Below are 288,358 nucleotides of genomic sequence, written 5' to 3' on the forward strand. Positions count from 1 at the left end.
TTAATGCGAGTATGAAACTAAATTGATCCTTTTCTCTGATTTGAGAGTCTAGCCTTTAAAACCCTTACACGTGAGCTGTCCAAGAGCCTATTACACAAACATGCTTGTTTTCGTGTGAGAGTGCAGCAATGACTCACGGTCCTGTCTTGAAAGTCATTCATAATTTCTGACAGCACCTGAAGGCAGCAGTGTTGAGTTCACGCCCCCTGAAACCCCTCCTTCCACTGACACGGTAAAAATGCGGAGTATGTGGCACTGTAGTGTCAGTGTAGTAAAGTCTGCTGCAGAGGAGCTACAGGGCTGTCCGGATACACAGAGAGCATAGCTGGAGCCTTTTTAAATTCAGACCCTGCCTTTAAAAACACTACGGTAAGGTAACTTTTTAAATTTAAATTCCAACGTATTTGTTTAAACTTAATGTTGTAGATTTCAGACTGTTTTACTGACTGAGACAAGCACTTGTAATTAACGTTACTGAATATATTTAATTTGTTCTTTGAAGAGCAAATGTAAATTCGTATTTCTTTTAACGCTGCGTTGTACGTTATAACAAACTAGCTTTTAAAGTTTTAAGTGAATAGTTTTATTTTAGCAGTGCCTAAGAAACTGTCTCAGTTTGTCAGTAGCTAAAGTTAGCTAACGTTAGTTAAAAGCCAAATTATCAGGCTAACAAGTCAAACAGTAACGTTACCTGAAGAACTAAGGGCTAACGTTAGCATAAAAACATGCTAAACTAAATAAATTATATCTACGGTCTTATAAGGTTAGTAGTAACAGGTTAACACTGTTTTGGGTTAAAATGTCATATGTATGTTATTTTATTTTATATATATGTATAGCTACATAACGTCGCGTTGAAATACATTAACATTAGCAATAACGTTACACTTTTGTGAGGTTACCCACTGGCATTTTATAAAGCTAACGACATAACTGAATTCAACCTTATCTAAATTTATTTTGATTTAATCAGTTAAAGACAGTGACATAATTAAATAGCTGCTAGTGACATTCAGCTGATAAACTTGGTCCAGCTGTTACTGTTGGGTCAATGTGGTTACAAAGGTCAGAGAGGTTACTCTGAGTATTGGCCATAGTTTTCTGAAAAGCTATGCAACAAGAGCCAGGATAAAACTTCAATTAAAAATCTGATGTGAGTTAATTTAACGGCAGTAATGTGCTCTAGAGTTTCCAAAAGTTTCAAATTTCATTAGTTGTGGTTCAGTGGAACATTTTAATGTCCAGCGATGATCTCAGAGCTGTTTCAGATTCTTCTCTGGGCATTATCAGTGAAGACTGACTGAAATTTGTCAAGTTTTAAGACAATGAATATTAGTACAAATATTTGTCTGTGGCAACTTCAACCTAATCACTTTTTGGATAATAATCATCATCTTTGTCCTTATACAGACTAATACTCATAATAATGCAATAATGACTAATTATACAGTTGTCATGCCATTTCGTCATTCAGAGTCACAAAACACATTCTGTGTAACAGATTCTATAAATCAGTAAGTGAGCAAAATCAATTTAATGGCATTTAAATAAAATTTGGTTCCTTACAAAAACTTTTTGGTGACAGATGGGTAAAACCTAGTGGTTGTAATGATGTTGCCAAAGTAAGAATTACAATTACAACTGATAATTTGGGGGGTTTGAATTGTGATTCTGAAAAGGTTGTAGAACTGATACAGCTGTTAATATGTCTTAGATTATTTCTTTGCATATAAACTGTTATTTCACGCCGAATTACAAATTTTAAGGGTCGCTTTCTGTGAATCATGTTAAAAACATCTAATAGGTATTGTTTTAGCTAAAAAATAATAAAATTGCACATAATACATTTCAGTGTACAGTAACAAGGCTAAATTGTATTACACTTAATTGTTGTATGCTCGAAAACCCTATTTAGTCTCTGACACTAATATCATGAATAAATCAAAGACACATATCTGAATCCTTAACTTTAGTGTAGCTATGATCCCTGAACTCTGTGAAACTTTAGATTGACATTCGACAAACACCAACCTTCTCATCACACCCCCCTGAGGGAACTTTAAGTTTATTTATCTTACTTTATTAATCCCCCTGAAGGGGAAATCCAATGTTTTCACTCTGGCTTGTCAATTACACACAGGTCTGAAAGACACACACATGCACAAACAGGACCTATACATGCACAAAGTGGAGAGATCTCAGAATGAGGGGGCTGCCCTTGATCAGGCGCCCCGAGCGGTTGGGGTTGGGTGCCTTGCTCAAGGGCACCTCGGCAGTGCCCAGGAGGTGAACTGGCACCTCTCCAGCCACCAGTCCATGCTCCATATTTGGTCTGAATGGGGACTCGAACAGGCGACCCTCTGGTTCCCAACCCAAGTCCCTATGGACTGAGCTACTGCTGCCCCAGGGGTAATGTTAGTGGTTTTATGATGCCTTGTCAAGCTCAGGCCTGTTCTACAGTCTCTAATCCAGCTGGGAGGAGGACTAAAGCGACTGACAAGATTAATAGTTTCAACTGCTCTGTGTTTTCTTTTCAATTAATTAAGAGTAACGGTGCTTTTAAATTTCAGTCTCTAAAGTATGGTATGACAGCGGACTTGCTTCACGGTGATAGAAGAGGAAAGTTCTTAAAATGTTAAATTTGTCTCGTATGGAACCTCACTGACGCCCTCGTGTCACATTTTTAAAGGGGAGTGAGCCTGTAATTACAGACAGATGCACATGTGAGTCAGGGAGTGACTGGGTGCATCATGTGGGTGCTGTGTGGTAACAACAGTGTTTACTTCACGCTCACAATTCTTTGCTGTTTGTGTCTTGCATTCACAGTCCATCAGACAACATAAGGCATAAAGCATGGCGCCCTGAAACATTCCTTTGGGTATTAGTCTGCCTTGTTGTTTAAGCCCACCTCTTTTGCATTGTTTTTTTTTTTTTTTTCAGGGTGGCAGTGGTGGCCCAGAGCAGTGGTTTTCAATTCAGCCATATGCAACTTTAGAAATGCAGCAATACAGATTCTCAAAGGCAGATGTAGTTACTGCAATATGGAGCAAGCAACTGTGCTTTGAAACTCCAGTGTGTAAGATTTTGTGTAAGATTCCAGTGAGGTGAGGATTGCAGATTGCAACCAGCTGAAACTTTTCCTGGTAAGAATTCCTTCGGTATTCATTGTCGAAGAGGTATTTACCAGGAGCCAAATTATCCACAGAGGGGTTCTCCTCTCCAAAACAAACAGACCAGGTGATTAAAACTGTAAAAAACACAGAATAAAGCAGTTTCATGTTACAAATCAGTGTTTCTCCCAAGCTGTTTGGCTCATCACAGAGAGCCAGCTGCCCAGCACCTGCTAATGTGTGCTCACCTTTTTTTTCTGATAACTTAAGATCCAGACATTCCAAAGGTCTTTACCAGGGGCTGAATTATCTGCAGAGGTGTCCCCTCTCCAAAGGAAGGGACCTGGTTATTTAAACTGGTAAAAACACTGAATAAAGTAGTTTCACGTTAAAGAAATGGTGTTTTACTGACGCTGTTCATCGCAGAGGGGCTGCTAACTATAGTGGCTGACGTGAAAACACAAAAACTTTCTATCTAGAATCAGTGTTTGGTTTTCCCACTCTGGGCTACTGTAGAAACGTGGTGGTGAAACATGGTGATCAATGCAGATGAGGACCTGCTCCATACGTAGACACAAACGTAAGGTAACTAAAACACATTGCTTTTCAGGCGATTAAATACTACAGAAAACATACTTAATATATTCCAATTCTGCATATATATTTCCCTAAATCCTACACACTGGACCTTTAAAATATGGTGAGTACTCACTGACTTTTTTTTTTAAGGAAAAGTGATTAAAACAGCAATTAGACCATCATGGGAATCAGCAACATGCTCCCCTCCACCAAAAACTACTGTTTATGTGCATTTGTGCAAAGCATTTACCCTCAGCAGAGTGTATCGGTTACTATGATTATGGTTACTCACCGTTCCACTTGGTGCAACCTCAAAGTGGAAACGTGTGTGAGAATGAATGGCGATGGGTGTTGCTGAAAAATACGTCATTTTATGGTCATCTTTCTTTTGTGAATGAAGCCAGAACAGGAGCAGACAAGTAACCCTGCCTCTGATTCTTCAGCCTCTCACATCATCTCTTTTTTACCTTCTTAGAACCACAAACAATGCCAAACTGGGGAGGAGGCAACAAGTGTGCAGCGTGCCGTGGGACAGTTTACCACGCTGAGGAAGTGCAGTGTGACGGGAAGTGTTTCCACAAATGCTGTTTTCTTTGCAGTAAGTACAGCTGTAACACCTAGAGATCAAATTTAAAGGAAGATAGCGGTGTTTTGCATGTTTTAGCCCAGTGGTTCTCAAATGGTGTGCCGTGATGCCAATCCAGGTGTGTTGTGGGCTTTTGTGATAACCACACATTGCAATATTCATCTGGCTGTGTCAGTATGTTGTGCGCACCCATTTTCTGATAAAGAGGCAATCTGTCCTCTTTGAGTTGGTTTGCAGTGTAGACAGTTGCCAATGCTGGAATAGCAACTTTCTCTGCAGGATTCTCTGCCACTGAATCGGGCTTTCACCATCTGAAGCGACATGTACACGCATCTGCATTTGTAGAACAGCTAGTAGAACGCCCTCTCTCTGAAATGACCTGTGATTGGTCAAAGTCTCCCACCACTGGCTAGATTTTCTAAAGCCTATAAAAGTCAAGAGGAGGTGCGGACGTCTAGTGTTCTCTCAGTCCACTTCAAACACAATACGTTCAAAGGTTATTATGGGAGGTTTTGCCCAATAAAGCCAAAAATTAAACTGTCTACTAACTCCAGCTTTAAAATGAGAGCCAACTCCTAAGTCTCAGATGTCTGAGTTTTCCCATTAGCAAATTGTGGACAAACACATTTGTTTTTTGCTTTGAAGAAGAAAGTCTCAGACAGCTAAGACATTTTAGTAGCGGTTGCCCAACTTTGCCAAAAGTCTTAAGTGTAATTATATTCTCAAAAGACCTGTCAAGAGCAGATATTCTTCAAACTGCACATATTATTTGTTTTTATAATACAGTAAAGGACATCTGTTTGACCGTTTATGCTGTGTTATTATATTCTTGGTTGAAACAGCAGAGAGCTATGAAAGATCAGGAGACAGACTGGTAAACTCAGTTTCACCTCTCCGCAGCTCATCAAAGGGAGCTCTCCCTGACATCTCTCTCACTGGTCATCGGTTGTTGATTTCACGCCGCATTATTATCAGTTTGTTGGACGGGTGGGCAGCTTGTCCTGCTCCTGAACCGTCCTTGAAATGTCAGTGAAGATGTTCCAGCAAAGAGCTCGTACAGAGACTGGGATTATACAGACGCTTTCATTTAGCTGCTATCAGGAGAACACCAAAGCAATCTGAGCCACAAAAGATGAGTTTATTTTTTCCAGCGGCTCTCATACAAAGGCAGCTTTGTTAAACACTCCCACTGTGGAGATGTTGAGCGGGGGAACTTGGTGTCCTTGGCTCTCAGTTGCCCTTTCCACCAGTGTCTCTGTTTGACATTTTTTGACATTTAACACTTTTCATTTCTGTGTATGAGAGGCAGCTATATACTGACAGAAATGTTACACATTTGCAAACAGAGGCTCATATGACTCTTGGTGCTTTCTTTTTGATTTGCTTATACTCTATACCAGCGGCGACGCGTGAAGATGAATGACCTAACTGTAGTGGAGGGGAACTTGAAATACTTGTGACAGAAATAAAAAGAAACCATAACAATTGCAAAGAAGATGGTGAAACAAATATGAGGATTTAGGAGCGCCTGATTGGACATAGAGAGATTTTCTAAAAAGCTGGCAAAGCTTTTATTTTGAAAGCATTACGAGATCAGAGAGACATGAGTGGAGTCATTTTTTTCAGCTAGTTGTATGAAATCTTAAACCAGAAACAGACGGTCACACAGTGCAGGCTGGTGTGTGAAGAATTCAGCTAATCCCAGAAGTCAGTGTGCAGTCTTAAGCCACTGAAATGCTTTTATTTTTTTAAACAAAGCCTTCTTTACTTGGTACAAACCTGCCAAAAACTGATCTCTCCAACAGCTACTAGAGAGTTTTAATCTAATGGATCCCACACTGACATCAGAAAAACTAGTTATGCTGAAAATCTGGCTAAATGCATTGGATGTTCAAAGGTTTGTAACCTGAAAGGGTTTGAAGTGTCAGTTGACACTTTAAGGTCTCAGATCCTCACTTTAAGAATTAAAACAAAACTTATTCCAATGTTCTAAGTCTCACAACTTCCTCTATTCATACACAGTTTACTCAGACTGCTTTTCGTGCAGTGTGGCTAACACATCAGGTGACATCTCTCAGTTTTATACACTTGACTGGACTTCTGTTTCAACTGACCTTTTCGGCTCACACTTCAACACCTTTCATTGCTTGACATTCAAACTGAAGTTTCCTCTTCAATCTAAATTGACATTTCAACTACATTAGGTTCTTACACATGAACTGAAACGTCAGCATCTCTCAGCCCTTCATTTTAATTGCCACTTCAACTTCTATCAGTATTATGAACGTTTTCAACAGCGAGCACACTTCATTTTAGCCTTTTCTATTCAAAAGTAATATTTTACAGCATGGTCCTATTTCTTCTTAAACCCAAGACTTAACAGAACATTTCAGTGACATCGTGATCACAGGAAAATACTGTATTTCTTTGTGAAGTGACACCATTCCACTAATGTCACTGCCTCTGTGTGTGTGTGTCCTTAGTGGTCTGCAGGAAGGGATTAGACAGCACAACACTGGCTATTCATGGCGAGGAGATCTACTGCAAGTCATGCTACGGGAAGAAGTATGGCCCTAAAGGCTACGGCTACGGCCAGGGGGCGGGCACGCTCAACATGGACCGAGGAGAGCGGCTGGGAATCAAACACGAAGAGTAAGTTGAGTACTGTGATTAAGATGATTATTTCATTCATGGTGGAAACAAAGTTATCTGCTAAAGTATGCCATGTGGTCAGAAGTCATATGTTTTAAATGGTATTACATGGTGTTGGGCAGTATGACGCAGGATGTAAACAGCAATACTTCCATAATTGTCATGTAATCCATCATCGCTGTATATGCTGTTGCTCAGCGTTGTGTTGTGCTTCTGTCTTCCTGTTTGTCGCCCGCCATGCTTCGTCAGAGCTGTGTTGCTATCCACTCCTGTTCTGCAGTGTTCCATCTGATTGGATTATAAAATGCTGTATAAGATGTACAAATTTAGAAACAGTTTGACAGTAAATGCCCCGCAGTGCTGTTTTATTCAATTTCATAGATTCAGTCCAATACAAATGACATCTTGAAATGTCTGAATAAAGGATCATTCTTCAGACTTAATTGCACAAGGGCTTGCCAAGAGTTTTACAAGGTCAGTGAGTTCAGTGGCGCACTTTGTGTAATGATGTTTATCAGCTGTGGCTGTTGACTATGACAGTGCTATTGTCCACAAGCAACATGCATTCATCAGGCTGAATCTGAAATAGAAATACTTAAACTTGAAAAATTGCATTTAATGTAGAATTCATGAAAGCTAATGTCAATTACAGACGTGGACAAAATGCTTGGAAAAAAACAAAAAAAAAACTTTACCAGAGATAAGCATGAACATGAAGGAGGGAGAATTGCTGGATGAGTGAGTAAAATGCAGTAAGAGCTGCTGCTGTATGGCGGAGTGATTAGAGAGATTGTACAGTTATCTAAAACAAATTTTGCTCTTGAACAAGACAGTGAACACATACAAGGTCAAAACTGTCTATGAAATCCTCTGCTGCCCTCCTGCTCTGCCCTGCATCCTTCTCTGTCTCTCACTGCCTGAACCACACATTGTTTTGAGAAAGCAAAGAAACCTTGGCGGTAATATTGGCATATAGTCTACCACTTTATCAGATCCAGCTTGGCTGCAACAGATCTTGGCTGGTTTGGTGAACAGTGTAGATCCAAGAAGAGAAAAGTCAAAGCAGGTGTCTGAAATTCAGAGTAAGGATCTTGGAGGTTAATACATCATCTGATAGGTCGGGTTCATTGCGTTCTGAGCACTCATAGTGCAAACTGACTTCCACTTCTGAGACCTGAGTCTGTATACTCATACACATAGCCCTCATTTACCTTTCCATGCAAAGCTCGGCATTTATCAATGTTGACGGAGTGGAGGCTACGGTCAAATCTTACGTCAGGTCTCAACTCATGTACAAGTTTGAGTCAGCCTGGACTTGCAATGCAGCATAGTTTATCTGGAATTGTTATTAGATCACATTCTAAGTGGCAGCTTAGTATTTGCAGCCACATATTAATCACTTAAAGTGTAAAGATGATGGGAATTTTTTTTTGTAAAGGCCTGCATCGACATGTTCTTTTTGGGACTGGCCTCAGACTGGCCAAAGGCCGCCGTTTACCACTGGTGCCCGGTCTAATTTATCTGGAACTTTTTATATGTATTAAAACATTATTAAAAATAAATAAGTAAATCCTGCAACAGTGTAATTATTTAAATACTAGTAGCCTATAGTGATTCAATTTTAACAAGTGTCCACCACCTGATGTACCCAAATGGAACCTGATACATGCAGCCACACGCTCCTCCGTCTAGGTCAATTATATGCTTATATATGAATATTATAATATATACATATATATATATATATATATATATACATGGCTGGTACATATCATGGACGTATAAATTAAATATTCCATCCTCAGCTGGAGTTTGATTGTCCACTGCAGTGCTGTTGACGCAGCAGTGTTTTCTTTCCATATTGCGTTTTTACAACTTGCTTTGATGCTATGTTTCAAGCTGCCAAACAGAACCAGCTGGTAAATTGTACCAGTGACGTCAGCGTTTCCATTTCTAGCTCAGAGAAGTTTCTATTCATGGCGGTATGACGTCTCTCCATGTTGTAAACTGTAGGTGCGAGGCCTCTAAACTGACAATATATTGGGGCGGGAAATGTAAATAGCGACTGTTTTCAGCTGCCACATTTTTAACGCCCAATCATTCCTACGCTGTGATAGGCGAAATAAGAACATTTGTTCACATGTGAACCCTATTGTAAGATGATTCACTGGTTTGTACATTAGATTGATAAATGAGGGCCATGATGTGTAAACATAAAAACAAACAGGAAAACACAGACCCACACACACCTCCTGTGAATGTTTACTCGTGCCTCAGACGTCAGGTGATGACTGTTATGAAAGAGTTTATTATGTAACCCAGCAGGATCCCACGTTCCCCCCTCTCTGTCCTCTGCCACAAAGGCCTTCATTCAGGGGCCACTGGGGCTGGCAGTTACCCTTCGATAAGCACCGCTCCAGGGCCCCAGGGCGCCCTGCTCACTTTCCCACCACTGGCTGAGGACAGAGAGAGTGTTATTAGAGGAGAAGGGTCTGCCAGGTTTATTTCTGAACTTTTTGTGTTTTAAAAATGGTATTGCGGTCATTTATGAAGTTGTCTCAACAGATAATAATTGATTTAAGAATTAATGTTTAACTGATACATAACTGAGGTATTTATTACTGCGATATGTCAAAGTTTTGGGTCATGCTTGGTTCACTTTTAGTAAATGAGTAAATGCTTTCACAAGAAAAGAGGAGGTTCCGGTACAGAGAGAGTCTCAGTTTCATTTTAGAATCACATATCCACCCCTTAAGAAAAAGTTACTACAAAATGATCTTTAAAAAAAGATTTTCTTTCATATTAATTACTTACAAATGATCAGCTTCAACCTCAAGATTACTGAAAGATGGTGATTTGTGGAAACAATTTGCCATGTGCTTTTTACGTTTTGTCCCGCAGGACACACACCCACAGACCGACCACCAACCCCAACCCATCCAAATATGCCCAGAAGTTTGGAGGCTCAGAGAAATGTCCCCGGTGTGGAGACTCTGTGTATGCAGCTGAGAAGATCATGGGGGCAGGCAAGGTGAGAGTTTTATCTCAAGTGTCCTCTACTCTCTGTTTACAACACAGACCTATAGTGATGCTCTCACGCTGCTTGTTTTGACTGCTTGACCACTCTTATCCAAAACTTGAAGATATTTACCAGTGTTGGAAGGAAGTATTTGAATCACTTACTTAAGGAGGCCCCTGTTACGTACTTTCTTTGTTTACATGCTTTAATTGAAAAAAGTGTTTTTTCAACTCAACTATCAGAATTGTTGATGAATAATTTGAGGGTAGAGTATTTGGTCATTACCCTTCCAGTGTTAAACAAATTAGGATCATTGTTCATCTCTATATCTATGATATAACTGACAAGAAAGCCAGAAAGATGTGTTCGCAGAATAAAAAGTACACTTTGGATGCAGTCTGCACCGTCAGGCTTTCAAATCGAGGCATCTGCCAAGATATTAGCCAAGTTGACTATTTCACTATTGGAGCCAAGTTGTAAAAATGATGACTCTTGGCTGTGCCTGAGAATCTGATCTCATACCACAGGATTTAAGGATGTGCTCCCGGAACTCTGTTCTGGTGTTTTGTGTTCACACTAATGAAACTTAATGTGTTTCCCAGAACTTAAGCTGCAGTGTGAACCAGGTTATAATGACGTTTTCAAATGTGGAGTGTGTATTCAACTTTACAGAACGATCATTATGTACAGTGTGAGCATGAACAGCCACCAACAGAAATCAAACCTCTAACCCGAGCAGTGTTGGGTCCTTGAACTGCACAGGACCACAGTTTACACCACAAACCTCCGGGGTAAACCTGGTTTGACTGGATTGAACGCACATGGTTTATAATGTGCTCAGCCGCATGCAAGAGGTTTGGTGTGGTCTCTCCTAATGAGAGAACACTGATCCTGTTTTTCTGATTGAAGCCATATCATCAAGTTTGGATGGGAGCATTCCGAACAGCTGGGGTTAATCGTGTGAGGCTGTCTGGACACTGGGGCTTTGGCAGATGTTGTTGACATAGATTTACAGTAGATGAAGTCATGAGGCTCGCACTCTTGAGATGTATCAGCAGGATGTTTAGTTCTGAGAAGCTGCTCAGATGAAAACCTGCCCACAGAGGAGCAAAGATTTGTGTTCTGAGGATTTCTGTTTCCTCTAAAAATGGGAGGGTTAGCATTTCCTGTGACTGATCACATGCAGATTCACACATCATGAGCTGTTTAATAGCAGGTGATGTCATCAGGCAGAGAGCTGTTAATGTGTGTTTCCTAATGGGAGGAAATCTATCAGGCTCCGCTCATTGGTTAAAGCATGACCTGTAATTTTCTGTGAAATGAAGACAGTCAGAAAAGCCCGCAGGTTTGGGAGTTGCTTTGATGGGGTTTGACGAAGGAAATGACGACATAAGCTCCATGAAACATCTGCTTTTATCAGTCGTAAATATCTGCAAACAGAATCTTTGTTTTGTCAGACAGTGTTAGGTCAATTTAGCAGAACAGCGTGAAGACAGACTTGAACAGCTGCCACTTTGGGTATAAATGTAAAATTCTCTTTCTCCTCCTAGCCGTGGCACAAGACATGCTTCCGCTGTGCAAAATGTGGCAAGAGCCTGGAGTCAACCACTCAGACTGAGAAAGATGGAGAACTCTATTGCAAAGGTGAGATGAAACATCTGAGATGAAATGACGTATAGAATTACAACATAGTGTTTCTTTTGGATTCCTCAGGGATTACTGTCATTACTAAGCTTTCACAGAGAGCCTGGAATAACACAAGGTAAAATAACATTTGTGTTAGCCAACACATGCACTGGCAGAGCAAGGGTAGAATAACTCCACCATGCAGCGCTCTGATAGAGACATGAGGAATCTGCTACACAGAGATCCAACAGCAACACATTTTCTCACTTAAACATCCATTAATGAGTAATGTGTTTACTGTGTGATCACTGACATCATCAACCTAAATTCACTCAGACTGTAGTTCTACAGCATGAAGACAGAGGTTGACATCTGGCATGTTAGAACTGAGCATGACAAACGACAGGGAGGAATATATTGTACCACATTGTGCTTATCTGAAAAACTGGAAATAGGATTGTTTAGACTGTGGGGAAGACTGCCTATGGTTCAGACGGCCTATTATTCCAAAACCCTGATAGTCTGATAAACATCCCATTGGTCTAAAAGTCCGTTTTACCAGCAGCCTGTTATACTGAAAATAAATACGCATTGCTTTAAAGGCCCATTACTACAAAAATACACTCTCCCAAACAGAAGTACATGGCTAGTTATCATGCTAAATGACACCCTTTTTTCCTACGATGATGAAGGCATCACCCGCTCTACTTTGCCTCTGTCAGGGTTAGCCAATCAGAGGCAGAGTAGGGTGGAGTAGGCACGAATCTTTTGAAACAATGGGCGTTTGTTTTCATTGGAACAATGGTGTGGCAGCAGGGTTGGCAATGTGGGATTGTCACTAAACATTCTCCAGACATGGTCCCCAGGCCCAGTTGTTCATAAATTTAACCTGGATTAGAATGATCCGGATTTGGAAATCCCATGTTTTGCTATCCAGGACCAGCTAATCCATTTTACTTTAGTGCCAGTTGTTCAAAGCAACATTGGATTGGATCACCCTGATCCAGATATAAACTTTTCAAGAGTCCTGAAATCTGGATTGCCAGTCCTCTAAATGGGACTACACATCACATTGTAGGCTACTGGCTATGGACGGTTACTTGAAGTGTTTTAATTTGAAGAGAGTAAACAGCATGGGAGATGCAAACTATTTTTGACTGTGTCATTGTAATAAAAATGAAGTGATAAATGAAAGTTAAATTGAAGTTTCTTAAATCATTATATATCACCAAATGAGACAACACAATGGTGATTAAACCTACGGCCCTGTGATAGAAGCTCCTGCATTTGCAGTAATATGAATTCGGTCTCCATGGTGACATCCTCGGTAAAAATTACAAGCAGTGCACAGTCATTAATAATCTGCTCTCACACACACCAAAACCTACACACATACACAACATCTATGCTGTGGTAACCCTCTCTGGCCAACTGCAGGCTCATAAAGCTGATAGAGCTGATAGAAATAAATTCAGCAGCCTGCTTTTAAGATAATTATTGCTTATCATCATGGGTGGCGCCCAAGAGAACAAAATGGAGATGTTTGAGATTGTAATTTAAAGGATTTTGTCATTATCAAAATAATATATGTATTTGTTTTACCGTACTGAAAGGCTCAATAGGCAGTCTAATATCTGCTTTATCTTCTGTATCACTGCAAAAGATAACAAATCAAGCACAAAATATAAATCAGTGTATATATATTTGATATATCTGAACAAGTTTTATTACATTTTGTGCCTGAAATCTTCTGCTGGAATCAGAATCAAAGGAATCCCAATACCACTAAAAAGTTTTGAACAACACATACTGAAGGTTTGATCCAGATCCAAACCAAGACTAGATTCCATGCTCTAATCCGATTTCAGAATCCTTTTTTTCATTTTGCACAAATTATTTTTAAGATTTGATCCAATCCGAAAGCCCACATCTGATCGAAGGATGAATTCTACTGACTTTGGTGACGTCTCTTGTTTTGAACGAAATGCCTCAACACTTATGCCATGAAAGTTGGTACAGGCATTCATGTTTTCCAATGTTAGCTTTCCATCTAGCGCTATCAAGTCAAGGTTTCACATTGTCCAGTACTTTTTGTTTATCAGCAAAAACCTGCAAAACATCAGCTTCAGCTGTACTTTTGGTCATGTATTTACATATATTAACTTGTAAATATTAGCACGCTAACACGCTAACGTAAGATACTGAGCGTAGTATATATTATATCTGCTTACCTTAGGCATGTTAGCATTGTCACTATGAGCATGCTAACACCATCCCACCAGTATTTAAATAAAGGTATCTGCCAAGATCAGAGTTGATGATTTGGCTTTTGGTTGTTCAGCCAGGTTGCAAAAATGATCACTCTGATTCAGGTGAGAGTTGATTGTCATGACAACACTGACGTAGTGTGTACAACTAGGCAGTGTGACATGAAATCTTATCTTATACCACAGACTTTGAGGAAGTGTTCCTGCAACTTTCTGCTTCCATTTACCTGCGAAACTGGCACTCACATCAGCCTAAACTTTACTTTGTTTTTAGTGCTAATTAGCAACTGTTAGCATGCTAACATGCGACTAAGACACAAAGAGACCCTTTAACTCCTGCTTATAAAAAGATTAGTTATTCACTATATTCATGAATCAGTAGAGAGGTTCCACTGTATTATGCAGCTAAGTCACTACTGTCAGCTGATATGATCATATCAGCATAAACAGACCAGGACAAACTGGCTCTTGTGTAATGACCAAGAAAACGCACACACACGCACATTCAGTGTCTTGTACTCACTGTCGTCCCAGATGACGTATTTCACATTTGGTGTGTTGGCTTGGCTGGAACCCACTGGCCTTGTCAAGCTAACAGAGCTGCTTACTGTCCACTGTACTTTAGTGGGCAGAAACATGTGCGGTGTGACCTCCACACTGATTTCTCCCTCCTCTTCAGCACAATGAGATGGGATGATTCGGTTAAACAGAAGACACAGAAACAGACATCAACATGCTCGCCGACATCAGCACATGGATGTTTGCTGAACGGCATAATGAAACCTTGTACTGACGAGGAGGAATGTTGCATCTCAGCTTGAAAGCCAAACAGGCCCGACTGTGCTGCTGCTATCAGTCAGTGGTTTTGAGACATCCTGACTCTGTCTGAGCTGCAGCTGGATATTGTTATTCCAATCAGGAACGTTTTGAAGAAGCATGTGGTCAGCAGACCTGAGATTGCACATTTGCAAAAAGGACGCTAAAGATATTTCCAAACACTTGAAGATTTTTTTTAAACAAACCCCATTTTTTTTTGAGAATAAAAAAAGAAAGTCAGTAATTCTGCACCTTATTGTTTGACCACAGCCTGAGGAGGCGGCTTATTTAAAATGTCACATGTTGATGTGAGATAAACAACTCTTGAGTGTTGGGAAAGATTTTGTGACCTCTATCTGCACACACACATCCAAAACACACAGGCATTGTCTGTTTCGGCAGATTAGATCTCAGGGTGAAGGTGGTCAAAACTGCCAGAGTTAAGTGCAACAGTAAAATGTGAGACATGTCATTAGACACATTAAAACGTACTGCTGTATCTTGGTCATAAAATGTGTGCACACACTCTTTTACAGCTTTTTCTTAAACGATGAAAATACAAATTGTCAAGAGTAATTGTGTTTGTGGCAATGACATAAAGCAGAACTCTGTACTTGTAGGAGATCTGGTACCAGTCTGTGCTAAGCTGTACAGTATGTGTGCAAGAGAAGAAGCAGATATGTTTGTCTTGTCATCTCAATTTGTCAGTTTGTGTTGACATTTTCAGTGGGAACCCCCGAATACTTTGTCTCGTAGATTGAAAACATTTTTTATATGGATGATCCACGAAATTGGCTGTTCACATCTGAAACATTTATGTTAGCCAGATACTTTAGGAAAGCCTTGGAGATGAGAAATGAAAAACTCTAACAGGATTAACCTAAGGTTCAGGCCACAAGATGTTTTGTCGCATCTTGGATGTGTGATGTATACACTGAACAAAACTGTAAATGTTCTGTTTTTGATCCCACTTCTCACAGGGCTCGGTTAAATATTTGAGACTTTTTTATGCGCTCAATAGATACATTTCTCTCAGATTTTGGTCGCAGATTTGTTAAAATCTGTGTTAGTGTGCACTTCTTCTCCAAGATAATCCATCCACCTGACAGGTGTGACATATCAAGATGCTGAATAGACTGCATCATTACTACACAGGTGAGCCTTGGGATGGTCACACTAAAAGGCCACACTATGATGTGCAGTTTGATTCCGTGAATTTGACAGTACATCCAACCAGCCTCACAACCACCAGACCACATGTAAACACACCAGCTCAGGACCACCACATCCAGTGTCCAAGATCAGCCACCACGACAGCTGATGCAACTACAACTAAATAATTTCTTCATATACCATCAGAAACTCATCTGCATTCTCATCGTCTCTACCAGGGTCTTGCTCTGACAGCAGTTGGTCATTGTAACTGACTTGTGGTTGGTTGTTGATTGGATGTACTGTCAAATTCAGGGAAACAACACTGGAGACGGCTTATGGTAGTGAAATAAACATTCAGTTCTCAGGCAACAACTCTGGTGGACATTCCTGCAGTCAGCATGCTGATAGCACTCTCCCTCAAAACTTGCAACATGTGGTATCGTGTTGTGTGATCAAGCTGCACATTTTGGAGCGTCCTTTGTGACCCCTCCAAGACACAGCGTCAGCATCTTGGTATGTCACACCTGTCAGGTGGATGGATTATCAGTTTAATGTAGTTTTGTAATCACACGGGGGAGGGGCCGCACCTTTGGCATGACATGGAAATGAAAACTAACCAACATAATTCACACACTGCTGAGATTTCTTCCATGAAGATGAAATCCATTTCTTCCTCATCTCGTCTTACAAAGTTTTTAAATGATGTTTTTCGTCAGTATTATGAGGATACAGTTTCAGATCAATACAATCTGCAGCTCGTTAATGTTCATTCTTTCCTCTCTCTCCATCCACAGCGTGTTACGCCAAGAACTTCGGGCCCAAAGGCTTCGGTTACGGCCAAGGAGCGGGCGCTCTGGTTCACGCTCAGTGATGGCTCAGCTGGATCACTCAGACACAGACACTCACATCTTTTATACATTCCTCTGTTTAACATGAACATCAACCAGTCCTTTTCTTGTGTTCTCTCCCTCTTTGATGTTAAAGTAGTCGCTTGTGATACAAATAAAAACATGAACAAACATTAATTCACATTTGACTGTATTTTATTATTAAAGCCATTAAAACTGAACCATGCCCATATGTTTACATCTGAAGCGGAGTTACAGTGATGTCTGAAGGTGGGCAGAGAGGCACTGGAGATGATTATGTGCTTTAACTTTTTTTTTAAATTTTATTTTATTATCCCACATGGTGAGGTGAGAGGGGGGAGACAGAACAGAGACTTTTCGGGCTGCTGGAAGAACTAGTGAGGACTGAAACGGCTTTGAATTCACGTCCCGGATGAGCTGCTGCCCCAGAAAAACAAAAACACTCGCCCGCGTTTACCTCCTGTCACTTAAAAGGCATTATTAGAACACAAGTGGTTAGTTACTGGTGCTGATATGAAATCAAGTCACGACCTTTTAAAGCACATAGAGCAGCCGCTGTGTGTCGTCTTTGCGGGGCAGAAATGACATCAGTGGTGGGTTAAGCGAGATGTGGCGAGTGAAACATGGAATGATGACATAACCGTCCCCTTCTGATGATGCAAACATGAGGCCCAAAAGTTTCCGGAGGCCCTTAATGTAATATAACCTCCCTCTATCATTAAAACTATTGCATGATCACATTTCAGCTTTTAGAAAACAAAACAAAAAAAAAATTTGGCGTCTGCCTTAGTTCTCTAGTGTCTTTGCTTTACAATTTGTACATCCAGTGGTATAACAAACCCAGCGATATATGACATAAAAAAACCTTTAGGATGACTACAGAGTCCACAAGCATGGAACATTCAAATATATTACACACTTGCACAGGAGGGCCCGACTTGAAATCTGGCAACCTGAAAGAAAAGGTCCACTAAACACACTGGATTTGAGAGAAACAAACAAAAAAAAAAAACAAACAAAAAAATAAACAGACAAATGAACGTAATGCAGAAAGTACTTGCAAATACTTAACATTCACTATATACAGACAACGTGGCTTGCTGGGCTGTCACCATGGTGATGACTATGGGGTCCGGTTTACGGGGGAAAAGGGGGGCGGCGAGAGCCCAGCTGTCCCAAGCATCGTACATGCAGTGGAGTTTCTTGGCGGGGGGATTGAAAGGTACTGAGGGGTTAAAATGCCTATAGACAGCAGTGTCGGACATCACGAAAAGCTACAGTCATACACTCGGAGTATAGTCACTTGATTTCCTTCTGTCTGTTGGGTCAGAAGAATTCCCCAAAAATTGAAAAAAAAAAAAAAAAAAAAAAGAAGAAGAAAGAAATCAAGGAGCACCTTTGACTAACACTGACAAAAAGAAAAAAAAAATACAGAAAGATATTGTTTATGTACAGGTGCACATTCTTTACACTTCAGTCCATCCTGCTGCTGCTGCTGCTGCTGACTGCGGGGGTCCAGACAGGAAGTGATGGGAGCCGGCCATGTCTGATGGGCCCCTCCTCCTCCTCCTCTCTGTAAACAATGGAAGCGTTGGTGTGGAGCGGCGCCGCTGGGCCCTTGTGTTCAGTAACAGCCCAAAAAAAAACCAATTAACTAAAAAAAAAAAAAAGATCAGTGCAATGTTGTAGGCAGACAAAAGACAAAAACAAATAAGACTTTACAGCTTTCTGAGAAAAACACATGGAATGAACCTTTCTTGTAAACTCGTCCGTCCGTCTGCTGCGTTCTGTTTCTTATACTCTGCTGTTAATAAATACGCTCGCTGTACCTGTCTATACAGAGTCTGTCAAGTTCCCGGGCTTCCATGTTAAAACAGCTACAGGTACTCGTTTCGTAATTTCTCATAAAAACCTACTCAGCTAAAATGATGTGACATGTAAAAATGATGGCGCTAGAACATACTTTATCTATAAATAGTTTTAAAATAAATATACCTGTATCACATTGTCTGTAGGATATTTTCTGTTGCGTCTACGGTGGTCGCCGCTGAAGGAGTCATGATTCATGCACTTAATCCCGCGTTAATACTGCACAACAACTGTTTTTTAGGTTATAACTTTCACTTGGATAACTCCGAAAATTTTATCTTGCAGTTTTATTTCAGCAGGTAAGAAGTTGGGACTCTTCCAGCGGCTCCACCTGCGACGCACCTTTCCTCTGATAAGTTCTTGGCAAATCCTCATCAGCTAATTCATCACGGTGCAAAATCAAAAACCTTAAAAACACATTCCCTTATTTCTGTCACTTAGAAACAAATCATGTTTTTTTTTTTTTTTAAAAAAAAGAAATGTTCCTTCAGCTTTCCTGGCCACCTCAGTTACTTAACACAGGAACAACAGAGTTCCTGAACCAATCAAATAAACAAAAAAAAAACATACATACAGGGCACATCAACAGGGACACCATAAATAAGGATATAAAGTAGGGAGGGTAAAGAGCGATACTGCCACTTCACAGCGCTGCTGTCTCCACAGCGTCACGTCTCCGGTACAAACAGAAGAGCTTTTATTTTGTAATTCCTCTCGTCCATCAGCCTCTCTCCTCTCCGTTTCGTGCCTGGCAGCAACGCACCGTCCAAAGGGCTCAGGAGAAGAGACGAGGTGGAGGGGTGGGATAGCAGTGGAGGTACAGTAAAGAAGTCTGATGTTGTAGAATAGTAGTAGTAGTAATAGTAGTAAAGGTGGTGAGGGCGGAGGGAGGGAGGGGGGGGGTGTAGGTGTGGTGTTGCCCCGTAACAGCATGCTAGTCCTGGCTGATTTTTTTTTTTTTTTTTTTTGTCAAAGTCTTTTGATCGGTGAGGGAGAGATGGTCCGAAAAAAAGCAAGCGCTCCCGAGAACAGCATCGCTCCGATATGAACGCCGGGGGAGGGGGGCGGGGAGGGTGATGCTTCCAAACTCCACCGGGCGACACTCGACTCCACCCTGCTCCGCCCCCTCTTCTTCCTCCTCCTCATCCTCCTCTTTCTCCTCTACACCAGCTGGTAGCCCGAGCCAGATGTCTGGTCGTATTCTATTGTGTACTGCGTGGTCCAGTCCACCGCCACGGGCCGGATCAGACCGCAGCAGCGGATCTCGAAGAAATCTATGAGATTTCTGATGCAGCCATGACTGCAGAGGGACAGAGACATGAGGGTCAGTGTGAGGAAACAGGGTCAATGATCATATTAACACCCTGTTATATAATTAAAGTGTACACCCACATAGTTTCTAAGAAATGTCAGATCATTGAAAAGGTACTTCACCTATTGTCTTATTTATTCCACATGTTCTTCCTTGTCAAAACCTAGCACCTAATGTAGCTTCAAGCCGCTAGCCTGCAGCAGGGAATGAGCAGCAGGCTACAGAGGTCCAGTAAGCTCACTTCTTTCCAACTCCACACCTCCAAACTGTTTTCATTTTCACACTTTTAGTCTTTGGACCGAACTGAAGCTGACTCAAGTGACATCACTTGAGGATATTTCGCAGATTTTACACAGCTCGCTCTGAAGAAATAAACAGCTTTTCACACATGTGCAGCGCTACCCAACAGCTGGAAGGAGATGATTGTGGAGTTCCCCTTTGACCTCTCCTTAACAGAGTGCCCCAGGAATGAGTCCTGAAACCTGGAAATGAGTTCGCATTTTCGCATTCTCAGCTCCTTTGTCTCAAAGTCAATGGGTTTTTGGTTAGATGCCTGAAATAAGGTGGCTAGCATAAGCTCAAGAGACTTTCATGTTTTGTTCTACAGCATAAATACATAAGTAAATACCCTGTTTGTGAACTCTGAAGCTGAGATGTGTCTTAAAAAGGCTGTTGCTAACAAGTGGCTAAATGTGACTACAGAACGTCATCACGCTAGCTTTAATGCCTCGTTGTGGTGGGGAAGTTAAACTCATGCTACCGTGGTGTAGTTCCTTAGCTTTTCACTACTGCCGATTGCGTTAAGGCTTCAAAAACCATAAAAGTGGCGTTCATTTTTGCAGATTATCTTGCTGAACAAAACCTGTTAACGTGTATCATAAACATTTGTTTGCCACAGAGCTAATTTTCTGCAATACTCCAAAAATCCAATGGAAAAATCCCATAGGCTTTTTGACGAGGGAACCTCTGCGTCGGCCTACAGAAAAATATCATGCTGCTTCATTCATAAACAAGGAAGTACTCGATTATCGATTTAGACACATTTTAGGATGAGCGGAGATTATTTCTCTTTGTTTGACAACACTACACGTTTAGTTAGCAGGACGTCTACAGGTATACAACTCCATTTAAGAGTGATTTTTGGATAAATCATCTTTTCTTATTAGAGCGTTGCAGGTTATTACAGGTAGTATATAGATAGATAGATAGTTAGGTAGATAGACAGACAGATAGAAGACTAATTACTTTCAAAGCCTGATAATTATAAAATTGAACTGAAGACATTTTAAGACTTTTAAGGACCTGCAGACACCCTAGTTCGGCTTTGCTGTCAGCTTCCCGACTCGTCTGAAAAAAGACAAAAGGGGTAAAAGAGAGAGAGAGATCACGCAAATGAGCTAAGAGCACGGATCTGGCAGGCGAGCTGAGAGAGAGCCAGCGAATGAGAAAAATGAAAGGTTATTTTCTTAAGATTTACTATGTGACGCAGACAGAGGCTCTTTCCTTCATTTTCCTGACCTGCATTTACATCCAACTTGCAGCAATAATATGGAGGAGTAGCCTGGCTGTCATCAGTGAGAAAAAAAAACTTAAGGTGTCTTTGTTTTCAATGTGATAGGCGGGCACACAGAACTGCAGGCTGCAGAGTTTGCTCACTCTTGTACCGTCATGTTTTGTCTTACATCAGCAGACTAATTTGCCTAATCTTCACAGGTCTTTAGTTCACTGTCGAAACACAGGTAGCAATGCCCTGAAGGGAACTTTAGTTCCTTAGAAAGTACTTCCTGGGACTAAATGCCCTGGGAACTTTTGGTGGAAACAGGGCTTATATTTTTTTTTTCCTACTTTGGGGTGAACCAGCCCTGTAATGCTATTACTTAAACCCACTGAAATGATGATTCAGCTTTCTTAACAAGTAAAAGATCACATACTTGAAGGGACTTTCGATGGACGTGGCTGTGACTTTAAAGTGCTTGTATCTCCGAGCGTTCATCCTCTCGTTGGTGGTGATCCCCAGAGCCGCGATCTGAGAGAGGGAAAAGCAAAGAGGTCAGCCGACCTTTCATACAGTAACACAGACATTTACTGAAATTCAAAGATTTTAGCTTCAGGGTACAAGAACCTATGCTTACAAATCAAAAGCTCTATTGTAAATCCTACATTACAAAATGGGTGGACCAAATGTAAATCCAGACCTGGTAGAGCTGACACATGATGAGCACGGCCACCCACATGAAGTGGAACACGCTGTTGAGGAACATCCAGAACATCCAGGGAGAGCAGGAGGCGATCTGGGTCAGATAGAGCCAGAAACCATCCTTGGCGTAACTGGTGGCACAGTGGATCCTCCAGTCTGAGGGGAGAAGAGAGAGTGAAGGCGTTAGCAGAGAAATAAAACAAATGAGGTGTGAAAGGAGGGAAAGAAATTTAGAAGAAGTTCTCTACTCACAGGAAATGCAGCCGTACATCATCCAGCAGATCATGCAGAGCAGGAAGAACAGATAACCCATGAAGTAGCGGTGATTCCCACTTCCTGTGGAGGAGAAACAAGCATGTCATGTCTCATTCACATCACCTTAGTTTGTTAAGTTGGCTGCCTCTGCCAACGGAACGGAAGGAACGATGAGAGAAATGCTGTAGAAGTCCAGAAGTGATAGAGATAACAGGAACACATATCAAAAACTTTTTTCTTTAAGTGCAGTTCAGTTCTACTAAAATATTTATGTGCACACTAAGAGGAGGTTTGTAGACCGGGCTCGTAATAAAAACAAGACAGATGTGCTAACAGCTCTGTGGTACTGCACTTCACAGAGAGATTACAATTCATCCTGAGGGGAACATGAATAACTGTGATACATTTTCTGGCGACCCCCCCCTAAGAGATGACAGATGATACAAAGGAACCCATAACTGCATCATTTACAACCGTGTTTATGATATATCTAAAATCTGTTTCCAGGCTTCTGGTCCCAATAGTCATTAAGTGGGGCTTTCTGTTTGTTCAGACAGTTTCCACACATTTAAAGCTTCTTCCTGACCGCCTGGCTTCAAAGTGGAAGTGCTACAAGACCCCTGCACTCCTTCCTCCCCCCACTGTCTCTGGTCTGTTTCACCGACGCCGCCTGACACAATCCTGGACACTCAATTGCCCTTCAGCTTAATTTTGCCATCTTTTTTGTTGGCATCTTGTCATTAAAGCTTTCGCCAATGTGTTGGGTTAAGTTTTATTAGTTTTATCACTGAACACTCGGGCTGGACCTGTGGACAAATGACAGTGTCTCCCATACATTGAATTATTTGTGGCGGCCTGCCACAATATCAACACTGTCTGCCACATCTTCATTTTTTATTTTACTTTTTTCATTATTTAAAGGTCTAGTATATAGGATTTAGTGACATCTAGTGGTGAGGTTGCAGAAGTGAAACTTTTTGTGTGTTTTAAGTGTGAGGTAAAACTACGGTGGCCGATGAGAAAACACAAATAGCCCTATCTAGAACCAGTGAATGGTTTGTCTGTTCTGGGCTACTGTAAAAACAACATGGGAGAGGACCCGTGCCACATGTGGATATATACTGCTCATTCTAAGGTTATGAAAACACAAGGATTTGTAGTTTCTGGTGATTAGTTAGTAGTTATGAAGATTATATACAATTTCTGCTATCAGATGTCGCAAAGTGTATACAGTGGACCTTTAATCTGGGTAATATCAGGGACCAGGGACAGTTGGTAAGAGTCCACCTGCAAACATACAATGACAGAGCTAACTGTTAGCATCACACAACTAACTTCAGCTAACGATTATTGACGGTATTACCAACATAGTCGAGCCGTTTCGGCATTGGTGTGAGTTTGTTGGGACTGTTTAACGGCTTGGTGTTGCATGTTAGCTGCTGCTGTGTTAGCTTGTGCTAACTGGGCAGACGTTGAACTGAGGAGAGCAGCTCCAGAGACAGTCCTTCAAGTGTGGGTCTAACCCAAAACTGTACAAAATAATGGTTTGAGTCACCGTGAAGTCACCCATTGCTTTGTGAACTCCTGTTGCAAAGCCTCAAGTTTGGTATTTTGGTGGTTCCCATCTTGTTTTTTTGGAGCCAGAAGTGACCATATTTGGACAAGAGGGTGGAGCTGTGGAGGAGCGAGGGATGGACAGCCTGTCACTCTAGCTGCCCCTCTCTTAATTATGCATAAATTTGGGCCTTAATAAAATGTAAACAGGTGACTTTTATAAAAGATCACTCCTTATATCAGTTGTTATGAAGGAGGGTATTAGCTATAGAGACCAAAACTGTTTTTTGCACCAGGCTGTAAATATGTTTATTTCTGCCGTAAAGTTGGACATTTTAACATGCAGGTCTATGGGAATTGACTCGCTTCTGGAGCCAGCCTCTAGTGGTAATTGGATGAACTGCATTTTTTTTCTGCATTAGCTTTATTTTTCAGCCTCAGAGTTTTGCAGCTGATGTCTTACTCGTGCAACACAAACACTGAGTCTTATAAATACTAATCTTAAATCTGCTAACGTGCCGTTTCTGTGCTTCGGCAAGCCTATTATTATCAGCATTTATGCATGTCTATAATTTCTCCAACATGTTTTTCTGTTGTTTACCAGAGCCAGAATGAGTTAAGAGCAGAACCCTCAGTCAGATCACGTGTTGCTTCATAAAGTGGAATTTGGAGCTGATAAAACACAATATAAAGCCACAACCCTCAGTCAGGGGAAGAAAATTACGGGGAGCCATTTGTTTGTAAGTGCATGTGTTGTTGACATCCTCGTAAATTTGCTGTGTTGCTGACATACCGACACAGTTCCCCACCCAGGGACAGTGGTGGTCGAACTTGGCGATGCAGCGGTTGCACACGGCGCAGTGTTTGGACCTGATGGGCTTCCGTATCTGGAAGGAAAGAGTCAGACAAGCAGTCAAAAGTGGTTTTATTATTGGTATTGTTTTCCTCTGTATATATATCACATTGTAAGTCAGAATTTACCAAGCAGGTACTGCAGAATATGCTCAGATCCAGGCTGCCTGTCTCTGCCAGCTCCACAATTGTCTGGAGAAAGGAAACAAGAAACAAAAGCAGGATTTAAAAAAAAAAAAAAAGCAGACAGAGACATGACAGAAAAATGAATGAACAACTGAGAAATTCATCTCGCCAAGGTCTATTTGGCAACGTAACAAAAGACCTACTGACAGCTGAGGCTGGGATTTCCAGCTGAACGATTACACTGGAAGCTCGGCTGATTCACGGTGAACAAAAGCTAACTGTGATTTACAGTTTCATTCAGTCTTTGGATTATTGTGATTTTAAGGCAAAATACTTTTCATTAGTGGTTTGGTTTTTATCCAATCTGCACAAATAAGATTTGTTGTCCTCATATGTGTGGTTTTTTTTTGTCAGTTTGCTCTTACGGCATTACATCACTGTGCAAATAAACAAACATGAGAGGAATACAAGAGGTAGGAAGGGATCCTCTGCAGGGAGAGGAAAGCTTTGAAGCCTTTGATCCAGTGGTGAGTCCTGTGCTAACAATGCAGGGTAAATTTAGCTTTTCATCAATCACTGGGCCTGGTACAAAGCACTGCCTCTGTTGTCCCCCATTAGAGTGTGATAATGAGGGACAGAGAGACAGAGAGGCCAGAGGATCAGCCGCTGAGCAGCCTGATCTCTGCAGTGAATTCAAAGCAGCTTTCTGCTGTGAACTGGAAATTTCAGAGCTGAAGGAACATCACACATGATGTCAGAGTACAACGTGTGAAAAAAGTTCACGTTAAAGCTAGTGATCAGAACGCCTGTATTCACTACATCAACATTAACACTTCGTATAGTGAAATATGACCAAAAAAACCAAACAAACAAAAAACGTTTCTTTCAAACGATGATCCTGCTGATTGTTTCTTTGCTGTAACTTTACCTTTTTCTTCTGCTCCTCTGACGCTTTGATAATTCCTGGGTCAGACTTCCAGGATTTGCCAAAGTTGTAGAACAGAGCCAGGGTGTTTATCAGGAAGGGCACATGGACAGTGGCAAAGGGTAGATGTGCAGTGAGGTTAAGGAACACAATGGACAAACAGCATCTCAGCAGAGTTTTTGTAAAGACAGGTTTACAGACAACTGCTGGGTTTTTACCACAATCAGATCCTGTTCATTCTAACCACAGTACTACTGCCAGAGGACTGATGACATCAAGTAGGAACCTTAGAAACCATGTTTGGTGAGATCATAGTGACCTTGATCTTTGTCCTTCAATCACAAAATTCTAATCAGATCATTCTTGAGTCCAAGTGGACATTTGTGCCAAATTTGAAGAAATTCCCTTCAAGGTGTTCTTGGCATATAATGATTACGAGAATGAGACGGACTCAAAGTCACAGTGACCTTGACCTTTGTCCACCAAATTCTAATCAGTTCATCCTTGAGTCCAAGTAGCCATTTGTGCCAAATTTGGAAAAAAATGACCACCACATTTTTGCTCAATTGAAAGAAAATCTCTCATGGCATTCTTGAGAAATTTTTATTCATGAGAATGGGACGGATGGATGGACTACCCTGCCGGTGCAGTGGCATAAAAAAAGAACAAGGCTCAACTTGTAACCCACAGCTAACTGACTCCATGGCAACATTATACTTCCTGTTTACAGCCCCCAAAGCAGGCTCTGAAACCCCCCGCTTTAACATAGAGACTTAGCCTGGATCTGTCTGATAACAAGTATGTTATGTCATTTAAAAATAAATCACTCTCAAAGGTCCTTATCTAGTTTACCAAAGCAGTTCCTCATTGATATAAGCAGCTAAACTGCTTTATTGTGAACGTTTAATCATAAATACCCAGTTGATGACAACTCCAAATGACATAAGAAAGACAAACAGTATGTTTGCACTGGCCTCTACTTCAGTATTGTGCAGGACAAACACTTGGCCTGTCACACTGTTTCAGACACACTTCTAAACAAATGTCAGTAAAACCATTTCAGACATCAATCTGAGTCAGATCATTACTTCATAGTAACATGACTAACAGGCAGACTGTGACGCAAAGAGCAGCTCGGTCTCATCTCGACTCACCCAGTCAGGGAGAGATCATCTCTGTCTGTCACCACAGCTCATCATGACTTCCATTCATTGAACACATACAATGTAGACCATGATGCAGTCCTGCTCTCACAGAGGAAACTCTGTTTATGTGTGTAACATTTTTATTACACAACTAACAGCACAAACAAACTGGTTATGTGACAGTGTATTACAGTCAGTGTGTAAATGTTAGGTTAATAAAAGACTGTGCATGCTCACATGACGAGGCTGATAGTGTAGGTATGTAATTCTATTTCATCACACCATTCCTAACCACATAAACAAATAAGCTGCAGGTTCTACAGTCTTTTGCCCAACTATGGAGAGATAGGAGTGTATTCTGTGACATCTGTGGGTGGGGAAAGTGAAGACTGTAACTGATTAGTAGCAGAGTCAGTCATGCAGGTGTGCATGAGTCAGCTGAATCCCACAGGAATACAGCCAAGTGACACAGAGAGGCCCAGACTGAAATGTGACACATGCTATATGTGTGACTGAAACTATTGGAGTAAAATACAATTTGGCAAAACAACTATGATATAATCATCACAGTGGATCAAACTCTGGAACAACAACACAGATGAGGAATATTCTGTTTCAACTGTGGCATAACATGAAAATAAGTAAACTGCAAGAGTTTCAGTAGGAAGCATGCTTAACATACGTTACAGTGGCCACTTTAAAATACCATTTTTTGGGTAAATGGCTGCACAGGGGTGGCTATGCAACCTCTTCGTGGATAGAGTATAGTTTCACACGTGTCTTTTGCATCTTCTTACTCTTTCAAGAAAAGATTCATGTGGCAGCTGGCAGACCACATAGCTTCCACTTATAGCAGACTTACTAAGCTTAAAATGAAACACCTGCATGGCTGCTATTATAAGTTTAATACATGCCAAAAATATATATGAGAGCTAGCTGAATCTCACAGGTTCTCACAATGTGAAGAATCGTCTACCAAGTGTATTCAGAGAGTCTACCACCATGCTATAGAGGCTCTGAGGCTGTACTTCGGCACAGCAGTGGTTGGAGCTCAGACCTGATGATGGTGCAAGAGAAAAAGCGATGAAGTTAGTTAGGGAAACACAACTGTCCATACAAAATGTTACAATCCAGTCAGTTGGTGACATTTCAGTCTGGACCAAAGTGATTGATAACCGAGTGACGAACACTGCCATCCCTAGAGCCATGCCACTAGTGTGACTGAGAAGCAGTCCTGTCTCAGGCATTTGCTGGACATCCAAACCTAAATGACAACTACTTCTACTGATCCATCAAAACCTTTTTATTCTATCGTCTCAACCCAAACTGGATCATCCTCTTCATCAAAGGTTCTCGATCCAGGGTTTCCACAGCTTCTGAAACATTAAATTCAAGGACTTCTGATCTGATCAATATGGGGGTGCCCGGACCCCACTTAGAGAGAAGAGTTTCTTTTCTTTGACTGACTTGTAGGGATGAGGTGTAACATCTCATTTTATTTCAGTTGATACTTCAACCTTTTATTCAAAGTAAACTCTCAGATCCGTAATGACACAACACACTTGATGTGAACACCAGCCACAAAAAGATGATACTAAAATTCTCTGAAGCATTAACAAGGGTTTGTGCCCCTAACGGTCTTTTGGGAACGTAGTTACTCATAGCCACGAGGGCCACACCATAAGCATAGAAACAACAAGCCCCAACAGCAACCTTGTTGGTGAGGAAGAGCCAATAGCAGTTGTGGTCATCCCTCTGGCACAGTTATGACTTCATTAATAAGCACTTTCGTAGCGCTGACAGAGTGAAAGAGGCCTCTATAAGCCCTGACATGCCACATGAAGCCACTGATCTTCATAAGTATCTCCATAAAGGACTGGCTGTTGACATTATCCCCTACTGAATGGCCTAATAAGTAAAACACTCCTCACTGGTCCACTAACTCAAGGCCCAGTTCAGATACAGAGATTGTGCCAGTGATCAATGAAGCTCCTCAGATAAATGGGTTTCGATGGTTCCTCGGGGAGACATGGTCATCACCTTCTGTTAGCACCCATTAATCTTTTGAAAGGCTGAGTGGTGAGGTTTATCTGACAACAGCTGACAGCAAAGACAGAGCAAGAGGGTCACCGACAGATTTATCAGTGTGGCATGTCAGACTTGAAATGACATGCAGACATACAGTACGATAGAGAAATGAATGCGTGCAGTACAGTACAAACTCTAGGGCATTGTTCACTCTGTTATTTTAAGACATTCACCTGCTGGAAATGCATTTATGAACAACGCCTACAGAGGAAAATATGATCCGAGTCTGGGGAAGACAAAAAAGTACCATCACACAGCTCCACCCGTGTCATTTGATCTGATTTCAACCACAGGCCTGAGGAGGATAATGAGCTCACAATGGCAGAAAAGTGGGTCAGAACCGGTGGATAAAAAGTTTCCACCTGGAAGGAGGAACAAAGGTGTGCAAGATACTGGACCGCGTAACAACACCGTCCGACAGAGACGTGGTGAGAAATGTGGAACAATGAAATCAGAACAACAATCATGAAATGTCTCCTCTCAGATCTGATCAGATAATCAGGCCAGGATGCTTTAAACCAGATGTTGGAATCCTTTAGCCCGTGACCTACATTAAAGGTTTATACTTTCATCCTCAAATCCAAGTTCAATAGATGTAAAACTGCAAGCTCGTACAAAATAGGGAACTCAACCAGCAACCCATGCTGGGCCCCAGTCCTCTAAAGGGTCACAGAGAGTAAACTGAAGCCTCACCTGACAGACTGAAGCTGATTTTGCTTCAACTTCTCACCCAACGCCACAGTAATTCCTTTTTTTTTTGGGCATCCCTTGAAGCCCCCACCACTGCAGCTTTGACACGCTACCCACATTTAACTGGCATTTTCGCCACAATGCCTGATTAGGTGTGAATGCAGCCTTAAAGGCTTAGAGGCATCATTATGGTTCAAACCAGGGGTTTATTGGATGGTCAAACAGCTTCAGAAAACCCCTTCCCTCACAGCCCTCTGATGTCAGAGTCAAGGGAACTGTGTCCTACAAGTTTTATAACTTTCCAAAACCAACAATCTGACCCACGAACATTCTGAGCTACTCTTTCTTAAAGCCAGAAACCAGAGAAGTCTTACACTTAGATGTCGTCAGGTATAAAGTCTGGGGCTGCTCCATCGACAATGAATGGGAAACTGGTTTTGTGGGCCAACATGTTTTCTTTTTCATACCCAAATGATCTTTCCCTATTGTTGTGTTCTCAGTTATGAAACAGAAAATGTATTCATATACTCATAACATTCCCTTGGGTGCTCTCAGTGTCATCTATAACATCTTCTATAACTCATTGTCTATGGAGCGGCTCCAGACTTTATGCCCATATGACATCACAAATTTTAGTTTCAGCACTCTAGTTTTAGGGTTTGGGTGACAGTTGTTCATGTTTTCGAAGACTGACCTTTGGAATAACATGCATGAATTGTGAGAATTGGTATAGTTCTGCTTTAAATGAATTTCCAGAGGGAAAAAAGCACTTATAGTAATCCAAGTTACGGTGATCAACTGCTTAGATGGATCAAACATCTTCAGACAGAATCGTCACTATACAAATTCTATTTAAATAATTTGCCGATAGTAATCACTTCGTCCGCTAACAGTGTGCATCGAAATCACGACGAGAAAAAGAAAGTAATTTACTCTCAACGAAAAATAAAGTCTCCTCTAAGCTTATGACAAACTGCCAGAAACAAGCCGACAAGATGCAGCAGTGACACTTGGTGTTCCTCTGGCACTACATTGTGTAGTCTACTCAGACAACAAGAAACAGTCATGGTTGCTCGAGATAGAGACAGAAAACCAATGTGCGCGGTGGTTAAGGTAGTCATTACTTCATATTTATGCACATTCATCTGCAATCATTGAGTCTGCTCTCTCTCTGTGGCTGGCTTTTCACCCTGCCTTCAATTGTGATAGTCTGACACAGCTATAAACCCGTTTTCCTTCAGACCTGTTCAGGCGACATGTTTTACAAACGTATTTATTTTGACCCTAACTCAACCTCAACTGTGGTGGCCATCGGCTTGTTCTGCTTGTTGGTAGCAGCGTCAATAGTCTCATACATTAGCTTTGAATTTATAGTTAACCTCTAGTTAAAACAGGCAGAGCTCCTGATTTGCATATCCCTTGATTTGCATAAATAAATGCGATTAGAAAAAGTATTTGTATGCAATAACTGTCTACCTGAATGAGAGAGTGTCCACAGTTTGCCACTGATACTGATGTCTGCAATGCCGCAGGAGAAAGGCTAAACTCCCCGAGCTGTAGGGAACATGACACAGCATGTCTGTCAAATGAAAGGCAGGCAAACAACACCATTACTGGAGAGAGATTCATGGCAGACTCACAGGCATAATGACAGCCTCGATAGCCGGAGGGCGAAAGAGAAAACCTGAAAGGAGTCATTTTATCACAAGGAAACGTCTTCAAACAAGAAAGAACCTGCTTGTAGTCAAAGGGGCAACTTTTCATCCATGTACGAACAAACATTTACCAGATTACAGGATGTAACGTCACCTCGCCACTGCTCTTTGAAGATGAAAGCATATGTGAAAACCCGGCTAAGGGAGCAGGTCAAGAGCACGGGTGTCATTGCAGTTCCTTCCATCAATTTTATGTCCAATTGACATGCCATACACCCATGAAAAACATGCTTAAAACACATCTGTAGTAGTACTTTTAATAACTGGAAAGGCCTCAGAGCACAGTTTTCTCTTTTAATAAGCTTAGGTCAAAGACATCTTATGCTCCCTTCCCATTAGTGGAGCAGCGAGGCATAAAATTAAATACCTTCCACAAACGAGAACTCCCCTTTCACCTACGGCAATTAGGAGCTTCCATAAAGCAAGGCAATTCGTCTATGAACAAAAACTGTGAAAGCAGCAGCGCTGAGGTCAACAGAAACCCTTTGGAGTCACTCTGCTGGGCTTCACCCAGCAGCTGCTACACACCAAACTCCCTCTTCACAATTCCAACGCAGCAACAGAGACTGGAAACTAAGCAGCATGTTCACTGAGACACAATCTACAGTCTTACTGAAACATCCATCATAGTGGGACCTTAGGGCTTGTGGCACATCATGCCTGCATTTGTTTAACATAATTTCCATCAACCCCTTCTGCTCTTTACATTAACCCTCCTCCTTTTCTGCGTCTCCTGCAACTTTATCTCACTGATGTTCCAGCCGGCTAACACGAGGATTTTTCTCCTCTTCCACCACAACGCATCACAGGCAGCAGAAAGCAGTAAAAATCTGTTTTACAAGTCCATATTTTATTGAGATCCTCCCTGCTTGGAGATCACTCATAATTGCCAAATCCAGAAACTGGCCTAACAGATTTATAAAAGCTCTTGGCTTATGTTGAACGACTTGTGCAATTGTGAACAAGCCAAGTGTAAATAGCCCATTTCAACCGGCATGTGACACAACTGCAAGGCTTTGGATTGACGTCTTTTTTCCAGACAGTGTGAGCCAGGTCTTGAAGCTCTGGTATGCCTCACACACAAGTGCATGAATGAGACTAAAACAGTGGGACAGAGGAGCTCAGATATCACTTATCACATCTACTGAAAAGAGCTACAGAGGACTAAACTATAACTTGACTCGACTCATGGCCTAATGTTGCATTGAATGTAGGGGAACCGGACACAGTCACTGTTCAGTGAACTCCTCAGCATTACTTGGGATTAAGGGACCATTATTAAAAATCTGAAAGGTTGGTGCTTGATCCCAGAAACAGCCCAAAACACTGAACTTCTCTAACACAGAAAGTCCCTCTGAACAAGACTCCTCAAGTATCAGCTAAATGCCTAAACTCTAAAGGATTTGACTTAACAAGATTCATCCATCACAGACTGAAGTGTAGCATTTGCCAACATGGCAGTTAGGAACACAATTACTTAAGGTTTGAACTGGAAAAACCTTTCTCATCAAAATGTGAGTGTGATCAACTACCAGAACAAAGCCTGATGGGAGGTCATCCCAATTTTGTTTTCTCTTATTTTTTTTTTTTTTACAGACCTCCTAAGTATCCACTGGTTGCCTGGCAACTGCAAGAAACAGTTGAACACATTCCCTGTAAAAACACAACTTGCCATTTTTTTATACAGATTCAACAAACAGGATATAACATGTTAATTTGTGAGCTTTAAACATCATTTTCTTATATTTGGACAGAGCCAGGCTAGCTGTCTGACTTTGGATTATCTTAGCCTTTATGCTAAGCTAAGCTAAGCTTATCGTCATGTTTTCCGCACAGATATGAATCATTCTTCCGTCTAACTCTGCAAGAACAAAAAAAAAAAAAAAAAAAAAGGATTTCCCAAAATGTCAAACTATTCCGTTAAGAAAACAAAGTCAAAACTGATGACAGAAAAGGATATCGTTCCAGAACCAGTAGAACCAGGTGGCGTACATCCAGAACTTGGTGGCCAGATAGATTCCCAGAGGGAGAGCGCTGTGCATGGAGTGGTCGAAGAAAGCCCTGCGGAGAGAGAAGAGTAGGAGGGACGGAGGTGTCAGCATTCTTAATAAAATTTGCCATTGTCTCATTTCTGCATTGCACTTCCTGTCAATCAAACAGTGCTCACAGTACTAAAAACATCTGCTTCACCCTGACCCCGTCATACTTGACACAGCCTGGCAATAAGACTAACTGTACAACAAATTGTGGCTTCTTTCTGTAGCGGTGGTCAAATCATATTAGTCAGAATTGTCCTTTGACACTACACTACACTACAGACACTGCTCTGCTCATAACTTATGTGTTCAATACATCAAGACACTCTTCCTGCAGATGTGAAACTGCTCACTGTAGCACATATGCACTGATGCAAACCTAAAACTTTGAGACAGCAGTAAAAATAAACCAAACCATGACCTGATGACACACTACAGTTAGACTCGCCAGGACTCAATAATTACGATTGTTTTTTCACCAACTGAGTATTCCAAGAATGTCAGTGAACATGACGCTAACACATTGGGCAGTGTGTGTTATTGTAGTCAGAGAGCTAACAGTAGTGAACGGCACAACAAACTAGAACAGCAGGACCAGATGGCAGTGCTAATGGGGCTTGAGTGAGTATTTGTCTCTGCATGGTGTGGAATGTTGGAAATTGTATGTGTGTTTGCACGTGAGAATATGTGCAAGGACAGTTTATGTGGTGGTGCCAATGAGACTGTGTGTATTCAATGGTGTAAGAAGTAATGCAGATTTAATTTTGAAAGATCATTATCTCAAAATGCAAAATCCAAAGTTGGCTAAAAACACGACAACACTAACTCAGGGTAATAAAAAGTTAGCGATGAAAGCTAAATCTGTCCAAACTAGCCTTAATGAACATAACTAACTTAGGTATTAAGAGAATCAAAGGCAAAAAAAGTGTCTTTTATGTAACTGAGACGTACTTGGAGAGGAACTGCACGGTGACCCAGACGCCGGCGTACATGAGGCCTTTGATCAGCCAGGAGTCAATGTCTAGGTCAGCGATGAAACCAACTAGCCAGATGACCAGGAAGGGTGTTCCTAGCATCACCTTCTGCCTGAACTCCTGCAGGAGGAGAGGAAGGAGACAGATGAGGAGACAGGAAAAATCAGGAAGATAGGACATAAAGGAGGAGAGAAGATGTAATAGAAGTGGTGAAAGAGAGGGCATGGAGAGAAGGCGGATTAGTGGGGAAAAAGTTGAAGAGGAGACAGAGAAAGAAACAGATGTAAGTTGGACAAGAGATGAAACAAGTCAGGAAAGACAAAAATGGAAAACACAGATGAGAGTTTAGCAAGAAGGGAGTCCTAGTTCACATTTTATAGCTATGAAAGGTTTTCAAATCTGTTGTAAGAGTAAAAATATGTATTATAATTCAAATCAGTCAAGGTAATGAATCACTTGTCATCAAGTGACAGAAGACAAATACAGGCTTTCTCTGTGTCAAATCATGGCTAGACTTAAGGTTTCTAGAGGGCAGTGCATGGAACTCTGAAACACTTTGCAAGAACTCCTTGACTGGCTGTGGTTCAGGAGGTAGAGCCACAATAGCACTGATTAATCGAATGATTGTTATCTAGATCCCTGGTTCCTCCATGTATCCTTGGGCAAGATTCTGAACCCAACACTGGGTGTCACACACCCATTAGGTGTTTGAGTGTTTGTGAAAGGTTACTGAGTAGCAGGTGGCACCTAGGATGGTAGCCTTGTCCACCAGTGTGTGAATGTGGAAATGGGTGAATGTGACATGTCGTGTTCAAGTGCTTTGCGTGGTCAGCAGGCACTATCGTAATGCAAGTCTCTTCCATTTACCATGAAGACAAAAGAAGTTCATGAACCTTCCTCTACATTCACCCGACATCCACCCTGGCCCATTAATGTAAGGAAAAAAACATTTCTACGTTCGAAACAAATGCAAAAATAAAAGTATCTTGGCTAGTGGTCTCAGACTTTTAGATGCAACTGTTTGATAAAGTCAAAATGCCAGGGTATAAAGAATGTGTCCAACCCCTGGCATAATTAAATCAGATTTTGTAGTTCATACAAATAAAGCATTTTAAAGCCATTTTTAATTTAACACTTTGATTTGGCGAGACAACGACGAAAGTAATCCAAGGAAGTTAAATGTATTCTACGAATCTACAAACGACCTGTGAAGCTCTACTCACACTAGGGATCTGGACTAAAGGTGAGGCAAACCTCTGAGTCTTGATTCTAGTTGTCTTTTTGTATAAAAACCTACTGTCTAGTCCTAAAATTTACCTTAATTAACTTATAATATCCCAGCAGACAAGGGGAGAGACAACACCACATTCAAGGTTAGAGTCTGAAGTAGCATGCACTGTCTTCAAAACATTCTAAAACATTCTGACATAGAAACAAACACAGATGAATGTGCATTGGTGAACTATATTCTGGCTGTGGCTGATACGTTAGTTTGCTGTGACCAAGTAAATATCTGAAGGTCCCTCCTTTCTTTGATTTCTACAAAAAGTTCAATCAAGTTCAAAGCTCGAGTAGAAGAGGTTATTTATCAGGATAAGTATCAGTTATTACCCACTGCTGTCAGACTGGATGCAATAAAAGTCATGCTGTTTGTGCATTTTGCAGAAGTTGTAAGGTTACCCATAACAGGTCATTTTAAGAGTCATCCGCTTCCTGTCAGACTGTCTGCTGATCGGGAACTTGAAAACTAATAAATGTCTGGACTGAAACGTAATCACATCCCCAGACATGCTGTGACACTGCAGCAGTGCAAGAGTTCAGTGTGGACAGACTGGTCTGAAAATGTATCTATTTGAACTGGGACGGTCAAACAGGAAGCCACAAAGGTGTGTGTGTGTGTGTTTATTGCATTTATTACAGGTGATTCCATTAAAAAGATTCTGAAATTTTAGCAGTAGCACATAATTCACATTGATTGATGCCTGCCTGACTTTCTCTTTTGATATATGATGTATTGTATTTGAACATGTTTGTGTGTGTGTGTGTGTGTACCTTGTCCATCTTCAGTCTCTTCAGGTAGGATGGGCTGTCGTAGCCTTTGGCCTGCCGTGCTTCCTGTAAGTGATTGATCATCCAAACGTTCTTCCTTTGCTTGGCAAGATCTAGCGGTGTTTCACCCTACAAATCAACACAAGACCAGTCTGTACACATCTACCACCACAAAAAACTCTGGCTACATTTCCGCCATTCTAAGCAACAGTCTCATTTCATGATATAAGAGTCCCTATTATCAGATGCAAAAACGGCAGATCGAGTCATGAGGCAGGCGTCACCTTGATGTTCTGTGCGTCGACGTTAGCATTGGCGTCCAGCAGCAGGCTGATGACAGTGGTGTTGCCGGCCAGCACGGCCCAGTGCAGCGCTGTGTTCTTGTGATATTTGTCGCCCAGGTTGACAGACACGTTGAAGGTCAGTAGCAGCCGGGTGGGATCCACGCTGTCGCACAGAGGAAGAAAATCAAATCAAGCTCAGGCAAACTAGTTTAAAACCCATTTGACAAACACGTTCATCACAAGGAGGAAGACAAAGACAACAAGAAGGTGATTAACAGAAAGGACAGTTGGAAAAGGTAACCTAAGGATTTGAATCTGGCTCATATTTAACATTCTATAACCAAACACCATTGGTTTTATGGGAGCAACTAACAAATACTTTCATTACTGATTATCTGATCGTTCAGTTATTGTCTCGATTAATCGTTTTTTTCTATAAAATGTCATAAATAATCCAAAATGGCTGTTAAATTTCTCACAGCCAAAGCTGACATCAAATCCTCACATTTAAAAAAACTCAACTGATTGACAGCAACACATTTGACTGCAAGAAAGCGATCGTCATTAGAGAATGATCCATTACAATTTGTATTTCTGATTTAATTTCTTTCTTATTATTAATATAACTACTTAATCACTATCTCTTTCATTGTCACGCTTCACCTCCCTCTTTGCTGCTAATTTTGTAATTCCCCCTCAGAGATCAAGTTGAATTAATAAACTTTAAATGGAAATTATCACCCAGAAAATATGCTTATCAGGGACTCTTCAGATAAAGCTGGGGCTTGTTCCCTTGTGTTTGCAGTCTGTCTGATGAATGACAAAGTTCTGTGTGCTGCTGCAGTCAGCAGGAACAAGCTCGAGCTTGTACACGTCACTGTCAGTACTTCATGCTTTTTCCTGGCATTACTTTCTTGATTTGAGGTTGAAATTTCATTCAACAGTTGTCTACCGTGTCATTAAGATTCTTTGTCAAGGCAGACCGAGCTGTAATAGCAACTGTGGGGCACGCGTACGCTCACACAAGTTATAAACGCACACACCTGTGTGTCCTGTAAGCCGCCCACATCAGAGGAGTCATGCCGTTCTGATCCATCATGTCCACATCCTGATAAAGAGGAAGGGTGCAATTAAAGAACTGAAGGAGCTGAGGGAGAAGTGAGAGGTGGAAAAGAGAAGCAATAGGGCTCCCCCTAATGGACAGCGCTGGTACAAAATGCTTCCTAAAACAAAGACATGTCCCCAGGAGGCTGACAAAACCCAAATGACACAGGCACAAACAGGAAAAAAAGATAAAATCATGAAGGCTGACAATTTCCTATTTTTAATTGCCTCTGGTGTTTAAAAAAAATATATCCAGGTGGATTATAGTAATCATACTAAAGATCTCCTGTCACACAAGCACATTTTCTGCCATTTCAGATTATGTTTTCTTCCTGACAAATAATCTGCAGCGTTGGTGTCTCCTACCTGTCCTTTAGCGATTAGGTAGGCCACGATGGAGGTGTGGCCGAACTGGGCGGCCAGATGAACGCAACTGCAGCCCTCGCCATCAATCAAAGACGGGTCTGCGCCATATTTCATGAGCTGCACCACCATGGATAGATGGCCTTGTCTGGGAGAAGATGGACACAGAGATACAGATATTTCACACGTCGTCTTATTCTGACATCCCATTCCTCACTGCTAACCTCACAGACTGGAAGAATGAGCAGTGATGTGCTCTTCTGAGCTTTAGTGAACGCCCCCAAATGATCATCTGTATATAAATTACTCGCCCCGTGTTATGTTGAATTCGCAAAGAAAACCTTCTTGCATGCTTCATGGAGAACGAAGAATCCAAAAACAGAACATTTTAAAAGAATTAAAGTCATAAGGGGCCATGTTTAACAACAGCAAAGCTATATCAAAACATCTGTTTACAAACTCTTACACAACTTGTGCAGTATCATCAAAATCTTATTTATAGTCGTATGCTCAGTACTTGCCAAACATGTTGGTGTTTTGAAGGGTTAGTTTGGACTTTACTAACTAACTTACTTAGTAACTGATCAAGGCAGTGGTAGACCAGCAACTCCTGTCATCAGCTAGGTATAATTACGTTTTTTGTCAATGGAGTCTGGCTTTGAAGAGAGCATTGATAAGTTTCACTTAGTTGTGTGAGATTTTGTAACATTTGTAAATGTTTTGATAGATTCATCAAGAATGTTCTCCTTTTTTGGATTCTTCGTTCACTGTGGAGGCATATGAGAAAAACAAAGTTCTCATCACGAATTCAACACAACTGCCATGCAAATGCTAATTTGAGGGATGAAGTGTTCCTTCAATGTGCCGTTTTAGGAGGTGCACAGCAAATTTCGTTGTACTGTGCAATGACAATAAAGGCTTTCTGTTCTGTTCTATCCTGCCTTTATACTGCAGACGGGTTTGATGTTTGGTGAAAACAGCCAGTAATATGTAGGAAACAAATAACTCCAGTCTTTCCGAGGTTTGGGGTGAAGAAGGCCAAAGCCATTCTCACTTGATCACCCACTTAGACAGTGAGTGGATGACTCAACTCAGATTCAGAGTCCAAAGATCAGAGTCTCATGTCCTCCCACTGCTATTAAACAGCTTTATTTGCACATGAAATGATGTAGCCTCATATGCTAGCACAATATTGAGAAACTGGCTCCCTGTCTGCTCCTATCGTTTGAGGTTTGTCTCTGTGTTGCAGTGGGTGATAAGCTGCATGCTTTATTGCATTTCTAAAATGTATTTTTATCACTAACCCTGTATGCAATGTAAACCTCCCCACATAGGAAGATAAAGATTTCAAAGGAAGTGGTAAAAATTACATAAAATGCACTGTTTTAATTTTAGGACTGTGTACTATCACTTTCACTTCACAAAAGCATGACACCCATATGCTGTATGTAAATGAGGGCAGACAAAGCCTGTGACACCCAGCACTTAGCTCCAGCATGTGTCTAAACGGCTGAGGTCACACAGTCAGACTGAGGAGGCTGGGGGGGGGTTTAAAGGTCACTGGCAGGTGGAGGCGAGGTGGGGGGAGGCGAAGGGAGACACAGGACTCCTGAGTATCTGTGTATCGGCGATGGGGTGGATGCCTGTTGTCAAATCTATCAATAATTCAGACCGAGAGAGCTTCATGCCCCCGTCTGCTTGGGAGAGGAGGATGGATCTCATGTGACCTGTCCTTTCTCACCAGTTACACTGTGACTGAGTGATCATTACAAGTTGTGATGGAGCTTCTAGTCGTAAACCAGCAGTGTCGATGAGCAGTGAATATTAAAATAGCAATAAAGGAGAAGATAATGGTGAGCAGTCTAAGAATAAGTTAATTAATGTGTGTTTGTAGGAGTGATTAGACGAAGCTGGCCTGATCTGCTCAGGCAAGGCAGCCTTGGATTTTGGCACAGCTGACTTTGTCAGTGGTTTATAACCTCATCATTCATTCAGTTGCTTGCTATTGTAACTTACAGTTACAATGGCAGATATGTTATCTGTGGTGAGTGGGTGTTACCTGGTGGCCCAGTGCAGAGGTGTGGAGTTGAGGTCTCCTCCCAGCTGGTCCACTATGGCTCCCTTTGATATGTAGTACCTGCATGAACAAACACAGTCATCAGGTTATGCTGCATTCACAGATGAATCTCGTTTTGATAATCTAATCTGTCAGTGTTGGCTGCCTGACTGGTATAACAGGGCCCGGCAGTAACCACTGCCAAGCTGCCATCTGTAACCATTTTGAGAAACCAAGTCTTGGCCTTGGGTTGCCATCAGTGGCAACCACTTTTCAATATATAAAATACAACTGCCACCTCAGGGTTGTATGCCTCCATAAACCAGTCAAACTGCAGTTACAGTTTACATCCGTGTCTGTCCAGGATCATGCTGTATGTAGCCATGACAGCTGACAATGCTTCCAGTGTGGATGTTACTGCAAAGAAGCTACATATTCTAAAACAAGGATGCTTCACACACATTCTCAACCCAGCTGCAGAGAAGATCTATACAGCTACTGCAGTTTCAAGATGGACACTCAACGTTAGTGTCACCAAGTCAGCATTAAACCAAATGTCTTCCCTTTTGTTCCTGAGTTATGGCATTGAATTATGGCCGGAAAAGTGTTTGTAAGTGTTTGTGTATGATGTGACAGTGAAGCTGACCTTTAACCTTTTGGATATAAAATGTCACCACTTCATCATTATATTCTATTAAACATTTGTGGGAAATGTTGTCATAATTAGTGTATGAATTATTTAGTTCTTTAGTTACATTTATCCATCAAATTCTAATCGATTTATCCTCAAGTCCACGTGGTCGTGTGTGAAAACTCCCAAGACCTGACTGGTGCCCATAAAAACTATACATAGTATGCAATACCAAGCCAAAACATTTTCTACTAAAGAAAATCCAAGTACATGAGTGGAGCTGAAATTATTCTGCGACTAATTTGACAACTGATTAAATATTTAAGTCAGTTTTCAAGGAAAAATACCAAACATACTCTCGCTCCAGCCTCTCAAATGTGAGTTATTAAAAATCTATTGAATACACAGTGTATGTTTGGAGTTACACACTATGTTGCTGTCTTTACAAAAGGCAGGACACAGGCTCTTGACTCCTGAGCTCCTGTTACTCTAAGCAGAATTAATAGAAAAGTGCAAGATGTGTGAGAGAGGGTCAACATTTATGTTGTCTTCCACACCTTAATACATCTGCAGCATCAACCATTTTGTTGCTAAATTTGCGTTAATCCCCTTTCTCCCTGAGTGACCTGAATCAGCCAGGTCATGGCTTTCTCTCTGACAGGGGCTCAGTGGAAAAGGGTCATTAGATGACAACAAGGTACACCAGAAAAGCTGTGCAAGCAAATAAAACTGTGTCAAAAAGTGGAGAAAAGCAGCAGCCACATTTATTATTATTTTTTTCTATGTATTATTTATGGTAAGCTGGCTGAACACACTTCTTTTTCCAGTCATCTTCTGCTTCATATTTCAAACTCACACTTGGGAGCTGACCAGTATATCCACATATTTCCAGCCAGTTTTGGGATTCAGACTCACAACCATACAACCACAAGCTCAACTCTTTAACCTCTTTGGTTTTGCCGCCACCAGCTTCATACAAAACATGTTTGGACTCACTTGACCAAATCTATCCTGTTGTTGATGGCGGCCCAGTGGAGGAGCGTTACGTTTTCTTTGTCTGGCTGCCGAACATCGAAGCCCGCCTCCACCAACTCTCTGCAGCGCTCGAAGATGCCGTACCTGAGGAAGAGGGGCGGACAGGGATTAAAGTCACTCACAAACAAATAAACCTGTGAACACAGATAAACACAGGGTCAAATACGTAAAACCTACTAACACTGACAAAATGTGTACATACATCAAAACACACACACACACACACACACACACACACACACCAAAACAGATAAACAGATACTCAGACCCAAAGCAGACACCCACACTATGGCATAACTTGACACTGGCTGTTATAAACGGATATTCCTAACCTCAAATCAAAACAACATAAATCTGTTGTTGTCAAATGTAGCATCCCAAACAAAGCTTCTGTTGTCTTATCAGGAAGACATTTCCACATTTCTCCTCTTCCCCCAAACATCCTCTCATCATTTTCTGAGCTGGTAAATCATTTCTCTGGCAATATGCTGAGTCAGAAAACCACAGTTGAAAACATGGTGGCACTAGTTCTGGATTTAAAATTTGCGGTGTCTTGATAACACAAAAACAAATTTATGAACACGTAAACACGCTGCCCTCCAGTAATGAAGAAGGATCCCAATAGGCCCGTCAGTAAGTAAACAATCAACTTAGGAGGAGTCATTCGTGGACAGTTTGACAATCTGCTGTCGATTCTCGGGACTAATTACGGTTGGTGAAATGTTAAAAAGCAGGTGAAGCTATAATTTGTTCAATTATGTCTGGTAGCTTGCTTAAGGCGACGATGAAAGTGAGCTAATGTTAGCTTAACACTGTACACTACCACTTGTCATTGTCATCACAGAAGGTCTGCCCTTATCTGATTGGACATGGAAAACAATGCCGATGACAATTTAATTTTTTTTCAACTTGAGGCATTCAGGGCACTTCTTGACTGTCGAGCATACATCTCGACTACGTGAGTAGGCAAGATTGATTATTCTATCAGCACACTTTTGCTGTAGTGTCCTCCTCCATTAATTAGCTTAGTTTACTGATGGGTCAATAGGGCGTGCATTAGGTCAGGCTGACAATGAAATTTAAGAACGCAAAATTACCTGCCTTGTGGCCAAGGTCTGTTGTGCTTGTAGATAGGCTTGGGAAATGTCACTATATTGTTGTATACCAGGGTATTTAGAAATCCCACGGGCGCCGTGCACAAATATCCTCACATACCATATCTTATATACTTGTGTGAATTATAAAAACTAATTAATGCAGCATTTCTTGAAGATGTATCAAAATCTGACTACATGACAGACCGAGTCCAAAGCGTGATGTCGTTGTGAGACAGCAACACACATATGCACAGATATCATCCACTCACTGTGTGGCTTTGACAATGTCCCAGGTGCTGTAGTCATCCACATGGTTTTTACGGCTGACATTCTCACTGTAGCCGTGGTTGTAATGACTCTGGGGTTTGATTTCCTGAGAAGAAAGAGGACACGAGACACAAGCACAGAGATAAAGAGAAGTCAGTCAGGATGTGCTGCTTTATTGGATCATAAGCACCAGCTGAAAGACACCAAAATGCACCAGCATGTGGGGTGGGGTTGTGGGAGTGAATTATATATGTAAATTTATTCTTGGCCTTGCTGTCCGCCGTGTTGACTGAATACAATCAGTAGCTGTGCCCACAGCAGAATGATCAACAGAGGTGAGTTGGGTAGAGGATGACATCCATGATATCCAACAAAGACTTAGAACAATGATAACAGTGTAAGTTGTCATGTTGACAGGTGTAACAAAGCATACAGGAGTGTGACGGTGCTGTCGGACAAGCACAATCTGTACACACCCACACAGTCCTGAGAAGAGGTCAAATCAGGCAACATGAGAGAAAACACCTTTGTGGGTGTGTAGGGGCAAAAGACTTTGACAACTGCCCACAGGTGTGTGTACAAAGGCTGTCTGACTTGTTAACACACGAGTAATACCAATATTAATTGCTGAATTGAACTGCAATGATTGCTTCTTTAATATTATTACTTCCACCTGTGCCTTTCCTGCTACAAAATGTCTACAACAAACAGCACTGAATTGGATTCATCTGAGAACTGTAGAGAAACAAGAGTGCGGTGATGCCTCCACAGCTGTCAAGATTTCAGTTAGCACGATTGATTCAGGCTGCAAAACAACATTACAGCACACGACGGACGGGCCTGAATGACTGAACAACAGGACAGAGCCCCCGGTGATGGCCTTCCTCCGAGACACTTAAACATTCATCCCAATAATTGATCACCGTATTAAATGAAGAAAATAGATGCTACAGGACAAAGACAGGCTTGTTGAGTCCTGTTGCTGCTGCAGATCTAATCTGTCACACAGATGTAGTGACTGTGCAACTCACATTCAATTAGCCCCCATAGCAACGTCACAGAAACCACAATTAGTCTCCATCACCCGGAAACAAGAGCTGCGTGTGGTAAACACAAGACCCCAATGCTTTTTACCATTCTGACTCTTGACTCTGTGAATGCGAACTGAAGCTAACGTTTTGTCTGTGCCTCTTGCAAAAAAAACCAATGAGCTATAATGAGGCAGCACCTAGGGGAGAAGTTTGCTTTAAAAAACTTTTACCAATGTCAGGACAAACTGCTGGTGAGCGGTGTTTGACACCTAGATTATTTATGTAATAAAGACTTGCCACAATGTTGGTCTTTCATGAACACCAAAAAGACACAATCATATTTTAGAAAACATCAAATATGAGACAGAGTGGTGATTCTTCTTCCATAAAACTCTCTTTGGCTGAGCTGTACAGACACTTGCTGTAGTGCATACCAGCCAAAATTTCCCCTTTCTTATTTATTTTGCAAACCCACAAAATTAATACACATTAGCTATAGCTGAGTAAATATGCTAGTGACAGTTAAAGCCTATGCAAACAACAGTCACAGTTTTGTGGTAAACTGACAAAAAAATATGTTGACATTGAGTGTGACTCACAGAAAAGCCATTGTGTGTTTTTTTTTGAAAGTCTGAAACATGCATTTATATTAGTGTTTCCTAGAAAGCAATCCTTTATGTTTCTGCCCCAAAACAGGGGCCTGTCCACAGAAACACTGGCTACGTTTACATCACACGAGTATTCCACCAATATTCTTAGTGTTTAGGAAAGACAGGTTTTTGGATTTGAGCAAATATCGCAATGCCGACCTTTTCAAGAAGTTGCTTGAAAGAATGAAAGAGGGAGACTGTGTTTGCACGGCCCAATAAGTCGGCCACCAGTAGGAAAAATCCTTTGTTGATGCAAAGAAACTAAATAACAGAGTATGAGCAGCTGCATGTAAACAGGAGCATTCGTGGAATATCCAATGTCATTAGCCATGTGAACAGCTCAATAGGAATGTTGTCTTTTTCGGAAAAGCCGAAATATTTTGTGCATGTAAGCAAACATGTAATCATTTAAGTACAATGGGCAACACACTTTACAAATTAAAACTAATGTCAATATAAAATCAATTAATCGTTCAGTAATATGTAACATACGCTCAATGGCCACTTTATTAGGTACACCTGTTCAACCACTCGTTAATGCAGTCAATCACATTGCAGCAACTCAATGCATTTAGGCGAGAAGACATGGTCAAAACGACCTGCTGAAGTTCAAACTGAGCATCAGAATGGATAAGAAAGGTGATTTAAGTGACTTTGAAAGTGGCATTGTTGTTGGTGCCAGACGGCCTGGTCTGAGTACTTCAGAAACTGCTGATCTACTGGGATTTTCACGCACCACCACCTCAGAGGATGGTCCGAAAAAGAGAAAATATCCAGTGAGCGGCAGTTCTCTGGGTGTAAATGCCTTGTTGATGCCAGAGGTCAGAGGAGAATGGCCAGACTGGTTCAAGATGATAGAAATGTACCAGTAACTCAAATAACCGCTCATTACAACCAAGGTCTGCAGAAGACCATCCCTGAACGAACAACACTTCGAACCTTGAAGCAGAAGACCACACCATGTGCCACTCTTGTCAGCTGACAACAGGAAACTGAGGCTACAATTCACACAGTCTCACTAAATTGGACAATAGAAGATTGGAAAAACGTTGCCTAGTCTGATGAGTCTTGGTTTCTGCTGCAACATTCAGATGGTAGGGTCAGAATTTGGCATTAACAACATGAAAGCATGGATCCATCCTGCCTTGTATCAACAGTTCAGGCTGGTGGTGGTGGTGTAATTGTGTGGGGGATATTTTCTTGGCACACTCTGGGCTCCTTAGTACCAACTGAACATCATTTAAATGCCACAGCCACCTGAGTATTGTTGCTGACAGCGTTCATCTCTTTATGACTCTATTTATTGACCATTTAATGGTCAATCAATTGTAACAGATGTACTTTTTTTACTTTAAATAATGGAAAACTGAAATTTTTGTTGCTACTTTACTTGTGCTAGGTGTAAAAATTGGAACTAAAAATACATTCACACAATCTCTCCAGTATCTCCCCAGCAACAGTTCTTGTCTGAGTTATGTGGTATCCCAATATCCTGTTTTCACAAAGAAATATGTGAAATAACGGAAGCAACGCACAACCAACATCTGGTTGCCTTGCGGCTTTTCAGCCACATAACCACCATCATGCCAGGCCTCCATATACAGACAGAGATGAGATGTGATAATGTCAGACCTCAAAAAGACAAGTCTACATTTGCACCAAAATGTCACAGTAACATAAGTAAAACAAAACCGGCCATATTTACAATACAAGACAGCTGTATAAATCCTTCTTCAGATAATTAGTTATCATTCATCCATCTTCTTTTTTTATTTTGCTGTTATCCAAAGTTAATTGATTCATTTTAACAGCAAAATAAGCTTCAATCCATTGATCCAAAGCATTACAAAGCATCAATAGTAAGAAGAAAATATTGCTGTGATACTAAAACTGAGAAATAAGAAAAACAGACACTAAAGCCAGCAGAGGAGAGATGTCATTTTTGAGAGTAAATTAGACTGAGGAGGAGGATGAAGGAGGAGGGTGTGACAGATTGGATACGAAGGTGACCATCACGTTTTTTTATTCATGTATTTTGCCAGGAGGCGTTTGCACTTTTCACAGCCAAGTTTTGGTCATTTATAAATCCATGCAATCTATTTCAACTACCCCATGTGCTATTTAGACTAGTTTAGCTACCAGAGAAAAGTGAGTGTAACTCAAGTATGATCGTGACTGCGCTGAGCTATTTTCCTCCAACAGACTGACAAACAGAAGCCCAGGAAATAAGTGGAACTGAAAGTCCCTCATCTGGACATTCAATTGAAGGGAAACTGTTTTCCTGTCTTTCCAGGGACAGGAGGAAGTGGGCCTGGCTCTGAACCCAGCAGCTGTTAAATCACTTTCTCCATCTCAACCCTTCCATGGAGATAAACTCTGACCTCAAACCAGTCGCAGGAGCCCCACTCTCTGCTCATCCCCTCCTGCCATCTAAAAAGCTGATGATGGCATTTGTAACTGATAAACACAGCCTGTGCATTTTTTGCTTCTTAATTATATACCTGCTTAATGGTGGTGCATATGACAAACAGCCAGGCAGCAGCGGTGATACTGTCAATTAGAAATATTATTCATTTCACGCTAACCATTGATTTTAGGTTGGAATGTCATCTGTTTGGCGAGGCAGCAGACTTGGCTTTTGTCAATGGAGCTGGTCAGTGGGACATATGGCATCACTCCTTGGGGGTGGGGGGGGTGAGGTCACGTGGCTTGAGCTAAAATTGTAACACAGCACCCCTGATGAAAATGCACTGGTTCACAGTAGAATCAACAGTAGTAGTAGTTATAGCCACAACAGCAGAATAACCGTGACCAATTCACAGATTGATATCAACGTTCAGGAAAACATACAGCAAAAAATCTAATAGATCTTTCACTGCATCTGCAACGACTATTTGCTCAGTCTAGATTGCACTGTTATTGTGTTGTTCCTCTTGCCCGCTGTTGCCACAGCTCAAACTCAGATCTGATCTGAAATGAGAGCCATTTCCAGGGACTAATTCAATATTCACGGCACAGTTTACATCCATGGATCACGGGGACGCAGAGGGGAAACACTGGTTTTACGAGGGACGTAACGGGAATGCTCCAAGGAAACAGAATGCGTGTTTTCCACTTTGTACCACAAGTGAAGGATCATATCAAGAGGCTGAGTGTGTGCCCTGCCTTTACGTGCCTTTCATGTGAGAAGGCTTATTTGATGTTGAGATGTTTGCATTTGACATGTTGAACTGGTTAAAAATAAAGGTGCACGGCCTTTCAGAGTTGGCAGCTAAACTTCAGATGCTCTAATTCAGGTGCCTCATACATTCAGTCTCACTCTCTCTCTCACTAGCATCTACCCAATGACCCAGATTCCAAGCAGCACCCTACTGAAAAGAGGGGCAACTTTAAGCCAAGCCTGTATGGGCGTAAAAGAAAATAAAATAAATTTATGACGAGGCTACTACAGACATATTCCTTCAATATGACAGGTAAATGTGCAGCCAGAAGGTCATTTTACGAACACTTCTGTGCAATAATTTAAAGAAGCTGGAGGCACCTCTAAATCCATGGCAGACAATTACTCTTGCAAGATTGGAAAATAAACTTCGGACAAGGTGCTGGCACAATTGTGGTCTTGGATATAAACAGTCAACAAAATGCCATATATTGTTTCTCTGATGCATAATTCAAGTTTTGATTGATAATGGTGTATTTACTGCCACGCCTGCACAACAGGAGTCAACTGCATAAAATAAAACTTTCTCAGCTCCACCATGCTGTGACACTGGGTACATTTTTACCTCTTTGAATCTCTGCTATCAGTGCCTATGTATGTGTGTGTGTGTATGAGCTGGCAATAACCAGCCACCCTTCTCTTCCCATAGTATTCCATCAGTATGCAATGTCAAGCATTGGCTCAGCCTCTGACACTGACTCCAGACTGACAAGACTACTTGAGTAAGTCGATCTGAGGTCTCTTAGACTTCCCACTCAGGTCACGCTGTGACATCCAGATAAACAAACAAAAGGAAGGAATCACTCACAATCCACCATGTCAAGGGAACAAGGAACAGATGGTAATTATGTTTCCATTAATTAGGAGATCCCTCGCTCTAGTAAGTCTTAACTGAAAGTGTCGAAGATAAAAGATCTTCAGCCATCAGCATCAGCAAGGACTAAGACTACATCCACACTGATTCGCCGTTTTGGAAGCACTAAAACGTAGACCTCTGAAAACACGTCTGACCCCCTTTTATTTTGAAAACTCCAGGGTTGCGTTTTATTCTGGACGGATGGAAACGATGACACAGACACCCAAGTTTGCTTCCGGATTGGATCTTATCAGTCACAGCCTGTCAAATCAAAACATTATAGCTAGGTCTATATCTTTTGTGATTTCATCCTTCTTGTGTGGGCAACGTACTATTTTCCCATTTCCATTGCTTCCTCCGGCTGTGGATAATGCTCCCGGCCAGTGCTGCTCTAATATGTCCGTGTGTTTGGTTTGTGAGGAATTCCAATCTGCTTTCACCCTCCTTGACCGCCTTATACTCAAGCTACTTTTATTAACAGTTTCACCTTGCTGTTGGTTTTAAGCTAAGAAATCTCTGGCCCTTCTTTTTGGCATCTCTGTAGTATGTCCTGTGACTAGGGAACCAACCGTAAAGTAGACAATCTGCTTCCTGTTTACATCGACACATGCCCACTTGGTGTACATGAATCGTCATGTGATATGTGTTTTCAGGTATGTTAATACAGACCAAGTTTATTTTTGAAATGGTGCTAAATTGCTCGTGTGGATGGAGATTGCTTTTGTTAAAACGCCATTTTAAAATGACAAGGTATTAGTGTGGATGTGGCCTAACAGGAAGCTGATTATGCCAGCCTACATCTGAATGTTATAGTGCCACAGAGAGGAAGCATTTTATCTATAACACAGAGGAAAACAATGCTGTTTAAATGCAAATGAGTAGAGGACAAGGTGTGCACACAATGAAAGACCAATTATCTTGTGTAAACTGATCAATAAAGGTACATAGGCTCTACATTTCATCCACTTAGGAAAGACTAGAAAATCTAGAGTTAATTGTGTGTGTTTACAGTCTTCAGGTCACAATGTGAAAAGCCTTACTCAAGTCTTTTTGGTCAGCCTGGAATAAATCCTGCAAACCATACAGATTTACTACAGAAGATATGCACGACAGAAGTCTATTTAACATGTAACACATGTTTAACTAGGGTTTGACCCAGTCTTGAGAGACTGCTGTCACAGCCTTAAACCCCACTCTATAGATCCAACTACCAAATCCAAAAATTGCAAAGAATTACATTGCTTAAGCACCAAACGAATGTATGTTTGTGGTTCTTTCATCACTACCACTCTCACCCCCCCACTTGCTGGTCTTTCTTTATCTTCAGCTAAATCAGGCTGTAGGTTAAATGACATTTGTATGTTAATAATAACATGAGGCTAAATCAAATGATCAATCCTATTCCTAACAGAAACATTGGTTCACCAAAGGCAGCAAGCAATGCTGCAATTATCCTATACTGGGAGGGGCATTTGATGACATATGGTGACTGATTCAGATCAACCTTTGTTGGTATAACCCAACTGTTTCGGTTGTAAAGTGGTATTAAGTTTCACTGCAGCATCAAAGGAAGAAAAGGTGATCACAATCTTAAAAAGAAACAAGGCTCAATCTCTGGTAATAATCAGCAGCCTTGCTATCAGATAAAGAAATGGAGGATAACATTACAAACAACGGTCTTCCCTTGTCTGATTCTCCTTCCTTTGTGCAAACTGACATTTATCAGGTCACGTATGAACTGAGAGCCAATATCACAAAGAATGCAAATCTATTTGTAGCTATTTGACTGCACAAGATGTAGCATGATTACCACTCATGTTCCATAATGTGATAATTAGACTACAGCATTCAGTTTTTTAATTAAATGTTTTGGATCACCAGCCAGAATCGCGACTAGATCTTCGAGACACTCTCACCTTACAGTAACCAAAACTAGATTATAAATCACTAAACTATTTTCACTACATATACTAACCCTTCTGTCGGTGTCTTTGAGACTCACCGGATATTGAAGATTTATTAAACATTTGCACTGCACACACTGCCAAGATTAACAGTAAGGTAAATTACCCCACTTGACCAGCTAGCTGCACACCAACAAGCAAAGTAGGACTGCTGAGAGAACAGCAAGCCACCTATCATTGAGGCAAACTACTGTATGTAATTGAGCTCTTCCTGATGATGATATTACCTACACAGCCTCTGATTTGTAATGAAGATACTGTTTGTTATAGCCCATATTAACTCTACCCTCATTTAAGTTTCATGTGACTTTGGTAGCTATGTCAGCTCAAATTGGTTTACAACTTCAAGCTAGCTAGGAGGAGTTCCTTTCAGGTTAGCCAGTGTTATCAGCTGACAGTGTTAAAGGAAATCAGCTGCAAAGTCTTAGATAAATGTAATTTTATATTTCATTGTCCTTTTAAATTAATACTTTTTTGTTTATCTTGATTCACGACTTGGGTTTGAGCAGTATACCTGTTTTTAGGTGTGCAGTGGTAACAAAATTGAGGGTTATCATACTATGTACATTTACTTATCTATGAAATTGGGGGAAAAAATGCTACTGGGTGGAGAATTTAATTTTTATTTTAGTTATTTCTTAAAAGGGGTACTTTTTTTTACACAGTTTTCCATTTAAAAACTAGGTTCAAATTTCTAGTATAGCAATATGGCCTTTGTTCATCCACTTAACCCTTATGTTTTTATTTCTTTCAGAGTCACTGTAACTGACAGTAATTCTTAAGATATATAAATATATAATTGTGTGATACCGTATACTATCATATAGTGAAACCGTGATATGTTGTTATTGTATTGTGAAACTCTCAAACCACTGATACTTTAAATCCAAACATAAAGAAATATTTCTAACATTATCAAACGTGATATGACAGACACAACGAATGCTACATGCTAAACTGACAGATAACGTTCCTGAGCATTCCAACCAAGTGGAACTGCTGGAGGTTAGCTAGCTAAAGATGACTACATAATTTCATACTAAGACACGAATGTGGTTTTCAAGAATAAAAAGGGGCCTTTTTTTATTTGTGGCTGTTAATATTAACTTAGTATGACCACCGACTGGACATTACAGCTTAATATACCCATACACACTTGACCCCAATTTCCATCACCGCAGCTAACCTATACCAGCCAGGACTGCCAGTTTAGCTACAAAGCTAACGTCGTATGCCTGTAAGGATTAAGCATTAACGTTACTCTTTCCATTACAGACGTGAACACGCCGCTTATAATCTTGTTTACTAGCTGCACGGCCGTCCCTGCCACGGAAAGCACCACCTAGCTTAACGTTAACATGAACAGGAACATCTGCCCAGCGTTTGCTTGCTATGCAGCAGGAGGAGGGTGCTAGCATTAGCACCGTTAGCACCGTTAGCTGCCTGCCACCCCCCACCGGTGGTTTTGCAGGGGGCATCGGAGTTCCCAGAAAAAGCGCGGCCAAATCTCACAGCCACCCACACGCAGGCAGGTGTAATATGTTCGGTAAATGTTCATGTGTTCGTGCGAAGGCGTTAAGTCCAAGGACCGTACCTCGGGATGGAGAATAGGGACGCAGCCAGCCTCTTTCTCATATTCCTCCATAGCGTCAGCCATCTTGGTGGTGATGTTCGCTGAGCATTGTGGGAAACAAGAGGCTGTGCAGGGGGAAAACAAACAGAGGAGGAGGAGAGAGGAGCTGTCAAATACACTGATGAAGGACAGGCCATATCATACAGAAGGTCACATAATCATATCATAGCCAGTGACCGGGGGTTACTAACATACAGCAAAATACATTTAATAAGAAGTATAATAATAAGAATAACATTTGTTTGTGCAGCAACTTTCATACAATAAATGCAGCTCAGAGTGCTTTAGAAAAAGGAACTTAGATGCACCATGTGCTTCACATGAGAATAGATATAAAATGAACATGAAACAGGGATAATATGCCATAATAAATGCAAAATAAGATGGAAAACAAAACCCACTGGGTAATAATAGTAACATCACATGCACAGAATGCTTTTCATCATGAAAATACACATAGAATTAATATTAAAAGCCGGGGTAGATTGCCACACTTAATGTAAACTAAGATGGAAAACAGGGCTGCACAATTAAAATGTTAAAATGTCATCAAACTCACAACGTGGCCAAGTATAACATCCACACTGCAGAAGCTGTAGTTATTTGACAAAGGTAAATTTGTCACAACATACCATTATAGACGAAGCATTGCAGTGCTACAGAGACGCCACATCCTGTAAATCATATTCCAGATGTAAGGGAACATGCTTATTTGGCGCAGACCCCAGCAGAAATCACATCAGCATTTGTATTATTATTTTTTCAGTGAAAATAAAAATGCAAAAATCACTATCCCAACTAAAATCGCGACCTATATCGCAGTCATATCTGTCAGAACAATTGCAATGTGATTTTTTTCTACATCATGCAGTTCCAGTGGAAAATAAAACCCACTTGCCATTAATAGTAGAAAATAACGTAATAATTTAATAATAATTTAATGAAAATAGCATAATAACAATAATAATAATAATAATAATAATAGCATTTTAAAAAATAAAACAGAATGCATACAATCAAGTAAAATACAGCATTTTAAGAGAAGTGTAACAGTACATAAGTGCAATGCAAAGTCTAAAAAAGAGTTGAAAATCAGGAAAATCATAGCTAGTCAAAGGCTAGAGGAGACAGAGACAGAAGAGATAGATTTTTTTTATTATTACTTATTACTTACAGGTGAAGAGAACATGGCAAAGATGTACTCAGGGCACCTGAAGGAGACAGGGTATGTGGATGACAATAGAGAAGGTAAGAGGAGGCTCAAAATGGGCCCATAGTAAAGTTTTGCCCCTGGTTTAGTTTGTTAATATGACAAAGGCCAAAGTCAGTTAGATCAGCTCTGCAGTGTGTATTATTATCACTGTTGTTTTTAATGTGTTTATTTATTATTATTATTTTTATTGATTTGTGGTGGATTGGGACTGGTGCTGTACCCCCTCTTGTGCAGATCTCTATTGCCCTGCTTGTTTTATGTTTGTTAGTCAAGACAGAATGTCTCATTTGACACAGAACCGTCATGTACCACCCGAACCAAAGTCAGTAAAAAAATTTGAATTATTGATTAAAAAAAAACAAAAAAAAAAAAAACAGCAAGAGTGTAGTCTTAAATCTGGTGTTTTTATATGTAAAAGGTTTCTTTTTTTGTTTAATTGTTGATCTGTAATTATTTTTCAAGTGCTGACATGCCATTTTAAAATTTTGAGCTTCTATTACATTTTTTTTAAAACAAAATTCAGATACATGTATTTCAGTTTTTTTTAATTTATTTTTTGAACATGAACAAGATTTCCTTTGCAGACTCTGAGATTTAGCATGAGATCGGATATGCAGTCTGGATACACTAATTTGATTAGTAACTTGAGTAATTCAGTTTCTGCTATCAGCCCATCAACCCCTCTCTATTATCAAGTAATTGTGCAGATATTATTTATTATTCTTTGTTTATTTGTTTGTTTGTTTGTTTGTTTCAAATCTGGACAGCTTCAGAGCAACTGCAGGAGTCGAATATGCATATTCACATAGCTACAGTACTTGCATGATTATCCTATGTGTACTCATTAAATGTGCACACATAGTGAACTATGTAAGTGTACATTGTGTGCATGCATGTATGAAGTGATGATCATTATCTTATCAGACACTGTGACAAATATGGTTCATTTAAAAATAACCTAAAATCATAGTTAAAGAAAACTTTTTTGTTTGGTGTATTGTTGTCTCTGCTTTAACATGTTTTCTATGCTCTTAGAAAGTGTGCTCTGTTACGTGTAGACCGCAATATTGCTGTTCCTGTTTTAATGTATGGTATGTGTTTTTTTTTATTTTTTTTTATTTTGCAGTTGTCATCACACCTGTCAAGGGACTACAGTAGAAAGGTAGCCAAGTAGGCTAAACTGGCACATTCACAGAAATGTTAATTAAGGCCCATTGTCCCTGTAATCTCAAACTGTATCAATAAATAAATAAATTACTGGTTTTAGACTGGAGCTGTCTGTAGCAAATACTTTAGGACAGCATATTAGTGTCAGGTTAAAAAAAAAAAAAGCTCATAAGTATTTTGGATGATCATAACAAAACACTCCAAAGAAACCTGGGCTGAATGAATTATTTAAGGTGAGACGGAAGTGCCATATGACACTAACAAAACACGTTAATTCACAATAATTACATATATAACCTATATTATTTATTTGAATATAGAATAGATAAAAAAAATATAGTCAGTGTTTACAGTTATAAGGAAACCTCCATAATTGCAGTCATGGAAGACTGGGTGACACCTGACATTTCAAGGCCAGAAGCAGCCAATGGAAAGCATTGCAGTTACCCATTTGTGCCTCTAGATGTCGTCCATGTCCCATTTTATGTGTCTACTAAAGCCAAACCTCCATCAGCCACTGGGTGTCGCTCTTTACCCAAGTATACATGCAGCTCCCTTGCTGAAAACAACTGTAATATTCCTGTTCAGTTTGTAAACCTACTGATAAGTGCAGTGTGCGTCCAATATTACCATAAGAGGCCATAAAACAATGTCAAGTACGTCTAAAAGAAATGATACTACATACCCCCCAGGGCACATTAAAGCACGTTTACCACAATGATTTCAATAAGCATGCTCGTCATGGTATGTGATGTTATATTATGAATTTTATTACACTTCATATTTCAATTATTGTATTCGATATATCAATTGGACATATGAATCTACTCATAGAAGAAGGCCATAATGCCCATCCTCCTGACGTGACATCTATATCATGGCTAAATATGACGTTACATACATAACTACATGATCTCTATCAGAAACTAGAGTGTCCATTTGGTCTGCATTTGAAGCAAGAGTGGACTGGACTGGTCACATGTTCACGCTGCCCTGTCCAGCCCGGCAAATCAGATGATCGCCGAGCACATACAAGGGAGGAAGTCTACTGTTATTGTGTCAAGTTACCCCGTTTTAAATTAGTAACCGGATATTGAGTGTTTGGCCTTCAAAGTAAAGCCAGGACAAAAATGAAACCATATTATGAAAGGAAATTAACTTCTACTGCCACTTTTAACACTACTGTAAATTATAATAAGAATATAGATTTTATTTACACATTATGTTTAGCACAAAAGTAATTCAGAATGTGCTTTATGGAATAATAACAATTTAACAAATAGTAATAAAATACATCAAAGGTTATACTCAACCATACTAACATCAAAACAAACAATATAAAAATTCAAAAGGCAGCAATATTCAGGTAGCAAGAGTCATTAAATAATGAATGATAAACAAACAAACAAACAAAAAAAATATTAAAATCTAAAATACGAGAAAGGTATTCAAATTAAAAAAGGGTTTCACTTTACAATATAAGAAAGATATGATGGCAAGAAGCCTACATTTTTTAGATAGCCTATGCATAGAAAAAGGAATGTCATGCCACATTTAGGGGTTTTACAATTTTGGTTTCTACTTGTTCCAATGTAGTGTCTCGGTGAGAAGTGAACTTTTGGGGTTGAAACAAACGGAAACTGGTCTGTGGAATTTTTTTTTTTACAAGCAGCACGGAAAAAACTCAAAATTTTACTTGTATAATTTAAGATTTAACACTTATATAGCCTATTTAAAGAGAAACGCCACCTAAATTAAAATTTCTTACATGTTATTTCCATGGCCTGAGAAAATTCAATCAATATCTGTGAACAAGCGCTACTCTCTCTCTAAGCCAAAGTCTCAAACTTGTGATGTCATCAAGTCCAGAGCTGCTCCATAGACAATGAATGGGAGCCTGATTTTGTGGCACAACAGAATTTTTGTTTTCTTTTTCATTACCAAATGAGTATTATTCTATAGTAGTGTTCTCAGTTCTGAAATAGAACTACTCATATTCCCCTGGATGCTCTCAGTACCCTGTTTTTACACAGAGATCCCACTATAGGGCTGCTATGAAGTCCCTTCTTAATGCCACCGTTGCATTTTTGCACACAACCAAACAACAGCAGCATCATGCAACAACAGTATCGGCCTCTAGTGTGACATATAACATATGCGTCGGCAGTGCTTTATATACAATAATAAAGGCATAACATGGCAATGACAATCATTTACCGCTCCCTCTGCTCGGAGGGTAAGGATTTCCCGGACCACACATTTTGTACATTTTATACAGAATGGTGAGGCGGCATAATGGTGTTAAATTCCTGCCTTGAAGATGTAGTATAAGGGGCTAGAGTCATCTCGACACATATTTCCCAATTCTTTGTCTATGGAACAGTTCCAGTCTTTAAACGCTATTACATCACAGATTTGAATTTGAACACTATAGTGTTTGGATTTCAGAGAGTTATTAATTTCTACTATTATTTTTGGACTGTTTTAGACCATAGGAAAAAAATGTATGAATTTTAAAAATAGGTGAAGTTCCCCTTTAAGGCCATTATAACAAAATAAAATTGGTCTAGTTTCAATTTAATTAAATAACAATGAAAAGCATGAAATATATTATGATTAAAAGCCAAAAGCCGAGATTAATTTACTGTCTTTATTTATACTCATTTATTTCATTTTTTGTCGCTTTTATTTTGAAATTTTTAACCGGAAATACTGTGCATTCCGGTTTCTTTGACCTTTGTCCACTCAATACTGAAACCCATGACAGAATCGAACAGGCGGGCTTGTTGCTACCGTATTGACTGAATATTGGTAGTCAATAGACAGAAGAAAGCATCCCAGTAACTGTAAAATTATTTTTTAACCGTCCAAACTATAATATCGGGCCGACATGACGCCGCTGGGCTGAGGAGGACGCGAGCCATCCCCAGCTGACACAGTGAATGGCTGGTAATAAACATTAAATCGACGTTAGCTAACAGTTAGCAGACAGACAAACGCCCCTGAGGACCGCCTGAAAATCTACAGCCTCCGTTTCCCGTTCTTGAGCCAGTCATACAACATACCGGGAGACCCCCAACGAAGCAAAGGTAAGTACTGTACAAGAAAGTGACAACAACATAAAACGAACGTTGCCATCACCAGATGCTAATGTTGATTAAACGGTGCTAGCTTAATTGCTAATTCGCTGTGTGAGTGTGTGGCGAGTTGACAGCCGTTGACTCCGCAGTCAAGCAGTGCGTACTATTATGTAATAAACCGGGTTAGCGATAGCTGGAGTATGTTTAGCAGCTTCTCCATCTCCATACGCCTCTCTTACTTCTTTGCCAAACTCAAACCCGTGTGAACATTTCTACTTATCGTCTCCATTTGGTTACAAGTGTATAACGTTAGCTTGTTTGCAGTCGAGCAGTCAGGACGCGGTGTGCTATGCAGCAAATTGGTGAGTGCTTAATTTCTCTACACTGTGTGTTGGAGATTTATGGCAGAAGCAGTGGATTTAAAATCTACTCGGCTTTGGTGTTGGTATGTTTCAAGAACAGCTGCTGCTGTTGTTACTTTCCCCTGCTGTCTACATGTAATTCCCCTCTGCATCGTCCTCAAACACATGATCCTGCTGCAGTGTTGCATGTCTGCAGCCTCCTCAGCCCCTGGTGCTCTGTTACCACTTTCACCTGACAAGAGACAGGAGCAGAAACAGGAGACTGGCCGGCAGTAAGGACTGTTCCTAATTGTGTCAGACAACTGATGCATCCGGCAGATACTGGTCTGTTACCAGATATCTGATCCCAGCCTGTCATGCTACCCTATTGAGTTATCACGGAACGTACTACTTCCTGTCTACTTGTATTTTCATGCATGATTTGTGTATTTATGTAGTTTTTGAATGAGGTTAAGCAAATTGTTTATTTATATCTGACAGCTGGATATTATAGTCTAGACAACTGGAATTAAGCAACCATGTAATTGACCTCATGTGATTTGAATCAGTGACAAAAACACCAATCAGTTTAGTGTGCCTGTGCCAATTTAGGCTCTGAAACTCACATTCCGTATTTCCATGTTTTCCATCCTCTGCCTATTTCCATGTAAATGAAGGGTTATCCCAGACTTTCCATGCCAAACTTTTGCTGAGGTGAGGCTCGCAATCCAGGGTCACAGGAGCGACGAGCTCATTTGCCAGCCAAATGAAGTTTCCATTCTGTCCTTCTCAGACCACAGAGCTTGTTGCCTGCACACCGCTGTGGTCGACAAATGTACTCTAGCTCTAAATGTGAATGCAGACTTCACTTTGGGAGTACAAGCATTGTATTAATACTGACATGCAAAGGAAAACAGCAATAGATTATTTTTATTTGGGTTTTTGCTCAGTTAAAGAAAGAACCTGAATAGAAAACTGTATCTTAATCATTCTGGGCTTCAGACTACAGTCCAATGCATAGCTTATTGACACGCTGCACATTCACCAAAGTGAAGATTCAGCAACAGTTCGCCAATTTATAACTTAAAATTTTTTGTTTGCAGAAAAATCCGTTACATTTTCTGTTTATTGTTACCTGTTAGAAAGCCTTCCTGGAAAACTATGGCTGTGGGAAACGGGCTTGACAGGAACATTCATCTTGAGATGATATTAATGAAGCTGATTAATGATGCCAACTAAGTGCTGGGCCAGAGGCCTAACTTATCACAAAAAGAGAGTTTTTTTTTCTAGCCATGTAACAAGGCCTTGTGTGTCTGCATTAAGCATTTTCAGTGGTTGGTGTATTCCTGCTTCACATAAATAATGCTTTGCTACAATACATTAGGTGAATTAGGTGCATAAAAGGCCAAGCATGGATTTTTTAGTTGTGGGACAGAATACTGTACATCCATATGTGCATCTACACCTGTTTTTACAGAGCTTAAGGGTGGAGTCTTTTGTCCACAGTAGCTTTCATTTGTGTTTTATTGATTCATGTGTTTGCACATGCATAAGAAATCAGATAGTGAGGCCCTGCAGGATGTTGCGATGTTGCAGCCTTAGCTGTTCACGCAAGTTCAACCTATCCCTGTGAATTTTGTCCAATAACTGCAACTTTCCTGTGAATTTGACCAGTCATCGTGGTTTCATGTGAGTCACCAAAGTCACTTTATTGTTTCTGGTTGCAAAGATGCAGACATGTGAGACACAAACGTCTCACATTTACCAACAAAAATGACTGCTAAAATCGTGCAAGGCAATTTCCTGATGTGTGGGTTTGTTTTTGTGTGATAAAGATTGTTGAGGAATAATTTAGATAATAGCTTAGGGGGGGCAAAATGTAGGGGGTAGGTTTGACTGGTAGGTTTGACTGATTTTCTTATAAATGGTTTGCTTCCCCTGAAAGCTCTTTGTCAGCATCACCTTGATCTTCTTATACATCCATCATTTCTAAACCCTCCCTGTAAGGAAAAACAGATAAAATAGAAATAAATTTCAATGCTTTTTGAGCAAACAATTTTATTTTTTCATGGTCAGTATTGACATTTAACATCTCAGCAGATCAAGAAAGAATTTTTAAGTATTATAAAAGACCTATTGTTGCAAATATTAAGCGATTTTCTCAATAGAATATTGCTTTCCCGAGATAAATGAATCATTCAGTTGCACAAAGATGGCATCTGCTGACGGAAGCACATGACTGTGACTCGCAGCAATTTGTCTGTTTGCCACTATTGCAAAATATCACATATTGGAAACTGGACTGGGATTGCATCTGTTATTAACCCCTGTTTCCCCATGATGCATGCACACATGGTTTGTGAAAGTGATACATTCCATATTGTGTGGAATGGGAGCTGTCTGAGTTGTGCTTTCTGATGGTAAATTATTTTGTACAGCAGATCCATTGTGATGTATACACAACCTTTTCATACACACATATGTTTTTGTTGCTCAAAAACGTCTGATTTTCATGTTTATAAATAAGTATAGTTACAGCACAGTTAGTGTTTTATCTCAGAGTGTATAAGCTGAAAGCCTTGTGTAAGTAAATATGCAGTTATACTCCTTAATCACAGTTGTGAGTGGTTTCACAGCGGCCACATCATGAAACAATAAAACAACCCCCTTGATCTCAGTCCCTCGTCGAGTGAATATTCACCTGTCAGTGAGGCTCAACTCCCACAGCAGCCTCATCTCTGTCTGCCTCCAGACTGTCACACTATTAGGAGCCATAAAAATGCCGTGTTGCTCATGAAGTTATTTAAATGCCAAGGCCAGTGCATGAGTGCGGCGTAATCTTCCCAGCTGGAACACTCAGGCCACTGGCTGCGGTTTGGCTGATTGGATGCATTTGCCCTGACAAATGCCAGATGTGCTCGAAGTGAGACAGTTGCCTCGTACTTCTTTTTCAGTGTGGATTTATCCAGCAGCAACACACAAATCAGTTTACATTTCGGCTTTTCTTTAGCAAGTAGTTCAGCAGCCTTCATTAGCACCCAGAGAGAGTTACCTGTGGCTGACCAATGAAAACAGCTGGCACCGTTTCGTTGTCTCAGCCGTCATTATTCCAAGAAGCTCAGCTACCCTTGGCTCCCGTACGTCAAACAAAACTGAGCTAACATGCACCTGTCCCCAGTGATGAAAGGGTTTAGTTTAGCGTGGTTTCTTGTGGCAGCCTCGCAGCAGGTCCGCTGTGGAGCAGGATTTGTTATTTGATAAAGGAGCGTGGGCGCATCAAGCCCTTTATGAGTGTCTGAGTTCATTAACTTCAGTGTCCACCCGCGTCTGGCCCCCAGAGCATAGCTTTGGAGCTGGAGGAACCATATTACTGCCCACCTGAACTGCAGCTTCCTCCTGTATCACAGAGAGATCTGCTGAGATACAGAAAAGGCTGCAGATGCAGTATTGGCTTCCCTGCACTATAGATTTGAAGAATCATCTCTCTAGTTTTTATGTTTTGCTGACTCAAACAAACAAATTGAGAATTATATCCTGTTTCCAACTGTGTGTCTTCAGTCATGTAGAGATTCAAGGACAAAACCTTTAATCTACCGAGTCACTTAAACCATTCCTCTAAAGCTAAGTTGCGATTGTGGATCAGCTGCTGTTTTGACGTGTGTGAGCATCCAGATCAGCAGTCCCCCTTCCAAATGGAAAACATTAACATGACCTTACTAATCTTTCATGCCAAGTGAGTATGTGTTTTTTTTTATTTTACAGTAGTATGAAGAGTATTAGCTTAGAAAGTGAGCTGCCTCCACTTAAAAGCCTGGAAGTCTTGGTATGAGCAGCGAGTAGAGTTATGTAATACTGAGATTTCAGAGATACACAAATTAAATTCTCATCCATTCATCTTAAAATGATTACTGTCACAGCTTTGACATCTGTCAATGCCAGAATGCCATTTGATATGCAACGCTGAGGTCTCTGTATTTGGTATCAAAATAAAATTTAGTTGAACTTGTCGACTGGTTAAAAACATGTTAAAAAATCAGGGCAGTGTGCACCACTATGGCTATCACAAATACACATTACCAGAAGTATACCACACAGCACAGTAGGGCTGTCAACGAATATTCTAAATTCAAATTTAAATTCGAATTTGAAAAAAAAATGGACCTTTGAATGTGAAAATTGAAGTTCGATTGTGGAGGGAAAAAAAACACCACCGCAGCTGTCCTCTTTTCAAGTGGCCGTTGGCCTGGGCCGCTGCACTGAACACACTGCATAGGCCACACTGCCCGCGGAGGTGCTGCGAAGCGCAGCGCACCGAAATTCTCGCGCGAGCCGGAGCACTTCCGTTCACATCAGACGTGTATTTCTCCATGCTGGTCGACAAGTGGTTCTGCTCCCAGCTGTTGTCTCCGTCACCCGGCTTGACACATTCGCTTGCGGCTCATGCAGAAAATAGACCAGACGCCGAAACGATCGCTGCAGGGCGCGAGCCTGCCACGGAGCTGCGCAGCACAGCCGGTGTGGATGACACAATCGGTTAACATGGGCGGTGAAAGGAAACTGGCTTCGTGTTTCGGCACTTCGAGGCTATTCGTAGCGCTTCCGTGGGCGGTGTGGCCTGACGGGTCAGAGAGGGGGGGTGAGCGAGAGGTCCACGGTCGTTTATAACGTAATGTTATAGATAATTGTTTTATGTGTTTTAATGTGTAGGTATGTAAATGTTTTCAAAGACGTTTATCTTGAAAATACGTGCAAGTAGTTATGTTTCCTTGTATTAGTTTGTGGACATAATGCGAAAAAAAAATTTGAATGGTTCGAACCTATGAGTTATTTTTAGAAGGAATATTCAGATGTCATTTTTGAGCAATTTTGACAGCCCTACAGCACAGTGACTAGCAAAAAAACAAAATAAAAACATTGACGTCTTGACGTGAAGCAGTCTCAGTTGACTCAGGAGACTCCAAGAGACGATTCGAATTTCCAACTTTCAAGGGGCAGCCGTAATCACAACTGCCCAAGACAGTGCAGTTGCAGCTGCACTACACAATATAACTACACAATAACCTTGCTCTAAGCAGTGTCACACTTGTGTGTTTGTTATAAAAGAAGGATCAAGGTAATATTTTTCATTAAATGAATTAAAACATTCTTAACAAAACGTTGTACAAAACAGTGAAGGCCTGCATGTTTCTCTGAAATAAATGTGAAGTGTTGAGAGAGGTTTCATCATCATTCAACTTGTTCAATGTAAAATACCATGACAAGGTGAATAAAGCATTCCTTCAAAATAGTCTCTTCTTCTGCACTCTGGTTTAATCATTATGAGACCTGGGCTTTCTTTGCTATTCACAGATTGTAATTAGGGATGGGCATGAGTGCTTTGGATGACAGAATTTGCTACCGTTGTGAAAGTGTGAGCTCAGCACCAGGGACAGCTGGTGAGACACAGCTATCTTAACCTAACGCGTTTAACAACAGAGACGTTCCAGTGTCGGTGTGAATTTGTTTGGTTGTTTGGTAGCTGCTACTGCTGTGTTCGGGAGGAGAGTGGCTCTGGAGATGGTCCTTTAGTGCTGCGTCTAACCTATGTAACAACAGCAACAGAAAGTTTACTGTTTTTTCTTTTGTAAACTTTCAAATTGCACTCATTTTTCTTTGTTGGCCAATGTACATTCGTATTTTTACATTAGATTGTTTTGCAAGTGCTAGTATTGGATTACTCTATAATAATTTAATGTGGGTACTCAAATATAGAAATGACTTAAAATGCCCATCCGTGATATTAATTTGAATCAAACCCATGTCTTGCCCTCAGAGAGGAATCTGGCTTTGCTGCATAACTATTATTACAGTCACCAGACTTGCCGAAGACGCTACCCAAAAACAATTGTGTCTGAGCTCATGAGCTGACTCATGAAAGCCCGTCTAGGACTGTAGGTGTAGCCTTTGACCACACCTAGCATTGTACTGACTGAGAAGATTTCAGCTGTGTCACAGAATATCTAAAAGAAGAGACACAAAATAAAAACACCCTGGATATAACATTTGACAGGTGGTGCAAATGATTACCAGTGAAGAATGTTTCTACATGAGACAAAGAAGTTGAATGACAACAATCCTCCTTCGCAGCACTTGTGTTTTTGTGTTCAATGGAAACAGAGGCCTTTGGAGTATGACGTTTCTTTTGCTGTGTTACTCTTTTTATGTGCTTTTGGCAAAGGTTTTTTCTTGTTTTGGCTTTAAATATTTTCCAGCAGGGGTAAAGGTAATATAAGGGTAGTTAAAAAAATGCCTGAATGAAAAAGTTGCAGATTTCTGGTGCTCTTGATAGTTTAGCTATGCCTCATATCCACTGCTTATGGTTCGACTCAACTTGACTTACTTTTGGTACCATGTGCTTTTCTCAGTTTTGTTTTCCACTGCAGATAGCAGCCCCTCAATGTATGTTGCTATAGAGACATCGCAGGAAACTGCAGTGACATCATCTTCTGGTGACACTTGCTGGATCTTTTCATTGGCCACAATGTCTGCACTTTGTCAGTTGTACTGCATAGCTCTGAGGGCTGCCATTTTTAAAAATCTGGGGCGAGTGAATAAAAATTGTGGTTGCTATTGACAGTAGCTTGGCTTTTTAAAAATGGTGGGTTTGTTTGATTGTTTGTTTTGTGCTAGTGACAGTTCTCTCTGACCAATCAGTGGTCTACAGTTTTAACTCCAATTTCTACTCTTGGCTCTGCTCGCTCAGAACCTCGGCTGAGGTGGTACCTAAAACAGTACCAGCTACTATAGAGCAGAGTCCTGCATGGGTCCAGTTTTCAAGATCCGGCCCGACCCGACCCGGCGACGTACAAACCTGCACCCGAACTGCAAACCCGCGCATCAGACCAGTTAGTACCGCAACCCGACCTGTGACCCGGATTTAGAGTAATCATTTTGGGTCATATTGGCTGAATATTGAACAGCATATCGCCACAGTTAAGGTGCCAGTAAGTAAACAACGACCTGAATGAAGCAGCTCTCACAATAAAAACCTGACTTCAGCTCCATCATCAACCCTCTGTGTTCTTCTCCCATACGAGTGTAAAAGCACTCGTTTGTTACGTTTAATGCTTTTAAACTTTTAATCTATGTAAAGGAACTTTACATGTGAAATAATAGACTCACTTTCTGTCCAGAGCGACGTTCAGCAGTTACGAGCCGTCACGTGTTTTTAGAATCCATCGAGGAGAGAAGCAATCCATCAGGGAAACACTTCAGAAACATTATGAAGTGACAGTTGTACGTTTTATCCACTTATTTCCCAAATACCTAAATAATTATTTACTGTTTTGGAAGCGGCGCTTGTTAGACGGTGGCAGCCATGTTGATTCTCTTGTCCAATCACAAATTGTGTTATTAGATGGTGAAACACGTGTAAACAGCTGAACCAGTGACTGCTGCGAAATAGCGGAGGCGATCCTCAGAGAGTAAATAATGACCAAGATAGTTATCTGTAGTTTACCGAACTAATGACTGATGTGTTTATCTAAAACCCGCGATCCGACCCGCATGTTATTTTTTCCACCCAGATCCGAACCCGGGAAAAAATGTTTTTTTTAAAAACCACCTGCAAATCAGCTGTTTTTGCAGGTACCCGGTGGGTACCTGACCCAGTGCAGGACTCTGCTATCCAGAACTTTTGTTAATGGAAAAGCAAAACACAGAGAGTTGAGTTGAGGAGAGCTGAGACATACCATGCAGTGTTAATGCGGCATCACACTCTCAGTGAGTTGTTACATTCCCGTTTTTCTCAGCTTGTCTTTTTTGTCTCTCTATTTTAAAACAGGGTGCAACTATTATTCTATTATATGTTAGACAACCCTGAGAGCTCAGCATGTTTTATGTTTTCAAAATGAAAACTGCAAAAAATGGCATTGTTTTCTACAGGTTAATCATTTGCAGCAACAGTCCTGACCATTTGTCCCCAAGCACTTATTATCGGCTTCTGGCTTAAAACTCCAGAATGAATCAGGGGAAGATGGTGGTGGTGGTGGCGGCTGCTTCTTTAGCTGCATTTTCTGTCCCCTCGTAAAAGCAACTTTATGACATGTTGACATCGAACACAGACAAACATCCACACCTCTAAAATCCACAGTGTTAAAGCTCAGAGCGGTGTACTTAGCTCTCCATAAAGGGTGTCCAATTTCACATCAGTCCTCTTTGTCCAGCTCAGTAGAATTGATCCTAAAAGGGGTGGATCCTTTTATTGCAGCAGAGTGGTGTGTTTATAATAAACTAAATGTGAAATGAAATGTGTTAAACATTGTAACTTTGATATCGAAACTAATAGTTACAAATACCATTAAATGTTTAATGAGTCACTTCAGGATGTTATGGAGCTTTGTTTGATTGTCGAGGCTAAAAATGATTGAAATTGTAACTGGCAATAAATTTTATTTAGATTTTTTGACAACTACTCAAGCAAATGGAGTTACAAGTGTTGTACATGCTGTGCTTTCTGGTGTCCTAATTCACTCATTCAGATTTCAGAGACCTGGGCACAGCCACAGCTCTTTGAGGGATGCACAATGCGTTGCCTTTTACCAGCCTGTTTGATACCGGGATGGTGATGTTTCATATCAGTATGAAAAAGTTAGTGCCCATGCTAACTTATGGTCAACAAAACGGCACCAGTTTTTAGCTTTTGACAGGAATACATTTCAGCCACTGTGTGCTGCACATCTCCCCCGTACTGCTGGCAGAAATCTGCAAAAATCACCACAGGTCCGGCTGGAATAATCCCCTCAGGCTAAGCTGTGGCCTGAGGGGAAAGAGACAGTGGCTATGACGCAAGCTCACATACTTGAGTTGCGTTATTCACACAGAATTTGCATTTGGGGTGCCACATCTCTAAACTTGCATGCCTTCCCAAGTTAGGTTTCAAACCAGGCATACACTGTAAGACTTGAACACATTTTAAGACTTGATTTTAAGCCACTTGGCTCATTTTTGAGTCAGACTTTCAGCTTAGTCTGGCATCCTTACTGTGCAGTGTAGAGGGGAGTGAAGACCGATCAATGGCAACCTGATGCATCATGGGGACAGAAAATCTTCTTGCCCCTTTTTGTGTCCTCCTCCTCATACAATGACAGATATGAGGGAGAGAAACATTGGCAAAAATGCATTATTGTGAATTGTACTGGTCTAACATTACAGACCTCAGCTAGCAAACAAACTTCTACCTGCTTTGGACCTTTCAATCAAATCTTTACTGACAGTTGTCAGTAGCCCAGATGTTTCTTACAGTGTCTGCACTCAGCTTCGACAATGGGAACACATAGTATGACACATAAATTGTGAGTTTTGGCTTTACATTGCATTTATTGGTATATTAGGAGTTGAAATTAAATAACAGGCTCCACTCGTACAGTGAATGGCCAGATGATTTGGGCTGATCATGACAAAGCAGTGAGGAAGGAGGAAGCTAAATACCTAGATGGCATTTAGCTCTAGTGAAGTAAGTGTCTCCTCCATATCCCCAGTGTTACAAGCAGTCATAATGCAAAGGTCAGTGCCAGTGCTGTGAAAATCATACAGATTCCCCTGAAGTTCTAGGATAACAAATCAAGAGACCTTAAAGGCAGAAGTTAATAAATTGTTTTTGCATGTTAATGTCCAACATGACTGAACGCAATTCAAAACAAAACCTTTCTTTAAAGATGAGTTGTTTTCATAAGTTTGACTTGTATCTCGCTTATTTTCTTTTGGTGCTGTTCTTATCAACCCTTTAGCATTGTCTAAGAATTCCTTCAGCCTCTGTTCTATCATTGTTTAGATAAGTTATCTCTGTGGGCCCATCTCTTCACCTTGTGTTCAGGTTGTGCAGGCTTTACTGAGTCTCTGGGCAGGGATTTAGCTGATAATTGCTGTTATTTATGGAAAAGAATGTGTCTTTCTTCAACAAAGAGATTTTTAAACTTTGAAGTATTGGAGAATCAAGCCTTTGGCTGTGCTCTGTCCTCCATCACGCTTATAGAACTTGCACTAAGTGCGTGTCACATTGCAAAACTGACTCCACATAATAAGTCTTTGGTCTTAGTCTTCATTCTCATTAATCCAACTGAGGATGGCTTTTCATTGCAGTGGTGTAATCTCCTTACATGGTCATGACTTGTGCACCATCCAGTAAGGTCAGACTAGTTTCCCCAGTCTCTCATTAGAAAGCTTGTTTGCAGGCAGCGTTTTGTAAGATCTAGGAAAGTGCTGAGGGAAATAGTTTAGTTGGAATTTTGATGCCAGCCCCAGGAGAGATTTTGTCCAAAGCTTTTACCAGGAGAGGTGAAGCTAAATAGATTAAACAGAGAGAAATATTGAAGAGGTAAAATATTATTATATTGGAGCCAGGGTAGTCAGAAATCTGTAAAAGACAAAAAGAAAAAATTGCACCATTTGAAAATACACCCTCCTCCTGCAGCTTCCACCTCTCTGTCCTAAGCCCCTCCCATTAGGCGACCACTGGCATATGCATGTGCTTCATACAGTAACCCAGTGTTCCCAATACATTGATTTATTTCAGTGTAGAGATGCACACAGAGCATTCACTCAGCCCCTCCTTGCCCTGCTCTCTCTCTTTTTATCAGACCACAAATGAGACAAGAACTTGCTAGCTAGCCACCCCATGGTCCCTCCGCCTCGCTCCCCACTGCTGTGGACTGCTCCCCACAGAGGAAAGCAGGCAGCAGCACAGGAGACAGAACTTCGGTAAGCAGCTTTAGTGCCTCAAATTCTGCCAATGCAAAACCCGCAATGCCATGTGTAACAGTATACTGGTGGCCAGCAGTGGCTCCGGGTCTTACCTGTGTAACGGCAGCAACAGAAAGTTTGCTGATCTGTCAGGGAGTCAGGGTTGTATGGTCCCCTGGAGCTAGGGTTTGCTCTGGCTGGATTCGGGTTTCTGAAGCCTTTGAATAGCGTTCCTTTACTGGAGCTGCAGCCCGCTCTCTTCCCCACGAGCTGGTCCATAGTGGCGGGGAGTGAGGTAGAGGACACACTGTGAGCCGAGGCTTTATTTAGCTAAATAAATGTGAACTTGAAGCCACAGTTGTGAGCCTTTGGCTCCGGTTAGCAGATAGCTAAACTAATAGCAATTTTTTTCATCCATCTCTAAAAAATGTTTTATTTCATTTATTGTCAGGCTCCTCTTAGACTCTCTCTTTGAGAAGTTCGTCTTCCTTTTTGGGTTGCTTTGCAGTGAAGACAGTTGTTGCCATTGCTGAAACAGCAACTTTCTCTGCAGGATTCTCCACCACTGAATCAGGCTTTCACCATCTGAAGCGACGTGCATACGCATCTGCATTTGTAGAACAGCCATTAAAAACGCCTTCTCTTGGAGATGACCTGTGATTGGCCAGTGTCTCCTCTTAGGGGCTAGATGGGGGGCTGTATGTCTTATGTCTGATTATCTGCAGCTGTCTTAAATAAACCTAGTTGCTGCACCTGCTCACCAGCCTATCTGCCACAGGCAAGCACATAGGCCAGTCCAGGCTGATGCTTCACCAGCAGCTTCAAGCTCCACACAACTGTGTAATTCAGTTTAATAGCATGCATCTATTTCTGGAGGGATAATGGGAGAGGGGGATAGAATGTTGATTTTTTTTATAGAGGAGATTACATTTAGGAGATGTCTCTCTATCTTTGTAAATTTCGAAAATGGCATTTGATTGATTTTTCGAGACTGGATTTGTAATGCAATGTTCAGGGGATTTTACAAAATGTTACTTTGCACGGTTGGTTGGAGTTTTGAAATATGTTTTTTTTTTTAGTGTTAGCCTGTTGTGGAAACCAGACTGTTCAGGTCATGGAGGTGCTCTGACTTAATTATGAAGGGCTCTGTTTGCTTAAAAAAAAACCCAAATAAACAACAACAACCTGTGATATATTTGGGATGCTGTAAGGCAATTTGGATAAAAACATCCATCCAGTTTTTCTTCTGATTTGTCATTTAATTGAGTTCACTCACTCCATGTTTGATCAAGTGCTGCTTCTATCAGATGCCCATGCCAAAATAAGGTACTTTCTTATTGTGTTTGCATAGTTTGTGTAAGTGCTTTAGTGTAGAGTCATTTCCCAACAATTCTGACATGCCAACCTCAGCTCTGACCTGCCGATTCTTCCCTCAGGATCACACTCACAGCTGGGTGCTTTTGTCGGCAGTATGTTTCCCCTGCAGCTGGACCAATACATACACACACACCACACATAATAATGCCGGAACACATACATCCTGCATGTAGCTCACACACACACGCACGCACGCACGCACACGCATGGGCATCAGAGTCTGATAACACTTCTATGGCTACAGTGGTGCACCACAATAATGGCCGGTGTAGAAATAGGACATAAGGGAAAAGCTACGTGAGGATTCATTATAATTTTATCTGACACAAGATTGTGCTACCCGTGAGTTTATGATGAGCATCTTCCTGGTGGCCCACTGAGCCTGATCCACGAAACCAAGACTTTTTAAGACATCGCAGTGGGCTCTGTTGACTTAAGGCCTTTGCAAACACAGCGAGACAACTGTGCTCTGAAACCCCTTATTTCCAGTGGTTTGTAGCACAACACAACTTTTTCTTTGCTGCTTTGAGCAAGGTGCGTGCACAGCCACAGTGCGCAGCTTGCAGCACAGATCATGTTGTGTCTGAAAGGCCTTAATATTTTTCATCATCATTGTAGAAATGTTCCAGACTGATTGGAAAAATAAACCGTTAAATGATGACTTGTTAGATGTAGCCATATCTCATATAAATCCCTCCTCTGCTCTCTCATATCTCTTTCTACTCTAAACAAAGTCTGGACAAACTAATTATGCATGAAAGCATTTGAGAGTAAGCCTTGATCCATCTAAAGATGAAGATAAGGTAATGTAGACGATAACAATGTACTTACTGGCTTGTAAAATAAGCTATTATGCCTCCCAAAAGTCTGCTTGTGCATAATAAAAACCTTAAAATACTTAATACATAAAAATGTTAGTCATTATTCAGCAGGATACCAGTAGCACAGTGTTTACAAAGTGCTATGCAAAAAGGCATAAAATGAATACATAGAAAAATTAACACGAGAGATTAAAAACAATGAAAAACGGTACAATATTGAAAGAAAGATAATCTTTAAGTGTCCTTGAAGAAGTAATTTAAAAGATGTTAGTAAAAACTAAATCCTTGCAGTAGCTGCACTTTTTGCCCATTAAGATGTAGTGCTATCTGCCAAGGTTAGTTTTTCCTCTGCACCATTGTGATTTTGCTTATTTGTTAATGCACTTTTTTTTTAGCAGGTCACAAGCTTGATTCTCTCCTGATGGGAAGAGTACTATCTGCGTCTGGGTTTCCCTGAGGCAAATGGACAGCAGATGTCAACTATTTCATTAATTTTTATTTCAAATACTTAATCAGAGAAGCCCTACAAAATGATGTCTTGTGCCACACAAACAGCTGTTAGCACAGCCTTTAAAGGGACAATTCACCCCAAAATACAAATATTATCTTACGTGTGGTGCAATTTACCAGTCTAGAACGTTTTGGTTTGAGTTGCTGAGTGTTGGAGATATCGGCCATAGAGATGCCTGCTTTCTCTCCAGTATAATGGAACTAGATGGCACTTGGCTTGGGGTGTTCACAGTAGGGGTGTAATGATATACCTATCTGGATTGATGTATTGATTCAGGGAACAGAGATCCAATATTATTAAAGCAAAATGAAAACATTGATACATAGTGTCATCTTCAAGATACGCCTTTATTTTGAAGTTTCCATGGCACATCTATGTCACAAATTCTGACAAAGCACACCTTCTTCCTATAGATTTTCAATCATAGCTATCAGGCTAGTGCTGGACAGATAATGATAAGCATCCAAGAAGAAAAACCCAATGACGATATTTACGGATACAGTCTTATCGACTGCAGTTAAATCAAATCAAAACCGTATTGTGGTAGGCTTTGTGATACCAGCAAATATTGTGTGGGTGTCCAAAGAATCAATATAATACTGTGTCATAATGAAACAAGCTCAAAGTGCCAATTAATACATTTGATAAACTCATCAGCAATGTCTCTTTCATGAAATCATGACCCAGCTACTTAAGATAATCTACAAACCTTGTTGTGAGCAGTTTCATGTTGGGACTATTTTCTTTCTACCGAACCACAACCCCCCTCCATGTGTATTTTTGGTGCACCACAAGTGCCAACTAGTTTTATTTTATTGGGGAGCAGGTAGACACCTCTATGGCTGATATATCCAGCACTTCACAACTTACACCAAAACGATCTAGATTGATAAGTAGCGCTCAGGGCTGAAAATTAACTTTTTGGCTCACCGGCCAAGGGGACTTGTAGATGAAAAAACCCACCGGCCAAGCATATTTTTGACCAGCCAAAATAATGAATTGCCTTTTTCTGTCACATAAACAATTGTTTCAGTACTTTTCATTGAGATAATATAGTATTATGTTGAATACAAGCTTAAAGGAGAAGCCAGAGTGAAATTTGAAGCAAAATTAATTTAACATTATCAAGTTTTGAGCTCAAAATTCCATTTGCACTTTGTACTTCAAACATAACAGTAATTTACAGTAACATAGCAGGCTATGCGAAACTTGCTGCGTTCATAGTCACGGATGTTCTCCAGCTTCATTGTTTTGTTACCGATGACAAATGAGTTGTTACGGGTTTTTTTTTCTTGAGCATATTACCGACATACATTACAGGCCATTACTGCACCCTCAGCATCGTAGTGTAGCCAGCCTCTTGAAACGCCGTTATCGCCGAACCTCCATTTCTCACAAAACTTTTTTTTCTGTAACGTTACAGCTTCAGCTTCGTCCTCGTCTGTGTTTTTTTGTTTTGTTGGTGGTTTACTTACACCTGGTAAATGTCGCCACATGACGCCCAGTGATAGCATGCTCGCTACTAACAGCAGATCATGGATCTAGGCGCGCGATATGCCTACGTGCGTGCGCGTCCTCCGAGTAGGCCTACAGGTTCCTTGATGCAGTGGGGAGCAATTTAAGTGCGACACAACAAACTGAGCGCCAGTCTGCTATTAGCCACCGTCAAATAGCTATATATATCATTTATTACGTGACTATTTTGGTACAAACATTTACCCGCCAATGTGGCAGATAGCCTTCCGAGATTTGGTCGCCAAATGGAAAATCTACCCGCATTTGGCGCTTGGCGGGTGTTAATTTTCAGTCCTGGTAGCGCTTAAGGTAAAAAAAAAAAAAAAATACGTAGTTTTGATTTTAGGGTGAACTGTCCCTTTAAGCCAGTCCGTTAAGGATGAATTCTTTACTAACATGTTGCCAATTAGTTTACCTCAGTTCCTGGGTCAGTGTTACCCTCATGAATTTTTTTCAGTAGCACTGTATGGGAGAATATCTCTGCAGATGAAATGGCAAATTTAACTGATTCTAACTTCTGAGAGGAATGATATCAATGTCCCACTTATTTCAGGTGTTTAAATGCTGACCGCCTGTGTGTGTGTGTTTGAGGACTATATTACATCGAGGTCACATCCAGCAGGGGATGCTTATGTGAAAAGCGAAGTCCTGAGTCGCTGCACACACAAACAGGGAGCTCTCACTGCTGCTCTGCCGCCGACACCGGCAGCCCTGCAGCACTAGCCTACATTTCAGAGGAGGAGAAAGAAAAATATGGTGATGTCATCTCGATGTCTCTCTCCCCTCCTCTCTCTCTCTCTCGTCCTCTCTCAGAGGCTGTGTGTGAATGTGATGGTGCTTTTTGCTACCCGAGCTGCATGAGGTAGGTCCTTCATTCACCTCCCTGTGCTCTCTTGCACATGTGCATGCTCCATCGGTCCGGCTGTCTCCATGTTTCCGTGTTTGTGTGATAAAATTTACCTGCGCTTGATGTGGATAATGTAGTCTGTTATGTTCCTGTATGGATAATCTCACTCGTAAGGTTTTTTGGGTGTTTTAACGCTGTGTGTGTGTGTAGGAAGGCTCTGTTCGGGTAACAGATGCTAATACATTGAGGTCACATCACACTCCAGTCTAATGATGTGTCCTGATACCAGGGTAGCCACTGAGAATTTGTCTGGTGGTGTCAGACTGCAGGTAGCTGTCGAAATCCCAGACTGAGATGAGAAGGTGAATCATATTCGTCCACCTACTGACAGTACTGATCATGTAGAGATGATGATTTCAATCCCGTCTTTCAGCTTGCCCTTTTCCCCCCATGCACTCTTTTCTTAAAAGGTCATTTTCAGGTCCCAGGAATATCAACTCCTGCTGTTACCTTTGCACTCTTTACTTCCATGTGATGTCCGTAAATGCTTTAAAATGTACAATAAGAATGATCTTTAAGCTGAATGTGCTGACATCTCAGCCTCACGTCTTTTCTCCCTTTCCTGTTATGCAAGAGGTATCACACACACACAAACCAACACACATTATTTAACTTGGGCTGTGTGCGTCATACACATTTTCACTGTGCAGCTCTGTAGTGGAGCTTTGGCTCTGTTCTCTCTGATTTCCCTCCGTCTCCGTGGAAGGGATTGTTTTGTGCCGTTCGTTATGAGCCAATAGACATTTAAAAAGCCGAGCAGCCGCAGTGGTTCTCCTATAAAGGGATTGAACACTCCGAGGTCACCACAGTCTCCTTGACTCCACAGGAGTTCAGGGTTTTTTATCGTCCTCATCAACATTCCCATCCACATGCCGCTGTGATGGATCAGATAAATGGATGCTTGTGAGTGCTGAGTCACCTTGTTGCATTTAAAAGCATAATACAGTTTGGTTTGCAAGGTGACACATTTGCTGCTGGTGCTATTAATTCTAAATCGGATTTAATTACATGATAATGGCCTTATCTGTATAGGTGCACCATTTGGCTGTGCTGGAGTGCTGCATGTTATGTAGTGGCAAGGGCATGGAAACAGGCTTTAATGGACTGCATGTGGCACATGAGACGACATGACATTGAATTTTTACCAGCTGATGATCTGTGGCCAGGAGTGTGTACTCTAGTATTATATATGAGTATGTACTAAAATGAAGTAGAAACGGGTAAATTCAGGTAGGGAAACATTATAAATACATTGAAAAACAAGTATGGTTATATTCTGTATATCTCTTATTACCAGCAGTTCACACAAAAAGAACAAAACAATGAATTGATCCTACTAACATATATTGTTTGTGTATTCAGAGCCGATATGTCTTATTCTTCCGTGATAGAACTCCACTGTTGTCCCCAAGTATTAAAAGCACATCTGTGAGCCACACTGTTGCAATCGGTCACATGTTCCTTTATTATCCTAAGCACACATTGTAGTTCATATAGCCTCAAGACCACACACAGCAAATATCCTGCTGCTGGAAATACTTGCTAGAGCACCAAATGTGTATTAGTCTGCGGCTGAAAACAGTCCAAGAAATGCACTTTTTAACACCCGTTAAATTGCCCAACTGTTTAGTGAAATTATTTTGTCTTTAAAAAATGGAAATATATATATATATATATATATATATATATATATAGGTGGCTCTTTGCCTTTATTTTATAGGGCAGATATAGCGTGAAAGGGGTAGAGACGGGGGGATGACATGCAGCAAAGGGCTGTGGTTTGGAATCGATCTCGCAGCTGCTGCAGTAAGGACATGGCCTTTGTACATGGGTTTTCTTCAGGTAGAACCATAGACTGTAAAAATAATGGATGTAGCTACCGTGACGTCATCCATTGGTTTGTGGACTCTTGTTTTGAAGCCTTGAGTGCAGCATTTCATCCTTTGCCATCTAGGTTTTTTGGAGCTGGAAGTGACCTTATTTGGATGAGAGGCCGGCACTGTGGAGGAGCAAGGGGTGGATCTGATTGGGACGCTGAGCGCCCCACCCTTAAAAGTCACCCAGCATACAGTTGTCATCAACAGGAAAAGTAGCTATTTCTGCTGTAAAGTTAGGCATTTGAACATGGGGGTCTCTGGGGATTGACTGGCTTCTGGAGCCAGCCTCTAGTGGCCATTGAAAGAACTGCCGTTTTTGGTATCATTTTTCAACCCCAGAAGCTGCTGCTTGGTTGGAACCAGAAGGCATGTGGCTGACAGCTTAACATGCTGAGCAAGTTGGAAAGTATTGTAGGTCAGATTAACACATTGGGTTTGGTTGTTTTTGTTGATAATAGGAAAAAGATAGAATCACACTAAACTGTTGCCTTTTAGGATGTTGCAACCTTTACGGTTATCATTCAGTTTCAACTTGGTCAGCTCTAAGTGTTGATGGAGGTAATATGTTCCCATAGGTAGACCTGTATATTGGCCTATATTAGTCTACTGGAAACACTGGTGTCAGTGTATGTGTCAGCAGATAAATAACATGAATTTGCAGTACAAAGTACATTTATTAAAAAAAGAAAAAGGCTTCCAGTCGTTATATCCTTCTCGGATTTTTTAAACTGCCAAATATTGGTCTTGGTATTGGCTTAAAAAATCTGCACTGATCGTGCTCTGCATTTTGTACCTGGATTCAGTGATAGCAAACAGTACAAAAGATACATATATGGTCGCTGACGCACATGCCATTTTAGATTCTGAGATTAAGTGGATGAGGAATCATGCCCATCCAGCGCCAACTGGCACAGTGCGAGTCAGGTTTTGGAGGGCACCCATGTCTCTCACAGGGGGTGGGAGAGTAACAGTGTTTTAATAGAAAGTAGGGAAATAACCCAAAGACTGTTTTTCACATTTCCGGGTGAGTCAGCCTGCTTTATATAGACTGTTTTTATACCATTTCCGCTTTATTACATGGGTATATGCACTCTGGCCAAACCTTCAGGATGTTTCCAGATGCTTTGATGTGGACAGAAATTATGTAAGGGCGTCTTGCATTTATGAGAACAGGATTTGTTCAGGGATGAGATCTAATCTGTGCTACAGGAATGGCTGCCAGATGATATTTATTTGTGCAGTGCTGTTAGATCTGCAAGTCTATTATTCTTCTAAAGCACGGAATGATCTGTAATCGCTCCGTCCTGCAGTGTCTATATATTGAAAGTAATCCTACTATGTGTGTTTGTGTCTGTGTATTCCTACATGTACAGTATCAGATTTCTGCAGATTTAGCACCGACATGAATTTATTTCTATCCTTGTCAGGGGGATGAAAAGTGATTCTTATTCTGGTGAAACACTGTTGGACTCTCTGTGGTCTAGCAAGGCAATCCTCTGCCTCTACTTACATGGTTGATTAATATTCCTCACTCCCTGACCTACATGGATTAATTCTGTTTAAAGATGTCTCCCCCTAAGCGCGGCACCAAACTGGGACAGGCAGAAGATTACATTGGACCAAGTGACTTGAATGTCCCCTCTAACCCTAACCCTAACCCTAACCCATTTTTGAAAACATAGTTTGTCCATCAGTTCCTCATTCCTGACAAGCTGACATTTCTAGTACAGCCTAGTGTCTCTGCAGGAAATTACATTTTGCTGGTTTGGGCAATTTTATCTCTAAAAAGCTGATGCTGATCGAGGCACGCTTGTGGGGATTGGCTGCCAGCAGAACTATTTTAATAGTCAGTGCTTTCTAGATCTGGGTACGCAAAGGATCAAACACAGGTGTCATTTCACTGGAGAAGTTTTGCTAACCCTTGGCACTGGGTTATTTTGGTTGGCACCTTAAAGGAATGGAGTACAGATACGCAGCCTTATTAGTGATTCATGAAGTATGATCTAGACCGTCTAATTTAAAGCTTGCTAATTAGCAATTGTTAGCCTGTTAACCTTAGATGCTGAGACTAAAAGTTAATGCCTGCCAACACCTGTTGACATTAGCATTTAGGTCAAAGCATGACAATGCCTAACTACAGCCTTACAGAGCTACTAGCATGACATAAATTCTTGTTAAGATAGTTCTCAGCTATTGGCCTTGAGGCAGGCTATATCTATGTGGTTTTTCCTGCCATTCTTCTCCATAGCTGGTCACGTTCACACCCCAATACTTGTCAGTCATCTTGATAAGACTTGATAAAACTTAGCCTGAGGTATGTGGCATCTGTGGGGCCAGCACAGATGTTAAAGATGCAGACAGTCAGCAATTTATTCACAATGATATTCAATAAAGGTGTCTACAGATTCTTAATATGTCTTAAAATGTTTTACATTCATATTATAAATAATGGGCCTTAAAAGTCACTAAATAGTCTTAAATTTGAATTTTTGAACCTAATTGCCACAAACATTTTATCTCATTTCATCTATCCATTTTTTTTTTTTTTTTTTGGTAAAAATGAGTTAACATCTTATGTGGGAACAACATTTCTGATGTAAATTATCTTGAAAAGGTCTTAAAAAGCATTACATTTAAATTTCTCATACCTGAAGACACCCTGTTAATGAAGGGTGGGTGGTAGGAGCAACATTCACACAAATAAATGAAGTCAGCGTCAACACATGATCTTAAGAATCAAAATATTTTGATATATTTATGTTAGTTATTCATAGGAATAAATGCATTTTGCTCATTTATATGGAACGCAGTGCCCCTCAACTAACCACTGCTGTTTGAAGTAAACAAATGTACAACATCACAGCTTTTCTTTTCATCATTTTGAAAAAAGAAGCCTTTGCTGTTAGATTGTTGTTGGAGATTATCCTAAAAGCTTCATCATCACCTAGCAGCAGTAGAAGCAATAGATCTTGTTCAGAGTAATCAGAGTGGCTGGCAGTCGCTTCAAGTAGTGGGGATGAAGGAGAGACTGAATCATCAGACAATAACATAGAAATGACAATTGTCTGTTGTGGTGTAGTGTGAATTTTACTACTGAAGTGGGGAAAATATCAGGGACTAACACGGGACACTGTTACAACACCATGCTTTGATTTTATCGCCAGGCATGTTCGCACACCATATGTCTCACTTAACCAGTGGTAATCATTCTCCAAACACTCAGCAGTGACAGCAGTGATGGGCCTCTATAGATGTGTCTCTCTGGCTGTCAGAGAGCTGCCTCGCCTTTTGAGAGCGGACAGCAACATCACTACAATCAGCTTAGGGTCCTGAAATGATTGCTGTCCTTGCCTGCCCTTGAGCTGCTGAGCTCTATGGTTAATCTAAAAACAATCAAAGTCAGAGTATTTCACTGTTGTAGATTCAAAACAATAGTGACAGACAATCCAAATATTTCCTGGTGCTCATTTTTTTCCCCCCATTTTCTGCATTCTCTGTGTTATGTTTTCATAAAACATTCTACTTTTAAAGACAAACTTAAATGCATCACATTTTCTGGTGTTTGGAATATTTGGCTGAGTATGGTTTATAATGTGTAGCCCATATTTACACCATAATTATAAGTGTAATTGAACCATAACTGCTCTGAAAGCCAATCAACTTCTGAAAGTATTCAAAGAAGCACATTGTAACATACAACAGCTAAGCAGTACCCAGCATCAAGACCCAGAGGGACATGACTTTTATAACCTTTGAGGGAGTTTAGTTGTACTTAAAGCAACTCTTACCTTTCTTGCATTTCACACAGCACTTAGAAAAAATTTGAATATCCACAACTCCCGCCTCCCTCCAAAGTCCCATCCTCCTCCTCCTGCAACTCCACCTCCCTCCATTACGTCCTCATTATAGACGTAGCCGTTGGAAAGGTAACGTTAGATACACGGAAGAGGAGAGCGAGTGTAATGTTACAACAAAGACAGTCAAACGCAACCCCAGAGTTTTAAAACTCAACCGGAGTCAGTGATGACTGATGAGTTTTAGAATAAGGTTACAGTGCTAACGTTAGATAGTAGTGTTAACGTTACTAGTAAGTGGAAACGCACAAGATAACGTTCATGTTTCAGAGGCTACGCTACAGTAGGCTAATGTTAGCCATTAGCAACTGGATGCTGTGTTGTCATAATGTTATGAACTGAACTGAACCAGCACAAAGACGAAATGACATTTTGCATACCCCAAGCAAACAGAAACAAAACATATTTGTGCAACATATAAGAAAGAACATATAGTGCAATAGTAAGATGAAAAGGGTCGACATTTCACAGTCAAAAACTCCACATCCTAAGAGCAGAACTGGGAGCTCCTCTTCACGTCACAGCACCATGAATTGTTTGTGTATACACCATGGAGTTTACCAGATGATGCTGCCATCCTGTCTGCTCTGTGTAGTGTTAGCCCTGTTAGCTCAACACCAGAGTCTGATATGTTACCATTCATCCATGTATCAGTGAACACAAGGACGCAGCAGTCCCTCACTCCTTGGTGAGTGGATCTCCATAGTCGGATGTAATCCATTTTCGTGTCCAGTGAGCGGACATACACCAGAAGGACACTGGGAACAGCTGGTTTCATGGGGTTAGCTCTTAGCCTAGCTAACCCCTCCGCGCTTCCCCCGCTCCCGCGTCCTGTCACAGCGCTTCCGGCGTCTCCCCGTCGGGACAGCACCAGGTGAAACCACGGTCATCTCAGGGCTAGCTCGACGTAGCAGGCCAAGCTTGCTACACATCCTGAGCCCTCTTGGTTGTAGCGTTAGATCTCTGCAGCAGTTTCTAATGTCTGTTAGAAACTCGCGACTGTATAGCACTGATGAATTTACTTCTTGTTGCATCGTTTCTTTCTTTTGCCAACTGATTTCCCTTTTGGAGCGGCTGGAGGTGGAAGCAGTGGTCTGCATTTGTTTGCTTTTGTTACGGAGAAAAGTTTATATTCACAAGGGTCCCTGTCACTAGTTTATATCCACAAGCGTCCCTGTTACTAACCTGTTTGTTGTCTCAGACTCAGGGGTGGAGGGTGTGGGGGGTGGTTACGCGAGTGGTTATGTCAGTTGGAGGCCTCCACGTGGGGAAGACAGACAGGACAGGAGAAAACTCCAACCAATCATTGCATTTGGTCCGAATGCAGTGATTGGTCAGAGTTTTCTTAGAACCATATGAAAATGGTATAATGATGAGTTTTCATCTCTGGTGGAATTCACTTACATTTTAGTGTGCCGTCAGCGTATTAATAGCATTTTAACCTAAACAAAGAAAAGTGGAAAAATTTCCAGAAAGGTAAGGGTTGCTTTAATGTCAGGGATTTTGTGTCATCATTCTGAGCAGAAACCTTTTTGCATTGGTTTTTGTGCTGTTATCTACTACTTAGCCATCGTAGCCCTCATCTCTGAAAGTATGCAGCACAAAAAAGGTTTGGTGTTTATTAGTCCAAATTTCTTGTGGCGCTGATTTTGCCACCTGTTCAGCAAGATTAAGATCCTGAAGATGTGATTAGTGTTTTTGTTGCAGTAATATCCTATTTATTAACATATCCTGTATTTATGCTCTTGAACTGCAACATAAATCTGTCAACTAAAACCACATTATTCTCAGAGGTTCCCCGCTATCTTTTGGCTCCGTGGAGAAACCCCTCAGCCAGTGTTTCCGGCTTTGTTTTGGGGCCACTGCCAAGCCACAAGTTTAGGATTCCCTGTGTGTTTGCCCTCTATCTTTGGCAATGATTCATAGCTCTTAGCTGACAGACTGCTGTGGTACGGTTCAAACAGATTGTTATGTGCCAGCTTGTGCGAAGGGGCAGAGTGTCAGTAAAGTGTGAAAGTGAAGACAATAGAGCCGTAGTAGAGTGGATTGTCTGTCAATGGCTTGTCCATTGTTTATTAAGTGAAGCAGAGTCTCCGTTGCGGCCTTAATCAGAGCTTGATATGGAAATAAAAAAGCCTCTATAGGCAATAATTATATGCAATAGTAATTAGATAATAATAGATCAAGTGTCTAGCCACACTGGCAGCTATGTGCACTTAGGTACATCAGCTTGCTAACATGCTCACAATAACAATCCTAAAATACTGGTAATACTGCTAAATAACAGTAGCTATTTAGCACTAGCGCTGCCCAATACATTCTGAATGTATGGGAAGCCATTCATCCTATGGGTAAAATGGGTATCTGTGCTAAAACTGAATTGCAATCCATCCAATAGCTGCTGAGACATTTCACTCAAAAACTAAAATGTACATTTCCTTGCTATGTCCCAATCAGGGCAGTTGCAAATATAGGGCAACTTTAAAACTAATGTGTATTTAGTCATCCAAAAAATGAGGTGCAGAAGAGGCTGAAGCATATGTTGAACTGAGACAGTCTCTTTGGGTAAGAGTGTCAACAAAATACCAAAAACATAAGTCAGCGCCACAGAGCTAACTCTAGACCCAGAGACACTTTATGTATCCTAGAGGGAAATTCAGTTGTGATTGCTACAGCTTTAGAAACAATGTATTAGCAGTATATGTTGGCAAAGAATAATACCCAAAAATGTCTACCTGTCTTACACTACTATAAAACGTTCCCTGTAGTCGCAGACTATGATTTCTGTGTTATTTTCCCACCTCAGCTGTGTGGCTGCTGCTCCAGGCTGAGTCATGGACTGATTGCTAAAGCCAGTTTTGAGAAAGAGTGGAAAGCATCTGTCTCAGCATGACGGGTCCTTGAGCGTTGAGGCCAGATGAAGTGTGTGTGCTGGCTTGAGCCAAGAGGCTGTTGGAGCGCTGGAGCGTTACATTAGTAGAATGACTGGTGGGAGGATTTAGTGACCTTGTCTTTGTCAGGATGTCCTCCTGTCCTCTGTGATATTAGGCACTATTGGTCTCTAAGAGTTTTCTAAAGCTGCTTACTTCCTGCTTCCTTTCTGGCACCTTTCTAAGAAAACTCACGTATTAATATTGGGAAGAGCTGCCTACTTGTCTCCAAAATGCTTCTAAAAACAAAACGTCATAGATGTGCAAGTATACCATGTAAACATGAGTAGAATAGAATTCCACAGAAACATGCTAATGATTTGAACCTCAACAGGATGGAGTATCTTCTTTTCTTCAGTGTTAGTTGCACTGAATCTTGCTTTCCCAGTGCTGGTTCTCAGTATATTGCAGTCTCAATCTGCTTTTATTTCCCAGACAAATCTGAATCCCGACAGCCAATTTTCTTTTATAACTAGTCCGTGACTTTCATGACTCGAACTTGAAAGAACCTTTCCATGTCCCCATAAGGCATTTATGGTCCTGTTTCAGAGCTCTGATTGTTCTGGATGAGATCGCCCTTTCTCTTGATTAAATTACTGATCCCAGTGTCATGGACAAGGACAAGCAGGGGCAAAGCACATGATGTATTTTTAACCTTTATTCATTCAGGAAAAGGTGACATAAAGCTTCAGCTGGTAACTTTTAGAAAATAACTATTTGCCATAGTTGCTGAAACTGTCACTTTTTCCCAACCATTTTGTTTGACACTGAAGCCGCTGTAATTTAGAAGTAAAATAAAGGTAGTGCAGTAGCAGTCCCATGCTGTTTAGCTATGTAAGCATTTTAAAAAGCCCCAGAATGATACCCCAAAATAACTAAAGCTTGATACAGTGGTTGATTTGGAACTCACATTTTCTAATATGCTTGTTGTGGTATTTACAATACAGGACAGGCCTGACATTACGATGCTCCTGATACGCTACTTATCTCATATAATTTAGCAGCTCAACACTATCTCACCAGCAGGCTACTCAGATAGCTAATTTGCTAACCTGTTGTGTTTTGTACCTTGTGGAGATGTTTTCGAGTCCTGCCACTGAGGTGCTTGGCCAGGTTTGAAGTGTTTCCTCCCTTGCTGGATCCTGCTTTATAGCAGCTTTACCATACAGGCTTCATTATATCAGTGTGTTCACCATCAACGTTGGCTCTGTAATGTTAGGCAACAAATCCACACAGCAGACTTTGACAGCCCATTTTGTTAACCACTTATCAGGAACATATTTTAGTGTACTGTTTAGCTGTAAAGTGAGAATGTTTGCTCCGGCCAGTATATGGTGCTTGGTTTTTGCTTTTTTCAACAGTAGTCTAAGCAGTACACTAAAATATGTTCATGAGCAGTGATTGACATAGTTGACAGCTGTGTCAGAGAGTTCTCGACTACGATTGGTTGTTCTGAAGCATATAAGGAATGCACAATGAACATGATTTTTTCACGTGACTATCTGTCTTATGTACTACTCTGTGGATGCAGTGGCAGCTTCAGCAAATTTGACAGGAAGTTATTTTTATACAAGTTACCAACGACCACCACTGCTTTGTTCCCCAAATTGAGGCCCCTGAGTAGTGCAACTGAAGCATTGTACTGCCATGTTCCAATAGTAAAGCAATATCAAGGCTCACCAAGAGAGCAGTGTCACTGTCACCTTGAATTTTGCTTCTTCTAAATAATGCATAAGTTTGCAATGCTTCTACAGCTCTGCTTCTAATTGATCCAATTTAACACTGTTTGCTGCTGTTTACTACATATTACAAAATATAAACCCGTGTAAGAAGTGTACAGTTTTTTTTTCTTCGTACAGTCCTTGCACCTGAAGTATCAGTCCACAAGTCAGAGTACTGTATCTGTCTTACATGGGCTCTTGTGGCCACATATCCTAATAAGGTGCCATCTCAGTTGGGAACACAGGGTTTATACCATTGAAATATCCACACAAAGCAGCAATCAGCATAAGTGGCTGCCTCCTATAATCTTTTTAAGTAAACCATTTTTAGGACAACCACGTGTTGGCAGGCAGCTGCTCCACCCAAAATAATCTCCCCGAAAGCGTAGAGTGTAATTAACAGATGGTCCCACTTGTTCATGAACTCATGTTGAGGATTTAGTGAAGTGTTAGTATTAGTGGTGTTACAGTTGCCTGCAGTGGTGTTAGGCCTGTATTTTGTGGGTAGGTACAGCCACTGCATGGAGAAAAAATAGGCAATAAGTATGACCATTCAAGGGCTTGTTGATGGACAGATGTGTGGGGTAGCAAATGTTAATAGATGCATGCATGCAGAGTTCATTCTTGGTAATAGGACCCTTTTATTTATTGATAAGATCATGGAAATTGCTTTTAAATTGTTGTGTTTTGCAGTTTGTTTGCTCTTTCTGTGTGCATTAGAGGTTGTGTGTACTCTCTTGTATGTTCTTGTTATCCCTTAGTAGATTCTTGGAGAAACTGATGAGTAAACTTCTGAAGTCTGAAGGTTTTTCAAGTCTTTCTTGAAAAGCAACGTTATAGTCAGAATGTTATTGGAACTTGGACTAAGTCTGGGTTATGCTGGTATTGGACTAAACAGTATTTTTTTGAAGGGATGCAGCTGATGATTACTTTCGTTACCAACTTAGCCTGACAAAAGTTGATGCCTTCAAATATCATGTCTTGTCTGACCAACAGTCCAAAACTGAAAAATATTTAGTTTACAATTATATCTAATAAAGTAAAGCACACAATCCTAACAGCTGAGAAGCTGAAACCGATACATTTGTTGGCACTTTTCTGGGAAAAGATTATTTTAATAATCGATTATCAAAATATTTGCTGATTAATTTTTCTCAGTCCACTGAGATAGATTAATAAATAAATAAAAGTTAATGATTACACAGGAGATAAATAAATAAATATCTTAACATTTATTTCTACATTTTGTAAAACTAGATTTATTTATTTCTATATTCTGTGTCTGTATGTAAATGAGGTAGAAGGTTCTAACAACTGCATTTATTTCTTTTTTTGTGCATGTCTTAATTTATTCATTCTTTTATTTATTTATTTCAGGAAGTATTTATATAGTAGGTTTTCATTGTTTACTTGTGCAAATTTTCAGCCTCTGTAACTTTTGACCTTTTTGTGTCATATTAGGTGATGAAATTGTCATAATTTTTTGCCATAACTTGGTCCAGAAATATTATACCATTGTTGTGGCTGATGCTCATAGTTATTACAGGTGCTCTATTTTTCTTGAGTTAGGCCATTTTTGGGTCTGATGTCTGTGTTAGAGGTGAAAGTTAGTGTTTGGGATTTATTAAAATGTTTTAGAGCTTTTAATTGGGGTAGCCCTGCAATAAAATTGTGGATGTGATGAGTTGTTGCTGAATATGGATTCAGTCTATGAAGGCACTAAATGATATAATTGTATCAATTTTTTTCTGTGTGTGCTCAAAGGCTTATTGTATCCCAATGTGTCTTTCTCTTGTGTTTCACGGACACATGCCACATCACTGCTTTGATTTGTCATACTGTTATGGTGAAAAAGCAATTTTCTTGTGTTTTCACATTGGAGTGTGCCAACAGCATCCAAGCAGATAATTGTTAAATCACAATTGGAGGATATAAACTGTATAACAGTTAAAGACATAACGCTCTGAACTTTTCCTGTAACACCTTAATTACACAAGCAGCAGTAGGGTCAGATTCCAGTGGATTCATAAAGTAACCCACAGGAGGTACCCTCACTGATGCAGCCTTGAGTAACTCCTTAGCGGGTCAGTGGAGCGGCCAAGAAGCAGCCAGCAGAAACTTTCCCTGGATAGATAAAGGTTAAAAACAGTGTCATGCTCCAACACTTCTATAGGGAAAACAAGTGAAGGGCAGACAGATAAAGATAGACTGAAAAACTGAAAATTTCAGGAGTCTCTGGGGGAAGGAGCTGACAGGCTGGCTGATCTCCATCCTGCCTTGCTTGCACTAGAAACAGGCTGTTTATTAAACGCCTGGAGCTACAGCACTGTCTGGGTGGAGACAAATGACGGTGGGGAATGGTGAGCAGGTTTCTGCTGCATTCGTAAACAATGACAGAAATGAGAGAAATCCGTCACTGTGCCTATATGGTTAACGGCCAGTGCAGCCTGTTTGTTCTGAAATGTGATAGATGAGTAGGCATGATCTTGCAAGTAAGTCCAATCTTGCAATCTAGCCATCCCACATGAGGTTAAAGGCTGCAGAAATCCAGTGCTATTCTAAGCCAGAAAATAACTGCTTTTAAAACAACTCCAAAGCTCAGAGGGCTGAATTCTGAACACGTTGCACTCTTAAAATAACAAATACCTACAAATAACAAAGTGAAAGAAATAGTACACATATGTTATAATATTGTTAAATTATTGTTAACGCATGTTTTCTCCCTTCTGACAGATATGCAGTCGTCAGAGCAGCGCTGACGGACCTGACTGTGGTTTAACACAACCATGGAGTCCTCCTCTGAGTCCCAGCAGGAGCCTGAGAAAACTTTGGTGAGTCAACACGCTTACATATGTTGGTCGAGCCCCACATGATGAGGATATTGATTTCAAAACAAGAGTCTAACTGACTATTACAAAATGGAAGTTGGGAAATAATTAGAAAGGTGCTTTTGAAGGATAATAGGTTGGCAAGGTCATTGTAGCTGCTGTCTTTCGAAGATCCTGTATGAAAATGTACATACACTGCACACAAAGCATGCACTCTATTCTGTAGGCTCCATTCAAGATCAAGAAAGTAATCTTGAGTCCACCAACCCTGTCTCATTATCTCTGAGATGCTGATAGTTGTCCCCTGATAATTGGTGGTCTTCACTCTACCTCCAAGTGTAGTCTAAAGTTGGAAAGTGTTCCTGTTTCCTGCTGGCATCGGTGACGGGATGTCTGCTCCAGAAGTACACTCTCTGAACCTTAATGATTAGCTTAAGGTGCTAATATTGCTAACCTGTCACAGGCTTGTCAGGCTCACAGTGGCACACACTGCACTTTGCTGCCAGTAATTTAACTTGTGGCAGGGTGTGTGTGTGTGTGTGTGTGTGTGTGTCAATAGATAGATAAGACAGCTACAGAAAACAGAGGTGTGTTTCGTAGGAACAGAAATGGTGATGACACAGGCCACTGGTTGATATAACTGTTCTTGTTCTTTGTTCTACACTGCAATGTAAAGTTGTTGCAACATCCTGTTTGGTGTGGCAGGTTGACAGTGCCCCACTGAGGAACACAAGGGTTTAAAACAAGAAAGGTGTGAACTCAGAAGTCAAACTACTTGGTCACAGTTTGACTTCAGCACTCACTCACTCACTCACTTTGGCACTCACTTTGTAAAGTGAAAGCATCAATACGTGGATTAATTTTTAATATATGCCTTTGTTTTGAAATTACCATAGCACGCCTGTGTCACCATTTCCGTCCAAGCACCCTCCTTTCCAAAAATTCATACAGTATGGTGACTTGGGGCCAGAAAGACAATGAGGATATTTACTGATAGTGTCTCATACTGGTCACAGTGCTTTTAAACACCAAATTGAATGGAATCAAAATTGTATCGTGGCAGACTTTGTGATATTAGCAGATATTGTGTCCTTGTCCAAAGGATCAATATGATATTGTGTTGTGGTTAAACCTGTGATTCTACACAGCATGTCCGTTCTCACGGCATCTGTTGAGGTCAGGATGTTGATTGATTTTCTCATACAGATACAGGTGTAAACAAAGGTAGGCTTGACTGCTGAAAACATGGCATGATATGTAACTTTTATTTCATCAGGCACAGTAATCTCATTAATACCTCAAAAGAAATTGGAAGGGACACACATCCATCACATTAATACAAACAGCTTCAGAAATCTTCAAAAAGGCAAGAAACTCACCGTTTGGATTCATCTAAATGGGATGAAACATTAATATTTGTAAGTTGTTTTTTTTTTTATCTCATTCCATTTGTTTGATACAAAGTACTGGAAATCAAGTTCAGTACTTATTCGTGAGTTATTAAGTGTTCGCCAGTCCTGAGATGTGGTTTAGTGAGATGCATTTATTAACAAACATGATAATGTGTAGTTTTCTTTTTGTTGCCAGTGAGGACTGGCCTACTTTTTCAAATATGGCACAGTGATGAGTAGGATATTTATCTCCTGTAATGAAATGCAAAACACAATGAGAATCTACATCAAGTTGTTTGAAAGTGGATTGAGCAGCATTTGTGCAGGATATCTCTATAACCAAGCACAGACTAGAGAAAAACATGCTTTATTTAGATACAAGAAACCTATTTTTATCTTAAGTTTCTGTGCCAGTTGTTCCATAGGAGGTTTAAAAGTAGGACTGCTGTCTAACCAAAGTCCTCCATATTTATAAGGTTGAACAACTTCCCTTTAGGTACCATTTATTATGTAGATAGTCGGAAGATTTAAAATGGGATTATGTGATTTTGTCTTATCTGTTTACAGCACAAGTTTAAGGTAGGGCTGTCAATGTTGACGCATTAATCGCAGATTTAAAATATCACGAAAGAATTTGGAGTTTGAGCTACCACCTACAAGCAAGTAAATCGCCACAGACCTGTGGATGAAATTAAATCAAAGAAGTTAAAGACAGCGCTTGCTAAATGGGTGGCGACTGACTGCAGACCAGTCAACATCATGGAAGACTCAGGTTTAAGGGTCATCCTCAGGTTGACCAAACCACACTGTAACAGTACAACACTGATATAAATAAATAAATCTGAAAGTCAAAATCATAAAGTAAATTTCTTTGCATTAATTTGATTCCCAATCAAGACACCTAACCTTGTTAATACTTCAAAATTGTTTTGAAATGCAAAATAATGGTATTTTTGGAGATGGCTGAAAAATGTTAAAGGCAAACTAATCCAGACACAGCCTGAGTTGGAGAAGAGCCATATGCATACAAAATTCTTTGTATGTGTTGGAGTAGGATTATTTTTTCATGTCGATTGTAAACATTTATGGTCCAAGTACGGAACCTTGTGGTACCCCGTAGTTATTACAAGGGAGGTTGAGCGGAGACCATCAGTACAGATCAGCTTGTGTTCAGTCAGACAAATACGTATAACACCTGTTATGAGCGTTCAAACCACATCCTCACATATTGTCTCACACAGAAATGTCTACATATTCTATTGTGACCGAGTGGTGATGGGAGCCAGTGGCACCTTCAGTTGGCCCACACACATTCACACACCCACATATGAAATGCCACTTCCCTCCTCTCAGCTCTCAGGATTGTGATTCTGCCCTTTCATTTCACCTTAATCATAATCCTCAGTAGCCATTTTTGCAGCGAGCAGGAGGGCAATTATAATTGCAGATAACTGTGGTGATAACGGTATTGGCCATCTCTCCCACAGGGCTCCACAGACAATGACACACAATGGGATTGTATGGGAGCAGAGCTAAAAGCCTTTTCCTACTTCTCTGAGTCTTGCTTTGAGTGGGAGTGAGTTTTAATAACACTCAATATCTGTTAGTAGTTCAAGCTAATTTCTCACCCCGCCTTCTCCGGAGCCTATTTTAGTGGCTGCATAATTAAACTGCTGATGCATAAATGGGTTTGAAAGCCACATTGGTGTATTTACTGTTTATTCTGAATGCTTTCTTTTGGATGTGTACCTCTCTGCAATTTAGCAATAAACCTTCTTTGTGGAGTCTCTGGGGCATTGTGTTATCACTTGATCACACATTATGAGTGGCTGAAGCACCAGGATGGTGTGAGACTTTGGCCATGGGACATATTGTGTTGCTGGCATGTCCTGCTGCTTGCTTAAAGGGCCCGTTGGTAGAGAGGATGGCTCCCAACACGAGATGAAAGGCTCTGGGAAGCACGCCAGGTGTCTGCTGCTTCTCCCCTCTCTGCTCTGACATCCTCACAGTCGGGAGATGCTTCAGGAAGGTTTATGGCAGCCAACCCCCCTCCTGTTTCAAACATCACTGCCATTCAGTCTGCTGTCATTTGCATTGTACATACTGTAATGAAAGAGTTGGTGACCTGCTGTTCAGAATAGACACTGGTGAAAAGGTACATAGGCAGCCATTATTCTCTTGAGTAATCGGTTTGAAGTAGCTTAGAGGTAAGAGTACAGGATCTGTTACTAACAGATCGCTGACTGAGAGGATTTTAGCAGCTGAAATCAATAAAAAAAAACTTTTATCCTTGGTGGCTGTTGTATTGCTGCTCTGCAAGACACATCATGTCCATATGTTCCAGAGGTGCTTTACAGCCAGCAGTACAAGACTAGTTGTTCTGGGAAACTCCCAGGTGTGAATGCATTCTTGGGAAAAGAGATAAGCGTAGTTTTCTTTCATTAGTCCCGATGGCTCATGATTGAGTCATCACATCCAAGAATTTTCTCATTCCAACTGAGCACTGATCAGTCCTCTACAATAGTAGTATCTAGAGCAGCCTGACATTGTCACTACATGATAGTACAGAACCTGAAAGAGTATTTTTTGCTCAAGAGGTACAAAACCTACAACTACCAGAATGAATGTTGAACCGCAACAGGCCAAGAAACGCTCCAGCAATATGGCAGCTGACTGGTAGCACCCATTTTGAAATAGAGTTAAACAGTGAGCTAAAATATGTTCCTAAAAACATTGGAGGCGAGAAATAGGCAATGCAGTTCCAGAATCTTGGTCCATATTTGAACAGGGCTGTTTAGTTTTACACTTTGATCTAATTTTTTTCAACCTCTGTTTTTACAATACAGGATACTGTATGGCACCTGCTTCCTCATCACAAATTCTTGTATTACAGCTAAACGGTGCACTAAAATATGTTTCTGGGGACATTTTAGGCAAGAAATAAGCAATACAGTAACAGAGTCTTGGTCTCGATCTCTTTCCATACTCTGTGTCTGTGGTGGCGGGCAAGCAAAAATGCGAAGAGATGAACAGAGAGGTTTGGCTGCTGCTACGATGGAGAGAAGTTTAATACAGGTCATTTACACATACTCACATTGTTATGATACAAGGCAGGTTGGAAATCTGCAAAGCATCCCTTTAAGTTTGAGACTCATGAAAAATAAGGAAAAGTAGAGAATTGGCCAAGTGTGCATTTCCACTTGTTTACAGCACAGAAAGAGCTATATCGACAGTCTGGAGGCCAAGATTACTCTCATAATAAAAATCGACAAATGGTGTATCCCCTTAATAGGCTCTTTTCATACCTGTCAGGAAGCCTTCCACTGCTCAATGAATCATCGACATGTAAACAGATATGAATGATTAATCAGTCTAAGATTTTTCCTGACTCATGGAGTCAAGTGTATTCAGAAAGCACTTAAATGTACTTTTTAGACACACTAATGTTTTGGCTCGAGGGATGGAATGGTCTATCAGTACTCCACTTCATTCCAAACTGAAATATCCCAACAGCTATTGGATGGATTGCCACAAAATTTTGTCATGGTCCCCAGATGATGAATTTTGAAGACTTTGTTGACCCACTTTTTTTTTTTTAAATCAAGAACCCACAGCAGGTCAAAATTTCCATGTATGCAGTGAAAATCTCAACATTTACTTGATCATTTAGAATGAATTATGGTCTTTTTTTCTGTCTTTTCAACTATTGGATGAATAGTTGTAACTTTGTAGTTGCATCCATTTTTCTTCAACTTGCCTTGTCCATAGAGTGAGCAAGCCAATGGCCTTGCTCTGGGTGGAAATTTGTAAACTGTTGAGTCTCTGTAAATCAAGAGTATGGTATAGACCTGCTCTATATGAAAACTGTTTTTAGTAGAGTTGTTCTTATATCAATACCAGCATGTAAATACACAACTCTGTGCACCAATCCGATACCATGTAATATATTAATAAGCATTAAAGTAGTTTCACACCCAGATAAAACGACAGTATTGAGGAAAATCAATTCTTCTTTGTTGCTCTAAAAAAAGTGTTTTCCAGTTAATACTGAAATGTAACCTGTTAGCAAAATATCAGCATTTTGGCAATATCTTACACTGAGAAGTCCTCCAGTTTAAGGTTTAAACTAAGCCATGGCATAACAACCATGATGGTAATCATTTTACATCCATAGATTGTTAATAGCATACAGCAGTTCTTTTTTTTTTTTTTAATAAATTTAATGGTCTTGGATCAGTACTCTGTACTGACAAATTATTGGCATTGGTATCAGGAAGGAAAAAATGGTATCAGAACATGAGCACTGATCAGTGTATCAGAACATCACTAGTCCTGAAATAACTTTTTCATGATTTGGCACTATATTAATAAAATTAACTTTACTATAAAAAGTATCCCCCCCTCAGAACTTGTCATGTTTTGTTTTACAGCTGTAAATCAAAGTACATTTAATCTGGCTTTTGTTTTTTACACTGATCAACAGAACAATCTTTTTTTTGTCTGACACCTCTGCCTCTCAAAGTGTGTTCCAGCATTTCCTAGAATGCCTTTTAGCAGCATCAAGAGAATGGGCATGTACTTCTTCCAAAGGGTTTTTGAATGCCCATATAATTATATTGGAACTGATGATTTAGCTGTGGCTAGCTTTGATGTGGAGTCGACTACTCCCTAAAATGGAACATGCCATGTAGCTGCATTGCATTGAAACCTGCTCTAACTGATTTGTACTAGTGGTACAGAGTATGAGAAAGCATTATCTTTTTGATAATGCACAGTAGTAGTTAGCACTGTTACCTCACAGCAAGAGGGTTCCAGGTTTGAACCTGCCGGCCACCTGGGGCCCTTCCATGTAGATTTTGCATGTTTTCTCTAGGTTGTCCTGCTTCCTCCCAAAGACATGCATGTTAGGTTAATTGGTGACTCTAAATTGCCTGTAGGTGTGAATGTGAGCATAAATGGTTGTCTGTCTCTATGTATCAGCCCAGTAATATTCTGACGACCTGACCTGGCCTCTCGCCCAGTGCCAGTTGGGATAGGCTCCAGCCCCCAGTGATTCTCAACAGGGTAAGTGGTTCTGGATAAGGAATGAATAAATGAATCTAAAATAAATCTTTTTGATTGTGACACCAAAAGAGGTTTGCCAGTGATGCCTTAGACTAATGATATCAGACATAGTGAATTTGGAGAAAATGCATTTGATGTGTACCTCAATCGTTTAGTTTGGCCCACGTCCCATCCACTTACATGGAGTGGGTAGGGTTTATGATTTGTACTGCAACCAGCCACCAGGGGGCAATCGTGATGTTTAGGCTTCACTTTTAAGGAACTGTTGTGTCGTCCATCTTTATTATACAATCTATTATATATATGTTATACAAAATAAATATGCTTAATTAAACAAAACAACGGTGTCCCAGAATTGCAAGACACAATGCCAATAGCTATCCACATGCAAGTTTTAAAAAACTATGGATTAATCTTGATTCTAATGTTAAAGAAATAATGTCTCACTGGCAGAGACAGGGCCTTGGTTCTTCGACATACTGTGCCACATAATGTGACAGGAATAAGCTACAGAAGACTGCGTGAAGCCAGAGGTGAAAATTGACTCCAGGCTGCTCTTAGGGAGTGAGAAACTGAGGCTGCATCAGCTTCTGCACATCGCTGGTCAGGCTGAGGGTGCTGTTGACAGAACCAAGCTGACAGCCTGGGCTGATGAGACACATTCTCACCACTAAAGTAAATGGGTTAAAGTAAACAGGAAAAGTAAGCTTATTCTCCATGGCTTTAGCCTCAGACATGGAAAAACTGCAAACGTAAGTCTGAAAATATACAGAACCTTTTAAAAGACTCAACAGTGAACCTCAGATGATGTGGGGGAAGTTGCAGATTTTCAGGGTTTAAATAAGGGCAGTGAAGGAACGAAGTGTCCTCTGCCAAGATTTGTTCAGTCGTTCCCTGACAGAAAAACAGTCTGGGTTGAGGTGGTGGGTGGGCTATTGATTTGAGGGCAGTAATCTGGACAGTTTGGATTTATTAACACTGGGAATAAAAAAAGGCAGGGGGTTGTAGCATTCCCTGGATTGGATAAATGGTAGAAACACTAAGTATGTGTGCGTGTTCCTTTAAAATATATAGTTTTAGTATAGGACCCTGTAGTAGTTGTATAGAGTACATTTAGCCCTCTGTTTTTTGCTGGTGTGAATTTAACAGTGCACACATCCATCTTGGAGTATCCTGTTCCTTCGGCTCGAGGACAGCAATATATTGTGTGTCAGCTCACTAGCTGCAATTATGATGAAGTGTGCTTTCTGCTGGCTCCAATACAGAGAAGAGAGAGGAGTGGCAACTATCCTCACGATCATGTGTGGCATCATGTATTATATGTGTCCTGTTTTACAAATGTATCCTGTAGCTGTTATGCCCTGGTCCTTTATACTGTCCTGTATAGAGAAGTACCCATTGTTGAAGTCAGTCAAGCATTCTTAAATGTATCCTCCATTAGGTAGAGCGTATGGAGAACTCCATATACAGTCGGAGCTATAGAATATAACGCTTTTTGTGATGTTGGGATTGAGGAAAAGTACAGCAAAACCTATGGTTACTTAGGTAACCTTGGTTCTCTGAGCATGAATGACATATGTGAGTAAAAGAAAGGAGTGCTATGAAATGGGGCTGAGTGATATAACAAACAGTTCATTCAAACAGTCATTCTGCTGTTGTCTGCTACTAACCAAGAAAAAAAAAGTTGTCATGTTATTGTCTTGTTATATTTACCTTTTAATAACAATTATAACTTGTATGCCCTCAGTGTCAGTTTTCCCCATGGTATCAAAAATAGTTTGATATTTTTCAAAGTATTGTATCAAAATTAGGGCGGCGCCGTGGTGTGGTGGTTAGCACTCTTGCCTCACAGCAAGAGGGTTGCCGGTTCGATCCCGGGTGTGGGAGCCCTTCTGTGCGGAGTTTGCATGTTCTCCCCGTGGAGAACATGCAACATGCCGGGTACTCCGGCTTCCTCCCACAGTCCAAAAACATGCAGATTGGGGACTAGGTTAATTGGTAACTCTAAATGTGTGTCAGCCCTGCGATAGTCTGGCGACCTGTCCAGGGTGTACCCTGCCTCTCGCCCGATGTCAGCTGGGATAGGCTCCAGCCCCCCCGCGACCCTCAAGAGGATGAAGCGGATGAATGTATCAAAATTAGAAATTAGTATGAGTGACAGCTAGTGTAGTGACACTACACTAGACGCTATTTCACATCAGTAAGTGTTGATATTCAAATTCATGGCCAAACAGGGCTTTAACTAGCCAAAGTAATACCACATCACCAACATCTTGTTTCAAATCTTGTTTCAACATAATTTTGTATATACCTGTTGTGGGCATGTGACTAGTTTTGTATTGGCATTCTAAAGTAGAGGAGGTTTTGAGTCACTAAATAAGTGCCCTTTGAAATTGATTTGAGAAGGTTCTGTCTACAAAATGACTGAATTTCAGCATTTTCTCAAGAAAAAAAACTTTTGTGCAGCTGCCACAGTCACTACCATAAATGGGTGCTTCTTGATTCTTTGAGAAAACATTGTCAAAGTCATAGACTGAGTCACACTCAGCAGGAGTTTCCTGCCCACAGCTGAGCTTTTTAGTCTCATTAAAATGGCCAGTGTTCCATTGCAAATGAGCTTTACATTAATGAATGTAATGGATAAAGTTTGTTTGTTTCCATCTCCTTGAAGGACATTTCGGTTACTTCCTTTGCCACCTTACAGTCCAAGGAACAGGCATTTTTTTGTCAAGATCCAAATAATTTCCCTCATCCAACCCCGTGATGTGAATCATGCCTCTCAGCAGACTAAATGTAGACTACTTCATTACAACTGTCCCTTTGTAGCCCTGTAATTAAAAAATAACCAATTTCCACTATTAGTATGTAGTTTTTTTCCTACTACATCTCACTTCTGTGAAGTAGAGTTTCCTAAACTTGAAACAGCAGCTACTGCATGTTCGAAATACTTCAAAAACATCTTCTTTTAATATTGACAAGATGTCCGCACTGTTTTTCAGTTCCACACTCGTTCAGGTCATACAGCTGGATTCATTCAGATGAAGTAGCTGCCTTCCAACCAGTCTTTGACTGTTGGATGCTGAAAATTTGGTAGGTGTTGATGCCATTTTAACACTAGTCAGCAGTGTTTTGATGAGCAGATCATGCACGAGGATGCACATGCTTGTTATGAGCACTTTGGTATTTTTAGATGTGGTGACTGTGAGTTGTTCTTTTGGCTAAACTTTTGGTTTGCTTGTTTAAAGTCGATCAAGCACCTAATAAAACGGAATTATTCTTGGTGAGATACAGTGAATGTAACTAAACAGGGTTTGTTTACAATACCAATTCCAATTTACACATTTAAAGCTGTTACAATCAATATTTTCATGTTAAAATGGATCAGATGATTACATGTAATGTAAAAGCTTTTGGTCTTAGTGACAAACTCAGTATTATAACCAATGTCATTATCACATGCAGCAGGCAGCTGTTTAAAATGAAAAGCTCTTATCCATTCCCTGTTCTCCATCTGATCAGCATCAAGCAACAGACTGACAGTTAGCCACTAGCTAGTGAACACAGTGCAGCATTTAGCAGCTAAAAAGTTCTCAGGAGTTGGTAGTGACCAAAACAGAGCTAAAAGGAGGGCATTTAATTTATCTGATGGCTGGGATCATGACACCAAATTAATGCTAATGTTGCTTCAAGACTGCTGGGTGTATACTTAGGCAACTGTTAGCTAACAGTTTTGCCATAATAACTTTGTATGGTGACAGTTCGTCAATGTTGTGTTGACAGCTTTGTGCTGTCCTCGGGCAGTCAAAAGAGAGTGTTGAGTAAGCACAGTTCACTTTAGTAATCAGTGAATGTGAAAGTAATGTATGCATGTTTAGTAAATCTGTGGTAAACACACTTATTTGCTTTCTTGCCAAAAGTTCTATGAGAGGACCAACACAACTTTCATTTTGTCCTTCTAAGCCAACAGCCAACAGCTAGCTTAGTTTAGCATAAAGACTGACCACAGGGGGCTTAGGTCTGACCGCAGGTAGTAATATTCTTGGTTGCACCTCTCATTAACACACTATATCTGTTTTGTTAAATTCATACAAAAATCAAAGTAAAAAAACAACAACAAAACAACAGATTGTGGTTTTATGGGCAGTTGTGTGCTGAACTATTTCTTGTCACTTTCTGGAGTCTTGTCTGGTTGCCAAGAAATGGCCCAGCATGTCTTTGAAAGACTTTACCTGGCAACAGATGCATTGACATATCTACGAGCAACCAAAAAAATATGCCAAAGCAACTTGCCAGGGAGATTAGAAAACAAAACTGATGACATATTCAATTTTCACACTATTGTTGTACTGGCACCAACTGAGTTATCAAGTTCTAAATCATATTTCGCGCAATCTGGTGGCAAATTTGGTGAGAACCACAGCAGGCTGCAGTCATGTGGTATCATTTCTGAGAGCAGCCACAGTTAAATTACTCATGCTTTCATGGATGCATAAAGAGACTTGGATATAGCGTTGGAGGCGGGACCTAGTTCCTTTCTAGGAGCGTTGCTCAGTGTCACATGGAGTCATAAACTTTGAGCTGCTACGTATAAAATTACCACCACTATGAAAGTTTGCCTCAAAGTCTGGCACACTTGTGGGAGCTTGTGTGCTTTACCATCACTTAGTGTTCAGCTGTGAAAACTAAACACAGCAGACCTCAGTTCCACCCTGCCTAAGAAGACCAAATGTGTTTGTTTGAGTCTTGTTTTATTATTTACACTCATGGGAGAATCAAATTGAATTTAGTGTGTTGCTAGACCCACAAATTACCTTTATGGCAAACTCTTCAACATGTGTTCAATAAGATATGTCATTGTATCTTAAAATGACCCCCACTCAGTGGTTTGTGGCCAGCAGTTAAGCAGGTTAATGGAAACAGTAGCACAGGGGAGTGCATTAAAGCTTGCATTATTGGACCCATAATAAGGTCACAGGGCAGCAGCATCGTGCATGCATTGTCCTCTGGGGTGATTTTCCATGATGGGGAGATTGGGTCGGTCGCCTTGGTTTATTGGTGCAGAAGGACCTCAGTCAACAAGAGCATGAGGAAGAGCAGTGTGGTTACAGTAGCTGTGCTTGAGGGTGTACACAGAGCTGCACTAATAACTGCTTCAATACACTCGATTCTGATTGTGGCTTTCAGCTCAGCCCTTTAAAAACACAGACAGCCCCACTTCCTTGTTTTGTGGTTGCATGGTGTTGTGCTGGTGTGGGTGTCAGATGATGCTTGTCCGAAAAACATGTTAAAATGAGTTGCATTGTAGTCAAAATGCCTGATGGGGGTTCAAAGGGGGAGAGAGAATTAAATGGAAGAATCAGATAGATGGGTCGGGAGATAGCAAGAAGAAAAATCATGAGTGCTTTGAGGCCAGATAAAAGCTGAAGAGGAGTAAACAAATGCCAGTGATGTAACAAATTTACAGAGCAGGACAATCACTAGTAGGAGAACAAGAAGAAAAAGAGGAAAGAGCACTCATAGCAGAGAGAGAAAGAGAGGGAGGCTTGAACGCTTTCACATGCTCGTTCTCTCTGCCTTGTCTCCTCCCTTCAGTGTTCAGCGTGTGTGTCAGTGTGTGTGGGAGAGACAGGGCTGAGCTCAGTGGCTTGTCGTACCAGGTTTAGTCCGAGCAAGAAGCGGTAGCAGCGACAAGCTCACCTCCCTCGGCTGACTGGCACACGGTACGCATTTCCTCTCTTTCTGTAAGTGAACCTTAACACTGTCAAGCGTCAAAACGGGAAACGGGAGTGGGCGGATTAGACTGTTTGTCAGACCGAGCTGAAGTTGATCAGACTGTGTGCAGTCGCATTGGAAGAATTCTCTTCCAAAATAGGAATAGAAAAACCTGGCAATAAGCCTTGGAAAACAATTTGTTGTCATGTGTGTTGCCATAAAAGGAAGTTTTTTAACACTTGTCTTTCAGATAAGGTTTCATACTTTGACAGAGTGTGTTGTTTCCATTCTAGCTTGTTGTTTGCTCAGTTTGTTGTCACTGAATGAAGGCTAATACTCACTGCCACGCTTTGTTCAAGAGCTTCATATACAGCTAACTGAGATCATGCTGCTTTCATTAGCGTGGTGGAGACAGTTGCTCGGCACAGTATTTGTTGTTTAAGTGTCCTTTTCCAGAGAGATCTTTGAATGTGTCTTAACTGTGTGGACTGCTGCAGGCCCGTAGCCAAAGCATAGATCTAATCAAGGCTAATGACAGAGAGGGGAGGTCGGTTTCTGGTTGCTTGCAACAGAGGAAGGAACAACATGGAGTATATTATAGAAACACTATAGCTGCTTAATGCAGTGCTCTCAAGTCAAATTAAAAAAAGGACCCTCTCAAGTACAGTTTTGGAAGAGACACAGTGAAATGCTTTTATTTTCCATTTGACTGTCTCATAAATTAAATGCAAAAATGCCAATCAAGGTTCTTAATTGCTCCCTAAATGTCTGACCATGTGCATGGTTCATTTGAAAGAGGACAAATTAACCAATTATCTATTGCCAGTACGCAGTTACGCAACAACAGTTTTCCAGGAATGGTTGTAGTTTTGTTTTTCATTTTTTTCTCGCTCACAAAAGAGGCTCTGCAGGAATCTTGGCTGCAGCACAGGGGTGCAGGCAGCTGGGCCAGAGTGACTGTAATCAGATTGATAGTACTAGCCAAAGCTTGTGTTCATTCACTCTGAACAGCTGCTGGAGTCTGGAGTTTAGCTTGATGCTGCTTCCTACAGCAGGGCAGGGAATCGTTTCTGAACAAGCAGTTAAATTATATTACAAACGGATATGAGGTGACATTTCAGTTCAGAGCACCAAAACACTCGTGTATAATCATATCAATGAATTATAGCCTCATGATCAGATTGAATTGCCATTTTGTTTCTGTCTTTATTCAGGCAGATATTGTGTTTATGTTGGTTGTTTGTCAATGGAAATCCTTTACTTAAGTAGCAAAACCAAAATCTCAGTAAACAGGTATCTGCGTATGTATGCAGAATCTGATGGCAACAGGACAAGGTTATGGTCTTGGAACAACTCTGGTTTCCATTTGTAGTCTGTTTGTAGTCTGAGTAGTAATAACCAGTCAGGAAGGAACAGGAAACCAGGGCTGTCCAGGTTGATTGGTTGATCGATATGCTTCAGTCCGACTAGGTTCTCATTGGTCAGACAATCACTGGTGTTACTTTATTGAGGCCCTGTGTCCACCACAGCATGTCTTTTACCAGCTTAAAACAGCAGTTGTTGTTGCTCAGCACTTGCAAATCCTACATCATGGCTGGTTTTTGTGGTATATGTCCCGTCCCTACTCTACTGTGATTGGACAACTGGTAATATTGACAATCGCAGCGTTTTCCCAAAGTTAAACACTTTTTGACCCTCATTTTTATTGAAAAAACAGATAAATGATCACAGAGGACATTCATTGTTTATTCAGTGATTTATTTAAGGCTGGATTATAAAGCCTCTGAAAGGGAAAGGCTCACACCGAGTCTTTGTTGGAGCAGCATGATGGCTAACGTTAGCTACTGAGCTAAAAAAGTAAGTCCCTTTCTCTTACATGCAGCGTTACAGAGATATTTAACATTAGTAACAATATGTCGTATATGACATCATCAACCCTCAGAGTTATCTTCTGTAGCGTCCAGGATGTCTGTCTGTCTGTTTTTCTCATCAGTCCCATCCAACACTTAGTGTTGAGACGGCCTCATGCATGCAACTCAGCCGGACGCTCCCAGCGTTTCAGTGTGTAGTTTATTTTCAGATAATTTTACAGTGGACATTTTTTTTCACTTGAGGCATTCCACTTGCCTGAAGAAAGACTTAACTTTTCTTTGGTTGATTACAGCCCTAAAAGAACCATCCTCCAGCGAGGACAACACCTATTGAACTGTTGAAAAATTAATGTGATGTGGGCATTGACTCAGAGGTCTAGAACCCGGCTAAATTAATCATACATATACTGTAGTATATCAAATTGTGCAGCCCCAGTCTCCACTGCGGCATTGGTGGACCACCACTCCCATGCTACAGTGTATACTGTATGTTCCAGTTGGATCCCTTCTGCATGCAATGTATGCAGTTTTTAGTGTTTCAGCAGTTATCTGGGAGCTCCTAGGAGGGAACAGTACTAAAGTCAGCCTCAAATCTTAATAAATTTACATACAGAGTTGTTAGAAGGAGTCAGCATACAACACCCCAACTCAAACTCTTAAAATGTATTGCCATATTTCCAGTTTGAACCTCCTGCTGAACACTTCAGCTATCCAAATCCCTAACAAGAGGGAAATCCAGCTGTGATCAGCCAGCGATTGCATGTGGTTCTATTTCCTCATATTTTAGCCAGTCCTCTGTGGTGTTATAAGGTTTAAATTTAAGTTGGCCAGTAGCCTAGCTTACAGCTTTGCCATGCTGAGACTGGGCTCAACTGTGTAGTGCACTGCCTTTAAAGGGGAACTAGTCCATTTTCAAAGTTCAAACAAGTCATTCCTGTGATCTAAGAGTCAAAAAACATTAGCAAACATGAACAACTCCCACCACATCCAAAAAGCAGAGTGTGAAAACTCAAATTTCTGATGTCATAGTGTATAAAGTCTGGAGCTGCTCCATATACAGTTAACTGAAAGATGTTCTAGATGACACTGAGAGCACCCAGGGGAATTTTCTGAGTATATAGGGACACTTCCTGTTTCAGGCATGAGAACACTACAGTAGCATAAAGCTCATTTCAGTATTGAAAAAGCAAACAACCATGCTGTCGTTCCACAAAATCGGGCTCCCATTCATTGTCTATAGAGCAGCTCCAGACTTTACACTGGTTGACATCACACATGTAGAGTAGCTCATGTTCACAAATATTATATCACAACCATACATCTTCATTATTGCTACCTTGCTTCCTTGATAACGTTTACCCTGTCACCTTCATGCTGTCCCTGAACCCTGAACCCACCCCTGTTGTAATGAAACAAAGACTCCACTCTATGTTAGGCCCATATACCCACCCAGCTACCCCCCACCTCATCTGTTTTGAAGGCTGACGTGTTGAAATGCTACAGTCTAATGAAATGCTGTCTACAGTCTGCGAGGTCAAATGTCTAGCAGAAATCCTCCTCCGCACGCCCCTACTGCTTCCTCGTGAAAGATAAAACATGGACAAGACACAAAGATCCTAAAACCAACAGGCATCTTTTTTTAAATATACTTGCTTCCCAGTCGCCTGTGAGGTGACATCATAAGGTTTTATGTTAACAATGGAGGGAGAAGATGAAAAACAGAAATCCAGTGGGATATCTCCTGTTTGCTCTAGTGTCAGAATGTGCCCTGCTGCTGTGAATTATCTCTTTATGGATTTCCTGTCAGGCCATACAAGGCCTCACATTTCCTTTCTGTCTTCCTCCAGCCGTATCTGCAGCAGAGTTAAGTACTCTACGTTTAATTGTAGTTCAGCACCTCCAACACATTTTTTATTAAAACCAGCTTTTAGGGCCATTAGCTGTTAAGTATTTAAATTGTAACAAGGATGAGCTGGTACAAGTTGTTCTCAGTGGAGTGTTCTTCAATACTAATAACAAAAGGATAGTTTAATTAATGGGCCGTTCATGACCCCAGGTAAGCAGATGATAAGCTGTAGTGTTAAGAAGTTTTTAAAGAGAACACTGTGGAGGCCTCAGTCTACAGCTGCAACCTAGCATCCCAGTGGATGCTTTGCCAACTCACTACTGTATGTGTTTATACCTTGATGTAAAGTTGCAGGGATGCATAGAAACACGGATACCTTAACTCTTTGTATCTGCATATACCAATCTGATACCAGTGCTCACAAATTTAAAATCTGTGTAATGCTTAAAATTCACTGAGGAATTATTCTTATCTAAATAAATAATGACACTGCAACTACGTGTTGCCCCTACCCACTTCAGTGGAGATGTTTATAAACTATCATTCTTTTTAGATTTGTGTATATTTTCCAAACTGTGACACATATTTTCCCAGGAAGGCGCGGGGTAGTTAAGGGGGGGAAGCGCAGAGAGAGACGTGAGGTGAATTACTGCAATTTGAGTCATAACTCAGTCATATCTTAACACATAGACATGATGCACATATTTTTAGACTGTGACTTCTACTTCCTGAGATTATCATTATCTCATGAATAAATGTCCATAAATTTGTTGTCATAGAAAATAGAAGCTCTGTATAATTGCAGAACCTGCCTGAGAATCATGGTGTTCGAACATTTTCTTCCATAATAGAGTGATGCCAGTGGCAGCTGCTGGTCTTTCAAGGAGGGGAAGCTCATTTTCGGCCTACATCATAAAATGTGTCCATTTATTTATACGTAAATTCTACCCTCTGGGGCTGCTGCGCGAGGCTAGTATGACCGCCTGTGTGTGCTTTGGGATGGTGGAGGGGCTTACAGCATCCGCTGCTCGTTGGGGACAGTAACTGCAGAGCGACAGAAGTCAGAGTCTCCAAACACGAGTACAGTCTCCAATAACACCAGAACAAGATGCTAGATTTATCGCTAGTCGTTTTTAACAAAGAAAAAGTCACTAAGAGGATTGGAAAAGTCTCCAGATCAACTCGGAACAACGGAATGAAACTTGAAAAATGCTCTGGTGGTTTATATTTCAAGATCGCTGATTTGCTCATTTTGCGCTCAATCAAAAAGGGATTCAGCCTCAGACAGATCATCCAATCATCATGCAGAAGCCCAGCGTCCAGGCCAGCCGAGGCCAGCCCACTGCCCCATAGATCCCCAGAGACACTGAGTGTCCGATGGGCAGGACAAAACCGAGCATTTATCCAATGACTGTCTAGTTTCGCTGCAGTGGAACAACCCACTCTATGCTTCCCCACTGAATTCTTTGGACGCTGAGCTTCAACACTGTTTAATGCACTGTGACGCTACGGGAATGAATGAGAAGAAAGTCGCGTCAGTGACCTGTGATCAGTAGCTGATTCTGAACAAAAGTTGAACACGCTCTAGCGCATATTTAGTCAATGACATGAAAACACAAGAGTACATATTTGACCACTTATTTTTTGACATTGTAGGGGAAGCTGAGCTTCCCTTGCAGTCTTAGAGCAATCGCCACTGAGTGATACCTATCTGTACATCCATGGGTGCATTGCAAACAGGAGCTTCTAATGGCTAATTCAACATACTTTAATGGTACCAACTTGTCAAAATGTAAACAAATTCAGACAAAAAAATCAGGGCTCAAATTGTAGCTCTTGGCTAACTAACTGACTCCATGGCAATATATACGTCCTCTTCTGATCCCCCAAAGCCCCAAATAATGGGAACTGTGCTTCCAAAACTTAGAGTATGATTTTTCCCCAAATAGAAGTCAGAAAACTAATAATAAAAGATGACAAAACCCATTAATATTTGCTTTTTTCCCCCAGTTGCTCTATCAGTATTTTCTTGATATAAATATGGCACCGAATGACTGTTTTTTTTTTTTTTTTGACATTTTGTCCTGAAACTATGACACTCTATCAGTTCATATACATTTTTGATCTGAAGGAGGGCCCACAGTGTTAGATTCTGAAAACTTGCTAGTAAATAGACTCTCACCTGTACAGCGCCTTCCTCATCTTTCAACCACTTAGTGCTTTTACACTAGCGAGCCACATTCACTCATTCACACACACATTCGCATACTGGTGGCCTAGGCTACTGTACAAGGTGCCACCTGCTACTAAGTTAAACATTTATACACAACCGCATACCGATGGCACAGCCTTTAGGAGCAGTTTGGGGTGCCCAAGGATACTTTGAAATGCAGGCTGGAGGAGTTGGGGATCTTCCAAATAGACGACCTGCTAGTGAATTTTGTATTTTTTAGGGCTGCCCCATGAAAGTCTGAGATTTGGATCATCAGTCTTAGACCCCTTAGTCGACTCAGTTTGCTTCAAGTCGCACAGTTTTTTTGCCAGTCAGTGTGCAGTGCACTTATGGGGATGTTTTTTGTCCATTTTGTTTGATATCTAGTGTTGGCAAAAAATGGCGCACATTTCCGAACTGTGGTTAGCGCAGTTAGCGTGTTTACTATGTTACATGAATGTCGCTGACACACTGAACATCTTGCGAAGCACTGTTCAAACTCTTAAACTCTGTATGGAAAAAAGGAACAGATATTTAAATATTTGTATTGATCAGCCAAATCTGATTACACTGACATCATTTTAGTCAGGTACAGCCCCAGTATTTTGTCCTATGTACTTATGAATGTATTGTCTCTGTTCTGTTGTATTTGATTGGTTGCACCAAACTGCAAGTATACAGGTGAATTTTCATCTGTGTGCATGTACAGTGTGATGTGTGTTTACATATGTTAATGAAGGTGTACATGGGTATGCATATGTATTATGTGTGTCCATTGTCACTTTTCTGTGCGCTGCAGGGAGGTAGCCAGAGCACTGAAATGCAGTACTTCTTAATGCATATGACAGTGACAATAAACTTGAGCTTGAAAACCTCTGATCTAGACAGTTCATATAATTGTCTTTTTTACACAGCTGGGGGGGAATATGAACTCAACAATTCTTCATCTGCTATGCATCTGCCTTTTTTGCGTATTGTCTGTTTATGCATTCTACACAGACTTGGATACATAAAACACTTACAGACTTATTGGCTGCTCATTCTGATAGATTGCACGATTGTAACTCCTACCTTTCTGCCTCCTTTCCAAATGAATGAGCAGTGTTTACTGCCTTGGCTCGGGTCTTACTTTGGAGAGTATCTTGGCCAACAAAGTCGGCTCTGGGCCCATATGATTAGACATTTTATTTATGGTGGGTGTTGTAGTTCCATGGCTGTAAATCAGCCACCATATGGGCTGCTCCAAGATCTGTACCTCATACAGTTGCCCCCTGCCTGCCTGAACTCAGGCTTTGGCCATGGACCCACCTGGTGCTGACAGATGTGTCAGTGCTTTGATGGATAAAGGCTATCTGACACCACCGCATGCTGGCCCAGACTCAGTGTTTTCACACTTAGCAAGTGCTGCAGAGGAGGATGGTTTGGGAGTTGGTGGAATGCACTATCATGGCAGTTTGGCATGGCACAAATGACACTGTAGAAATGGCTGCAAAATGTTTGCATTGCATAGAAGAGATGTGCAGTAGCCTCAGTTTTTACCATGACATTTTGTTTTGTTGCTCCTTCTTCCCTTATGATTAGAATTTGTTTTTTGTGTTCAGTGACATTGGGCAATCCAGAAACTCCGGTGCAAGATTGTAAAGCAGCTGTGTAAAATTTGTGTACGTTTGTGCAGAAGTCATGTGATGATTTGATGTCAGATTTTGCTCTTGCCACAGAAATGTGATAGCTATCAGTTATGTTGTTGTTACTTGAACTCTGGTCAGTTTAATTCTAACGTGTGCTGTAAGTTACTCTCATGCTTTCCCAGAACAGTAAAGAAGAGTATGAATGCCTCCCTGTAACCAGCTGAAGCTCCTGTGTGACTTATTTTGATGTCAGGAGTTCACAGCTAATGCTTACCTTCATGCAGGAAATAAGGTGGACAGTCTCTCATGATTCTGATAATGATTGTTTCTCTTAGAGACAGTGTTAATCACCACTTAAAAGATCAGCATCTGGGGCAAAAACTCCTGATGAGGACATCTCTAGAGGACAGTTTGTATCAGGTTGCTTAATTAAGGAGATCCTAGAATGAAACAGATGCCATCATGTGCTAAGGTTTTCCTGGAAACTAAAGATGAGTTGTTTTCAGTTTATTTGCAGTGGGGTTTGGTAGAGAATACAAGTTCCAGGTATTTTTATTAGACTGATTAAAGTTTCCAGGAATTGTGCATTGTTCAGAATATACTTTCAAGCTCTGGGAAACAGTCCAAACACTGTTGATTGATCGTCTGTGTTTACTGTGGCTAATATATGCCATGCATATAAACATAAATCCCAGTAATTAGCTTCAGAAATAACAAAGCTCTTAGCTTGGCTTTGTAAATACTGCTGATTAATCCAGCTGTTGTGATGAACTTCATTACAGTGTGTGGTAGGCGGGAGATTTTCCAATTAACCTAAATGGCCCGTTTATTCACTCTCAGGGCACAACCTCAATAACAACACAATGTCAAGTCACCATTTTACATTAACATGTTGAAGGAGATAAACAGTGTAGTTATGTGACAATTTAACTTGGAGTTTAACTGAATGTTGTGTCTATGTAACGTACGGCCTACAGTCACCAGAACCATGGGAGATCTTGCTAGAGGGCTCTCGCTACCACTATCGTCAAAACACCAAATAAGGGATTATGTTTTGTCCATTCCTCCGGCAGAGTTCAGAGATTTAGAGAGTCAACAGCCCCTTTTACACTGCCTGTTCAAGGCCGGAATATTGTGCCTTTATTCCGCCGTGCAGTTCTGTATAAAAGGTACAACGCTGCTGTTGTTTTGTTGTGTGTAAAAATGCAAAGGCTGCATGAAGAAGGGACTTGTTAGTGGCCCTATGGCACGTTCTCTGTGTGAAAAGGACTTATGACAAGGGGCACTGAGGCTATTCTGGAGGATCGTGGATCAACAGCCTACCAAGGCGCTTTATGTTGGTTTTCTTTTCAATTGTTTCCCATCTGTATTTGCAGCAGACATACAGTATAATGAGTGTACAACAGAGTAAACAAACTAATAATTGATAGTGTTTGTAACCATCACTGGATTTCCAAGAATGTACTGTCATAGTGTTATCTTAACAAATAACTGCTAGTAATGACTCAGCTGCTCAGCAGCAATCTAGCACCTACAGTAGAAAGATGTTGCTCTCCTTCTTTATGTGTCTCTTTCTATATTATTTCCTTCATCTTTTATAACTTTCTTCATTATTTGATCTTTTCCTTGAAAAATGCTTTTATGACCCCTTTACAAATTGTTCACAGGCTGGGGTGGAGGATTTGTCAGCTACATTTTTCAGATATTTGTTGCTTGAATACAAAGGAAAGTCCACTGAGTATTAGACCATTTTTTAGGTTTTGCCTTCATATCAACATGTTCTGATTCCAAGCTGAATAGATGGCAAAAGGTGCCCTTCAGATATAGAAAATGGGGGGAAACTGATGTTGTTATCTCTTCTTACCCTGCTACTAAAAAGAAACTGGGTCAGAAATCTGCTGCAAGTGATGTTTAAACATTATGTAATATGTCATGGCATTTTATACAGCGTAAGCACTCTTCATCTTTTCAGGGGCAGAGAGAGTGTGCTGTGTTTGAGGCAGCGTTTCCTGTAGAGGTTGGGAAGCTTTGAAGGAGATGGGGATAATTTCTGTTACAGCATGTGTTTCACTATGGCAATAAAATACTATATATATATCATGTGTACATATATATGTGCATGTATATTTATATGTCTTACTAACAGGATTTCGGGCAATATGATTACATTTACAATTTAATGCGTTACCACCCAAAATAAACTGTTTATTGTTTTTATTTTTCATTCATCCACACTGATCGGCGTTGCTCAGGTGTGCCACGAGAAACAAAGTGTATTTATTTGCACTCGTCGCAGTGACTTAATCGCACGCCATTCTGTTTGTTGTGCTAACCTCAATGTTTGATTATGTTGATTATGTTGATTGTGTTTCATATCATAGGCCCACAAATATATATCCATATCCTATAATTATCAGACTTTGATCCTCTGCCTGCCCGTCCGTCCCTGTGTCCAAGGCTATTTAACTTATTACTCTACACAGAGAGTAATATTGTTAAGTAACTTACAATACCAGAGTACACAGCATAGTACAAAGAAAACAGAATGAAGCCTCAGGGGCTATTTTGACTAAACAAAACTAGCATGTTACCGGCCATTTCTTCCAAACATGTCACCGCCCATGTCCAGGAGGCACGACCACCCAGCCATCTTGTTGAGGTCAAGATGTGTGGACAGTTAAATCATTCCATTACCAGAACCATTCAGAAATATGGACAGTTATAAAGCAGCAGCCACTGATGTAAGAAAACACATGAAATAACTAAATTACAGTGCACAAGTTAAAGGAGCTGATGGGGTCCCATTTCACTGGAGTTGCACCTTGTAAAATTCCGTGTGACAAATACATGATGATTGATCTATTGATGTATACACTTGTTAGCTACAGCTGTTCACTAACTAGCCTTGTGAGCAGTGCCTTTGCAAACAGTGCTTTGCAATGTTCCTAACAGGACAAAAGCAGGAACAATATGGCTATAAAGTATGATGATAAAGGATGGATATTGGAGGCAAAATTGCTATTTGTACGGGTAAAAAAAAAAAATCTTAAACCTCCCAAGTGGCTCACAATATCAGCTTCTCTGAAAATGAAAGAAATAACACCTGGTTTTGCACCATTACCCCCCTCTCTGCGTTTGCTTTATGTCCCTGCTTCACAGACAGAACTTGTGATATTTCAGTTTTAGTTCAGAGCGTCTACTCCACTGTCCTTGTATGCCACGCCATTGACACAGCAGGCTGGTGGCTGTGGTCTGAAAGCCAGATAAAAGGCAGACAAAAAAATCCCTCTTTGCTCAGACAGCAAAATGTCACCTTGTCTTGAAGTACAGCCATTTCTGTTTATCCTCTGAAGGAGAAGTGGACAGCCACACCACACTTTGAGATGGTGGTCACATTGCTCTGTTTTTATTTTACATTTGTGAATCCAGTGTAATAGAATATGTTATATATATGCTATTACAATGACTTGTTCTGAGGAAGAGTGGTGATGCAATAATTGCAAACTTCCATGAACACCTGCAGTCAAGGTTAAACTATGGGCCTTAAAGGACATATTTGTTATGTTTGGTCCTTCATGGGAGGGCAAACTACTTTAGGATCTGAATGTGTGAGCTGTCATTGTGAGTCTGTTTGCTTTGAGTCACACCATCTGACTTTGCCTTAATCAAACACGGCACACTGCTCTCTGTCCTACATTGCAGCAATACCTGCCGCATCCAGTCCGTTCTTGTCTTCTCTATTTTCAGTTGTTGACATCACTTCTGAGTCTGAATCATACATGCACATCTGTGGCCACGTTCGCTAACATCCTGGTGCCACTGACTGCTTACCTCCTCCGGTTTGTCAAAGACCTGTTATTTGGTTTGCACTTACATGAAAGCTGGCTCACACTACCTGCAGGGACTAAAAATCCAACTGCTGTCTTACAGAAAAACGTGATTGCATTGGGATGTATGTGACTGGGGCTGGAAATCCATCTAGATTTTGTTAAAACAAACAACACAATTGTCAGCTGTCATCTTTCCCAGCGTCTGCAATCACACCTGCTGTATGAGTGCTCTACTTTACCAGCCACACACAGCTTTCGAAAAGCCTTTTAAAATGACTGTGAATATTGAGGTTACTTGAGGTGTTATTTTAACATTTATATTATTTTTTTTCTTGTATATTTACCATATACATTACAGAATAGATTATAATAGTACATTTATTAATTGATAAATTAATCTCCCAGGTCTGCTTCTGTTCCTGTTATTCAGTATTTTTTACATCTGATCACACCCTTCTGATTCTGATTCTGTGTCCTCCTGGTGTCTCTTTTTTAAAGGGACATTGGCGTTTCAGTGCAACTCTACTCTCTGATGTAACATTAATGGAGAAGCTTTATTTCTTCAACTCAAACTTTCTCTCAGCGATGTCATGCCTAACAGTTTTGGACACCTTAAAAGCCTATTTAACAGGCTGGGTTATATCCTTTGTCGCAAATAATAAAAGATGTTGTCATAACATAACACTAATGAAATTGTTAGGCAACATGCCCACCCTTGAATTGTATTAAAAAATGGCAGGAGCTCAAAAAACCCCCACTTTGCTTCATTTGATCACTTGTGTGGGTGGGTTAACCCACCAAAGGCCCACTTCTTTCGATATTTACAGATCAGACACTGCAGTCTCAAGTATCATGCTTTCCCAAGGCCCCTGACTCTGGTTTTATTGATCTGGTGCTTGCCTTCAATCCATTAACCAAAGGATCCCGTATTGGTTCTCTCTATAATGTGCCCTTTAACCAAAGTAAAAGCAGCTTGGGAGAAATCAAAGGCAACTCCCCCTCATCTTCTACATGTGCTAGTCCCTTATTCATTCATTTTAAAAAAGCCTACAGTACCCACATTTCTAAAGAGGAATGATCTAAAAAGTATCCCAATGTCAGCCTCAGCTACAATAAATGGATACTAATGCTTCATTGATTGATATTTACTGGCTGTGTCCCAGCTTGGATTCACTTGTATTTCAACACTTTCTGAGACTCTAAACTGTATAATTGAACCTGGCCCTCTATCAGCCCTATGTAGAGTTGCTGATGAGGTTGCACATTCGAACACCTACACATAATGCTCTGGCTTGTTCTAGCTAGACACGCAGTATCACTTAGATGGAGGGAGGCTGCCCCACCCAGACTTTTAGCTTGCCCAAAACTTGAGAAAATTTACACTTAAATACAGGTTGATCAAAGAAATAAAAACAGTTTTGAGCAGGAAAAAAGCGATAGCAGATTAATTGGCCAGTATGGTCACCATGAATTTAAAACAAGGGCTTTTAATTTGATACAGGAAGTGGCAGCATTCACTCAGTCACGGACTAACAGACTTCAGGTTGGCCCCGCTGTTGTGGTCCAGCCAAAAAATGAATGTAATTACATTTCTTCATTTCTTAGTTTTCTAATTTATCAGCCATACTGATTAATCATATGACCTCCACTATGGTGTTACAGATCTCATATGATTTTACAAGGTTTGAGGGTTCTTTCTGACACTTTCAAAGCTCCCATTAGGTAGAAGTTTGTTTGGTGTTATCACTGACCTCTTAAGGCCCATACATACCAAACCAACAAAAGATCAAGTGGCAACAAAGGGCAACTGTTGCATCGCCTCACATTGCCCGTGTCTTGGCCAAAAATCTGCACTTGAACACCTCGCAAAGACTGCAACCAACGGCCAGCTAGCACGCATTCTGCACTTGCATTCGAGGAAATGACTCTCCATAGCAGCAGGCGGTGGTAGTCTGTATTTCTCAATCAAAAAGGGATACCAAAGACTGACAGGACAGATTTAAGACACTAGTTAGCACACTAACAACACAACCTGATGTTAAAAGAACAAAAGATATTTACTGTGCACTAGTAAACAGTAACACAAACAATTATGAACTGTTTCTGCCAAATGGCTAAAAAAGTTGATCAGAGGATCGATCTGATCCATCTTTTGCTGCAATCAGACAATCAGAGTGATTTCATTGCACTGTTGGGTCTGACGGTATTAACATGCGTAGTTTGCCGAAAAACAGTCAACAACAGCCGACAGGGCAGGACACCCCACAAAATTAGGTGCATAGATGCTCATCGAAGGCCCACTCATTGGCCAACAGACACCTTGGTGTGTCAGAGCTCAACACTTGACTCCTTTGCAAGACTCCAAAACATTTTATACATTCGTTAAGAGAGTTAAAGATCTTGATTGTTCCTGTCAAAGAACAAGGACTGCCATTGTGACCACATGTACATTGTACAGTGCCTTTGGGTTGTAAATCAGTAAAAACAAAAATGTTTTTTGAAAAGAAAGAAACAAGAGAAACTGTACTTAAAATACTTGTAGGTTTCATAAAACATTAAATAAACTAGTTTTCCCAACCATGTCTGCAAGTGGTGAATGAGTCAAACTTCAGCCTGAAAGGACTCCTTTGATCGGCCCGTCAAGCGCACAGTCGAGTCACCCACCAGCCTCCACAGCTTGATTGTCAACGTATAGTCAAGAAAGCTTTTCAAATGCTAATTTAGACCTACCACATGTAGTGATCCAACTGTGTCTCATATCACATTGTACCAGTAAAACTCCTCTCGGGCTTCTTGTCACAATTCATATTTTTTATCGGTGACACTTTGAGATTATTCATAGCTCTTCACTTTGTCTCTCTGTCAGTCTCCTCCCCACCCCCACACACTCATCTGCATTATTAATCAGCACTAATCATCAGGTGAGGCTTTTATTATCATTTTTTGAGCTTCCCTGCTGTGCTCACATGTCAATCTCAACGAAACTGACAGCAGTTGCCAGGAGTTTGTCCCTTGCTGAACCAAACATAGACTGTTGTTGCATTTCCACTGCATGGTACAGCACATTTGAATCCCTGGACTATTTTGGAAGAACTATCTAGGAATTCATCCAGCCTTCCAGTCACATACTCCTCAAACCTCCATGCCCCCGTAACTGTAGGTCAGTGTTTTGCAACCTTGTAGGAGTGGCCAAGGTGTTAGTGTGCTTTGTCGCTGCAAAAAAATGAGCCGTAAGATTAAATTAGAAAACCACGCTGTTGATGCCTCTCCACAAAGCCTTGTTAATCGACCTCTGACGTTCAGTGACAGTTTCCTAATCTGTTCGCCTTATTGTTGTAAGCAGCTCTCAGTATTGTCTATCCTCTCAGACAGTGGCTCTGAGGTTTCTAGCCAATCAGAATTTACAGTTTGGCTTTCCCCTTCCTGATTAACTGAGCAATATCCAATCAGTGGCATTGTGTTCTTTGTCTTTCTCCTTACTGAGCCTCCTGTGGTTGTGTTTGGTCCGACTGTGGATTAGGACAATCCGGCATCGTTCCAGGTATGACTGTGATGTAAGTTTCCACTCTTTTCACTGTAGCCGTGCGGATTGTCATGTGCTCATTAGGATCTTGTTCAATGAGCAGTTCCACAAAGCAAAATGTCCTCCTGAGGATAGACAGATTAGGAACAATCTACAGTTTGTTTTTGTGAGTATAAGAGATGATTGCAAATGTAGCTAAATTAAACCAGTGTGGTTACTGCTTAACTGCTGCTGATGTGTTGCTTTCAGGACAGAGGATGGCCATGGTAAGCAACCCTGATTGTAGCCCCTGTTTTGGCCAGCTGTTTAGTGTTTACACCCTCTGCTGTGCAGCAAGAGGTGGAGTTGTGTGGGGCCAGAGCTCAACATCTGGCTAGTGAGAGCTCCTATTGCTGCTCTGTGGGTTGAACTTAATACATTTTTAGGTGGCATTGTGCTTACAGCTCTTTAGATGAAAGAGGTAAGAGCTGTAAATGGGTATATATATTTTCAATAGCTTCTAATAGTAGTAGTAGTCTAGATACTGAATACAATAAATTTATGATACTCTCTGATAACTGGGGATAGCCACCACTAGCTGTGGGGAAAGACAAAAGCACTATCCTCTTCATGTTTTGGTTGCACAATGGTTGACGAACTCCCTTTGTGAGGTAGGTGGTAGACGGAATTGCATAGTGAAAGCACGGCTCATAGGGAAATGCTGACAGTGTCATTTTTCTATAACTATTACATTGTGTAATCAACATTTACATCATAATGACAAGTAAAAGCCAAAACCTTGTCTGTTTTCACTTTGAATAATTTACTGTTGCTTTTTAGAATTCAATTATTTATTCATTGATTATAGTCATACTAGAGATAAAACAATTTGTAGATTCACTGATTTTTCAATTGACGGAAGATTAATCTGCAACTATTTTGGCGATTGATTAATCATTTGAGTCGTTTTTAGCCACACTAACTGCCTGGATCTATGGATGGAGCGATGAACGGTTGGTTGGCTGTACATCACCTTGGTCCAGAGATATCTCAGCAGGCCCAAACTTTTCATTTAGTGCCACTATGACATTGACATTTTTGGTTCCTGCAGGCGGAAGCCATTGCTGAAAGCATTATACTTTTGGGTTGTCTGGCCGTTCCTCCATCCGTCCGTACATTCTTGTGAATGCAATCTTAAGAACACCTCAAGGGAATTTCTTCAAATTCAGCAAAAATGTCCCTTTGAACTCAGTGATAACCTGATTGAATTTTGGTTGTCAAATTTCAAGGTCCCTGTGACCTTGTCCATTTCATTCTCTTGAAGGCGATATCTCAAGATTATCGTGAGTCCACTTGGACTCAGTTATGAACTGTTTAGATTTTGGTGGTTTTAGTTTGCAGGTTAAAGTCACTATGACCTTGTGTCTATCTCATCCTCCTTAACGCAAAATCTCAATAAGGTCATAAGGGAATTTCCTCAAATTTGGCATAACGTGCACTTGGACTCAAGGATGAATCGATTAGAATTTGCTGGTCAAAGATAAAGGTCAGTGTGACCTCATAAAACATGTTTTTGGCAATAACTCAAAAATTCATACGCTAATTATGACAACATTTCCCACATATGTCTAATAGGATATAATGATGAAGTGATGACATTTTATTTCCAAAAAGTCAAAGCTCAACTTCACTCTGACATCATAAGGTTCTGCACTAGCAATTTTCTGGCCATTTCTCAACAGAACGGGAGACATTTGGTCAGATACTGAATTGGTGACACTAATCTTGGGTGTCCACCTTGAAACTGTGCTGATTGTATAGATCGCCTGTGCTGCTGGGGGGGGGGGAGGGGGGGGAGAATGTGTGTGATACATCCATGTTTTAGAATATGTAGCCTCTTTGCAGCAACATCCGTATTTGAAGCATTGTCAGCTGTTAGGGCTACATATGAGTCTGGACAGACATGGATGTAGACTGTAACTGCCACTTGAATGGTTTGCGCCCATCAGCATTTTAGCGTTATCATTGTGACAATGTTCCATGCCAGTCAGCATTTAAGCCTAAGTACAGCCTCACAGAGATTCTTAGTCTTGTTTAATAATATTCAGCAGATTATTCAATTATATTCAGTTTAAAAATAGTGGTGCTAATAATAGTGAAAAGAAATAAATTCAACAAAAATGTCTAAATTTCAGGGGCGGCACGGTGGTGTGGTGGTTAGCACTCTCGCCTCACAGCAAGAGGGTTGCCGGTTCCGTGTCAGCGTGGGTTCTCTCTGGGCACTCCGGCTTCCTCCCACAGTCCAAAGACATGCAGATTGGGGACTAGGTTAATTGATAACTCTAAAATGTCCATAGGTGTGAATGTGAGCGTGAATGGTTGTTTGTCTCTATGTGTCAGCCCTGCGATAGTCTGGCGACCTGTCCAGGGTGTACCCTGCCTCTCGCCCGATGTCAGCTGGGATAGGCTCCAGCCCCCCCGCGACCCTCAAGAGGATGAAGCGGTTAGAAGATGAATGAATGAATGAATGTCTAAATTTCAGTAATACAGTCAGCTTCCATCTAATAAAGAGAGACAGTGCTAATGGTTATAGCAGGGATATTTCAGAGTTTTATATTTATATTTTTTTTATGGATGAATGCCACAGTACTTGTCAGGTCAGTGGAAATATAAGCATTTGTTCTTGTAAGGTACAAATGTGTGTGTATAGTGTGGTAATTTCAGTTCATTCAGTCCTCTTGTAATACCCAATCCCTCATCATTATCTCTGCCATCGTCCTGATGTGTTGCAAGCTTTGTGTCAAGTTGTGTCCTCTGTTAACATTTTGGTTAAACTAATGTCTGTTTTTTCTTTTGTTTTCTGTCTCTTGTCTCCTCTTTTTTTTGTTATTCTTTGTCGTCCTGTGTGGCTGCGGCTTCTCCTGCTGCTGCTGCTGCTGCTGTTGCTGCTGCTGATGCTGCCCACTGTCGTCCATCCCGCTGCACGCAAACCTACCACTGCCAACATCTGGTCAACAACACATGGTGGACGCCCCTCTTCCTTTTTCCTCCTTTAATCTTTATCCAAAATCCTTGACACACTTTTCCAATCCCTCTCACTCTCTTGTTCTCTCTGTGTTCCCATTCTATCACTTTTATCCCTCCCTCTTGTGCTTTTCTTTTTCTGTCTCCACCCTTTCCCCCTGCTTAGCACCATGCAGAGTTGAGAGAGCACCATGCCACCTCCGGTAAGCTGCTGACCTTTTAGAGGAAGGGCTAAGGGCAGTGCCACAGTGGCCAGAGTTGGTATTTAGGGGTACATAGAACATATGTGTGGGTGTGGGTGTGGGTGTGGATGTGGATGTGTGTGTTTCAAGTAGAGCAAAAAGCTAATATTAATGCACCCATTTCCCATTATTTTCTCTGTTTAAATGTTTTTTATTTTTCCATGGTATTGTGGGGCGGCACGGTGGTGTGGTGGTTAGCACTCTCGCCTCACAGCAAGAGGGTTGCTGGTTCAATCCCGGGTGTGGGAGCCCTTCTGTGCGAAGTTTGCATGCCAGTTTGCATGGGTTCTCTCTGGGCACTCCGGCTTCCTCCCACAGTCTAAAGACATGCAGATTGGGGACTAGGTTAATTGATAACTTTAAATTGTCTGTAGGTGTAAATGTGAGCATGAATGGTTGTTTGTCTCTTTGTGTTAGCCCTGCCATAGTCTGTCTGGTGTACCCTGCCTCTCGCCTGATGTCAGCTGGGATAGGCTCCAGCCCCCCGCGACCCTCAAGAGGATGAAGCGGTTAGAAGATGAATGAATGAATTAATGAATGGTATTGTGAACTTAAAGCCCTACAGACACGTTTAAAAGTTTGTAAAATACTCTGCCATGACTAATGTCTTGTTTTACAACTTGGTTTACAACATAAAAGATTTAAAAACTCTGTAAAGGGATAAATGGCAGATCTACTTGTTCTCTCTTGTTGAGAAATTTTGGATCTGGCCTCTGCCCCACCTATCACCGCTGCTTGTGATAGGCTCCGCTTTTTACAGCACAGGCACAGACCTAACAGGGCTAGACTGGTTGACCAGGGAAAGGGCAATGCACATCAAGATGGCTAGTGTTAGCAGGAGAGGAAACATCAGAGAGATTCAGCCTTACATGTTTGAGCCTCAGTGAGACCCAGACAGATGACGAGTTGAGCACCAGAATTGGTGACTAGCAGACGCTTTCGAATGGTAAATGTAATAAGCATTGTTTAAGTGTTTATGTTGTTTGTTAGCTTGTAGGCTATCTGGCGGTGCCTGACAGTCTTAGTGGTTGTGATATATACAATAATGCAATGATGGGTTTTTAGGCCTCCGTGCCAGGGACAGCCACGGCCCGAGGCGTTGCGTTTTCAAGAACGCAATATCTCAAGGATGCCTTAAGGGAATTTCTTCAAATTTGGCACAAACATCCACTTGGAGTCAAGGATGAACTGATTTCATTTTGGTGGTTAAAGGTTAAGGTCACTGTGACCTCACAAATGTGTTTGGCCATAACTCAAGAATTCATACTTTAATTATAAGAACATTTGACACAAATGTCTAATAGAATAAAATGATGAAGTTTACGTCCAAAATCATCCCACTCTGTCATTTTTGCCATCAAAACTTTCATTATGCCAATACAGACTCTGCTCTCTGTACCGACAAGTTCGCTTTGCGCTGGAGGTTTTAGATTTCTTTGCCGGTGTTGTGTTGATGTCTGTTCCCCCGTCGATAAGTGTTTCCCATATTAGACAGTGATCAGCATTCAAATTAGTGAAGTACCTAATCTAGTTTGCTTAGGGTATGTTTGAATGTTGTATTTTAGGGGCTTGTACAGACATTGCAGAATTCAGTAGAGGAATGTGACAACACCTCTCTAGCAATAAACTTTGCACAGATACAAGTCAGTATAGTATAGTGTAAGACATTAAAGGGTACATAAACATAAAAAAACACACTTTTGAGTGGAGTGGGACTTCAGACTGTTCTTAGGCTCCTAATAGTCCTTTTAGTTGCTCAGCCAGCACCTCAGTTTATTCAGCAAGGACCCACCTTCATTAATAAACCATTAACTGCAGCTTGTAATGGAGCAGCATTTGTTCTTTGACATTAATTTAACTCAGGGCTTTCTTTGTACGTCCTGATTTTTCAAGTTGTATAAGCTGTCCGTGAAAAACCCCTTGTACTTCCTGTTGAGTATTTTTACCTCTTGGTTTTTCATTGCTGCTGTAGAGATTTAAACCTTTAAACTCTGCAGGGACATGATAAGTTAGGAGTGTATTTAGAAAAAGTGTACAGTCTGTGTGGCTACATCTGTGTTTCTGTCTCTGTGGTTCTTTCTCAGCCACTGTCCTCTTTATTACTGTTTCCTGCATGGTGTCTGTCGAGCATGTCAGCATGTATATAGGGTTAACAATACCCACAAGAGCACACATACATGTACACAGCTGCATTTACAGAGCACGTCCACAACAACTCAGCTGCTGAACACACACTGCGGTGTGATAAAACAGACAGCCACTGACGTCACTGGATTATGATCTGGATTATACTGTATCTTTGTTACCATATGTGTTTGTGTATGAGCACACCAGGTTTCAGAAGCTTACTAATTTGCTCAGTTGGAAAGACAGGCACACCCCCTACAGAGTTTTAAATTGAACTCAAAATTAAATGTACTCTTCAGTTAGTTACCTGCATCAGTGCCAATGTGTTTATGAGAAACTTTGATGAGGACTTTATGTACCATAACAATCATTTTTTGTGATAAGATTGTGGAGTAGTTCAGCTTGTTTGCAAAAAATGTGTTTTAATTTAAAAACTTCATTGTGCTAGTATCTAGAGGTATTAAATAAATAGTGTAAAAACATCCACCTTAATTTAAATTTAGTTGAAAAATGTAACAGATTATGTTGAGGAAGGGGCCCTTGAGCTCATCTGCATCAGACAAAAATGGATGGGAACTGCATATCCAGGGTTTTCCCTGCCTGTCTTAAAAGGCGGGCAGTCTGGGTGATTTTGGCTGCCGCCTCGGCAGACGTCGCGCTAGACTTTTTCGTCGCCAGTCATTTTGACTGACAGCGTCATAAAAATCCGGTCATAATCTGTTTTCACCGGTCATTTTAATTTTCCTTTAAGATATTCAAAGACATTTAGTTTTCATTCGTTCGTTTTTGATAAATCCAACAAGCAAGTTATAAAGTGTGCATTAATAAGGACATGAACGAAAAGATGAACAGACATCCACACACCCGTGCCATTCTGGACACACCGGACGCGGAACCAAAGAGCAGCGCCCAGCAGTGGAGGCAGTTTTCAATCGGCGCCCATGTTAACCTATTTGACTGTCCACACAGGCCGCTGAGCAGAGCGGAGCGCCCGCGGAGGCAGCATTTCAGTTCAGCGTCTGGTCTATTTTTCACGCGAGCAGTAAAATACCGTGTTTATAATTTAAAATAACACAACAGTGCATAACCGAACACATTTTTCAATACCCTAATCACTTCATTACAATTTTAATTTTGTGTCACTGAGCCTACAGACTACATAAATAAAATGGTCAGAACAATATGCCCTATTCATTCAGTGTTTATCCAACACGCTCAATACATGGACGTGCAATGACAAATTGTCATTAACTTATTACATTATAAAAAACGATTAAAATATGGACTTACCCATGTTTAAAATGACCAGTTGAAGTGAAAAAAGGAGTACTGACAGGAACAGACAAGTGGAGTCAATGTTTAACTGGCGCGGAGAGCGCAGGAGAAATGTGCTGCCTGTGTGGACAGTCAAGCGCCTGCGAGTACACTCGCAGGACTTCCGCGGCACTACGCGTCCGGTGTGTCCAGGGCTCAACAATGCTACATGAAGCAGATGAATGACTTTTTCTCTGCAGTGTGAAAACGGCAGCCACCGGCTGTGCACTCCGCCGCCATGTGGGCAGGGGTGGTAATTGCAACAGGTCAAAATGACCAATGGCCTTCAGATTTTCCAGTCATTGTTGTAAAAAAAACGGTCAATGACTGAGAATATCCAGTTAACGTGACCCCTGTGCCTCAGTTAAAGCGTGTGTGTGCATGGGGGGTGTTCAAATGAAGCATCTTTTGCGCGCGCAGACCCATTACTTTCAGTGTAGATGCACGCTCACAAGCCAGAGCGACGCCGTAGTGGCGCGCATTTGGTGCGACGCACTTGTTTTTTCGTCTGGTGTACAGCTCCACGGACCTGCTTCTCCCTCCGTTGTTGTGTCAGATCCTGGTTCCCCCTCGGGCTGTGTCTCTCCTACTGTTTCCCACAGAGCTCTGCCCTGTTTGAAAGGCGAAGGAAGCCTCTATGTGGAAAGACGTCGCCTCCAAGATGTAGAATGTACATTTCTCTTCTATAATACACATTCTCCAAGATGTAGAATGTGTATTATAGAAGAGAAATGCACCTTTCAGGACCGCTGACTTGTATCATCAGAACAGACATGTCCTGTGATTTTCAACCTCCTTTCATATTTAATAGAGGGGGGACAATACCTGACAGTAATATTCTCAGCTGTCAGGATGTGCCTGCTGTAAAGGGTAAATATAATCATAGAAGGCTGTAAATCACAGGACATATCTTTTGTGATTATACAAGTCAGCAGTGTAAAGCTCAAGCATGTGGGGGCCTCCTTTCATATTTAATAGAGGGGGGGAAATCAGGCAGACGGCAGATGGACAACACCCTCTGGAAGACAAGGGAAAAACAAACAAACAGTCTGACAGAATGGCAGGATATCAAAACAAAACACTCATGATGATGGCTGGCATGGTGATGTCAAATATATTACAAAGAATGGTATTAACTTCATTTAATAAAATTATTTTGTGGGTATTATTTTATGTAATTATTCCAGTAATTGTCCAGATTGTAGGATTGAGGGAGCTACGCAACATCTAGTTGTAAATTCCATAGCCGGAGCCAGCCTCACCTTATTTTGCCGCTCTACGCCCGTCTACTTAAGTGATATCTGGTTTGCTGGCTACCATCTGCCGGATTCCATGTGAACACAGCATTACCATCATGCTAGAGATTAAAGTGATATTTTGGCTTGAGCATGCTGGTAGGGCTTGGTGATACAGAGAAAATCAAATACCACAATTCCTTTTATTAGTGCTTTGATACTGATATTTCAACAATATTGTAGGGTTGACTTTTGGTGCTTTCACAAAATATTTCCACTTCATTTGATAAATCATTATCAGTAATGTGGATATAATGACTAAGTAGGTAAAGGCAAATAATAAAACAGCTACAGTCTGGTAAGTTCAGGAAATTACATCACTTTACTGTAATGCAACCTTTAAAACCAGGAATAGACAACACTTAAAATATTACTAGATGCAAAATCTATGGCGACATATAGTTCAATGTCACTATATCGATATAATATCCATATATTGCTCAGCTCTACTTGTGGAAAACTTTTTATGCTCTACTAAACGGAATTTTCTCAACCCAAGAAATAAGTTCTGCATCAAAAATAATGCTCTGATATCCTCTCAGCTCACTGTTCATGCTGTGTTATATGTGTTGAGTGCCATTTGAAGCTACCATAAAACAAAATCAGGGAGTGTCTCCTTAAACAAAGATAAAACTCCTGTTTTAATTTTGTACATTTGTTTTGGCCTGCTGCCAACCAAATTGAGCTCCCACTGCTGAGGAATAACATGTCTGCTTGCTTCATTGGCACCAGGTAAACAAGGTGGAGTGATAAGGGACAAGCACACATATTGAGCTTATCATCACTCATGGGACACCTCTTTTTCCAATCCTAAGACCTGGATGAAAACAAACGTTATATAAGTTATCAAAATGTGTTATGAAACAGGAGGCTGTACCTAGCAGATGCTCCGCAAGAGGGCTGCCTGTAGATGTTCTCTGATCTGAAGTAAGATGGCAACATGTCTGATCTCTCCTCTCATGTGCTTCCTTTTCATCTCTCACCTCCCTCCTTTGTCACTCTCCCGGCTCCCTTGCTCTGCCTGCAGCTGCTGTAGTGAGCGGTGATGACACCGTCCTTCTGACCCCAGGCAGGATGAGCCAGCGCCAGGTGAAGGAGCGGGACAAGGAGAGGGAGAAAGAGGCAGGCCTCCAAACGCCCAACAGGGAGCACGTCGCCACCCCCTCTACTCTCAGCCCGGGGGTCAGCTACAGCCATGGTAAGATACAGACTTCCTTTCCACCCTACTTTTACCACCAGGTGTCAAATTTCCAATTTAAAGGGGTAAGTCGGATTTTTTATAGTCGGGTTGTATGGGGTACTTATCTATAGTCAATGTATCACCTGCAGCAGGCTAGGGTCCAATGGAAGCTAAGCAATCTACTGCTATAGACGGGGGTTAACAGCAAAACATATTATAGCCACCTAAAAAAATCAATATTAGTTTATGTTTATGATCTATTGAGAGTATTTTCACTGCTTTAACTTTCTGTCAGACAGCCCGTGGCAAAGGGGAAGCCATTAACGGTGTATCAGGTCCCCATCTATGCTCTCGTCAAAGTCACCAGACTCCATTGACATAAACAGTAATTTTAGCTCACTGAACCTAGAAGATGCTAGTCTATCACTGCTTCAGTCGATGAGTAAGTTTGTTATTGTGTGAATCAAAATTAAATCTTTCAAATGCAAAAATCATAAATTAACACAAACAAAATAACTGATTGAGGCAGCAGTAGACCAGCAGTTCCTGTGTGCTGCATTGTTAAGCTACTGTTTTTCTTAATGGAGTCTAGCCTTGAAGAGAGTAAGATAAAACAGCTTTTCCCTTTGACAATTGCTGTCTGGCTTTAAGGTGAAGCAGTGAAATATTCTAAGTATAGCAGACATTAATATTGATATTGATTTTTTTTTTAGGGGGGACTTTTCTTAGGTGGCCAAAATTTGTTTTGTTGCTGGCCCCTCCACAGCAGTACACTGCCTAGCTTTGATGTCAGACTCCAGCCCGTTTCTCCAAAGTGGGGGCATGCTGACCGCCATCTACTTTATGTCATATATCGTCTATGGATAAGCACCCCATACAACCCCACTTGAGAAATTCTGAACTATCCCTTTAAACTTGTATTATAGAGCAGCTTAGGTTGGCACACTATTAAATTGAGCTCCATGGATCATTTGCACATTTTACACCCTTTTCTTTAAAATGTCATATTAAAAAAAACCAAATAAATAAATGAATAAATAAAAAATCAACCTCTCAAACTCCCTTTATATGACTTGCACTTACAGCACGTTCTATTCAGGAAGTTGAAAATAGCATATTTGAAAGAAGAAGTATTATGGGCAAAACAACTACTGTAAATTCAGAAATAGTGGCCATGGTCGTTATTTACTCCAAGCACAAAGAAAACTAGCCCTTATTGATATTTAGAAACAGACCTGTATTCCTAGTTTCTCTGTGTTGTAAGTACATTTTATCAAATTTCAGGAAGAAGTCTCCCTTTTTTCTTATTTGCTCCAATTTCCTCATTAATTAGCTGTTGTTCACTGTTTATACGAACTCCGTACTTCCTTCATGGTCACCTGTTGTCATGATAAATTGAGCATTATTTACATTTCCACAGCATTTTTTCACATCCATATAGAAACTTAGTGAGACCATACATACGGCTCTTAGTTTTGCTTTCCAACAGAAATATTTCACAGAAGAATATCAAGAGTTTCTACTTCACCTTTCTTCCAGTTAATTAAATTCAACACTTCCTGCAAACATTTCACATCAAAGTGAAACTATGTTTTAGCTAAAATAAGAAATTTGCCCTCTTTCAGATGAAAAGTTGAGGTCATAAATAATAAAACACTCTTCCTCCGTGCAGTGCAGTCAGCAGTTTTGTTGCTGCAGTCTTACTTAATCCAGTATAACCAGTAGCTTATGGTGACTAATGTTAGCAGGCTTTGGATAGATAATGTCGCTTGACTGACATTACAGAGCCCATGAGTTGATTCTATGGTTGTGTTCTGACCACAGGCAAATTGGATTTGTTTCTCAAATCAGATCTTTAAGAAAGATTATCTGTACTGTCATTTGTAAGTTAACAAATAGAATTAGTGAGAAATCACCAACCTATGTTTGCGTGTTGCTGTGACGTAGCCGTCAGTAACTACAAACACCGGTGACATAGCTTTCCAGTACAGAAGCATGAGAAATGGAGGTCCAACATGTGTGTTTTTTTGTTGTACAGATTTTCTAAAATCAATCTGGATGCAATCTGGGTATGCCAAAAAAGGGATTTGGGCTGGCATTCTGAACAATTCCTATTACTCTTCTTTTCTGCATTTACAGCAACATTTTAACATTCACAATTACCTCGTAAATGCCACATGTTGCCAAAGTTGCTGTTGTTTAGCAGAGGTTGTATAGAATTGCTTTAAACCCTACTAGATAGCTATCCATTATCTGTAAATGTCTTCCTTACATGACAGATTTTCGTGGGATTTAATTTCTTGGTGATCTCCAATGATATGATTTTTATGAATGCATTCACATTTCTGGTAAAACTAGTTGGTTGTGAAGAGGTTGAAGGCAGAACTCCAGTCCCCCTGCAGCAATTGTTCTGATAAAACACATGAATATTAATTGGTTGCTGAATGGTCAGAGCGGCCAGTCTCACAACAGAAAGGTCACAGACTGGATCAGTGCAGCAGCAGCCACGAATCTCTCTGAACCTTTGCAAGCCAGACTCAAGATAAAAGCACTAGCTACATCCTTAAAATGAAAATATAATGTGTATCAAAGACCCAGACACACACTAACAGACACACTTGCTGATGTATCCTGATCCTGGTTTGTGTTTTCCCAGATTTAAGATACCACTCTAAGACAATTAGAAGCATAGTGGTAATGCTGGACGTTTCTAGCCCAGGACAGCTGTCAGTGTTGTGTTTGGTCTGTACCTTTCCCAGACACTCCTGGTGGAGAAACAATGACTCACACTGACTTGATGAGTGCTTTTCAGCCTGCCTGTCTACTGATGCACAGTCACAAACCTGCAGGTGCTCAGGCTTATATCCTCAGTGTTTGTGCTGCTTTTGTAATTCTGTAATATTTACTGTTTTATATGCAGTAAATCACATATGATCATCATAGCTGCTGTTTATAATGTACAAGTCAGAGTAACCTATGGATCAGCAGGTATACTTTGTGGTGTGTACTAAACACCAGAGCAGGTTAGCAGAATGATCATCAGTATTTGGCTCTATGTTTGGTAATTGTCTCCTTTTTTATTGACACACTGTTGTTTAATGATAGTCATGCTGCTGCGTATCCCAGTGAGACCGCACATCAGGAACAAATCAAATAGAGGACTGTGGAGAAATGAGCTCAAGGGTAAATTTGGTTAGGGTCTTACATCACTCCTCACATGGCTTGTTCCTTGTTCTTGTGTTGCAGCGCCCTCTTGTGGCTTCTCTGCTGTGGTTCATGAACTGCAAGATTTTGATGTACATCTGCTCAGAATATATGTTGTTGAAAGATTGATATCATCTGGCTTGTTTCAGCTGTTTTTTTGTTTGTTTTGATGCAGATAGAGGGCCTCTCAAAAGTTTCCATCAGTTTCATAGTCTGCCAGTATCGCAGGTCATGAAAGCAGTGAGGGCATGTCTTTTCAGCCAGATTTGATGAACGGCTGCCAATAGCTGCAGCTGGAGGCATTATGTTTTCGAGTTGTCCATCTGTCCGTCCCATTTTCGTGAATGCGCTATCTTAAGTAGGGATGCACAATATTGGATTTTTTGCCGATATCCAATTTGCCGATATGCAACAACTCATTTGACCTATCACCAATGTCTACATACGCACTTTTTACCATCTAATTTATGAGATTATCAAGTCTCTTCTGTAGTGGAGTTAACACCATATTATGCATGCATACTCTTATCATGAGCAGATGGAGACATGAAATAGAAACATTTTCAGTGTATGTAATATTCATTCATTGTGCAAAATAAGAAAAAGCATGTTGGCCGATAGAAAGCCAGTATCGGCCGATACTGATGACTTGCCGATATTATCGTACATCCCTAATCTCAAGAACTCCCTTTCTGAAATTTGGCACAATTGTCCACTTAGACTCAATAATGAGCTGATTAGATTTTGGGAAATCAGAGGTAAAAGGTCACTCTGACATTGTGTCTGTCTAATTCCTGTGAATGCGATATCTCAAAAGAGGTCTTAGCACAAACTTCAATTGGATAAACTGATTAGATTTGGTAATCAAAGGTCACAGTGACCTCTCAAAACATTCTTTTGGCATAACTCAAGAATTCATACACTAATTATGACTGAATTTCCCTCAAATGTCTAATAGGATAAAATGATGATGTGATTTTCTATCCCAAAGGTCAACTTCACTGTGATGTCATAATCTTCTGCAAAAACACTTTTCTGGCCTTTACTCAATGTCATGCCTCAGGATCAGAAGGGGTGTTTGGTCAGATATTGAATATCTGAAACAAATCTATGGTGCTCACCTTGAAACTGTGCTGATTGTATAGATCTGCTTTGCTGCTGGATTGAAGATGTGTGTGAGGGCATCCACATTTTAGAATTTGTAGCTTTGCAGCAATATCTATATTTCAAACATGTCTACTGTCATGGCTGGAAATTCTGTATATTTACCAATAGGCTGATGGCAGTCAACAAGGCAATTATCGTCTGACACCTGTGTTCGGCAGCTAAAGCGGTGAATCCTTGTTTGAAACATGTGACTCATCTCTGCTTGATTTGTTGGCTAATACATTTGAGTTAACAGCTCAGTGTGTTTTTTCCCACCCTTTTAAAATCAACCAACAAATTGTTGGCAACAATTTGTTTGTCACATTAAATCATATGATACAGTTTCAGTTGTAAGCCTTCTTCTGACCACAAGAGGGAGTGAGCATGACATAGAAATTAAGACACATCCTTACTTTTTGACCGCCACACAACATATATGGCACATTCTACTCTCTGTATCCCCATCTTACATGTGTGTGTGTGTGTGTGTGTGTGTGTGTGTGTGTGCATACAACATCAATCACTCGCGATAGCTTTTATGAACGCTTCTTCTGCTTAACTGCTGCCCAGCATGACATAGTGTCTCTGACTTCTGCCTGTATGTGAGGTCATTAATGTTCATGCATATCTATCAAGAGTAAGACACCTGTTCATGTACTGCATACAGATGTAGTCACTGAAGTTCCCTTTTCTGCAGTTTTCTGCATCTGTTCTGCACACAGTTTTGTCTAGTTGACTCATATCAGTATGATAAAATGAAAAAGAGTCTTTGACAAATCGTATCCTCAGAGTGTGTACTGATACAGCAGCAGCAAACCACCAAACATAAGTGGCTGTTATCTAACAGAACTGCATCAATGAAACAGGAGTCTCTACGACAGCATGGGAGGTTTTTTCCTGACCCTCCACTCCCTGCAGCACAAAATGGGTATCCATGGCAACTGCTTTTACTGCTACTAGCCATTGGTCTTGCGTCAAAGTGATGACAGCGTATGCCTTGATTTGTTTGTCTTGACCAATGTGCAAAGATCCTGTCCTTTTTTGTCTCATTTTTGGCTGCAGTCATAAATGACTAAGCTGTTTGATATGAAGGAGCACATACTCCAGTCACAAGGTGATAGCGTTTGCACTTACATAGTTATTTCTGAATTGAGGAGAAGATTGTAGGAGTTGTGTGAAAATTCACAGCTGAGGTGTGAAGATCAATTATGACGATAGGTATTTTTTCATAGCTCATTTTAGTAACCTGATGCCGCTCAACAACACGCATGATTTCTGGAGCATAATTCTCTTAAATTCTACTGGAACATTATTACATTTGATAATCCATGGGTAAAGTGCCTTCTCTGATTTGCTGTTTGAGCCCTATGAAATCATTTCTACTTTTTTTTCCCAGATTCCATTATATTGTTCTCAAATTCCATGTTTTTGTTTTGGTTTTCCTGAATTCTTCATTTTACATTCAAAGCACAATTTGTTATCAGAAGGAGTCTCGTCATGTGGTGGATGAAAAAAATTTCAACAATTCAGTAAGAAAGTATTCCATATTTAATTTAAATCAATTTGATGTGACACAACATTGTACCATTTATTTATCAGAGTGTTAAAAACATTGCATCCTTATGAAGTTAGGTGCTTCACAATTTGAGCTTCTTATTGGTGCTTTGCTCTAAATTTAGCTATTAGTGTCAAATTCCTCAGTTTTTTGGATAACTTGGCATCTCAGAGGGGCTCTTCCACATGACTGCAGGGACCAACAATAATGTTCATGTCTGGATTTGTTTTTCCAGCAACCCAACATCAAATAATGAAATAATTTCCCCTACAATTCAGTAGGATTTCATAATTTACAAGGGACAAGCTATATATGTTCTGTGAGTAAAATCCAATTAATATTATTTCCATGTGAATGTACTCTGTGTTAACACCTTGTTTTGAATAGCGGACGTAGTCTTATGTGTATCCTGGGTCATGAATGCATTTACCATAAAGGTCAGAATATGGGGGCAATCCAGCTTTAGCAGCAGCCGGTTTTAGCGCAGAAATACGACCGATGGCTAGCCTGATGCAGAGACATCAGATGCTGCAGAATTATGCGACTCCATTCATGTTTTCCACACTGTGGAAATGATAGAGCTTTAAATTTTGCACAAGTAATCACTCTCTAATACCCTTCTTTACATTCAGACAGACAACCATTCACGCTCACACCTATGGACAATTTGGAGTGGTCAGTTAACCTAACCTGCATGTCTTTGAACTGTGGAAGACACCAGAGCACCCAGAGGTAACATCCTTATAACAGGACACTACCCAACAACAGTTACTAGGAGGTCAAGAGGGGTGAAAGCTTATGTAAACAGGGTAGAGAGGTTAAATGACTATTTTAGTGATGTCAAGTGAGGCTGACCAATATATCAGCCAGGCCAATATGAGCGACCAATATGAACTTATTGCAGATATGTTTTACTTAGATAAATTTTGCACATCACCTGATGAGTAACAAGACATTTGTCCACCAGAGAATAGAGCAAAGTTTATTTTTCAGTTCTTGAAATGTCCCACTCGGTGGATATTTTGGTCACAAATAACCCAATTTTAGGGCTTCTTGTTGTAAAAAAAAAAAAAAAAGAATGTTGGCTGATTTGTTGTTATCAGAATTTTTCTTATGATTATAAATCAGACTGCTTTCATAATGTAGCTGAAGTTTAAATTTTGTTGCATGATCACATCCGCACAGACAAGCTCTGGTGTCTCTGGTCTGGCTGCAAGTGAGCCTTCTTTCCTTTATGACTCACTGAGAGCAAAAATAAAAGCAGGAGGTTGTTTGATAAGGTTTCCTCAATCGGCTTTGAAGCTGCGCTCGCTTTAACTGCCTTTCGCTCAGTTGCTGTCGTCTTTCCAGGTAAACACAGAGTCTTCCTGTGCTGGAGAGTGAGAGACAGGTCGAGAATGAGACTGATGCAGGGGGAAGGTCATGAAGATGGTTGAGAGAACAAAAAATTAAAAAAAAAAAAAAAAAAAAAAAAACACCAAAGAAATGAAGAATATATTTGAACAGAAGTGAGTTGACTGCAGGGTTGAAAGCGATGGAGTGCAAGAGCGAGAGAGCAGGTTGGGTCAGCATGGATTTAAGCTCAGCCTCAGGGATTATGCCCTGTCAGACGGGGATATCTACATGGAGGAGGCTGGCCTTATCTGCACCCTCAGCCACTGCCAGTCCAGGGTTTCCTCTTCTGCTCACGGTCTCGTCCAATGAGTGGCTGATCTCTGGGAGGCCTGAGCGCTAAGAGGCACAAGGCTCGACAGCAGAGATATTTACTGCAGGTAACAAAGAGTCCGTAGAAGTAAAGGAGGACAGGACGAAGCAATGGAGAATATCTGGGCCTTTGGGCCTGAGCTCTGCTCGGACCGCCAAAGGCTTGCCTGGACCGATACAACCTGGATCTAAAGCAGGAGGGATTTTAGCATGGTTTGGGCGATTGGAGTCCTGTCAATTGACCTTGGGACACTTTTCTTTAAGTGTGTAGCCTGAAGGAAAGCAAGGTACATTGTGAAGTAGCGCCACTTGACAAGGTAGTGCTTGGTAGTGCTTGACATCTGTGTTGTGCAAGTTGTACCTGTCCATGAGAAATCCCCCCCGTCATGCTGATTTCTGACCTGAGCCTTTTCTATGTGTGCATCGTCTATGTAAGGTGGCTCTTGTGAGGACAGAATGAAGATCACACCAAGTTAAAATGGCTTTTACTCACCAAATGTGGACGGAAACAAGACCCTTGATTGTTCTTTTCTTCAAAGTGCCTGACTGTTCCTGCAGTAAAACTAGGAGGAAAGGAATACAGCAGAAGATGCCTGTAGGCTAGTGTTCAAAAAGCCTCTTTGTTGCAGAGCTAATCCCAGGCTTACAGGGTCTCCTTGTAGCCTTTATGTAAGACTTGAAATGTTTGTCTGCGTGTGACCTACTGTCTGCAGTGTTTGTGTATCACTTGCACTGCATGGTATCAGATGTATTGTAGCTTGTAGGTTACTGTGTCATAGTTAGTCTGCAGCAGTGGAGTCATGGTTCGGTTACCTGAGTTTCTTTGAGCTACACTGCTTTGTTAGAGATATTTAATTTACAATGACAACAAGATAAGTGTCCTCTGGTGTTCTGACTTTCCCGTCAGTGTTCATTCTGTTCTCAAATTAACATTATAAAGTTTCTTCAAATATTTAGCAGTTACTTTTGGAAATCCACATGAACCACTCTCCACATCCCCTTATATTAGATCCACCACATGGCACTTATTTAAAAAGAAAATATGTCACTTACAGTGGTGAAGACCATCAGGGGCAGTTGCCAGGAGTTGCCCAGCTGGCATTGCAAATCAATATGACGTTAGAAAGACATTGGACTCTTGAGTCGGGCAGACGTTAAAGTTTGGTTTGAATGAAAATTTGAATGACGATATTTTAAATGTGTAACAATGTTAGAATTGTACGTTGTGAGGACGTTAATATTATGATGTTTTGCAGCCGTTGAGTTACGTTCCTCATACCTTACAAGTAAAAGTTATTCTTCATCAAGATGGCATTGGCATGACATGTTTGGAAGACTTTGGATTTTGGCTACTTAACAACACAGCTTAAAACAACAAAATATCAACATCGTCATTCGTCAGTATTCTACATCAAATTGACATTGACATTACCCGTTGTCTTGACATTGAATTTTGGTCACAAAATGTCACAACCTAAATTCAACCATATACCAGTTTCTAAGAATGTTGGTGGCCAGCTGGCTTTTAGTAGAACACAATTATGACTAGTGTCTTAACTGCACATCCAGTGAATTAAAGCACGCTACATTATGCTACATTACATCACTTCTACCAAACTTCATAGAGAGAAATGACGGCAAAAATGTATCACCGATCTGTTTTAATCGTATATTCTCTGGTTTAGTTCAAAAACATAAAAACACAGAATCCGTCAGCTTGTTGAGCGTGTCATTCACTACACTACACTATGTTTAGCAAGTTAAATGTTTACCATGTTCACCAGATAGGTTTAGCTTGGTAGCATGCTAACATTTGCCAGTTGGCACTAACAAAAAGGTCAGCTGAGGCCGATGGGAATCAGTTTTACAGGTGGTCAAGTTTTATTGGATAAATTAAGATTTTGACCTGATCAAAAGTCAGAGAATCATTAAAGTTATTACAGTTCATCCTGAAGGTAGCATTAATGTCTGCATTTCCATCCGATAAACGTCAAAACATGTCACTCAAAATCACGAATATTAAACTAATAGTAGAGTTTATAGAGTAGAGGAATAGTGAGTAAATGATTAGTATTTGTTTTCTGGGCACCATGGATATCTATATTAAATTTCATGGCAGTACATCTAAAAGTAGTCGAGATATTTTGTATTCAGGCCAAAGTGATGGGTTGGCCGACTGTTATTGCCATCTCCTAGAGCTTTTAGCATGGCTAATAAAAATGGGAACAGTTCTGTATCTGAAATCAGGTAATCCTTGTGGAGGCACATGTATCCATAGCTTTGGCCCCTTTCTTGAGTATCAGCCCCTGTGTTGGGTTACTGCTCCACAGTGTAGCTATACTGTAGATCTTCACTCACCGCTGTACTGGCCTGTTTGGCATGGCAGCACTATCAATACCTGACACCAGCTCACCTGATACACATGAGACATAAAGCACTGAGGCAGGCAGCCGTGGTGCAGGGGTAACTTCATCTGGTTTGTCTAGGCAACGAGCTGATATTCAAACAATGCTCACATTTGTACGCTGAGTGGTTCCTCACGTCCACGTGACAGGAATGCTTTTTAGAGAAGATGTCTAATCTGTGCCTGTGAAGGATACATTTACCATGAATGTAGAAAGCAAACACTGTGTCCGTAGGAAAGCAAAAGGTAGGACTGAGTATTTACAGTAGGTTAAAGCCATGTTTGTCATCAGATTAGCTCTGTTTGTTCAGTCAGTGAATGTAGTGAGGGTAGGATTTTTGAGAACCACTGCTCATGAGCAAGAGTCAGTCCTAACGTCACTGGAAATAGCTTGAAAAATGACCCAGATGATGACTATTCTTAGCAAATGTTTCTCAAGTGTCCCTCAAATGCCAGCAGAAATGAGGGACTTTTCCTCTACAAGCAGGTTAATTAGGTCTGGGATCTGAATTATACATACAGAATATCCTAATTGCCAGGATTAATAAAGCACATTTGAATCAGACAGGCAGAGCTGCAGATTTATCAGTTTGTTGCCAGCAGAATGCTATATGTTTTTTTAACATCCTAAAATTAATAAGTAAAACGGGACAAGTGAGCCAAAAGGAAGATGAAGATGTCGGTGGATTGTGGAAGGATCAACAGCAGATTGTATTTCAAAGATACGGCCCAATGCCAGGCTTACTCATTTCTGTAGAGATACAGTAACCACTGCTGCCCTTCTTGCAGAATCCTTTTTCCTGACACACTATCTTTTTACTCACTATAAACCATCCTGATGACCTTAATTATCTTTCACAGCCTTCAGCACAGCAGCTGAACAAGTTTTCCTTTTTCAAATTAAAAACAACATTTAATGGCTACGTATTGTATGCAAAGAAGCTCCGTTTCAGTATAGTAGCTTTTCATGTCGTCTAAGCCACTTGTATTCCTGAAAATACAGCTGGCTTTGTGCCACTGAGATAACATTTCTAGGAAACAGTGTCCCAAGTGCGTCATAGATGTCTGCCAACAAAGCAATTTACAGTCAGTGTCACCTGCTCGGTCACAGACAAAGCATTCGGTTTCAGCGCTGAGAAGCACACGCATTGACGCAGCATTCAGAAATCATCGCCACACTGGAGCCTTTTCATTCTGACACTATAATGAATATTCAGTATATAATATGAAGACATATATTCTGGGTTGAACTTATATTTTGATTGAGCAGCTTTCCTGCAGCTATTTGTTGGCCTGATAAGTAGCCTGCGGTTGAAAGTAATTGGTTTATGTCTGGGTGATATATAGGGTCAACTGAGCACTGGTGTGATCAAGTCCTTCCTTCTGTCCTCAACAGAGCTTGTGTTCAGTATTTGTATATGCTGGTGTGCGTGTTTGTGTGTGTGTTTTTGCACAGTCTGATACATAGCAGTCGCAGTTTCCAAGATGTATTGCCTGAGTGATGAACACAAGAGAACAGTGTGATGAGAAAGAGGGGGGGCATGTACATACACCGTCTTAAAGGAACATCTCACAGCTATTAATGTGGATACTCACAGACAACTTGTGGTCTAAGTAGGCCATTAACACAACCTCTGAAGAGCCTTATATTGATGGAACAATCAGTGTTCCTCTGTACAGAGCTTATATCACAGTGCCTACATGTACCAGTATGTATTGCATGTGACTGACTGAGTTAAACCCACACAACATCAGCCTGGGAAATGACTGTATGAGTCAAGCCCCAGAAACAGTGCCGGGCTTTGATGCTAATTTGACACAGTAGATCGGAATTACAACTTCAAGGTTCAAAAAGTCTTTTCTCATAAACTTAAATCGTGAAAGAGATGTCTCTAAAGCAGTGGATACATTTTGTAAATGCACAACCCCAGCAGTATGATAAGTTTCAATATTGGGATTTGACAATTTTGTCTGATAACATTTGTGAAGACTTTAAGAGCTGTATGATTTAATCATTTTATCCCCATTCAAGTTAGCATAGGGCTAAACAGGAAGTTAGCTGCTAAGTTGCCAGAAGGCTCTGGTGCACTTTGTCTGTGGGCCCAACGATGTAAAAGATCTGGATAATTTTATACCATGGAAGTCAAACTTTTTTTTTCTTATGGTGCCAATTCCATTTTTTCATTTTTCATTCCTCTGGTTTAGCATTACCTGAGAGATGGCGTCGCAAACAATGAGTGAATTTCAGAACATTAAGCATACTGCGGCGATTGGATGATTTTAAAATACCACAGCCATCAGCATAGCAGGAGGACACAAAAATGCCCTTAAATAACAAATGGGGATGGGGGGCCTCATGTGGATGGTTCCATTATGAGGAACCAAAAGCAAAATCTCTAGACACGACTGCTTAAAGGACCTAACAGCCATAACTGTCCACAGATTGAGCTAACCAGGGCCGCCATTGGGCACTCTTTTTCTTTTTCTTTTCTTTTCAAATACAAAATTCTGATTTCTTTGCCACAGAAATCTGGGGTTTTATGTGTTAGATACTACTGTTACTACCACATATAATTATCTGTAGCTCACCTGTTAGCTTTTTGCCGAACAGAGGCACCAAACACCTCATTAGCAATAGCTTAGTCTGCTTTCAAATTAGTTTTAGTGACTAGCTATAGAGCATCCCCTACCTCATCATCATTATTTGTACTAACGGTGAGCGTTAATATTTTTGGCTGACAGTGAGGATAATTACAAAACAATGTCGACATGTGCCTTTGTAGTGTTGTGTTGAGTGGCTGGTCGAACTGGTGTTGCCAACTCTTCAGTTGCTAAATCTAGCAAGAAAGTCATCAAGTTGGCAACACTGGGTCTCACAAAGCCAGCAGCTCAGAACACTGCAAATTTCCAAATAGGCATTATTTTGATCAACCAGTCGCATATTGGGAATCTAAAAGTTTCGTTTCTGCAGCTTTTTGGCAAGTAATATTGATATAGCTGGTGAGGCTAAGCAAAATAATTTCAGTTTCGCAGTAAAACAGAACACAAGATGACAAAACCACACAATAGACAAGCAACCTCGTTTAGGCAAAAAATAAGGTGGTCTGATTTGATAAGCATAATTAAGAGCAAGTTAGTTGCCCTCCGTTTCTCACGTGAACCAGCATTTCCCCGGAACTGGCAGCATCAGTTCCGAAAGTTGGCGGGCAGCTGGATCCAAATTTTATTTGTCAGCTCAGTTTGTCTGCTCCCAGTATCTCTGCTGTTACCATCCTAGCCGGCACCACCCGTGCTGCTGCTTGAGCAGTCTGCTCAACAGCCACATTTGCTGCTACCTGGCTGTGTTAGCAAATAGCAAGAAGGGAGGAGTATCAGGAGCAGCGTGAGCTTATGCCTCTGTCTGCTGCATTTATTTATCTGCTGTCTGTGGCTCACATAAATCTGTTTAGACCTTGAGAAGTGGCATAGTTATGTTTAATACATGAAAAAAGAACAAAGACACTCAGTAGCCCAATCCTCCCTGTATTTTTTACATCACTCACATACGTCAAGTATATCAAGTATGATTTATCCATTGAGATAAGGGTGAAAGGCAAGCATCTAAAACCCTGAATTCATAATGTAGAGAGAGTGAGCAGAAAAGAAAGATGAGATGTGGAACATAAGAGTTATTTTCAAGCTAACATGCAGCTCTCCTACCCATCCAGAGGAGACAGAGTAGGAGGGGCTCAGCTTATTCGTTATTAAGTACTTACAGGCTGCTGCTTTCAAACACACTCACAGAGCAGAGAGAGAGCGTGTGTGTGAGGGAGGAAGGGAGCAGTCTGCTGAAGGAAGCGTAGAGGAAAGCAGCATACTGCACTTGTTCAGTGTCTGAGCTACTCTGTGTGTGTGTGTGTGTGTGTTTGTGTATGTGTCTGTGTGTGTGTTTGTGTGTGTGTATTGGTTGGTTTATTCGCTTGGCTCACTAGCTGCGCGGGACGGATTGGACTGTTTCCCGACCCCTCTCGACCTTCTACCCTTGAGTTTTTGTAGCACTCCCCCACCCCTCCCTCACTCCCTCCCACACACCGAGGGAGCTCCCGCCGGCCCAATGATGAAGGAGGAGGGCCTGTTGAGTCGCCGCCGTTTCTCCACATGCGGCGGTTCAGCATCGCTTCGACCTCCACACCCGGACGGACGTAAACTCATCCGCAACGCCTCCTTTGGGGGCTATAACGAGCTGTCACCCATCTCGCTGCCAGGTGGGTGTATGATGGTGTGGTTTGGAGCTCCTTACTGGGAAGTGTTGCATTAGAAGATCCTGTAGTGTTACCTTGTGATTAACTAGTATCTTTGTAGTAGTGGATGTAAAATGTGTTTGGACTAATAAGCTGTGAAGGTGTGTCTTTACTGAGGCCTCTAAGTTTTCTTAAGATGCATTGTTGACTGTCAGTAGCTTGCATTAGATGTGAGTGAACAGAGTTCAGGACAATATACTGCAAGCTTGTTTAGACTGATTTGTGTCTTTGGTTTTGAGAGTAGACCCATTCTGTGTTTTGAGGTTGTGCTCAAGTTTCCGCAACAAAAAGCACATTGTTCATGTTGGCAGAGAGAAAGGAACCAAGAAGAATGCACACTTAAATACAGTACCAGCACGATCACAGTCGAGGGTCAACGTCATCTTCCTGTGTGTATTCTATACTTAGAAATACAATGCAGTCATTTCTTACTGCTAAACACAAGTGGAAGTAACTGCAAAATAATCATTCAAAATGAAACTTTTGTTTAAATTCTCCTCACTTCTTGTATAAGAAACTATAATGACACTGCAGCATTTGTACATAATTTACCACTTTTCAAAAGAGGAGATTGTTTTGGACGTATTTGTGGAAACTGCGTCTGAGTTTTAAGCCTCTGGGTGGGAGTTTGTCATGGCAGCTGGTGAATGACATCTGAGGGCTTGCATTGCTAGGAGATGCTCCGTCAACTTGTGGGGTGCGCTACTGAAGGGAGCACTTCATAATCGTATGTCCTACAGATGCAGATATAAGATGTTTAGCCTACTTTTTCAATAAGCTATGATTTAAGACGTCTGGTCCGCTACAACATCCAACATTTGGGTGCTGTTTAGTTTGTTTTCCACTCTGACAGTGTGAGCCGGGAAGCTTACCAAACCGACACCAAAGAGCTAGTGGCGATAAAGGCCGACTGTTGTGTTGCCTTTTGTCGCCTGTGTCTTGGCCAAATAGTTGCATTTCAATACACTGCAAAAACTGCAGCCAACAACAAACTAACACATGCACCAGCTTGAGAGGATATAGAGGCAGGCGGCGGTAGTGTCTATTTGTCATTCTCAACGGGAAACCGGGAAAGACCGACAGAACTAATTTAAGATGCTAGATAGCCAGTTAGGACACAAACTGATGTTGAACAAATGGTATATGTGCACAAGCAAACAGCAGCACAAACCATTTTGAATAGTTTCTGCTAAAGAGTTTAATGGCAAAAAATAGTCTTACCCATAAAGCGAGTTTGTTTCGATCTCATGTCCTCTTGACTTAGGTCGACTGTCATGCGCTAAGCTGAACTGCCAATCAGAGTGAATTCATTCACCTATGCACTCCACCATCTCTGATGCTTATGTACAATAACATGCTGAATTGGCATGAAAAAAAAAAAGCCAACAAGGGCCGACCTGTAGTGCCAACACTGTGGGACACACTGCAGAAACTAGGACAACAGATGCTTATTGATTGTCCGCCATTGACCTGTGTCAGGGTCCTCAGGCTAACTTCTATATTGAAAGTGGAAACAAGCTAGCCCAGGTAATTTTAGCACTGATTCACGCTTTTCATTCTTGTTATTTCAACATCTGCTGAGGCGTCGGCAGCTGAAGTCACACATTATAGAAAGTTGGGTGTATAGCCTAGCATAAGCGTTCTTTCTTTAATGGTTCCCCATATGATCGCACTGTCAAAACCTGCAGCAGGTAGTCTTGTAGCCTTAGCATTCTGCGTTACATGATGATGACACTCACAACATGGAGAAATGTATGGAGTGTTAAGAGAAGAAAATAGGATGCCAAGCAACGGCTAACATCACCGCCTTGCAGCTGGATAACTGTCTGTGTGTCTGTGGAAGATAAACTGATATTAACTGTTTTTAGTGCCTACCCACAAAAATATTGCACCAATCAAATTAAATTACTGACATGAACCAACACAGATGTTTCCAGCTGGAGAACATTAATGTAGAGGGAACAACCAAGGCAGACAAAGCAATAAAACTCTTTATTTTTCTTTATTTTTGCAATATACATGTTTGGCTGGATAGGTACAAAAGTCCAAGGATGTATGAACTGATTCTTTAGCAAAAATTCATTTTGTTTTCAATTCAACTTTAAGTAAAAAGGACATGGTGATTTGTTTAAGGTCATACCAATGTAAATAATCTCAAGCAACAACACATTTAACAGCAATATGAGTTAAGTTTTAAGTTCTATGAATTAAAAAAAAACAAGCTATATCTACCACATCGAAAAGTACATACACATTTCTTTGAAGAATTTTGCTTTGTCATAGTTGTGAGGTATTTGTTTGTGACTCCTTACTTCAAGGACTCTCTCTCCTCTCTCTGTTCTCTACATTTAAAGAACAGCACAGATAAGCATTTCTGGGCTTTTGTAGTTTAAACAAGCCGCTGCAGACTGATGAATGGGGAAGGCTCAGGCTGCAGCTCAGCTGGCTTGTTTTTACTCAGGTTTCAGTGATACCTCCATTTGAGTGAATGATAATCCTTTCGTTTTTAGAAGTGCACCAAATCCCTCAGAACATTTAGGATTAAATCAGTTTAGTGTTCATTTGTAAACTGCTTCCTCTGTGATCTTCCCTTTGTTTGTCCTGTTGAAAAGGACACAAACCTGGAGGCAGACAGCTGGCAGCCCCTGGAGCTTTGAGAGAGTGGATGTTCTGTTCCACCTGACTGTTTTTAACCGTTATTAATCCAGGAAAGGCTGACTGCACACAAGCACTACCACACTTTCATGCAGTAATTCGGACTTATGTGACCTAGTACAACCTCAGCCCTGTACTGCTTGCCATTGAGCAGCTCAGTCGGATAAGTGCCTTGCCTAAGGGCATCCTAACAGCAGTTGCGAAGGGAGGGGAGATTGCTTGTCATTGTTGTTCTCTCCTCTGACCTTTTTGTGTCTGAGGATTCACACTGGTGACCTTTTGGCCATAAGCCCACTTCTTTCTCCATTAAACTAGCACTTCATCCGGCTATACAAATAACTTAAGCTGCGAGACATTGTCTGAGTCATAGTGTTTTTCTCACAGTCTGCTCACAGCCTCGGCTCCAGTCATCCTTATTTCAGAGGCTCTGCTAACAGGCACCAGATTTAAGAGAAACTGCAGTAGGCAGCTGGTGCAGGCGGGTTGCCCTTACTCATTATTTGGTTTTACCTTTTCATACTTTTTTATCTTTATCCTCCTGTTTTTATTATATCCACATTGTTTCCTTGGCCTTGAATGGATTATTGATGAGTATTTGTTTGTATGCTGGCAGTATGTGTGGTGTCAAAAGCTTTGTGGTCATGCTTGCCTGTCAGCTAATTGTCTTTAGCCATTTCATTTCCTGTTATGATTGGGGCTGGATATCATCAATTTTTCATTAGTAGAGCAGATACAATGCCCACAGCGAGAATCTGTACCAATATCCAAACTCTTTTCACAACCCTTCTTTGAGAAATGTAAATGTTTTTTTGCAAATCCCACCAGAGCCAAAACAAGTATTATTTCACAATAGAACATTAATGGGCAACTTATTTCATCAAGGTTTTATAGTTTATGTTATTACTAAAGCAGACGTGCCAATCATTTGATGATTGATTTGATGGTTTCAACTTCTCAAATGTCAGAACTTACTTCCCTACTTTGTCTTACATTATATTAAACTGAATGTGTTTAGTTATAGGCTGTCAGACAAAACAAAGGCAATTTGAAGACATCCCCATCAGAAATTGTTAGGCCATGCAGATTGTTTCTGTCTTTTTATCAACTAAATGATCAATCAATTGATTGAGGAAAAAATGTGCAGATTATCTGACAACAAAAACGATACGTTAGTGGCAACCCAAGTCAAAAGTTGCAGTATATAATGTTTAACAACATGTCTAAAAATATGAGCAAGCATTTGCCAGCTTTTGTTAAGTGACAGCTTTTAATACTCGGTGTTGGAGCGGCTATAATTAGTTGATTAATGAATCATCATGAAATTAATCCAAAACTATTTTGGTAATTGATCAATCACTTAAGCATTTTTTTTTTCAAGCAGAAATGCCAAATATCTGGCTATTACTGCCCTTCGCTGTGTAGGTTTGCAAGACTGCTTTTTAAAGGTTTCCACAGGGTCCACAGATCTTAAATCCAAAGACAGTCTCCCTTTGTTTGATGCCCAGAACAAGGAACGACCAACAAGCCCTTTTATTTAGTCAGCATTTAGCTTTAGAAAATGATCTGCCATCCATGTTTTGTTTAGAGTTGGGGCCATTATGTAGAACTGACAGTTTTGCATAGCAATGATGGGAAGTAGCTTTAAAATTACATCTCCTGAAAGGGCCCCAGGACAGAACCTTGGGGGATGCCAAAAGACAGATGTTCAGCTGATTAGCATAGTTGTGAACAATGACAGAAAAACTCCACTCTTGAAAAGTAAGAGGAAAACCAATCCAAGGCTGATCCAGATCCAGATCCATATACCCACTCACCACCTGAGCCTCTCAACAAAGATATGGTGGTCTGCAATGTTGAATGCAGCACTGAGATCAAATAGTACTAACACAGAATATGTCCTGCATCAGTGTTAGGTGCAGCTGATGGAAACCACTACTGTGACTCTTTGGCAGTTACAAAAGAGTATCAAGGTACACTACCAAACCACTAACTGTGCCAGAAATAATTCTGCACCTCACTATCTTTTGGTGTGTAAAAGAAAATTCTCATTCAAAGAGTACTGATTCCTAAAGTTTATTATATTAGAAAGTACTTGGGGCGTCAGTGGCTTAGTGGTAGAGCAGGTGCCCCATGTACAAGGCTGATGCCGCAGCGGCCCGGGTTCGACTCCAGCCTGTGGCCCTTTGCTGCATGTCACTCCCTCTCTCTCCCCCCTTCACACTCATCTGTCCTATCAATTAAAGGCTTAAAAATGCCCCAAAAAATATCTTTGAAGAAAGTACTTGTTTTTTCCTGGTATCCTTTTCTAAGCAAAATGCTACAGTGTGTCTCTCCTAAGCCCTATTTTAAATATCAAAAGATGGGACACTAGGTCACTGCCTGCAGTCCATACCAAGTCCAAGGAACAGGCCAGAATCTGACAGTGCACATGAACTCAGCCCCGGTGGACTATATTTAGATCACCAAAACAAAACAGCAGCTATGGTAATGCAACCTGCCTGATGTCCCCTTTCTCATCCGGACGCATCCTGTTTGAAATATCACCCCTTCCACGAGATAATGTCTTCTGTCACGTCAACCTCCCTGTGTGCAGATAGAAAAGAACCCTTTTAATGTGGCTATGGCCACTTCATCTCAGTTGTGGTTATGTTTATTTGTGCAGTACACTGACAGGCTGCGTAAGAAACAGGTTTGAGGACCAGGAATAAGGCCTGGGAATTAAAATGATTCAGGGCAGGGACAGGCCTGGGCTCAGTTGTGTTGGTTTGAATTTTTGATACCCCTACAATCTCTGGTGGTGTCCCACAAATACACTTAATCCCAAAGTATTATCCCATTTTATTGTTCATATGTGCAATTACTGCCTAATGTTGAGTGGATGCAACCTTTCATGTAGACAGAGCACTTTCCGACATGTTGTTTACTGTTGCTTCCTCTGTAGCCAGGGACTAAATGCAAGGGAAATTGATTTGGAGTTTGAAAACGGGCCCTTTATAAAGCTAATAAGAGAGTGGAAAAAGCTCTACCCTTGTGGTCGATAATAAGATGGAATCCTGGCTAGTCTTGAGGTCAACATGACTTGGCATACTGCTTGTTAGAACATTCAGTGGAGTCTATGTGAAATAAGATTTTGATTACCAAGAAGAACTGGTGCACTACAGTGACAAAGAACAAAAGTGTGCTTTAAGTTGGATAAGATGGACCTAAAGGCAATGTTAAAGTATTTTATGTTAATCAAAGCTTTCTTTTAAAGGGAAATTTCACAGATTTACCTATGACAATCACTTTATTGATTTCACAGAGTACTGTTTAATCGTGAAAACCATTGTATAATGTTTTCTGTGGCTCTGGAGGAGCTTTCTGAAGACAGTTAACAGGTTGGGTTAATGGAAGATGACTCTGGGTTGCATTATGGGAAGTCACAGTGTAGGATCCAGCATTTTTGGAGCTTGACCCAGGCTTAAGTTCGCTTTGACCATCTTATACAGCATTCTTTTTGAAAAATCAGTCTATCAGAAGACTCCCATCTTTATGGAAGTACAATGTGAAGTGGCTTAAGTACCCCTTTTCCTTTACCCTCGCCGTAGAAAGTTATATAGCTGTATCCAAAGGAAGGAGACTAAAATATAGTCTTTGTCAAACTCAACCTTATCTTGACTTGTAACACTACTGCATGTATTTTCTTTTGGATAGATTGTTGAAAAATTGATTGTATGCTGATCACGCACAATTTTTGTTAAGATGTAGTTTTAACCTCTTCTACTCCATCCCTATCATAGACCCATTTTTGTCTTTTTTAGTGCAGCAGGGGATGTTTAGGAGGATAGCAGCTCAACAATATATGCCCCATAGAGGTGATGTACATCATCCAAAAGCTGGGAACCTAAAGATTAATTTGATTGAGCTCAGCGCTGTGTGTCAAGTTTTTCTAATCATAAATCTGTACTGAACTTTGTGTTTTGTTCAGGCACCTTCCATTCCCATGCTCAATTATGTTTATAAGTTGTTTCAGCAATATTTGGTTTGATACCATTTGTTACACAGATTTTGTGCTAAATATAAGCATTCTTTTTATCACTGGAGAATTGTTAAAATACCAGGATCTTGAGGAACATTATAGAACAAGCCATGTGGTGTGATTTAATAAAAAAATTCTGTAAGAATTGCATTTTTGGCGATGGGATGATGAGCATCTCTGGTGTGGAACGGCTTAGAAACCCCTTATTGTCAATATAACTATAAAAGCCATACATTATTTGAATGCCTGAGATCTCTAGTTTGTGGGGATTTCCATAAAGGGGAACCTCATGGGTACCCATAGAACCCATTTTCATTCAGACATGTTGAGGTGAGAGGTCCAGGGACCCCTTGGAAAATGGTCATGCCAGTTTTTCCCTCACCAAATTTTAGCCTAACTTTGGAGCATTATTTGACCCCTTTCCTGACAAGCTTGTATGGCATGGCCACTACCATTTGATTCTTTAGATCCTCTAGTTTGCTTTGATCTTTATTTTATGAGGAATATTATCATTGAAATTAAAAAAAATCTCTTTTGCAAGGAAATCCTGGCTAAGACAGCAGCATAAAAAGTATCAGCTAAAAGAACAATAGAATAAAAACATAGCACCAAAAATGTGACACAAAATTGCAAACAAAAAAACAGCAGCCAATTTACAACAAACAATTAATACCAGTATCATCACTCTAGCTGTAGCGTGCTACAGCCTCCAAGTGACAGTAATGTTTGCGGGGAACGCCTGCGTCCTCGCAGAATGGAAGAGGTTAAAGCAGCGGCCACAGTTTTCTGGTGCACTTGTATTTTATTTACCTTCACCAATGTTGACGTATGCCTCTACATTACGTGAGATATGTTGAGACTCCGGGCTACCATAATGCCATGCTTCCCTGCAGAGGCCACAGTCAAATATATGACATTTGGAACAGATGGTTCCATTTAAAATTGGGGAAACTATTCTGCTTTGAACTTGCTATTTTGGTGCAGTACTCTCATATCCTACATTCAGTGTGAGCAGCAAAATAGTTAAACTGTGTCAGCCAAGCAGGTCATCCAGTGCAAGAATAAAGGAGGACTGCTTTTAGGTGTTAACTTGAGTTTGCAAGTTAAGTGAACTGATATATTCCTGTGCCAGTGTCTCCACAACAAATATCTGTAATTATTACACGGCTCTATTAAATGCTGTATTCTGATTGGTCAGTCGCGGCATTCAGAGGTCTGATATTACTGTGTAATGACCGTTGCTATGTAGCCCAGTGTTGCTAGGGAGGTTGCGTTTCATTTTCTCTTGATTCCCTGTAGCTATTGTAGCGCAGATTCAGCCGTTCCCGGCAGTTTTTTTTTTCTCTCCTCCCGATTTAATTTATAAATCAATAAAAATTGTATAATTCATCAATATTCTGTCTCAGATTATTTATTTAACTGATAATTAGCTGTGTAATAAGTGGGATAATGTATAATGAGCTGGTGAATACTGGGAAAACAACTCCCTTCGGGGGAATAGAACCTCCCCCGTCGGGAGTTATTTTCCCAGTATTCACCGGCTCATTATACATTATCCCTTACATATCTGTAGCACACAATTGTACTCATAGTGTTTTACATTAAATAAATGAGTTTGAAAGACTACTAATCAAATAGACATCTAAAATGAGAAAACCTGTATCATTGAAATGTTCCCATTTGTATCTCTTTTATTCTTCGATGGACAAGCCATTATTCAATTTTCATAATGTCTGAGCCAAAAAAGGGGACACACTGTTTCCATGGCAAGTTTCCCTAAGGCTATTTGCTCCCTGCAATTGATGTATTCTGAAGAGTGTTCGAACTGTACAGCTTTTCTCTCCATTTGTTCTCAGGTCACCTGTTGCTATGGTAGCCTTCACATTTCTTGCAAAAACATAGTCACATCATTAAGAGTTGCACATTGCTTTTGAATAATGGTTTAAAGTTTAAGCATAGTGTTATACACAGCTGTATGACTTCTTTCTTTGAATTAGTCTAGTTTTTCACTAGTATGAGCTTTGACTAAACTTGGCAGTAAACCTGGTTCAATCTGTGGTGTGGTAAGAATCCTAGATACCAGCGGCGCCTCCATGGGGACTGCCTTTGAGCTTCTTGAAACACAATTAAGTAGTTTTGGAATGTTTTGTGGCTTAAACAAAATCTCCTTTTGGTGGAGAGGCATCTTAAGTGTTGCATTAATCATGACTGACATGACATGATATCAAGGTTGAGGTGCTGAATGACTAAAATGTCATGACTGCAGGTATTGGTTTGTTAAGGGATGTTTTCAGATGAAGCTGACTGTGAGCTGTGATCACTTCAGTGTTTACTTTGTCTTGTGTAGCCAGACCCACCTCCACAGCACTGTACATGTCAGTGCTAGAGAAAGGTCTGAAGGTACACTGCAATGGGGGAAAAATGCTGTGTCTGGATTTCTTTAGACCAACCTTCGGCCCAGAATGTAGTGGCAGTGCCCTTGCAAAATAGTATCAGGGGTAACTTGTTGTGGTGGAACATTTGCACATGGGGATGTGAGCATTGTCACTAAAATGCAAAGAAAATGCCACAAAAAACACCAGTAGAGGTCTGGAGGAACTCACTGGACCCTTTAAAGCCCCAAACGGTTTGCCAGCTGTATGTGGCTCTAGCAGAACATTATTACAACAATATCATATACCCTTGTGTAATGTGGAACGGATCAGTACATTTGTTAAGTCACTGTCACTTAAGTCACTTGCTGCTGCCAAGATAAAAAAGTAATGCAAATCAAATCTGACTAGCCGTGTCAGAAAATCGATCAACGTCAGGCACAAGAGTCCTGCGAGACACAGTCGTTGTTTTATTTATTTTAGATTACAACAATTCATCACGAGAACAAAGCAAACATGTTACTTACGGCAGCAAAAGGGATTTTGAAAATGGTAACATACAAGTAGCAGAACAGAAGCGGGAATGCTAGCTTCTATAGCTCATGGATGTATAACATGAACCGGATACAGCAACAGAGGCGGGCCCCCATTCATTCATTTGAAAGTTGCTCTGTGGTGCATCAGGCCCACTAGACTCACAAGTCAGTCTTTAGACGCTTTGCTTATCTAAAGACTGATGTCTTTCTCCCTGATTTTGTGTTTAGATAAGCGGATACAATTTCAGAGATAAAAAAAAATCCCTATGTTGCAGAACCAATAGTAAATCCGCAGGGCGGTCCTTCGGTGGCTCGCTGAACTCTTGCGCTCATAAACATAGTCCGACTGCGTTAAAAGTTTTAAACAAAGTTGCTGTAAGTCCTTCATTTCCACAATCTTGTGGACTGAGCACACGTTTGATAAAACGGAGTTAAATCTCTCGGCATCCATTTTCAAACTCTCTGTGTGTTTGTGTCCTTACGGACGAGAAGAGGGGGAGCACACATTTCCGGGAGGGCGTGTCCTTTTCAAAAATGCAAGAGGCGTTGCTTTGTTGCCGGACGTTTTCTCCGGTGTGTTAAACACACTTTAGAAAGTAGTGTCCCCAAACTATCAGAAAGCGGAGATCTCTGATTGTTTGGTGGTGAGACTGCAGGCCCACAGGGATGCTGCTCAGCTGTGTTTCCATTTTTTCCCAGTGGCCTCTTGCGGAATTGCAGCAAAAAAAAAAAAAAAAGCCCTGTGGCTCAAAAAGCATTTTCTCCACAAACCACCATTATAAAAGACATGTCTGTAAACTGTTGACAAGACAATTTGAACAGTAAACAAGGCGCCTTGTGCATTTTTCTGTTACATATTTTTGATCCACGAATGTTGTCTAGTTGTGTAACTTTTCTTGAGCTAAGAAAAGCAGTTTAAAAACCTGTGATGTCATCACAATGTGATGTCTTCGAGTCTGGTGAGAACTCGTGGGCAGAGCCAGTGTAAGAAACACCACTGCACATATTCAGTTGGCTGGAAGTAGTGAACCCAGAGGCTAGAAACTCTTTTGGCGTATGTGTCAAAAAAATCCATTAAAATGAATAGGTGACATCTTGGTGTCTGGTATCTAGTTATTATTATATTATTATACATCTATGAATTTCCAAGGTATAACATGACCTTCCGCATTGTGGGGCCCATAGAAGCGCACTAGAGACAAACAGCAGCTGAGCGTGCCGAGTGCAGCCGACCAGCCAACTTCCAATTTAGCACTCTGCTAACTCGAATCTGGATAAAATAGTAACAATCATGCGACTTTTTTGTAGACTTTTAAAATGTTGGCCAAATGGCTCCAATTCTTGTAGCAAAACAAGTCATTTTGCGGGGGTCATGATACTCAAAATAGTTTATCCACTTGTTTACAGACATCTCTTTCACAAAGTCTAAGAGAAAGCCTTTTTTGGCCCCGTGGCATCACATGACGGATGCGGACGGTGTAATTCCGCTTTTGGTTAACCATGTAAAATTTGTGTTGAAACCCGGTGCTGTTCCGGAGGGTTAAAAAAAACAGCTAAAGGTTAGTTTACAGCCTCGTCTACATCTGTTGAGTCAGACTAGTGTTGCATTAATCATGATTGGAGTGAGATGACATGATTTCAGAGTTGAGATGCTGCAATGTTAAGACTGCAGATGGTGGTTTGTAAGGGATGTTTTCCGATGAGGTTGACTGTGTGCCATGATCATGTCAGTGTTTACTTGTCTTCTTTGTTTATCTCAGCAGAGGTACTGGCTCAGCCAAACCTTTATCTCCACAGGCATAAATAGACAATGACCATTCCTGGCATTACATTCAGTGTTCATATGTTTAGGAACAACATAGTCATTGCCACTCATTTATTTAATGCCACTTGATTGAATTGAATGACTTTTTGTCATCATTTTTTCTCCTTTCACTGTTGTTATTATGTCCATAGTTTAAGGCATATGTTGGCACAATGCTTTAGGCAATTGTATTCATCTTGTGAGACAGAGCATTTTGTGAAAAGACATTCATTATAGCAGCGTACAGCTCTTCCTCTCTCCATCTCCTCACCCTCTCTGTGTCTCTTTCTCTCTCCTGTCCGTGATCTTTGATGCAGAGTGAAAGCACTGCGGCTCCAGTTTTTATAAGCCAGACTAGTGGGTCTGCAGTGGGGCGTGAGTGTTCAGCTGTACACACACAAACACACTCCATCACAGTCGTTCCCATAAGGAAAGGGTTAGATTTAGCTGATTTGCACAGTAAATGTTCTGAAAAGATGTACTGGCAAAAAACAGGGGCACTGTAAAGACAATCTAAAAAAAAAAGAGATAAAATTAAAACATATTGAACATATTGTATGTTTTTTTGTTTGTTTGTTTGTTTTTTGCTTTTTCCCATTGAAATCTCCCGAAGGATGTTCACTGAGCGATCTTGTACAGGCTCGTTTTATGTTGAAATTCTCAGTGATCTTCAGTCCTTTTTCTTTTTCATCTGAAATATGGGGTATTTTCACTTTTCACATATTTGAAAGCTTTCCATTTTGGAGCCATTTCCAAGTAGTTTTCTGTGAGAGGTTTGGAATAGACTGGATGCTAACTAGGCGTGTTACATTCAAATGATGCATTTTGCAGCTTTTCAACAAAACAACAACTAACTTCAGATTTCAGTTTATTGTGGGTAGGAGTAGCAGGTCAATGGCATAAATGTAAAACCTCGCATCAAATGTCACTCTTGAATTTCCAGGTTCCTTAAATTACATTAAGCATTCATTAACACCTCTGGGCAAAAAGAGACATCCACTCCTCATCTCTCCTAGGACACAAAATAAAGCAGATGGGGACAGAAACAAGAAGTCTCTGTCTGGTCTGTCTGGGACTTTGACCTTAGCTAGCCCTGGTGGCAACTGTCAGCAGTGTCACCATTATCTCTGTGACAGGTTAACAAAAACCAAAAAATCATTGCCCCAGCTGATCTTTGGTCCTCTGAGTCATCCCTTAAAGCCTTCCTTTTAGGTAAAATATGCCCAGTTGTTAGGGCAGTTATGTAGAATACTTCTGGTTTTTGTGTTTTATGCCTCCAGCACGGCGATAGCTGTGGCCAGAGGCATTATGTTTTCAGGTTGTCCGCCCACACGTCCGTCCCATTGTTGTGAAGACGATATCTGAAAGACCCTTTGAGGAAATGTCTTTAAATTTGGCACAAACATCAGGTCGGACTCGAGAACGAACTGATAAGATTTGAGAGGTCACAGATCAAATGTCAAGATCACTGTGGCCTTGCATCCATCTCATTCTTGTTAACAGCAATATCTCCAAGAACACTGTGAAGGAATCTCTTAAAGATTTGGCACAAACATCCACTTGAACTCAACAAAGAAATGAATAGCTTTTTATGGTCAAAGGCCAGGGTGACTGTAATGACATTTTTATGCATCATATTGGTCTACTTTAACACGGTTTTGGTAAGTGTCTGGCAAATTCGTGTCAAATTCAACAACTAACAGTATTCATAGTCATTTCATTGTAAATAGTGTAATAAAAATCAATCATTTAGACAAGAAAGTGTATTCCTACCTTAAAAATCATAGCATGCTTGAGCACTTCTGTGTGAAATTCAAACCACTTAAACCCAATCTGCTTTAAATCTCCTGGTGGTTCCACACAATGATTGCCTCCCTGCTCTGCAACTGTCCTTAGCAGAAGAAATACTTTTAAAATTTTCTGAAGCACTGAGCACTAAGCCCATTGTCCTTAACATTTTGCATAATCCAAAAATTTAACAGAAAGGTTCTTGTGGGCTTGTGGGATTAAGATTATACATGAAAGATACCCCATTACCGAGTGGATAATTTTCAAAGCTAATGTTTTCTAGTATTGAAAGGAAGGTTTAGTGGAAGAAAGTCCTGGCACCTGAAATGACTAATTGTCATGATGGCATAGCAAATAATTGTCCTTGGACATCTTTAGATAGTAATATTCAGGTTGGAATGAACTTGTGTTTTTCCACCCAAAATGGAACGGCTTTAGAAGGTAATTTTTCAGCTTTATTTTTTTCATTTTCATTATGTCACTTGTTTAACAAGCTGCCTTGAGCTGTTTTTCGTATATGTTCGTTGTGCCATGGTAAATCATTTGGGTCTCTGAGCACAAGTTTTAATGGAGTGGAGAAGTGGCACCTTGAAGTGTCTCAAATCAAAATGGGACACTTCATCACAGTGGACCACATTCATGTCGTGCTTGATTGCAAAAGGCAGGGCTAACAAGCATGCAAATTACTGAGTTTATTAACTCACTTACATTCTTTGACTGCAAGAGATTCTGTTTCAGGTCTCACTCAGATTATATATTGACTGTTAGGGCTGCACAATGTATAAAGACAATCAAGTATCACAATTCTTCTGACCAAATAACTTGATATTTTGATGGTATTGTAGGGTTGACTTTTTGAGGTTTCACAAAACATGACACAATGATAAATGATTGTCTACATGTGATGGTAAATAATCACCAGCGATGTGGATATAGTGACTAAATGGACAAAGGCAAATAACAGAGTAGCTAGAACAGTCTGGTAAGAAAATTACATCACTTTATTGTAGTGTGGCCTTTAAAACTAGGAAAACACAACACCTTCGATTTTTACAGTGTCCAATATCAAGGACGATATCTAATCCCGTATCATGATATAGATATAATATTGATATGTTGCCCAGTCATATTGACTAGATATCATTTATGTAACCCAAAATTCTCTTACACACACATGTTGGACAATGGTTGTTAAATGATTCTTGTTTTAGCTACTGTGATGTAAGTATAGCTCATGACATAGTAAGAAGCAGGCCACAGAATAGAAGCTTTCAGGATATGTGGGATCTTAAAAAATGTTTTCTGTAACAACAACAGAACAAAGGGAGATGCATTTACCTACACTGACTATATAATATATTAATTAACTTAATTATTCATCATCCTGTTTCTTCCCCATACATTGAGATGGTAGAAAAGGGTACTTTGAGTTCTGTAACCTGTTGTGGGTTGCTGTAGTGGTTCAGTTGCTCTTGAGTTGTTTTCCAGCTGATGTTGGCATGGAGATGCTTGTCAAGTAGGCGCAGATGGTCTGGTGAGACATCTAAAGTAGCCGTGATAAGTTTCTGGTTACTATAGCAGTGAGTTAAAGGAAATGTCTCTATTATACCTTCTATTTCCAAGTACATTTTGGTTTGGAGTTTGTCTGCCATCACAATCATTATTCTCTATGGACACATAACACTCTGCCAGCAAACATGTTTGTTTGTATGGTTGTTGAAAAGCATTATTGTAAATTGAAGAAGCAGGGTATGAGAGGCAAGTTAATGAAAAGTGGACATGATACAAACAGCTCCTCCAGTAATGCACTGAACATCACATGGTTGTTATTAAAAGTATCCAAGCGTGGAGTTTGAACGTGGGTTTTCTCTGAGTCATTTAAGAATTTAAAACCCAAGATGTCTGCAGGAAATTGTAGTACACTGCAAGAATACATAAAAAGGATTTTGCCTCAACTACAGACACACAGCTGTTTTATTGAACCAAATAGCTAGTCAAAAAAAGATGTGACTGTTTTCCAAGTAGCTAATTTGGTAAGGTAACTCTGCAGTGCTTCCTCCCTAAATACTAATGGCCTGTGGATAGGAGAGAGAGGCTATAAAATATTTACAGGCTCTCTGACCACCGGTGTTACCAACTGCTGGGATCTCAGGGGGGAATCTGTTGCTGAGGTTATAAACTGGCATACGGATAAAGATTAGGAATGCTAAAGGTGGAGCTAGTCATTCTTTGTTTAGGTTTGTTATGATCTAAATCAAGTACATTCATACACATAGTCATTATTGCTTAGTTTGATATTTGTAGAAATACACATTCCCCTCAGCAACTTCACAGGAGCAGTTGGTAATTGAGCATCCATATGACCTTTCTTTGTTTTCCGAGTGATCTCCACACCAACATTGCCCTGGCTAAACTATGGATTAAAGCAGGGAACTTCCTTTTACCAGCCAATTGATCTAACTGCTCAGCTCAGATTAGGGACTGGCAGTAGGAGGCAGCTTGTTGCTATCCAGATTCTGTGGCTTGCTTCTAGTTGCTTTGAAGGACAGGGTGCTCCCGTGACTGATATTATGTAATGAGATTACATTTGGCCACACAGATAGCACCGCAAGTGCTTTCCATAAGTGTGTCATATTTGACATGTTTGAAAGAGAGGAAGGAGTCTTTCACACAATAGTCTGCTACGTCTTTTCTTTATTAATAGTTGGTTCATGCTTGTTTGCAGGTATGCAGTACAATCTGCCATCTTGCTACTATTGTCTACTTCCGCTGTGCGTTGTGCAACAACCTCTGTTAATGACACGCCATTGATTATAATGGGTCTGTTTAAGCCCTGAACGAAACCGCCGCTAGAACCAGATCTAATTTGGTGGAAAAGGGGTGTCAATCCTGTTGAAACGAAGAGAAATGGCCAACTTTAAGTGTTGTTTTTACAAACAATAAGCGTCAAATCCTTCAAAGCATGCCTTAAATGTAAATATGCAGATTATTTATGTGATGAAAAGTTATGTAGAAAAAGCACACTGAATGAACAATGATGTAATAATCCTTAAAGCACCCTCAGCCTGTCCTCAAGGCTTTGGGACTGTGAGAGCCACTGCACACGAGGATGCAAATACACTGCCTTTCTAATGAAGCCCCTGAGACATATCAGTATAGATACCAGACCATCAGGTGGTTGGGGATGGCTCCCTTGGGCCTGCTCATAGCACTGGGTCTGCCTGAGTTACAGCCATAGGTTGTCTCCTGGAATGGGATACTGTAGGTCACCTGGAGATTGATGGTGGCCTGAGCATGTCTTCATGATGTCGTGTTTTTTTGTTCCAGGTTTTGAGAGAGGGAAGGAGGACCTATTGCCTCTGCCTTTGAAAGAAGACTCACATTCCATATCTAAGAGCAAGGTAAGGAAAATTACTCCTCTGAGTTGCTCTGTGATGGGTGGGGAGGAACGATTGGGTGCTTTGGCGTGCGTGTCTTGTAATGAGAGCAGAGAATATGGGAATTACTGCATGTCTTGTTTCCTTTCCCAGTCTTGCCTCAGGCGTGAGATAGCCCACATTGGGATGACTCACACGTCATTTAAACTGTACACATCAAACATTTATCAACTAAAATTCAGACTCAGTCCTTCTTTCAAGTGAGCTCAGTGTGGAGGAGGCCCGTCTGGTTTATCTGTCGAGGTCCACATCAAATATGTTTGTCAGTGCAGACGTGGGTGTCTGAGCCTCCTTCTGAATCACAGCAGAGATGCTTTCATCACACAGGAATCCTATTAAAAATTTGTTTTGATATTGTAAACTATAAAAACATGACGAGGACATGACAGGATAAACATTTCATCCCAAATCCAAGACGAGATCACAAACATCCACCATCTTCACAAAGCTATAGAAAAGCAGAATTGAGCCTTGGGTGTTTTCAGCTATCTTCACAGCAATAAGTGCAGTCTCAACCAAAGGAAGAGAATAGGGAGCTGAAAGAGAAAATTTTTAGCTTTGGTGCTTGTTATTTTGTACTTTGTCTAATGCTGCCTGTAGCTGTTTAAGGCACTAAGTAGCCCTGCGTTAGGATTCCCACACACCCCGTCTGTCTCTACACTTTAAATCGCTCCAATTGGCTTGTGAGAGGAGCTGGCAGATATATACCTGCACTGGCATTTATAGGCTTCATTCTGCTAACTGAGCTAAGTTTGGACTGCCAGGGAAACAAAACAGCTTGAGAGGCAAGGAAAACAATCACTTCTAGATGCTGTTTCTCGGTGAAGTTTCCGCTCTTTGCTACAGTAATATTTTAGCGAATTAATATAATTTAATATCCTCATTGTAGCTGATTATATCAATTATCGTAATGGATTTGTCATTCAGAGCAAACACTTTGTCGCCAAGGTTACATGTAGTCATTTAATAGATGACTTTATTCAGCGCAGCATAAACAGAGTGCAGCAGTGAAACAAGCTGATGGTTGTTAAGTAAATTGCACACACTTTTAAACACATCCTCACAGGAAAGCTTTGGTTCTACTCATCATGCATGTTTGAGCAGTGTTGACCATCTGTTTTTCTCAGCTCAACATGGCAGATGAACCACCAGTAGATGTATATTTAATATATAGATGTCCTAAGAGATTAACTAGGTTTTTTTGTGCTAGTAAACCCCTCTGTGTGTTCACAGTCTGAAACAAAGCTGTACAATGGCTCAGACAAGGATGTGTCAGCATCTGGAGGAAAGCTCACCAAGAAGGAGTCCCTCAAGGTAAGTTAATTGCATCATTGTAGAGTAGATTTTGTGTATCTGGACTAGGGTTGCAAAATTCTGGTAATAATCAAGGTGGAAACTTTAGTAGGAAGGGGAAGTCTCTCCTCTTCTGGTGGTCATATGTGGTAGTCAACACACAGTAGGGCGGTTCCAAACGATTATTTTTCTAGCGATTAAGCTCACGATCATTTTTTCGATTAATCGACTAATCTAACTATTAGTTTAACGATTATGTTTTCGATTATCAGTTATTTTTCCATTATTTGATTAATGAGGCAATTTAAACAATATGAATACCAAAACATTTCTTATTAACATTAACATTTATTGAAACATCAGTGTTTCCCCTACCATTATATTAGGGGGGCGCCCCGCGCCCCTTGAAGGTCAAGTTAATTTTATTTCATTTTATTTTCTATATAGCACCAGATCACAACAGAAGTCATTTAAGGTTACCTTTCCTATAGAACAGGTCTGTACCTTGTCCTTTTATTAATCAAACTAAATAGCCTTATGTCATTTATGTCTCTACATGGTCGCACGTTTACAATTCTCGGCCCCGATGCACGCACAAATACACGCGAACACGTGCGCGCACTCACACACACACACACACACACACACACACACACACACACACAGACGCAGGTGAGCACACTAGAGCGCAGTTTGGCCTGCATTTTCCTGACCAACCCGACCCAATTGAGACATTTATAACCGAGCCTGGCCCAAACCTGCAGTACAGCACTGTGCACACAGTCGATGGAGCGGAGCCTGTGTTGCGTTCAGGCGTTGTCACGTAAATAACAATTTCCAGCACTTGAATAGACCAAAGCACAATAACACAGCACTGCTGCTGCTGCTGCATGCCACCATTTTTTTGTTTGAACTGACGCGTTGACGCAAATAATTCGTGTCGACGTATTTACGTAATTGATGATGTCAATGACGTTGATGTGTCGCCCCAGTCCTAATCAACAGCAAAAGACAAACAATTTTTGATCCAATTTGAATTGTGCCATATATTACACATATAATGTTAGCCAATTTAAACAATAATTTTTCAAGTCGAGAGAGTCGCAGTGTGTAGGTTTGTCACAGTACTATTAAGCAACTAAATTAGAAACTGAATGGAAATAGATGAATTGTAGCCTCTCAGTTAGCATGCTCTATAAAGCTATATCCCACACAGTAATAGCCACTGTATCTAACAACTACTAGCAGAGGGTGTTAACAAGTTTGATGGGAATGAGTGCAGTGCACAGTTACAATTAATTGGGCATGCTTTTAACTAAAACACGCAGTAAGACCTAGTATTGCTTTTTCATGTGTATCCCCACCCCCATCCCAAAATAAGGTCACTGTTTTAGTGGAAGCCAATTATCTGCAGAGGTCTCTCCCTCTCCACAACAAACAAACCCAGTGATTTAAGCCAGTAAAACACCAAATAAAGCAGTTTCATGTTTAAAAAAAAAACAGAAACAAAAAAAAAACAGTTTTTCTGACACTTTCATTGTGGAGTGGCTGCATAGTACGGTGGGCAACATGAAAATGAGAATGGCCCTGTCTAGAGCCAGTGTTTGGTGTGTCTGTTCTGGTCTACTGTGGAAAAACATGTCCATCATGGTAGATGAGGACTCGCTCCCTATGTAGATATAAACAGCTCTGTCTAAGCTAAATAAAACCACAATGATTCAAAATTGTGCAAAAATTTCCCTAATCCCTGAGTTAAACCACTTTGGAAATAAATAAACTTGCCTTGGAAATTTTGGGGGAAATTTATAGACCCAATCTGGACACTTACTCTAAAGGCAGGCATAATGAGTCTTTTAAAATAGCCTCATATGAAGAGTTTTAACATATAATCACTGATGCTTGTTGTCCACTGTCATTTCACTCAACTGTTGTTGTTAGACAATATGCATAAACTACTGTATATTAAATAGACTGGATTTTCATATTGTGCACCAATGTCACAACAACACAGGATAGACAGGATACCTTACGTATTTAAAGAGTGGAATTAAATGCAGCAGATACCTCACTCTACAGTTAGAGGGAACCAGCTGTCATTTAACAGGAACACTGAGGAGTGTGATTCCAGTCTTATTTAAAAAAATCTGCTTAATGTTATTCAGTGTGAAGGCAAGTGTAGAATGTTAATAATCACAGTTGTGTAAATTGATGTTCTCAGTATGTCTGTTTCTCTGTGCTCCCTGCAGGTGCAGAAGAAAAACTACAGGGAAGAGAAGAAGAGGGCGACCAAGGAGCTGCTCAGCACCATCACTGATCCCTCTGTCATCGTCATGGCCGACTGGCTAAAGGTGGGAACATCCTCCACCACGCAGTCAATATTTCCTGCTGCTGACGTGTTGATTGTAAAATATACAATAATTATTAGAATTAAAGTACAGTAAATGACATTTGTCTGGATTTGATCCAGATCCGTGGCACTCTGAAGAGTTGGACCAAGCTGTGGTGTGTGCTGAAACCAGGCGTCCTGCTCATCTATAAAACCCACAAAAATGGCCAGTGGGTGGGAACGGTGCTGCTCAACGCCTGCGAGCTCATCGAGAGGCCCTCCAAGAAGGACGGCTTCTGCTTCAAGCTCTTCCACCCGCTGGAGCAGTCCATCTGGGCTGTCAAGGTCAGAATATTTACAGAAACAGAATTTGCAGCCAATATTATGGAGTGAGATGGAGCATTTAGAGAGCTGTTCCAGGCTGGGAACATTGGGGGAAATGAGAAATTATATGTATCAGGGAGTTTTGTGACTACCAAATACGTATTCCACAACTTAATTTTGTAATCAGATGATTTTCAGTACAGTAGTAGAGAAAAATCTGTTCACCTGTTTAGAAAACATCAACAAAAAAGTGAGGACAAATAAAAACACGCAGGGCAAACACTCTGACTCAAATAAGACAGAAACGTCATGGAAACTATCTTAAAGAAATGAATCGCACAGAACAGAAGTGTCAGCCACTGAACAGAGTCAAAGCTGCTAATGTGAATAAATGAAGGGCTTGTGAAGGATCAAATAGAATAGGAAATGCAAAAAAAAATGAAACAAGCAGTAAGTGAAATTTGGCTTGCTGATAAAATGCCCTGCCTAAGAATAAATTGTAACATTAAGGAGAATTTCCACCACTGGAAAAAAAGACACTTAAAACTTAGTAGCCTCTTCCTCTACCATACACTGTTTGGCCTAATTCTGGAGTGCTATATTCAGGTTTATAAAAATTGTCCCGATTTTCCATTTAGTGTTCAACCCAGGTACACTGAGACTACTAACAACCCAAACTCTGATTTAGTATCTTGTCAGACTGAGTATCTTCAACATTATATCTCATTTTCTTTCATCTGTATTAAAAAAACAAAAGAGACAAGGGTTATGGGCCAGATTATTAGTTGGCCAGGTGCTGTCGCCTCCTAGAGGAAATAGTCCTGCACATAATTCCCTGTAAAACCACAATGTGTTGTCTTTGGATTTGGCTACATTTGGACTGTGCCAGGCTAGCTGTCTGCTCCTGTTTCCAGCCTTCAGACTAAGCTAACCAGCTGCTGGGCCTAGCTTCCTATTTATCATACAAACATAAGAGTGGTGTCAATCTTCTGACCAAACTCTCAGCAAAAAAAGGCAAATAAGTGTATTTCCCAGTATGTTCAACTATTCCTTTTTATTTGCCATATATGACCTAATTTATCTTTATCTTTTTTGTTAGCGAGGGAGAATACTGCCAAAGTTTCCAGACAGATGAATTTGAATGCAGCCTTTGTTGCTCTCGAGTGACAAACAGAACAAAATTAACACAAACATAAAAAATGTCCTCCATTAAAAACAAAAGCCTTTGTCCCCTGCAGTTAAAACAAGTAGTTGTTATGTTAGCTGTATAATTAAAAGCTCATCTTTAGTGCAGATGCAGAACATTATACATCCAGCCAGCGATTTTCATTTTAAGCAGAGCACACTTTACATTTGTTCCTGTGTTTTCAGCCCTGTCCACACATCCACTCCAACTGTGATTTGGTATTCATCACTGTCCTCACACTGCAAGTGTTTTCTTGTTTGTTTGTGCTATAAAAAGGCTTGAATCATAATTGTTGATGTGTGATTTAGATTATAGTGTTCCTATTTTCCCCATCGTCCTCTTCACGTTGGACGTAAACACTTCACTCATTCAGCTTCTGTCCCCTCTCATAGCTTGTTTGCATAATGACATACTAGACAGTCCAGATTTCCTGTTTGCACATAAGTGATGAAGAACTGGAAAAATAAACACAAACTGCAGGTGAAACGAGGATAAAGGAACTGATAAATCACCTCAAATGAAAAGAGACAGAGATTAAAATGACAAGTGGAGCAATCAAGACACTGACTCAGAACAACACCCACCTGAACCTTAAACACTGAACCTTGTGCGTAACATGTGTTTACTTCCTTTATTTCTTGTTGTCATCAGGGTCCTAAAGGAGAAGCAGTTGGCTCCATCACTCAGCCATTACCCAGCAGCCACCTCATCTTCCGTGCTGCCTCTGAGTCTGATGGTAAGAGACAAGCTGTCAATCAACCTACAGTTTTTTGTCTTTTGAATCTTGTCAGCAGCAGCTTAAAATGAGAGATAAAGATAAAGCAACAAATCAGCATCATGGGGGTATCAGCTACATAAAGTAATATTCGTATTGGTTCAAAATTACAGCTGCTTTTACTTGCAGTATTTGATTATGTGTGGAAGTGCTATTAATCCTAATTCTTGTTGTTGTTTTTTTTAACCAGTGTATTATGTTGGAAGGAAACTTTAATATTTTGGTACATGGACCCTATTCTCTGAAGTCTGCAAGGGACGAGTGGTTTAGAAATTATCCCCTGGATATGATGCACACAGTTATTTGTAACTCCACTGCACAACACAGATACACTACACAGCACTGCTTACAGTGATTAACAGTGTTAACCTCCTTTTTTCTTTTTAATGTGGGTTAAACAAACAGAACTGACTCTGTCACACTGTTACAAATCATGAATCAGCTTTTGAGAGTTCGCTCTTGTTTCTGTGAATGGCAAGATGTTGCGAGATGAGCCTCCAGCGCCTAAAATGCTGTCAAAACATTTATTTATAGTTGCCAACACAGCCCCCGTAATTCTCAACTGGGAAAGAGGCAGAAAACAGGCACATAGAAAATGAAAGACCTAAATGAAACTCCAAATGACAGAGATGCCGATATAAACAGGATTGATATTATTACATGACCTGTGTGTTTGGTGAAATATGATGGGTAATTTGCAGTGTAATTTTATCCTGACAAACTACAGACATGGCAGATTCACACGAAATTAAGATCACAGACAACCTCCATAGTTACTACAACTTATTCGAGGTCCCCAGGTCATACTAGACCCATGCAAATAGGGCTTAATATATCTACTGATTTACTTGGAGTTATTTGGACAGCCAAAATGAAAACCTGTAACTTTTTGGCTGGCTGCAGTATGAGTCATTAGCCCCGTTAGCAAATGGGGGGGGGGGGGCAGCCAGCCAGCAGGTAACAATCAAAATGTTTGGGCTTCAGATTTGGGGAGCTGTCATGTTGTCTGTCTCTTTATACAGTGTATGGTGGGGACTCAAACAGATTAGTCGACTACTAAAATAGTCACTGATTATTTTAATAGTTGATTAGTCATCAGTTAGTCGACTAATCGTTGCAGCCTAATACGTAGTGGTGGACTAGTGAATGGTTAGAGCCACAGCCCTTCTTGCTCTGTGACTCTGTCCATGGTGCTGAAACATCCAATCCACTCTTTCCCTGTCTGAGTCTCTGCCCATGGTGCTGGAATAGTCAAACGATATCTAGAATCACTTGGTATTTACTGTACATCCCTAGCACAATATTACAATACAAATACATCAAATGTCAAAATGAAAATTATTTTAAAACGTAGCATGTCTGTAACCAGTCCTGGATTGAGCTCAAGGGTGATTATAAGTACAAGAGCCAAAGTGATTTTAAAAAAAAAAAAAAAAACAACAACTTTGACCAAACCCTTTTGCTCATTATTAAAAAAGGATAATGAACCAACAGCAAAGCCTGAAAATAAATGTTGCATATCAGTGATCAGTCTGAATGTCTCTCCCAGGTCGATGCTGGATGGATGCCTTAGAGCTGGCCCTGAAGTGCTCCAGCCTGCTGAAGAGGACCATGATCCGCGAGGGGAAAGAGGACATGAGCACGGTCGCCACTGGCGGCGAACACTCCATTAATTTCTACAGCCTCCTCCGAGCCCACAACATCCATGGTTTCCAGTGAGTAGGAAAAAAAACAAAGTTACAACTACATATTCCGCTTAAACTTTTAAGATACCAGCTTTTTCAAATGTAACATTATTTGCATGAACATCATACCACCCAATCTACCCTCCCTTCAGGTTCAACGACAGTGACCATTTGAAAGACCCAGACCTGTACTCAGACAAGTCAGACAGGGAGGGTGAACAGGACCACGAGGAGTCAGACCCAGAAGGCCTGGAGAAGAGTGAGGAGAGCGACAGCGATACATCAGAGCGGCAAGACGACTCGTACATCGACTTGGACCCCAATGAACATCTGCGGGAAACCCCGTACCTGGAGCAGTCTCATGAGGAGCTGGGAGAGGTCAGCGACAAAGAGTTTGAAACAAGTCCACTGTTATCATACAGAGCTTTTAATCAGAAATGTCGTCGATGAATTGAGATTGCAGCATTGCTCCACATTCTCATAGGACGTCTGGAAACCATTTTCATTTTCAGCTTGAATTAAAACTGCAGCTAAAAGCAATTTTGTTATAAAGTCTGTTGCATAATGAGGAGAAATTAGCATGTTCCTCTGCTGGGGCTATTAGGAAAGCAGTAACATGGCCACGCTTTGATCTGTGTGGGTTGGTTTGACAGCTTATTAATTAAACACCTACTGAAGCCGAGGCAAAATGTTTATAGTTAGGAGCTAATTAAAACCTCATTTTGCAAATCAGTTGCACAGTCTCATAAAAGTTTGGAGACTCGTGCAACAATGTGAATGCTTCTGGGTATTTTAAGATGTCTGTTGTATGTTGGCAAGCTACATGTAGAAAAAAAACACTCCTCTGCCCTTGTGTGTTTGTCTTTCTCCAGGCTGGTGAGGCTGCCCAGACAGAGACGGTATCAGAGGAGAATAAATCTCTGATCTGGACTCTGCTGAAGCAGGTGCGACCTGGCATGGACCTGTCCAAAGTGGTGCTGCCCACATTCATCCTGGAGCCAAGGTCCTTTCTGGACAAGCTCTCAGACTACTACTACCACGCAGACTTCCTGTCAGAGTAAGCACTAAAGCTTTTCAAAGGAATATAAATAACAGAGAAATCCAGCCTCCAGCTCTATTAAATTTTACTAATTCATAAATGTATTTAATATGTACACCAAAATATCACACCGTGTCTTTAACAGACTTCAATACAGTCTTAACTAAAGTTATTTTTTACCACATGCAGAACCAACATGGACTTTAAAATTGGGAGAAAAGTGCAGATTTTGCAACTCAAGCACTTTCTGCTAAATATGCAATGAAATGTCCAGTGTGTAGGATTTAGGGGAATATATTGGCAGAAATGGAATATTATATAATGAATATGTTTTCTTTAATGTATAATGCACCTGAAAATAAGAACCGTTGTGTTTACCTCACCTTAGAATGAGCCGTTTGTATCTACATTCGGAGACACCTCTGTAGATAGTTTGTCTCCTGGTTAAAACCTCCTGAACAGTGAACGCTGAAGGAATTCCGTGGACCAGTCATAGTTTACAGTCTAATTAGCAACTTGACTCGAGAGTGAAACAGATACCTGCATATGAATGCATATAAGAGGGGAAAAAAGCTAATAAAAAGCCAAATAATTGTCAGTTGGGTTGAATTTCGGCCAATGCTTTTTGCCTCTAATGCTCTGCACACAGATTGTTCACCTGCAGACAAACGAAGTCTGCTCAGACATGATTGATCAATACCACTGGCACTACAGATAGAAACCAGAACGCTTCTCATATAAAAATCTTGTATTGTTGCCCACAGATTTGGCATACATATTCGGACATTTGTCTGAAGAGATTAATTTACCTGCGATACCTTGGTGTTTGTAATGTGTGATGCCAGTAGTTCTACTTGTATAAAATGTGACATATGGACATGGAATGTGTCTTTCTGTCAGAAGATTTGATGAAGCTCTGTGAATCAAGAGAATTATAGTAGATTATACAAAGTTCTACCCACTGAGTTAAACAGCACGTGTTCTAGAGGAGCATCACTTAAAGTTTGGACTGTTTGTTTCATTCTCAGGGCTGCGATCGAAGAGAACGCTTACAACCGAATGAAGAAGGTGGTGAAGTGGTACATCTCTGGATTCTACAAAAAGCCAAAGGTCAGGAGAATAAACACGTGCGGCCCACTTCATGTTGATGAGCTGCAGAGTAGAAATGCTCTCTGTATACAATCTGTTATACTAAAATGTCATGCTGGTGTTTAATCCACAGGGGTTGAAGAAGCCTTATAACCCCATTATTGGAGAGACGTACCGCTGTATGTGGCTCCACCAGAAGACCAACAGCAAGACGTTCTACATCGCAGAACAGGTAACATCAGCAACAATGACTGTGCAGAGTACTAACTTCGAGCAATCTGACTGGTCAAGAGCTCATCCCACCTGTATCAGATAACTCCCACAATGCAAGTTGGGTCATTGGAACACATCGACTATCCATGATAAGATAAATCTATGACAGATGAGTAGTGTTCAAGCTGACTACATCACTGTGGTTTTCTTCAGGTATCCCATCATCCTCCTGTGTCTGCCTTCTACGTCAGCAACAGGAAGGACGGATTCTGCCTCAGTGGCAGCATCCTCGCCAAGTCCAAGTTCTATGGTACACACACACACACACACACACAAAACTAAAATGTAATTCATGCCACCCTCAGGCATCTTGAATGAAAGGACAATGTGTGCTAATATTTATTCAGCTGTGGATTGTTATCCCTTTGCCGTGTTAGCACATCTGTCCACTAACCGCTGCTGTTCACATTTTAGGAAACTCCCTGTCGGCCATATTAGACGGGGAGGCTCGGCTTACTTTTCTCAACAGAGGGGAGGACTACGTGATGAACATGCCATACGCTCACTGTAAAGGTCAGAGTGCAACCGACTTTCTCCTCACACCACAGTCCCACATCAGTCGAGCTTTAATGTAGCTGTGAACTCTGTAAAATATTTGGTCCAGTATTTAAATTCTTTGATATCTGCGTTAATAATGTTGCTTTGCTCATTTGGAAAGCTGTAGATCCACCTACAACAAATAGTTTGGGTCCACTCTCTGGCCCTGTGTCAGTTTCCCCACTTACCTGTACTGAGTAAAATTCCCCATGATGTTTTTTTTATCCGACAGGCATCCTGTATGGCACCATGACCCTGGAGCTGGGTGGTCAGATCACCATTGCGTGTGAGAAAACAGGCTACAGTGCTCAGCTCGAGTTCAAACTGAAGGTATGGCTGTGTTTAAAAAAAGGAACTTATTTAAGAGTAGTAAATCATTTCAGTCCTCGGCTGACAGAATAGGAGCTTTAGAGCTGTGGAGTAATAAACTTCTTTTTTTAGATAGTCTTTTATAAAAAGCTGTTTCTCACTTGAATTTTCTGGATGTCTAACCCCTCCACACCATCACCAACTCTACCACGCCACTCCCTCTCCCCCCTGATAATCGCCCCATCCTCCACACCACCATTCACTGTCGACTGCATGATGTCATCACAAACTAGCGACAGGTACATGTTAAAGAGTGCAAACAGGGAGTCAGTACGTTTCCATTTAAAATACAAATCATGATAGGTGTCTCTGGTTTTTAGAGTGCAAACCAGAGTGCATGTAGGTTAGTAGAGAAGATTGAGTACTATTGAATGCAGTGCACCCATTGGAACCACTCAGCTGATGTACTCTCATTGGTAGGTTTAATTGAAAGTAGATGGTGGTTACTAGGTTGATTTCTTTTGTTGTTAAATCGGTCTTTAATTAAAGTATGTGTGTTTAAATGCTTTAGAAAAGTTGCAGGTTGAGTCCAAACTCCATTACTTGTTTTGTTCTGCTCCATGCAGCCCAGCGTTATTGTTCATTTCAAACAGACGCAATTGTCATTGTCAAGTCTAAGTAGCAAATATACTTGCGCCAATCGGTGTTCAGATTGGCATTTAGGTCTTAATTGCAGTGTGGTCAGGCACGTGTATTCGTATTTCAAGGCAGTAGAAAGAGATTGCACCACTACACTTTTATGTTTTGCTGCTTGAATGTCCCATTATATTTGCTGCAGTGACGCTACTGCTCTTACTGCATTATTCTGAGCAGAGACCTGCTCATTGCTGCGATTTGCTGGATTCACCATGTAAATCTCAGTGCACCAGCTGTAGGCACACCTGGCTTTTAAAGCAAATGTGGAGATGACACTCTGGTCGGCTGAACTCATGTTACACCTAATACGCAGCTGTGAATAATTAAGGGACTAAGCCCTTTGTGCCTTGCACCTTACTTTGCACCCAGATTATGCGCCGTTTAACCAGCAAAGTGAAGTTGGACACACCCTAAATGCACTCAGACTTTCTAAAATGGACTTATAAATGCAGATCAAATGAGACATAAACAACAGTATTTTTCTCCATAGTAACTGCAACAGTAAACCTTATGTGTGCATGTATCTCTCCTTCCTCTGCCCTTCTTAAAACCCCCTATGTCCTTGTTCTTCTCCCATCCCTCACCTCTCGCCTTCAACACCTTTTTTTGTTTGTCCTCTCTTCTTCCTCCTTTTCCCACTCTTTTCTTTGCTGTATTTGTCCTTTCTTTTCCATATCTCTTTCCTTACCCCCTCCTCCTTCCCTGCCTTCCTTCTTTCTTCCTCCTTTCTCCTCCCCTCTTTATCCCTGCTCCTCCTCTCTCCTCGTCTCTTCCTCCAGCCATTCCTGGGCAGCAGTGACAGTGTGAATCAGGTCTCTGGAAAGATCAAGCTGGGGAAGGAGGTGTTAGCCACGCTAGAAGGACACTGGGTAAGACACGCTCTTCACACATTCCTCTGACTGCTGCTTGTTGCATAATAAATCCTGAGCTATATAAAACATGCAACAAGCAGAGTTCAAGTCATGCCTGAGTTACATGCTAGCCCCTTCTGTGATCGGCAGACCTTTTTCTCTTTAAAATTAATTTTAGATTATTAGACCGTTGCTTCTAAACTAAGTACCTAATGCAGATAACAGCTGCACTGTGCTGTAGTTTGTGTCTTGTGTTGTCATTAGGCAAGTAAAGAGAGCCTTTTGACTTTGTCCTCACAGGACAGTGAGATCTTCATCAATGACAAGAAGACGGGGACGATGGATACTTTCTGGAACCCGACACCAGAGCTGAGGCAGAGTCGACTGACCCGCTGCACCGTCCCACCAGAGGAGCAGGGAGAGTATGAATCAGAAAGGTGACATTCAACTTCACTATTATCAGAGTATCAAATATGATAGCGTATTGTTTTGTATCAGTGTCTGCGACCAAATTGACCTTGATCACTCTTTGGCATCTTGATATATCTTTAGGCTTTTCTCTTACTCCTCTACTGCGTCTTCTCTTCTTTCCGTTTGTGAGTGCAGAGAAATTTAACGACTCTTTTCCCTCTCAATCATCAGACTGTGGCAGCACGTGACTCGAGCCATCAACAACAAGGACCAGACCGAGGCCACCAATGAGAAGTTCATCCTGGAGGAAGTTCAGCGGAAGTCCGCCCGCGAACGGAAAGCCAAATGTGAGGAGTGGATCCCCGCTCTGTTCGAGCAGGACCCCGTCACCGGAGAGTGGCATTACAGATATGCCGAGTGAGTGACTACCCTACTACCTCTACAATGACAGGAAATAATAAGGTGGCTCCTCTCTATAGAGAGCCTGAAAAAAGATGAACTCTGTGAGTGTCATTGCAGGTTAAGTTATGCTATTGAAGAATTTACTAATACCCCAGTACTACCACATACTACTTATAGATGCATTTTGATGGACTGAACATTATCTTACTGGGTACGGCAGCTGGATCCTCGTGGTATTATGAGAACACGGCAGAATCCAGAGATAACAAGATCACACGAAAATCCATCTTGTGAGGCTTCAAGTAATGTTTTTGTTTCCCAGTCCCCAGAGGTTAAATTAGAGGTGTAGATTCTGCAGTTAATTAAAAAAGAGGAACAAAGAACGGCATTAAAGACTTTTCTTAATGGAAAAGATGTTTTTGCTGTTCTCCCGACCCGCCCATCATAGACAGATGGTTCATCCAATAACCTGCCAAGTATTTTTTGAAAGTGCCCGTCCTTTTCCAAAGTGATTCCAGACAACTTCTCAGATTGTTCTGTGTACCAACAAACCATCTGGCGTGTCAGATTTAACATCATTAGCCATGAAGGACAATGCCCAAGTTTTACCCAACTGATACTAGATTTTTTTAGGCTGATACCAGTTGATTTATGATTTTAAAAAATCTGATTTTAAAAAAATCTGACATTGATATATTGGCCTTAAATGTACTTACTAAATAATTGTGATTGTGGATCTTGATATAATTAACTGGATATTCAAATGTTAGCATTTGTATAATGATAAAATAGATAATAGAAAATCTCACTAATTATATACATTTCATCAAACATAATAAAAACCCTGCAGTAATAAAAAAAGACAGTAATGCTTGTTGATGCTTTGGTTGCGAGTAAGTAAGGAAAGTTCATCTGTGTAGCAGGTTTCACGGAACCAAAATCATGAAGTGCTCAGCATTAAACAGAAATTACACAGTAAAAGCAATAAAAACAGATAGCAACAATACACAGCACAGGGCTGACAAGATAAAACACAGCAGCAGCTAATCAACAAGGACACAGACAAATAAACAGGTCATCAGCTGTTTGGATTGGCTAACCAAAAGCCTGTGTGAATAAAAACATTTTGAGATGAAAACATCAGGTGCACAGTAGCTCAGTGGTTACCCCTTTCACACTTGAGACTATCTTGTCTGTTAAAGGCAAATATGCCAAAAAATTTCACACAAGTCAAGGGACTTGAAAGTAAAATTGGGGGGGCATTCCAAAGATTGGGGGCAACAGCTTGAAAAGCACAGTCACCTCAAGTATGATCTGAAGCACTGGTTCCCATCCTGGGCGTCCTGACCCCCACTAGTGTCGCAAAGCTTCACAGGGGGTTGCGAGGCTTTCTTGATTTTAAAGTGTGTAAAAAAAAAAAAACTGCTTTTCAAATATAGACTAGGCCTATATCTCAGCAGTATATTCATTTCTGTCAAGAAAACTAAATCAAGTAGGTATTTTCAAGTTTAGATGATTATTGAAGATATAAACTTTGAAAAGTCTCACAGGATAAGGGCATGGTTAAGACCTGAATACAGGCTGTGTTCACAGAGCCTCCATTCTCTGCTCAACAGCCTCTTCCTGCACCAGAAAAGTATGCCGTTAACACAACCAAAGAGCTAACAGAAAACACTGAATTTGTCATAAAAAAGGCTATTAAGTATGTATGAAGATTTTTAAAAAAATAAATAAATAAATATATTCATATGAGATATCCATAAAAAATGTCACGTAGTCAGAGTTTGTCTGTATACTCAATGATAGAAAAAGGGTCCCTGAAGGAAAAAGGTTGAAACCACTGATCTAAAGGCAAGAAGAAATCTATCCTCTAAATTGTCATGCTCACACCTGGTTTTGAAAATACACTGTGTTCCCATCTTATAATTGGTACTAATATAAGGCAGTTAAGTTTAAAGCTTCCCCATTTTCTTTAAATTCCATATTAAATTATCTAGTGTGACAGGGTGCCATCTAGTGCCAATTCCTTATAACTGCAGGGAGAATGTCCAGGGGGCTGTGTGACTGCTCTTGATGATGTAGGACGATGGATTCTGTAAACAGCTTTTATTGTTGTATGATAAACAGGACAGTTGTCTAGGTGGTAGAATGTCATGAATAATAGTGGTCTTCACTGGTCTCTTCTGTTCTTTTTGTTTCTTTATCTGCTTCTTCATTTCACATTCTTCTCTTCCATACACTCTCTTTCACTCGTATTTCTTTGACTCTATCGTGGTTTACCCCATGTGTTTGACTATTTCCCTCTTCTATGTCTCCTCATCTCACCCTCTGTGTCTCTCGGCCCCCTCCGCAGCACGAGGCCATGGGACCCGCTAAACGACCTGATCCAGTTTGAGAAAGACGGCTGTATCCAGACCAAGGTCCGACACCGCACCCCTATGGTACGTTCTGGCAGTCTTATTAGTCTGAGTAACCAGGGGCCACGGAGGGACAATTGCAAGTGCCAGGTAGGTTGTCCCGATCGAAAACCGCCATTAAAAAAAAAAAAAAAAAGCAACTCGCCGCCTCAACCACCTTCCACGCAGCACCCGGTGCACCGTCTTCATTGTCGCTTCTTCTCTGTGTGCCACCATCGCCGTTGTCGCCTCTGCTCCTTTTTTGTCTTTTTTTTTCTGTTTGTTTCTGTTTTTTCTTTTCGTACCCTGGCACCTGCTGTTCTCTCTGTATGGGTATGTCAAAGTGCATGCTGATGTAAGTGGATAACCTGATGTTCTCCTTCCTGTTCTTGCTGTGTCATAATGCAGTGAAATGATTATAAACCCTTGTGAGGGTTTAAATGTCATTCCTCAAGTATGTTTCACTGACTGTGACACCATCAGATCTCAGTACGGAGTGAGCAACGTTATTTTTTGCTCCATATGATGTTTTCTCCCATACAAAGTCTGAAGAGAGAACATCCATTACAGAACAGACCAACAACCGCCATCGACATCTAGTTGCTTCAGGGTGTCTTCATGCCCTCCTCACCCTTCACCTGTTCATGTCTTCATCTTGTCTGTCTCTGTCGTGCTCGCTCACTGAATCTCCACCTCTACCGATCTGCTCCGTGTTCATGTCATGTTGAGGAGCTACAGGCTGCTGCGGTGCGATCGCTGTGATTGCTGCTTGTGTGTCTGGAGTCTGTGAAACTGTTTCGTTCTTTGTGTGTTCAAAGCAACCACCTGCCAAGTCTCAAAGTGTATTGGCGTGAGTCAAAGAAAAATAATACAACACTTGAAAGACGACACAGTGTAGCTTACTGGTAGCCTGCAGCTGCACTTTTTGAGTGGAAGAGAGACAGTCTTGATAGTTGTTAGCTTGACAACCCTCGGCAATGAGCCAAGAAGTCTGTCATGTGTAGTTTTTACCCTCCAAAAATTTCATCCTCCACTCCATAAATCCACCAGCAAACCCCCAGGCTCCCAGGCAGTCAATCCCCAGGAGCAGACTGCAGCACAACAGCTGGATTGTAGAGGAAACTGTGGTGTTAGCTTAGCTTTGCTAAGACATCAATTAATTTTTTATTAAATCTCAAACTAATTGAAATTGGGCTACTCCAACAACGGTACTATGATTTTATATAAACTTTGTTGTGTATATTCCTTTTTAAAAAACATTTATATATTCCAATTCAAATGTCGGATTATTCTAAAGATTCAAAAGTTCACTTCTCTTTGAAAGAGTGTTCTTGCATTGTTATGCTGTTGTATTATCATAACATCAGTGGCATCAAATAGTCTCAAAATGACAACAAAATTGTTTGTCGCCATTATTTCTGGGACAGTATATCATGTGTCAAAAGTAGTTATAGGGACAGGCCTGGTGCTGCTGACCTTAAATCAACCTTAAAATCTGTCAGATTGTTAGACAGAGACTCCGGGCCTGAAAAATTGCATCACATCAAATAAACCATTAAGATTAAGAGCTGTAATCTGTTCAGATTTTAATCCCTTTGAATTTAATTATTGAAATGTTCTAGCTCTTGGCAGGTTTGGTTCATTTCAGACGCTTGTTGAGTGTTATAAACAGATGTGACTGATGTACCAGCATGCCTTACACGGTCATTGATGTGAGAGCGCCGACTAGCATGTTTGTGTGGGCGTGTGTGTGTGTGTGTGTGTGTGTGTGTTTGTAAGGGGGGTAGGTCTTGCATCATAACACCATTTTGTTGTATTGATATGCCTGTGAACAATTCTGCTTATTTTTATTTATTTATTTTGTATTCTTGAGTCTGTAGTTGTGCGGACGCTAAGATATGTTTGTATGTGCTCTCATGTGTGCGGCCTGTTAGTTTGACCCATTTCTCTTTGTGTGTTTGTGCGTGCTTATGTGTGTATCCCAACATGTGTGTATAGGTAACGGTGCCAAAGAGGAAACACAAGAGCGACAAGCCGAAGAGCCCAGAGAGCGGCTGCTCCTCACCCGAACCCGACCGCCAAGACTCGTCTGGCAGTGAACGTAAGTCACGGTCATGTACAATCACATACACACACACACACACACACACACAATGCTAACATGAGTAGTATTTTTTTATGCCTGCACACCTGCATTAGCTGTAGCTGGAGGCATAAGGCTTTCGAGTTGTCCCTTCTGTCGGTCCCATTCTTGTGAACGCAGTATTTCAAGAACACCTTGAACAGCCTCTAAAAATTTGGCACAAATGTCCACTTTGACTGAAGAGTACACTGATTAGAATTTGGTTGTCGAAGGTCAAATGTCAAGGTCAGTGTGACCTCACTTAACATGTTTTTGGCCATCACTCAAGAATTCACAGGCTTATTTTGACAAAACTTCACACAAAGGTCTAATAGGATATAATGATGAAGTGATGACATTTTATATCCAAAAGGTCAAAGGACAGCTTCACTGTGACATCATAATGTTTTCTTGCCATTATTCAGCATCCTACTGAATTGGTGACACTAATCTTGGGTGCCCACCTTGAAACTGTCTTGATTGTAGATCTTCTGTGCTGCTGGGTTGAAGATGTGTGTGAAGCATCCATGTTTTCACAGATATGGATATAAACTGTAAAACAAACTTAACTGCACGTCAGCATCAAACTACATGTCAGTATTTCTAGTTAAGTAATAAATCAACATTTGGTTATATGGTCTAAATATCACAGTTACTGTGCCATGTTTTCATTACAGACACACAACAGCCCAAGAAGCAGGTCATAACTGCATGTTAAAATGTCATCATGGAAATAGTGTGGAAATACTGGTTATACATGATCACTTTTCAACCAATCTGCAAACACCAAATGATTTCAGAGGCTTAGAGTAGGCTGAGACTGCATCAGTAAACAGCACACTCTGGTGGTAGTTATTATATCTGCGTTTCCTGTGGGAACTGCCCATTGGTCCGACATCCAATTGTTCCGACCATATTAAACCCATTGTTCCGAAGTCCCATTGTTCCGAAATCATCATGATGCCCTGTGGTTAAGGTCTGGTTAGGTTTAGGCACAAAAACCACTTGGTTAGGGTCAGGAAAAGATCATGGTGTGGGTTAAAATGAAAAAGAAAGCGGCAAACACATAAGCTGTGAGCCTGCTCCGCCTCAAGCCTTTCCCAGCTGACCCAGAGCCGGTCGCGGTGCACCATCAAGGCAGAAATATGCCCGCCGGGAGCCGTTCAGCACCGCGGACTATCGGACTAATGGGATGTCGGACTAATGGGCTGTCGGACCAATGATGTGGACCAGTTTCCTGTGAAGGTCAAGTTGTAGGAACTTGCTTGATTTTCATGTTTAATTTAATCAGAATATCCATACTCGGCCTTAGAATCTTAAATAATAATAATAATAAACACTAACCTAATAAGGTTAGCATTTAGCTGGTTGCTGGTGCTTTTTTCCAAACCTGATGTTTGTACAAAAAACTGAGAATTGCTTTAACGTGTTAGTTTTAGCAGGTTATCTGCAGGTCTTTAAAAGTCTTAAATAGTAATGAATGTAGTTCCCCCCTAAAAAGGCTTTATTAGGGTATAAACTGAGCTGGGTTGTCAGGAAAAGTTATTCATAAATTACAATTACTGCTGCTTTTGCTAGCCATAGTAGCTGGAAAACTAATAGCCTTTCTGAGGCAAGTGTCAATAATAGTAAAAACTTAAAGGGGACCTATTATGCTTGTCTTTATTTCCTTCATATACAGTATATGTAATGTTACAGTGTCAGATGTTCATATTCAACATGGCAAAAGATTCAAATAATGAGGCTGAAACAGGCTGAATTCCCATTCGAACTGCGCGCACCATGGTCTAGCCGTGGGTCTAACGTGTGTAATAGCAGCAGAAGAAAGTTGGCTTTCACACTCTCCATCAATCTAATCTGATCAGCTCTGATTAATCTGACCACTAACTGATGGAAACGAAGTCTTGACTGTGACAATCAAACAGTTTGTCCCCCAATTCTCCACCCCTTAACTCAAACTCAAAAATAAATAAATTAAAGTCGTGAAAATGCTTTGCTGCGTTTAAAAAAAAAAATAAAAAATTCAGAGAAGAGACACAAAATAATCTCAAAGGGACACACAAAAATAGTTTGCTGCAAGTATGAACCTTAAAATGAGCACAATCTTTAAATCTATTTATTGACCAATTTTGAATTGGTCCACGTGGCATAAACCGATTATATTACTCGAAATAATTGTTAAATACAGCTCAGAAGCACTGACAAAACTAAAATATAATGTGGGATAAAGCTCTCCCCAGGGCCTTGCCAATGCTTTCCTGTTGATGAAAAACACTGTATGGACACGCGCCTTTTAAAAGGGTCTTCAATATGATTTGGTAAAAACTGCAGAAACCATGTTTGATACACTTTGTTGCAGGACACAAAAACAAGCATAACAGCCGGCTGAGGAAAAAAGGAGCAGACCTCAGTGAACTTCAAAGTGCCATTGAATCTATAAAAAAGACACAGGAGGACATTAACAGGTGAGGAGGGCATGAGTCACACTCTACCATGTACATGATGTGACATACACATACATTAACTATCGTTTGTTTGTTTGTTTGTTTGTAGGAACATCAGTGTGCTGCGGAGTCGTGCGGCAGGCCGGGTGGAAGGCGCCTCTTTCCTCCAGCAGCGTGACTACGTCATCATCTTTTTCCTCATCCTCCTTCAGGTCCTGATCAACTATGTCTTCAAGTAGCAGCCATACAGAGAGAGTGATGCCCTCACACACACAAACACACTTATACACTCTCCGAACATCAGGCGTCACAATGGGAGACTAAGAGACGTGAACTCTGCCCTCTCTTCTCTCTGTCTTTATTAAGTCCAACTACACACGTCCAGAAAAGTGGAGACCCCCACACAAAGAGAGACTTTTTTTTAAAACGTGTTTATTTTTAACCAGTCCATTCCAAAACTCTGGGGAGATCCACAGATTTCAAAGCGAAGAGGAGCAGCGATAAGGAGAGGTAGTTGGAGGGGAGATTTTTTTGTGCGATGAAGTCTTGACTGCCACTCTGGAGCTCATTTATTTGCCTTGATGTACGAGGCAAAGACAGCAGCCATTTTTTAGCTGTTGTTTGTTTGGTTTTTTTTCCAATGGAGTGAAACTACTCTGTGATTCACATTTCACCTCAAATGACAGGGAACCTTTTAACATAGAGACGAGTACCACGACTCAGATGGTAACACACATTTAAAAAAAAAAAAAAAAAGTTTTAATTTTAATGTTGGTTCTTTTTAACATTTTGTTCCTTTTCTTGGTGTCCTTTGTGATAGGGGTCTGCTTGGAACAAAAAAGCGGTGATAAGGGAGAGAAAAACAAAGTGGTCCAATCTATGTGACTTTTATTTTTTTATTGTCAGATACTTTGATAACGGCTGGGGTTTCCACGCGTGGAAATGGACGGGGAAGACAAATAACACAAGTGATATTGTCAAAGGAACAGAAGCTATAATTTCTGCTGTATAATTGAACTTGACCTTTTGCATACAAAGTCAATGTTGAAAGAAAAAAGCCAGATGTTTAACACAGCGTCATTGTGTACTGTAGGTAGCATGTACAGACAGAGGAGTGTGATTAGGACATTATTTAGCCCTATGTACAGTATTTTATCCTAAGGCACAAATGCACTGGAAACGTCAGATATTTGTGTTAATATAGTTTTTCATCAGTTCAACTTGCACTCTATCTTTTACATTTCTGCTCTGAGGAGGTCTGGAGCATCAACCGAAGGATAAAAAAAAATGATTTTTGTGATTTATCATGAGTTTCAGTGAACACTGCCCTAGTTTCAGGTAAAGGGACTTAATATGTTTTTAATCAACGTCAGCAAAGCGAAATGATGTCGTATAAAATTTTCATCTGCCTTCATAGACCAAATGGCAAGTTAAAGGAATAGAAGAAGAAATGCACTCGGGGTTTTTTTTTCTTGAGAGAGTTGGGTAAGAAGGTTGATACTCCTCTCATATATTGACATTCAATACGACCACCAGCAGGTTAGCTTAGCTTAGCATAAGGAGTTAAAGCAAAGACAAACAACTAGCCCGGCTCTGATAAAGGTAACTGAGGACCAATACACCTTTTACCCCTACTGCTTAGCCTTACCCCTCCATTTTGTGCGTTCACATCTCGGGGTAGGGTGTCCTGATTTTCTTTGGAATAAAGGGAAAGGGCAAACTGTTAGGCCTACATGACATTTTTCAGAAGCACACTTTACGCTGAGTGTTATGAGAAACCATCGGCTGTATGAGCAACAAAAGAAACACACAAATGTATTTTCTTTGTTAAAAAAGATTTCAAAATTACAATAGCCATCATATTATCCTAATTTAACGTTGTTCCAATGTATTATGGTTCTCTTTTTTGAATAACAAGCATAACAAAAGAATTTGTTAGTATGCCAGTGTCTCTTTAGCTACCTAGCTAGCTAGCTAACGTTACACGTACACGTATTGGTTTTATAGGGAGTTAAGTGTTGGGCTATTTCTTGACATCACTGTGAAGGCAACCACCGGAGACTTTGGGAAGTGACTGTGCCCAACTTAGAAATAGTCCAGAGCATACCCCCCAATAAAACCACAACTTTTTACACATGACTTTTTGTATAAATTAAATAAATGAGATACAACGTTAATTAAAAAGCTTGGGTTGTGCTGGTAGGTGGATTTTGTTACCTTTAGACAGAGCCGGGCACTGTACCTTTTGCTAAGCTAAGTGGTTGCTGTGTTTAGCTTCATATTTACTGTACAGACTGCTCAATCTTCTCATCTAGTTTATGGCAACAAAGTGAGTAAGTGTATTACCTAAAATAAACTATTCCTTTAAAATTAGTTATTTAAATGTCAATGTTGAGTTGTGCAACCATATAGACAAAAACTTGAAATGTCAAGACTAGTTGATTTTAAGAATTGTCTCCAAATGTAAAACAGACTCCAGACCAAGTCATGTAAGAGAAAACCCTTAACTCTTCCCTTAGCTGCTGACTGCAGCACCGTCATGGCAAAGTCACACTCAGAGCATCGGTCATCGCTTTCAGTGCTTTTGCGCCTCAGATGTTAACCAGGAAATCTAGAATAGACACATTAGTAAGCTACTAGTGGGAGGAGGAGATAGACTCTTTTTTCTAAGTACTACAATCACCACAGTAAACCATTCCAAATGTACGCAAGTACCAGCCAAACTCAGTGTGTAGAATAGGAGTCGACCCCGTTCACTGTGTAAATATCTGACGGGACGGCTCGTTTCCTCGCGAGTAGCGCGTGGCGTTTCAACACCAAGGTTCACGATATAGACACTCCCACGCTCTGTGCACAAGCCAGTCTTTTCAACCTTGTGTGTCTTTTTGTCCACTGCTCTGTAGATACACACGGACATGGGCAAAAAAAATAAACATTAGTGGGGTACACAATGAGATTCCTAACGTAAATTTATCCAGATGGCCTCAAGACGTTGCTGTTATTCAGCAGTAGTTGCATAAGGTTTTGTAAATTCTGTGAAAATACACTGGGGTTCCAATCTGCTGCCTTCTTCTCTGGAAACATGGATTTCAAAGATTCGAAAATGATTGTAGGGACATGTAGCCTGAAAATGTACAGGCTTATGAGGACTATGACTTATGAGGACTGACTGAGTTAGGGGGTGTGTTCAGCACTATCAAATAAAAAAACTAACTCTTCTCCCAGCAGTCTAAATTGTTAACTCAACCAAGGATAAAGGCGGCATATTAGAACCCTTACCTGACGTTTTGACCACACATACCCCTTTTCCACCAACATGGAACGGGTTTTGTTCCAGTTCCAGCAACTAATTTTGAATCCTTCTGAGCATTTTGGCCGAAAATAAACAGGTACTGAGTCTGATAAGTTGGTTCTTAGCTAGAACCAAAAATAGTAGGTTTTCCTTGACATGAGGTGCGAACTATGACGACATCAGTGGGCATGACATATTCTACAGATTGGAAAGAGAAGATGGAGAAGTCGATTGAGAAACTGTCAGACCAAACAGAGCAATGGTATCATTAATAGTTGGCTTGTGCTTGTTTTGGAGGTAAAAGCAAATATCTGTTGTAACAGAACAAAAGTTTTGCAGGTAATCAATGTAATTCATGATTTAGCAGTCTGGTCTATCTCTGGTTTGCCAGATAACACCAAGGTTCAAAGAATCCTGAACGGAACCGGTTTCAGAACCAGAGATAATTTGGTGGAAAAGGGGGCAACAGTCTGTCAGGATTTTCTCTTAAGAAGCAAGTAAATAACTACTAATTGAGGCAATCCAAAAAGATCCAAGCCACTTATGGAGCGTATCTGAACATTGATTTTGTATATCTCTTGGCCTGTCATGATGTTAGCCTTGTCGACGTTTACATTTCCAATTGCCTCCGCCGTCAGCAGACTGTTGAGCGAAGAAATCTTTGTAATGCTAACACAGGTATTAAGAAAGACTGGTGGCATGGTCGGGAGCCAGCTGTACCCCCGTTACGTTACCCGGCTGGCCCGTGTGTATCTGTACGTGTATTTTTGTGTATCCTCATTGCCTCGATCGCTCATCTTAAATAGAGAATCCAGATGTTAGAATGTGGAGAAATACCAGTGCCTTCTAGAGTCGGACTGGGGAGGGGGTAGATAGGGGGTTAAGGGGAGGTGATAGGAGGTCGGCAGGGATTTGGAGGGGGTGTGGTGTGGAGCATACAAAGTGTCCAAGTCTCAAAGTGGACCACTAATGAAGGGAATGATGTAGAATAAAAAGACTGGTGGGTGGGACTCAGACTGGGACCCTTGTGGTGGCTGTAGTCACTGTAGTGTTTTAGAGCGGACGTGCCATACGAAGCCTTAGAAACAAGTCCGACTCCAGCTCCGAAGCTCAACCCGCCCCACCCAGCTCCTGCCTTCCCCTCCTGAAGCATCGCCATAGCAACTCACCCGTAGGTTTCCGGATGCTGATTCCTGCCACAGTAGAGAGAAAGGGAGGGAGAGAGACCGCTCCTCTCCTTTGTCGTCCTCGTCCCTCTCTCGCTCTCTCACACACCAAATTCAGAGGGAAGTAAACATCTCTGCCGTCTGTTGTTGTCGTTGCTGTATCTGTAAAATAATACATTTTATTTATTCCTCTTTTTGTATGTGGGTTTATGTTCATTTTTTCTGCTTGTAGCATTCGGTCAGTGTTCTCTTTACTTGTTTTCAATGCTGATTTTAAAATTGGTTTTATCCCACTCTTCATTACTTGACGTCACACACAAGCGACTGTCCTCAACTTGTGCACACTGTCAATGTCAACTGCCCCCACCCCCTTTCCACACACACACACACACACACACACACACACACACACACACACACACACCCTTTTTCCTATCTGAGTACGTGAATATATTTACTGTATCTCCATGGCAACTATAACTTCCTTGAAGTTTATGGTCACGTGTAACATAACACAGAATAAAAACAAATGACATCCTGGGGTCTCCTGTCTGTGTTTGGTGGAGTTTTAGATTATCTGTCCATTATATTTATGTGGAATTTTATAACTGCAAAGAAGTGCAACTACACTGATCAAAAATTTAAATGCAACACTTTTGTTGTGATGCTGGTTGGATGTAGTGCCAAATTCAGGGAGACAGCACTGGGGACGGCTTATGATAGTGAAATGAACATTCAGTTACGGGCAACAGCCTCCATTGAGTGCCTGAAAAAACTCTTAGCTCTTTAACTGAAACCTGTGAAAATGGGTGCAAAAACAAAAGGGTTGCATTTAATTTTTTCACAGTATAGATAGAATCTAGACCAAAACATAAGCATGGTGTCATTATGCAAATGACTTAAAAGTGTAGGCGAGGTCAAAGCAAGTGAATATAGGCTGGATTGGGGAAAAGGATCTAAATAGCATCAGAAAACCAAATGGTGGGAAATAAATGAATAACAATAAGATGCATAAAGTGAAAATAGATTGAAACAGCCCTGATACATGGAATAAAATCATTGTGTGTGTGTGTGTGTGTGTGTGTGTGTGTGTGTGTGTGTGTGTGTGTGTGTGTGTCAGTGAGAGAGAGAGAGAGATCATTCAAAGAGAATTGGTTTGGGATTTTATAAATGTAAATCTGATTTATTTAAGTTTGTTTGGAGTTGTTTACTTCATTGCCATCTTATCATCAAATAAACAATTTAATCTTCTTCCGGTTATAAAGGAACTGAAGATTTTTCTTTCATTTTAATTTAATGTGCTTTTTTGTCCAGCTGCAACAAACAACTTTGCATTCCCTATCTGATGAACTTGTGTGCACTAGATCTCAAAATTTTTCAACTGTTTTTTTATTTTGTTAGTTTCTTTCAGAGATTTACTTTCTATACTTGAGGATTCAAAGGATCACATACACAATGTATTCTTAAAGCTGTGCTAAAATACATGTGTGGAATAAATAATAGTTATTGGAATAGCAATAAATATAATTATATTTTTGAATTTTTATCCTTCATTTTTCTTTTTTCTAAGATGAAAATACATGAATTAGGTTAATGAGCATGAACATGTGTTTATAAACTAGTATTATTTGGCTTTATTATGTGAAATCTTTGGCAATTCAAGTGATAAAACATGTTGACTGTAAAACAGCTCAGCCACCATTAGAGGGGGATAAAGTCTTTTCTTGAACCACTCACATCTCCATCCAGCTGTGACCCCTCTCCCAGGTTCACCATTGTTTCTAATAATCTGACACTTTCTAGGCAGCGTGGAGGTCACAGAGGTTGAGGCTGAAATTCTGCAGTTTCATGTTCAGGGATGAGTCCTTCAGCAAGACACCTAACCTCTAGCTGTTAAAGAAACAAGAGGCAGGAGACTGGGCTGCAGCAGCATGAAGGTAAGAACGGGATCTCTCTGTGTGTATGTATTAAAATATTTTAATAATAAATCAGTACTACTTTATTTATCCATTATGGGTGAGTACAAAGGACAAGACCGAATATTAAGACAGAGAATTACAAGAGACAGGACACTTGGCCTCTTACATATTTGTGATATTAGAAATGTAAAGCGTATACCTATATCTGTAATTATAGTTCAGTTGTCTTTGCTTAAGATTTTGAACTTGTCCAAGATTATGAGTGAGTTATTATTAATAGGGATTACAATAAAAAGGATTTGACAGCTTCAAGATTTAAAGATACTTAATGTAATTTTTTTGATATGTATTGATTGTTTTTATTGCCAATGGGTGAACAGGTTCTGACATAACACTAAATCTGAACCCTTCCCTGACTTTCTCACTTGGGTGTGACAGCCTCTAGACTGACTTCTATGTAAAGGACTCTGGACAAATTTTACAGGTAAATCCAAAGGATGTATGTGCACTAGCTAACATTAGCTAAGAAATGGAATCCGCTAACATCAACAAATGACCAGCACCCACAACAACACAGAATCCACACATGCTGTGTTTCTGTATACATTTTGCAGCAGCAGCCCGGTTGACACGGACCTCTACTTAGCGCCCCGTAGCAACTCGAATTCAGTCAGAGCAAAACAGAGCACAAAAAATGCGGGGGGTCTGATCGAGTCCCAGTTGGATTAGTTAACGTGCTGTTGCTGCCGTTATTCCTCAGGGCTGGAGTTCACGGTGACTGAATTTGAGTTGCTACAGTAGCTAAGATCCGAGTTGCCATCCTCCCTCCTCCAGGGGAAGTAGTGTCCTGGCGGCGGAGAGTGAGGCGGGGTGTCAGTAGGCTGTGGGTATTCTGAGTAGCATGCATGGGAATGAATTACAACATAATTTATTTCTCTCTTTTTTCACTTTTTAGAAATAAAGTCGCTAAGAGGGTCTGAAAAGTTGCTAAATCTAGCGAGAAAGTCGCCAAGTTGGCAACACTGTCTGCAAAGCAATGAAAATCCCCAAGCGTAAGTTGTGTACCTCCCCTTTTATTATACTGTGAAATGATTTGCTGAATTAAGAACTGATTGACAGATGGTTTAGGAAGGGTATTAATGAAATTAGTTTTTGAGTAACAGACAACTGTAAGCCTCTGACTTGCCAAAACAAAAAATGATTGCCAGTTACCATGTGCTCTTAGTCTCTGGTCTTCTGAGCGGATGTATCAATTAGCGAGCTTGCCAAATTACTTATGTCAGTATTGATGTAGCCAATAATAAATGATGTAACAGCACAAAGCGCTTTCTACTAGCCAACTGCGATGCAGGGGCAGCTAACAGGCTAGTCATATTCTGAGCTAAGGGTAGCCAGCTAGCCGTAAGTTGGCTACTCTCCATGGAAGTGCCATTGGTTGTTTCATAACAGCCTCAGAGAGAGATGTCCGTTACAACAAGGATTTTCTGAAGGCAAAGGAAAATTGTTACTTGAAATTTTTGAGAAGAAATCTATTTCTAAAACTCTTACATGTGGAAGTTAACAAACTGGGATCAGCATCCACCCTTTGTTCTTGAAGTCACCAAACCGCACCTAGACATCTTTGAAAGTGACGTCCAAGTGAGCCTGAGCAGCCCCCATCAATCCAGATAGTTGTTTGGATCTGTTGGCAAGGCGTCCCTAGTGTCACTTCCTCAGCCAAGGACGTCAGCGAAGGTTGATAGAGCAGAACAGTCCTTCCTGTCCATCTCAGATAACAACAAAACATCTGATACCAATCCCCAGTCTGTCCCTTCCCTACTTTGCTCCCCTGCTTTGCATCAACAAGGTGCTGCTATGGAGGGAGGGAGGCGAGGAAAGCCTGAAGGAGAGATGGAGTCTAGTTTATCTATTCCATTTCTGATTTTCAATATATTTAATAGCTGATTAAATTGGAGATAACATTTCTGAAGAGTTTCTTTACCAGTCAACCAAATAAATTGGAATATTCAGTTCTTCTTATTCCAATTCTCTCCATCTAACTGCAAACTCTCCGATAATAATACTGAAGTTGCTGTTGTCTCTGCTGATGTTCTTCCAGACAGTTATTACATGTAGGTTTAATCTTTGGTTTTTATCTACAGAACAGAGGTCAAAGGTGTCACTTCCTTCAAAAAACCACAAACATGAGTCCTTCAGAAGACTCAAAGGCAGCGCCAAGTCTGCACCTCCTTCCCAATCTACCCCCCTAAATGAGCCTCGAAGACAGGGTCAGCAACCTTTATTATCAAGAGAGCCTTGTTTGGCCAAAAAGGGGAAAAAAATCTGTCTGGAGCTGCAAAACACATATGAGCCTCATAGTGAAGGTAACACAAGTCAAATTGAGCCTATCAACTTTACTAATAGATCTAAATGAGCATTTATTTGTTTCAGCCCAAGGTGAGTATTCTGCAGTTGGCTATTTTTGATTATTTGGTACTTTAACTTTGTAGCATTGCTAATGAAAGCAAACAGATTTGTCCACCGAGACTTTTCCTCGTTTGGATTTGGAATCCACAGCTAGCCCAGCTAGGAAGTCTCAAGACCACTGTATCCATCGCTTGTGATGTTTCAATGGGAAAAGGTGCCAGGCCAGATGTATGATGCACATTTTAGTTGATGAAATGTTAAAACTTTTTTTTTTAATCAATGTACAGTTAAAGAACGTAAGAATCACTTCAGGCCAACAACAATACATAAAAATGTACCTAAACATTATGGTTATTAATTTCCACATTATTTCCTGTCAAAGCCACAGGGGGCCACTAGGGGGCCACAGGTTGCCTACCCTTGCTCTAAGAGATCCTCACTAACGGTGCATTTAGATGGACTTCAGCATCGTAGCATCAGAGTAAGCTGAGTTCGGGTCATTCCTGTTATGCAGCAACATTTTGGTCTCATAACAGCGAGGCACAGTAATTAGCTATCGGTCATGTACGACTGAAACATATTGGTCAGTTAGGTGTAGAATTATTGCAAGTTCAAGAGCAGTGGATCACAATGATCCACAATGGATTGTTTTAGAACTTTTTGAGCAAGAGACTCTGAATTTACATCCACCTCAGAAGCAATCATGATGTATATGAATCTGCCAATAATTTAGTAATTTAATTAAATGTATACACTTTAGGCCACTCTACATGTCATTGTGGGCCAAGTTTAATATGAAACTCAGTTTTATATAATATATGTAGTCAGTTGTTCAACTAAGGGGTATATGGCATTAAAGACCCCTTGATTTGTGTGATCTATTAACCTGCAAAATAAAAAGAGGGAACATCCCTTTTAGATACAACTCAATTTCATGTTAATGCTTGTAAATTAAACATAGAAATATCACTGTACTCACACGGGTGTGGTGCAGACTATTGTGTTGGGAAAGTTCTGATGAAAGTGTTTGTCAAAGAGGAACAGAAGAAGTCTTGCTGGAGGTAAATTGATGAAAAAACTCCTCTCCTTCCTGTATTGTTTCACCTCTTACTAAAGTTTTGGTAGTAATGCTTTGCAATTTCCCACGGGGTTTTGGAGATTAATACAGTGGTATAGGTACTTTGGAGTTAATATTTCACACTTCAATTACAATGTAGATCTCAGTTTGACCCAAAATGTTACACGTGTGGTAGCATTATTACAGCAGGGGCAGCTGTGTTGTCCTCAAGCTTGTTTTTATGATTTTTTTCATATAAGGACAACACAAACATTTCAGTCCTAGCAACATCCTAGCAGTATGTTATAAACCATTGAAATGATAGGTTAAGAAATTCATGCATAAGACAATGAGGCAAATCGTGTCAGCATGTAGAGCAACAGGAAACAGCAAAACATTGATGCAGCAATACACCGACCACATCCACTATTCAGTACAAGCACACATAAAACCAATATAAAGCAACACAACATAGATGAGCAGTGCTCAAATGTTTACAGCCAGTAGGTATTCGTCTTAATAACATTAGCTTTTCTGATTATTAAAATGCACTAAGTGGTCAGGGGTTGAGTCATTACATCCCCTCCCTTCAAATATGCTCAAAATGTCCCCACCAACATATTAATAAAAATATACAAATAAAAAATTGCTACGACAGGCAACTACGCATCACCGTCCGCAATAATCACCAGTAAATATAAGCACAATCATAAATAAACTAAACAGATTGTCATTATTATTACTACTGGTTCTAGTATTACAGTGTACTGCAGTTATGCCTGCGGTTTGTCCATGTGGTGTTGCCGTAACCCAGCAGAAACCATTGCTCAACTGCTGCAGGTACAATCAGTGTCAAAACTGTGTTGTCATTCTATTTCATTACTTTGAAATGTATTTAGAAGTGGAAAACTAGAATGTAATATTAGTGGTGTCAGTATTTATGTTGAGCAGGTATGTCATTTATTTAGACATTAGTATCTTTTGTTCATTGTATAATAGTATTGTATACTCTGTAGCTGTACTGGATATCAAAATTATATCATAGAAGATTTGATCTCCTCCCACACTCACCCCCCATGCGCCCACAATCTTGATTCCATGGCTGCAGCCTTGAGTATTTCATGCCTTTTTCCAATTGTGTGTAAGATTTAGGATGATTTAGTGACATCTAGTGGTGAAGATTGCAGACTGCAACCAGCTGAAACTTCTCCCAGGTAGATTTCCTTTTGTGTTTATTGTTCAGGAGGTTTTTACCAGGAGCCAAATTATCCAGAGGTCTCTTCCTCTGCAAAACAAACGGACCAAGTGATTAAAACTGGTAAAAAAAAAATACTACGTAAAGCAGTCTCATGTTACAAAATCAGTTCTTTTTCTCTCTTTTTCTTCCCATTGTGGAGGGGTTGCTAACTATAGCTCTTTTTAGATAGGAGTTGTGCATATTTGCAGGAAAGCCCAATCAGTCTTCTTTCAGCATTGGCAGTATAAAAACAGAATCGGGGAGTGCGGCAAAATGCCGCTTACCTACTTTTGTTTATACAGAATGCACCTTTTCCAGGGCAATGGGGGGTGTGAGCAAGAAACAAAATGTGTAGCTCAGTATGTGACGTAAACAGTGACGTGAGAGGGAAGCCGCGGCTGGTCAGTCCTTCGGCAATTCTTTCATAAGTTGGCCCATTCTTCACCGTTCCCGTCATCTGACGTAAATGGCCTCTTCGTTTGCGAGGGCAAGGAGGGCGCACAATTCTGTCTCCCCTGTTGCTCATCTTTACCGTGTCTGTCAGGTTTGCGTTTCCCTCTTGCTACTAGCTGCTCGCTAACTCCTGCAATCAGCTGTTTCCTGATTAATCCACCGCCAGTGGGTCGCACGTGCAGCGTCATCAACAGCTCCTCCCACAAGTCTTCAACAGCCCCTCCCGTTGCGGAAGGCCGCCTCGGTCTGTTTAAACTAAAAGGGTTCCGCCAATATGACCCTTCGAGGCGGAAAATTGGGCACCTCGGATTAACTCGCCAATTCGGCTCTGTGTGTCTAAACGCTCGCAGCTTGCCAGCAAAACGGCTCAACATTCGTTAAAAATCTGGCAGTGAAAAGGGGCTTATGATGACCTTCACAAAAAAATGAATGGCCCTCTCTAGAGCCAGTGTTCTGTTTGTTCGTTCTGAGCTTCCATACAAACAATGTGGTGCAACATGGTGATTTCCGTAGATGAGGACCCACTCCCTGTGTAGATATAAGCAACTTATTCTAAGGTAACAAAAACACAATGAGTCTTATTTTCAGATGTTTATACACTGAAGAAAACATACTCATTAAATTAAATTAAATTCCATTTCTGCCAACATTTCCCCTTAAATCCTCCAAACAGGACCTTTCAGAGTGCCATATTTGGCAAGAATATAGCAGTGGTGCTGTGATGGACTGCTTCTAACAGCAAACATCCACCCTGATAAAGTGTTCTCACCAAAATACCAAATCCACATTGCACCCCTCAGAGATCAGGGAGACAAAAATGGACTTTTACCATTCTAGTCTTTTTCTGCAGTATTTATGTGTTGTCCAGTGATGTTGTTCAGACAGCACCAGGCAGAAAGAGATAGGAACTAACACTGCTTTCAGTCAATATATATCGACATTGCTTTTCTGTACTTTGCCAGCCAGAGGATAAATATCATATCCATCAGGGTGGTGGAGAATGTTCTTTCCAACATCTCCAGAAAGAGCAGTTTTCTTTTCCAAGACAACACATTGTTCCTAACAGTCTTGGGGCCAGAAAATATGACTCATCAGTGGCTAGGAAACTTAGACAAGGTCTCTCTCCTTTTGCCATCCCTACATTTTTTTGTTTTGTTGGTTACTGATAATGAAAATATTTATCCAAGGACACATGGACAAGGGCTCCAGAAACTGCAACACTGCCATCTAATCCATGCAGAGCACTTAGGGTTTGATGTTGAAATTAATGCTCTGTGATTGACATAAGGCACAGATTTGTACAATTTTTTTTAAAAAAAAAAGTCTGGTATTATCCCTCCTCTCCTTTTCCATTTCCTCCAATCGCAATCTCTCTCCTCTTCATCCAAAAAAATTAAATTTGGTTCATCCTGATGCTGAATGGGCCGGATGTCACTGTTGCTAGGATACATCATCCCGATGACTGGCTGGCTTTCCTTCAAGGCTAGAGAGGAACGAGGGAGGTGGGAATGAGGAAGCACGCAGGGAGGGGCGGACGGATGATGTAAAGCAGGGAGGGTACCAAGGAAGGGAGCAGAAGGAAGTGGACAAGAATATCAGAAGGTGTGAAGGAGACGTAGAGGTGGCAAGGAAGAACTAAAAGACAAAGAGAGGGGGCATGAGAGGATAGGTAAAAAAAAACGATTGAAAGAAGGGAGAGAGGGGTCGGAGGAAACATGGAAAGAAAGACAGAAGCAGTGAGCAAAGAAGGTGAGAAGCAGAGAAGGAAAGAGAGGAATAGATAGAAGAGGACAGAAGGTAAAAAGGAGAAACAATGAGAGGGACAGTATAAAAGGATGTAGTAAAGGGAAGGAGAGAAAAGGAGGAGGACACAGTGATAGTGGACGATAAGGGAAACACCTCATGTTTTGTTTATCAGTATGAGGCTGCTTTCCTCTTTGTGTTGTCATCATCCTTCTCCTCAGACTCCGCCTCCTTGGCATCACCCTGGCAACGGGCCGTCAGACTGATGTTGCCAGGCGTGACTCCACAGTAACGCTTTGCATTGGAAGGCATAGAGCACTGTGTTACACTGTATAACAGAGGTCAGTCAAAAATGCTGGCATGGTCCATTTACATAAACATACACTGACCCTGATCAGCCCATACTGACACATCACTTTTGTTTCATGTGAAGAAAGTGTGCATTTCTTCACCCTGTGCGTGTATTTATTTATTAGAAGAGGCTTATTAATATTTAAAGCAGCTATACTGTCATCGCTGGTAGAAGTGCATTAGTTGTTAGAGCTGTGAGTAACCCAACGGTGAAGGAAAAAAAAAAAGGTTGTGTCATAAAAATGATGTGCTTTCAATGACATTTTACATTCAGAGCCCTGATCACTGTGTGAAAAAGTACAAGGTTAGTCAATAATGGAGCAGGCTAGACACAAATAATAGAGCTGTCATAAAATGAGGTTTGTGTGGGTGGTTCTGCAGAGTTTCAGTCAATGTATATAGTTTATGTGTATCAATTAAAATACTTTTGCGATGTGGAAACTCAATTTTACCAAGATCTTTTTCTGTAATTATGCTATCAGGAGGTTGCAGGTGTGTTTTCATGCCTCGGTTTTTATGAACTTTTTCAATTTGATTATAAATAATCTGAGTGGAAATGGAAAAAGCACGAGAAAAGTTGATGTGCCAGCATGGGTGTAGTTTTAGGTATGGACGATATGGACATGTCCATACCAAAGCCACGGAAACATGAAATGTCCCTCCCAAAAATAATGCTGAGTGAAAACTACAGCCTACTTCGCAAAATCACCATTTTAGAATTAACGTTACCATTAACAACTTGCGAAACCTTATCTGGCCTGGTTGACAGCTGCGTTCAACAGCCTACTTTTCCTCCCTCCTTCGCTTGGTGTCAATACTCGACAAGCGTGTCTGTCACTGACAGGCTGTCAATGTCTCGAGACGAGAGCTCCGTGGCTCAGAGTCAAAGCACAATGGATCAGCAACAGCGAGGATTTTGATTAGACAGCAAGTAAGATTGAAGTTATTGAATATAAAATGTTGAATGACTAGAGTTGTATCAATTTTAATAGTTTAGTTTGCGTCATAATTGCCTATGTTAACTGTAACGTTGCTAGCCAGTGGTGCAGCTAGTCAGAGAGCTAGCACTAGCTACTGTAGCTAGCTATTAGCTAATAGGTCTGATAACATTAGCTGAGGTAGAGATAAGGTGCTGTCATGTTGTCATAACAGTTGGCTTAAGCTAGTAATAAATCAGTTTTGGTATGTAACATTAGAAACTCCTAGGTAAGGTTTAAGCAATGACAAGGTTCACTCACCCACTGAACTGCGTCTGGTAGACGTCTGGTTTGTTTATGCAATTCAAGCTGATTAAAGAAACAGTCATCAAGATCATCTGATCTGTAGCTCAAAATAGGGCGCTCGCATGGTCCCTACCAAAACTCAAATCAAACCTACACCCCCTGTGTGTCAGTAAAAGTGAAAATGACTCGGTGGATTAATCCTGACATCCATGAAGCATAAGGTCTGTGTGGAGCAATGAGGAGATGTTATCATTTTCGTTCCAATGGGATTTGACCAGCGCTTCTTTAAATCATTTGGTGGTGCCACCAACAGTTTGGATGGAAATTTGATAAATGTAACCAGGAAGGGTTTCTCTTCAAGCTCAGTACTAATTTGTATCCCTTAAATGGTCATTTGGGGGTGGAGTTTTTCTTTGTGTTTCAGTTATTTACCCCAAGTCATGTTGAGTTTGTAATTCTTTTGTTTTCTTGCACAACTCCACAGTGAACGAAGAATCCAAAAATTAAGTAAATTCTTGATGACTGAAGTCATAGCTGTCTGCGTTTGACAACAGCAAAACTGTATCAAAACATCCTTTTACAAACCCTCCCACAACTCGTGCAGTATAATCCAAGTCTTATTCATCCAGTCAAATGCTCAGAACGTCCCAAACACATGAATCTTTGCTTTACATTACTATTTAAAACTGAAATAAAGTTAAAATTATCTATGCTCTCTTCAATGCCGGACTCCATTGACTACATCTTACCTCACTGAACACAGGAGCTGCTGGTCTACCACTGCCTCCATCTGTTTGTTTGTCTTATTGTGTGATTTTGGTGAATCTGAAATACCCCTTTTCAAACCCTTTATCAGCATTCTGGGAAAGTTCTAGACTGTGCTAGTGTCAAAACAGTAAATGGTAAAAGGTAAATCTGTGTTTGGGGGGTATAATGGCAAATGACTTCATTACAAAGTAAAAGAAGTATTTCACAGCTGGAAAGATGGTCTTTTCATAAAACTGGGCTGTCAATGCAGTAGAGAGACACAAATACTTTTGAAATTGGTGCTACATGACCGGGGAAAACAGAGAAATGGGGCTGTGTCATTCGCTTTTTTTTAAGAGGTAGAAAACCTACAATTACCAGAATGCACTGCACTGCACCAGACCTATAAATGCTCTTGTTGGTGGGTGACATAATGCAAGTTGCCTGTCTGAAAACAATATGGCGGCCAACTGATAACATACATCTTGAATTAGAGTTAAACACTGCATAAAATATGTTTCTAAAAGCATTTGAGATGACAAAAAGGGAATGCGATTACAGAATCTTGGTTCATATTTGATCGGCATTGCCTAGATTTACAGTTTGATCAGTTTGAGCCTGTTCTCACAATACAGGAACCAAAATGGTGCCCGCCTTCTGTTCACAAACTCTCATATTACAGCTAAACAGGGCACAAAAATATGTTTGGACATTTTAAGCAAAAGAGCAACAGAATCTTGGTTTATATTTGATCCACCCTGCTTTACCGTTTCATCTGAGTTTGAGAACGAGAGGCATCTCTCTCTCTCTTTCTTTCTCTCGATAAATCTGCTTCTATATTGTTTGTGTCTGTGGTGACGGGCAAACAAAACTGAGGAGGCACAATCTGTAGTTTGAGCAACAGCTCAAAAGCACTTCCTTGTGGCCAAACAGTGAAATTACACCATCACGTGACGTCTTGGGACCCAAAAAAGTCTAGCATGGCAAAAGAGACATCTGTCAATCAGTGGATACATTTATTTGGGCATCATAAACCTGGCAAAAAGACTATGTGGTTAGATAACATTTGAAAAGTCTAGAGAGTCAGACAATTAAATCATTTTATCCCCATTCGAGTCAAGGGGGTGCCGGCTCAGCCTGTGGAAGTCTCTAGAGTGCGGAAGCAGTGTCGATCATCCAGACATTCATAGAATGAACGGGGCCCCGCCTCCAACACTGTCAGCTATCCAGGTCTCTCTGTACATCCATGCACATGAGCAGACAAAAATCTTTCGGATGACATGTTCACATGTGCTGGATTTTCACTGGCAAATGAGCAGGGAGATCTGAGCACTGCTGAGATGGAGGGAAGTTTAGCATAGGTCATATACACCTGGTACCCACATTGATATGATACAGGGCTGGTTGTAAATTAACCAAGTATCCCTTTAATATTAATATTAAAATGCTAGCTTTTAATAAAGCTAGCTGTTACAAGTAAAGTCAGTGCAGTGTAAGAAGATGTGTTAACAAGGCTGGGATAGCTAACAAACCATTCATTTGCTAGCTAACAAGTCACTTTGTGAGAAACATGGAGGAAGTTATAATAGCAAGTATTTTCTCAGTATAACCTGCTGGCTGATGGAAACATTTTGGCTAACAACTTACAAAATGACGGCAGACATACTGTGAGTCTTATAAACTGTAACTTTAATTTTGGTAAAAAAAAATTTAGACACAGTTTTCTAACATATCGATATTATTCAGAGACTGTATTTCAGCATTTAACTGATTATATCAAGCCAAACCAAAGGCATAATTAAAAAAAAAAGGCTTTTTGAAGCTGTAGATGAAGAGTGGAGGACCTCCATTATGGCCGACAGAGGGTGCGTTACATCACCCGATAGCCCTCTGCCCACTTTGGCAGCTTTAGTTGCCGGTAGGCTTAAATGGGTTAACAGACATAAAATGAGGTAATCCGCAGTGCTTGCAGTGCGGCGGGGTTTGTGGGGTTGCGCTGGGTGCTGGCTCAGCGTTGCGTTTATCCCCCTGTGGAATCGACAGAGCATAAAAGAACTGCTGCAGCGAGCCTCTCTCATTCACAGCCGGATTAGTGGAGCATTTAGTCGTCTTTTTATTATGATTTTTTTTTTTTTTTTTTTGGCTGCCCTCAACAACACAGACATGAACACACTATCAAGCGACCTAGCTGGCTCTCAGGGCAGGGCTGTCCCCTATAACAATGTCTTTGCACTCCATCCTTGCCTTCTCTTCTGCTCTGAAACATCTGGGTCAGAGATAAGAAAAGTGTGACGTGTAATTTAGGCATTTAGGCAACGCCCTCAAATTACATTACAACGCCTAATGCCTGTCCACAAACATTTTCTGCGGAGACATTGTTTGGTCTTATTTTACAGGTAGTGATTCTTCCTCTTAGAACATTTTATGACCATCACACATTGTGTCAACGTTACTTTCATTAGATGGATTTCACAACATGCTAACATGCAGGCAGTGCTCCCTCCCTCTCTTTCTCTGTCTTCATTTGAATGCATGCTTTAGATGGTGATGTTTTTTTCTCCTCTTGTCCAGGTTGGCAGAGCTGCAGCTATTTTTAGAAAGAGGAATTGCTTTGGGGAACCCCTATAAGTACAGCTGCCTGCCTCGCTGTCTCTCCCTTTTCTCCAAGCACAACATTCGCTCTCATACACACCTCAAATACAGACGTGCTGCTACCCAAGGCAAACCACCCTTTTTCCCCATTTTCCTGGTGCTTATACATTTTTTATTTGCAGCAGGCAGCCAGAAGCTTGTGAAAAGTTCCATTTTTACTTCAAAAACCTGAAAAATAGAGCAAGAAAGGAGTGCTGACTATGTATAGTACGGCTAGTTCAGGCAGGCGAATCTGTTCGGGAAACATATGCATTGCCTAAGGACCGTCTGCTCACGAGCACAGATGATGTTTATCCTTTAAATGTGACATTTTGAGCTGACAGTAGCTGAGACAGCTGACGTGCTTGCGTGTCACTCAGACACTTGCACTTGGCACATGGCTGCTGATGGACACACGGGAGCTGTTGTGCTCTGACTTTCAGATCAGCTGCTCTCTCAAATAGTATTTGATTGCAAAATAGCTTATGATTGGAAATATCATGTAAATGCCTCAGCATTTCATCCACGTGCTAGTTTGTTGGAAAGTCAAACACAGAGGATGAGTGACTGACAAAGGACGATGGTAAATTTTGCTGTTTCATCCAGTTTCGGCAAATGTATGTTTGTGTTTGTGACTCTCCAACAACCACTAACAGACAAAAAACAATATTTATGTACACTGATCAGCTAAAACTGTAAAACCACTGTTGGGTGAAATGAATGACATTGATCATCTTGTTACAATGCAATGTTCTGCTGGGAAATCTCGGGGTCCTAGAACTTGTGGATATCACAAGACATGCACCACTAACCCAAACACTGTTGCAGACCAAGTACCCCCCCCCCCAAGCAGGACAATGCACCATGTCACACAGCAACTATTCATGCATGGTCCGTGGAACGTGACAAAGAGCTCAAGGTATCGACCTGGCCTCTGAATTCCCCAGACCCCAATCTGAATGAGCATTCCTGGGATGTGCTGGTACCTTTGAAGTACCCCCAATCTAGGGTGGAGCCTCCTTAAATCGCACTTGGCTCTAGACTGTCGAAGCATGGGCACAGGACCTCTTGGGGGTGTCCTGCTGTGTCTGGCATCAAGGTGTTGGTGGATCCTTTGAGACCTGTCAGTTGTTAGGTGGGGCACCAGCACGTCCCAGACCGACGCCTTGAATTCTTTGTCACGTTCCTCAGGCCGTTCCTGAGCAGTTTTTGTGGTGCGGCATTGCGCATTGTTCTGCTGGGGGTCCACTGCCATTGGGGAGTGCTGTTGTCATGGGCAGGGGGTGGGGGGTAATTTGGTCCACAACGGTGTTTGAGTAAGTGGAGTGTGTCAAGTGGTATACACGTGAATCCACCCATTAGAACATTGTATTGTAACGAGATGATCAATGTTATTCACTTCACCTGATAGTGGTTTTAATGTTTTGGCTGTTTGTTGTTTATGTTTATTGTCTTTGTTTTGTGTGTTAGCATGCCAACATTTTCACAGTAGCACTGAACACAAAGTACAACTGAGGCTGATAAGAATGGAAAGTTATTGGAGAAATGTAGGGTTTAATTTCCTGGTGGCACTAAAATAAAAATCAGGGGATCATCAAGGTCACCAGGATTCGTCCACTGGGGACCATGGATTTCAGTGCAATGTTTTGTGTAAATCCATCCGGTAGATTTAAGATATTTCACTAGATAAATTAAATATATTTTGACCCGCTGTTAGTGAGGAGTCATTAGATCACAGACATCCTCTGGGGATCATGAATCTCTTTTCTAAATTTCAGTGCAATCCATACAATAGCTGCTGCGATATATAAATCTGGACCAAAGTGCTGGAGATATATCAGTGCTGCCACCAAGGAGTGGCCAGGGTCTGATACAGTTACTGATGTAATTGCTTTATCAGTGTGACTCCTCAACTTATACATTAAGATGGTTCTTAACTAGCCTAGACAACAGCATACTAGAATTTCTGAAATTCACCTATGGCTTTTGGTTTTGGTGTGCAAGCCCAGGATTTTCAGTGACCCCATCTGGCCACCCTTATGAAAAATTTTTGGGGTGCCACTGACTGAAATGTCCATTCTAGAGATGCTAGCCTGGCTAAAAGCCCTTCCATATTTTAAAACTGGTAACACTGTGGTGTTTTTCTCACTTAGAATGAGAAGCTATAGTCAGTTTACTGCGTGACCCAGGTCTGCAGGTTGTGAACTACATGTGTCTCCTCCTCCTGATCCAGAAACATTACCAAAGACAAATTCTTTGCATACACTGTCCCTCTCTGTTTCATTAATAGACTCCCAGGCCCTATCTCAGGTTTCCCTCACCTAGCTTTGCAACGCCATAAAAACAAAAGCCGATCTGATGGTGGCGTAACGGGGCGAGATCATCAACACAGCACGGTTTGCTCAGATACAGTTTCACCACCACAGCGTTTTTTAAATAGAGGCCTTGGACAATATGTGCTCCGGGTCTGCACACCCACAGTCGGAACACTGTTTGTCTGCTTTGATGACCTTTGACCTCTGAGGGATGTTTGATATGCACATGGACTCTGATTGAAATTCAGTTAGGAGAGCTGCATCTCTTGTACTGTCGGTCTCCATCTTTGTTGTGTGCAGGAAGATGAAAAACATTTTATCCAGTGGATCAAACTAAATCAGTTTTCAGTGTCTCTTCTGTTACGTTGGTCTGTTCTGTCTCACCCACCTGTCGCCTCCTTGTTTCCTTGAGCCAGTTAACATCAACAGGGTACAGATTTTGTGTGGGTGTCGAAGACTTTCTGTGAAAGATGCTTCAGTAAGTTTCCAGTCCAGGACCCAATTAGACTTCCTTGAAGCTAAGATACATCTCTGTAATTGGAACAAAGTATTTCCAAGGTTGTGGAGACATAAAATGTTCTCAGATAAGAAGTGCTTAGTAACAAGACTTAAAGGTCCAGTATGTGCGATATAGTGGCATCTAATGTAGCAGGTGCAAGCTGCATATTATAACCAAGTGAATACCTTACCTCCCATTCTAAGCGTGTCAGATCTATGGTGGCCTTCACTTCAATATAAAAATGCAGAAGGCCCTCTTTAGAGACAGTTTGCGGCTTGGATGTCGCCATCTTGGATTTTTGCAACCAGAAGTGACTGTATTTGGGAGAGAGACAGGCAAAGTGGAGGAGCAAGGGGTGGATCTTACTGAGAACCCAAGGACACTTTCAGCAGACAGTCTCACTCAAAGCAGCCTGTAAACATGTTTATGTGTGGTGTAAAGTTGGACATTTTAATATGGAGATCTGTGAGGAATGACTTGCTTCTGGAGCCAGCTTCAAGTGGCCATTAGAGGAACTGCAGTTTTTGGCACTTCTTCATATCAGCCTTGGGTTGCTGCTTGGGTTGTCTGTTCTGGGCTACTGTAGACACATAGCGGGCTCCAGGAAGAGGACCCACTCTGTATGTAGGAATAAACTTCTCATTCAAAGCTAACAAAAACACAACGATTCTTATATTCCTTTACTGCCAATAGATCCACCTAAACCCTACACACTGCTCTTTAAAGAGTCATCATAACTAAGTGCTAACATCAGCATGCTAACATGCTTATAATGAGAAAGCTACCGTGCTGTAGCCTAAAACACAAAGTACACTGGAGGCTGATGGAAATGTAATTTTTTTCTGAAACCTAAAAGCCAATGGGCTTTTTCCATTGGATTATGGATTATTGCAGACTGTGGCAAACAAAAGTGACGATATTTACGCATTTTTAGCAAGATCATCTAAACACAATTGCCTAATCAAAAACCTATTCAAAAAACTCACTGACTTAAAGACAAGGCATTGGTGGTGCTAAAATGCTGACTCATTTCTGGGTTTTAGGACTTATCCCTTCAGAACTCTATAGTTGCCATAACATTTCACTCAAAACTATGAATGTCAACCTCATGGTGGTGCTAGCAAAAAAAGTCAGAGGATCACCAAAATGATTAAGATTCATCCTCTGGGACCCATGAATGCCTGTACAAGATGTATTGGCAAGTCATCCAATATTTGCTGAGGTATTTCAGTCTGTACCAGAGTGGTTGGTGACTTACAGCTAGCCCAACATTGCCCTCCCTGAAGCCATGTGGTCAGTGTGGAAAGGTCTTCAAACACTTTGTAGGTTTATTCCAAGAAGTGATGGTCCTTATATTAATGGTACTACTGTTTGTCTGTGGGTTTAAAGTTAAATGGTCTGGGATGTTCCCACTCCACAGTTACCTGTTTAAACCAGGTTTACATGCACTGACTTTAAGCTATAGGTTTAAAATGGCAAGTATTAGACCTCTGTCCTCATCCTCTGTTTGTCTCGTTCTCACTTTATTGTCTGTCTTTGTGCTGGCAATCTCAGGCTGCATGCTGCTATAAATAGAGGAGCACTTTCACATCACCGGTGAAAGCTGATCCCTTTGTTTTTGAGTTGTTGACATCTTTTATGTCTGTTTGTGATCATGATCAGGATTTGGTGTCTCACCTGCACAGATCTCACTTCCTGTATCATCCCTTATTACTCAGTGAATAATATAAACCTGACAAAAACAGCTTGATGACAGAAAGGTCACCGCTGTCCTGATTTATATTCAGCTCCAAGGATTTGGGTTTTTTTTTTGGATTTTCTCTGCCACAGGAGAAGCCAGCAGAGAACTGTCCTGTGACACGACCACAGATATAAAGACCGCTACATACTGGCTATCATCAAATCCCCAGTTTGTCCTTTCAACCCTCTCTGCCCATGCCTGCTCTTTTCCTGCTAATGAACTCCCTGAATTGTCTGAGTTGACACTGTTCCCCTCCCGTGTTCATGGCGGCTGAAGGTTTCTCCCATTAGCCTCTGTGTACGACTGCTGCCTGACTCCTAACAGCTCTATTTGCATGTGCTGTCACTGAGACTGATGGCTGAAACAACAGAGCGGGGGGGGGACCGTGTTGGTGCTGGGGAAGGGGGGCAGCAATCAAAGGAAGCCAGGCGATGACTCAGAGATTTTCAAGCGCTGCCTCCTCTGGTTGCCAGCCTGCCTGTCTGTGTGGCCGACAATCTGCTGACTCCTCAGCGCCTTATCAGACGCCTCGGTTGGTCTCTGCTTGGTCTGGTTACGCTCTGTCCTGACCCAGACAAAAACCCTGTCTAGAGGGTTGGCATTTGAGACACTTTGGGTGCTAACTCTGTTGCTATATATATAGGAATATGTTGTTTTTATTTGATCATACATTGGAAATTCACAGTTTCGTCTAGCCTCAAAAAAGGAACACGGAAAATGAACAGTGAACCTAAACCCAAGGCGTCCCATGGAAACCTCAGTGGGGGAGTGTAACTAAGTGCAATTACTTGAGTATACAAATTGGGAGAGAGGGGGGTTTGGGGTTCAGTATCTTGCCACAGGGCCAGTGTTAGGGTTGTTGCTCAAAAAAAGTACAGTATTACTTGTTACTTTAAAGAGTAATGTATTGCTTTAAATACTCCCTGTAGAAAGTAATTCATTACACTACTTGTTACATTACTTTTTTAACAAGTTAAAAAGATAGTTGCTAACAGGTGGCTAAAAGAGACTACAGAATGTCATCATGCCGAACACAGATTTACAGCCTCATTGTGGTAGGGTTGTTAAGTTATGCGACCATGGTGTAGTTTGTTTATAGCCTAACATTAGCTTTTTTCCTCTGGTGATTGAATTTAGGCTTCAAGAATTATAAAAATGGTGTTCATTTATGTAGATTATCTTGCAGAACAAAACGTGTAACGCTGGGTTCACACTACAAAATTTCAGCCCGATTATAGCCTAATGCAGCGTCGTACAGTGTCGGCTGGGATCGTGAATGACTGTGAGTGTCGTACACGATAATCCATCGTTTCATCTCGTGCAGTGTCATAGTAGACGACAACCATTGCCACGTCTGGGACACCTCACAACGTCCCAACAGATAATCTAGCATAGAAAAAAAGGATAAATCCAAGGCACTCTTTAAAAATATATAAAAAGCTTTAATCACAGGGCTAGTTCATTATGGAGCAATAAAAACAGGCTTAAAATCAGCCAACATGTTTCGACCAACACACGGTCTTCATCAGGGCTTTACACTGAAAGAAAAACACACCACATATAACACAGGTAGGTGATTAATAAAATGACACTCTGGTGAGCTGATGAGAGAAGCAGTCTTAGGCAATTAGATGGCCAGGGGAGGCCTTCAAGATCAACTAGTCCCATCAGAGGCCAGTAAAGATAACAGAGCATAGAAAAAACACTAATACTGTACTACATAAACAAAATATACATAAGAAACATCTACAGAAATGAAACCATGTCAACAGTATCATTAAGACCAGAGATAGTCTAGCATGTTTGATTTTCTCCTTGTCGTTCACGACTGCTCCCGTCACAGCCGTCACTTTGACCAATAGGAACACAGAGCGATAAGCTGCCGTAGACAACTGTACGACAGCAACACCCCAGCCTTTTTGATATTTCCTCCAGGGATGTTACCACACAGAATAAAAAGGGGGAAAGTGATGGTGATAAACAGCAGAGGCACTTTAGCAACCCAGTGAGTACTGTCATTAGCATCAAGCTAGCAAACAATGTTACTTCTTCATAATGGAGACGGACATAAAGTAAGAAAATGTAAACATATTGGATGGGGCTTTTACTCACCACAACTGCAGAGGCTACGAGCTTCATTTGAAACAGACTACCTTATAAACGGGCCGTTATTTATTATTCCCTCTGTATTTTTATATTTTTACTTTTTATCATCTCCCTTTGTCTTTATAAAGTTAACATATTGCGCCGTCATTTCAAACTCATAACTTCCTGTATCCATTTCAAATTAAAAGCCCCTTATAACTTTGGTTGAGAGAATCTCTTCATTTTCTAAATAGGCTTTTATTGTGAAACATTTGCAGGAACTTGTTGGCTGTTCATGTGCCAGACATTTCGTTTGGCACGTGAACAACCACAGTGACTAAAATAATAGTAATAATAATAAAAATAGGACAAGAATAACCCAATGACATCACACATGTCGTGAAAGACGGCCAGCGATGATTGGTTGTGGACCAATGTGTAGTCTGTCATGTCTGTCAGCCAAGTCATGGCATGATTTTATGACTCCATGATTGCCTAATCTGATGTAGTGACTACAGAATGGACAAAAGTGCTGTGTAGTGTGAACATGACATAAGTACCATAAACATTTGTTTGCCTCAGAGGTTATTTTCTGCAATAATCCAAAAAATCCAGTGGAAAAACATAGGCTTTTTGACGAGGGAACCAGCACGACACTAATTTCTGTGAAACATCATCCCTGCAGCACTCTATATCTCCAGTGTTATCTATGTTTCATTATTGTCATGTTGTAGCTCCTGTACTCATGCAAGAGGTCATGGAGGACGAAGAGTAGCCGGCATAGTGGTTTGTGGTTCCGTCCGACCATTCTACAGAGCCAGAGTGGTGTGAAAACACTGGGGGTTTTTTTCGGGGTTTTTTCGGCGCACACACACAAAACAGACAGCTGGCAGACCATGAGGAGATATTTGTTGAATTTGACAAAAAGTGTATTGGATTAGAATCACAGACTGCACCTTTAAGTAAAAGACGTGAGTACTTCCTCCACCAGTGGGACCCCTACAGGCGGTGTCACAGACTCTGGGTGTGTGTTTTTATGTTTAGTTGGCGGTTTTGTTTTGGCTCATTTTAGAATGAAAGACATCATATATTTACACAAACACATTTTCTGTGTGTCTGTACACAATGTTATTCCCCAGGTCCCACTGTCACTAGCAGAGTTCTGTTATCATATCCACCTTTGTTTTTCTCACACAGCTGACAACCTGTGAAAGCAGGAAATGGTGTGACTCTCAGCTCTGCACTGAGGTTTGCCTCCATCTGAGGATTTCATTCCACTCAGCCGTCTGTGCTTTACAACAACAAACCACTGCCATTGTCTGGCTCTGAACTCATCATTATTTTAGATTCCTGACCGGTGAAAGGGAGCAGAGGTTAAAGTGGCCTTCATATCATCAAGTGACAGGGAGAATGCAGTCGGTAAATACGAGTGAAAAACATCATCAGCAACAGCTGTTCAGGTGTCTGTTAGCAAGGCACTATAAGCTCAGAGCCAGACAGTACACAGACGACTGGGGTTGGACCAGACTTGAAACTTCCAGCTGAAAATGTGAAGCACGATGCTGCTGCAAAGCAATAAAGTGTTCAGTTAACTTTCCTTGATTACAATTTGTATAACTGTTAGAAGTGGGTTTGAAAGAATCCAATTTTTGCTATCTGACTCACCATCAGGCGATATCTTTTGCACAAATGATGAAAACACTTGAAAGGTAAGAGAAGACGAGACGTGAGCTTCTCAGGTAAGAAATAAAGACCTTCTAAAAACAGCTCATAAATGAAAGCCACAAAAAAAATCTGAACGCCAATGACGCCAATGACTCTGAACACTCAAACAGATGAAACCATTTTCATATTCACCAAAGTGTCACTTGGCTATTTACAGCAGAAGACAACACTAATCTCAATTTTTTTTTTCAGGTGTATTCTTATAAACATTTGAATGGAGGGGTGTTAAGACATTATACACATTATTTACATTATTAGTCAGTGTAATCAATGAATGCCAGATAAAAAAAAGTGTTCAAATATGGAATTATATCAGTAAACATCTGCTGTTTGTAACCCCAAATAGCCTAAAGCCTTGGACAGATTTTGAGACAAAAGGCCCCCCATCCCTCCTGTAAGAGAACTAAGACCTCGTTGTGGTGGTTTTGAATCACTCTGTGGTCATTTTGTGCCTCTTTGTGGTTGTTTTGCACCTTTCTGTGGTCGCTTTGTGCTACTTTTCTGTTCTTTTGCACCTTTCTTTGGCTATTTTGTGCCTCTTTGTGGTTGTTTTGTGCACCTCTCTGTGGTCATTGTGTGCTTCTTTGTGGGTGCTTGCACCTCTTTGTAGTTGCTTTGCATCTGTCTGGTCATTTCGTGCACCTCCTTGAGGTTGGTTTGCACCTCTCTGTGGTCATTTTGTGCACCTCTCTGTGGTTGTTTTGCGCTTCTTTGTGGTTGTTTTGCGCCTCTTTGGCTCTTCGCACTTCTGTGTGATCATTTCATGCACCTCTTTGTGGTTGTTTTGCACCTCTCTGTGGTTGTTTGTGCCAGTTTGTGATTGTTTTGCACCTCTTTCTAGTTGTTTTGCACCTCTCTGTGGTCATTTTGTGCACCTCTTTGTGGACGATTTGTGCCTATTTGTGGTTGTTTTGCATCTCTCTTTGGTCATTTTGTGCCCATTTGTCGCTGTTTTGTGCCAATTTGTAGTTGTTTTGCACCTCTCTGTGGTCATTTCGTAACCTTTTTGTGGTTGTTTTGTAACTCACCATGGTTGATTTGCGCCTCTTTGTGGTTGTTTTGCATCTCTCTGCGGTCGTTTTGTGCCTATTGGTGATCGTTGTGTGCTGCTTTATAGTTGTTTTGCACCTCTCTGTGGCTGTTTTGTGCACATCTTGTGTTTTTTTTTTGTGCCTATTTGTGATTGTTTTGCGCCTGTTTGTAGTTGTTTTGCACGTCTCTCTCTCTGTGGTCATTTTGTGCCTCTTAATAAACATTTGATTGACTCTCCAATAAGCATCAGCAGTGTCTTCATACAGAGGCTCTGGTCCAGGGGCCCTCAGTCTGTAACTGGTCGGCTCCTTTAATAATCCATACTAATAAACCAACTGTATATCATGTGACTCTGGTAGGGGAGCACTAAGAGTGGCCAATCAGTTTCCAGGCTCTGTCACCTCTGGCCACCCTACAGGCCCTGCTTTTGCCTTTTGGCTAACAGACTGCATTATTATTGTGTTGAAGTCTTGCACAGGTCACACAGCAGGTGTGTGTGTAGTTTATATCCTCATATATAAATGATGACTGCAATAAAGGACTGTGCATTTCTGGATAAACTCCAAAACAGCCTCATCCCTCCTCGTTTTATGCCTCGGAAGATGGCTGACAACAAATGCAGCAGTAAAACAACACAGCTGAGACAGAGAATGTCTGTTATTAGAGAAATAAAAGAAATTAGATGATGACAGAAATGTCTTTTATGTTACTGACAGATAAACATTTATGATGTAAGATGTAGAAATCTGTCATTGTCGGCGGGGTGACTCAGTGTGAGTGGAGGAACACCATGTGTGAGGAAAGGTGAAGAGAGGACACTACTGAGCGCTTTTGGACTGGAGAAACTTTTCATTACCAAAGCTCCAGATGCTGCTGTGGTCCTGTGGAGCACAGTGGCCAGATACTGCAGTACCCATGTCAGGATTAAGGAAACTGATGATTGTTTTGGTTGAATTTTGCCCTTGTTGGACAGCCAGGAAATATGGAGAGATAGACTGAGGCTACTGATTGCATAAAACGCAGGAAATTGCTGACCTAAGAAAGAACTGATTAAAGGAAAGGTCAGCTTCCCTGTGAGAGAATACAGACCCCAAAACCATCCACTGGATATCGACTCTGCTAATTTACTCAACACAGCAGCAGCAGCATGTATCTTGAAAGTACAAAAACAGGTATTAGAAGCTGCAGGAGGAAGAAATACAAAATGACACTGTTTTGAATAGCAGGGACTATTTATAAAGTAGTGGGCGATGTGTGCACAGCTAAAATAATTATATTTTGATATCTCCTCTACTCATCCTTATTATGACGGTGATAAATGTCCTCTCAGTCGTTATTACTAGAATGATAAGTGTATTTCATATAAGAAAAGGCCTTGGTGGGCAACTGTGCCATCTTTGTGAAAACAGTGACTCATTTTTCCCACTTTGACACCGGCCTGAGAACTGCATCACTGCCTGTGTTATGTAACTTTATTGTTTGTAGTGTACTTTATTCACTTTTACTGATAAGCCACCCAGCAGCCTGCAGGTTTGCAGCGTTCAGCAGAGACTCTGGGTGTAGTGTGAGAGCGCTCTGAAGGCACGTGACCGGCTGGCCGTGGCCTGCAAACGGCTGCGGACAATGACCTCGCTCTGCCCAAACCAGCCGATGAGGCGCTTTTCATTGAACCTGAGGATTAGAAGCCAGTTGTCCCTCGTCTCCTCAGAGGCCCAGCCTGCTCTCCCTGCTCGCACACCAGCATTCAATGTTGCAATGCTGCAGTTCAATTCACTTCAAAGTAGTTGTCCTGTGAAAGAGTCGAAAACCTTTATACAGTTTTAACACGAATAAGAGTTCACAGCTATGCTAGCTGCTCTGTGATTACTGTAATTACTTTTAATGTCCAGTCAGGGCAGTGATAACATTTCCGCTTGGTGAAAAGATTAACAGTCAACACACTGCTAGCAAAATGGCTGCAAAGCGTCCATCACTGACAGTTACATCCAAACAAATCAAATATTTACACTAATCGGATCAATTCAGCTAATTTAAGCTAAGCTATACTCATTTGTTAACGAACCACTCTGTAATACACATTACTAACAAAGTAGCTTATTCATGCCATTTCATGATGCGAGTAGTCTACCGATGGAGACAACCATTTTGGAATTATGAATGAACACTCCCATATTCTAATAACAAGAGGTTTTTCAGTTCTTATGATGTTGGTGATGTCAACGTACAAAAGATGTGACCGGCCGTGCCTCCAATTTTTTTTTTTTTTTTTTTTAAAGACCTTATCGCAAGATCATAGTTTATTATTGTGTTATGTCAAGAAAACAAGCTTTGGCGTTTCATGATAACAAGATAATCAACCTGAAACCAACTGAAAAATAAAATTCAGTTATCTTGAGATGACGAGATGATTACAAAGAGGTTGTTTCCTTTCATCAGGCTACTTATTGTGTTTAATCAGGAGTGCTATGCCAGCATGCATAGATGGTGTCTTGACAACTGTAGCAAACCAAAAATTGAGATGACGTAATAGCCATTATTGATATTATCAATTGCATCAGATACCTCAATTATAACGTCTTTAAGCTCGTTTTCTCAAGATAATGAAATAAAAACCTTTTCAATTTGAGATAACAGCATCGAAAAAATGATTAGAAGCACGGCTGTTCTTGGCTTCCGTAGTAATGTTTATCCTGTTCACCATTTTAGTTTAGTTTTATATTAACATTTGCTTATTAGCACTAAAAACAAATGAATGTCTGTGAAGTGACCGGCAGACATGGCGCTAGCATGGCTAATAAGTCAATAAATATAGTCTGTAATTTGCTTTTTGTTTTGCTTTTATGTTTGCTCATATTTTTTATGGACAGGATGATGACATGATCCATGAATTAGCCACAGCCGGGTTAAAAAAGCCCAGCTGCTGTTGTTATTGTCTAAGAGGTTATGAATGGATTCATGTGCCTGTGAAGCTGCTTATATAGATGAGCCTTGGCACTGCACCGTTCACGGCTAATGGATTCACGAGTGGCTCTGTAAATAGGCCATGGCACAGGAGCAGGCCAATGGCAGCAGCCAGGCCATGAATAATGCATGGAGGTAAATTCAAAAAAATGACTTCCGGCTTCGAGGAGGCTTCACTTAAATTCTGCTTTTGGAGAAAGTCAGATGCGGATTCGGAGCTGAAATATTTCTGCTCAGCACTTCTGTCTTAAAAGCAGTTTGTGCAACATGTCGCCTTGCTTTGTGTCGTCAACACATTATTCTTGGCTTTGTTTTACTCACGCATCACTGTTCTTTATTTACACTGCTGTGCGAGGGCTTTAGGGAGTGACAGTCGTCTGGCAGCTGAATCTCCAGAGCTTTTTTAATCCTCTCTGAATATTTGAGGCTTAACAGTTCTGTTATACCTCCACTGTACTGATACATTTTTTCATCACATGTAATTAAATTTATTTTCATTTCCCTTGCCATTTTGGTGGGCTAAAGTATAATGTTTTCATCATGTTCTGTTCTCCATGTCCTGCAGGATGCGTTCACACTGCTGCTGGAAATATCCCAACTCTGATTTTCCTTCCTCCTATATGTGACACAGATCTGATGTGTCTTCAGTGACAGTCTCAGTCTTTCAGTTCTTAACTTTGGAAGTAAATATGTAACGTTCACACGCATGCACACACATTTCAATCACTGCTTGACATTTCCAGTAGTGACTTTCTAATATTTTCAGAGTCATCCTAGTAAACTTGTGTCACAGATTACTGTCAGCGGAGCAGGGCTTACAGGAGTGATGCCGGCTAACGGGACAAGCGGGCCTGTTATTCCACTGCCCAGCGAGTGTGGCAACGCATTGTAGTGACAGTGGTGAATAGGATTACAGAGCAGCTTGACGGCACAAACCAGAGCTCTGGAAGAGAGGCTTTTTCATTTCACTGTAGAGCTATTTTTAAGCACTGTCAAACCTGCCTGCAGAGAGAGAGAGAGGAGTATTTTAATGATAATGGAAACGCCATAATTGTGTCGTGATGACAGTGAAGGATTGAACCCTCTTTGTTTTTCTTCTAACAAAGTCCTTCTCTCTCTGTCCCCAGCGTGTGGTCTCTCGATATGCAACATGAGTCTGTTTTTCCTTCTCATTAAGTCAGCTGGAGTCTGCGTGTTCATCCTCCAAAGCTTTGCTAATGTAGACAAAACTGTGTGTCTGTAGCAGAGTTACTATGGCGCCCTATGGAGCATCTGCTCCTGAAACACTGCAGTGATATCCACTTTAGGACGTAAATTAGATCTGATGCTCATTTGTAGGATTATCTTCAAACACAACATAGAAAATGCGGTCAGTAAACGTGTTATCAATATGCCACCCAACAAGTTACAGGAATATCCTTTAACTCTGTAATACCCATGTAGATGTCTTATTTTTAAGGTTTCAGTTGTATTCACTGTTTTGCATTGCACCTGGATTATTTTTATAATTGTCTACCTATATTACAGTACATATTACAGTTTGTGACAGTTTGACAAGCTAATATGGCAATATTAATATGGTTTTAAAATGGCAAACAATAAGCATCAGCAAACAGTATCTTATACACAAATCCAGCAGACATTCATTTGGAGTCACCATCTAGTAAATGTAAGTCAAACGCTCACTTTTAGCTCTGTTTGGTCTCTATGAACTCTTGAGAAAACGGTCTGTTAGCTAATCGCTTCGTCTCTGCCATATAAGCTGAGCAGCAGGTTTATCTGTGCTTTTACACTGAAAACAGCTGCCCGTTGCTGCAGGAAACAACACTGATGAGCCTAAAGTCTGTAAAACCAAAACAATCAGCTGAAAAATGCTAAAATGCTACATAGAGCTGCACAGTTAGGTTATAATTCCCTGTGAGTTTATCAGTTCAAGTGACCAAATGTTAGAATAAAACAAGTGATTAATGCAGCGTTAAGGTTTACGTACTGCTGTAGTGTTGTGCCTTCTTCTGTTCCTGTTCGTGGCTCTAACACTGTTGTTTATTAAATAGCGATGATGTGAAGGTGATGAAGGATGACACAGTCTTGCTTGCATAAAGAAAAGGTTTATTACAAGAAGTACAGCATCTATCAAACATCTAGGATGCTTGGAGAGGTTCAAAGCCAATGTGAACTGCTCTGAAAAGCAGTCCCAAAATACCCTCGTTATATAGACTCGCTGTTTTGAGAAATGTGAGACAAAGTCAAACAGATGACAGAGAGACATTCTTGTTGGACTTCACCAAACCTAAACCTTGGGCCATAAATATCTTCTTGACCCTGACCATACATGCTTTGGACCCTGGGCCCCTTACTGGTCATCTGTTCAAAAACTTCAGAATATATCTTCATACACTACAGTAGCTTTTTCCAGAGCGTTCAACCATCATCTGTTTTCAATATGGATAGTTTGCTCAGTAGTAATTTTTTGATTAGCCTTTATAGAGGACAAAATTACCATAGTACTGTCAACAACAATACTAGTCTCTGTTGTGTGTGTTAATAAACCCTCAATTATTCAAGTGAACACAAGAACGTACTAAGCTGTCAACTTAACAAGAAGGCTTGAGCAGTGTCACAGTATTATAGTAAATGAGGGTATTTAGAAATCTTGATGGTAAAATTTTCAATACCATCAAAACACAAACTCATATGGAGATGCTGTATTGAGGATGTATTGTATGTGATGCACACAACATGCCACCAGAGGTCAGCCTCTACAGGTGGAACATGGAAACATGGCGACTGCGAGTGATGGGGATACCGTTACAGGACTGTAAACAGTTGGCAAGCAATGACACAGAGAGAGACTGTGGGGAGAAGTAGCATATTTTCACATCTGTTTCAACCAAACCAGAGTTTTTGATTGTTCAAACAGTGGACTAACTAAGACAGTTTTGGTGAGTTGTATTTTGTTTCTCTCAAGTTTGAATGAAGTGTCTTTGACCATGCGTTAACAAGACAAACAAGCTAATGTTAGTCTTAGTTCAGTGAAAGAGAGAAACTTGTATTCTGAAGGTTGTATGTCTCTGTTTAAGAAGGAGAAGTGACTTACATATATAATTATTCTCAACATTTAGTGCGCTTATATTGTTTATTTATTAGACTGCAAACTAAGAGAGCTTGTGGAACGTAGTGAACTCATCTTTTGGGGTACAGGCAGCACTGTCATACAGTGTATTGTATGCCTAGGTATACATTTCAGGAGGGTATGCAGATATGAGAAAATAGAGACCGCCCAAGCCCAAAAGAAAGACTTTATTGATTACAGAAAACTAGCATCCAGCATAGCACTGGCATGGCGTAACATCGGAGCTACACTGAATCCATTAAATGTGAGCCTCTTCTACATCATGTAAACAAACCATGTAGCTATCAGCTGTGTGCGCAAGATCAAGCTGGAGATACGTATATCCACTTAAAAGATGGGTGAGCAGTCTATTTGCTGTCTTCCCACATTTGTAACATTACTTTTTAAATTGGAACGCATGTTTTATATTTTGATATTTACTGGAAATTACATATAATATATCCAACAGCAAGTTGCATAGTTTGTCAGTAGCGCTGGTCATTTATCTTACCAGACACTTTAAGCTCTCTGAAGATCTCCCTCCAGTCAGCTGTCACCTTATTTAGGTTTTTGAAGTGAAATAAGAAGGTTTAGTGTCGATAATTTATCATTTCAGCTTACTGATCAGCCGTTCCTCGATCCTCCATTGTTGCGCTTTCGAAGTCGGTTTCAGGAAGAAAATAGAAACACAGCATTTAACAAAAAGTCAGCTCCAAACAGCAGCACTGCGCCAGTCATAGTTAGTCACCTCTTTCATTGACTTCAAATCCAGAATGTTGCCATATTAGTGCAATTTTAGTTTGTCATGCCTCATCTCGTCACCCCAAAACACACATTTACTAAAGTTAAGAGACACAGCGTGTGCCACTGTCCCTTTTTCTACCGCTACTGAAATTGATTTCCTTTATGTTGCTGATTCCCTGCTTGGCAGTAAATTGCACAGTGGCTTCGTTAGTCCGTTAACGAACACAATATTATGTTAATTTATGTTGTATATTGCTTATTATGAATGCAATACAAGTTGGCTTTAGCGCTGTGACACTTTTAGCACAGGTTGCTGATGTAGGCTACTTTTTCATTTGCTGGGTGTCATAATGACAAATGCCGGTTCAGCTGATTTGCATAAAATCCACCGGTTTAAGCTTGTATGGACCAGACCAGGCAAAACTGATCCAGCTCTAACCAACAGGTATATTTTCTATTGAATTTAAACTACTTTTCCCTGCCCTAACAAACTCAATCTCCTCCTAGTCAAAATAAGAAATTTCAGTGAGAAGATGTCTTTGAAATAGGAAAAAAATACAGTATTATTTTGAATAAATTAAAAAAATCAGTTTAGGTGCAGTTTTCATTTAGCAAGGGAGTGTAAAGCTCCTTTGTAGTAACCTGTTTGAAGATGACTCAAAACACCTTTATTAGAAATTCAATTCATTGTTCTTTCTGAATTTTTTCCAACAGCCATGATGTGTCTGCTGCCAAGGAGAATCGGATGTGGGTGCCACATCATGCAGGAGCAAACATGAGGATGTGACGCAACATCGGAATAACATCCAGAAGATCACCACTGGAAGCCTCACACAGACACAGACAGAAAGAGGAGGAAGGGATGTCACACAGTCGCTGTAACCCCTATAAACCAATAACCCCCATCCCTCCCCTCTGACCTGCACCCCACTGTCAGCCTCCAGAGCCTGATTCACTACTTGTTACGCAACAGGGGTTTATGCCATGTGCTACAGGCTAGTTAAGTATTTATCAAGCCTCTTGTGTAAGCTGGGGACGGCAGGCGGCTGCCAGTTGCCTCTCCCTCCCAATCTCTCCCCTGCCAAGCTTGATCTATTTTTCCTTCCATTAACTGTGTGTGTGCTCACAGGATACCCCTACATGTCACGACCCATCCTCGCAATTCAGCCACCCCGTTTGTGTGTGTGTGCATGTGTGAGGCTTCAGACGTGACATTTCGTGACAATGCTCAATTCTGATGCAGCGTCATGACTTAACCCCCTGTTGTCCCAAGTGATATGCCACACTCCTCCCCTCTTAGAAAAAAAAGAACATGAGTACAAATCCAGCCATACATCACACCAGGATGAGAAGAGGCCGAGACAGAAAATCAAACATGCTGTGATTGAGCTCCTCTACTGCTGCAAGTCACTGTCACTGTCTCAAGATCTGCAATGACGGTTTGTGACAAAAATCCCATCTGGCAGATCCAACTGAAATTCCCATAAAGCTCTGTGGTGGCAGACAGAGAGTGCAGGCCGGGATCCAGTCTGTCAGGAGCCCGGTGGATTACTCCCATCACAGGTTTGTCAGCAGAGCCATTTGCAGGAGGGCAAAGCAAAGGGGGGAATGGACAAATGTTGTCTTGGAGGACAAATTCTGGAAATAAGTAACTGTAGTAGTGACGCAGGGAACATGCCCCCCTTAATATTTAGTATATGCGCATTTGTCCCCCCACCCAATACAAACATGAAAGTAGCAGAGGACTTTTACTTTGACAAAATGAAAGACATGTAAATCATACATTGACGCACAAATGGCATTAAAAAGAAATCACCAGAATGCAGGAAATTAGGGTTTGACGTTCAAAAGTTTCTGGCAGGGGACCCCCAATCCCCCTATTTCATACGCCCCCACAATACTGAAACATAACTTACGACCTTGCTTCCCCTTGGTGTGGCCAAAGGCAAGGGGAACAGGAAATAGTTTGGGTAGGGTTGTAAACATAAACTGCAGGAGCTAGCGTGCTAACAAACCGCATCCCTTCTTTCTGCTGCTCTTGAACACTGGAGAGCCTCGTGATTTTATGTGTGGAAGTTCAACTGGATCGAACTCTTTGCAAAATGGACGCCTGAAGGTGAATTCTGGTTTAACTGCGCCATCACAGCGAAGCGTCCTGGTATCCTCTGGTTGGCTAATGATGCATACAAAATAAACTTGTAACAGGCCAGATTAGACTTTGACCTTGGGCCACCTGGAAAATGTTCCAGCATAGCACAATAAATCTTTAAGAGCTTATGTTAAACGCAATTCACAGGTGTTTTCACTAATTTCACTGATCAATTAGTTTCAAGTTAATTTCCCTAGAAATTACACAGGATGTTCTTTTTGTCAGCCCATATATCGTTTGTCTTCTATTTTAAAGCATTCCTTACACTATCAGGCTGCTGCTAAGCTAACATCAGCCCTGTGGCTGATACTGCTGTCTCTCCCTGTCTTCTCCTCCCCGCGTTCACTCAGCTGTCAGAGGTTGTCCGTCACGCTTGTAATAATTTTTTTTTTTTTCTGGGTGGAGAGGAGACGGGGGAGAAAACTGGGGAGCGTCTGTTATCTAGGAAAGGGTTAAAGGAAGCGGGTAGCTTCCATTAATATTTAAATTTGGCACCTCAGTCGGCCATCTCTCCTTACAGCTTCTAAGAAGATGTCGACTCACATCTTTGCAGTTGATGACAGTGCTGTCATCAGTTCCTTCCTGCAGAGCAAAAGAGCAGAAACCACTGAAACTGAGAATTATGACCTCAGACTTTCAGTCTCTGGTGGTGCAGAAGTGGGCGGCAAGTTATCCTTAGCAATGACCTTTGAATGTAAAGGCCTTTAAAGGTCACGTGTTTTGGTTAATTGAAATGGGGGACTTTGGGGTTTATGGTTTTGTCCCTGCTTTTCTCACAGGTTTGAAGTGGGCATGGCTCTGCTGAAAAAGGTGATATGTGCACCAATTAGAATGAAATAATAAGTACTTCCATTTGAATAAATGACATTTGTGTGGTTATTTGATAACATCACCAGCCACTGTCAATTACAGACATTTATGTTCTCCACAGGGTGAATTGTGAAAACTTTGGTGATCCTCTGAATTTCATCCAATGCCACCATCAGGTCTAAAATTTGAGTACTTATGTGTCAATTCTGGTACATTGAGAACAAGTCTACCAGAGTCAAATTCCTTGTATGTGCACATGTACATGGCGAATAAAGCTGATTCTGATTCTGAAATGTCAACCTAGCCAATATTTTGGTGTACAGGAGATCTGTAGCCTACTTAGTGTTTAGTGTTATCAAATGTTGGCTTGCTAATACCCCAACAGGGTCTACAGGTCCTCAAAAAAGTCTTAAAATGTCTTAAATTAAGTTTTCTTAATGAAAGGCCTTAAAAAATCTTAAATTGTCTTAAATTCAGATTCATCTTAAATAGTTTAGGTCACATTACCACGAACATTTCTCCAGCCTGACAGACCTAATAACTGTTTACAATCATTGGACAGATTGAAGAATTGCGATGATAAATAGCATTTATGACAGATTTTGATTTTGTTATCTTTTAACAATAAACACATTAAACTCACCCAATTGTTGTCATTTTTCCTTTCTGTTCATTTTAAACTGACATTGGTGTGTTTACTTGGAAAGAGTACTTACACGTGTCTCTTTCTCTCACTCACACACACACACACACATATATATATATACAAATGTGTGTATATATAATGTGTATTTCTATTGCAGGTTTGGTCTTAAATTTCACATGAAGAGGTACTAAAGAGGTCTTAAAAAGTCTTAAATTTAACTTGGTTAGATCCGTGGACACCCTGGTTAAATTAATACGAGAACATCATGCCACTTAGACATCAACATGTTAACATTTTCATTGTGAATCTTTTTGGTGGCCGATCCATCCTGGCTGCCTGATTGGTTCGGGACACGTGCATCTCTCAACACAGATGAGCAGGAAGTGAGATTGCAGTAAATTGCTGACTTCTTCCTGTTTATCTTGATAAACCTGCAGCAAATACACTCAGCGATCTGATTTCATGTAATAAATATGCGCTTAAATAACATAAGTTTTGTTTTTTTCATCAGAGTAGTTTTGACAGTGAAAAATGAGGCTCAGTTTGCAGCACACAGTGTAACTGACTATGCATGTACTGGGACAGAAACACTTCACAACTTGCATCATGCAGTTTTTAAGACTTCTTCAGTATCAGAGTAATTCAGTGATAGTTGTCAGTTCATCTAATGGCACCCAGCAAAAAATGAGCTGTTATGAGTTCATTTGGTGAACTTAATTTTCCAAAATGTCAGCAAGTGTTAAACTCAATCAATGCAAATTTACTCATCCTGTTTCATGTAAAAGTTTATCTGTTCATATTTCTAACCCATCAGACTGCATCCAGAAGATGTTAAAACTTGTTTTAAAAGTCTTAATCAATAACATTCTGAATTATACACATTATTTTTTCCAGAGCTGATAATGGGAGGAGCTAACGAGTGAGCCATTTTACTTCATCTACTCTCTGCTGAGAGTTGCACATGCTCAGTACCAATCAGGCAGCTGGGATGGATTGGGCAGTGACTAGCCTGTTTGCATGCTGATGTTAGCATATGGCCGAAAGCGTCACTTTGCTGAGGGTGAATATGTGTTTCCAAGGATAGCGAGGGAATGACACGCCCTACTGTCCCTCAGACTGGCTAGTCGTCGTTGCCTTCGTTGGTTGGATTGGTTAGGTTTAGGCGAGAGTTGTAAGATTGGGGAGGATTAGAGTAAGAATGGCAGGGTAAGCCAGATGCAAAGTAAGGCAAAGTAAGGTAGGCAATTTCTTCGTTATCCTGGGAATCGCAAATGAAGCCTTATGTTGTGTTCACACCAGGAGCAAACACACATAAGCCCGTGAAGAGAGCCTGAGCAACACTTAAATGGTGACTCAGCAATAATGCAGCTGTTGCGTCATTGCACACAGTGTGAACACAGCATTACAGCTGGTTTTCAACTCAAAATGATTAAACCAAAAGATGTTTTCAGATTTTAACTTAGATTTGTGATTATTCAGTTCTTAGTATGTTATGTCATTAAGACAAGCTTTGGTTTACAAACACGTTTCATGGCCTCTCTATAAAATGTTCTTCATAGAAAGGATGAAGGGCAAATATTTTCCCAGGTAAGAGAAATCAGAAGGCTGAGTGTGTGAGCAGATTGTGAGCAGATGGTGGATTACTGTGACAAGAATTGGCACTGCTAAATATTACAAATGAGAAACAACACACACACACACACACACACACCAAAATACTGTTTATTTAGTACTTGATACACACTAGCTATTGATCAGCTGGGCTGTGAGTCATCAATTACAGTAAGTGTGACACAGCACTTATCAATGTGCAATAACATCCCCCTGTTCTTCCCACAGCGATCACTCTGGAGACAAGTGTTATGTCTGCTCTTGAACGGAAGATTGCCGAGATGGAATATTCACCCCCACATGCTCTGAAGCTGAATGCCTTGCCTGGGCACTCAAGAGTCACAACTAAGGTCCCATTTGCATTTGATGGTCTCATTAAACAGCCCATTAGGGAGCCTCGCTGTGTGGATGGGAGGCTTTGTGTGGCAATTTGCAGTTTGATGGCCACGGGATGCGTTCCTGCACTGTTCTGCCAGGTGCCCTTGAGAAGTACGTGGCATTTCTCCTCCTAATGGAGGCTCCGCAGTTAGTTTTTGGAAACATTGTTTAGTCTGAGAAGTCATCACTGGGCCACAGTTTTGACACAGTGGCAAATTCTGGCTCTGATAATGATGCCATCCAACTCACATAAATAAATATTTCACTTGTCTGTACCTATGATCTACAGGGTTGTTGCCATAGCAATTCCAACTGACTTCCTCCAGGCTCTGGGTTGTTATTCTTAAACAGTTTTGATGCTTGCTCATCACTTTCATTGAGAAATTAGAGGTCGAGGCCATCAAACAATACAGCGGATGCATTTGGGAGATAAATTAAGAGAAAAAAATGAATAAATGATTGGTGTGACATACAGTCTCACTGAATGGTGGGATGAGTGATGATGTGACTAATGTTATTGCCTTTACAGTCACTGGATCTTAACATAGCCGAACGCCTAAGGGAGAATTAATGATGACATGTTCAACTGCACTCTCCAAGGCAGTAGCTCAGTCTGACATCTCTCCACTTTGCGCATGTATTGGTCCTGTTTTTGCATGTGTGTGTATTTCGGATCTGTGTGTTAATGACCCCTCAGGAGATTAATAAAATATTGTTCAATGACAATAAAACTCTGAACTTTGAACCGTGTTCTAGAGGCTTGTGGTGACCCAATGTTGAATTCACACTGCACAGTGTCAGCCTGGTAATGGCCCTTGTAGTGTGTCATAATGGAGGACAACCAATGTAGCATCTGAAATGCCTAAAAAAGTGCTACTTGACAACTTCTGGGATGTAGTCTGTGATGATGACTCAGAGGAGTACAGAATGCTCTTCCACACTACTATTGCATGGCAAAGCAAAATAATAATGCCATTTTTTTTAAAATTCAGTGATCCTGAACTGTTTGACCCTGTCATCTACCTTGAATCAGAAGTATTTTACACAATTAATCACACCAATCCCTGCCCTGTGACTTGGACCTAAAAGTCCTGCAAGAATTTATGATTATCACCACAAACGTTATTGAGTGTAATGTAACGTCATTAGCCCACTACCACAGCTGCTACAACCCATACAGCCTGTGGTGTGGTGATGTCAAGCGGGGCATATTTGACAGAGTCTGCAGTTCAGCATGCAACAATGCCACCAAAACATTTGAAAGTATGGCTACATGATTGTGGCATCTGGTGACATCTTACGCAGCCAAAGGCTTCCATTCATTCACATGATTGATATCGAATGAAGTAGAAAAAAACTGTATCTAATAAAGCACTTTATCATTATCAGTATCACTTTAAGGAATTGGTATTAATGCTGGTATCGTAATTCTTTAAACATACCCAGCCATAAGTGTCTTATCCCAGCATTATTTATGTTGGTTCTTCCTTTTTATTTGTCAGCCATTTTTTACATGGAGTAGTCATGGAGTAGTGCTGCACTCTGCCAACTCCAGTGTGTCCCATGTTAAAGTGATATTGAGCAGTTTTTCACAGCTGAAGAAAAATGTATAAAAATATCCATAGAAGCCTGTCCAGTATAAACCACCTACCTCTCTTCTGTCCATCCATATGAGTAAGGTCCAAACACTCATTGTTTTGCCAAAATGTGGCTAATTTTACTGCTTCCATTTTTACTCATCATGTGTGATCCCTTCAAGAACACAAGCAGGTGCATGCCTTAGTTTGGAGAACGCTCCTTCCAATTGGTCTGTCCTAGTTCATATATTGCCCATATTGTAGTTTACGTACAGGCAACAAAACACTGAAGTAATTTCTTTCTTTCTTTCTTTCTTTCTTTCTTTCTTTCTTTCTTTCTTCAGTAGATGCATGACAGAAACTTGTTTCAAGTACCAACTCAGCTGTGTTATTTATAATAAGTGCAGCACCAGATTCAGACAGTTGTGCATTAAAGGGGAACTATGCCCAGTTTTAGAATTCACACATTACTCCCGTGGTCTAAGACAGTCCAAAACTCATATTTGTGTTGTCATCAAGTCTAAGTCTGGAACTGTTTCATAAACCCTTTTTAGATAGGAATTGTGCAAATTTGCAGGAAAGCCCAATCAGTCTTTTTTCAGCATTGGCAGTATAAAAACAAAATCAGGGAGTGCAGCGAAATGCTGCCTACCTACTTTTGTTTATACAGAATGCGCCTTTTTCGGGGCAATGGGGGGTGTGAGCAAGTAACAAAACGTGTAGCTCAGTGTGTGGTGTAAATAGTGACGTGGGAGGGAAGCTGCGGCTGGTCAGTCCTTCTGCGATTCTCTTGTAAGTCGGCCCGTTCTTCACCGTCCCTGTCATTTGACGGTTAATGGCCTCTTCATTTGTGAGGACAAGGACGGCGCGCAATTCCTTGTCTCCCTAGTTGCTCATCTTTAAGGTGTCTGTCAGGTTTGTGTTTCCCTCTTGCTACTAGCTGCTCGCTAATTTCTGCAATCAGCTGTTTCCTGTTTATCCACCGCTAGTGGCTCGCATGTGCAGCGTCATCAACAGCTCCTCCCACAAGTCATCAACAGCTCCTCCCGTTGCGAAAAGCCGCCTCGGTCTGTTTAAACTAAAAGGGTTCCGCCAATATGACTACCCTATAAGGCGGAAAATTGGGCACCTCGGATCAACTTGCCAATCCGGCTCTGTGTGTCTAAATGCTCGCAGCTTGCCGGCAAAACTGCCCAACATTCGTGGAAAATCTGGCAGTGTAAAAGGGGCTATGGATACATGTTGGAGATGACACTGAGAGCACCCAGAGGAATGTTCTGAGTGTATGGGTACATTTTCTGTTTCCTGAGAACATGTTCCTTGGCTCCAGACCTTCCGCCTACTTCCACTAGTTGACTGATTTGTCCGGCATCATGACATGAAACTGTGGATTCTTGGTTGAAATAAAAAAATGACTAATGAGCGCCACTGGGGGACTCACATTGTCAAGCAGGTGTTGAGCGTTGTCAAGCAGTGTGCAGGAACCAATGAGTAGTAATAACAACAACAGTGACCAATATAGACGAGAGCAACACCGCTATAGGAGCTGTTCTAAATCAACATATCTCCTGAAATAGTAGTTTGTTTTGACTTCACTCCGCTCCACTCTTAATACCTGACAAAACAACTATGCTGACATGACTTTGTATCAGTGTAGACTTAAGATGTTCGTCTCCAGGGATTCCCCCCAAAAATCGGTTAGAATGGGCACAATGTCAGACTCATGCCTCATTTCCACACAGTATTATTTTGTGTCAATATTTATGTAAAGTATACACTATAGGCAGAGTGTTTAATGCAAGGAGACACGTCTATCAGATGTGTAACCAGCTTCCTTGAATATTTTGTGAAAAGATGTATGATCCACCATTCACGCACTCTATGTTACACAGCTAGCATCCTACCAATTGTTAGGCAAACATGCTGTTGAACTTTTCACTTAGAAAAAATGTATAAATAGAGGTGTATTATGTTCATAAGTCTGTTCACTAATTTGTTGTGATGCGAACTTCCTGTGGCACATTATATGCAAACAAAACATGGAAGGTGGAGTTTCATAAACACATTGATAACGAAGGGTCTCATAGGAATTAATGGACTTCTGGTTGACTTTGGTTTTGGTAAATCTCACTGCAGAATATTTGTACTACAAAATGTGTTTTCAGTGATACATACTTTGGCATATAGTCCATAAAACTTGTATGTTTGTGTTGAGTTTGACACAAGGGTGAAAGAAAACATCTTGTAGCGCTTGTAAAACAGCTTTCAGTATGCGTGACTTGTGCAGTAGCAGAATGGAGCGACATGAAAAGCTTTTAAAGCTGCCTAATGTAACTGTGGAACTCGTATGAAATTAATGAACTTAATGGCAAGAAGGCATTAAAAGCTACTGTGGAGTTTGTGCTGCACACCAAAGGGATGGGGGAGCTGTGAGTGGGAAATTGTATTCAAACATAAGGAACTCTTGAGCATAGTGTGGGCTGCCACGTCAGATGCCTTCCATTCACTGAGGAGATCTCATCTGATTACAAAATGTGACCTCTTCGTTCCAGGTCAACGCTCTCCACTGGATTCAGGAGCTGCTGACTCAACCGCAGGGGCAAAGTTCACAGAGCAGGCAGAGTAAACGTCACAGGCTTACTTTCTAAAAACGAAAAACTCTCTTTCTGTCTGAATTAAATGAGCAAAAACATTAAGAATTTCAGTGATGTTCCTGCTGAAACTCTTCATTCCTGCCGGATGTAATTATATCCTGCTTACTGGCGCGTTACAATTTTTGCCCGCTGTCAACACGTTATTCTTTATTTGTTGCTTAATTGGCTGCAGAAGCTCGCAGGCGTGTCTCCCCTCAGTTGCAGAGTGTCCTTCGTCTGTTAATAATGCAGAGGGATGGTGAAACTTTAATTTTCAACTTGAATGCATTTGCAGTAACTATCTGGTGTGCATTTCCCCTCCTCTCACAGTCAGGTCACTGTCACTGTGTGCAAACAAAGCGGAACTATTTATACACTTAAAACTTGATAGGCCTTGTGAATCAACATGAACAATGTGATAGTGGATCCTAGAATGAGACGCCCCGACTGAAATACTATGCTCAGGGAGGGCTGTGACATTTCAGATAACATTTAGAGGCCCGCTTAATTAATATGAGCAAGGGTGTGTTTGCAAACCCACTTTGCAAATTCAAATTTATTTCCCAATTACTTCAAAACAACTGCTCTCTTAATATGCCTAAGTCACTCTTTGTCAACTAACTCACTGTTTATATATATATATATATATATATATATATATATATATATATATATATATATATATATATATATATATATATCTATATATTAAAAAACTCAGAAACACCATTTAAAACCTAGGCTGTTGGTGCGTTCCATTTACCTCAGAAGTTGGAAATTGGAGCAGGGATTAATGTTGGATTTTGAGGTCATGATTCATTCCTCTGACTTTCCAGGTACAAAATCCGACCTCAGGGGGCGTTCCAGTTAAAATTTACGACTATGAACTTGGAAATTCTAACATTTTTCAGTGCAAATGGAATGAACCATATACGGGTGTGAACATTCCCCTCATGCATGGTTGTGCACAGGACAATGGATTTCATATTTTCTTATGTTTTTGACTAGGGTCTGTTCATTGTCATTAGCTACATTCCTGTGATCCATACAAGCAGCAATCTCCAGCACTGTAAAATGAAGCCAAAAATTGCAGTTCTTTAAACGGCCACTTGAGGCTGGCTCCAGAAGTGTGTCAATCCCCATAGACATCTATGTTAAAATGCTGGACTCTAAAGCAGACATAAACATGTGCAAGAAATAGTATTGGTCTCTATAGCTAATTTCCCCGTTCATGACAACCATACAGGGGGTGACTTTTTATATAACTGACCTGTTTACATTTTTTTACCAAGGCTTAAAGTTATGCATAATTAAGGGCAGACCACTTTGAGTGACAGTCTAGCTGCTGATAGTGTCCTCGGCTTCTCAGTCAGATCCGCTCCTCACTCCTCCACCGCGCCAGCTTTTTGTCCAAGTATGGCAACTTCTGTCTCCAAAAAACCAAGATGGCAACCACTGTGATGCTGAAGGATTCAAAACATGAGACCACAAACCAAAGAGTGACAACATAATGAATAGTTTTTTTTTCCTTAGCAATGTCCTGCCCCAGGTCAAATGTTCAATGTATCCCTGGGTCAATATGTTGAAATCATAGCCTACTGATCCTTGAAATTTATGCCCTCAAATTTGTAGGCAAGACAGTTTTCTTGACTTTAGACAAGATATTGCCACAGTGGCTGAATTCACCATTGAAACTGCATTTGAAACATCAATATCCCATGTCTCTTTGCAAATTGAACTGCAAAGCTAGCCCTTACCAATGTCTTACAATACTGGTTTATATCAAGGGACAAAGTACCCCAGGAACAGGCTAAGGTCGACCCTGCCCTGGACATGTTGTGTGGCTGTCCAAATTAAATACATTCGTCTTTCATGACTGTCAACTCCAGGTAACATTTATATCTCTTGACAAACAAATGAGTGTCATAAAACAAAATTATGTTCTGCTGTTCTTTCTGATTTACAAATGACATGTCCTGAAACCCATGGCCGAAATCAGCCCTTCAGAGATGTCAAATCAGGCCTTTGGTTACTTCTAATCAACTAAAATACGTGTTTATCCAAAATGTGTTAATTCCGTGTAATTCTAGTTGTCACCAAAATGCCTCCCTCTGAAAAGAAAAAGAGCATGAAATGAAGCAGCGACAGGGTGTCGACGGAGCAACATTTGTGCTTGTTTATTAACTAGGCAATTAGAGCAACTCTGTTGGAGCAGAAAGCAGCTTTTCAGATGACACACTCAAATGTTGACACCATTGCTAATGTTTAAAAGTACCATACAGAGAATTCAGTAGATTGATGCTTTTTATGTCCATGCTAAAAAGCTTGGATCCAAAAATGGAGCTTAAAATAAACTACCATTCACACATTGATTGTCGCAATTTGGCACTAAAACTCCCCGCTGCACATTGTCAGTGGTAATAAAGGTGGCAGTTAGTGCGAACCTTCTCCAAATTACAACTGATTGCCCAATCTTATCATTTCAGAATTCGGACTTCTATCTCTATGTCTGTCTCTTTGGCTGATACATCTTATGGGAAATCAGTTTGTAGGCTTTTACTGTATCCTGTTGTTTCTGAATTAAATCCTCTATAAGTAAAAAAAAAAAATACAATACATTAATAAAGTTTCCCTGCAGGTTTTCCAGAGTGATTTTCCATCACTGTGATCAGAGAGGAGGGAGCAATCAATATCTGTCCAACCAAGCTTTCCCACTGTAACCACAGTCTTCTAATGTTGGCCATTAACACCTGTATCAGTCTGGGTTAACTACTGTGCACACTGTCTATCTTTTTAACCTTAGGAGAGGGTTTCCCATTTATGTTTTCACCACTGGGGTTTTCAAAAGGAGGAACAGTTCCGTACAGCCCTGGTGGAGAAGTTGGTGACAGTGTCATGGCTCCAGACACAAACTTGTGTTGACATTTTTAGGCTGGTGTGTACTGCGTTTAAAGCATGCACACAAGTTTCATTCCTATGCAGCAGGGCTCTGAGGAGTGTCTGTTGATGTTACTTCTGTATCTTCTAAAACTGCCCTGTCTTCTGTTTGGTTCACTTGAGTGTAATTTAAATACTGTTGCTCACAGGATCCAGTTCAGTTTGAAGCTCATCAGATATCCTGCTGACAGCCCAGGCTGCCTCCATAACTGCACACTCAGTGGTGAGCATTTTGTTCAGAGAAGGAACTTCCTTGTTATTTGAAACGTTTAAGTCCAAACGCTCATAAAATGAACTCACTCACATTTGCTTTCACAAAATGAGTGCTGGTGTGACAATGACGTACACAGACGCTACTGCATAAAGAAACTATTTTGCTTACAAAATATCTTGTCTTTCACATTATCCTCCCTTTTTATTTGGCCATTTTCCACAATTGATATGTTGTTTTGTAAAACAGATAAGATATGAGTCTCCTTTGGGATGCATTAATGACAGTAATTGATGCAGGAATTACTGAAAGTGTTGAGTTTAAGTTATAACTTGATGTTAGTGGCAATGAGTCTTTAAGTTAAAAGGAAATGATTGTCTGAAAGGCTCCAAGGTGGAGGCCTAATTGCATTACCGATATGGGTTTGATACCAAGTTCATGACAACTTGGCATCATGGAGATGGAGGTACTCACCTAGGTAGCCAAAGTGACCTGGTCCAGCATCGGCCCAGACTCTGCACACCGGAAGATATAAGTCGGACCACATCCGGTTGCCCGACTTGACTGAGATTTGGAATGAATGAGAGGAATCATACCAAACAAACTGGCCCAGTTCCAGCTATCATCACTACCACCATCACTGGGCCATTATCAAGAAATGACCTGGCCCAGCATTGGCCCAAAGTCAGCATGCCGGAAGAAACAAGTCAGGCCACATGTGGTTACCAGACTCGTCTGAGACCCTAGAATTGGGTGACATAAACTTGCCCTGATTGCCATTGCAGACACTGCCATCACTGGGCCGTTTGGGCCCGGCATCAACCCAAACTCTGCATGCTGGAGGACATAGGTCTGGACAGGTCAGGTTGCCTAACTCGGCTGAGACTCAGGATAAATGACATCCCTGAATCAGGCCATATAAACTGGCCTGATTTCGGTTACTGACACTGCTATCACTGGGCATGATCAGACAGCAAAAAAAGTAACACTTTCTATTGTGAAATCTGTCATGGGTATGGTAAGAACCCAATAGCAGCACCAAAAACAGAAGGACAGTCGGTAATAGTCTTTAAGGAAACCACTTGCAACACAATGAACAAACAGGCAAGTGAAACAGCAAGCAAGATTAACTTGTAGGCCTGAGGCTTCTGCGGGCACAGGTTTAGTCCAGGAGCTGAAGCACAGAGCTAGTGAGTCAGTAGCATCTGCTGGTTGCACACAAACGGCAAACAGTTTAAATGTGTGCAATGGTACCGTGAGCGAGTAGGCAGAAGGTAAGGTCTGATGAGCAGGGAGTCTGGAACCAGTAGTTCACATGGGAGAAGCCAACACACCTGTGTGGAGCTGACTGTTGGCAGCGAGGATCTTGACAGTGGCGATGATGAGTGGATCCTGCAGCGCACACACAATGGCAGAATGTGCAGCCATGTGGCGAGGTAATCACCAGCACAGGAAATCACAGGCAGCAGAACAGGTAAACTCACTATGAAGAGCTAGGTGACGGTCTCTCCAAACAGCTACGGGAGACAGGCAAACAGAAACCAGGAATGTAGAAGCAGAGCTCTTGGTCGGGGACAGAAGGCTGAGTGGTTTACCGGGGACCAGACAAAGCAGGAGAATCAGTGATGGGTGAGGTCAGCAACATGGAAGTAGTCCGGGAGTAAACACTGGAAACACTGAAAGAGAGTATGAAAAAGAACAATCTGGCAAGGAGAGTCTGTGAAGCAGGAGTCTTTATACAGGCAGGAAGTTATAATCCACAGGTGAGAGCGGTTGGCTGGATGAGCTGGGTGTGGTGGACTGGCAGGAGTGGGAGATGTGTGGGCAGGTGATAGGCTGGTAGGTAGGTGTAGTGGGGAGGTAGGGTTAGTGGAAATTTACTGGGTTAACTGACAGAGGGGCATGTATGGCAGGTCGACAGTGACCATTGTGACAAAATATTTTTTTTAAATGACAGCTAGGGCTGGATTCACCTGCAGCATTCGTTCTGACATGTTTGTGTCTTTGCTGTTCATCATCACTAGTTTGTAATTCCCGTGTTTTTCCTGTGATAACAAGTCAAAAATTCTGCCTTGATGAAGGACTGTGGGGGCTGTAGGAAAATGGTAATTAAAAAAATTACCAGAAAGTTTTCAAGAGTTAGTAACAATTAAAAAATAAAACTAACTGTTTTGTCAGTTATATAATGGCCTTGACAGGCCTCCCAGCTGGCCCAGTGACGCTGCTCACCAGTATGACACTGTGGTTATCGATGCAGCTCTCCGGTCTAATTGTAATGTGAAAGATTGCATGGCTAGAAAAGCACCCCTGAACACCTCCAGCTATCTGGCCTGCTGTCTATTCCTGTGCTACTGGCCAGCATGACTCAGGGAAATATTCACTTATGAGTTTCTGACATGGAAGGCACACGTGGGAAGGCTTCCTCTTGTGGGAAAGCGTTGGATGACAGATCTGACCTTTGGGCTCGTGCCAGATATCTCTCAGAGAGCGTTGACGTGGAGCAGCGTGCATGGTGTTAGTAACACTCTGGCTGGTGCTGCCTGATGGATGAATCACACTGAAATCCGCACAGTCTTTGCCTGGCTTTGTTCAGGGTCAGGAGCAAGAGATTCAGTATGAGTCCATCTGCGTATTGCAGTGCCTCGTCACTGAGAATGTGATCTGCAATGTAGGTTAGAAGTTTCTACATTTAAGAACAACCCAGACAGTACCAGACCTAGCACATTCTGCGCCCTAGGAAAGACCCCCCAACACACACACAAATACCTTAGCATTATTACAATCTTTTATATTTATTGAATTACAAAGAACAACAGCTAATGAGAGGTCAACTTGTAGATTTTGTCTTCTCCTTTTTCCTTTTTGTCTTTTAATTTCCTCCTACTGTTTTGCTCTCTACACATACACTCCACTCCACCATACCCACCATTGCTCTAGCATGTTCTAATGATCACTCCACTCACTACTAGACCGACTGATAGCATTAGATCTTTGGATTGTTTTCTATTATGCCTTTTTTTTAAAGTCTTTTTTTTCTGGCTGGTGCCCTAAGTGGCCAGCTCTGCAGGAAATCAGTTCAATTGTCTCCACATTTAGTGCAGTGCTGAACAAAATTGGCCATTCTTGATTAGAAGAACCCCTCACTCATGTTTAGAGCAGTTTACACTCTTGAACATTTACTCCTTCAATTTTGTTAGTTCTGACACGTGAGAAAAATGCAGTTTCAGCTTTGGTGGCACCAAAAGACAGCTGTGACTAACCCCAAAAATATGAGCCTTTTTCATAGAGAATGCAATCTTCAACAACGGCAAAAAACGACTCCAAAACAGAGTTTTTCATTAATGCATGCTGGGAGGGCTTCAACAAAATGAGATGAGTCTGGATTGATGCTCTTTTTTAACAGCCTCTTTGTGTTATTTAACTGGCACTGACATCAGGAAGAAGGCAACATTATCAAAAAATGCAGACATCTACCACGCTTGGATGAAATTATAAGACTACCCCTCACCTTTAATTCACCAACACTCAGTCCAATAATCAGGCTGCTTGTGATCCTTGTGATTAAAAAATAAACAAAGTTCTTAGTTCTGATATAACTCGGCCAACAAACAAAATAAAAGATAACAAATAAAGATGAGAATGAGCTGTAAGTGTAATCACGCCCAGGTTAATCCCCAGGTAGACCAACAGGTGGCACAGCATTAAGGCAGGTGCCAATTTAATATCTGTCATCAGTATGAGAGGTGTAGCAGTTTCTCTCATACTGGCAGGGCAGATATTTATCCTGGATAACACAGAATGCAGAAAAAAAACTTGGATGACTTTTTACATTTTAAATCACATGGGCTCCTTGGCAGGTCCACCACTGTTCCTTATCATACATATCTGGCTGAACAAATGAACCAAAATAATAAAATGATGCACAGTGATGGCATCTAGAATTTTCAGTGTGATCCAATTGTGCAGCTACAAAAACAGGTCTTGGATGTGAATATTTAATTCTGTATAACTGTGACATCCATCTGCCGATGATGTCTGAGAGATGTGAAATTATGTGTTCACCTCCTTCAAAGTATAGACACTTTTGTGAATCTTCCTTTTCATCTGGTGCCATCATCACTTCAAAATTTCATTTTGTTCAGTTTTTTTTTTTTGGTAACACACTAAATAAGATGATGGTGAACATGGTAAACATAACACTTCCTAAACATCAGAATGTTGTCATTCTTAGCATTTTAGCATACTGATGTTAGCATCTAACTCAACACAATCCTGGGCCTGAGTGCAGCTTCACAAAGCAGACTCTGAGAACACATTTACACTAGGATAATCTGGGGGACTCTGTTCGATTGGGCAGGGAACGCTAAAAAATTTCACACCTTCATTTGGTTCAGTTCACTTTCACACTGCACTTTTTAAAGTGGACCAAACCGCCTGGACAACATCACGCAGTTACAACAGCTGCTCATTTGGGGGCGGTATTGCCTGAAACGACCACTGACCAGGAAGAAAAAAAGCATGAGGAAGAAGAATCCCAGCTCATCGATTGGCCAGGCCTGAAAACGGAAATCCATCCCCTTCAGCCGGCTTGGTCACGACAAAAACACCAAGCACCAAAATCCACTGCGCTCTACGTCACTTCCTCTCTTTGGTTCACTTCCTCTCTTCGGGTTGCTGGATAGTCTGTTTGCATTTCCCACTGCAAGTGAACCGCACCAGGGTTCACGTGCAAGTGAACCAAGATCCCCAGTTTTCAAGCAGACCAGAGTTTGCTTGTTTGGTATGAATGAGTTTGAATGAGTGTTCACACCACTCCAAATGAACTGAACTATCCGTGGAAGCAGACCAGGGCCTGTTTAAAACGGACCAAATTGCGCCAGTGCGAATGTGTCACAGTGTCGCACTGTGTCAAGTTGTTCAAGGGGGGATATCTTAAGTCACACCTCAATATTTCATTGACGTCTTCACATGGATCTTATTGGCTCAATTTCCCCAATAACTTAGGTAACCTTAAACTGTACAAATAAATTAATTAATGTTTTTAATTTTGAGATTTTCAGAGTTATAATCATATGGATTTTTTTCTGCAATAGCTCCTCACAGTATTTACATTCTGTAATTAGTCCGCAGTTCCTGCACATGATTCTAATTGCCCGAACATTATTGTTTGTGATTTTATCTAGCTGACAGAAGCCACTCTGATTGCAGATAGCTCTCCAATGAAGGATGATCTAAGGTTTGTAAAGTTACCATTTGCTATGATTGGTAAGTACTACAGTTTTGAGATGCAGCCTAATGATTGTTCACAAACTCTGGATATAACCTGAAAATGAGAAATATGTATCTGACACATCAGAATAACAGGTGCAGCCAGCCAACGGTAGTTTAGGCAGAAGGTGATCACAACAAGCATGGAGCCAGCTCTTAGACAGCTAACTATTTTCTTTTACACCAAAGTGCAAGTTTAAAACATTTAATTGCTATGCATGAAAGTTTAACTTGAAGATTCTCCTTAAATTGACATACATACATTGACAGATCATGTCTTTAGTGGAGAGTCCCCACTCTGTCTATGGTGTTGTTGAACTACAACAAGGCACAGTTCACTACAGGGAGTGGTGTAATCTGCTGCTGCTGAAGTTGATCACTTTTACCAGAGAAGAAAGAATGAGAAGCCTTATAGATGAAAAATCAGCTTTTGTGTTTTGTCAACTAGTCAAATGTCAGATTTCTACACCCAAAATTTGTAACATAGTATTCTGTTGAAATTAATCTCAAATACTACCCATAACATACCCATTCCTGGATCCCCTGCAGTTTGCCTACAGAAGCAACAGACCTGTAGATGACGCAGTCAACATGGCCCTCCATTTCATCCTCCAGCACCAAGACTCCTCAGAAACCTACTCCATGATCCCTGTTTGTGCTCTCTGCATTTAACATCATTCCTGCTCTGCTGCAGGACAAGCTCTCCCAGCTGTACGTGTACGACTTCGCCCGCAGCAGGATCACAGACTTCCTGTCTGAAGCTGGGGAAACACATCTCAGAATCCTGAAACATCAGCGCTGGTTCCCTTCAGTGCTGTGTCCTTTCCCCTCTGCTCTTCTCCCTGTATACAAACAGCTGCACCTCCAGAGTCACAAGTCCTCACAAGTCCCTCAGGCCACACCAGCCTAATCAGACTCATCTCTGGTGGGGCTGAGTGTGCCTGGTGCAGACAGAGCAACCTGGAACTCAATTCTCTGAAGACAGTAGAGATGGTTATGGGTTTTAGGAAGAACTCAGCCTCCACAGTTTCCGTCACTTTGTGTGACTCCCCAGTCAACACTGTGGAGTCTTTCTTCTTCCTGAGCTCCATCATCACCCAGGACCTCAAGTGGGAACTGAGATTAACATAGTGCTAGTGTAGTAGTGACACAGTGCTGGTAATATACATTTATGAATAAAGAATCACTAAAAAAAAACTCACAGAAAACTTGAACTTTGAGAGTCTTGATTATTTGGTGATATCTATTTTTATTAGCTACACAAATGTCATAGCTCAAGGTGTTAGTGTCAGTGTGTATTTTTGCCTGTCTGTTGGTCAGTCCATCTCTTCAATGCAGACTAAAATATCCTAACAACTAGTCAATGGATTGCCATGAATTTTTGTACAGGCATTCATGGCTCCAGATGATGAATCCCAATGACTTTAGTGATCCTCTGACTTCCCATCTAGTTCCATCACAAGGCCAACATTTGAGACATGGTGATGTTTGGAAAGCCACGCAGTATTTAAGGAAAAAAAAAAAAAAAAAAAGCTACTCAGTGTTTAACTTGGTCCTGAATCCTGGCACCTCTTACCCTTCACAAGTGCGTCACTATTATGTTGGTTATCTGCACACACATCTATTCCATGTGCAGGAAGTTTCTCCTCATCCAAAGTAAGGCTCTGTAAGAACAGAGGGTCTTGCAGTCTGGACAGATTAAAAAGCCCCTTGAGGCAAATTTGTAATTTGTGATATTGGGCTTTATAAATAAAATTGACTTGACTTAAACACTGTGTTCAAGTAGTTAAATGGAAGGGGGAGTTTATTGCATGAATCACATTATGATGATGATGGGAGAGGAAAATTAAAATGGTGATGGTTGTGATGTTAATGGAATGATGCTGCTATTGCTGATGAGGGTGAAGGATGATGGCTATAACAATGAAAGCGACAGTGATGATGATGATGATGATGATGAGGGTGAGCTTTTGTATCAGCTGATGAAGTTCGCGCTACTGATCAAGGTGCAGGTGGATGATGAGGATGATGGAGCTGCTGTGTCTGATACTGATGAGAGCACTGCAGTGATGGTGAGATGATCATGATGTTGCACAAAATGATGATGATGATGATTAAGACTGAAGTGGTGGGGGAATTAATAATGGGGAGTGATTATAATGACAAGAATGAATGAAATGATGAGGAAGATTATTTAATGATGAGAAGAAGATAGTCGTGGTGATGATAATCTTTCATCCCCTTCTCCCCCCCTATAGGGGCACCCTCGGAGCCGCCCCTCCCATGGACAGCGTTGCCTCGGTGACTGCCGGTTTACGTGATGACGTCGGATGTATATGAGCGCAGGCGGCGGGATCTCTCTCCCTTTTACCGCCATCGGAGCGGAGTCTCTTTCTTCCCCGGGACCTCTTCACTGCGCAGCGCCGCCTCACCAGTGCAGCCTCCGGCCAGACAGCGAAGGTAAGGGACAGGACTTGGGAATGGCTTCGGCGCCAACGCCCTGAGCTTATGCTTCGTCTCGGAAGTTAAATTTCAATCTTGCTGCTTTCATAAACGGCGGCAGAGGAAGACGGCTCCGCTTTGCTAATGCTAGTCAAGTCAGACAGCGGCAGCAGCCATTGAGACTGGCTCCACCATGATGTGTGTTAACGTTACACGCGATTAAAAAAAATAATAAAACAACGATTATCATGTATGCCCTTTTCCACTGGATTATTATGACAACCGTAGCGTTGATATAAACGACAAAACGTCGCATAATAGCTGTTACTATCGGCTTTTTTCGACATTTGTTGACACGTGTCTTGTATCTTGTATTTTTGGAGTTGACCTTATTTTTTGGAGGATGATACCCAGGGTGGGGAACTGTGGATGGGAGTCTGGACTTAGAGATATAGCGCGGCGGTTGGTTTATCTGGATAGCTAGTATTACTACATAACGAAAGCAGGTTATAACATGGTATCGGAGCGCTGGCACCACTTCCTAACTGGTCCATATTCTCCAGCTACGGCACCGTGCCTGTCGTAGCTGTTCCTCCCACTTGCTCAGCCCAAGTAACGTTAGTGCGCATCAAGCTAGCAGCACATAAGCTAGCTTAAGTAGCCAGACACATCGAGGCAGTGCAGTGACAGTACCGGGCAGGCCGGCTAAAGTTAGCCTGTTTACTAGCCTAGGGCTAGGCTTGTTTGTGGAGGAACTGAGTGGACATTTGTTGTTTCACGTCGGACGGTAAACGTTTCAACAGGTTGGCATGCTCGCTTGGTCCATGTGAAGTTTATAAAATGTGGCTTCAGAGTGAGCAGACAGGCACCCACCCAGGGCTTTTGTCAGTCATTGATGGTTTGCTCGACTTGAGCATGCAACACGTGGTCGCTGGGCAGGATTAGGAGGAAAAAGCCTGTCCCAGAAAGTAAAAGGTCTGTGTTAGGTCACTCTGCTGGACCACATGGAGTTGATATCTTTTTATATATAGATCTGAGAGAACCTGAATTGTGTATTGGCTATTTGTTGGCTTTTTGTGCCAGTGGTGGCATGATTAAAATGTGTATTTGTGTATGCTTGGCAGCTACATTCCAGGCTGAACATGACCTGTTAAAGCTGTAACGTGTGCCATATATATATCAGATATGTCTCATATCATGAATCATCACTGGGACAGGTCAGATGTTGATGTTAAACTCATGAGATAGCTTTTCACATGATCTACATTGTTGGGATGTAGGGTTGGGAGGAAAAATTGATACAGGATAGTATTGCAATATTATATTGATACACAGACCCTAAGTATTGATTTTATTGTTATATGAATTATTATTTACAATACAAATTAAACTTTCGTAGCCCACTAGACTGTGGAATCAGTTGATTTTTTTTTTAGTCCACTGGATACATTTTGCCGCAGTAAACACAAAGGAAGTGAGATGAACAGACTGAAAACTTTAGTAGTTTTCGTTTGGGGATATAATTTGCATTTGAAAAAGGTCATAATTTGCAAAATACTGCAATATGTTGTCATAGTACTAAGCATATCACAGTACATTTAAGATCGCAATAATATTGTATTAGCATTTAAGTATCATGATAATGTCATATTGTGGAGCCTCTGGTGATTCCCACCCCTATTGAAATGCCAAAATGTTTCAGAGATAACATGTACAGGTATTCTAGGAACGTCTACAGTGACACATGACGTAAACACACTCCTAACTCCTTCGAGGCATCATCTACATTGCGTGAAAATACGAGACCCGTCTCCTAGTAGAGCAGTTTGTCCATATGTTAACATGCAATTATTTTTATCCATTTACAAACAAGTATTGACCCTAGCTTGAAACACCCTGACATCACATTTTGTGCAGTGACGGTATATTTGAAAAATGTGTGCTGCTGCTAAAAGCTTTCTACAGTACTTTCCCATCAATAATTTGGCATAATAGAGAATACATGATGGCTTGGGTGGGGGGTGTCATCTTACCTTAGCTACTGTAGTGTGATATGGGGCATATATGCATTTATTATTCCATGTGCCTTTGTTCATTTGGACCATTGTTGACTAAGAAGTGAAAGCTTTAAAGTGTATTTTCATATTTTAAAAAAAATGACAGAATGCGGCTCTCTTTTGAGAGATGGGACATGATTAAAGCCACAAATCAGAGTCAACACACAGGCTGCTCTCTCCATCAGTTGTCCCCTTATGGCAGAAGAAACAATTTGATCTGCCACGTGACTTTGTTCAGAGCTGGGTGAACTGTCACATCAGCTCTGTAGTTGAATAATCTTGCTGTATTAGCTGAATGTAGGACAGCTAATATATAGCGAGATGGTGATGATATGATGGCTTTGCTGAAAGTATATCTGTCCTCATTTAAAAAAAAAAAAAATCTTAAAGGCAGCCTCTTGCTTTTAGTTTAAATTGTTTACTCTCTTTGAAAACAGTTTGATCTCAGTGTCTGATTTTCTGAGCATGTGTGACTCCAGAGGTTCTGGGCCTTGGGACCCACAGCTGTGCTTCTGTTTAAAGTGTCACCATCTAGTAAGGGCTGATCTACCCCTGGGATGACAGGTGGATGAAAGCAGGAGGGTGGCAGTCAAAGACCAGGATTAGGGACCTTTGCCATAGGCTGTACCCTATTAAAATCAGAGTCACGTGTGCTGCAGGTGATTTTTGAGTGACCATGTGCTGCGGTGGTACCAGATTTGCTTTATGTTAATGTGAGTCTGGGTTGGAACTGGGCGATATGGTAGAAATGAGGGTATGTGCATTTTGTGGAATAATCAGCTGCTGCCTATAAGAGTTCCAGGGGGTACCGCAGGAACAGTGTTGCTAGGTCTTCTTGCGATTTTCTTCCTTGTATTTAGCATTACAGGTGCATAAATGATACTTTTCAAACCATACCGGTGCCTAAGCAGTGCGAGGGCAAGACAGGGGAACTTGGCTTGGGTCTTGGGAGTTGTAGCATTTATTCACTGACAAATACATTGATGCAGAAATGAGTACTTAACCCAGAAATGAGTTAGCATTTTAGCACTCCTGGGTCCCTCGTCTCAAAGTCAGTGGGTTTTTAGTTAGTTGCCTGAAGTAAGCACTGTGATTAACACAAGCTTAAGAGATGTTCACTTTTTATTCTACAACATAAAATACATTATTAAATACCCTGCTCACAATTTTTGAAGCCTTCAAGTGTCCTTTAAAAAAACAGTTGCTAACGAGTGGCTAAATGAGACTACAGAACGTCATCACGCTGAACACAGCTTTACAGCCTTGATGTGGTGGCGATGTTAGGCTATAAGCAAACTACAACACAGTCACATGACTAACGTTGGTTTTTATTCCTTTTCAACTTCATTTGCACTTGAAAGTATCATAAACTTGTTTGCCACAGAGCTTATTTTCCGCTGTAATTCAAAATCCAATGGTACTGGTTGGTACCCAACCGCACCTCGATCGACCCTCCCATATTTGAGAGAAAAACTCCCTGAAGGAGTGAAAGACAGGTGAGCAATAGCAAACACTTAACATGTATCCTTCGTCCTGTGCATAGCTTACCACATGTCTGGGTGTTTGACGTTTTTACATTGATTGGTAGTGACCGCATGTTTCACTGATGGAAGCTGCCAATATTTAAGGCTAGCCTAACATAACATAATTTTCCTAACTAGTTTTGGATCTACTCTGGTTGATGCTACTATTCAACACATTCCACTACCTCAAATGACCTGAAAGTACGACTGTTACATCTGGAAATCAGATTTCTCCCCCGCCCATAAGCCAGCACCACAAGGCTATGGGTTTGAGTTACAGCCACCTTAGCGATTGTGAGTTTTGACACCGTTGTCACTTCCAGGTCATGATCTATTGCCTCACTATCTTATGGGCCCCGATCGCCTCTGCAAGTCTCCCCTATCTGTCCCTTTAAAAAGGATGCCATGGTAATCCATCTCTGTAAGGGGAAGAAGGCTCGGGGAGAGGTGAGGAGTGGGTGAGTCACAGTCAGGGTTGATCCTGTCTGGACCGAGAAGAGTACTTCTTTTATAAGCAAGTGGCCCAACTTATCCAAACCCAGGCTTAATAAAAATGCTCACTGTCTATTGAAAGCAGGAAGTTTATTTCAAAGGAAAGGTTGTGATAAACTGAGGAAAGTGAGGTCGTCATAATTATGGGTTACTCATTGTGTAATTACTGGTTTTGCAGGCCTTTCCTTATAGAATGGAACAATAAGGGCAATGCATCCTTTTCCACTGTACCACCTAGTTTTAAAATGGGCAGAATATTTTCATGATACACTTCTAATAAGCCCCAATATTCTAAGGAGACCTCTGCATAGGAACTGAGTCAGCCTGCATTCTGGGGAAACTTAGTTTATACTCTTTGTAAAGACAGGCAGACTTTTTTTTAGGTGCAGCTTACATTTTAAAGGAATGTTTCTGTACCGCTGATGTGAGAGCTGCTTGCTGTTTTTTCAAGTGTTCTGCTTTGCTTTGATCTTTCTTCGGATGCAGGCTGTCAGTTCAGTGTTGTTGACTGCTGCATAGGTTCCTGTTTGTATGCATTTTTTATGCATTTCTTCTTGGATGGGGGTAGAGCACACACAGTGGTATTTTGCAGGAGTAGGATTAGTTGTAATGCTCATTTTCATTGTATTTGTATTCATTATCACAGAGGCAGGGTGGATCACCACCAGGGGTGTAACGATTCTCCAAATCCATGGTTTGGTTTAGACCTTGTTTCTTTTTGGGGGGGGGACTGAAAAACAAACAGGTCCTGTCTCATCTTGTCTGCTCTTGTCGTAGGTTCGAATGTCTGAAGGTCTTTGTGACCACATTGCATGGAAACATTATTTGGATTAGAAATTAGAGCCTCACCTGTGGTTGGTGTGTATGCCAGAACCTTTATAAGGTGATAATGCAAGATTCATACCAGTGTAGAAAAGTGTGTAAGCCTTCAGGTGTAGTGTTTAACAGGTGCTCAACTGTATCAAGAACTAGGAATAGGTTGTTGGTATAGCTGTAGCCTACTTAATCTGATTCAAGATACTTGAAAATACTGGATGTCCTGGTCTGAGGCTTGGGCGGTATCGAATTTTTCATACCTTCCTGAAATTCCCCCACCTACCAGATGAGTTTGCTATTTTTCGCAAGCTCTCTTTTACCTTCTTCAGACTAATAAATACACAACAGACACTCACAGTAATGTTAACAAAAGTTAAATTCTCATGACACCCGTTTTCCTTTTTAAATAGAGAGATACAACTATAAACCTTTTGAATTTCGTTCCTCTTGGCCATGGACCTGAGAATAGCTTAATTGCCTCATAAACTCTTCATAACTCATCACACTTCATTCAGACTCAAAACTCACCCAAACTGTAACTGTTTACCATCCAGTTAGTAAGTCCACTGTTCCTGGGGTGCCCAGCGGATCAGTGGGTGGAGCTGGTAGCCCATGTGCAGGGGCAGTATCCTTGCTGTGACGACCGTGGGTTCGATTCCAGCCTGCAGCCCTTTTTTGCATGTCGTTCCCACTCCCTCCCCCTTTCATGCTTCAAACTGTCCTGTCATTAAAGGCAAAAAGCCCCCCAAAAATCTTTGAATAAGTCCACTCTTGGAACAATTACCAAGTCGGCTTCGGCCGAAATAAATCGTTACCTCACTTAGTTTTCCCCCACGGTCTCTCTGTACCTTTGCTGGCCAGCTGTTTACAGTCCTGTCATTTATCCCTCCACCTTTCGGCATCACGTCTGTCTCAGCTTCCTCTTCCAGCAGTAGAAACGGATACCAGAGACCTCTGGTGGCGCATGCTGTGCACTACATACAATAATTTAATAGAAAGACGGTCCTTTATTTATGAAGGTATTGAAAGTCATACTATGGGGATTTCTAAATACCCTGCTATCCTGTGATATCGCCCAAACCTAGCTTAATCCATTGATATAATATGAATTAAAGATTAACGGGAGAATGCGAGTTACTCACAGAAATAACATTTAATTAGTGTCAGCTGATGCTGTCGATGCTTTCAATTCAACTGGAGAAAGAGGTGGTTGCCTGAATGTTTTGTACACAGGGTGTTGATAATTATAAGTAGTGTCAGAGCTTCACGAATATTCCGAACCTTGATGTCAAAATGGATAGTTATCAATGTGTCCAAATAGTGTTTCACATTTCCACACTCCATACAAAGTAGAACCTGGCTGTTGTTAAGGAAAGTAGCATTGGATCAGATTTTGATCGACTTCATTTTAGCCTATGCTGATGCATTGAAATATACTCAAGTTGGCCCTGATACCAGCTTGGGACATCTCTAAAATTAACCATGACTCTGAAAAAACAACAACAATGGTCATGATATACGAAGGCATATCAAAGAAATGCTTGCCGTTGTAATGGCTCAGCTGCAGGAGTGTTTTTGCGCTTAACTACTTAAAAAAACCTTCTGTACCCTTTTTTAACTGTCATCATTTTGCAGCTAACTTTAACATCACCCAGTAGTACTTGAAGCGTCTTAAAATTAGCATCAGGAGTGATTTGCAAATGTTGTCTGACCCAAATCTGGTGACAGTCAAATGTTAGTCAAAATTAATTAGTTTATGTCCTCCAGTATTTCCAAACTAATTACTCTCTCTGCTCTCTCTTCAGCATCACTTGAGACTCGGCTAAGATGGCAGACATTGACAAGTAAGTACATGATCCACCAGTGCTACTCTGTGTCAAACACTTGGCCTCTCCGCCACCTGTCTCCTCATTTGGCCGAATGCTTGTGGTGCCTGAAGCTGACAGTTAAAAGGGAAACACCTGCTGTGATATCACCAATTTGGGCGAGGTCAGATTAACATTATTAAACACATAAGGGGCAGTGCAGCAGGCTCTCCCTTGATGAGTCCTAATGGAAAGCCTTGTTTACTAAAGCCAGGGCTGTTTGGAATGCCACGCCTTGGCTTTGATTACATCGCGACCGTTTCATACACATAAGAGACGCCTTGCAACATTTGAGTGATGGATGTTAAGACATTCTATCAGCAGTGATGTTTCAGTGGTTGTCGCACAACACAGGATTGGATGCAGTCTTCCTCACACACTCCACTGTTAGCCATTGATTTTCATTTGTGCCGCAGACTGACAGGAGGATGAGAGGCCATGCTGGTGAAGCTGTGTCGTATTCAGTATTGAGCTCTTCTGCACTGCATCTTAAAATACCGTGTCATGTTTCAGTGCTTGGAGCAGCATCATGGGTAAAAAGAAGCAGTCTCAGTTTTGATTACTGCTGGTTGAAACAGCTGAATTGTAACTGTCTAGGCAGGGAATAAGATTGAGCTCCTCCTCTTGACTAGCGATTGTTCCCTGAAGCGAGTCATGCAAGTGGAACTGCAGGTTATTGCTCATTTTCAGGGTCAAGTACTTAACCAATCCTTTGCATGCTTATTCTTTGAAACCTCAGTTGTGAATTTGTTATTTTCTGGTTAATTACAAACTAAACAAGTTTCCTAGTTTAATTTTTCAGTGTCATGAAGCAATTATGTTTTTGGAATTAGAGAGGCGTTCATTTGGTTTGCCTGTCAAAGCAGCTGGCAGGGTGGCCAAAGTCGCTGGCAGCCTCACCCGAAACATGCCAGAAGTAGTTGGTGGCCAGTGTTAGTTCTGTGCACTCAAACAGTCTGAAGTGTTGGTGTGTTGGCTGACCTTCCCTTTTGTCCCTTGTGTCTCCCCGAGCAGCAAAGACCAGGCTGAGATGGACCCGGCAGATATGGAGGACGTGGAGGAAGTGGAAGAGGAGGAGACGGGAGAAGATGAAAACAGCAAAGGTTGGTCTGTCTACAAAAATGCTGCAATACAGGTTTTGATGGTGTAATTGTTGGCAAGATGTAAGTTAAGTGACGAAAGATCTGTGTTTTTAAAATGCAATTTAATGTGAATCAGCTGTGTGGAATTGTCATTTCAGTAGCAGAGTAACAGTGTGAACTTTGTGTGCCTCTGCCTGGCACTCAAACTGAGGAGAGTTATTTGCATGACATGATTTTGAATTGTAGTTAAGAGCCGGGAGGCACTAATCCATTTTATTTTGGGATCTCGATGCTGTTTATGCATCCTTTGATGCTCAATAAATGATTCAGACGGTTTCTCATATATTAGCCTACTCCCGGCTCATTGTGGATAGATATAGATGGCTGTTTGGCCTTGTCTATTTATAACAAGTTTGAATGGTCTTTTAAAAGCCAGACTTGAAAGAAGGCTCGTTCTGGCTGCCTGCGACTGATCCGTCATAGCGACCACACTCCCAGGAAAGCTTTACATGAGGCCTGGAAACTGATGGGAGATTATAAATGCATGAGTAATACACAACTTGCCAACATTAACCTCACAGTGCAAACTCTTAAGAAACGTCACGTCACACATTCACACATTCACACATCAAGACTGTAGTGAGACAAGTAACAAACTCGAGGGACCCACAAATCTTAGCTCCTAAGATTCAGTGAAGTGAACTGTTATTTAAAAAAATGAGACTATTCCTGTTGCCACCACAGTGTGAATTATACTCTACTTCATGAAAATAAGGATGCATATAAGCTCTACCTGCATAGGCGTAGGTGAATGTGGTGACCTGGGGTTACTGGTATCAAATCCTTAACCTAGCAAATGTATGTACCATGTACAATTATATGATAGCAATTTATGGACCTAAAACACACCAGTAACAACAATAAAGGCCAGTAATGATTTGCATTGAGTTTTAAACTTGATGTCATTACACAGGTGAAATGGTGGAGACATTAAAAGGTTTTTTGTCGAGCATCCCTGGTGATATTATTCGAAAATCCATGACCATCTGTTGTGCAGCTTCAGGAATGGACGAGAGTCAGTAGAAGTGAGGAAGGGAACAGTTAATATGCAAGTGGCCTGTGTAGAGCAGTGTGTCAGGAGCATGGTAAAAGTCATAATCAATCACAATCTTAAAGGAGCAAACACTTCACTTTGACGGCATAAAAAGTTACTGGAAAGGGTGTGATGATTTCTCATGGACAGGAAAAGGCAGCTGTGGTCTAGAATAGTGTTGCTGTGGACTCCGATGTGACTGCATGTTACACCGCATGGTTTAAGAAGTTTTATTTCCACTACTGAGCAAATATGTAAACACTGGAATTCATTCTGAGTAGATTTAAGATGTGTGCAGTATTCATCTTTTGTTAAGAAGCAAATCAAGTTTTGCAGCTGCCTTTCAAGCTATGCAGGTAGATTGCTATTGGGATAAATTATGGGTGGAGTGTCCTTTCGGGGGTCATTATTAGAAATGTTTGGTTAAGGTTAGGCATGCCATGATACCAGAAATTTAATAGACTTAACCGGTACCAGTAAATTTCCTTAATTGTTGATACCAAATTAGACACCACTAGAACAACAGCAAAACACTAAATCCCATGTACTAAATACTGCGATCCACCTCAGACACAAAGGACTAGTCTATATGGGTTCATAAGGTTTTGTAGGTGATGAAATACATCAATACATGGCCTACAGTATATTATCGCATTTCTCCATTGTTGTTTAGCACTAGTTCTTTGCGGTAGGCTATCTGTCCCATCTCTCCTCCACTAATTGGCCGACTGGGTTAAAAGCAACAATGATAAGCACAGTGTCATACCCAAAGTTGAACATTTTCAACTCTCAGACCAGAAAACCAGGCAAGACTAGACGCTAAGCACCTCGTTAAGCTGCTTGTGTTTGTAAAGTGTAAATATTTGGCGCTCCCATTGCAAAGAATTAACAAAATATGCTGGCCTCAGGAAAACTTTCTTTTTTAAGCGTTGAGGTGGAGCCGTTGGTGCAGCTGCACTCATTGACATCCTCCATTTGTTGGTGTCCTTCCCTGCTAGTAGGCCGCTGCTTCTTTCTTTGGCATTTAACAGCAGATTAGAGCACTTGTAGGTGTATATGCTGCCCAGTCTTATCTGGAAGAATTGCAGCTTCGATACCTGCGTTACTGAGGCAAAACGACTACTGTCACATTTTCAGAATTTTAGCATGGGCTTGGTACTGAAGTATCGGTTCTCTTGATATGCCCAGTCAAGATCAGAAAGTGCATGGTAGTCTGGAGGGACAGAGTTTGGTGAACACAGGGGACACTCATATTATCACTTCAAAAAGCAAATGGCCCCGTGGTAGCTGACCCTCTACTGATGTATCTACCAAAAAAAAGCTTTTTGTATCACAGCATCAAGCCAACAGCTTGTGTTGTGTGAATTCAGACAAGCAGAGCTGTATTTATTTGACAGGATGCAGAGTCTTGGACAGCTGATCTACGCTAGCTGGTAACACATTACAAGCAAAGTGCCCAGGATGTGCCAACAGAGAAAAGTGACTTCCAATCTCTTTAATCTTCTCACCTGCCAGCAGCGATCTGACTGAGCTTTGATAGGTGCAAGCAATGTGTCGGACACTTGGATCGTACCATCTGTCACCTGTCTGGTTGCACAAAGAAAGAGCATGCTTTATTGCCGACTGCCTCCTCTTGTGTCTATGCATCACCGGCGGAGTGCACGTCATCAGCCAGGCCATTCACTGTTTACCTTTATTTACCTGAAATCACACAGCATGCACAATATGCAGGAAACAGACATGTTAAAATGTGTCTGAGAGATGAATGCTCTGAACAGGAAGCTGCTCTTGTACTCTGCTCCACCCCACTCGCACACTGTGATAAACATAAACAGTGCTGCGATGTGCAGTATACCTCAGGATGTCTCGGATATTGCAGGAAGGATGAAGATGTAATCCTGGCTAAAACAAATAAAACTTGTGTCCTTGTGCAGCTGCTGATTCCTGTCCCCAACATGAATTTGAGCGCTAATGTAATCAAACCTCCCACTTCAAATCTCATCAAAAATATGAGCGAAAGAACTCTCTCATGCTCCTGAATTGATTTTGCTGTCCTCACGTTGCACTTTTGACTGTATATATGTGTTGTGCTTTTTCAGCTCGTCAGCTGACGGTGCAGATGATGCAGAATCCACAGATCTTGGCCGCGCTGCAGGAGAGGCTGGATGGCCTGAACGGCTCGCCATCAGGGTACATGGAGAGGTGAGACCTAATCTTATTTTTGGTGATAACTTAATCTTGGAACACATTTGTGCTGCTTGTCCCCTCTCACAGTTGTCAGAGCAGAATCAGCTGCAATGTGGTTGACAGATGTTCAGTGTCTGGAAGGACTCTAAAGCAGGGAAGATGTTTTTAATGGAAGTAACTGCATCTTATATGAAACTTAATATTGGTGAACACTATTACATAGTTTACATTATCCATCAAAACATTCTCATCTGTCATTTTTGTATAAAACTGTAACAGTAGGAAATATAAAATCCAGATAATAGATTTGTTTTTAGTGTGAAACTCTCAGTAACTTAAACAGCGGATGTTTTTTAACCCTGCTGTTGATCCCTGTTGCTGTGGGCTATCAGTTGTAGGTTGTAATCATTTACTCGTGCCCGGGTGGTAGGTGGATGTTTATGCTTGAGCCAGTTACATACTTACGTGGTAATTTCTTTTCTAAGTGGTGGATGTGCCTTGTTGAGTAGCAGTGCTTTTATGCAAATCAAGTTCAAGCGAAGTTCAGTCATATTCATGTTTAGCAGCGATTTTTTTTAAAAAAAAGTAAAGTAAAAGATAGAACTGAATCCGGAGGTGAGGAGACATTAAAGTAGCCAACATTCAGCCTGCCACTGAATGGCTGAGCCCATACACAGGCCTCAGTCAGGTTTTTATTGTGGTACTGCCGAACAGCTCACATAAGGATAATGTCAAGTCTCAGCCCACGTTAGGTCAATTACTAATCATCTCAATAGCAGAGAGGCAAGAGGAAGAACTGGCGCAGCTTCACAGGCGTCACTTCGCGTAGAGCAGCTTAACAAGACACAGCCATTGTTTAGCTTAATTTTGATTGGCTCAGTTGAGGTACAGAAAATGTTCAGCAGACGCAGCCTAGGAGCTCAGGCAGCGATGAAAGCCTGTATATGAGACACTTACACGTTGCTGTCTCAAAGACAACAGCCACTGTGTCAGGTAACTGGTAGCAGTTTATCTGCCAAATTTTAACGGCATTTGACCTGCACAGAGTTGAGAGGGTTACTTTCAACATGTGTTTCACCACAGATTACCAGGGGTGATGGGAATCCAGCATTGTGCCAAATTTCTGGTGTGCGGCGATCAGCGAGGGGAAAAAAAATAGTTGATGCAGGATTTATTTTTTTAAATGTCTGTTTTGGGAAATGCGTGCCCCATAGTGCTTTTAGCAGGGCTGTACTCAACTCAGAATTATGTCATTTGAATCAGACTTGGGAGTTCAATCTGAATATCTGATGATTCTTTTTTTAATATTTGAGCAGGCTCAGCAGGATGTTCAATGTGACAATGGCATTCACGTAGTAGAGTAAACTGACTATGCCTATGACAGAATGGAAATGAGCAACGTTTTCTGGCAGACACTAGACATTAAACAAAAGTCAGAGACTGTTTTGTATGAAGTTGCTGTGAGCTGTAAACTCACCATTTCTAAGCAGACGAGAGAAGATGATGTTATCTTGGAGCTTTACCGTGCCGAGTTTCTCCTCCTCCGGGCTGCTGCGTCATGTCCGCTGCTCTCTGTACCAAAGAGAAGCATGAAAGTCAAGAGCGCTCACTCCACAGCAAAATCTGGGGACCAAAATGTCTCCAGATGTGCACGGCACAGCACACTTTCTAGCAAAAAAAAAAGACTGCTTACCTTGAAGCAATCTCAGTTGACTGAGGGGTCTCCAGCTTTCAAGGGGCACTGTGCCCTAACGGTAAACAAGCAGCAGTCTTTGTCTGCACTAAATCCAATGAATAAGCCCTTCTGTCACGCCATGTAAACAAATCACATACCTATCAGCTCTGCGCTTGACTGGAGACATTACCATTTAAAAGATGAGCAAGTATTTGCCATCTTCCTACTTTCCTACTAATCCTTTTTGAAAACACATGTTCTATATTATGATATCTACTGACTTACAATATATCCAGCAGCTAGTAGGTTATTACCGATGGCCATTGACCAGAAAATTTCAGCTCCCTGGTGATCTACCTCCAGCCAGCTGCAACCTTATTTAGATTTTTGTAGATCATTTCTCATTTAATCCTCAGGAATCAGCCCATCCTCGTCCACTGCGGCGCTTCAAAGTGAGCAACAAGAATAAATAGAAACAGTGTGTCAAAGTTGCCAGTCAAGACATTCCAATAGAAAACAGTACAGTCAAACTGACACTTTGCTCACATTGCATTCAGTTAGAGTTCAGAGTAATCCCTTCAAGTAATCTATTTTAAAGACAGTAACTGTATTCAGAATGGATAAAAGTTACTCATATTTTATGCTCTAAACTTGTAACATAGTTATTTGTATTCCATTACTCCGACCCTGGGCATCCAGCAGGCAGTGACTTCAGCAGCATAAGTTAAGGAGAAAAGGGATGTGCCCCGCTAGATTAACGCCTTTGTCAAAAATGTGTGGAAAATTTGAAGTGGCAAAAAATGTAAATGAAATTTTTTTTTGTTTTTTTTTGCGTTTAAACTTTGACTAGTTGATCAGTCTGAAAGTAAGAAAACAGTCAAAATTAAGCACTATTCAATCAAAATGTTAAATATATGTGTAAAAAATGTTGTGCGTATTATTATTATTATTATTATTATTATCATTATTATTATAAGAGCATTTGAAATTGTTAATCTTGTTTTTCAGTAATAAACGTGTATTTTAAATACAGCTGAAATGTGTGACACTTTGTGCTATGCATTATGAACATTGCACTGTCTCCTACAAAACATGAGAACAACTCACTAAACAGAAGTTATGAAATAAATATATATATATATATATATATATAATATTTTTTTTAACTGGATTTAACATCCCAACTCCTCGTCATTTAAGACAACACACATGATCGTGCACGGTAACTGACACACACACCCACATACATCCAAGCTCCTCAAAATCTTTCCTAGTTGAATGGCTGCAGACAGCTCGAGACTTGTACCAGACGTGCACGCAGTTCCATCCTTGAAGGCGCATTTCTGTTTTCTATATGCGTTTGAAAATGTTTAAGTGACTAGCATTTCTGGTGCTGATTAACAAAAGGTGGCAACACTTCACTAAAAGCGCATATCCCTAGTTGTTGCCTTACCATTTTTCCACCTAAAAAGGTCGCTGAACATAGTCCCTTGGTTACAGACCTAATAGTAACCTCTTCCTCTGTTCTCCTGGAGTTTACATGACTGTGAGCACCAGGTTATCTACTGGGTTAAGTCCACAAAACTGGCATTGTAAGTGTATCCTGCTAATGCATGTTCTTAGGTAATTTGAACATTTTAGTCATGGAGCTGGTGCAGAGGTACAGTCAGTAATAGTACTCTCTGAGATGCTGTGTGAATGTAGTCGTGTGTCTTGGCTGCGGGGCTGTGCCACCCACTGCTCCTTTTCTCAGCAAAACCATCAGCAAGCAGCTCTTTGATCAACTTGTCAAGTATTTGGCAGTCACCAACAAACTCACCAGTTACAACATCCCAGCACTTGGGACCAAACATGCATTCCCCTGCCAGGATAGTGCAGGCGTTTTAATTTACCATACTGCGGAGAAACTCGACTCTGTGCAGCTGCACTACAGCTCTCTAAGCCTGGAGACCAATGTCATCTCAAAATTACTGCTCGAGAATAAGTCTCTTGATGTTCAAGGCTTCAACCAGCTTCCCAGCAAGGCTGTCAGAGGCAGCATTTGAATACAACAAAACATACAAGATGAACGGTTGTTAAAACTTTTATAGTGCTGTAGCTGTTTCAAACTTTCTTTCCAAATTTAGAACTGGATGCGAGCCTGCCAACAAACTAATGGCATCACCAAAAGTCTTATTAATTCAGCCTTCATTATATAAATACACTTGCTTGCGCGTGTATACACACACACACACACACACACACACACACACACACACACACACACACACACACACACTGCAGGAGCAGTGGGAAGAGATGTTAGCATGATGGGGCTTTTCTGGTCAGGTGACCTAGGAGCATTTAGGGGTGTGGTGCCTTGCTTACCTTGCCAGTGCCCAGAAGGTGAACTGGCACCTCTTCAGCCACCATTTCACACCCTGTATTCAGTCCACCCCCTGCTTGGTTTCCCGAGCCAAGTCCTCACGGATTGAGCTACTGCCACCCCAGAGACGTTTGCAATTTTAAGCACAAGCAAGATAAGAGACCTAACATTAAAACATTCAAAACAGCATCTGAAAGAAAAGATTTGGATTAAATCCTAAAAAGACACTAAACAAGTTGTTAATCAGCTGCAAAAGTATGGGATATAATCTTACTGTAGATTTTAATGATTTCATTGACTGTTTACATGCATAAAATGTTCTGTTTTTTTTCCCTCATCCTAAAAAAGACAATACATCTGCTAAGCTGTGTACATGGCTTATGAATATTCCACTAACATTTCTGTTAACATGCAGCTGTGTGTACTCCGATTAATGTGCCCTTTCTTTTGGGCATGCTTTTCTTACCCCAGCCTTGCAAACTGCCATTAAAATGCTGTTGACATGTCCAAAAATGCTCCTAAAACCAAAATAATATCAGCATATTCCTAATTTTTGTTAAGTCATTTAAAGCTGTACCCCAGAAAAAGGAACTTAAAATATTTGTTCCTCAAGCGAAAAAAAATAATAAAAGCGATAAATAAAACTGATAAAATTAAAATAGAATTACATCAGGAATAGAAACGTGATTTATTTAGCTGATTTTAGGGTGTTTAGTCCCTTATCGACTGACTACATTTACATACATATTAATATTCTACTATTATTCCAACAATATACGACAATATTCCAAATTTGATGCAGGTCATTTAAACAGCATATTCCGTTTGGATTTTCCAAGTGAAGCATTTTCCCATTAAGACACAATCTTGGGATGCATATACTTTAAGATATATACAGGTATTACGTAACTTACAGAAAGACAACCTGCATTTTGCTCACAGGTTGCGGTGATGCATTAAAAGTCAGGGCTGAGATATAAAACCTCTAATGCTGCCATAGTTCAGGCCTGACAGGATTGTTTAAGGTAGCAATTGTTGCCTGAGTGAGTGTTCTTGTCTCTACAGAAGGTTTAGCTCTCAAGTGTTTTGAGGTCAGTCTATCATTTAAAAGACAATTGAGGAAACGCCCTGACAGAACCAGGCCATAAATTCCTGCAGCATAAACCAATAAATATGTGTACATGTTAGACACCATTTCTTCACTCTGCTGTTACATGAAGCAAATCTCAATAAACGCTGTTCTGGGCACAGTTTGAGTTTGTTTACAGTGTGTACCTGGGAGGCCACCCCGACTTATTGGAGATCCTCTGGGGACAGTGCTGCTGGGCTCTAAAGCTCTCAGCAGATTAACTTCAGAGGCAGAGTGGTACTCTGCCACCATTTGCTCCCCATTAAGCACATTCTGTCCAGTGTTTTGAGTTTAGAAGAATGGAAGCAAAGGAAATTTATGATCACAAAATATATCTTTAGGTTTCAGATTGCAGAAAGAGCTGCACAAACCCAACACAACGTAACTTATGATTTATACCTTGGTCTCATTACTGTACTTTTTTGGCATAATTGACCAGAAGTATAATAATTGTAGTTATTTGCAAGGAAGATCTTTTTGCAGGATTATACTCAAATCTCTGATTGTGTCTGTCACCCCACAGTTTACCAAAGGTTGTAAAGAGACGTGTAAACGCCCTCAAGAACCTGCAGGTCAAGTGTGCCCACATTGAAGCAAAGTTCTACGAAGAAGTACACGAACTGGAGAGAAAGTACGCAGCCCTCTACCAGCCCCTCTTCGACAAAGTATGTCTTTTCTACCTTTTCTTTTTGTACTTGTATTTCTGCAGTTGTACCGTTTTTGTCCACCTGTGTTATAAAAGCATATTCCTTTTTTGTTTTCAGTGTGTACTTGAATTTTTCTAGATACAGTTACACGTTCTGTTTCCTCAAAGCATTAACTATAAGATCAACAAGCATCACATTTCAGTTTCCATTTAAAGACTTATGAACCTTTATGATTTGATACACAAGTGTGTCAGTGATGGGAGTAACTGCACAAAAAAACATGAGGCCGTTGATGCATGCACTGTCAAATACGTGGTTGATGCATTCTCCCTCAGCATCTGTTGCCTTGAGCGAGCTGCCATGTTTATGCTGATCTGTACTGCTGCGCACCCAGTCAAAACACCACCACCACACACACACACACACACACACACACACTGTCCAATCTTTGATCTGCGAAGCAACCTCAGGATTTAAAAGCGCCTCGGGTAGTTCCACTGACTGACTCAGATATAAAATGGATCGCTCCAGTTGTCGCTGTAAAGCTTCTTATGGCCTATAAATGTAAACACAAATGCTACTATGTGGCTGTAGCATTTTATTATTGCTCACACTGGAATGTGAGGCTGAAACTCTAAAATACCTGGAAATGCTGAACAATGTGTATGATTTACCAAAGCCCAAGGTAATCTCGAGACACCTCACGGTTTGAGGGCTACGATGCAATTATTAAATGATTATTGATGTATCAAAATGTTTGTTTCTTTTACGTGATAGGGCTTTGGGATACAGGTCATAGGAAATTGCAGATTAAATAGTGAACTGACCCATTAAGAAGAGCAATGTATTCAGACAGAGATTTTGGGGATTTGATAGTACGATTGCAGCCACTGCTATCTGTTGCATTTTAGCCATTTTTCTGTTGTTATAGCGCCACCCAGTTGACAATTAGTTAAATTTCTCCAGTCACCTTGAGGTGTCCTTTTCTACGTATCTACCAGGTTTAGTAAAAATCGATATGGCGGTTAGGCCTAGATGAGAAATTAGCTCTCTAGCGCCCCCCATTTTGTTTGATTGGGTCAATAATTGAGGGGTCCCCTCAGATTATGTCTGGTCATATGCCTACAAAGTTGCGTGGTGATTGGTGAAACCCTTGAGATGTTATACACCTTTATGTGATGAGCCACGCCCTCCGCAATATTCATTGCCTTTATAGAAGCTCAGTTTTAGTAAGTTTTCCAACTTTTACCAAGAGGGAACTTTAGATATTGGTCCCTAGATTATGTTCACCCAGTTTCATGCAGATCAGTCAAACTTCCTAGGAAGAGATCGATTTGAAGTGTTTTTCAAAAAAATCAAAATGGCGGAAAATCTGTATAACCAGAAGTTATGGGTTCTTGAGGCACATTTGTTCCTCATGAGGAGAGGCATCTCTGTGCAAAGTTTCATGTCTCTACAACATACACGACATGAGATATGCCCATTCAAAGTTTGCAATTCCAGTCGGTTGCTATAGCGCCCCCCCTTTGGCCAATTGATGTAATATTGCTTCATTCACATCCTCCCATGACCCTCTACCACTGTGCCAAATTTCACATGGATTGACCAAGTCAGTGAGGAGAAAAACGTGGAACAGACACACCCACAGACAGAGTTTTCGTCATTAAGTAAGATAATGACTTAAGAGGTGAAGGCTAATAGAACAGCTAGCATGGGCTGTAATTGACTCCAGGAAGGCCTCCTTGCCAAAAAATATGACCGTTCCATTATTGTTTATAGTTGAGGAGATACCTTGGGATAAAATGGCACCAGGGACCATATTTACTTTGTCCTGAATGGAAAGTATGGTAACTGAGATTTTACGTTTTTTCTTGTTAACAACCTTATAAAAACTTGACCTTCAGATGAACACAAACCAATGTGACATTATCCAAAGCATGGTCAGTAGTCTGAGGACAAGTCTTCAAATTTATGAGACTTTATAGTAAACTGGACAGTTTCTGTAGTTGCATTGAAAGTACTCTTTGTTGGCAATCAAATTGTTTCACTGCTTTTGACTCATGACTCAGCAGTACTGACTGTGTTTTTTAGTATGGAGGACTGCATTATGAAAACATGGCAAGTGACGTGACTTTCTTATCAAGTGAGGTTGACTCCATCCATTTGAATCTTGCTGAGTTGTTGTTAAGAGTCGACTTACCTGTGTAGACCATTTTTTAGATGGTCTGCCCGCACATCACTAATGCTGCGTTAAAGGCTCTGTTTTCATGTAAACAAACAGGATGGAAAGCCACTTTCCCAAGAATAGGCTACGTTCTCACTGAAATGATTCACACTTCATTTTAACAAATGACCTCGTTCTCTCTCCACTGGAAGATTCACATGATAAAACATGATGCCACTGATGCAAACCTGAACTTGTTTTCTCCTGTTCGTTGCAGAGAAGTGACATAGTGAAAGCAGCTTATGAGCCCACAGACGAGGAATGTGAATGGAAGGCAGATGAGGAGGAAGAGCTGACAGTAAGTAAGCAGGTACAGGTGACGTATACACCTGCATGCTTCCTGTCTGACTGAACACTTTGGTTTCTGCTTTTCCTCTTTCATTTCATGCTTATAGCTAATAGTCTCACCCAGAACAGATTCAGCTTCAGTTCCCAAAATGGCAGCACAGCATGCAGCTCAAAAGGAAGAACATAGGATTTAAGTTTATTCTGATCTATTCTGTTTTTGAGCATAAAATGGAGCTAGTTCCTTCGCTATATTTTTTTTTTTCCTCCATCTAATCCCCAGTGCTGGGTGCTGTCTTTGGGATGTAGGTGGTGAAAAGCTCTTTGTTCCATACGGCATGATATGTGAAAAGAAAAATGGTTGAGCAAGCATTATTTTGAAGAGAAAATGTCTCCCTCAACCAGGATGAGATGAAGGAGAAGGCCAAATTAGAGGAAGAGAAGAAGGATGAGGAGAAGGAGGACCCCAAAGGCATCCCCGAGTTCTGGTTAACGGTTTTCAAAAACGTGGACCTGCTCAGCGACATGCTGCAGGTAGGTTCATCCAGACGGCTGCTGGAGCGCCTGTAAAAATAGGTCACACACAGTATTTGCTTCCAGTAATGAAAAATCAGGGTTTGCCTCCACCTGCTGGCCGAGTTGTGTAGAGCATGGCTTTGCAGTGTGGATTATGACAAAAAATGGCACAGTCCTCCTATGATAAAATGGAAACACATGCTAGATGCTGTTCTGAGTGCTGTGGTGCTTTCTCTCCGCAGGAACACGATGAACCCATCCTTAAACATTTACAAGATATTAAAGTAAAGTTCTCAGATCCAGGACAGCCCATGGTGAGTGAGCATGACTCATGTTAAATAGCTGGAGCCACTTTGTTGACTTTCTTTCTATAATTTGGATCTCATTCGGTCTTCCACAGAGCTTCACGTTAGAGTTCCACTTTGAGCCCAACGACTTCTTCACAAACACAGTGTTGACAAAAACCTACAAGATGAGGTCAGAGCCCGACGAGAGCGACCCCTTCTCCTTCGATGGACCAGAGATCATGTGCTGCACGGGGTGAGCGCACACAACTGTTTTACATTCAGTTAAATGTAGTCAGTCATAAATAAGTTGTGGTATTGTGTGGTGTGTTCCTGGTAGGACAATCAATGGACAGTTTTTCTTTTATCAGTTCTGTAGTAATAAAATTAGGGATGCACCAATTTATCGGCAGATATTCGCCCTGTTAACTGCCACTGGCCTATCGACACAAGATGCCACTCACCGATGACAGTAGCTGATGTTTTCTGTTGTGTTACATCACTTTTGCGCAGGCTACAAAGCAGGGCTCAAGACTAACGGCGTCCTGTCGACCTAGGGACAATAGTATATTTGTTTGGGACAACAGATCTTTCTGGGATGCCTTTTGGTATGCAAGGACGCAACACAGATTAGAACAACTAATCTGTGTTGACAACAGCACGAGGAGAGCTGGTTAATGTTTACTGTTAGCAGCCGGTGGCAGCCTTTCAGCTGATAGAGGCTGTATTGAGTCACATTATGATGTGTTCAAGCTATATTCAGTAAAAATTAGTATATGGCAAAGGTAAAATATAATGTGATCAATCTTGTAAAATGCTGTTTGAAGGAGAAACGTGTCTGTTTTCATGGCAATATAAAACAGATATTAGAAAGGGAATTATAATATATACAGTAAAAAGGCTTTTGAAGCAGTTATAAAAAACATTTTACCGTGAAAGAAGGTAATATTAAAGGTTGTTTCATAAATTTGTATGAATTTGTATTCATTCAAAGGTAGTTTAATGAAGAACTGTTTCCCTGGCACTAAAGGGCGTTTGAACAAAACAAAATAAACAACAACAAAAATACAGTCAAGTTGTTATTTCAGACATTTTTATCAGTCCAGAATTTCTTGCATCCCTAAATGAAATGTCTTTGTTGTCATTGCAGTCGTCTTAGTTTCTGTGAAAATGATGAGGAATATTCAGTAGCGTCATTCGATTTCAGTCTGTAAAACTTCTTGTGACTGTGTATAATGTCAGCCTCATTATTTAATAAAATACCTCCAACAGTCAGCATGACCTGCACCAAACATTTCTCCGTGTATCTCTATTATCTGTCTGCCTCTTTTCTCTGTGAATCATTTCTAAGTAGATATCAGCAACCTCACCAGCTAGATTCCTAAAATAAACCCAAGATGCAATTTAGATGTGACATTTAAAATGTTGGATACTGACCATGCTTTTTTTCTCCCGCTGCCTCCTCCCTGCTCGTGTTTCACCGCAGTTGCACGATTGAGTGGACGAAGGGCAAGAACGTCACGTTGAAAACAATCAAGAAGAAACAGAAGCACAAGGGCCGCGGTACAGTGAGGACGGTCACCAAAACAGTCCCTAACGACTCCTTCTTCAACTTCTTCACCCCACCAGAGGGTAAGGCAGAAATGTTTAGCCTGTACATAGTTATTTTTTGTAATAGTTAATTTGCTCATTAAGTAATCGGTTGGATTTGTGTGTCTGTTACACATCTGTGTGGTTTCACCAACTTTATTTATCTCCACTTGTTCACAGTTCCAGAAAATGGAGAGTTGGTAAGTTGCTCTACTTCCTTAACACCTTTGAATTCCTTTTTAAATGTAGTATTTTTTTAATTATCTTGTTTCCCCAGGTATAGTACATATTAGCTGTTCAGCTCAATGACCAAACATAACTTGGATTCAGGTCCAAATAGAACTGTAACCTAACCTTGAGTCAAGTTCTGAATACTTTATTTAAAAACCTAAATAAAAGCTGTTTGCCATGCCTGAATAAACTGTGACTGGCCTGTCTGTCTTTAGGATGAGGACTCGGAGGCGGTCCTGGCTGCAGACTTTGAAATCGGCCACTTCATCCGTGAGCGTATCGTACCTCGGGCTGTGCTCTACTTCACAGGAGAGGCCATCGAGGACGATGACGACGATGTGAGTGTTGGCGTCTAATCTTAAGTTTGTCACCTTCTTTAGTTTGGCTGAACTTGTTGTAAACTTGGCCATATTGGAATAAACACATGCCATCGTTACAGAAGTTTCAATGTGCTCTGCTTGACTACTACTACGTTGTGGCTTTCTCAAGGGAGCAAATGAGGGAAAGAGACAAGCTCTGCTCTGTTTTTAGCTGTTACAGGTTGTGAGGAATGTTCTGGTAGTAGTGTGGGAGAGACATTATTTATTAGTTGTTGGTTTTGTAGTAATTATGGTAATTACCAACCGTTCTAATGGTGGATTTCTCAGCAGTTGAGTAATCTTAACTTAAAATGTATGGCTGTTAGATTTATTATGGGGAGGGTGGGGCACATTATGCAAGGTTCTATATGCTACATTCAGTGCATTAATATGGCAGCAAACCACTAGTTGCTATGTAGATATGCAGTAGAGTAACGGCGTCCTTAGCAGATAATGAAGTCATGCTACCTTTGTGTGTGCTCTAACTAGGGATGCACCGATGTGGATTTTTTTTTCAGCTCGCTCCTTCCGATAACCGACAAGTTCACATTTTTGTATTTTAAAAAGAAGTGTATAACCTGTAGTTTATGGAAAACTGAGCGTCAAAAAAGGCTAAAATGTAGTGAGAAAATATGGATGATTTAATATTCCATAGCCCTGACCTAACCAAATCAACCTGACATCACTATTGCTAACAAAACCAAAACAAAGAACACAGTTGTGACTCTTCCATACATGCCATCATGATCGGTGCTATTTATCGGCTGTAATTGGAATTATCGGAATAATGCAGAATTATTAAAATATCACATTATCGGCCTGATGTATATTGTGCATCCCTAGTTATAGCCTGATGTTCTCTGTTGGTTGTTGTGGTAGATGGTCCAGCTGCACATGCAGGGTAGTGCATGTGAGTCCCTGCAAGTTTATTCCACAGGCTAGTTATTCGCTGCAACTCTGCTCTGTTGTTGTCAAAAATATATATTTATTGATACATATTGATTCTGATGGAAAGTTTAAAATTTCATGCCCTCTGTCAGCTTTTGCCTGTGGTATCTAAAATTGTATCAAATTTCTATACTTTCAAGGTATTGTATCGAAGTTAGAAATTCCATTATTGTGACAGCACTGCTCTGCACTGCGCTTATATGGGGGGTTATGGGTCCCAGTGTGCTCCGAATGTTGAATCCAGCTCCTCTAGGCGTGACTCTTCTCACATGTTTTCCAGCTAAATCCTCATGTTTGTGTTTTACAGTACGATGAAGAGGGAGAGGAGGCGGATGATGAGGTGAGACTACTTAGGGCCACTCATGTATAATGTATAAAATGTATGTTTGGTGTTAGTGTTGAGATAGATGGGGATAACTGTTAATGTGGTTGAGGAAAGCCAGTGGCCTGAAGTTGTTCTGTGCTGTGTGTTCAGGAAGGAGAGGAGGAGGCTGATGAGGAGAACGACCCCGACTATGATCCCAAGGTGAGACCACAGATCCTCTCTCTCTCTCTAAAGATCTCTGGTGTCCTGAGAAAGACCTTACTCAGCTGTTCTCAACTTTGTTGGCTCAGGATGCTCTTTCCAAAAGGCAAAGCAGCTCCTGCTGTAGGCCACTGATAGCTGCAGTAATCTCTCAGAACCTTCAAGTTCATGAATGAACTTTAATGTTACACTGAGAAACATTTTGCATTACGCCATCATTACGGGGGTTCCAGAGCTGCAGGTAGAGAACAGCTGTCCTAATTTGACTTGTTAGATTTCAACATACAGAATACATACTGTCAAATGCATCTCATTTTACACCAGCTTTTGGTTTGCTTCAGCTTTTATTTTGTTGTCGTGATCTTGATTTGGCTCCCAGACAAATAAAAATACCCCAAAACACTCCCCTAGCAGATATTTTTCCTCTTCACCTTTGTCTTAACCAGATCCTGAGCCTGTATTTTCAAAATTACTTTTCACCAGTCAGTTAAGTCTGATTGTTGCATGTTGTTACTAAAACCTGAACCTTAACCTAATGCAAAAACACAGACCTCATATGCCTTAAAGGGGCAGTTCACCCCAAAATCAAACTACATATTTTTTCTCTTACCTCTTAGTACTGTTTATAACCCTAGATTGTTTTGGTGTACGTTATCAAGTGTTGGAGATATCCGCCATAAAGATTTCTGCCTTCTTCTCAGTATAATGTAACTAGATGGCACTCAGCTTGTGGTGCTCAAAGTGCCAAAAAAAAAAAAAAAAAACATTTGAAAAACTCAACAGCAATGTCGCCCTTCAGAAAACATGACCTGGTTACTTAAGATAATCCACAGACCTTGTTGTGAGCAGTTTGGTGTAGGAACTATTTTCTTTCTAACCGAACTACACCAGCCAACTGTACTAATACGTGGAAGGAAGCATGCATCTAGTGCTAGCTAACGGTACTGCTTAGGGATGAGGTTAATGTTAACATGGCTGGCCAGTGTAGTTTGTCACAAAGAAAATAGTTATCTCCGCCAGATGTAAGCCTAAAGGGGATCATCCTTTGGTTATGTGTGTGTGTGTGTGTGTGTGTGTGTGTGTGTGTGTGTGTGTGTGTGTGTGTGTGTGTGTGTGTGTGTGTGTGTGTGTCCATTTGTCAGTAACTTATCTGGACTACTACTGGACCAAAAAACATTTGAAAAACTCAACAGCAATGTCGCCCTTCAGAAAACATGACCTGGTTACTTAAGATAATCCACAGACCTTGTTGTGAGCAGTTTGGTGTAGGAACTATTTTCTTTCTAACCGAACTACACCTGCCAACTGTACAAATACGTAGAAGGAAGCATGCATCTAGTGCTAGCTAACGGTACTGCTTAGGGAGGAGGTTAATGTTAACATGGCTGGCCAGTGTAGTTTGTCACAAAGAAAATAGTTATCTCCGCCAGATGTAAGCCTAAAGGGGATCATCCTTTGGTTATGTGTGTGTGTGTGTGTGTGTGTGTGTGTGTCCATTTGTCAGTAACTTATCTGGACTACTACTGGACCAATCAGCCTAATATTTTGTGTGCTTGACTCTATGCTTGAGGATGTCTTATGGTTGCAGTGTTTCATTATTGTTGAAAAACCTATTTTGTTGACTCCTTTACATCGTCATTAACTGTTGGATCCTCACTCCTCTTAATCAGCTGGTAGAGGCTGCAAGTTTTCCAGAAATCATCTTAGCTGAAAAAAAAACAAGCATTACTGTCTGTTGCAGGTTACATCTTAACCTTCATCCTTGCTTGAAAAATGACATCCAGAGAAAAGCTTGTTTTCATTTTTAACTAGAGAATATGCACATTAATTCCATACATGATATGTTAAGACACACTAAAGTTGGACACAATACAAGATGAGTTTGTCACCATTTTTGTTGTTTTAGCTTGTCATCTTGACGGTAAAGGAGTCAGGAGGGACAATTTCACCGGCTGCAGCTTGCCACAGTCCGGCTGCCACCTGTGGGGTTTTTTTTTTTTTTTTTCCCTCCATCCTCTGCAGGGAGCCTTTCAGAAGCGGAGTGTTTGCTAGACTTGGAGATTTTGTTGATTTGGTACTTGTACATCGATACCTGTGCTTGTATCATAATTTAGCAGGCTATGTAGTTAAATGGTTTCTTTTTTGGTCTGTTTAATAGTGTTTATTGTTAGTTCCTACTTTGTTGTGCTACAGGCAAGTTCAGTCCAGTTAGCTCTGTCAAATACAGACAAGGCACATGTTTGTCTGAGCCTCTAGAAGCTTCTGAAAGGCATCTGCTGGAAAAACAATTGTCTAGAGTGGCTGTGAGCAGCCTGAGAGCTACCTGAGTGCACTTTTCCAGTTCCTAGAGCACCACAAGCTGAGTGCTATTTTGCTCCATTATATTGGAGAGAAGACAGACATCTCTACGGATGATATCTCCAACACTCAGTAACTCACACCAAAACAATCTAGATAGATAAATAGAGAAGAAAAATTAGTTTTTTTGGGTGGCAGTAAACTGTCCCTTTTTAAGGGAAGGACGAGGACTCCAATGAAATTTTAACTCACATACAATATTCATTTCAATCATAGCTATGAATATTTTTGCCTTTTTCAAATGCATTATTTGAGCAGGAAGCTCTGATACAATAAATATATAATTTAAAAAAGTAGTTAGTTGAAATGAAATCAGGATGTTTCTTCATCTCCGGTCACTTTGGCATCTTTTGTCAGCTACTCTTTAAATTTTTCCTCACTAGGTTTAAGTGGTGACAATAGAAAAATAACCCTATCCTGGTAGGTACAGCTTGTGACTTGTCAGCTTACTACCATCACACCCCCAACCCTTCACCCTCTCCTGCCCTCTCAGTTTTTGGTTTTGCTTTACCTTCCCTCCTGTTTTTCAATCCTCCATCTCTTTGCACCCCACCCCCACCCCACACATGAGCACCCTCCTCCTCTGCCGCCGTGCTGCACCCTCCCAACTTACTAACCCACCGGTTTGTTGTTGGTTTTTTGGAGTTTAACCCATAGTGAGTCTGCATTTGCACCTGTATTATTTCTGTATGTTGAAGCTAGTCCAGCCTTCCCTTTCCTTTCTTCTTCACCATGTTGAACTCCCGTCCACAAACGCAGGCCAGTTTTTGAGTTTTTGTCAAGATGAGAATTTGTCTGCCATAAATTCTGTGCTTTTTGTTCATGGATGTTTGTTTTAATACCCATTTAAATATCATTGGTCCATTTGTCCATGGTTTTTAATCCTCCTTCCTGTTCACATTAGTTCTGTTCAGCTGCCTTTTCTCTATAGATCTGCTTTTAATGTTGGGATAATGGCCTTGGGGGGCTGTTTGTGTTTGAAATAAAGCCGAACCGATAGCTGGCAGATTACCAAAATACAAGAAATGCCAACAAAGTGTTTATATCTCTCTGAGGGTGCCATGATTGTCAGCAATAATGGGCTGTTTTCTGTTGTTTTCATTAGAAACTCAATTGCTTGCAGCAGATAAAACCATGTAAAAACTGTCAAGACTAAGTCTTTCAAAAGACGCTACATCATAGTCTGTAATAGAAGTAGAGCTCATATTTGGGTATTTTGCTAAAAAAAAAGAAAAAGGAGACACTGTGTGAAGTCTTTTCTCACACAGAGCACTATTTTTGGACTCCAAACTGTCAAGAGTTCAGCTACGGCCAAATGTATTACACTATAGCTAAAATGACCTCACCCTGTGCAGTCACTGTGGCATCAGGCCATGGAGAGCAGCCTGAACAGCTGCAGCGTGCCGTCACCTCCAGAAGTATCTAATGTCTGCTGGAAGGACGCCCGACCCCAAGTATGATGGGGTCTTAATTATCTCTCTGCACTCTTCATCCCTTATTTACTCAAGTGTTTCCTTTGTTTTTTGGCAGCTAATTGATTTGAGAATAATGGCCTGAGGTTTTGTTTCAAGTGTTTACATTTAATATCCTGTAGCAGCAACGCCAAAATAAGCTCTTTAAGCATATTTGGAAAAGAGCTTTGTTTCTTTCAAAGTATATACTTAACCAAGGGCTCAAAAAATCAGCTATATAATCTCATTTACACATCCCTTGTCACAATATTAAGTTTTCTGTCTACAAACTTAATACCGAAACATTTTAATCATTAACTAATGGGGATTATGCTGATTAATATGTTCCAAGGCTCATATTTGTTGGTTTAATGTTCCGTAATCTGATATGTGCTTTTTTTGGCTGAGCCTTTACTATCAGCTGATTTATCTTATCACTGATATCAGTAATGATGTACAGCATGTCAGACAGTAAGTAACAAAACATTTCAATACAGAAATACCAAAGATATATTTGAGGTCATTTAGAAACTGCCTCCATTACACAGTCTGATATTTGAGAGTACATAAGCTCTGTGAGCCACTTAAAACTCCAGTGTTTGTCTAGCTTCATTGCAGACTGTACTGAGCCAATGTGCACTCAAGTGTTAATTCTTCTTCTTCACTTTGAGGGCAGTGAAGTACTAGTCTCTCCACAAACACCGCCCAAGTGTTAATTCTTCTTCACTTTGAGGGCAGTGAAGTACTGGTTTCTCCACAACCCCCCCCCCAAACAATAAAAGTCAACAGGTCCTCTTCATAGAGAGGTCCTGTGGTCCTTCACCTCACTTGACACCAAAGTGCTCAGTGCACAGTATGGCATTTTGGGAAATGCGCTTTTCTGCTGAAAGCTGCATCAGATCAATACCACCCTCATGTCTGTACAGTAAATATGGAGCCAGCACTTAGCTTAGCACAACTTAACATAAAAAGTGTAAAAAGTGGAAAGGGGTAAAGAATCTGTGGTTTTACTGTTGGTTTGTGGTTTTTGTACAGATGAAACAACTGAGCTTCAACATATTTGGAGTTTTAGAGGGGCCGGGAAGCTGATTTGGTTACATGTGGACAGGTTAATAGTTTTCTGTCTCTGTGCTAAGCTAACAGTCTCCTGGCTCTAGCTTCATAATCAACAGATAGGAGAGTGGTATCTTATCTAACTCTCTGCTGGAAAGATAAAGATAATTTCCCAAATATCAAACTATTCCTCTGCAGTTATTCTTTTAGTGCGTTAAATTGATTGCCTATATCAGTAAGAATGTAAATTTAAAATTATTGATTGAACAAGGCTTTAATTAACCATTTAATCCATAGACTCACCGTTAACATAAATAAACTTTCTGTTGCTGCCGTTACATAGGTTAGACGCAGCACTGAAGGACCATCTTGGCAGCATCGACATCTGATACTGAGCTGTTTGTCGGTTCCAATGAACCCATGATGACACCAAAACAGTTTGCTAAACTTGTCAATAACTGTTGGGTGATGTTAGCCATGTGTTGCTAACAGTTAGTCCTGCTGTGTGATTATATGCCGGCGGACTCTAACCAATTGTCCCCAGCACTGAGCTCACACGCAGCAGTAGTCTCATGATAAACAGAGAGAACGGGACAGTGGGGCAATACACTGCACGCAGCTCTACAGTAAAAGAAGATTTTAGCTATATTGAATATTAATTAAAAAAAAATCCAAAAGTCATGTGCACATGTGAGAGGTTGGGCAGCGATTACTCTAATGAACCAATACAGATGTCCAAGTCAGGGACTCAAGTATGAGTGGCCATCCCCAGTTCATACCTTTTAAGATATGTTGTTTGTGTTATAAAGTCAGACATGAAGAACTTTTCAGATGTTTTTTTTTTTTTTTTTAGGATTTGTGGCAGCTTGTTGAATGTTTCAGGTATTGAATTGGCTTTGCTGTGTGTAGATGTGGTTTTGGTATGTCAGGCGTGTGTGTCTGTGTCTGTCTGTGTTTAGAGTGGTTTTTCATCTTAACAACCAGCCCTCCCTCCCGCCCCCTGTGATTTCTTACAGAAGGATGCAGCCCCCCCAGCTGAGTGCAAGCAGCAGTGAAGCCTGGCCTAGCTGCCTTGAGGATCAACTGCACTGTAACGGCTTCTCAAATTAAAAGGAAAAAAAAAGAAAAAACAGATTTAAAAAAAATAGTTACTTACCGCCTTATAATGTTTTGTATTTTTCTTGGTAGAGAATTTGAAGAAAAAAAAAAGTTTCAAGATTTTTGTTACAAAAACTCATGGTAATATACTGGGAGCTGTGTGGCTCAATATACATAGTATTTTACTAGACCTGTTTTTTCCTTCTCTTCCTCCTTCTCTGTACAATAGATAGAATACAGGAAAAAAATTCTCCCTCAAAAGCATGAACTTGTTTCTTCACTGCTAAAACTAGTTTGGGTTCTTGTGAAGTCTTTTGTTGTATTTGCTCTTAGACAACAGCTGTGGTTTAGACTGCATCGCGGCAACGTCAATTTACAACCCTCCCTTTCCCCCTCCTCTTCCTCCTACCAAAGTTCCAGGTTGGTCAGTTCCGGTCGTCCCAGGTGAATATATTTTTTTTTAATTCTTAGTGGGGCCTTTAGCACTTGTAAAAGCACTGTAGCATTTCCAGCTCTAGTGATGGAGGACAGATGGGTGACCCGCAGCCGGGTGTCTATTCCAGTTTATCTAATCTTGCTGAGCATGGGATCCGGAGTTGGTGTTTTTGGCCACTTCCTGCGCCACTTGTGCTCAACTACTTTCCACTCTCGATACATTCCAGTAAGCAGACTGGCTGGCACCATCGGTGAACCTCTCTTCAAAGGGAGTCCACTTCTGTCTAACTGGACGGGCTCATCTAAATTGAACCAAAAAGAAGTTTGTTTCGAACCTCTGCGTCACATCGTGGGTCGCTCCCAGGGCTCAGCACAGTCTGGTCAAGTCTCTTTAACATTCCAGAGAATTCTTATGCTGAGGAAGAGGCTGAGACGGTTTGGTGGGATGGCCAGTTTGGGGCTGCCTAGCCCCAGTGACTCAGTGCTTCAGGCTCCTCGTAGGCTCGCAGTGGCTGTTGTCTTTTCTATAGCACTTTGTCCTAGTGTGTGGTGTACCGGTGGCGTCCTATCATTGGTTAGCTGTCTGAGTACTCCTTGTAAGCAGCACTTTGTTTGACGCCCCCTGCCTAAACAGCCACAGGGGGCGGTGCTGTAACCCCGCTCTGTGGAGAGTTCAACTTGTGCTATCTGGTTTTTAGGTGCATTGCCTTTCTTACCAGGGGAGGCACATTTGGCCTATTCAGAGAGGCTTTGTAGGAACAGGGTTGGGCAGATGTAGCACAGCGAACTAAAAGGAAAAGTCCAAACCAGGTTTTGAAGTGTCTGTGGACACGTCAGGTTCACCAACCCTCCCCTTTTTTTTCATCAGTTTATGACATTTACCTCTTGCGTCACCAATTTGTGACCGGTCAGGTGACTCACACGGACCTCAGCCCAGCCCCTGAGGTCTCGGTTCATTTTAATCACTGTGAAAGAAAGAGGGGAAGCGTGATAAGGCCATTGTATTGGCCAATGACCCACCACCCTCCCTACCCAAAACTCCTTCCTTTGTTACCCAGAAGGCCACAGGGAAGCATGTCAGAGCAATACTTAAAGCCAGGAGGGGCACCGAGAAGAAACCGTAGCCTGCCTCCCTCCCACTCCATTCTTAATGCCTTCTTCAGTTGTGAAACCAGCCACGTGCTGGTTGTGCTGGGCAGCATCATGCCCACTGTGGAGAGCCAGGGTACTTCTCATTCTGCAGGGAGTATTCAGATCATGTTCATTGGAAAAGGACGTGAATGGGTTTCTGTAGGGTCCTTCTGAGCAGCTGTTGTCAAGGCAAAATGCTATGCTACAAAAATACTAATGTACTCAATAACTGTACGTGTATGTTCATGAATAAATTGGTTAAACATGTCTAATATGGTTGGCTGTCTGTGTTTGTGTTCATGTACATTCGCAGATAAAAAATGTCTACACATTGCCAAGACAATCACAGCCACTGACAGAAACCTGATTATTATTTCCTTTGTATTACGATTGTGAACAGTCATTCTTCCAAAACATTTACACAAATGAAACAGCCACTACAAGCTGCTGATTGTTGGACTGGTAGTCAAATGCCTTCATGCACAGCCATCTGCCAGAAGAGGGCGACATTGCTGTGAGATTCTACAGCATCTGACAAACGCTGACCTCCATGGAGAATATGGTTTGACCACATCAGATACCACACTGACACACAGAGCCATTAGACCTAAATCCTGTAACAGTGATACAAATTTAAAATAGAAAGGCTTTAAAACTGTTAGATTACAGATGGTAGTTGTTAGTGTCACACCATAGCCTCAGTTTGCCTGATGAATTTCTCACACTGACTAAGCTGTTCATAGTTGACCAAATTAAAACACTGGGTAAGGTAGTGTGATCTAAAGCAACACTACCAATGATGGAAGAAGTGACCTGCATTTAAAAGATGACTCAAGGTACATGAATATTCACATCAAAACATGTTTAAAAGCACTGAATGGTCCCTTTTATTGTTATACGGTATATTAAATAGATCATTACAGGTACACAAGCATCAAAGCAGCATATTGTAACCTGTTGGGGGGTGGTTGAGGCAATTTCAGGGACTTTATATTGTTGGATTATTTACTCTAATACATATTTTGCCTGCCAGTTGCAAACCACAGTCATGCTGTATAAATAATATTTTCCTCTACAGCAGTGTTTCTAACCTTTACCTTACTTTCTTATGCCTTTAATCATTTTGAGACTCCTCAGATTTATCTTGAGAGCCTCCACCCCTAACCCCAGACCTGTGATCTTATCCAGATATCGAAAACATTCAGATATGATCCAAATATGGAAATAAAATTTTGACATTGGGATAAATTCCAGAAATCTAAAAGAAAATCAGGTATAATCCACATAAGGAAATATCGCTACAATCAGGATAAAATCAAGAAATCTAAAAAAAAAAAAAAAGATGATCTAATCCAAAAAAAGAAATAACAGTACAATAAGGATAAAATCACGAAATCTTTTTTTTTTTTTTTTAAAATGGAAGTTATCCAAATATGAAAATGACACTGACATATGTATAAAATCCAAAAATCTAAAAAAAAAAACAACTCTGATGTATAATCCAAGTATGTAAATAAAAATGTTAAAATCTGGATAAAATCCAAGTGAATACAATCCATCATAATAAAATGGAAAAACTGAAGCATGAGTACCTCAGAAATTGTACTGACCACATGACCACATCTCTGACAAAGCCTTAACAAGTGAACACAGCATCGTAGTATTATTTAAATTATCAGATTTTATTATAGGTGTTACTTTGTCCCAGTGAAATTAAACTAAAATATGACTGTTGGTGCATTCATGATCTATACAGTTCAGAATATAAATAGTGTAAACTGTACTGTATACCATGGCATCTCACCTACTGTTTGTGTATAGGGCATTATATTCTCCTAATAACATTATTTCAATATAAACAATCTAATTTTAAAATACAAAAAAAAAATCAAACATAATGAATTGACTTTTAAAATAAAATTCAAATGATTGTTCTTATTAGTAGGCAGTTGTTGTTTTCAGTGTCTCGGGAGGCTGGGTGTCACTGAGGGGGGCGGCGCACCTCTCCAGCAGACCCCTCCCGCCCCCAAATCCCCCTCACACACTGTGACCAGCAGCCAGACAGCCAGACGGCCAGGCAGCCTCCTCACTACACCCAGCGCCGCACAGCACCGCAGTCACAGCAGCATCTCATGCCTTCTGCTCCGGGATAGACAGCCGTGCATCTGTCCATCCGTCCGTCCATTACAGCAGCCAGGGAGGTGGAAGCCTGAGGCGTGCAGGTGAAGATGCTGGAAAACGGGAGGAAGGTGTTCAAGGAGGGTCTGCTGGAGAAACGGAGCGACGGGTTGCTGCAGCTCTGGAAGAAGAAGCACTGCGTCCTGACCGAGGACGGCGTGCTGCTGCTGCCGCCCAAGCAGCACGACCAGCCGCAGCACCACCAGCCGCAGCACGGCGGCGGCGGAGGGGACGCGGGCAAAGTCAAGGAGCTGCACTTCGCCAACATGAAGACGGTGGACTGCGTGGAGCGGAAGGGCAAGTACGTCTACTTCACGGTGGTCATGACGGAGGGGAAGGAGATCGACTTCAGGTGCCCGCAGGACGAGGGCTGGAACGCGGAGATCACCTTGCAGATGGTCCAGTACAAGAACCGGCAGGCGATCCTGGCCGTCAAGTCCACCCGGCAGAAGCAGCAGCTGCTCGTCGTGCAGATGCCCGGACAGAAGACGATCCGCAGCTCGCCAAACGTTGCGTGACCTGCGGCGAGTCCCGCGGACATTGGTGCACCATCAGCGGTAAGACAGCTACAGAGAAAGCAAGATTGATAGGGGGGGCTCCCCAGGTCTGGGGACCACCTGGGGAGCCCCCTCCAAATTAAGGACCCGTGTTTTGGTTTTGTTGTATTCCCTGGATATTTGTGCTAAGACAGAGGACGCATGTTTTCATCTCAGGTAACAGTCCTCCCTCACAGATCAAACCCTGAGCGATTATTCTGCCTGAAGGGGACGAAATCGTACAAAATGTGGATTTACTTTGGCGTAAAGAAAAGTTTGGGAGCCTCTGCTATAGGCCTGCCTATATGTCCCCCTCATGGAGGTGAAATCCTCCGCAGGAAAATGTGCTGGATATCCATTACCAGGCAGGTTCAATATTTCCTACAAGGAGGGCTTCTCCTCATCCATGACAAAATAAATAGATTTAAATTACGCACGTAGTTTAGTTATTTACATCAAGACTGGAAAGATGAATATTTGTTTATATAATCCATTTAAAACTAGACTGACATGACTGAATCAACACTGGAAGATGTTTAGTAAGTCCACAGTGTTAAAGCTGAACATGTGAAAACTAATATGCACCAGAGACTCCAAATTAAGCGTAAAGATGCACAGATTGCGCGCAAAAATCAAAGGCGGCCAGCTGAATCCCTGATGTGTTTCACTTTATGCACATACATTGACACGAACCTAAACTGTAGCACACTCAGCAGTATGTGTCACATCTGAGCCAAGCGTATGGAGCTGTACAGTCCAGCTCCACAGCAGCTCATCTCACTCAGACTTGTGTCAGTCAGTGAAATAAGCTGCTTTGTGTTTGTTTCAACACATTTTCAAACATGGCTCTCCCTGGCACACTTTTTATTACTCAGAGGTCAAATATCAATGGACTAAACACCCGGAAACAATATAGTCACACTGTGTCATTGTGATAAATTACAGGCATGAGTCACCAAACATGGAAACATTAGTCCTGCACAGGCTATAATGCAAAGGGAGATACTGTAACATGACCTCCCAACACTGTAAGGAAAAGGATTGCTATTTTTTTAAGAAGCACAATTTTCCAAAAATGATTTTTTTAGGTGAGCTTTTGTCAAAAACCCCTTCAGAATTAATTTGTGTAATAGATATTTGAGTAACGTTTGTCCTCAAGATCAGTGCTTTACTTCCTAGTTGGCCCCCAACATCATGATATTTGGTTGAATTAAGGTTGTGACGTCAGGTGACCAAAAGCCAACGTCTGCACAACATCTAACATCAGTTTGACGTAGAATACTGACGACAGATTCCGTCAATATTTTATGGGTTTTTAAGTTGTGTTGTTAAGCAAATAAAATCCAGTGTCTTCCAAACGTGTCATGCCAACATCGCCTTGACGTAGGACAGTGACATTTAGTCATGAGGCATGGAGAACGCAACCTAACATCTGCAAAACATTGTGACGTCAATGTCCGCACAACATAAAATTGGGTAGACATTTTAAATGTCGTCAGCCCGATTTTCATTCCAATCAAAACTGAACATCTTTGGAACGCAAGAGTCCAACATCTGTCTGACCTCATATTGACATCCGGTGCCAGCTGGGTTTACTGTAGTGTTAGTGAGCAGCAGGGTCGTAGCAACATTCAAGGTCTGAGGTCATTTCTTTTCCATGTATTTGGGGAATTTAGCAATGTTGATTAAGTTAAAATGAAATTTGTTTTCAGTGTTTGTGGACTTAGTGTTTTAAAATTTTAAATTTGATAAATAGAGTTTGGTATTCCCATCACTAAAACTGTTATTAGCAGTTTAGAGAAGGCTTTGTAACATTTCGATAATGAAATAGAGCCTAATTGATAAAATATGACACATAAAAATGTCTTTATATTTATCTGACTGAAATTGTCTGAGGATGGGTTATGTGTGTGTGTGTGTGTGTGTGTGTGGGGGGGGGGGGGATTTAATTAATGACCTCAGTGTTTCTAAAATCCTTACTACGGCCCTGCTGAGCAGTAATCCTCACTCTCTGATACATGCTTATGTCTTTTATGTAGGAAATAAATCCATTGTGTCAGTATGAGTTGGCGTCAGCGGTTTGATCCAGACTGTTGGAATGAAATGAGCAGCCTGAGGTCCCGTTATATTGAGTCCACATTTCAAGCGACTTTAGATTTGCCTCCTGTGTCAGGCACCATCAGTCTGCAGTCTGTCTAATTGATTGCATCCGCAGGTTAATTGGACACTCAGCCGGAGGATGAATATTGACGCGGGCTGCATCCCCCCCTGCCGCTTCACCACAGAGCTCCATTCTCCAGGAGAGCCCCTCTTCCATGTCGTGGTGTCCACAGACCAGCGTCCCCTTTTCAATACAGAGACTTATTTCACAAAAGACTGATGGACAAAAAGCATGTGAGAAAACAACTGTACTCTACCGTGCATTGGGTTTATCCCTTATTTATTAGATGTGTATATATATTTTCTATAAAAAAAAATGTTATGTTGTTGATGACTGTTCAGTGTGTTTGTTGCTAGAATGGAACAAGAAATACTCACTCGGAGGTTCCTAGCCCACATGTTACACACAAAGTCCATTGGGAATAAGCTTATATAATTATCTTAGGACGGTTGCTGTAGGTTAGTCAGATCACTTCATTCCTGGTAGAATGTGTCATCATCCATGTTTTCATTTCTCAACTGAACCAAAGAATCATGCCATTACATTTCTCTCTCTAGTGCAGTGTTCCAGCTCAGAGTATACTATACTAAAATACTATAGATATATGATGAGATACCTGCATGACTAATTTGTTTGAGTGCTTGATTTGTTTATAGCCACAGTACATCTTCATATTTATATTGTGTGCATCAATCATTTTCCTGCATTCATAGCTAACAAAGCAATCTCTTTCTTTCTTGTAAGTCTTAAGTCTGAGTAAGACGCAAGCTTATTACTTTCTTTTCAGTGGTTACGAGCTAAGAGCGCTGTCAAGTAGTAAGTAACATACACAGCTGAGTTTTTATTATATTAAATGCTCTGAAGACTGTTTAATTGGTTGCATTAAATCTTAGTGGGTGTGGACACATTGCCAATGTTCTCTGACTTGTTAGGTGTAGTCTGAAACCAATAAGGTGGAGGAAAACAGTAGTACTTGGAACTGATAGCCAAAAACACAGAGGAAAAGTACCATGAAATTTTTAAATCTGTGGACATTCAGAGCTACTTCCTCTTCTGCGTCAAAACCGGAGATGCTATTGTAGCTAATTAGCTGTGTTGTGCCAACTATTTTTCTTTAGCCCTACTTTGTCAGAGTGTAAGTGCCCCACAAAAGAGGCATGGTTTGTAGACAGTTATGGAGTCCATGGTACAAATAGGTCTCTTGAATAAACTGTGTCAAATTATTTCCCTGTTAGCTACTGTTAACTGTAACTAAGCTTGCTTCGTGTGAGTTAGCTACTGTGCTAACTAGTTTGCTCAATGAAAGTTGGCTGCTGTGCTAACTTGCTTGCTTAGGGGGCGTTCGTAAATCCAATTTGATGCTGTACACTAAAATGAGAGCGTTGTTGCTTGAAGAAACAGAGCGTTCAATTTGCAAATGTTCCAGTTTGTGTCAGAGTGCGCTCCGGCACTTGGAATGAGTATTTCCGAACACACCTTAAGTGTAATGATGTGTTCAGAGGAAGTCGTGTTTACTGTGCTCCAGAGAGGAGTTCGTAAGAACGCCTCCCCTGTTGTGGTAATCATGACCTTGTAAGCGGAAATTTTCTGAGAGTCCCAAGTTCATAACTGTGTGTAGGCCTAAACCAGGCCCCCAGGAAGTGTGCCGGGCTTTGAAGCCAATTTTCATAGTGGCTGAACAGCGGAATTAGAACTTCCTTGTGTGTCACGTGATCCCACTGGGCCCAGAAAGACTTTTTCCCATAGACTTACATTGTTAGAGGGAGATTTTTTTTTCTCTGCAGAATGACTCATTTCACTGTCTGGACTCGATCCATTTGATTCAATAACATTTGGCAAGTCGAGAGGAGCCACAAGATTAAATCATCCCCATTCAAGTTAGCAAAGCACGACAATGAAAGTAGCCGGCTCGGCCAGCAGACGTCTCTATTGCGCCTGCTCTACGGGCCCAATGACTCGGGAAGCGCAGATCATGTGGGTAATTTTATACGTTGCAGTTGAACGTTTTTGGCTTCATGCGCCACTGAGCAGCCTTCATAAGAATGAACGGGCCAGCCTTCAACACTGTATCCACCTTTTTAGACAACTATGGCCTACACAACTTCCAGTGTCGTAAATACGGGCTCACAAGTTTCATTTGAACACAGCATATGTTAGCTTCTGTTCTATGCGAGTAGTGTAAGTTTGGTACTGGGCTAAACAGCTTACCTACTGTAAGTTAGCTACTTTATTATTCTAACTTACTTACTGTAGCCTAAGTTAGCTGCTGTGGTAACTAAGCTAGCTGTTTTGCGAATTAGCTTGCTTATTTTGAGCTAACAATCTAGCTTAACAGTCAGTAACAAGAGATCTTTTATGACTGACTAGTACCAGCATGTTCCCAACAGGTTGTTACGGTGCATGCCCACTATACACGACCAGTTCGCCTAAACTCGTGTCCGCCCTACACCACCGGTCAGGCAGTCGCTTGTGGCTGCAGCTTGATTGGCTGTCTTAATGTCAGCACTGTTTGGATTTTTTAAATTGCCACACCCTGTCTTCGTGCTGCCTGCTTGGTCCTCATTGAAGGTATCCCAGTGTGCTTCATGCAACAAATCAGTCGCTTCCATTGTGTTTAGTCGCGTATAGTGGGCATGCACCGTTCGGGTTTAGCTCACCAGCTACAGGAGTTCGGCAACTAGTCCTGTGAGCAATGCCCACATCATCAAACTTCAAGAACTACATGTTTGGTAAAGATGTGTAGGTGTAATTTGCTGCACCAGGATTACACCCCTGATATTCTGCAAGGTTCACTCGCTGGGGGGCATATGGCGACTGACTTCCTCTTGACTCCTCGCACATGTGAATGGCACAAAAATTGGCTAGACCACTCCATTACAATACATCTCTTCCTGCATTTTAATGTTTATTGGACTCAAAGGCTCAAATTGTGACCATACAGAGTTTTTATGATTCATTAATCATTTTAAAGATGTTTCTTTGTTTCTGGTCCCATCATGTGACCTCACAGCTGAAGCGCTGCTCCTGGGGGTTTGGTGAAATCACGTGTCAGTGTCGCCCTGCCACAAGGTCATTTGTAGGATCCCTTTGTTTTTATAGCTACTTAGCTAACTGCTGACTTGCCATTATCACAAATGCTGTGAACATGTTTATATTTGACCTGATGTGCTTCATGGCAATTCAAGCTTGCCAGCTAGCTAAATTAAGCTAAAACAGACCATTTGGCCCCACCCACTGACATTTATGACAACCAATCAGATTGTTTCTGCCTCTGTAGGAGCTCTGCCTCTGAGAAATGTTCATGAAACAATATCTCTAATCTGCAATGTTTAAACTACAAGGCATGATAAATAAACAGACTGAACAATGCGATAGCTGTGGAACTGAAGGTGGTAACACACAGGGCAACATTTAGTGGAACGTGACAGGTAACGTCCTCCTCTATTGTTTTCGTTTTTCATGATGATGGAGTGTTGTTCTGTCAGGAAACATGTTATTTCACTATTGCTCATGTTGTTTCCTGTTTTTCTGAAAGTGTTTTGCAGTGCTTTCCCCTCATGCCAGTGTATTGCAGCCAAACCAACACATGCCTCCGTGCTGTTGTCATCTCCCACGCAGGGTAATAGCTGTGCCCTTTATCTAATGTGACTGGTGTGATGCTTCTCTGACATGCCTTCCTGTTGCCATCATTACACACACAGTTATAGCTGTGCCCTTTGTAGCCACTGTCCAATTTCTTATTTCAACGTGAGATCTATTTTCATACCTCGAAAAGATACATTCCATTAAAAAAAAAACAACAACAACAAAAAAAAAATAGCACAGTGTCTCATGTGGTTTCTTTCATTCTTCAGAGCAGCAGATGAGCGTCAGAGTCCTGCGGTTCGGCGGGGTCATCTAAACGACCTGTTTAACTAGCTGCTGCTCTGTCGGTCTCCAGCCTTTTATGCTTTACAACTGCTGAACCTTTCACCCCCTGTTTCCTGGTCTAAAAGTAGAAGCCGTGTGGAGAATTGGGTTTCACTGCCAGTTGTTGCCGCTCAGATAAACTGCCAGAGCGTAATGTCAAAAGCACACGTGGCTCCGACTACTCTGCTGTCTAAAGCTGAGCTAATTCAATTAAACACAGTGCACATGACGGCATCCTTTCTGACACATGAGGGGTTCACTGCTGCTGGAGAGGAACATCGCTGTGTGAGAAAGCAGCTTGTCTATCTAAATATTAAAAGTCTGGACATCAGAGTCACCTGCCACCCCAGTCCTTGAACATTTTTCTGTACTTCGGAAACATTAAAAAAAAAGTCACACTGGTAGGCACAGTAAGGCATTTACATTTCAGACATTTAACAGATGCTCTAATCTAGACAGCTAACAGACAGCTAAAGTCGTTGATCACCACCATCACAGGCGAGAAATATTAAAGCCAGACTATGTAACTTTTGCTGAACAGCTGCCACTGTGACCACAAGTGCCAGTTACAAATATTACAGAAGCGTGCTACGCTGACTACTCTGTGACGAGATAACTAAGACCCTGAAATCTCTGGGAACACTTTATTTTATGTGTCACTAAAAGCTTAAACATTTACAAACAATTTTCTGTTAAGGTGTGTGAATTTTACACAACTTGTGGGTAAAATGAACAATATTCAATTACATTGGCAACATCCAGTTAATGATTTTTTTTTTTTTACTAATATGAAGAGTAAAGTTTCAAATAATGTTTAAAGATGAATCAATTTCTACTTGTGTTTAAACTGTGCATCTCTTTATGGCAAATGCATTTAGAAATAAACAACTGCTACTAATGTTAACATAAATGACCCTCCAAAATTGGTCTTTATTTTCCATTAATCATGGGCAGATTATGAGACAGTGGGCCCCTGGGCACAGTTTTACAAAAGGCCCACCACCTCTCCCATATAGGAGCAACAGACTTTGTGGTCATTTTGTGTCTTGTGTTAGTTTTGTGTCTCTTTGAGGCAATATTTAACTTTTTACTCCTTTTATGGATCTTTGTAGACATTTTGTGTCTCTTTGTGGTTAGTGTGTGTCTCTTTAGAGTCATTTTTTGTGTCCTTGTGGTTGTTTTGCCTGTTTCTGTAGTTATTTTGGATCTCTTTGTGTTTGCTTTGTGTATCTTTATAATTGTTTAGTGTCTCTAAGTGGGTGTTTGGCCCGTTTTTGTAGTTATTTTGTTGCTCTTTGTGGTTATTTTGTGAGTCTTTTTGGTTGTTTTGCCCATGTAGTTATTTTGCGTATCTTTGTAGTTGTTTGTGTTTCTTTGTGGTTTTCCCATTTATGTAGTTATTTTGTGAGTCTTTGTGGTTGTTTTATGTCTCTTTGTAGTTATTTTGTGTGTCTTTGTAGTTATTGTGTGTCTATTTGTAGTTATTTTGTGTGTCTTTGTAGTTGTTTTGCCCATTTATGTAGTTATTTTGTGTGTCTTTGTAGTTATTTTGTGTGTCTTTGTGGTTTTGCCCATTTATGTAGTTATTTTGTGTCTCTTTGTGGTTGTTTTGTGTCTGTTTATAATTATTTTGTGTGTCTTTGTGGTTGTTTTGCCCATGTATGTAGTTATTTTGTGTATCTTTATGGTTGTTTTGTATTTCTTTATAGTTACTTTGTGTCTCTCTCTGTTTCATTTTGTATCTCTTTGCAGTTCCTTTGCATCTCTTTGTTGTCTTTTTGTTTTTTGGAGTCTCTTCCTGGTCAGTACATAATAATTTGTGATGGTCAGGGGTGCTCTTGGGCCTGTGCCCATATGGGCTCATTTGTTAATCCTTCCATGTGTTTAAGAACAATATTTTCCGGAAACTTTTGGACATAATGCACCAGTACAACAAAGTGTTCCCCCTGTCCTCTTTCCCTTCAAAATAAGAAGAAAACAGATTTCTCTGTGGGGTGGTACTTTATTTAAATGAACCTACAAAAGGGGAGAGAAGATAAGTGAGGACACGAGTCTTGTTGTTGATATCCCTCCAACACGGCGGTGAGTGCCTTTGAACTCCAGCAGCAGCAGCTGTTCGTCAAACTTTACATAAGAGGCCTCTGTAACTCCGTCTTGGCATGTAAGTCGACTGCCAAATTATTCCTCACCATTACCATCTCTCTTTGATCAGGAGGAGGGCGTAGGAGCTTGTGACAGCAGGTGCATGTGACTCTAAGTGACTTGCAAAGTGCTTTTAATCCAGATCTGTGGGGTCCCTCCTGAATCCTCCCCACCTGTATTCAACCATAGAACTTGCTGACTTGTTGAGAACAAACTGGGCTACTGACATTGTCCTTTTGAAAGGCTATCTTGTGGTAAAGAAGAACCTTACACACTGCAGTTGAATTTTAGATATTTATTCCTTTAGTGCATCAATCGAACATGTCAGTGCCTTCATTAGAGTATGAGTTCTGTCTTTAAGGATGGCAATATTCTATATTTTTGTTATTGTCAGTGAATCCCATGAAAAGACAAAACTATCTCTTAACTATCTCTTAATACATGTTGACACTGTGTCTGTGGCCCATTGGTTCCTACTGAATACATTCATCATCTAGAAAATATTTAGTTTCTTATACCAAAAAACAAAACACAAACAAACAAAAAACAAAACAAAACAGTTTGGTAATTGCTCAAACAGCTGAGCACTGTTTTAACAAATGACACTTAAACTAGAGGAGATTAAACATTTGTTTGGGACTATTTTCAGTGGTGGATTAATACACATTTGGTACTCTAGTATTTCTGGCAGCAGGACAGAGTGTGTAGGACTGAGTCAAAATAAACTTACAGAATGTGTTTGCAACAATGTGGCCCAATGATGTGTTTTTAAAGTGTGGGTGAAGCAAAAATAAGTATGTGCTCTGACACCACAGAAAAAAATGTGTTATTAACCACCCAGCCAAATTGGAAAGATTGAAAAAAAAACATATAAAAATAAAGTTTCAAAACTGTGACAAATAAGCAGTATTCTCTGCTCTGAGATGAGACATGTCCATGAAAGGAGCTGAAATGAAGAGTGAATGAGCCAGTAACAGACCCTTGTTAGCAGCTAACCCAGTAGCACAAAACACAGTCTTGCTATCAGGAGGTGGAAGGATTGGTGGATGGTGTGTCACCTAGACGAGATGCCTGCCAAGCTGCAGGCTACCATTCAGCACCAACAAAAAACAAAACCTGCTGTTTTTTTTAGATCCCTCATGGTGTTTCCACCAGTGTCTGTGGCACCACCCTGGGTTATTTTCACCAACACATTGCTGTGTAACCCAGTGGCGTTCAAGCCACTGAACCTGTTGTATTTAAGTGACCTGTCCCTACCTTTCCTGAGCAAATTTGCCACCAAACATGAGTGTTTTAAGCCAAAACATGAACCATAGGCAAGTGGGTTTTGTGCTTCAACGTAACCACACCTTCACCACAGCATTGTTGCAATGTAGAAATGTAATGTATCCATGATTTGCAGAAATGTACAATTGTAACAATTTTTCTGGCAAGTGCGTAAGGGCTGCCCCCGAGTAGTAAGAATATTCCTAGTCGTCATTTAGAGACATTAGTCGGCTAGTCCCCCGCATGTTTACGATATTGATTTAATTGTCAAATTATATATATTGGGCAGGGCAACACAATGCAGTAACGATTGTGCTAAGTGGCTAATGGGCATCTAGCTACTTACATGTTTCAGATGATATGTCATTTTTGTAGTTGACCAATGATAGGCAAATGTTTGTCTGCAGAGTTTACATATCACCTTGGGTTCGTCCTTCACCTTCTCATAATGATCCCACACTTTGGATTTCCTGCCTGACATGTTTTTAACTAGCCTGTGTAATAACCGCAGGTACCAGCCTTGTTGATTAAGGTAATTTATGTCTGACTGCTGAGTGTAGCCACTTCCTGTGTCTGTCTTTTTAAGTTAAATTCCCACATGATCCAGTCATATAGGTTTTGATTTATTTTGACAAGGCGTAGCTCCTTATAGAGTTTCAAGTTTTTTTTTCTGCAATTAAGCAACCAATGAAATCTTGCTGACTAATAACCTTCCTGGTCAACTAACATTTGGTTGACTATCATTGGGCAGCTAGTTGATTTTAGACTGAAAGACTGAAAGGGACGTTAGTGACGGCTATTTTGCTTGTGTTTATACAACTGGAACATTTCACAGAGTTGCTTATTCATGTACATACTAAACTGAAAGAGCTAGGAGAGCTTGTGGAACATAGCAAACTTACCAGGTGAATGAAACAATCTGGGTTACATAAAAGAACGGTCTTATCATCACTACTGTTTTTAGGGAGGGGTGTTATGTAGACGGCTCCACTGTGTCATTGAGCCTTGATCTCAGCCCTGCCAAAAAACAAAAAACACAAAAATGATGAAAAACAGCTTAGAGTCTAACTCTACAAATCACTCATATGTAGTCCATGGTCTTTTCAAATGTTTTCAGCAATTATTTTTTTTTATTTTTTATTATTTTTATTATTATTTTGTTGTTATTTATCGCTGCCTCTTGTATTTTTTGTACTTATTTGCATGCCTAGTTATTTAAGTTTTTTAAGTTTAAATTTGAAATCTTTAATCTGACTTTCTCCTTGACTGCTGTAACACTGGAATTTCTCAATTATGGGATCAGTAAAGGTGTATCTTATCTTATCTTATCTTATCTTATCTTATCTTATCTTATCTTATCTTAACATGTATAATGTGTTTTGAAAGAAATTTTTGATTTAACTTTACCCAGCTGTAATAGTTTTTGGACAACACTGGAACATAAGATTAGATTCATAATCATAAGATTATAAAGCCAAACCTTGTTCTTTTACTAAACCCAGCCACCAGTGTTTGTTGTTGAAGGAAACAAACGTTGATTCGTGGTACTGTACTGACGTTAATTTCCTGTGAAGACAGAAATGTTTTTTGAAAGAAGACAATGCATGTAACAGGCAGAACTTGACACAGTGTCCCAGAACGTCAACAACCAACGCAGCCATGGCGTATGTGGACGTGGAAATTCCAGTCAAGATGCCCCAGACAGTGTATTTTTAAAAAGGAAAAAATCTGTTTTTCAATTGTTGCTTGATGAATTTTAAGAGACATTTTTTCCCCAAAATGGATACTGTAGCACAAAATAAAACAAAACAAAACAAAGTCCCTTAAATGTTAGACCAGTCTGAGCTGATGTTTGGAACTAATGGAAAAACAAGTATTACTGACTTGCTACGTAGCAGCCTTTCTGGATGAACTGGCCTGCTTACGTAGTTTGGTAACTGTGGCCACTCTGGGCAACAGCAGACGATCATGATGAAGTTATGTTGACAGACAAGTGTTTCTCTCCGAGCCTGTGTGTCTCTTCTCTAGACATAAACACACAGTGGGCTGCATGAACTCCTCACTGACTTATTTTTCCCTTCTCTGCGGCGTCTTGTCAGTGACATAACACAAGGCTTCTTTCACACAGTATGTTTGATTTTTTTTTTTTTTTTTTATATTTAAAATGCCAAGTCTTGAAAATGAATTCTTCAGACATTCTCCCTCACAGCTGGAATGAAATCTGTCAGATCAGAACAGGGACCAGCTATTTACCGCATGTAGTGCTGATATGTCCTGAGTCTTTGGCTCTGCGGTGAGGGAAAAAAGCCAGTCTAGCACATAAACACACCATTTGTATGTATGCCACAATGCTGCCTGTCAGACGATGCATGAAAGTTGTCATGCCTAGTTGATTTTATAGTGCTGCATTCATGTGTTTCTAAACCCCAGGATATTCCTTGTAATCAATAACCTTCCCAGGATCCATTGTGTCTGATTAGGGCTGAATGACATAATGAGCACTGCAGCACAGGAGTGCCTCAGAGCGTTATTGATGCATAAACTGAATATTACTGAAAGGCGTGAGCAGGCTATTTAGCTTCCACGCTTGTTGTTAAAATGGTTGTGATATAAAGATAAATAGTGATTTCCTTTGTATATTTAGGCTTCTCTGAAAATGCCCCATAGACTAAAGGTGCGGACACACCAAACTGACATCAAAGAACTAGCGGCAACGAAAGCCAACTGTTGCATCGTCTACATCGCATCATGTCACCCTGTGTCAGTTGCATTTGAACACACTACACAGACTACATCAGACGGCCAAGAGGCACATATGTTCTGCGCTTTCATGAGAGAGAGCTTAGTGACAGAGTGGTACATCCTGTCAGTCGAGGGGTTTCCTATCTGTGCAGCCGAGCACCGGAGCAACTCCACGGACTGTTACATTCAGACGGTCCAGGTGTTTCCTCCGCAGGCTCCACTTCACTCAGCTTCACTCAGCTGCCCGATAAACCCGCTGCTTCTTCCCGCTTTAACCTGAATAACAAACCAGGTCTCGGTGCTCCGGTTGGATCCAAACGAAAAGCCGGGGCTAGCTCAGAGACTAGCGGAGGCTAACTGGCTGTGCGTCCCTCTGTCATGCTGCAGCTAACGCTCTGCTAGCCTCACAGCTAGCCCCGGTTTGTTATTCAGGTTACAGTGGGAGAGGCAGCAGATTTGTGGGGCAGCTGAGTGAAGTGGAGCCTGAGGAGGAAGCACCGGTTAGCCCCGGTTTCACTACAGGCAGATTCACTCGTTACAGGGGCGAGGGAATAAAACGTAAACAGCCAATCAGAGTGATCTCTTTCACCGACAAGCTCCACCGTTGATTCAACATGCTCAATTGGCCGAAAAGCTGCCGACGCTGACGCTGAAGGTGCGGGACACACCGCAAAAACTAGGCTGACAGACGTTCACCGATGGCCCGACTTTGGTCGACGGCCGACCGTCGGCTTGGTGTGTTAGGACCTTAAGATGGTGCGGGACGGTTTACCAAGTGTTGGCACCAGAAAGTGCACAGGCAAAGCAGCTATCAGTTTGAATTCATTCCTAGTGTGTTAACTCCTTTTGCTAATTAAGAACTAGTTGTGTAGATGATAATTTACAACTTTAAACATTTCTATGCTATAAAATAGAACAACAAGAGAGGAGCTAGACAAAGTTAGAAGAGGTAAGAAGATGCAGCCAGTATCACTAGCTTTGCAATAAGACGTGGATAATACAGAGTCCAGTCCTGTGGCTACAGGTGAGTCAGACCTGTTCCTCCATGAAACAGAACACACAAATACAAATATTTTCACGTTAAAATTGCACATCACAGGGCGAGGTTCTCAGATGATCACCATGGGTGGGAAGTCGGCCATATTTTCTATATTCTGCATCCGTCATGTTTTGTTCCACTCCTTGTATTTCCTTCTGTTCTATGGCAACATCAAGAGAAGATTCATGATTTGTTGCAAACTACGCCGGCCGTGTGCGCACCCGTGATCTCAGTCGTATGGCAGTTGTAAAAGTCAATCTGAGCTGTCTTAAAGTTACAATGTGTAATTTACGTAGTTGTTTATTCTCAAATATCAACTATTGCTTTCATAAATATATATTTACTAAAGTGTAATGCAATTCACATACAAATGGAAGCCTTCTCATAGGCTTAGAATGATTTCTCTATATATACACAGGCAGGGCGTGGTCTGCTGGAGGCTGCCCTCTTGCGTCGCCATATTTGAATACAGTGGCTGAAAGGGATATACTCGCTTCGCCTTTCGTGTTTACCTAGAACTTGGCCGTCACTGGAGACGGTTAAGGTGAAGATCAATCCGGGGCGCTTCTGCGTGAACCTGCTTTGTACTTTTATGATTCTGTCGCACTTTAAATGGAGGACCACACATTTGTTTTGCCCCGTAAGAGGGAAACCATGCCACCAAATAAAAGGAATAGATCAGATAAGTGAGGACGGGACAAAACGCGAGTGAATATCGGCATTGCTTATTCCAGGTGGAAAGAACTCCTGAAGGAAAAGGATTTCACAAGGGATGCAGAGGTTGCCTGCTTTCTGCTAGACAGGTAATTCAATCTGATATTTTAAAATCATTTTGGCTTCATGTTTGCAACTACTTTTCCCTCTTGTGTAAGTTTGAGTGACGGCTACGTTTATGTGTTAACGTTATCCTAGCCTTGGCTAACGTTATCCCAGAGCTACAGCTAAATGGTTAGCCTAGGCTACAGCCTAATCTGTTGATTCCTCTTGCGCTGCTACGAAGGCTGCCACCCTCTCCTCCTCCTCCTCTTCCCTCTGGGTAGCCGAGACATACTGTACCTCCTTGCCTGGCCGTTCCTGCACCGCCTCTACCCCCTCACCCCCTTCCTCTCCCTGGTCTTCCTCCTCTCCCTCTCCCTCTTCCTCATCTCCCTGTGTCCTGTGGAAGAACACTCTGGAAACGCATATATTATAATCATACCAACATATATTTGCCGCACTGTGCTGTGACTATCACATAAAATGTGTTATTTTAGCATTACTGTGCTAATGTTTGCTCGTGTTACCAAAACAATTAGAAATAAAACACTCCTAACATATATCTCACAGATAGCCTATATCTCACTGGTAAGCTATACCATATCGTAACATGGTTTAGATTCCTAAATAAATATTCACCTCGTCGCTAGATACTCCTGAAAAACATGAAAACCTCTGCTGTCTGCGCAAGGCTTTTTGTCCTACGAGGCCACCGTCACTTACCTGATGGGAGGAGTGGGTGAGTGAGTGCGAATGAGCACTGCAATCTAGAATTTGACTGCTGATGTCACTGTTACTCGCCATGTTTACACACTGAGGCTTTAAGTCAGTCTTTTTGTTGTTTTGACGTTCCAAAAAAAAATCAAACTTGTTTAAGATACATTCATTCATTTTCTGTAACCGTTTATCCTTTTGGGGGTCACGGGTCCCAGCTGTTTGGTAAGAGGCGGGGTACACCCTGGACAGGTCGCAGGACTATCACAGGGCTGACACATAGAGACAGACAACCATTTACACTCACATTCACACCTATGGGCAATTTAGAGTCACCAATTAACCTGCATGTCTTTTGACTGTGGGAGGAAGCCGGAGTACCCAGGGAAGACCCACACTGACATGGGAAGAACATGCAAACTCACAAGAGCTCCACTACCCTATGATTCGAACCCTCCACCTCTTGCTGTGAGGTGACACTGCCAGAGTTTTGTGTTTTTGCAAACACTTAAGGAATTGTGAATACGTCAAATTTCTTAAAGGGAGTTTTGATTGATATTTTCCACATATTTTCCTGATCCCTTCCTGGTCTCAAAAGAAGTCTAGTTGTAGTCTTGCAAATTGATTGTCTGCAAGATCCCCAGTCTTTGCAAAATCTTATAGTGTCTAACTAAAAACTCAGTTGTCTTTAGATGTCAGAGGGTGTCAGACTTTTAAAATTCTTTTCAAAGTCTTCCACTGTATGGTAGGTATTCGTTAGCAAACAAATGTATTTACACAGCTAGCAGACTCAGAGCAACATTAGCTTTGCCTGGTTATTAATTTGAACCTGGCTTGATTTAAAGGCTTTACATGATGTGCTAAACATATACATTTCGCTAATGTGTTTGCATAATGCATGAAACATGTGGTGTGTTAAGGTATAAGCCTCATTCATTAGACATGCAGAGCAACATGCAGCATATGATGCACGAGATAGATTCAATGTGCTGAAACAGCAGCATCCTTTACAGGCGATAGCACATTGTGTTAGCACGCTCCATGAAAGCGTATGAGATTTATTTATTTATTTATCATAATCTTTTCTACATCTGATTTCAGCCAAGCACTCCAGCAATGCTTATGTATTGCTTTCCATGTGCTTGATTGGTTGCCATGCCAACCTTTACAGAAACCAGTTAGTTAATGGTCTGATATGTGCTGTTCTAGAAAACTTTTTAGCCGGCACACGTGTTTTTAACTGCTGTATAAAAGCCATAATCATCTTCAGGGTGTTCATTACTTAGATTACAGGGACTCAGCTGCCACTCTCATCAAGCCACATCCCCGTCATATCTGTAATCACTGATCACTCAGAGATGTGGATGTAGCAACCCTGTCAGATCGCTTCGTTATTATAAATGGCTGGCGACGAGATAACAGGTACACAAAGAGAGGCCCATTATTCAGGGACATCTGGCGTCAGCTCGACTCCATGGGCTCCGTCAGACGGTGAAACAGCTCATCAGCACAGAGAACGGAGAGCAGATTGTTCACACACTCGCTGTTTTGTTTTCTCCCAACTGTGTAGGCGGGAGATAGATAGGTGTAGGATTGCTTTATGGTGCTTTATTCAAGCTGCGCGTCAGAATCAAAGCCAACCTGTTTGTGCCTTTGTGTGGAGATCTGATGAAGTGTGGATACTAGAGAGTGCTTTTTAAAATTGTTCATCTCATTATTCTGCAGTGGAGGATTATGGGCAACATAAAATGAATAATCCCACACTTCAGATGTTCATTCTCACCATTCAGCATTATTAAACCATTATGCTTTATGTTATTAGCCATTAGCCGGCTGTGCAGTGTGGTAAGGAGATATAAAAATCCAGGAATACTTAGCCATCTGCTCAGTAGTACATAAACTGTGTTTTATACTTTCTATGTAAATGACCCAAATGGTAAGACAAAACTGAAAATGATGAGCAAGGCAAGCTGGCTTTTGGAGAGTGTATTTCATCTTGTCATTCCCTCCATGTGTATGAGTGTGGGTGCAGATTGGAGTTTCAGTTATGCAAACATGACTTGGAGGCAAAGCTGCCCCGGCGTACAGGGTCATCATTTGGCATCTTTGTGAGTCATAGCTGCAGTGACTTGTTTTGGGTTAGTCCTGTTTTTTTTTAGGTTCCAATGAAAGTATATTAGAAAAACTATGATTCAACCAAAGAGATTATCTTTGGTTGAGTCACAGTTTTTCTTGTAAACTGAGCCATGTGAAAAAGGGGAAAGGTAGGAGGCTTTGAAGCTCAGGGGCTGAGGGTTCAGACCATGCGATATCAGCCTGATTATAGCCTGATGTAGCCATCCTATAGTGTGGTCAATGACAGTAAGTGTCGTGCACCGTTTTATCCAGTGTAGTGTATCATAGTACTACAACAACTGACACCACATCTGGGACACCTCACAACATCCTGACAGACGTTTAGTTTAGTCTTCCGCAACTCTTTCCGTCACAGCTGTCATTTTGACCAGTAGGAACACAGAGCAATCTGCTGCCATGGACAACTGAATGACAACAACACCATATATTTATACACAGTAGCTGGGCCTTTACTTACCACAACTGCAGAGGGCTTCACTTGAAAGAGACTACATTAGACACGGGCCTTTATTTGTCATTCCCTCTGTATTTTTCTCATCCGCTGTTGTTTGTCCTGTTAAATTTAATGCAACATGCTGTCATTTCAAACTCCACACTTCCTCTATCACTTTGAAATTAAAAGGCTTTTCACGGCAACATTTTATGACTCCATAATTTCTTTTACACAGTTAACTGGTTTCATGTACGTTGATCACTTTAACAAAATTAGTTCAAAGGTGCACAAAACTCGCCTTGGGGCATCTCTGGTACCAAGTGGCAAACTCCAGGGCTGAAAAATGAAGCCAACACAGAAGTGTCAAAAACTGCAGTTCCTCAAATGGCCACTTGAGGCTGGCTCCAGAAGCCAGTCAGTCCCCGTGTTAAAATGTCCAACTTTAGAGATAAAATAAACAGCCTGGTACAAAAAAAAATTTCCTCGTTCAGGACACCTGTGCAGGGGGCGAATTTTTACACTTACCTGTTTACATTTTAAGGAGGCTTAGAGTTATGCATTATAAAGGACATGACCACTGTGAGTGACAGTCTGTCTCTCATAGTGTCCTCAGTCACATCCACCCCTTGCTTCTCCAAATTCCAGCGTCTTGCCCAAATATGGTCATTTCTGGCTCCGATCCAAGATGGTGACAGCCAAAATGCTGAACTACAGGCTTTAAAACAGGAGTCCACAAACCAGTGAGTGATGTCAAGGTGGCTACGTCCATTATTTAAAAGCTACATTTCTTTAAATCTGCTGTCATCAATATTTTTATATCGAAAATGAATCAAATGACTGTGTGGAATGAAAGGGGTTACAATGTTCATTCACAATAACTTGCAGGTAAAAAAAACCAACCATGTCATATACATAAAATTAAACAGCGCTGAGCAAATGGTGTTTCAATTTGTTAATATTTAGCCACCTCAAAAAAAAAAAAAAAAAAAAATCAATACCAGTTTCAGTGTACGCTTTATTTAGAATATTTTCACTGCTGTACCTCGCTGTTGGACAGCCTTTTACAACAGGAAACTTAAAGCCCTTATATCAAAGCCAACAGTTTCATTGATAAAAACGTGGTGAAAGTATTCCAAATATGCACACTGTAACTGATACTAAATTTTTAGGTGGGACTTTAATAATAACAGACAACAGATAACATGACAAAAAGGAACTTGGTTTTAAAGATGCATGTCAAAATGTATTTTTGCCATGTCCACCACCCGAATTCGGTTGTCTGTCTATACTTGTTTTGTATTCAGTATTGTAATTAGCAAGCCTATTGACCTTCCACTATCACAGTGAAACATGAGTCATCATCTTATGAATAAAATAACATTTGTTGTTTTTGTATTTGGAACAAAAGATCTTTTCAGCCACTCGACCTCACCTGTTGGTTAACATGACCTCCAAAAAAGTGAGATCCCAAAATGAAACAATGAGGTTCTATTTATGTCTCAACAGCAGCCCTGGGCAGTGTTTGTGTATCTCAAACTACAGTTTTCTGTGTGTGTGTGTGTGTGTGTGTGTGTGTGTGTGTGTGTGTGTGTGTGTGTGTGAGCGTACAGTATGTAGAGTGTTGGTGGACAGTCTGTAGATTTGGCTCTCCTACATCTCCCTGCCCTCTGACCCTCTCTATGCTTGCTGGCTTTAGTCCTAGACCACCTCCCTGTCTCGCTACACACACACACACACACACACACACACACACACTGCAGCACCTGTTGCCAAACCAGCCGGCAGAGGCAGTGCTGGTCAGCTGGCTGAGCTCAGCCTCTCTCAGTGATTAGAGCAGGAAGTTGGTGATAAGAGCAGAGTGTCACCTTGGTCTCTGCTGTCTCTGAAAACTCCAGAAAAGCCTGACTGCAAGCTCACACTCAGAGCAGTGCAGACAGTGAAGCTGTGCTTTAACAGAATATATTTTATTAACATGCCCACTCTGTGACTCATGAACAACACCAATTTTTTTTTACAGTAACTGAAATCACCTCAGTATGTTTATTTCTAAGGTCAAGGATCCCCAGTTTTTGCTATCTATAGACTAATCCGGGGAAGTACTAGAAGTAAACAAGTTGCCATTACTGTGGTGGCGTCTCCCTACAATATGTGCATGTTTGAATTCAAACTGTCCTAAGAAGTGTATAGTTTTCTAGTTTTACCTTTACTTTCTTTGTAATGTTACTTTTGCCAGCATAAAGAAGAACCTGTGCAGTTCCCAGCTGCAACTTGGATACTCAACTTGCTTTGTCTGAGGGCCACTTTTGCAAAATGACAGACCAGCGGCCAGTTATTAAACAAACATCACTGATATTTTTCAGATAAATACGTTCAAGCAAATCCAGTTGCAGCTGCCCTGCACAGGTGAAGTGACCTCTGTTTGGAGATCCCAGCCCGTTCTCATTCCCAACTCAACAATTACTGCTGCTTTGTCAGTGATTTTGGCATCAGACAATGACACAGAAAGGTACCTTTTGAGGTGGTATGATGCACTTCCAGATGGTGTCAGTTTCTAATGCCACCAATTTGTAAGGCTGCTGGTTGCAACGTAATACAAGGAGTTGGAAAATACCTACAATGCAGGCAAGAGGGGAGGTGGATGGGTCCAAATAACCCCAGACTCTCACCCATGGGTCCGCTGTTTGCTCCCCGTGTGAATGTTGAGTCAAACCATGACGATTTTTTCTAAACCTAACCACATGCTTTTGTTGCACATGGAAATAAATGGAACATCCCGGAACATCAACAAAAAACACAGGAGTTTACCTATGGTGTCACATTTAGACGTCCACTGACAATTCCACTGACAAAGTTGGAATGAGAACACGTTGGAGGTGAAGTGGTATGCGGTCCACCGAATATGTGCAGTAGTGTTTCTGCCACTGGCCCCGCCCGTGAGTTCCCACTTGGCTCCTAGACTTTACATTGTGATGATGTCACAGATTTTTAAGGAAAGTTTTACAAATACAAAATCACCATGGATAAAAAAGAATCATAAAATTCATAACTGACCTTGGTTGCAGTTTTAGGTGTCCTGTCAATATCTCTTTTATAACAATGGACTAGGGGGGAAATGCTTTTTGAGTTGCAGGGAATTTTTTCACTGCAATACTGCAAATGACCACTGGGAAAAATTGAAAGCACTGAGCTGCTTTCCTGGGGGCCTGCGCTAAATTTGTTGTACAAGGACCATCTGCTAAACCCTGCAACACTTAGTCACTGTTGCTACGCCTGTCAAGCTTTCCATTCACATAGACTTTACAGTGACAATGGTGGCAGATTTACTGTCAAAGTTCTCCGAAATTTCTGAGACAGTATGGGTCTTTGAGACTGAGGTAGACAAAGGCAGTCTTATCATGAAGATTTTGCTGAGATGACAACTGACGAACTGACACGAAATAGCATGGGAAGCTCACGTTGTGCTCCTTAGCTTTGGAGGTAGCACTCAGTTAAGTGGGATTACTTGCTGACTCTGTGTCAATGTAGAGCCTACACTGTACCCTACACTGTAACATGACATGACAATAAAGATTCCACAAAAATAGCAATCTTGTGTGGGATTTATCCTGGCTTTATTTGAGTAGAGGAAATCTTTGCTGGTCACTAGGCTAATTTATGCAATGTAAAGTGCCATAGGCTTGTGCTAATAATGTTAGCATGTTATGTTTGGAAAATGTGTTTAGATTAGTATGAGATGTCATGGAGCCGAATTTTGTAACGTTACCTTTTTAAATGGCTTCAAATGAGTAGAGGAAAGTCTGCCTGCTGCTAGGCTAATTAATACAATGTATGCCTGTGCTAAAAACATTAGCATGTTGTATTTGTTGGAAAAATGTGTCCAGCAAAAGACAAGTGTTTGTCTGTGAATGCTGCAAGTTATAGTGAAGCTGATTTGTGTACTTGTGTTTGAAATTGTTGCTATTTGGTCATGTTTAATGTGTGTTTAATGTGTGTTTTGAATCAACTAAACTTTACAGCACTTCATGGAAACCCAAAGCCCACTAGGGCTTTGGAGGTGTTACTGCAGAGTGACACAGGCACACCTCCGTAAATGCTCACAACAGCGTAGGCCATGTGCATAGGCTACAGCGTAGGGTCTGCATAGAGCTGATGCACAGGTATAAACCCCGCCTTACAATGATGGCAGGACATGCTAACATTTGTAGCTAACTTTTGACCAGATTTTTTTTCTGTTTGACAAGAGATTAAAAAGTGATGCAACCCAAAGAATCTTTATGCGCAAAGTATAGCTAGAGCCCCAGCGAAATCCAGAATTTGACAGAGCTGCGTGGTTACAGTTATGATTGGATAGTCATTGTTCACAGGAGGGGGGTAAGTAAACATCTAATAAGCAAAGGGTTGACATTTGTGCCAGTTTTCATCATGCATTAAAACCTTTTTCGGTTTATCACACGTGTAAAATGAATTGAAAATTTAATTTAATTTATAAAAAAATAAATAAATAGCAGAATCCACTATTGGAGGCAGACATTAGAGTTTCTAAATGTTTGCAAAAATAAAAAATAATAGCTCAATTCCCTGAAGAGCTTAGAGGGACAAGCCTGCACATATCCAGAGCTAGAGCTATTAAAAGAATGCATGTGTGTGTGTTCAGCTGGAAAATGCCTTGCATAAAAAGAGTGTATTAAGCACCATATAAAAGCAGACAAAACATCTCATTAAATTTGCAAACTGGGTGTGCATTTGCATGCAGTCCTCATACTGTCTGTGAGATTCTATGTGAGCACAGCAGGTATAAGAGACATCTTAGACACTTTCTTTTTTTTTCCGCTTTGGTTTTTGCTTTCTTTCCATATGTATTTATGACCCACATATCCTCTCATTCAACTAGGAGACCAATTTTGCTGTCTTTGTATTGCGCACACACACACACACACACACACACACACACACACACACACACACACACACAGTAAATATCTCCCCTATCAGTAAAGATATGCAGGTGGTGTAAGCTGCAAACTCCTGAATACAAATATACAGAGACAGATGCAGTCTGTACAAACACAAGCAACCACGTAGACAGGGAAACACATAGACAAACACATATAGCCGCCCACTTGCCTACACACGCACACACACACACACACACACACACACACACACACACAGGTGATACGCTGTCTGCCAGTGATAACAGCAGTCGGGCAGCTGAGCGGACACAACCTCCTACTCACTCCCTCAAGGTCACCGGTAGGCCGCCAGCGGCAGGGACAGCTGTGTCTCAGCCAATCGCTGACCTCTCTCTGTTTGTCTGAAACGCTCAGTTCCTCTTTTGCATGAGATAACACATTGTGTTACACTGGGATTATCTTCTCCCAGGAGCCAAAACAGCAGTTAAAAACAATGCAAATGGAGACAGCGAAACACTTTGCAAGCAAATTGATCTGGAAAATGGAGAGTTGGTCAGGCGGGTTTGGCAGCTAATGATACAGCTTTTTTTTGTTCATTTTTCTCTTTGGACAGCTGTTGCTTTTATTTCCCTGCAGGACCAGCTGAAAAAGAACTACATCCATGTTAAGAGGGATTCATGCTCTAAATTAAGCGATTCATCATTTGCTCTGACCTAATTTTTTAAGGAGACAGTTCACACCAAAATCAAAAATACATATTTTTTGTCCTACCTTTAGTGGTATTTATCAATTTAGATTGTTTTTGTGTGAGATACCGAGTGTTGGAGACATCAGCCATAGAGATGTCTGCCTTCTCTCAAATATAATGGTAATCGATGGCCATTGGCTTGCCTAAAGTAAAGTGACACATAATGAGTAGTCTTTCATTACTTCATCATCATCTTTACAATTAGTTCCTTAAAAACAAAAATCACAGACCAGCTAGCCCCGGCTCTCCGTTTGGATCCAACTGGAGCACCGAGCCCCGGTTTGTTATTCAGGTTAAAGTGGGAAGAAGCAGCGGGTTTGTCGGGCAGCTGAGTGAAGCTGAGTGAAGTAGAGCCTGCGGAGGAAACACCGGGACTGTCTGGATGTGATAGTCCGTGGAGGTGCTGCGGTGCTCGGCTGCACAGATAGGAAACTCCTTGGCTGACAGGATGTACCACTCTGTCACTCTGCTACTTTGTTGATCTCATGCATTCATCGGACTTCCGGTTTCCCTTTTTGCGTTATTTCCTCTCACGCAGGCGCAGAACGTATGTGCTACTTGTAGTCTGCGTAGTGTGTTCAAATGCAACTAACTGAGTTACTCAGTAACTACTCATTAGTTCCTCATTAGTTCCTCAGTAACTATTCTAATTTTGTATACCTTATTGTAAAGTGTTACCAACTGTTAAGTCTACATAAAAATGTAGACAGAAAGTATAATGATGAGACAAATGCAGTGATAGACAATGACTAAGTATATTTACTCAAGTAGCTACTCAATACATATTCATGTATATGATGATTACAGCACTTTAAATTGGGTCACTCTGCATCATAAGTAGTTTTAACTTTTCATTTTAAGTAGGCCTACATTTTGCTGACAATACCCAGATACTTACAGAAAGTCAGATTTGGTATGCAGCACTTTTACTTGTGACTGAGTTTTTGTTCTTTGTTGTGATATTACTACTTTTTCTGGGTACTTTGTCACAACTGGACAAACATCAAACAATAGAGACATGCAAGCATGGCACGTCTCATCCTCATCCTCTGCCTCATTCTCCGCTGTCTTTCTCGGATCTGCCTCCTCAGCTGGGCAGCCTCCTCCTCAGCCTACAGCTACAGCAATCCTGCTGCAATAACTGCGGCAAGATGCCTTCTCCGATCCATGTCATTTATTGATTTTTGATTTCCAACTCGCCAGTGCTCACGATCACAATAACCACCAACTCTCCACAAACTTTCCCCCCCGCACCTGACTTTTGATTATCATCAGAGGCCAGGTGTGGGAATTTGATATAGATTAAATATGATCAAAAGCCAGCTGCGGGGGAAAAGGTTTTAAAAG

The 288,358-nt window shown here is 41.0% G+C and overlaps 5 protein-coding genes across 16 annotated transcripts; 4 read left to right on the forward strand and 1 right to left on the reverse strand.

Annotated features, from left to right (window-relative positions):
- The first annotated feature begins 213 nt into the window (after positions 1 to 213).
- csrp2 (cysteine and glycine-rich protein 2) lies at positions 214 to 16,835 on the forward strand. The gene is made up of 6 exons (XM_049566201.1): positions 214 to 369; positions 4,165 to 4,287; positions 6,759 to 6,927; positions 9,829 to 9,958; positions 11,497 to 11,590; positions 16,605 to 16,835. The coding sequence occupies exons 2-6, from the start codon at positions 4,176 to 4,178 to the stop codon at positions 16,679 to 16,681; spliced, it is 582 nt and encodes a 193-aa protein (XP_049422158.1). The 5' UTR covers positions 214 to 369; positions 4,165 to 4,175; the 3' UTR covers positions 16,682 to 16,835.
- Positions 16,836 to 18,028: 1,193 nt separating this feature from the next.
- Positions 18,029 to 52,693, reverse strand: zdhhc17 (zinc finger DHHC-type palmitoyltransferase 17). The gene is made up of 17 exons (XM_049566165.1): positions 52,619 to 52,693; positions 43,306 to 43,409; positions 41,901 to 42,023; positions 40,277 to 40,354; positions 38,221 to 38,365; positions 37,794 to 37,858; positions 36,751 to 36,913; positions 36,470 to 36,595; positions 34,395 to 34,537; positions 33,366 to 33,468; positions 25,773 to 25,895; positions 24,848 to 24,910; positions 24,660 to 24,753; positions 22,310 to 22,393; positions 22,056 to 22,213; positions 21,792 to 21,886; positions 18,029 to 19,848 (listed from the first exon to the last, which is right to left on the reverse strand). The coding sequence occupies exons 1-17, from the start codon at positions 52,679 to 52,681 to the stop codon at positions 19,710 to 19,712; spliced, it is 1,869 nt and encodes a 622-aa protein (XP_049422122.1). The 5' UTR covers positions 52,682 to 52,693; the 3' UTR covers positions 18,029 to 19,709.
- Positions 52,694 to 57,774: 5,081 nt separating this feature from the next.
- osbpl8 (oxysterol binding protein-like 8) lies at positions 57,775 to 179,698 on the forward strand. Of its 10 annotated transcripts, none has more exons than XM_049566152.1 (24): positions 57,775 to 58,126; positions 87,424 to 87,521; positions 117,765 to 117,801; positions 123,604 to 123,774; positions 154,550 to 154,623; positions 155,893 to 155,973; positions 158,199 to 158,300; positions 158,420 to 158,623; positions 160,440 to 160,524; positions 162,113 to 162,278; positions 162,401 to 162,626; positions 163,121 to 163,305; positions 164,316 to 164,397; positions 164,510 to 164,608; positions 164,803 to 164,899; positions 165,064 to 165,162; positions 165,419 to 165,516; positions 166,971 to 167,060; positions 167,343 to 167,479; positions 167,685 to 167,870; positions 170,209 to 170,362; positions 172,250 to 172,352; positions 174,733 to 174,838; positions 174,927 to 179,698. In XM_049566152.1, the coding sequence occupies exons 2-24, from the start codon at positions 87,477 to 87,479 to the stop codon at positions 175,054 to 175,056; spliced, it is 2,757 nt and encodes a 918-aa protein (XP_049422109.1). In that variant the 5' UTR covers positions 57,775 to 58,126; positions 87,424 to 87,476; the 3' UTR covers positions 175,057 to 179,698. The 10 variants fall into 10 exon arrangements, with proteins under 10 accessions (XP_049422109.1, XP_049422111.1, XP_049422112.1 ...); XM_049566154.1 differs by having other exon boundaries at positions 170,209 to 170,296; XM_049566153.1 differs by lacking the exon at positions 57,775 to 58,126 and adding an exon at positions 74,223 to 74,263.
- Positions 179,699 to 229,800: 50,102 nt separating this feature from the next.
- Positions 229,801 to 261,612, forward strand: nap1l1 (nucleosome assembly protein 1-like 1). Of its 3 annotated transcripts, XM_049566193.1 has the most exons (16): positions 229,801 to 229,936; positions 236,612 to 236,650; positions 237,686 to 237,774; positions 240,946 to 241,048; positions 246,726 to 246,867; positions 249,291 to 249,383; positions 249,764 to 249,892; positions 250,117 to 250,188; positions 250,275 to 250,414; positions 251,645 to 251,790; positions 251,929 to 251,948; positions 252,195 to 252,317; positions 253,594 to 253,626; positions 253,762 to 253,812; positions 256,554 to 256,590; positions 259,691 to 261,612. In XM_049566193.1, the coding sequence occupies exons 2-15, from the start codon at positions 236,634 to 236,636 to the stop codon at positions 256,557 to 256,559; spliced, it is 1,164 nt and encodes a 387-aa protein (XP_049422150.1). In that variant the 5' UTR covers positions 229,801 to 229,936; positions 236,612 to 236,633; the 3' UTR covers positions 256,560 to 256,590; positions 259,691 to 261,612. The 3 variants fall into 3 exon arrangements, with proteins under 3 accessions (XP_049422150.1, XP_049422148.1, XP_049422149.1); XM_049566191.1 differs by lacking the exon at positions 256,554 to 256,590; XM_049566192.1 differs by lacking the exon at positions 256,554 to 256,590 and having other exon boundaries at positions 249,291 to 249,371.
- Positions 261,613 to 263,359: 1,747 nt separating this feature from the next.
- Positions 263,360 to 267,116, forward strand: phlda1 (pleckstrin homology-like domain, family A, member 1). Its single transcript, XM_049566202.1, has 2 exons — positions 263,360 to 264,073; positions 266,268 to 267,116. The coding sequence occupies exon 1, from the start codon at positions 263,567 to 263,569 to the stop codon at positions 264,032 to 264,034; it is 468 nt and encodes a 155-aa protein (XP_049422159.1). The 5' UTR covers positions 263,360 to 263,566; the 3' UTR covers positions 264,035 to 264,073; positions 266,268 to 267,116.
- Positions 267,117 to 288,358: the final 21,242 nt, after the last annotated feature.

The sequence above is a fragment of the Epinephelus fuscoguttatus genome, linkage group LG22, assembly GCF_011397635.1.
Source record: "Epinephelus fuscoguttatus linkage group LG22, E.fuscoguttatus.final_Chr_v1".
Lineage (NCBI taxonomy): Eukaryota > Metazoa > Chordata > Actinopteri > Perciformes > Serranidae > Epinephelus > Epinephelus fuscoguttatus.

What these genes read in the sequence shown, in the direction of transcription:
- csrp2 (XM_049566201.1), top strand. Translation starts at nt 4,176, where the DNA reads ATGCCAAACTGGGGAGGAGGCAACAAGTGTGCAGCGTGCCGTGGGACA. An exon ending in CTGGGAATCAAACACGAAGA is followed by an intron (nt 6,928 to 9,828) that starts GTAAGTTGAGTA and finishes TTTGTCCCGCAG; the next exon opens with GACACACACCCACAGACCGA. An exon ending in AGATCATGGGGGCAGGCAAG is followed by an intron (nt 9,959 to 11,496) that starts GTGAGAGTTTTA and finishes TTCTCCTCCTAG; the next exon opens with CCGTGGCACAAGACATGCTT.
- zdhhc17 (XM_049566165.1), bottom strand. Translation starts at nt 52,681, where the DNA reads ATGGCTGACGCTATGGAGGAATATGAGAAAGAGGCTGGCTGCGTCCCT. An exon ending in CAGAGGAGCAGAAGAAAAAG is followed by an intron (nt 24,911 to 25,772) that starts GTAAAGTTACAG and finishes TCCTTTCTCCAG; the next exon opens with ACAATTGTGGAGCTGGCAGA. An exon ending in TATTCTGCAGTACCTGCTTG is followed by an intron (nt 24,754 to 24,847) that starts GTAAATTCTGAC and finishes CTTTCCTTCCAG; the next exon opens with ATACGGAAGCCCATCAGGTC.
- osbpl8 (XM_049566152.1), top strand. Translation starts at nt 87,477, where the DNA reads ATGGAGTCCTCCTCTGAGTCCCAGCAGGAGCCTGAGAAAACTTTG. An exon ending in CCAAGAAGGAGTCCCTCAAG is followed by an intron (nt 155,974 to 158,198) that starts GTAAGTTAATTG and finishes TGCTCCCTGCAG; the next exon opens with GTGCAGAAGAAAAACTACAG. An exon ending in TCATGGCCGACTGGCTAAAG is followed by an intron (nt 158,301 to 158,419) that starts GTGGGAACATCC and finishes GATTTGATCCAG; the next exon opens with ATCCGTGGCACTCTGAAGAG.
- nap1l1 (XM_049566191.1), top strand. An exon ending in AGAAGATGAAAACAGCAAAG is followed by an intron (nt 237,775 to 240,945) that starts GTTGGTCTGTCT and finishes GTGCTTTTTCAG; the next exon opens with CTCGTCAGCTGACGGTGCAG. An exon ending in ACCCCGACTATGATCCCAAG is followed by an intron (nt 253,813 to 259,690) that starts GTGAGACCACAG and finishes GATTTCTTACAG; the next exon opens with AAGGATGCAGCCCCCCCAGC.
- phlda1 (XM_049566202.1), top strand. Translation starts at nt 263,567, where the DNA reads ATGCTGGAAAACGGGAGGAAGGTGTTCAAGGAGGGTCTGCTGGAGAAA.